Source organism: Scleropages formosus, chromosome 22 (assembly GCF_900964775.1).
Source record: "Scleropages formosus chromosome 22, fSclFor1.1, whole genome shotgun sequence".
Taxonomy (NCBI): domain Eukaryota; kingdom Metazoa; phylum Chordata; class Actinopteri; order Osteoglossiformes; family Osteoglossidae; genus Scleropages; species Scleropages formosus.
Genome location: NC_041827.1, coordinates 1 through 219815, shown reverse-complemented (window position 1 = coordinate 219815; position 219815 = coordinate 1). Strand labels below are relative to the sequence as shown.

Genomic DNA, 219815 nt, shown 5'->3' with positions numbered 1-219815 from the left:
GCGCAAGCGTTCACTGGTCTACTACTGGTCTGCTACTGATCTTCTACTGGTGTACTACTGGGGTAATTGTTCTGCTTTGTGTCTCATTCTAGGTTATCCTCAATTTTGGATGATTTCACTGGACGCTCAGTTCTTTATGTAAATTATAAACATTTTATTTTTTCCAGGTCTGTTTCTTGTATCTGTTCAACATGCAAAAAGACTCCAGTATTTTTCTTCCTCATGCTCATGGATGTGTTCCATGGTAGAGGTCCATGTTAACCCCCCCATCCCATACAGTCCACACATTTATCTACCTGTCCATGTAATAACACAGTCTGTAAATGTTTTCTGTCTGCCTCTGTCACAGTACACTTTTTATTCTGCTCTTGAAGAAACTGAAGAACGCTTTAGGATCCAGAAGGCCTTGTGCAGTGAGCAGGTTTACAATGACTCAGAAAAAGCAGGTTGCACTCTTTCACGTATAATGAAGTAAAGAAGAATAAAGGGCTTGAGTGCTCAAGTCCCCATGGTGTATGTAAGATTTACTGGAAAAAACCCTCATTTTTCAGGATGAACATGTTTTGGCAGGAAGCCTTTGCCAGCGTTAGCTGCAAAACAAATTACATATATACACTTTTGTTGGAAAATGATGCTTCCATCCCGAAAAATGACAGCTTTTCCAGTAAGATCAAGTGTGCTCCCCGATCTTTGCTCTAAATCTCACTTTTAATATGCCCTTTACACCATGACCACACATGATGGCATGGAGTCTGTTTTCATCCCTGACTTCAGACAAACTGTGGGGGGTTAAATAAAGATGAATGCAGATTATACAGTATATAATCACAAATTACACACTGATTTCTCCAGCCAAATTGTCTGTACTGAATGAGTTCATTGCACCGTTCTATACACAGATTGTAACACTGATTAAAAGTACGGGTTTCTGTAGTACTTTTGTCTAGTGTTCTTCAGATATTGTAAAATCTCTTTTCTCTAGATACCTATGAAAAACTTTTATGTATTAGGTTGCCACATATGTAAAATGTTAAGACTGCTGTGGTTAAAACAGATAATATTGCATATAGTACTGAAATAGTTACTACTTCTTACTAACTAAAGTATCTATGTGGTGTGAATACCAGCCACGTTAAATTATGAATAAAAATTATTAATTTCAGTAGATTACATCTTAAATATGAATAGTTTCTTCATTTCAGAATAGCTGATGACATTAAACCTAACCTGTAATAAAGAAGGTGGTTGTGTGTCTGAATACCTTGCTGAAATCACCAGGAAAATAGCTTGAAGAGCTTGAAAAGTAAAGCATGCATTAGATTTCAACATTTTAGATTAAGATTATTATGACAATTTGAAAACCATTCACCATGAAGATTAAATGAACAGTGTCAAAGTGATAAATGGGCAGGTCTTATTAAATCGCACAAGAGGGGTTTAGATGTTTAACTGTGGTATTTTTCAAAGGAATATATGTAAATATACAGTTTAATATACACACACACACACACACATTTTCAGAACCGCTTGTCCCTCACGGGGTCACGGGAAACCGGAGCCTACCCGGCAACACAGGGCGTAAGGCCGGAGGGGGAAGGGGACACACCCAGGACGGGACGCCAGTCCGTCGCAAGGCACCCCAAGCGGGACTCGAACCCCAGACCCACCAAAGAGCAGGACTGCAGTCCAACCCACTGCGCCACCGCATCCCCCTGTCAGTTTAATATACAAATTCTTAATTGACAATTATTAGTTCACCAGATGGAAGAACAGGGAATTCTGACCTCCTTCAAGCAAAATTGATCAACTATGTGATTATCACCTTGAAAATCTAATTTCTCCTGTGTCTTCATTAATGTGGGTTGGACCACGGTCCTGCTCTGCGGTGGGTCTGGGGTTCAAGTCCCGCTTGGGGTGCCTTGCGACAGACTGGCGTCCCGTCCTGGGTGTGTCCCCTCCCCCTCCGGCCTTACGCCCTGTGTTGCCGGGTAGGCTTCGGTTCCCCGCGACCCCGTATGGGACAAGCGGTTCTGAAAATGTGTGTGTGTGTGTCTTCATTAATCAGTTTGTCCTCTGATCTGAACTGCATTTATACTGCTATAACTGCTATACTTGCTGTATAGCAACCATGGAAAGTTTTGAAGGGTTTGGTCTTTTTAGCTTCATAGGACCTTTCAGACATTATGACCATCCATATAGTTTTAATTGTGTGTTTAGCTGATGTCAACAGCATCCAGAAATCAAATAGACCACAGAAAGGGCAGTCACTACAAGCTATGATGGTTAAGGAAATTAAAAGGATAAAACAGTTGCTGCTTCAAGTTCAAGTAGCATCCATTGGGGGTATTCTTGCGAGAAGGAACTTCACCTGCTTCAGTGATTTTACTATCTGTACAAATGGGCTAAAGATAAAAAGCATACAGTATTAAAATTGCTTAGTGTGAAAGGCATCTGCTGGCCACATGAAAAGGATGTAAACCTGGGCACATATCTGTCACATGTGTCAGGCTTTAGCCTTCCAAATGCAAAGCTCTGTAATAGTTAAACCAGGTCTTCGTCCTCAGCAGATTTGCTTTTGTGAGCTTTGAAAAACCTGACTAAGATGATTTTACTGGGTCTTGAATGAATTTTAAAACTTTCAAGCCATGTGTGTCCATGAACTTCCACAGACCGCAGGTCTGTGTGTTAAAACCCAGTAGCATTATACATACCATGTGGCTAGAAGTGAGCATCATTTTAAAGAGTAAAGCACATCTATAGCTTCAGTCAGATAGACATCCACCATGAAAACTTACAATGACAGTTGCAAAAGACACTTCTGTTGCTCAGCAGGGCCACTCAATGTCATCTTTGGCCTGAATTTGAGTCCTGATTCTATGTCAGACTAGATGACAGCAGAACAAACTAGAATGTCCTGAAAGCTGCAAGAATGAGTACAAAGATCCGTCTCTTAAAGTTATCTATTTGTATTTAAGCATGAGAGGACAAAAGTAAAGCCAAATATTGCTGTTGATAAGAGATGACATAGAGCAATATCTCAGAGATTTGTTTACAGAGAATCAGGGTAGCCCCAACCTCTGTAGACCCCATCTTATGTCTCTTTGTTGATTTCTTGAATCCCCCAAAAGAGGAGAGTTCTGGCTACCAGTGGACTCATGAGAAATGCATGGACTATATTTCTGAATACATAGTTGTGACTGTTGTGAGATTTTCCTGTTTGGTATATCACCTGGGACTCGAGTCCACTCAGACAAGAGCTCATTATCAGCTACCTTTGCTGATTTGCCACTGAGCAACCAGGTTCCTATGGAAGAAGTGGACGGTGGACCATATGGACCATATAAACTCGTAAGTACGTGGGGGAAGAGCAAAAGGCACTTTTCTCCATCTTTCAACACAAAAAAACAGAATACACCTGTAAGTCTCATGGTGCGACTTCAGAACAAAGATGAGTCTGTCCATTTTGGACAACAATTATGGAGCTGGACATATAACAGGGAGTGAATAGCACGGGTGCAAAGAGTGCCTCAGTGTCACTAAGAATTGGGTGGACTCCGGTGGACATTGAGGTTATTGGATACAGGAATGAGGCTTTGGGGGCGGAGGGGGGTCAACAAAAAGAAACCTTTCAAAGTGTATAATCTTTGTGTTCTATTTTTGGGGAAAAAAGTTGTCTAATGTGTTCGTTGCTTTACTTCGGTCTTGTTTTTTTAATTCTCTGTAACTGCTGTGTGTGTTCTGTCAGACGGTGTATATCATTTATGACTTTGTCTTGTGTCTCACCAACTGTGAAACGTCTCATAAAGATCTCTATCTGCCACAAACTCACAATTGTGGGATTTATTTTTCAAATTTATATTTCCAGAAAAATTAGTTCTGTTCATATTGCCTTTTTGTTAAATCACCTTTACAAAATACAACAAACATTTAATTAATTTAAAAAATTACAGTTATTAGATTTTTTTTTAATCTATTAAATACAATTTATTTCATAATTTAATACCATTATTATTCTTGTTGTTTGTTATTTATTTCCTGTTTCCTGGACAAGAAAAGCTCTAATAAAGGCAGATTTCCACATCACTTGAATGTTGATTCTAAACTTTTCTTCCTTTAACTTGATGAGTACATTTCACATGTAAAGTTGTGTATCACACAAAGGAATCTCCATGTCCTTGGAATCCTATGGTGCTGATCTTACACACAAGTTATAATCTATAGGTATCTGGTATACAGAAGCATGGACTGATCTAAATACATTGCACACCTTGATAGAGCAGTGTAAATTTAGCTTATTGTGGTATAAATGCTCACAACATTTGCTGGGGTGATGAGCTGATCCTAGATCACTTTAGAGCAAAAACCATTCGTTTAGTGAGACAAAGCTAGAGAAGCGGTTTATTATAGCAGACTTAGGAAACATAAACAATTCCTCTTGTACCCATGTTGTGACATTTGTTTGATGTTTAAAATTTGGTAACTGAGAGTGCATTCAAGTATTGCTGAGAAGGGACATAGAATTGTGATAAACGTGGCAATAATCTGCCCATGTTCAGTGAATATGCATATCTAGTAACAACTAAATGTCACAGATAAAGCTTTCTTATACTTATTATTTTCAAGAACATAACACTTTACACCCATGTTCATATACAGTGTGTCTCCAGTATGTCCTGTGACAGATTCCACTTCATAGCTTAGTTAAGTAACAGCTGAGATTTGCTTTATTGTATTTAATATATAGAGTGATTGCACATTTTGAGCCACACTGTTGTTCTCGGTCCAATGACATCACCTAGTAGATGCTGCCTTCCCTCCATCCTAAACACCTCTAGTCCTTTCTCACTGCTACTGTAATTGCAGAATCAGCATTCAATTCCTTTAATGTTACATTTTACCATGGTTAGGGCAATTGAAAAGGATTTACTGTTTAACCTTTGTGACATAGAGGCAAAGAATAAAACAGTAACCATTTACCTGATGCTTTTCTCCAAAGTGATTTACAGTCATAAGGTTACAATTATTTATGCAGCTGGATAATTTTAGTGGCGCAATTTGAGAGAAGTACCCTGCTGAAGGTGGGGATCAAGCCTGTGACCTTTGGATCTAAATGCAGCAGCTCTAACCACTATGTTACTGGCTGTCCCTGCCCAATCTTGCTAAACGCTAACCCTACACAACGTGTCTAAACACGTCTCATAGGTAATTATGTTAACATTTTGTCAACGACAAAGATCAGATCACATTACATTGGCACTTTGTTAAAAATCTCATATTTATGTTTATTTTTAAAAATATTCCAGCATGAGGCACACTCAAGAGCACGCACTCATAACAGATCAAAACTTTGTATAGCTGAGTGGAAATGAGGAAATATAAAAGTTCCATAAACTCTAAATCTTACAAAAAGCTCCTTGCTTCCTACCACTCTATTCTCTTTGATTCATGAAAATCAAATGTTTTTAAGAAAAACTATAATCCACATCAAATAATCCGAAAGTACTTTTTTAACCGTTCCTTCGCTCCTCTCTCTCCCCTCAACTTTGAAGATTTCAAATTATTAAGTCATATATAAGTCATTTCATTCATCTTCAATACCTCTCTCTCTTTGGGTTGCTACCCATCTGCTTTTAAAACTGCCCATGTCTCCGCACTGCTGAAGAAACTTTCACCAAATCCAAACTAAGTCCAGAATTATAGCCTGGTCTCCCTCCTTCCTTTCCTCTCCAAAACTCAAGTGGCCTTTTACAATCAATTATTGAAACTTCTTCACACTCCTTGATGGATAACAGTCTTCAGTGTCAGAAGCTCTTCAATCTGCAAGAGCTGCCTCCATCTCTTCAGTTCTAATTCTTCTCAACCACTCTATTTCATTTGATGCAGTCAATTAGCAGATGCTCTTTTCTTTGTTAGATGGCCTTGGCATGGTTCCTTCTCTTCTCCTCAACCTCCCTCAGCTGGTGTTGCACAGAACTCTGTACTTGGCCCTTTACTCTTGTGTATATACACTACTTCCCTTGGTTTGGTCATTACCTCCAGTGGTTTCTGTTATCACTGCTATGTAGATGTTACACAGCTCTTCATGTGTTTTCCCCCTCCCAGCACAGACATACCCTGCAACTTGTCTCTCTGCAATGTGTATCTCTGACAAGTTGGATGGATGGACGGATGGACAACCCTGCACCACCTCTCCAAAACTGAAATCCTTTATCTTCCAGCTGCTCCTTTCCCCTTGCCAATAACTTTCTCTCTCATTGGGCAACTCACTCATCATATCTCTTTCAACTCTTTCTTTTTCAACTCTATCAACACTCACTAATAATTAACCCTGGGAGTAGCAACTGACTCTCCTGTTTGCTCCTCCAAACAAATTGTAGCCGTAACACACTCTTGCATGTCCTCTTCAACATTAACTGAATCCATCAGTTCTGCACACCAGACACGATGCAGCTCCTGGCCCAGGACATGTTGATATTGCACCACAAATACTGCTTGACTCCCAGGACCTGTCTGATCTAGTTTGTACCACCAGGATGGTTCAGCAGTGGCAGACCCTTTACAGCATGAGTTGTGTTCAACCTTCCCACGTATCTCCTATCTTCTTCTCTTTCCTCTGGCTTCCTGTAGCTGTACATATCAAGTTCAATGCCATGGTTACAGCAGACAAGAGAGTGAAAGGTCTACTACATTGACATCTATAGAATTTGACCCATCCCTACAATCTGGCAAGAACACTGTCCCCTATCATCGACCTCTGGCTGCCTGCAGCACTGTTTTACACTACTGCATGAGTATGCACTGGATTATGAGTGCTTTACAGGTTTAGGAAAATCTACATTTACATTTATTCATTTAGCAGATACTTTTCCATGTGCATCGCTGCCTGCCTATCAGACAACTCTGCCTGAATGTCTGATTGGCACCTACAACTCAACCTCTCCAAAACAGAGATCCTTCACCTCCCAGCTGGCCTGTCTTCCTGTTCTCTATGCTCTGTCAAACTGAACAGCTTATTGATTTTGCCTACCTCCTCGACTAAAATTCTGGGAGTGATGATCGACTGAAGTCTGTCTTTCTCTCAGCACATCAAAGCCACAAGCTGGACCTGCAGATACATCCTGCACAACATCCACAGGATCTGTCCTTACTTCACAACTGACTATGTGCAACTACTTGTCCAAGCCATAGTAACATCTCACCTGGACTACTGCAACTCTCTCCTATCTGGCCTTCCTGCTACAGCCATCAAACCTCTACAGCTGATACAGAACGCTGCTGCATGAGTTGTGTTTGACTTGCCAAAGCGTTCCCATGTTGCTCCCCTCCTCGTCTCTCTGCATTGGCTTCTTATAGCTGCCCGAATCAAATTTAAGACCCTGGTTATAGCCTACAAATGCACCAATAGATCTGCTCCCAGATATCTACAAGACTTCATCTTATCCGCTACACCCCAACCAGACTGCTACGCTCTTCCACATCTGCCCACTTGGTGGTCCCATGCACGAAAGGTAAAGCACGAAGGTTCTCGGTTCTGGCTCCGTTGTGGTGGAACGACCTCCCTCTCTCATTCAGAACTACTGAATCTCTGTCCACAATTAAAAAGGTTCTTAAAACTCACCTCTTTTGGACTCACTTCACCCATGATCTCTTAAATTCATATAATGTGTAAATGTCCATGCTCTATGACTCTGAGGTGTTAAATAATGGATAAACCTTCACACAGCTACTCCTGTAATGCAACATAAATGTTTATATGTATGGAAATATATATACACACATTGGCTGAAGATTTTTTTTTATTACTAGGAAAGTGATTAGGAATTGTCGATATTAGAATGAAGTTTTATGCAGCTACTCGTGTGATGAACATTGGTTCATATTGTGGAAGGTAACTAAATGTACTTAAGAATCACTCATCAGCATCTAAGTGTTTCTTTCTACTAATGTAATGAACACATTGTATTTTCTATGAGATCTACGTGACTTTGGAAAAAAGTGTCTGCTAAATGAATAAATGTAAATGTAAATGCAAATCAGTGCATGTTAAGATTTTAGTTTTATATGGGCCAACAACAGTTTTGATGTTAATTTTTTAGGTACCTCAAAAAGACTCTGCTGCAAAGTTCAGAATGAATAAAAATATTTTCAAAAGAATTGTAATAATAACATGGGAATATTAAGAAAAAACAACCATATCTTTTGTAAATTACCTCAAAACAAAGTTTCAAGAAGTGGTCTTTTAATGCTTTTGGTGCCATCTACAGGCACCATTGCACTGGTTCTGCACTTTGGATTTTTCAAAGCCTCTCTGGTCCTTTTGGTGCTCTGCCAAAACACTTAAAAACTTGAAATTATAACAACTCACAATTACACAACCACCTCACACCATAATATACCTCACAAGGCAAAGTCCGGTCATGAGTGCATCAAATAATCATTATGTATTTCTTAGGGAGAACAAATAAGCAGTTTCTAAACAAAAAGTATGCTTCCTAAAATTAAATACCAAAATAACTGGTATTTAACATCAAGATACTTTGTGATATTTGCAACAAAAACATTTTTTCTTTCCTGTCTTTTAATATATTCTTATTCAGTCATTCAACATCAAATTTTGTCCAATGCAGAGTCATGGAAGTCAGGATTTCATCTAGGAAGCATGGGCCACAGAGCAGTCTACACCCATGATGATCATTTGGCACACAAACATTGACTGAAACCGTTTGTCCCAAGCAGGGTTGCAGTGAGCCGGAGCCTAACTTGGCAACACAGGGTGCACAGCTGGAGGTGGAGCGGACACACCCGGGACGGGACGCCAGTCCGTCGCAAGGCACCCCAAGCGGAACTCGAATCCCAGACCCACCAGAGAGCATTTGATTTATATTCACTAGCTTACAATTATGAATATTTTATGCTTTTATGTCCGTTAACTTTAAGATACTATTACAATGGCATTTCACGCTAAATTGCATGACATGAGGGGACTTCTTCTTCACTTTCAGAAGATCATTTATTCATATTAAGTCAAGTTCCCTGAAGCTCTACAGAATTCTCCACCATCTGTAGGCATCTGGATGCAGTCATAACATGGCATGGAAGACTATTGAGATGATAATAGTGTTCATTTAGATGGATTTGGGTCAACAAACAGGACCAGGGGAAGTGCAGGATGTGTTTTGTCTAGTTCACCACCATCTCCCATGTTTTCCTTTTGTTCAATGAGATCTTTTAGTATTTAAGGTAGGCTATTCAGTCACCTGATAGAAGGATCAAGAGTGGGAGTTTATAATGCTTTTTACTCAGTTAATGAGCTTCTCAATGGAATAGGGATGTGCAGTTGGGGTTCAAAATCAGTTCAGAGAGCAATGCTACACTCTCACTCTCTCTCTCTCACACACACACACACACACACACACACACACACACACACACACAACCACTTGTCCCATACAGGGTCGCGGGGAACCAGAGCCTACCCAGCAACTCAGGGCACAAGGCCGGAGGGGGAGGGGACACACCCAGGACAGGACGCCAGTCCATCACAAGGCACCCCAAGCAGGACTCGAACCCCAGACCCACTGGAGAGCAGGACCCAGTCTAACCCACTGCGCCACCGCACCCCCCATGCTATATTCATTCACTTAAAATTTGATAATCACATCAATACCTGAAAGTGCTCAGCTGGAATGAATGTGTGCGCACACACCTCAACTTCAAGATCAGGACTGAACATCCTTGTGCTGGCATTTCTGGGATTTGATCTATTGATACTTAAAGTGTGTTTTCCCAGTTGTGAAAAGCATTGTCTTCCAAGGGCTGATGCCAGACACCCACATGTTTTGTGCGGAATAAAGCAACAAAAACTTCGTAAGGACTCACTTCACCCATGATCTCTTACGTTCATGTAATGTGTAAATGCTCATGCACTATAACTTTGAGATCATACCTGTTAACAGATAAATCTTCACGCATCTATATAAATGTTTATATATATAAAATATATCATATATATATATATATATATATATATACATAGAATAAAATATATCTATATATCTAAATTATAGATATACAGATATATATTTATATCTACAGTATATATCTATAACTTAGAATCATCAATTTTCAGATAGTTTTATGCAGCTACTCATGTGATGTACATTGGTTCATATAGTGGAAAGTAACAAACTAATTGTACTTAATAATCACACGTCTGCATCTCAGTTTCTTTGCTAATGTAATGTACACATTGTATTTTCTATGAGATGCACATCACTTTAGAGAAAAGCATCAGCTAAATGTACATGTAAGGATAGAGCTGCTAATTGTTATTTAAAAAAACTCAAATAACATGACATTACATGTGAACTGAAAATATAAAGAAAGAAAAATAAAATCTTTTGAAACCAGCTGCCAAAACTTATAATATCTGGAACTTGGTATTCTTTTAATAAATAGAAAAAGAAACATCACATCCATTGCCCTACAGAGATCTTTAATCCAGATGTTTCCTCACTGACTGGAGCAGTCTGGACACTGCAAATCATATCCTCAACAGCCTTGGGTCTTTTACACTAATATGTAGGCCTTCTTTTACCCATTCTAGCCCTGTACATGATCTGGGTTCACACAGCAACCTTAATGAAGCCTTGTGCCCATGTATTTGCAAGATTGGTTCTAAGGTAGTGATAACTGTTTTTCTGTAGGTTCTAGAGAAAATCAGGCTGTTGATCACAAATAGGTATAATATTGTAATGACCCGCATTACTGTTTTAGATGGGAAACCTGTTTAATGTAAATACTTGCATTGTGGGGAATAATGTTAAATGTGGGTGTGCAACCACTGGGGGCACTTAGTGAGAAAATGATGGGGTGACTGTGCCTACTAGGGTGTTGGGAGAGAGCCTAGGAGTGCTAAGCAGGCTGGGAAGGCTGGCTGCTGTTTGTGATGAATGCTGCCTCTGCATCCTTCTTTGCCCCATCCAAACCCATGGTGCTGCATGTCACAATATTAATGTGTATTACCAATTTCAAAATACATTCAAAAACAGCACTAAATTAAAGAGAAATCATTTTGAGAATCTAGCTAGAAAAATGTCAAGTATTTTCTTGTTTGTGAGTAGACCTAGTACTTTACATTAAGGAGCAGGAGTCAAACCCAAGGACAGCTGTTTACTGGGGATGTTTATTTCTTTCATGTGTCATGTTCAGGGAATCATAAGGAATTCTTATTCAGAAAGAATCCCTATAACGTACTTTGCAACAGTGGCTTTCTCAGAGCAAACTCCTTGCGCTGGTTTGTAGGACCAGAGAAGCAAAACAATTCTTTTCTACCGGCCTGCAACTACAGTTGGGACTCGCCTCTTCAGAGGAACCCGCTCATCTGTGCCATTTATTTTCTTTTTTTCTGAATCATTTTACTTTGTCTTAGTCAAACGTGCTTTAATTCAGATTCGATCTGAGCAGTTTCGTGTGTGTGTACGAGCAGAGCTCGTGTCCATGACGGTACCAGCAGGACGGGAAAAGCAGGGTTTCCGGTTAATGACGAACAAGGGGACTCGATGTGTGTTGATGTTCTACTCTCAATGTCCGACAGGAGGCACAAACACGCCGTTCGCGATATTTCCTAAAGCGTTCCGTTCAGTTCAGCCTGTTGTGAACAACAGCCGTTTAACTGAGGATCGGGACACAGAAACAGGGGCTCCGACTTTTTTTCATGTGTGAACGAGACCGGGCACACATACGAACACACATTCATACATACATACAGGGTTATACACATGTGATACACATACATACATGTGTGTAGCTTTCACCAAGACGGAAATAAAGAACACTGACTGATTATGTTCAGTTGTATACTACTGGAACCGGTGAATTTGTTCAGGAACGAGGATGTTCGGCGATGACATCCTTGAGCCTCTTTTTCATTTTTCTTGCCCCGGATAAGAGCTACTGTAAGGAACCGGACCGCGGTTCGGTGGATACGTGCTCTGCGCTGTTCGGAACTCCTGTGTGAAGCGGGTATTCGCAACATGCTTACGCCCACGTGACGGAGGCTGTGAAACTGTTATTAATTAATTAATTTATGGGAATTTACGGAGGCAGCATTTTCGAAGTCTGAGCTAAAGAACATGGATCTATGCTTGAAACGCCTGAAGCAGGAACTGGTACGTACACACACTGGGTCGAATTCATCTGAGACTTAATTCATTACCGTTCGTGGTGGCGGGGGTGGTCTCGGACTCTCCAAGTCATGCCCGTTTTTCAGTGGGAATAACGGTCCGTCCCACAGACAGAGGATTTGCCGCTTTCCTTTGGGAAAAAGCCCCAAAATGTCAACTGACAGGGTTCGGAGTGCAAACGTGCAGTAAAGAGACGGTGCGACGCGAACCGAGCAGTGTTTAAAATGGGTAAATCGGAATCCCAGCCGTGTTTTCCTCCTCCTGTGCACATGAATTGTTTACAGCACCACACGTGTCCGGGAACGGTTGTGCTCCCTCTTCTTGGTTCACGAAAGTATCAGTAAAGTCAGTGTATAAAGACGAATAAGTGAATTACTCTCGTGGTTCCATGTTTTGCACACGGTAATAATTAACGGGATCAGGAGCAACCGAGCGACAACCACGAATTCAGATATACATAGCATTTTTTTACAAAATGAATTATGGTTAAATTGAAATTCTTATTTACTACTGCCCGCGTGTCGGTGTTATCATCATTAAAGGGAAGATTGTGCCAATTATTAGAGGATACAGAGGACTTAGCGACGCGGCACAACTGTGAGTGTAACAGCTGGCATTGAAATATTTTATCATTCATTTTTTGTGTGTGTGTGTGTGTGTATGTCTGTGTGTCTGTGTGTTTGTATTTCTCTGTATTTGCTTGTGTTTCTGCAGCCCTTGCGCTATTGACTGGAACCATGTTTTTTAGAATGCATGGTCAGATTATGGTCAGTGTACAACATTGCATTTTTAGCTATCAGAGAATAATCTATTGCATTTGCGTTATTCTTTGTCCAAAGCATGAATAGAGTGTTCCTCTTTTAAGAGTCTTCCTCTTTTTTCTATTCCCTAACATTCTAAGATGACACTTCAAAAAAAGCGCCTTAACGTTCATCTTTTAAGAGCCTCTGTTACCACAACGTAGTCTTTGTTCTCTAGGTGAATGAAAGTAAAACAGAGTTCATGTTCTGCTGCTTAACACCATGTACTTTCGGTTACACTCCTCGACAGAGAGAGCAAAATGAATCCTGCGCTTTATTTGACATTTTGGGGCTTTTTGTCACCCTAAAAAGCTAATCATTTCCTTTTTTTCATATAAGATGGCTGGACATGAGAGGTTTGGCACCAAAGGCAGGATATCATTAACTTTTCTTAAATTGCAGCAGCACTTGACACTTCCAAGGGAGTCTTTGCCTTTGTCACAGCAGCCAAAAGCAGAGCACATGATGTGCAGGTACTGGTGCTAAAACAGCACGGTAGCAGCATCTTTCTTGCACAGCCTTTAGCTTGGACCTGATGGCCTCATTTATGCTATGAATTTTGTAAATGCTACAGACCCAAAAGTAGCTAGTTAAAGTACAGCAATGTTAGTGATGTCTGTCCCCTTAACCATCATTCAAAAGATCTGGGCCCTTGGAAAAATGTAAATTAAGAGCTGTAGTTTTCCGTGCTTGACTCAACAGAGATGGGAGATCATTAAAGACACAGCTATAGTAACAGCTAATGCACTGTTCCAAAAACTGTGGCTGGCTTGTGTCTTCGCCAAAACTGGTTTCAGACACTTTTGAATTCTGCATGGAAGACGATAAAATGGAGCTGTTTCCTTTGCAAGGCATCCTTGAGGGCAGCCTCACCCTTGAGTGACACCAGTTTGCCTTGATGCCTTTGAGCTAGCACACAGACTTGGGACCTAAAAACTCATAGACTGTGTTATGGGAGTCATATCATAGCTTCTTGAAAGACGAAAACAGTCAACCATCCAACTGATCAGACAGTCACACAGTGAGAAATTAATAGCATGTGCTTGTTTAAAAAAGTGCCCCTTCACACTGCCCCCCAGCAAAGCACAATCCGCCATGGTGTTTTTGTGGGTGAGGGTAGGGAGGAGAGAGTAAGCTAGAGATGCCACATGTCTGAGGCCCCTTTCAACAAGAGCCAAGTGCCAAGACAGGAGCCCTGGGGAGAAGGGAGGGTTTGTATAAATGACCAAATTAAACACTTGTCCTCATGTCATTCAGATGCATCGGAGACACACAGTTCAGTCAGGTGTGAGTCCCTCATACACAGGGCAGCTGGGTCCTCAGGTTGAGCCATGTGAGCACTTAAGCAATGGATGTTGCAGCAGTGCTTTGTAATTCTCAAGGGGACAAGAAAGTCAGCCAGCCATGTACAGAGTTGCTTTTAATATCACTGGCCCCTCACCACCCTTCACAAATGTTTGTTTCACTGCATCCAAAAAGTTAGGTTGTTTCCAGGTTCAAATCCTTCAAACATCACCCACAAAATGTGCATGTTTGCAAGGACTTCTTCAATTCAGTTACATATACCTATATTGTGTGTATAATACATCAGAGGAAGGGGTTGAATTTCAAATAGATGTGTGGGCTTTGATCTCGTAGTTAAGACTTCCCTTGGTACGACAGGGGTGGTCTCTCCACTTTTATGTGATTAACAGTGATGCCATGTGTATACCTTTATTATTTGTCCTGAAAAACTGGAAATCTTACTTATGAAGGCCAGTGTGATGGAATTAAATTTATCACACTGGGGGTCACCTCCTGTCAAGGTAGTAGAGCTCACCATAAGACCATGGTTTGGCGGTGCTCCACCTTAGAGCCTACAGTATTTGCTTTTCTTGTGGTTTCATATTTCAGGCACCCCTTCCTTCCCCTCTGCTAAAATTGGCAGGGGTCGACAGCAGTTGTTGCACTTGAGCATGCGATCATTGTTTTCAGGGCTTCTCAGATAATCTTGTGCAGGAAAGAGCAAAGCGATTCTCTGGGGTCTTGGGCCTACATAGTACTTTTTACAAGAAACTTCCTTGTGAAATATCTGCCACAACTTTGTCAAGTTTTTTGTGAAGTCTCACCTCCTAAATATACTTGGCCTGATCTTAGCTGTGTACCTCAAGGGCCAGAGGCACCTGTACAGATCTATTGGACGGGCCAATGGCTATCATCTCACAATTGTCTGTGTGTCAAGGACTGGGAGGGAACCATGTGCTCAAAATGTTCCTCCAAAGCTCTCACACAGCAGCCCGATGTCTACCCAGTGAGAGGCATCGTGGCGCCAAGGAAAGAGACGGGCATCGTTGTAGTGTTTCAGATTTGTTCTGATTGCAGTCTTCAGAGGATGTGTAACTCTCACAAAGCTTGTTGACGTTCAAGTAATAATGATGTTTGTGATAAGAACATCCAAAAAATAAACAAGACTTCCAGCTTTGAAAGCTCCCAAAAAACAGGAAGGATTAAAATTATTGCTGAAGTGCTCATGACCGAGTAGTTAGGTCCTACTACTATGAGTTGCAGTTAGTTTTATTTATTAAGCATCTTTATATTTTGTACACAAGAGAAGCTTGAAAGCTGAAATGGGCCCTTTACTGCATTATTACAGGACTTGCATGTCTGAAGTGACAAGGTTTGAGTCCTGGTTTTTATTTATAGCTTCTGCATGGAGAAAGTCATTGGTGAATGTTTTCTTATTTTGAATATCTGTGTTGTATGAAATCTCTGTGCAATGCAACTACTCTCAGTGACTTTAAAGGCTAAATATGGCTGAACATGGATCTCTGAATATGCATATTCAATATAAATATAATGAATGTGGCCTGCCTTGGGTCACCTGGACTCCTCCTGTAGAGTCCTTACTCCTGCCTGAACCCTGAGTGTCGAGCTTCATCTTGAGCAGCCCTGCTTTGGAGAGGGAGACACTCTGAGGCCTGGAAAAGAGATTTCACTGTCCTTTGTGACCTCCTCCTCCTTCCAGCATTCATATTTAATAAGATTGGCTCTAAAAAACATGCCATCTATTATTTTTACCCAGGATATCTACCTTTCACCATGGTGAAGTCTCACGCAGCTCCTCACCGAAATGCTCTCTCACAGGCATGCGCCCACACACAGAGGCACCCTTTTGTGTTTAATCATGCCTGACATTTTATGCTTCAGCTTTTATAGTCTTCTTAACTCAACAGTATTAAAGGCCTTAGGCACAAAGAGCTCATCTTAGAAGGCACCACTGTAAATACCCAAAATAACAAGTACAAGAAGCTGTTCTTAATTTTAGAAATCATGATGTGCAGTAGACACACAATTTGCAGCAGACTTGCTGAAGAAAGTCAGACTCAGAAATGGATGTATGATGCAAGCAGAAACATAGAATAGCTAAATGAATGAACAATTAACCATTTAGTCACTGTTAATCTAAGAGCTGCTAGCCATTTTCTGCTCACTTTAAACTGGGTTTACAGTTATAATGGCTGATTATCTGGTAGGAAGATACCATGTGTACTGTGTGAAAAAGGAGCACAGAGCTGCAGTAACATTCAGACACCGTCCATTTGTGCTGACTAGCAGTTCAGAGAACCTGTCTCTGTATACATTTACAGCTTCATTTATTCATGTAGCAGATTTTACCTGTTCTCCAAAGCGACATACAAGTCAGAGTAAACACAAGAGCACCCAAAGAGCATATATGCATACTTAGTCACCCCTGCCAGGCATTAAGCAGCATCCAGCCTTGCCCACTCACCAGTAAAAAATGGGAAAATTCTGTTATATTGTGGAAGAAATACCTTACATGAGGTTAAACATCAAGGATCGCTTGGGAAAAGTCCATGGAACACCCACCTACTTAAAAGACACCAGAGTCCTGGGCTTAGCGTGAAAAAGATGGCGTATGTAGGGCACAGGGCTTTGCGCTCTGCTGCCACGTAGCACGGAGAGATTGGTCGGCAGCGTTCTGCAGTGCACATCTGAATTATTAACACAGCAGGCAAATGAGGGCACAGTAAACAAGTCATTCTCAGCGATGTCTGGAGGGAACGAGCCAGAGAGAGCTCAGGACAGTGATATTTTAGTTTGTCTGTGGGCCACGGCTGTCAAATCAGAGCCAAGGGAAGGTGCTTTTTTAAATTATGAATAATTATTCAGACCCTAGGGTGTACACAGCGCCACACTGCACCAGTGTAGGTTATAAGCCCCATGGAACATGCATATGGTCACATGTAAGCAGTTATTATGTACCATTTCTGAACATGTCTAATTACTTCTAATGGTGACAGTCATGTGCACTGTGTGGAGAGCCTCAAAGGACAGGGACAACCTAACTGCAGTAATTACTCCTGACCCTGTAACTACCACATGGAGAGCTAGCCCTCTTGTTGGGAACATATGATTATATGGGGGCTGTTACTTTACTTTTAACTGGGCCATTCCCAGGGTATTCCTAAGCAACACGTGCTCTGTACCCTCAAGCCCACTTTGGTGCTCATGACTACTTGACCTAGACGTCACTGGAAAAAATTTATCTCATGTTTCGCACTTGAATGGGAGGAATTTCCAGATGTCACAATAATCATGGCAGGGATCAGGGCCTGCCCATCTTTTTAGGGTCCAAAGCAGACAAACTTCAGTTTTAGCCACTGGTAAAAGCCAAATAAACTTAGCATTATTCTACCAAAATATAGGTGCAGAGGACCATTCCTTTAAAACACACACACACACACACACACACACACATTATCTGAACCGCTTGTCCCAAAGGGGCCGCGGGGAACCGGAGCCTAACCCGGCAACACAGGGCGTAAGGCCGGAGGGGGAGGGGACACACCCAGGACAGGACGCCAGTCCGCCGCAAGGCACCCCAAGCGGGACTCAAACCCCAGACCCACCGGAAAGCAGGACTGTGGTCCAACCCACTGCGCCACCGCACCCCCTTCCTTTAAAACATTTTTGCTTTTTAAAAAGAAACTTAGTATTTTCATATTACCTTTTTTCATTTAGCAAATTATTATTCATTATTTAACACATCATTATGCATCATTCATATTTACAGTTGAGCATGCCAGATTTTGCAAATTTAAGATAGCTACCGATACAGTACATTGTCCAATTTCACTTCATGTAAATGTAATCATTTAACAGACACATTTTTCCAAAGCAACACCCATCTCAGAGAAATACAATTTGTGATTATATTACATAAGCAGTTATACTAAGTAGTGCTTCTGTTGCCTGTAATTGAATTAGCTTTGGGAACAAGTCTGCCATTTGAGCATATGGTCCCCCATAAATATTGTCCTCTGCCCCCACCCTCCTCTCTCCATGACTCCCACCATTGTCAATCAAATGTGGTGAACACGCCCCTCTGTTTGGGATTAAAGCCTAGACACAGCCAATTGGGGTCCTAGGAGTGTCTCAGTCCCCGATCAGCAGCCAGCTTCATATAAGGCCTGGAGGCAATGTGGGAGGAAGCTGAGAGGACCGAGGCAGACAGGGGCAGACAAGGGCAGACAGGAGTACACATGGAGAGAATCCCTCTGTGAAGCTTTTTTAAGGTGAGCTCATTTCCTTTGCTTATCAGTGTTTCTGCTTTGACATGTCTCTAGAAAACAAGCTGAAATATACAACTTCTGACATACAAATGTTCTCAGCAAAAATGAGGCTGGTTGTGAATCATACTCTGGGCTGACGGCACAAGATCTATTGGCTCATTGTGCATAACAGCATACAGTTTAAAGCATATAAGTATATTCACACGCGAAAGTACATCTTGTGGGAATGTACGGGTGCTTCAGCAAGTGAAGTGACAGTGTTTTTACATTATTTGTGGCAAATATGAATTGGAGAAGCACAGGGAAAGGTTGTCAGATGTGGTTACTGAACTGCAATGACTGTGTGTGAATAAAACATAAACTAGTTTTGCTTCAGTCGCTCTCTATTACTTTGATAGCTCCATAATATTTTCTACAGGACATCTGAAGATTGTACAAGCTATTTTTACCCTGTATTGAAGAAGCACTGTCTAAATCATTTTTACTTATTGCAAATGACTTATTAAAGATAGTAGTGAAAATAGCAATAAATCCAACCAGCTAGTGTAATTAGAAGAAAATAGCAATTTGGTTTGGTACTATGGAAGGGACTAGATGGACTATTCATTGACTATAAAAGACTTTGACGACTAATAAAGGTTCTCCAGGAGAAATATTGTATACGCTTTCATAGCCCTTTGGTTTTGCCATCAACCTTATATCAACCTAAATTCCATTTGCAGGGCAGTTTGGTACTTTAATGGGGTTTTTGGAGCATGTGGCGCTAACACACTACTGTCCAGACAATTGCTCTCCTCTGCAGAAGGCAGAAGCCCTGCAGTGGGCTGGCAGGAGCCCTCTTGTAGGCACTGGCCTGCTGTACTACTGACTTGCTCTCAGCGGGGAGGTGGTTGAGGCAGATAAAAGGAACTTGCGGTGCCCTTGCCTATGAAGACCCACCCTGCAGCTGCCATGCACCCTGTGAGGTGGAGACCATATGGGGGCTCTCTGTCACTTGATAGGGGGTTCAGGATTGAAACAGAGCAGCAGCCAGCCAGGACACAAGACCGGTTGTGGAGATGAGAAGATACTCCCCATGCTGCAGAGAAAATTTACTGTAGAGGAGCAGGCAGAAATATGTTTGCAGTCATTATTTTACCATTCCAGAAGTTCCTTGATATTGGAATATGGACACACTGGAGTATGACATATTAAAAGAAAACAGTATTAGGAGTTGTTTTGGTACTGTGTTGAATCAAAGAGTTGCTGCCTCTGTGTTGCTCTTAGTCTGCTGGCAGTTTTAGTCCTTGAGTGAACCTTTGGGAAAAGAACACAGGGCTAACCTTTTCTTAGTGACACTGAACTATGAACTCTGAACTCAAAAAGCTCTTGCTGTGACGTGAACCAGGAGCAAGTCATATAGCAGGATAGTCAGGAAGACAGCAAGTTATCTCATCATAAGGTTAGAGTTAAGTGCTTAAGAGAATCCAAGGTGTAATCTGTGTTTGTCACACTAACAGGCTTTCTTCCATCTCTTCTTGACCCCCTGTCTTGTGCAACACCCCACAATCCCAAATTCCCCAATTCCTGTAGCTCTCCATGAAGGAAGCAGGTGACGGACTCTATGCACAGATGAACTCTATGATGGGAGCACTGCAAGAACTTAAGCTTCTGCAGGTCCAAACTGCTTTAGGGCAGCTGGACATCTCAGGGCTGCACACTAGAGCTCCACTGTCCTCAGCACTGGCACCACAGGTTTTGAGTTCTGCATGTGAGGAGTGGAAAACTCCCTGTGACAGCAGGACACCTGTCCAAGAGGAGCAGAGGAGATTCCGCCATCGAAGCAGCCTGGACACCTCATCCTGCTCATCCGGCCTAGAGAGTGGGGCAGTTCCCCTCCCTTTGACAATTTCAGGGTACAGTGCCCCTCAGGAGGACTACTGTGGTCCCCGTGTCAGTCCCCCTCCACCAGCACCACACCACTATCCACAACCCCCAACACAGATGGCAGACCTGCCACGCATACTTCATAGTCTGTCGAGTGAAGGTCCATCCCTGGACAGTACCTATTCCCAAGAGGGTACTGACGACTCCAGCGACTGGACTTCCTCACTCATGAGCCGCTGCCGCAACCGGCAACCTCTGGTCCTGGGTGATAACGTCTTTGCTGACCTTGTGGGCAATTGGCTGGACCTACCTGAACTGGATAAGGGGCCACTTGCACCAGGGGAGGATGAACAGGAGGAGCCAGCCCATTCTCTTTCACTCAGCCGCTCCCAGGAGATCTGCAAGAGGTTCTCACTTTCTGCTAACATCTTCAAAAAATTCTTACGAAGTGTGCGACCGGACAGGGACAAGCTGCTGCAGGAGAAGCCTGGGTGGATGCCCCAGGATGGCCAAGAGGCTGAGCTCTTCAAAAGGCCCAAAAAAGCAGACAAGCCCAAGGGTCCTTTTTATCTCCCATTTGGGGCAGGTGGACCTCAAGGCAAGGGTAGGTCATGCCCCCAGCCAGCAGATAAGAAGGAGCCAATGTCAGGGATTTTCATGGACAAGAGTCAGTTGGAGATGGTGGGGAAAGTGGTGCCAGTGTTTGATTACAGCACAGCTGTCTGGGTGTAATCACTGTGCAGGGCAGACAAAAGGAAATGTCAGAGGATAATGGTTCTTCCAAATCATCGCAAGGAGATTTTTTTTTTTTCCTCCACTGTGAAGTTCCCTAGGAGGGCATGATGGCGCAGTGGGGTGGACTGCAGTCCTGGTGTGTGTGTGTGTGTGTGTGTGTGTGAGAAATTCCCAAAGCAACTTTGCAACTGACAATCTGTTAGACCTGACTCATTTTGAAAAATAAGCGGGACTGCTTTCTATCAGACAAGACCCCCAGGTCACACCACACTTGATACCTTCATTTTAAATCATCTTACTAAAAAGAATCAAAGTGATTTTCCTGAAGAGACTTGCACTCTGGTTTTCCATTCACAGATGAGGTCCAGTGTGTCTCTCAAAAGTCACACCCTTAATTGTCTTGACTCAGTAATTATTTACTTCAAATTCAAAGTCCATCACTTGCCACCTAACAGTCCCACCAAGTATCGTTCAGGCGTAGTTACACTCATTTGGTCATATGAGAGGTCACTGCAGATACAAATACAGTAGTTGCGGTTATAAGAAGCACAATTTCTACTCATAACCAGCTTTGTATCATATGCAGTTTCAGGCACAACCCAGGCAACACTGAGGGAGGCCATGCTTGCTCGGGGCCAGAACCAGTTCTTCGGTGCCATCAGCCAGATGAAGCACCACGTGGACCTGGCATGCCCAGGCTCTGGCGGCCACTCTCTTGGGCTGCATTACGCACGGCACTCTGTCGGATTGCCCAGCACCATCTGCTTGCTCTTGATTATGTAACAGCTTAGTCTGTCACACCTATACAACTGCACCAAGAAGCTGAGAAACCTAGTTTTCTATGTCAACCATAATATGCACATCACATATACGTATTATCTGTAAAGTAGGGCCTGTAGACTGAGTAAATGTGGCATAATAAAATGTCCCTGCCTGCTTACCTTTATCCTCCTTGACATGCATAATTATGGTGAAAAATTGTAACACAGCTGGAATGCAATATTCATAATGCTTTTGTAAATCTAAGGTTATTGAGAATTTCTACATATGCCATTTGAGCTGCATCTGAGCTTTGTCCCAGAATAATTCAAGAAGTCTTTTTTAAAAGTACTCATATACAATTCAAACAGCCTGAGAAGGGGTTAAATTTAGCATAAAGCTGAATTTGCAGCTGAGTAAAACTTGAGTAATACTGCATGAGTCCATCTAATGTTAGTGAATGAATTCAGGAATTTTACATCAATATTGATAATTTACATAACCAGTAAATAGGTATTATTTGAATGAATATTCAGCATACAGAGTAGCAGTACAACCACACTGGCACAGGTGTCATTTCCAAGCAAACTAGGAGCTCTACTGAGACACCTCAGGGATAATTCAGTTACTTCAATATAAAGTTTTCAGTTGCAGTTGCAGTTTTCAACTTTGCACATTGGGGGAAAGCTAATAAATTGGGCCTGAATAAATTTTGTAATAACATGCAATAGTAACGGCACATTTGCCATGGGAATCACTCGCTCCTGATCTATTCCCAACTGTGAATAAGAAGTCTCTCTTGTGTTCATAACTCCATAACCCATCAGCTGGCCATGTAACAGCATTGCTTTCTCCCTTCTTCAAACTGATTTTTTTTAACAGATTAAAAAAAATTTCAAAAATAAAACAAATAGAAAAATGTTTGTATCCATTAAAATATGGAACTCAACCATTCATAAGACAAGGAGCTAGTATAGCTCTCAAGTCTTCCTTCTACTGAATTTATCATTAAATGGTTCAGCAAGGTGAGCTACTCAAGATACAGCTAGTCACTGTCTGGCTTTTTTTGCCTACTTACTTCATGGAAGGGCAAAGTAACATGCTTTATGGATTTTAAAAATCATTTTACATTGAAAAAGAAGTTTAGTTTTTAACAGAATACTAACAGGTACTTCTTTGGGAGAAAACAAATCTGTGTTCATGGAGTCACAAAACAGTAAGGTTCTTTCTGAAATCCAGTGGACTTTCTGGAAACCGTGAACTTTTCAATTGTGACACAATGTCTTCAGTCCTTCCTCCCTGTTTTATTATAGGTAATAAGAAGTCGATCCCCATTCAGACCACTGGGGTCCGTCTTAAACAGAAGAGATAAGGGAAATATTCCACTCAACAATTTGTATGTGTATTTGATATAATCCACAGAAATCTAGTTCAAAATAAAACTGACAGAATTTTATGGAGAGTAACTTTGCCGAGCAATTGACACTATCTGTTTCAAAGTGAGTTCACAGTACGTGGGGTGAGCACTATGTAAGTCTACAAGAATTGTGCCATTCTTTTGTTAAGTCTCAACTATGATGATTTCAGTTTGTGTTGACACCAGTCCTTGTGCAGTTACCCATTCTTTGTAAATTAAATGTTTTATGTTTACTGCTTTGTCTAGCTTTTCTTGAACATATGATTCATAAAGTGAAATGATGGCACCAATACCCCCAACACATCATATTAGAGACCCCTGATGCTGCCTGACTCATTCTCTCAGGCATTCTAGAAATACGGCACAGTGTCCTTAACATGGCTTCCTTTCCACTACAATGGTTAGGAACATCAGTGTAAATGGAAACCACACACACACACACACACACACACACACACACACACACACACACACACACACACACACACACACACACACACACAATTGCTATAGGGCTGTAGGAAGTCAAATGTACCATTAAACCATAATTGTGTCAGTAAGCATATATAAGAAAATTTTATGAAAGGCAGATATTTTCCCATGAAATGTATTTTCCAGTGCAACACAATCTTATGCAAGGGATTACCCCTGCTGCCACTATGTACTTACATAGCCACCATCAGGTGCATGGTTGGATGGGAATCACAGAGGGCTTCACATGTGAACATGGATGTTCAAGGATGGGGTGGGGTCACAGAAGCCTGCAGCTGTTTTCACCTCTGTGGATCACTCCATCTGATCCCATCATTGCAAGAAGGCTGTAGATGATCATCCCTCCCAGCCTCATGTCTGCAGCTGTCACAGCCCAAATACTCACAAAGCACGACTGGATTGCTCAGCCAAGGTACAGGCAGAAGAGCTGCACCCATTCTGTCTCCTTCCCTGTCTCACGGGAAACAGCCTGACAGGAAGGATTATCCTGTAAATGAAGTATGGGGCTTGAACCTGCCAAATCACTGCTTAGATGTAGTTCCCACTGTCACAGAGTTTCCCCGGGGCAGAAGCGCCGGACCCAAGCGCAGAGCACAGGAAGAGGTTTCAAGGGGCAATCCAGAAAACATGGTCAAAAAACAGGCAAAGGGTCACCAATGTGTGAACGAAGTCCAAAGGGAGAATCCAAGAGACGTAATCCGGGGAACAGGCAGGGAGTTGTGGTAAGCCAGGAAGTTACGGAGATACAGGAGAGGATTCAGGGAAACGAGGAGGAGGACGAGGATGGGATGAGAACAAGGATGAGGACGTGGGCGAGGATGAGGAATCAGGGAAGTCAGAAAAGCAAAGACAAGGTACGCAGATAAGTAATAACGTTGAACAAGGTTCCACGTCTGTGCATGTTCTGCGCCTCCTTTTTATGTGTCCGTGTCTTCATCCGCTGCAGGTGCTCCTCGTTGCGCCAAGGGGGGCATGATAGTACCTCCTCCCACGAGCAGCTCCCGCCGCTCTGCGATGACTAGGCGGATGGCCCCGGGGTCTGGGCACGGAGTGGTCTGGATGGAACACGTTAATCAGGTCTGAGTCCAACATGTCCCGGCCGGCCACCCAGCACCGTTCCTCTGATCCATAGCCCTCCCAGTCCACCAGGTATTGGAGGAGTCCACCCCAGCGATGGGAATCCAACAGTGCTCTGACTGCACAGGCGGGCACCCCTCCATCCTGTAGGGGAAGTGGAGGTGGTGAATCCAGCTGTGGTTGGCGTAGGGACACCGCGTAGGGCTTGAGGAATGATGCGTGGAACGTCGAGTGGATTCTAAGGTGTTGGGGAAGCCGGTAGGAGACCGGTGTGATGCAGCGGATAACCTTGAAGGGACTGATGTATCGGGGGCTGAGCTTCTTAGACATGTACATCCCCTGGAGACCTCTGGTGGACAGTCAGACTCTCTAACCGGGCGAGAAGGAGAACAGACGCCTTCGGCTATCCACCTACCGTTTCATTTGGGCCTGGCTCTGAAGGAGGTGTCGTTGTACGGTCTGGCACACCTTTGCGCTGGCCCTGTACCAGTCGTCCACAGCTGGAACATCGCTGGAGCCGGGCTGCCAGGGAAACAACGGGGGTCGGTAGCACATCGTACACTGGAACAAAGAACAGCCTGTTGAAACATGCGTCAAGGAGTTATGTGCATATTCTGCCCAAGGTAAGTATCACACCCATTGTCGTGGTTGCTGGGTGCAGTAGCTATGCAGGAACCGACTTATGTCCTGCTGTAGGCGTTCCACCTCCCAGTTCGCCTGCGGATGGTACCCCGAAGTTAAACTAATGGACACTCCCAATTTTCACTGAAAGGCCTTTCACAACAGGGATGTGAACTGGGGTCCTCGGTCAGACACGATGTCTTCCGGTAGTCCAAAGAGGCAAAAGACATGCAGAAACAGGAGCGCCACTGTTTCCAGTGCTGTAGGAAGTTTAGGAAGGGGTACCAACCGGCAGAACTTGGAGAATTTGTCAACCACAGTCATGATGGTGGTCTTACCATCCGAGTTGGGCAGATCTACCAAGAAGTTCAGTGCTATGTGGGACCAGGGGCGACTGTGCACCGGTAGGGGTTCCAGGAGTCCAGTGGGTTATTGATTCGATGGCTTAACCTGGGCACAGACTTGACATGCACGAACGTAGTCCTGGGCATCTTCAGTTAGTGAGGGCCACCGGAAATGTTTCTGTAGGAGCATCTGAGTTTTGCTGAACCCGGGATGTCCGGAGGCGGGATGATCGTGAGCCCATTGCAGGATAGTGGCTCTCATCTGAGGGACACATATTGTTTTCCGGCGGGTTTACCAGGTGGTTCAGGTTCGGTGATCTGGGCTTGGGCAAGCTCTTGAGAGAAGTCCCAATGAACGGAGGCAATGAAGTAGGTCCGGGGCAAGATAAAGTTTGGGTTGCGTTCAGCAGGTTCCCGCTCGTAGTTATGGGATAGAGCATCGGCCTTGGTGTTTTTGCTGCCCGGACGGTAGGATACAGTAAAATGAAAATGCATGAAGAAGAGGGCCCACCTAGCTTGTCGGGGGTTGAGTCATCTGGCCGTCTGCAGATATTCCAGATTTTTATGATCAGTGAGGACGACAAATGGGTGTCAGGCCCCCTTGAGCCAGTGCCTCCACTCTTCCGACACCAGCTTTATAGGCAAGAGCTCCCAGTTGCCGACATTGTAGTTTCTTTCTGCCTGGGACATCTTCTTAGAAAAGAAAGCACATGGATACAGTTTAGGTGGATCACCCTGATGTTGTGAGAGTACAGCTCCTACCTGGGTCTCAGAGGCGTCCACCTCCACCACAAATGGCTTGTCTGGATCTGGTTGGCGGAGGATGGGGGCCGAAGTGATCCTATGTTTTAGGGCCTCGAAGGCCTGTTATACCTCATCGGTCCACGTGAACCGTGCTGTCTTAGTGGGGGTTAAAGCGGTCAAAGGGGCAGCAGGGTGCTGAAAGCCCTAATAAAATGCCGATAAAAATTGGGAAACCCAAGAAAGCATTGGACGGCTTTCATGGTGGTGGGTCTGGGCCACTGAAGAACTGCCCTAACTCTGTCAGGGTCCATGGCGATTCCATCCTTACTCAGCACAAACCCTAAAAACAAAATCTGTGCTTGATGAAACAGGAATTTTTCTGCCTTAACAAAGAGGTGGTGCTGCAGTAACCTGCGCAGCACCTGACAAACCAGCTCAACATGTTGTTTCCGAGATGGGAAGTAAACGAGGATGTCATCCAGGTAGACCAAAACCCCATTGTGGATGAGATCACCAAGGACGTGGTTAACATAGGCCTGAAAAACACTGGGAGCGTTACTGAGACAGAACGGCATTACTAAGTATTCATAATGACCCAGGGTGGTGCTAAAAGCAGTCTTCCATTCATCTCCTTCTCGTATGCAGATAAGGTTATAAGGCACTACGTAGATCTAGTTTTGTGAACCATTGTGCCTGATGGATCTGTTCAAGGGCAGCGGTGATCAAAGGTAAGGGGGTGAGGGTACTTTCACTGTAACACTGTTCAAGCCCCGATAGTCTATGCAGGGATGGAGGCCCCTGTCCTTCTTTGCTAGAAAAGAAAAGCCGGCCAAAGCCAGTGAGGTGGAAGGGCATATTATACCTGCTGTAAGGGCCTCCGTGATGTAGCGCTGCATGGCCTGCTGCTTGGGTATGGACAGGGGGTATACCCGGCCTCGGGGAGGTGTCGGCCCAGGGGAGGAGATCAATGGCACAATCCCAGGGTCGATGTGGTGGAAGTACTGCCGCTTACTCTGCTGTAGAATGGTCACCTTGCCTCAGGTCCAAGAGACACTCCTTAGCGCCCTGGTCAGCAGAGGTGACCCCAAACACTGCCGCGAAGCAGGCTTTGAAGTCTGTATAAGTACACTGGGAGCAGTTCTCCCAGGCAGCGGTGGCCCAACCCAACGCCCACCAGGTCAAAAGAGAAATCAGGTAAGAAATCCGGTTCTGATCAGAGCAATATACATGGGGCAAACTTGAAAAGATGATCTCACACTGCATAAAAAAACCCGCACACTTGGATGACATGCCATTGTACCTTATCAGTGTTGCCAGCCGAGGGTCGTGTTCAGGTGGTGGTAACGATGCAGCAGCTGCAGGGGTGGGCGTGTTCTGGGCCGGTTTTGCACGCGTGCACAGACCTTTCTCTTGCAACACACTTACCAGATCTTGAAACTCACCGGTCAGGTTTTTGAGTGCGTGCTCCTGCACTCCCGGCAACACCTCCTGGGCAGAGAGTACACGCTGGAAGCACGTTTGCTCCGCTGAATCCGGAGGGGAGGCGGAAACTTCTGTCACGGAGTTTCCCTGGGGCGGAAGCACCAGACCCAAGTGCGGAGCACAGGAAGAGGTTTCAAGGGACAATCCAGAAAACATGGTCAAGAAACAGGCAAAGGGTCACCGATGCGCAAACAAAGTCCAAAGGGAGAATCCGAGAGACGTAATCCGGGGAATAGCCAAGAAGTTGTGGTAAGCCAGGAAGTCGTGGAGATACAGGAGAGCATTCAGGGAAACAGTTTAAAGTTGGAGGAAGTTGGTTGGTAACTCATCACTGGCAGTCTTTTATCCTCATGTTTCGGTTAGAAGATTTTGAGCCCAGAGAGTGTCTTGATAGTGCAGCACTGTCCAAATCAACTGGAGCCAGAGTTAGGAAATGTAGAACATCTTGGCTAGGAAATCTAAAATCTTGATTGAAAGGTTTGTAGGCAAGGCACTGGGGTGGTCACAAGACTGGGAGGCATGAGCACAAATATGTGCCAGGTGTCTTTTCTTTCATTCTCTTTTCTCAATCAAAACAATTTGCTAATTTGCTGAGAGTCACCAGATAAACATACATATATAAAGTATACTGATGGTATCTGTGTCTCAGAATACTTTTTGTCCTATTCCATCCTACTTGAATTTTGGCTTTTAGCTTTACTGTCACAACCATGAGTGATCTTGAGTGGAACCACTTGGAAATCAGGTCTACTTAGTCAGCAGGACTGATGTTCTGCTACTTCACTCCAAGGCTGTAGTGTAATGGGGATATATTCACTAGAGCTGATGATGGAGGCTAGACCTTAAGCTGTACCTTTGTGTTTTCAAATGCAGTTGTTAAATCAGTATCAGGGGAAGGATCTGAATCCAAGTGTAGCAACAATACAATATTACATTTGTATAGAATGACTTACAATGTTAGGCCACCTACAATTACTGTACTTACCCATTTATACAACTGAGTAACTTTTTACTGGTGTAATTTAGAGGAAGTATGTTTCTCAATGGTACAAGAGTAGGAACAATATTCAAACCTGGGTGCTTCGAGCAGAAGGTGAAGGCTCTAATCACTATGCTGAACCCGTCCCACAGAGTTCCCTGTAGGTCACTTAATCAAAAAAAACGTTCCTTTTTTTCTTATTTTTATGCATATATCCACTCTGGAGTGGGGTAAGGTGTGTGTGTGTGTGTGTGTGTGTGTGTGTGTGTGTGTGTGTGTGTGTGTGTATATATATATATATATATATATATATGCTTGATCTGATATATTAAGGAATGAAGTCGAGAAAACAGAATGTCATTAGAAATTAAAATAGTTCACTGGTAAGGGTAATGTTTTGATATCCAGCCATATGTTCTTCATCAGGTTTCTATCCACATTAAAACACAGCCTCAGATGGTAGCTGCATCCAGAATCACCCAGTCAAAATGCAAGAGTCAGGACTCAGCTGGCATTTCCAGAGTTTGATTAGAGAGTTGTAAATTGCAGGAAAAACAGAATAAATTTGTCTTCATCCTTAAATAGCAGAATATTTATTCATGTTGACTTAACATTTGCCTGGAATGTAATCATTGCATTATTTCAGTCGATGCAAAAGGTCAGGAAACCAGTGCACATATTGCACTTACCAACCCAATTTTTGCCCATAATTAAACTCCAGCAAATGTGTTTGGAGTGATCAAATCAGTAAACAACTTTGTTATTTGTGAAAAGTGTATGCACTCAGTGTGGGCTTCATTGGATTGCGGTTACTTTGTGTAAACAGATAACAGGAAGCTTAAACGTGACCTTGGCACTTTCACACTTTTGCTTCTTAAAAACTCTTTTTCTCAACAAAGGCAGCCAGTAAACCATCTCCAAAGTACCCTTTCAAAGTCTTTAAATCCCTAAAGCTGAATAATTGAGCTTCATATTAAGCCGCTGTTATCTTTGGGGGATAATAAGTCGTCTGTGTTGCTACTGCATGTCTCCCAGCAGACATTTTCCTGTTTATCAAGTAAAAGTGGCCCGACTCATTAGTTCCCCTCCACCCCTGCACCTATCATTAACCCAGATTAGAGACAGCTCTCACAAATGATCCCCAATTCTAGGCTATTAACTGGGGGGGTGGGCCATCAGGACAACATGCAATCTCGCAGATCATCGGAGGCCTTCTGAGGGCAGCCACCATTTCATCACGTCTGCATCCATTTGATTCATCACAATATTTGCCATGGCTTTACATTTTTCATACTTTTCCAAAGTGATTTATTGAACATTTTACAAAAACATGGAGCTGAAGGCTTGTTTAACATCAGAAATCTTCATATCTGAACTCAATATCAGCATCAAAAAAATCATTACATAAATGCTAATTGTAATCCACCTGTGATTAAACAGAAGTTGTAAACATACCTGAATATGAAAGCACTCAGACATGTGCACAGTATATTCAAGTTGAAGGCATAGTGAAAGGCACTAGCTTTTGAGCCTTTGTTGGGGAGAGGGGCAGGGATTCTGAAGTCACAATTCAGAAGGTGAACAAAATGTTTGCTTCCCATTACAAATCACCTCTGCTTCGACACCACTCTTTTTACCTGTTCAGTTCAATTTGGCTGTAACACTCAATATGCTTTCAGAAGAGGCTTTTAAGAAAGGAATATGGATGGGGGAGGAAACAATTGATTTCTGTTCTTGAAGTTGTCCTTGTGACAAGTGCTAAGTATTGCTGGAGAGCATATGTTGTGTTTTGATTAAAACATGCAACAATTCAGCAACTTCTAAGTAAATTAATTCAATTCAATAGACTCATCCTTATTATTTACACTGAGCCACTGACTTCCATGGACCCTGGACGTGAGTCATTCTTGGTGGTGAGGCTTCAAACTACATTTGGTCCAACACCAGGCAGTAAGGGACCACTGCCTAGTGGCACCTAACAGCTCTCAGACCCTCTGCTGATTTCCAGGCCATTACTAGCATGGTAAAAGGTGGTGACAAAGATAGGAGCCCACATGAGGAAAGGGCCCACTCAGACATTCCAAGGCCCCCTGAAGTTTCTGGAGTCTCCGGCAAATCACCGTGTCCTGCAGTCAGTGATCCATAATCTCCCAGAAATTGTCCCCTGTGGAATTGTTCAAGCAGGTAGTTGTCATTTCTTTTAAGGTAGAACCTTTGAATGGATACCCTAACATCCCCTACCCTGACATTTTCTCAGAGTCACGCTGTCTGCAAAATTTATTTTAAATTGGGGGGGGTGAGCAATATTCTTTCACACAGCCCAGAATTCCTCACTACAGCCCTCTTTCTAGCCTTCAACTTTTCTTTTTGCTGGATGACACTCTATGTGACTGCAAAAAGCAAGGAAGATACCTGGTTGCAGCAGAGATGAAGCTCTGCCTGGTGCACAGCTTGTGGAGTGCTGGCGGAGAAGGATGCACACAGCTTGCAAGCTAGAGAGTGTGTGATCACATGTAGCAAACCTCTGTCATTTGTCACCCACTTGTTCATAATGAAGTGGCATTTGAGGTGTCAATGTCTGACACTGAGCCGCTGAAGGGTGTGACATTTAGACCCACATTCCCTGGCCTCTCAAGATTCACAATGACTGCCCCCGTGTGTCTGTGCACTCATTCATTCTGTGGGGCTTTGGAACAGAGCTCTGGGTGCTTCTGGGGAACATTTTCTATTTGAGTTTCACTTCCCTCTAGGTACAAACAGCAAAGAAAAAACTGAGCAAGACATTGTTTTCAGGGGTCTTTTTACAGGATTATGAATGAATGAAAAACTGCACAAAGTTAGAGATGCGGTTTAATAATTTTATCGTTCACTGTCTTTAAGATAAAATGACCATACCAACAACGACTATAACGTGGCAGTTGAAACAAAGCCCCTCTGACTATACTATAGCAAAGTCCAGGCTTCAGTTGGAGTGATCCATATCATTTGTACTCATCATTTTCCACAGTACAGTGTTTAAAATTTTTATTGCCATCTTTACATGTACATTACTTCGTTTACCAGACATTTTTCTTCAAAGCAATTTTCAATGAACACTATGAAGTGTTATCAAACCACACCTTATTCACCAAGGTGATTTACAATGGGTCAATCATCCATACTGGAGCAGAATTTCTGGCATCTGCTAAATTGTGCAACCAAATGGAGTAGAGGAACAAGGGAAACACTCTCTCTCTCTGTCACTCACACACATTATGGGTGACTTAGATTCATCAATGCACCTGAACAGTGTGTCTTTGGACTGTGGGAGGAAACCCACGCAGACACAGGAAGAACATGAAAACTCTACAAAGACTGAGCAGGGTTCAAACCCATGCCCTCTTACACCATCCAGGCGCTATGACACACCAGTACAAATTGCCATACCACCATGCCGCCCGTCTATATATACTGCTTAAAATTGATGTACGCTGTTTGTATGTAGGTGGCATGGTGACACAGCATGTAATACTGCTGTTTCACAGCTTCCGAGCTGTGGCTTTGTATGGCACCTTCAGTCCAGCTCTGCATGAAGTTTGCACGTCCTCTCCACAGATGAGCTCTTACTGACAACAGATGGATAGACCAATATTTACATGTTAAAAATAAAACCTGTAATGATTTATGGTGACTGGATGTGAAAATTAATATACTGTACACTGTAATATAATACAGTAAAAGTAACAAAGCTGTACAACTCACCCATTCACTGCCTTTCATTAAGAACTTGTCCCTGTTAGGGTTGCGGCAGCCCAGAGCATATCCCAGAATCACTGGACACTAGACTAAAATCAGAACACCCTGGATAGAATGCCAGTCCATCGCGGACAAAGTTGTACTTCAGTAAATACCTGTAACTTGTAAAAGAACCCTGGTAGTGTGCTTAACACTGCAATCTGTTTTTGGAGAAAGGTATCAGGTAAAGGAGATAATAACATGTAATCAGTATGAGCTGTAAGAACTGTCATGTAAATCTTCGTGTATGTCCCTGACAGCACTTGACAGGATTATACACTCACCGGCCACTTTATTAGGTACACCATGCTAGTACCGGGTTAGACCCCCTTTTGCCTTCAGAACTGCCTTAATTCTTCATGGCATAGATTCAACAAGGTGCTGGAAACATTCCTCAGAGATTTTGGTCCATATTGATATGATAGCATCACATAGTTGCTGCAGATTTGTCAGCTCCACATCCATGATATGAATCTCCCATTCCACCACATCCCAAAGGTGCTCTATTGGATTGAGATCTGGTGACTGTGGAGGCCATTTGAGTATAGTGAACTCATTGTCATGTTCAAGAAAGCAGTTTGAGATGATTTGAGCTTTGTGACATGGTGCGTTATCTTACTGGAAGTAGCCATCAGAAGATGGGTACACTGTGGTCATAAAGAGATGGACATGGTCAGCAACAATACTCAGGTAGGCTGTGGCATTTAAACAAAGCTCAATTGGTACTAAGAGGCCCAAAGTATGCCAATTAAATTTTCCCCACACCATTACACCACCACCACCAGCCTGAACCGTTGATACAAGGCAGGATGGATCCGTGCTTTCATGTTGTTTACGCCAAATTCTGACCCTACCATCTGAATGTCACAGCAGAAATTGAGACCCATCAAACCAGGCAACGTTTTTCCAATCTTCTATTGTCCAATTTTGGTGAGCCCGTGCAAATTGTAGCCTCAGTTTCCTGTTCTTAGCTGATAGGAGTGGCACCCGGTGTGTTCTTCTGCTGCTGTAGCCCCTCTGCTTTCAAGGTTTGACGTGTTGTGCATTCAGAGATGCTCTTCTGCATACCTCGGTTGTAATGAGTGGTTATTTGAGTTACTATTGCCTTTCTATCAGCTCAAACAAGTCTGGCCATTCTCCTCTGAACACTGGCATCAACAAGGCATTTTCACCCACAGAGCTGGCACTCACTGGATATTTTCTCTTTTTCTGACCATTCTCTGTAAACCCTAGAAATGGTTGTGTGTGAAAATCCCAGTAGATCACAGTTTCCGAAATACTCAGACCAGCCTACCTGGCACCCACAACCATGTCATGTTCAAAGTCACTTAAATCACATTTCTTCCCCATCTGATGCTCCTTTTGAACTTCAGCAGATTGTCTTGACCATATGTACATCCCTAAATGCACTGAGATGCTGCCATGTGATTGGCTGATTAGATATTTGCGTTAACAAGCAGTTGAACAGGTGTATTTAATAAAGTGGCCGTGAGTGTCTTTATAAACAGTGAACAGTGTGAAATGGTCCAATGTAGAGCATTGCTGACACCCTATGAGTGGTTCCAGTGGTTCTATTGGTTCCAGTGATTCCTCCATGTTTCTCATTTGTCACTCAGGATAAAATTGTTTTATGACTGCAAGTCGCCCCAGTCTGTGTTCACAAGAAAGTCGGCAAGTCTGGTAACATGTCAGTCTGAAACTAAACTGTAATGAAGCACGAATGGGGGTCCATCCAACCCAGCATCCCTTTTCCCTCAAAAAGTTTATTTCATGTGTTAAAAATGCAAATGAGACCCAAATCACAGGCCACACTCTGAAAGTACGTAAATGGCCCAGTGAAGGGCTGAAGGGCTGAACACTGCCCCATGCACCTCCTTTCCTAAGAGATGCCCTACAATGCTATTGTTTTGTCTAAAGGAATTCAACCTGGGAATTACAGCTCTTTCCCCTTGTTTATTTCCCTCTGTCTTCGGCTCACAGTGTCTCCCTCCTTGTCCGTGAGGACTGCTCCACACATGAAGCAACCATGCAGTTTTTTGTTCTGCTTACTGCGTTTTAAACATGCAGCTTCCATGTCACAAACCCATTTCCTGACCACGGAATGATCAGGTACCCCTGATGCCCCAGATAAGTGGGTGGAGATCTGCCATCTAAGCCATGGGCAGGCACTCTCTGTTGACCCTCTTGGTGAGGTCCAAGCACCCAGGGACCTTCGTAATGAATAGAAGTCACTGTTCATCAGCATGTGACAACGGTAATTAGTGCAGAGCCCCCCTTGGAAATAACCAGACACGGCACATTAACACAGCCCCAGGACCGGGTCTAAATTCAACAGCGACCACTTATTAAAGTGCCTCTGATTAGGACTGCCTTGGTAACCAGAGCTGAGGAATCATAGGGAAACTACAAGCAAGCCCAATAGATTATCTTCACAGACAATGAAAATTAAACGCTGAAAACTGAATGAAGTGTGTACAACTTGATAAACTCTTTTCTCATAATGCTAAAATATTACATCATGTTCCATCATCCCATTGGTTTCCACCTGAGGTGCATATTAGTGAATATCTTAAAAGCCAAAATCATCCCTGTATTTGCTTTTAACATGATTATGCTTTCACTCAGCAGCCCTAATGACACTCTTACTGGCTCTATTGATCTGTTCACATAGGTATTCCTTCATCTATCCTACATCAACTCTCATCTCTAAGTAATGTGATGTACCATGATGTCTCCAATCACTCAGAATACCCTGCCTTGCTAGCTACCACTGAATGGAGTCTGCATCCCATCTGTCACACTGTATATGATAAAGTGAATGACATCTCAGTACAGTGTAGTGATGCCTGTTGTCAATCGTTTTTCTAAGGCTTGCCATCTGGTGCCCCTTCCCAAGCTTCCAACTGCCATGGAGAGCGCTGAAGTTCTCTTCCTCCACGTGTTTCGTCTCTTTGGTCTGCCCGAAGACATTGTGTCCGACAGGGGTCCCCAGTTCACGTCCCGGTTGTGGAAGGCGTTCTGGAAGAAACTAGGCGTGTCCGTAAGTCTCACATCGGGTTATCATCCCCAGGCAAATGGGCAAGTGGAGAGAATCCAATAGGATATTGGTCGGTTCCTGCGCAGTTATTGCCTGGAGAAGCCGCAGCAATGGATAAGATTAGATTAATGGATTAATCTTACACCAGCCCCAGTTGTCTTCTCCTCCTCCGATTCCCCTACAGGACAGTGGTGCCCTGGCATACGCCATGCGGGCCTTGTTGGATTCCGCCGACGTCGGGGAGTCCTGCAGTACCTCATTGACTGGGAAGGCTACGGGCCGGAAGAGTGCTGTTGGGTGGCTGCTATGGACATCTTGGACCCGGACCTGATCGCAGCTTTTCACAGACACCATCCTGACCATCCAACGCCCAGGCCTAGGGGGTGTCCCCCGGCTCGCCGTTGAGCGGCAAGAGCCGCTCGTGGAGTGGGGGGGTACTGTCACGCCCACGAACTCGGGGACAAGCAACACCAGGGGCTAATCAGGCTCCGGGAGCATAAAAGGGCAGCCCGGACCTTAGGAAGCTGCGGAACCTTGCTTCAGCCTCGTGACTCACCGGCGCTCCTAGCAACTGCTCCTCGTGATTGACTCCCTGGTCTGCCTCAACTCCTTGCCTGTCTTTGAACTACGCCTCTCGGATTCTCCCTTCGGGCTATGTGCGCACATCGGTTACCCTTGCCTGCCTCCTCGACCATGTGTCTCCCGGATCGCCCCCTGAACCAGCTTACCCTGCTCCGCGCTTGGGTTCGACACACCCGCCCCGGGGGAACACCGTGACACCCGTAACCATATGATATGCTCGATCTCGTCATAACCTACGGCGTAGATGTTCATCATGTTAATATTATTCCTTCAAATGAGACTATTTCCGATCATTACTTATTAACCTTTGATCTATATCTGCTGGCGGTGCCGTCCGACCACGCCACGGTAAGACCAATCGTGCGGCATATTGATGAAAATATACTGCTGCTAAAATTGGTGATTATATTAGAAGGTCTGATTTTGGAACGAGCATAGATATGATCAATGGCTTTTGATTATAATTCAGTGGTAAAATTCGCCCTAGATTCTGTGGCTCCACCAAAACTAAACTTATTCAAACTGTAAGAAACGCGCATGGTTCAATAAATCAACTCATGCAATAAAGTTAGAATGTCGTAAATTAGAGCGTAAATGACATTCAACTAAGTAAATGTATTATACAAGCCTGGTCCGGTTGTTTAAAAAAATATAAAAAAGCACTTTCATGCCAGATACGAATACTATGCAAAGTTAATTAATGAAAATCAGAAGAACTTGGAGTTGGAAACATAAACGGTGTATTTCTGCTACCATTTCTAATGATGAATTCATGTCGTTTTTCAATAATAAATTAGAGAATATCCGCAAATCAGTGCCCGAGTAGTTCGGTTTTAGCCAGCATAAGCGCTTCTGACGATGAAAATATTAGTTGTCCGCACCATCTCAGTAGCTTCGACGTAATAACTGTAGAGGATATTTCCATGCTAATTCTCTCTATGAAAGGTACTACCTAACCTGTCCTTTAAACCCAGTCCCCACTAAATTACTGAAAGCCGCAGTTTCCGTGCTTGCAGAATTTGTTATTCCAAAGCTTTTAAAGTCGCTGCTATTAGACCCCTACTAAAGAAATTGGATCTGGATGTAATAAACCATGTAATTATAGACCCATCTCCAATCTACTGTTTTTATCCAAAATTCTAGAAAACATCGTTGCTTCCCAAATTGTAAAATATCTTAATCATCATAATATATTTGAAAAATTTCAGTCTGATTTCCGCACTGGTCACAGCACTGAAACGGCGCTCACACGTGTTGTTAATTATATTCTCATCTTCTTCTGATGCTGGTCAGATCTCTATTCTTATGTTACTGGACTTGAGTGCTGCATTCGATACAGCAGACCGTAGTATCCTACTGAGTAGACTTGAAAACCTGGTTGGACTAAGAGGTACTGTTCTGAAGTGGTTTGACTCGTAATTTAGCTAACCGTGAACAATTTGTACTGAAATCTGATGACTGCATTCCCCCCCATCTCAACCACAGTGACAGTTCAGTATGGTGTGTCACACGGCTCTGTTTTGGGGCCATTACTGTTCTCACTCTATATGTTACCATTGGGTGACATTATTTGCAAACACAATGTGAATTTCCATTCGTATGCTGGTGACACACACCTATCGTTTAAGCCTGATGATCCATCACATGTGGTGTCGTTAACTAATTGTTTTACCAGTATAAAATTTTGGATGAGTAAAATTTTTTTTTATCTCTAAATGCCAGTAAAACAGAGGTACCTGTGGTGGGTGGTGATGCCAAAACTCTCGACATAATCACGCCAATCTTTACAACAAATGGCATTACTTTCAAGTGTACGGATTGTGTCAAGGATTTGGGTATCCTGCTAGATGGAAAACTGTCATTTGTATCACATGTAAATGCTTTGACTAAGTCGTGCTTCCTTCAGTTAAGAAACATAGCTAAATTATGGCGATTCCTATGTAGACGGGATGCTGAGAAACTGGTTCATGCTTTTGTTTCAAGCAGGTTGGACTATTGTAATACTTTATTGTCAGGTTGTCCATACCAGGCTGTATCTAGGCTACAGGTGGTACAAAATGCTGCTGCAAGAATTGTCACTAGAGCTAGGAAGTACGACCATATAGCACCGGCACTTAAATCATTACATTGGCCCCCGGTCGCATTTATAGTTGATTATAAAATCCTTCTTTTGACCTATAAGGCCTGGCATTGCTCCGGCTTACCTTTGTGAGATTATTGATTCTTATATCCCTGGATGATATCTTTGTTCATTGGATATAGGTTACCTTAAAGTAACTGTGATCAATAAGACCTCAGTAGGAGGTCGTGCCTTTAGTTATAGAACACCTAAACTGTGGAATAGTCTACCAGTTACTGTCAGAAATGCCCCGTCTGTTTCTGTTTTCAAATCCAGACTAAAGACGTCCACGTTCACTCAGGCATTCCACCTCAAAATGTAATTCCACTTGCCTTGGTTGTGTTTATCACCTTTATACAAATGTCTATTAAATTGACTAAAGTTACAAGTTACTAACCCCGTTCTTTCTTCTTGTTGAGCACTACCGCGCTACATAAGACCTGAGGAGGCCAGCCAGTGGTGACAGACGAATCCCATGTTCACTGAAGATGATGACCAACTACCATGATGGAGGAGACGTTCCATGCTGAGCTGGGGATTCAAGATACCTTATAGCAACAATATCATTATTAGTTGTTAACTGGCTTAGAATTGTTACTTAATGTAGAATGCCCAGGAGTGGTGGGCAACCACTGGTCCTTGGACCCCCAGAGGTTTTTTTCTCCCTCAACTTTCAATTGGGAGTTTTTGTTCCTTTTCTCAGTGGCCAGTAGGCATACTTAGCTCTATGAAAGTACTATATTATTTTACTCATTAGTCAACTGTCTTCTTTGTTTCTTATCTGATGTATTTGTTTTTCTCACCTTATGCCTGTGTTAAAGCGCTCTGTGTCACTGCATGAGAAGAGCAGTCCTTCAGTGGTTCTGCCAGTCGACATGTTTTCTGTCTGCAGACTGAGTCTTAGATCCCTGTCAGAGACTGAATGTGGGCCAGGAAGGTCATTGACTGAGACTGACAGCTCCCTCACAGTGGCGCAAATTGCTGGTGAACCACAGAGTGGCAGGTAACCAAAGAGAGTCTCTCAGGTGTCAGCAAATCACTCATCATCAGCCACAAAGGCCGAGGTCACGTCACTCTCTCAGTTCACACTGTGCTGGTGTCGTGCATACGACTAACACAATTCAGAGGTGTGATGCTTCGTGAGAGGCTGCAAGGTGACAGCTGAGTGTCATACTATACACATGTGAACAACTCTAATAGCGCTTGTCTTTCAATTACTGCAAACCACTTTCCTTTGCCGGACTTACAGAACACTGGGAGATTTGTCTTCTTTCAAAACAGGAGCAAAAGAAGATCGTGCCACTGTGCACCAATATGAACAATAACATCATTTTTCATTTTTATTTATTATTACTATGTTTTCTTACATTTCTTGCAGGCTGTTTTCATGTAGAGGAACCAGAGGCGGTAAGGAGGATAAGGCAGCAGAAAGACCTTCAAACTAAAACGCAGCAGGAGTCAGATAGAGAGCATCATTAGTCTTCCCCACCTTACAAAGGTAATGCTTGAGGAAAGCCCCTCATAATGAGAACTTTCATAACTCAAAGACGTAACTGTTAAAACTTTGTATGCCTTCCTGAACCCCTTGAAAGTGAGAGCTTGTTATGTTGAAATATCGCCAAACCCCACTAAAATGGATAGAGTTAATGCAATAATTAACAGTACCTATCATATCATGGCAGAGTTCTTTCATTAACTGCTCTTTGTGTCTATTATACATGCCTTTTGATTCAGCACTCTGTGGAAAAAAATTGAATGGAATATGATTATAGCCAATTATAGCAGGGGGGCGTGGTGGCGCAGTGGGTTGGACCTTGTCTTGCTCTCTGGTGGGTCTGGGGTTCGAGTCCCGCTTGGGGTGCCTTGTGACGGCCTGGCATCCCATCCTGGGTGTGTCCCTTCAGCCTTGCACCATGTGTTGCCGGGTTGGGCTCTGGCTCCCTGTGACCCCGTATGGGACGAGCGGTTCAGATGGTGTGTGTGTGTGTGTGTGTGTGTGTGTGTGTGTGATGACTATAGCAGTATGATATTATTGTGATCATTAATACTCTGCATGTACTTGTTCAGCTCTGTCTGAGTTCATACATGATATTTGCTGTTTATGCCTTATTTTAACCTTTAATTCAAAAAAGAAAGCAACAGTAAAGGCAAAAATGTATGAAAACAGCACCAATGAATTCACACATCATTGCACATCAAGCTGACATGATGTTTTGCAGCATAAGGGGAATGGACACAAGTTTGATCTCCACTCAGTCTCTGGGGAGTTTGCATGTTGTCCACGGGTTTGCTGGGATTTCCTACCAAAGACATATTTCAGTTGAGCTGGTCACACTGGATTATTGTGTAATTTGGTGTTTCTTCACACTTTTTCTTACCTGGGGAAGCCACAATGAACTAAAGCAGGGGTCTTAAACTACTGGCCCACATGCAATAAAACAGCCCTCATTGTGCTGCACTGTATAAAACAGTGACAATCTACGTAGCTCCAGAGTAAACTCATTTTCTTCAAAGGACAGCTACATTGAATGAAACATTCCACTATGTTTTCATAGCCCATTATTTTTCTGCTTTTAGAACTAAGCAAGTGAAGGCATCTGAACTACACACCTTGGGCAAGTTAACAGCTTGCTGCAGTTTCCCCAGCGGGGCTCTTTTAAAACCAAAAAAAAAGGTTGATGTTGAGTGGAGAGAATTTCGAGAGAAATGGACTGTCAAACATTTTTTTAATAGAGTACAATGGAAATGTCTCTTCAAATAAAGAGCAGTTATGAAAGAAGATAATGATAGGTGGTGTTAGACAAAAAAGAATTGTTGTGAGTCGAGCAAAGAGCTTTGAGAATGGTAATTGTCTGTGATGATATGGATGTTATTCAGAATATCACAATACAATGTACACAAAAGTCACTGTGTGAAAGAGAAGAGTTAAAGATGTTCTATAGTAATAAAGTTCGTTTCTGTTATGTTACTGGTGAGTAGAAGGACTAAGTTGGTTTCTGTGCTGAGCACAACTCAACACGAGTGATGTGTGCCAGCCGTCTGAGGCTTTGAGTCAGAGAGCCTGAGCTAAGAGTTAGGAAAAGAGCAGAGAAACAGATGAGTGAACGAAGAGACAAGTGCCTGGGATGCTGAGGTGCTCCTGCCTTACCCAGAAGTATAGGGGAGCCTTTGAAGGATGAAGCAGGAAGATCTTCTACATGGACTTTCTATAGTACATGGAGACCCAGTGTTTTTCTTAATTACATTTATTCATTTTGCAGACACGTTTCTCCAAAGTGACGTACGTCTCATGGAAAATACAATGTGTGGATTACATTAGCAATCGTGACATTTTTTATGTAAATAGAAAAACAGTATTATATGACATTCTTTGTAAACGCGAACGTTATTTAATATGAATGCTCCCATCTCAGGGGGTGACAGAACTTGACTTTTAATAAAAAGGAGTCCTACCTGAGATATGCACGTTATCAGGTTTAAATTAAGGGCGGCAGGTAACACTCTTTTGTTTAGGTGCAGTAACAGTAATGACTGACATGTCAGTTGAGTGTGAAGATCTCCAACACTGATCCCTGAGGAAGACCCACGTTTTACTTTCAACTCTTCCAAGAATGAGTGGGGTGGCAAGACATGATGCCACCCACATCGAGCAGGCGAGTTATCTAGGAGAGCAATGTGCAGAAATGGAATAAATACAGCATGAGGAAGGGCGCAATCGCATAGCAGTAACCTGATCTCAGATTCACAGGTCTCGTCTAATCTAAGACTTTCCAACGTGGAATCATCTCAGCAGTTTGCCTCAGCTCTCTCTGCCAGGTCCTGCTGGGTTCCAGTTCACTTTCAGTGAGATTCTTCTTCTTGAACACCCAGGTATTACAAAGGAACACAAATACGAAAAGGTGGTTAATTTGCAAAAGAGGAACACACATACGATGTGGTTTAAACAGTTCTTGTAGCATTTCAGGAGACACAGAGTAAGTGAACACACAGATGTATAGAAAGGAGGGGGGGGCACCACCGTAGTATAGTCAAGCACAGGAACCACTGAGAGCTCCCCACAGTGCTCTGCTGAAAGCCCCACTGATTCTCCACTTCGAGCTGCCAACACCTCATTCCTGCTGGGATCAAATTCTCCCCAGCTGGAAAGTGCATCAGACACTTTAGCGTTTTTGTTTTATCGATTCTGACGGAAGAAATATTTTACCTTGCTCCAGGAAGGAGAGGGGGAACACATGGGTATCAAAACAGAGACTTGTAGGAGCAGCACCATGGTGCCCCTGCGCTCCGAGAAGAAAGTGCAGTTGCAGAGTAGTGCAGCCCTGACATCCATGTGTGACCGGTGCCCCAAATTAATGTCACAGCAGATTTTTAAAAACATTTCATAAAAATAAAGCAGGAGCATAATGGGAAAAATTACAAAATGGATTTACAAATATTTTAGAGTAAAATGATGGAAGGTAAGAACAAGAAAAATCTCTGTCAGTCAATTTAAGTCCTAAAGCAATGACCCCCTCATGTCGGTGCAATAGTGCTCACCAAATGGCTGCCGCAAGGGCATTACCATAAATGGGGGCGAAAAAATAAAATAAAATAAAATTGCCAATTAGAAATGTCACTTGTGACCCCAAAGAAGACAGGTGCATTTATTGCTCTCATTGAACAGGCTGCGACCAAAAGGCAAAAGATTGTGCATGTGAAGAATAACCCTTAGACTGGAAGAGGATGATGTCATTTGACCTCATACATAGAACACAGTACAAGTAGCGTAGAAAACAGAGCTTTTGGGGAAAATGTAGAGTTTCTATAGGACTCTATCATTTTCCAGTAGTAACAATAATAATAATAATAATAATAATATTGCTATTAGTTATTTTTATTGTAATTATCAGCAAGCAGAATTGTGACCGAGCAGCTTTACATGTTAAATGTCATCGACAAGCTGTCTGCCGTGTAAGTACATCCTGCTGGCCAAGCCATCGGACCTCACTGGGATCCCTCGCGCTCCTTTCATAACAGGCCCATGTCAGTTCCAGTCACCTAAACCTAAAGGACTTCCTAATTCAGCGTCATTTTTTCAGTGACGTTTGTTGAGCATCTGATAACAACCATGTCCTGTTCCCATTTGGGTTCTAGAGGATCGTGTTATCGATGTTCTGAGACCCTTCCGTCCTTAGCCCATTTCTTATTGATTTTGTCAATCTTTCTCTCCTTCTCAGAGGCCCACAATGCCTTGGCTCTTCATCATTGAGCTGATACACTGTCTAAGAGTCATTGCAGTTCATCCGATGCCAATATCCCATCATGGTGACTGACTGTTGAGAAGAGCCCCTCCCCCTGACCGGTGTGAAAAATATATTTCTGCCTTTAATAGCTAACAAAGCAGAAATCTAATAAAGCTGTTCATTTTCCAATGGTGCTCATTCTACAGAAGGTGAACAGTTCACTCGCTTTCATAAACCACTTGCCCTGATCAAGGAGCCTCCCTTGGTACCTCTGGGTGGGGCAGGTGTGCGGTGCACCTTGGATGGGACACTGCTCATTCACACACTTCTGGCACTTCAGAGGGTCCAATCCACCTGAACTGCATGGCTTTGGACTATGAGAGGAAACTCACAGACACGGGGAGAACAGGCACACCACACCACACAGACTGGAGTCAAACCTTTGCTACATACTGCGCCACCATGCTGCCTGAGGAACAAATGTGGTTTTGAAAATATTGATTTCCTGTGCCTGTTCTTTCACAGTACAATATTGCTCCAACCTGCTCCTTCCAGTGGACACACATTAAACACAGCATAGCAGCATGGTTTGTAGCTTAAACCTTCTCGTACCTGCAGGAGGAGCTACTTCTGCAGAATGCGGACGTGCTATGGAGAGGGGATGTTGAAAAGGTGCTTTAACAAGCCCTGAACACACACACAATGAGGTAACTATGAGCTCCTGCAATTTGCTTCCTGTCCGGGAATGAAAGGGCTCCAGTGAAGGCACAGCCTTGCCCCACTTGGCCTTTGGCACATGCTTGATGGGACCTTTTGGCTTCCAGAGAAATCTTCCACTGTCAAGCAGTCATTCCTCAATCACATGGCTACCCTCTCATAAAGAAGCAGTTAAACAGATACCCTCGCAACCAACTGGACATCAGGAAGTTCCTTTGCCCTCTTCACCATACTACAAGTGCAAACAGGACATGGTAATGTAGTGGGTAGACCTTTGGACCCAAAGCCTGGGAGTTCAAATCTCACCTCTGGTTGTATTACAATTGAGCAAGATACAGATGCAAAAATTGCTGTAGTAAAATTACCCTGCAGTATGAATGGTTAAATAGCTTAATGTAAGTCACTTTGGAGAAAAGCATCAGCTAAATCAAGTTTAGCTTCTTGTCATAGGTACAAGTATCATGGAATGCTTCTCCACAGACTATGGACAGAGACAACAGAAATACTGCAGAAACAATGACAATGACAGTGAGTAGTGCAACAGCAATAAATAATGGTAACAGTAATAACAATAATACCAGGTGACAGCCAGAGAACTCAGAACGAGAGAATGAGAATGCTTAAAGTGGCAGTGTTTACCAATGTGCTTGGGAGGAGCAGTCCAACTCTAGTTACTAAAGGTCGCACATTGGTTAGTGTTGTATACTCTTACAGCAGTGGGGTAAAAACTGTTCCTGTACCTAGCAGTGTGGGTTCAGATAGACCTGAGCCATTTTGCAGATGACAGAAAAGAGCCCGTGTGGGGTGACTATGATCTCTCATGATGCGCATTGTCTTTCTGAGACAGCGTGTAGTGTAGGTGTCTTGGACTGCTGGTAGCTGTGTGCCGATGATTTCCTGAGCCGTTTTGACCACCCTCTGTAGGGCTTTCTTGTCCTGTATGCAGCAGCTGCCACCCCAGGATGTAATACACCCTGTAAGGACGGACTCCACAGGACACCTGTAGAAAGTGGTGAGGACTGTAGTGGACATCCTGGCGTTTCTCAGACGCCTGAGGAAATGGAGACGTTGATGGGCCTTTTTGATGGTTGATGCTGTGTGCTCAGTCCATGTGAGTTTGGCAGTGAGGGTGACCCCGAGGAATTTGAAGCTGTTGACCCTCTCTAGAATGTCCCCTCGTATGTAGATGGGTGCATGAGCCGTATCCTGTTTCCTGAAGTCAGTCACCAGCTCCTTAGTTTTATTCACATTGAGAGACAGATTGTTGTCCTGGCACCACTCTCCCAGGAGCCTCACCTCCTCTCTGTAGGCTGTCTCATCGTTATTGATGATCAAACCCACAACGGTAGTATCGTCAGCAAACTTTATAATGGTGTTGGAGCTGTGCCTGGCCACACAGTCATGTGTGAACAAGGAATATAGCACCGGGCTCAGAACACTTCCCTGTGGAGTGCCAGTGTTGAGGGTCAATAGGAAGGAGGTATTACTGCCAATCCGCACACGTTGGGGTCTGTTAGTGAGGAAATCCAGGATCCAACTGCACAATGTGGCACTCAGTCCCAGCCCTAGTAGTTTGTGGATCAGCTTGGTTGGGATGACAGTGTTAAATGCTTGTCCACAAATAATAGCCTTGCATAGCAGTTTTTATTATCCAGGTGAGACAGAATGGTGTGAAGTATTCTATTGCCCCACAGGAAGAGGCTCTGCAGCTGGAAAACCAGCTGTGCAATGAAATCCCTTCATACTCAACTGGTGAGTGTATACTAAGTCCAAGGGACATGTATTGACAGGCAGAAGTGACTGGGGAATCAGACCCCAATCAGGAGCCATCTTTTGGGACAATTTCACCCTCTTCAGTGATTATCTTATAAGTAGATTATAAAGGCTGAGACAAAAAAAACTTCACACTTATAATATTGCATCTAATTCACCAGTTTTGAGATTTTCTGCTGTCTGAGACCAAGCTGGTTGATGTACCTGGAGGTGTTCACAACAGAAGCCACAATTAAATCCTAGATCATAATAGTAATTAAACTTTGTAGAGTTTCAGACAATTGGCCCCGATGCCATGTGTTCCATGGGATTCAAACTGATCCCATTACGGTTACGCATACATACACGGCTCACTGAGACGCAAGCTTTGCTTCAGCATCAGGCGACTGTAGACACAACCTTTGAGCAGCAGCAGGAGCGTCTCACACACACGGTGGAATGAGAAAGTCAGCATTTCGAATGGCCTGACAGCACCGTCTTCTGGACGAAGTGGCAAGTTCAAGCACGAATGAAGGCACCACTGGCTGTGACGTTCTCTAATAAGATGTTTTATGTTTTAATGGACATTTATGTAATTCAAAAGCCACTAAATGCACCGAGGCACTGATTAAAAAGTGTACACAACACAGATGTTCCTCTGTTTATTGCTGCATTACCATCTGTACAGGAAAACTCTTAAAATACAAATAATAAACACTTAGGATTTTTTAGGGTTTTCATTTTGATATTTTATTGACCCCAGGAAACTTTTAAAGAAAAAAAGAAAAAAAAAGAAAAAAAAAGTTTGCTCCACAAAAATGTCATCCATTTAATCTTGAAGGTCAGTACTACTCAACCACTTCATTACATAACATGCGCAACATTGTTTTTGCCACTGTCGCCTGCATGGTAACTATGTGCCTCTTGGTACTGTTAGAACCACCAGACATCAGCAGTAAACATGGAAATGAAGTGAATCAATCCAGTTCCATACTCTTCCTGCACGTAGGTGCACTTTGTCATCACCTATCGGTTGTCAAGTTGAACACTTGTTTACTTTTGCCCTACTACAGACAGGTATTTTAGGAAAAAAGGGAGCAGATATGGTGCACGTTTAGAAAATATCCGCAAAAAGTTTGTATCTTAACCTGAAGAGTCAGAGGAAAATATGCATATGAACACACTTCACCAAGGGTGTAAAAATGTGAAGTAAAGGCCTAACACAACTTTGGACCTTTGACAAATTAATGGAGCACTGGAGCAGTAGCTCAATATGGAGGAAAACTTCAGATATGACTAACGGAAACTGTGGCACACTATAGGTACTGGCACATCCTCACCGACTTATTAAAAGCAATGTTTTAATATTAAAACTTGGATTTGCACCATTGTCTTCACCTCCACAGGAAAATGTGTGGAGTGAAAATGTTTGCAATTAAACAATCCTGAAATAGAAAGCTTTCCAGCCCTAAACTGAATTATTACAGTTTCTTATGTACAGTTAAACACAGAAATGTCAGTATAGGACACAGACATTCATTTATGTGACAATTTTCTCCAAAGTAACTTACAATTATTTAACCATTTATACAGCTAGGTAATTTTACTGGAGCAGTTCCGGTTAAGTACCCTGCCCAAGGGTAATACACCTGGAGGTAGGATTTGAGTCTGTCTGTCTGTCTGTCTGTCTGTCTGTCTGTCTGACACACACACACACACACACACACACACACACACACACACACACACACACACACACACACACACACACACACACACACACACACACACACACACACACACACACCTCTGTGAGCAAGGAAACATAGGAGGTACTGTAGGTGCAAGTAGCAAAGTGACAAACCACAAAACCAAAAGGATATTCAGTTCATTCCATCCTATGAGGTACTTACGATAAAAAAATGTTTGAAGAATTCACTTACATTTGTTCAGTAGAAGCAATAAAAAAATACCATGACAAAACAATGAAAATGTACTACAAAATTTAATCAAACATAAAAACTGGAAAGTTATTTTCAATAGGAAAATGCAAGAAGCAGCAGTATTAGAGTTGGTTTAAGATATTTCAGCCTCAAAACACATTGAAATCAATCCTTTCTTTTTACTATAAAATACTTCTTTACTAAAGCAAAAAAAAATAATTCATTACAATATATTATGGGAAATATGCTAACTCCACTTCAAATATTTAAAAAAATTACGAGTAAAACAGCATTAGGTTATGATATTATCCACAGATGCAAAGAAAACATTTACGAAGTAAATTTTGTACAGTTAAACCAATCTGTCCATTCTCCTTGAAGGGTTAACTTATTACACAACTGAACTCCACTTATCCGTGGTTTTCTAATAAACTATCGCTGATAAATTTCATTTGTTCAAGCAAAACAAAATACACAAAAAGATGACACAGATTTGAAAGCCCAGAATTGAAGGTGGTTTTCAGTCAAACATATACTGTAATTAGAAACAACAACAGCAGCAGCAGTAATGCTGATAATCTCTGATATGTTCATTCCTCTCTGGTTTCCATCTTGCTGACAAACTGGTGTGGTATTTATCACTTCTTGACCATTTTTTTTCTCCAGTAGAACAGAAGAGCAATAATTCTTCATTACAGCATCCTAGAGGAAGAGAGAGGCCATAACGACAGGAATCATTGCTCCGGTCACAGAAAACACATGTACAATACATACTGTATATCTTATGGAGCAAATTTACATTTCTTCATTTAGCAGACGCTTTTGTCCAAAGCGACATACATCTCAGCAAAAGTACAATTTATGCATTACACTGAGAGGAGACATAGCTGCAGACATGAAAGTCTCAAGCAAACCTAGTTTGTTCCCTACCACTTGCTGCACTGAGGTTCATCATTCAAGTAGGTGCATAAGACACAGGATAGACAAATCCCGATACCCACACAAACTTTTTTTTTTAATGAAATATTATAAGATACACAAATGAGCAGTACAATACCAGAGTAATGGCTGAATAAAGGTTGTATCTGGGGATGCTTCTGGAGTTACGATGCGTGAACAGTTACACCATAGATGAGCTGGAGAGATCTTGGGTGAAGTAGATCTGGAAAAGGTAGGTTTTCAGACGCTTCTTGAAAACAGACAAGAGTTTCCGCAGTTCTGAGCGACAGGGGAAGGTCATTCCACCACAACAGATCCAGAACCGAGAACCTCTGAGCTTTGCCTTTCGTGCGCGGGACCACCAAGCGAGCAGAAGTAGATGAGCGAAGGGGCCTGGCTGGGGTGTACCGGTTGATCAAGTCCTGTAAATAGTCGGGAGCAGTTCTATTGATGCATTTGTACACAGTAACAAGGGTTTTGAATTTGATACGGGCAGCTATAGGAAGCCAGTGCAGAGAGATGAGTAGAGGAGATACACAGGAGTGCTTCGGCAAATCAACTCGTGCAGCAGCATTCTGTAGAAGCTGCAGAGGTTTGATGGCATTAGCAGGAAGGCCACACAGAAAAGAGTGGCAGTAGTCCAGACGGGAAATCACCATGGCCTGGACAAGTAGTTGGGCGGAGTCAGTAGTGAGGTAGGGACGGATCCTACGAATATTATGCAGGATGTATCTGCAGGACCGGGTTGTGGCTTCAATATGTTGAGAGAATGACAGACTCGCATCAATCGTTACTCCCAGACTCTTAGCAAAGGAGCTAGGCGAAATGAGTGAGTTGTCTGGTTTGATCAAGAGGTCATGACAGGAGGACAGGCCAGCTGGGAGGTAAAGAATCTCTGTTTTGGAGAGGTTGAGTTGAAGGTGGTGATCATACATCCATGAAGAGATGTCCGACAGGCAGGCAGCAATGCATGCGGAGATGTCTGACGCACCAGGTGGAAAGGAGAAGAAGAGCTGGGTATCATCAGCATAGCAGTGGTATATGAATCCATGAGAGGCTATGACCAGACTGAGGGAGGAGGTGTAGATGGAGAAAAAAAAGAGGACCCAATACCGAGCCTTGCGAAACACCGGTTGAGAGAGGCAGAGGAGAACAAGAGCTCCTCAAGACCACTTGATAGGATCTGTCAGAGAGCTAGGACTCAAACCATCTTAGTGCCGCACCTTTGATCCCAAGCTGGTTAAGAGAGGAGAGTAGAATCCGGTGATTTACAGTGTCAAATGCTGCAGACAGATCGAGGAGGATGAGGACCAAGGAGAGGGAGGCAGCTCTAGCAGCTTGGAAAGCATCAGATACCGCCAGAAGGGCGGTCTCAGTGGAGTGACCAACTTTGAAACCAGACTGATAACCATCAAGGAGATGGTTCTAGGTGAGGAAATTGGACAGTTGATCACAGGCTCCCCCACTCAAAGGGTTTTGGACAGGAAGGAGAGGAGAAAGAGACAGGTCTGTAATTTTCAACCAGATTGGGGTGCAGGGAGGATTTTTTAAACAGAGGTAAAATTAAAGCGGTTTTGAAGGCAGCTAGGAAACAGCTAGAGGAGAGTGAGGAGTTGACTGGTAAACACAAAGATAAACAATGTATTTCTGCTACCATTACTAATGATGAATTTATGTCATTTTTCAATAATAAATTAGTGAATATCCGCAAATCCATAGTGCCTTCTAGTTCGGTTTTAGCAAACATCAGTGCTTCTGACGATATTAGTTGTCCACACTCTCTCAGTAACTTCGATGTAATAACTGTAGAAGAAATTACCGTGCCAATTCGCTCTATGAAAAGTACTACCTGTCCTTTAGACCCAATCCCCACTAAATTACTGAAAGTTGCAGTTTCCGTGCTTGCAGAAACTATTGTTAATATTATTAATATGTCGTTACTAAATGGCTGTTCCAAAAGTCCTTAAAATCGCCGTTATTAGACCCCTACTAAAGAAATCGGATCTGGACTGTAATAACCCATGTAATTATAGACCCATCTCAAATTTACAGTTTTCATCCAAAATTCTAGAGAAAATCATAGTGTCCCAAATTGTAAAATATCTTATCACCATAATATATTTGAAAAATTTCTGTCTGGTTTCCGCACTGGTCACAGCACTGAAACGGCACTTACACATGTTGTTAATGATATTCTCATTTCTTCTGATGCTGGTCAGATCTCTATTCTTATGTTACTTGACTTGAGTGCTGCATTTGATACTGTTGACCATAGTATCTTACTGAGTAGACTTGGAAACCTGGTTGGACTAAGAGGTACTGTTCTGAAGTGGTTTGACTCGTAATTTAGCTAACCGTGAACAATTTGTATTGAAAGCCGACGACAGCACCCCGTCCATCTCTACTACGGTTCAGTATGGTGTGCTGCAGGGCTCCGTGTTGGGTCCATTACTTTTATCACTTTATATGTTACCACTGGGTGATATTCGCAAGCACAATATTAATTTCCATTGGTATGCTGATGACACACAGCTTTATGCATCGCTCAAGCCTGATAATCCATCACGTGGTGTCGTTAACTAATTGTTTTACCAGTATAAAATTATGGATGAATAATTTTTTTTTTTTTTTTTTTATCTCTAAATGCCAGTAAAACAGAGGTACCTGTGGTGGGTGGAGATGCTAAAACTCTCAACACAATCACGTCAATCTTTACAACAAATGGTATTACCGTCAAGTGTACCGATTGTGTCAAGGATTTGGGTGTCCTGCTGGATGGAAAGCTGTCATTTGTATCGCATGTAAATGCTTTGACTAAGTCGTGCTTCCTTCAATTAAGAAGCATAGCTAAAATGCGGCGATTCCTTTGTAGACGAGATTCTGAGAAACTGGTTCATGCTTTTGTTTCCTGCAGACTGGATTACTGTAATGCTTTATTGTCGGGTTGTCCATACCAGACTGTATCCAGGCTACAGTTGGTACAAAATGCTGCTGCGAGAATTGTTACTAGAACTAGGAAGTACAACCATATAACACCGGTACTTAAATCCTTGCATTGGCTTCCGGTCTCTTATAGAGTTGATTATAAAATCCTGCTTTTGACCTATAAGGCAATACATGGCATTGCTCCGACTTACCTTTGTGAGATCATTATTCTTTATATCCCAAGACGATATCTCCGTTCATTAGATGCAGGTTACCTTAAAGTACCTGTGATCAATAAGACCTCAGTAGGAGGCTGCACCTTTAGTTATAGAGCACCTAAACTGTGGAACAGTCTACCAGTTACTGTCAGAAATGCCCCGTCTATTTCTGTTTTCAAATCCCGACTTAAGACATATGTTCACTCGGGCATTCCACCTCGTAATGTAATTCAACCTGCCTTGGTTATTTATTTTATCACCTTTACAAAAATGCATTTTAAATTTAAGTAAATTACTAACTCTGTCCTATCTTCTCGTTGAGCACTACCTCGCTACGTAAGACCTGAGGAGGCTGACCAGTGGTGACAGACGAATCCCATGCTGACAGAGGATGATGTCCATCTGCCGTGACGATCGAAACGTTTCATGCCGAGTCAGGGATCCAAGATGCCATTCACCAACATTATAATTACTTGTTAAACACTAGCTTACAAATTATTTTTTAGAATGCCCAGGAGGTGTGGGCTACCACTGGCCCGTGGACCCCCAGAGGTTTTTTCTCCCTCAACTTACAGTTGGGAGTTTTTGTTCCTTTCCCCGGTGGCCAGTAGATATACTTATAGCTCTATAATAAGTTCTTCATTATGGTAGCCATTATTTGACTCTTCTTTGTATCTGTTTTTCTTGCTTTATGCCTGTGTTAAAGCACTCTGTGTCATTGCATGAGAAGGGCGCTCTATAAAAAATAATAATAATAATTTTTTATTGACAGAAGAGATGAAGGAGGAGAGTTGCGGGGAAATGTTCTGAAGGAGTGAATTTAGACATTGTTTGCATAGGAAGGAAAAGCTGCATATTTGTCTCAGTGTCTTGTCCCCCAAACAAGTTCCTGGCTTTCAAACCTGAGCAGTGCTGGGCAGTAATAAATTGAATTGAATAATATTTTGTGTGAATTTCCACAAGCCTTTGTTCTTCATGACATGATACTAAGGTACAGTGACTGACAATGCAAAATCAGCACACAGGTACCCAGATGGACTTAACACAGAGAGAGGGGCACTATTTCACTTTCATTATGTGTACTGGGTGTTTGTGTGTGGCATAAATCCAGCATCTGTCAAACATTTTAAACAAGGTGGTAAAAGATGTTGAAAAGGCAGTTCCAGGGGTTTATAGCCTCTGACTTACATTTACATTCATTCATTTAGCAACTTACAATGTTAATCTAACTACAAGGACTTACACATTTGAACAGCTAGGTTATTTTTACTGGAGCAATTTAGGGAAACTACCTTGCTCCAGGGTACTACAGCTGGTGAGATTCAAACCTGCAACCTTTGGGTCTAAAGGAAGTAGCTCTAACCACTACACTAGCAGCTGACTCATTACAGGAATTATTACATTATTAATTGCGTCATTAGGTAGCATTCCTCTGTTCTAGACATGGCTTCGAATTAAATTTTCACATTGTTTAAAATATGTGACAGGTTATTTGGTATTTTTTGGGGGGTTAAGCTTTTGCAGCTCAGAAACAAATTTTGCCCCGTTTGAATGAATGATTTCAGAAGAATTCATGCCAACAGCGCATAGCTCATACAATGTACACTTCCTACAGTGCTGACATCTCATCGGGTCATACTGAAAAAACAAACATAACCACTATTCTATAGCTGGGAACAAAGTCAGTGAGATGAGTGATCTATTTGTAGACTAACAGCAATTCTGTCTCCTGTTCGGACCATCTGAAGAGCCTTATCAGAGCAGGGATTGTAGTCACACAGGTACACTGCAGCCATTTTACAGCCACTCTGGCAATTTGCATGCACATTGCAACCCCCTGTGAGCCCTTTTTCCTAACATAGGCTGTGCTGGTACTGAGACGACCAAAGTCCAACTTCTGTTCAACATACCCCACCCCCACCAATACTGCCCTTGGCAGTACTCCTTTCACTAGGCTGTAAAGGCAGATGCTGGAAGCTGAGAGCCTTAATCTGATTACCAACAGCCTAGTGCCCTATACCGGCTGGAGGTAGAATGAGAACAGAAAGCTGTAGACTAACTTGTCCTGTGTCTGGGCAACACAGAAACTGTCTGCATCCTAAGATCACAGGCGAAGGCAGGTTATGCACAGGTGTGTCTCAAAAACCTACATGAGTTAAGACTTTTCCTACTGGAGCATCAGGCAGCATAGTGGCAAAAAACAAAGATCCTTAACTTGAAGGCTACATGTTCAGCCCCACACACCATTATTGCATTTACCTTGAATTGCCATAGTGAAAATACCCATCAAATTAATGGGGCAAATACATATCACTTTTGTTTCAAAAAAGGGGCAGCTGAGCAACAAACAGAGCAATTCCCCCAAGGACATGCCTCACAGATGAAAGCTTTTTGTAGGATTTAACAAGCAACATTACAACAAAAGAAGAAACACCACTAAACAATGGAGGGAACAGAAGGCATCAGGCAGCGCAGCTAGCAGAGGGCACAGTTTCTCCACTTCCTGTTCAAAGATGGACAGCCTATAGAATCAACTCCACATTGTATTGCTCCAAACCATAAAGTAAAAACTGCAAAAAATGAGACTGGACCATAAGCATATAAAATATTTTGCATTTAAAGAAAAAGTAATTTCATATTACCAAATAAAATTAATAAAAATAAACTTCAGGCAGCTATTTTAATTTTCATTCTGTAAGAAGCATGTTTCATTTCATCTTTGCTCACATACCTGGAAAATTAGAGCAGTATACAGTTAGATTTCTTTTTTGCCTTCTTCTTTTCCACTGGTGTTTTCCTGTTTATCTGTCTAACCAGGTCATAGAAGATCTGTGACAAAACAGTACCTGCAGTGAGTTGTTTCACTACAAAACCAAGGCTGTTTGCAGAATTACATTTTGTGTGGGTGAAATTCCTACTCTCCAGCTGAGCAACCTCCTGAACTCAGACATTCCCTAAAACAGGGTTTCTACGCTACAATTTCAGATCTGTCTTTCAAACAGCTGTTGGACAATATGACATCCTGAGATCTCATGGATCTTATAGGGTATGATGTAGAAATCATGGTAAAGAAATTGTGCATTCAGTACATCTCAAGAGCTTGATTCAGACAATATACATCACACTGCTGAACTGCATATGTTGTAGGGAATCAGCCTTAAAACACTCGGGAGAACTTACCTCAAGAACGTTGATCTTTGATTTTGCCGAGGACTCTAGAAAGGCACAGTGGTTCCACTGTCGGGCCAGATTCTGGCCCTGTTCCTTGCCCACAACTCGTTCCTCTTCCAGGTCACACTTGTTGCCCACCAGTATCATGGGTACCTTCAATGGCCCCCCATGACAATAGACAGAGACAAAAAATGTGGCATTGACATTAATGACGGACTTGGTTAGAGATTAAACCAAGCTGGTTAGAGCTCAACTCTGGTAAAGGCACTGTCAGTTATCCTAACACGAGAGTGCAGGACAGAGTCCTTAACCAGTCCGAGATGGATCAAAGCGGGCAACAACAAACTGGACAGGAAGTTACAAAGCCCACATCACTGCTGACAATAAGAGAACGTTTGAACTGCACAAACTACTGACAGCAGATCACAAAGCCTAAAGCCATCCCTCAGTTCCCAGCCAAGATTCACCCAACTGATCTTGAGTGTTTCTGCACGCTAGTGACACATCAGTCCCAGGTGCTGGCAAGGGCAGGACTGAGGCTCTGTCACCATTCTGAAGACAAGTAAAAAGCCAAGAGATGAATGCACTGAGTGTGAGGAATCACCCTACTTTTACCCCTTTGCAAGGAAGGTACTGTGTTAACAGACCTGGCATTACCAATAATCAAATTGAGAATGGTTCTGTTAGATTGTTTTCTGTAATCCTCAACCCCCCATTCCATTTTCTCAAAGCAAGCGCCAAGAAATAGTTTAACGGGACTAGAGAGGAGGAACCAAATAAGTGCAGTAAAAGTGCATGGGAAAGCAGGCAGTATACATGAAAAGCAAGACCTGAGTAAGAAAGCACAAAGCAGGGTGGGCATGAGATAAGAGGCTGGAGAGTCTGGCAGCCACAGTCAGACAGGGGAGTGCCAAAGAAGGGGTTAGACGGAAGGAGAACGAGGGACATATGAGAAGGAACAAAAGTGGCAAAGAATGCATGTGGGGTGATGGAAGCAAACACATGTAAAGGAGCTATACAGTGTGAGGCCATGCAGAGCATAAGAGGTTTAAAACATAACTTGGAAACATCCTCCAGGACACACAACAGAGGATCAGGAGGAGACATCTCTAACTCTTGGTGCCCGGGACAGGTTTTGGGGCTATGGGCCCTATGAGAACACCAATTTCTACCAACTAACACAACTATCCAAACTGCATTAGAATCAGGCTCAACCTGCTGAAACAGCCTCTGGACCTAGTAACGAAGTAACACTGCAGTACGTTCATACAAACACAAGGAGGAACATTTAGCAGGGGACCTCTTGAGATGACCGTGACCGAGGAGGCGACACACACTCAGCAGGCCGGGCACAGCTATAAACCCCTTCCTGTCTATTTACCCAGGGTTCCATCCAAGTCCTTTACTCGCACTGAGTGCAGCTGCTATGCTAAGGTGTTACTGAGCAGATTTGGGGTACGTACCTCACTGGGATGATTCCCATACTGTGGGAGAGTAAAGACCCCTGTCAGAGTCTGACTGTCCCACACCAGGCACCCCCACTACCCACAGAACATTTTTTTGTGCCACAGTTAATGGAGTGTGATGTTGTCCTTCACAGGGTTCCTTTACCATGGACACTTCATGCTCTTCTGAGCCAGCAGGCCTTCCAGATCACCAAGGCCTGTCGACCCAAAGTGCCCAAAGTTTCAGAGAGGAGGACAGTGATAGTGACAATCGGGGTGCCAGCAAAACCACCTTGTGTGGGCCCAGGGGTGGGGGCATAAAATGTAATTTTCTTAAAGTTTTTATTCTCAAACAAGTCAATTACCATACAGTAAGTGGAGACAAGAGGAAAAGAACGACCATCAGCAGAAAGGGTAAATCTCTCATATTCCTGGTGCAACCTTTAACATGTAGCCCACCCTGTGGTGCCCCCACGTTCGTCGTTCGTACACTGTGTGGGGCAGAAGAGATGTTCTTTCAAGGGGTCCAAAAACATCCTCCCAAAAAAAAGGCACCACCCTTACAAAGGGCAAGCGAGAGTGGAAACCCCTTTTGGTCACCAGCAAACTGTTCGTCCCCCTCCATTTCCCATCCATCACGACCCACACGATTTCTCTCAGATTAAGTACTCAAAGGCACACAGATAAAGTTGGGTTTTTTTTTTTTTTTTTTTTTGTGTTTGTTTTTCTTTAAACTGAACTTTCAGCACGACTGGCTCGTCTCACTTCAGCAATGCCATGAAATGCATCTGAAAACTGGTTTTGATTTTTTGACATAGAACCAACTTCCAACATAAACCAAACACACCCGTCATTTTGATCAGCTGTTTAACTGTAAGTCACTGACTTCTGTCGGTCCAACGAACACATAGACAACATGCACTAAACGCAGGGATCTTAAATAGCCATCTTTTCTGATGTATAGTATTACTCTTCCTGGCATATCAAGGTGTATCTACACTGATATGAGTGACACTGAATGAAGTGTAGCTCAGTGTTTAAGCCCACACTGAGCACCAGTTTGGACTCCCATGTGGTGGAATGAGCTCCCTCTCTCACTCAAAACCGCTGAAGCCCAGTCAACACCCTGCCCTATGAAGGCTGTTTGTCTGACCTGCTGCTTTTATTAGTTTTATTCGTTCAGGGTGTGATGGAAGGAGAGGAGTCAATGTGAACCATCTTGAGGGCTCATGTGACAAATTATTTACCCCCAAAGACATACTGACAGAGGAAAAAGGCAAGAAGACCCACGTCATGTGCTGGTGTGAATTTACACATCCTACTCATGTCTTGGAGCAGAGGTGGGAAGTTACACACTGACACACAAGGACTCACTGGCTCCTGTGGAGCAGGTCATGCTACCGGCATCCTGGGCACATTTTCTTGTGTGGAATAGGGACGCAAGTGTTTCGGAAAAGCAGGTTACACAGTCAGATTTGAGTGGCGCAGACATCAGCTAGACACACAAGGGACAAAGTCCACAAGCAGCAGGCAGTGCTCTTCAAAAACTGCCCCATGAGTCATACAGCCAGATACCTGCAGAGACTACATTTATATTTTAAAAAATACATCAGAAAAATTTATTTTGTTGGTGAGAATAAGTCAGAGGCTTGTGTTTGGTTTAAAGGCCACCACACTTAACCATTAACATCGTGGTAGAGGAACTGCAGCAGGGACACAAATCTTCAAGAAGCAAGTCTTCTCCAACATGGCACACAAATGTAGCATTGAATGAAACAATTTCACACTTCCTGCTGATAAACTTCCAAAACGGAGGGGAGCAGAGGCACAAACCAAATGGAAGTCAGACTGTTAAAGAGGAGGGGTGAGGCTGCACAAGAGATGTGAACACTTCAAAAGTACTCACATCTTCTGTGTCCTTCACTCGCAGAATCTGTTCCCTCAAGTCCTGCAGGTCATTGAATGTGGACTGAGCTGTGATGGAGTAGACCAGAGCGAAGCCTTGGCCATTCTTCATGTACAGGTCCCTCATTGCCGTGAACTGCTCCTATGGGATGGGGAGAAAGACCGTGAGAGAGTACGGCTGCTGCTTCTGTCTCCTTGTGACTTGAATATGACTAGATGGTGTGCCCCAGCACAGCACTCGTTTCGTTTCCCCATGCTGTTCTCGCACCGTCTTCTTACTGTGATCGCTCCGCCTACTTACTGTGCCCGCTGTGTCCAGGATTTCAAGCATGCATTGCTGTCCGTCCACCTCCACTTGCTGTGGTAAGCAGAGGGCAAGAGATGGGCAAAGAGTTAGAAGAAAGGAAAAACAGAAACTGTGCCTTCGCCTGCCTTTGATTTCTCAGACAGACGTACCTTTCTGTAGGAGTCTTCTATCGTGGGGTCATATTTTTCTACAAAAATGCCCTGAACAAACTGCACTGTCTGTAAAAAGAGAGGGAAAAAATTAAGAGTAGCACCAAACTGACTTGAGGCCTGCTGCTCTGCCACTTTTGCTCCACGAAACCACACCGCACGACCACAAGCCAATCTACACAGTGCGGCTGTGAGAATTAAAAGGCTTCCTTGGCTGACCTGTTACACAAGACTTGAAATGAAGCCCTGACCCGCTGGGTCGCAAGACATGCGCTGCACCGCCATGCATGGCACCACAGCTGAAATGAAAGCTATTGAGCAGGAAACGTACACCGAGGCACGATACCGCAACGTTGCTGAGAGATCAAACTCAGAACAAATTAAGAGTCAGCTGCAGAAAGGAGAGACTCGTCACAGAGTAGAGAGTCAGTGAGAGAAAATACCCAGGCACAATGGTAGGAGAACAGGGAAATCAGGCAAACTCCACAGACCATCTGCTGTTGGCTCAAAATAACACTCCATGTGCCCCCGGCCTGCGCCGTTGTTTAGGCACGTTACTCTATCATGCTGCCCACATCAGGGTGAAGAGGAGCACAGCTACAGTGAGGACACAAGGTATTTTGGACATGGACAGGTGGGACTTTGGGGGAATGGGGTTACAGATAGATGTGGGCCTTGGAAACTAGGTGGGAAATTAACTGTTTGAAATAATAAATCAACAGTTTTTAAAATAAAAAGAGGATGCAGCTTCACCCATTAGCTCTAAATTCACCAGCTTTTGCTGCTGACAGTGTTAATTCTCCACCCTCCACGGGACACGCAGCGCACAACCTGTCCACTACACATCACCTGCAGAAAACACTCACCAGAGCCGACTTGCCCACCCCTCCTGAGCCGAGCACCACTAGCTTGTATTCACGCATGGCAGTGTCACGTCACCAAACCGTGCAGCAACCTGTATATTTAAAAAAAAAAAAAAAAAAAAAAAAAAAAAAAAAAAAAAAAAAAAAAAGGAGGGTGGAGAAAGGGGTCATCATTACTTGAACCTGCTGTTCTGCAAATTAAACTGCAGGGTTCTCCTCCAGACTCAGACCCCAAGGTAGGAACCCAGGGGTGAAGATGCCCAGAAAATAGGCCCAAAAACAAAAGCCACATGCAGATTTACACCTATTAAGCACAGCTGGGCTAGAAGCGGTCACTGCGTGGGTCGCCTACTGCAATGACGCAGCCATATCTCAGCGTCACCGCAGTGCAGTGCGTTGCCCTTCGCCCCCTGCTGCCATCTTCCAAATACAATCTTAAGGCTGTTACCTTATGGCCACAGGAGGGGACTAAAGTACTTTACAGAAGTTGTACCTTAGTTTCACATGTCATCTCAAGTTCATCTTCAGAAACAAGCTCAAGACCCAGACAAAGACAAGTTTTCAGCTTTAAGACCTTGAGTATTGTGCTACCTGCCACTTTCCATGACCTGCGCAGTCCATCCTGCAACATGTACCTGCAAACGACAAGTATGCTAAACACAGATGTGCAAATGACAACAGCAATTGCATGACACACACAATGATCAACACTGCTTCAGATGGCCAGTGGGCTCCACTCAAAATCCTTTTCCTTTAATTGCTTGTCATCTAATCATCTTTTCCAGGTTCATGTCCCTTCAAGTACATGGTATATGAGAGGAACAGACTGCCACAGAAAGATGACCAGATACAGAGGACTTTATTCTTTTAATTTCTTTAATCTGAACGATGAATTGAATCATCAAAAACAAAAAATGTGAATATATTTAAAAAACTAAGCAATTGTAAACTAATGTAATCATCAGCAGATGAAAACAAAAGTACAAATGTGCTGTACTAACCTTACAAACACAAATTTATTTAAAGAACATAAATACAGCAAACAAGCTATCAACCAAACATGAGAGCTTCACTGCTTTTCTGAATTAATAACAGTGGATGATTTTAGTGCCAGAGGTTTTGAGTCAAGAACACAAACATATCACATGTACATGTTGTACAAAGCATGACAGACAGCTTGCGGCATGCAGAGGCTGGGAAAGAGAGGGATGGCGAGTTGTGATTTTACTCCACCTGTGGGTAAAAATCAGCCCCATTTTACCCCATCTTCCCAAACAGCGACAGACCACTTCGGGAGTTCCAAACAGACAGACCCAAGAGACTGAGGAAACGCAAACCTCAGACCCTGAGTTCGACGCCCCGCACCAAGCGCACAACACGGCACAAACAACAGGAGAGCACTCCTACCTTGTTCTCAGCTCCCCTTCACAAATGGTCCACACGTGTAAATAAAGAAAAATTCTTCACATACCAAACGTGTCCTTCGTGTTTGTGCCACACAGCTACACTACTTCATACCCAGAGTGTACTTATAACTTATTTCAACTGTCAACTCATTTCCATCATGTCTCAGAAGATCTTTAATAGAATGCAATCAGACAGCTACAACTGATGCTGCTAAATTATGTTTTAAGGTGGCATAAAAGCAACATTACTAAAATCAATTTCCTGTACTGATATTCAAGTTTTAAAAAGCCTGTGTCTCACTGAATGACACAGGATTCAAGTGGAGCCCCAAATTTAAAATAGTTGGACTGCAGAATTTCCTCATACAGTAAAACATATACAAAAAACTTTAACCTTTAGAACAATATTTAAAAATCAGAGAAATATTTCAAATTAGAGACAATCTGATAATATGCAAACTGGACATGTCTTAATTATGAAGCACTTAGTCACCATATGGGCGTGCAGTCGGGTATACTGGATACCAGGACAGGTGACTGGGACTTGGAGCTATGAATAATACAAGGATTATAATCCCTCCATGTAAGATGCCTCTTCTAAACTGAATGTAAGAAAGCAATACACAGAAACAATGTCTGCCTGTCAAGCCTATGTGATGACAGAGAGATGGATTATCTTGTCAGTTGTAGCCATAAGAGCCTTACAGATGGGAGCCCTCTTTACATTTCCGAGCTGTGAAGGGGGGCAGCCTCTCTAAAAGGGAACACAGTCCATGGTCTGCACAGTTTGTTACTGCGTTGGATATTATAGTGTCAGCACATTTCCTGGCTGCCTCAAAAACACAGTTTTTCTTCAGGACCACAGAGCACATCAAGAGCCAATATGACTTTGACACTTCTTTAAAGAGCAGCAGACAACTATCCGTCATATGTTGGCACAACGGGGGGGCTGGTGGTGTGTATTGAATATTGTGAAAACTCAGGGATAAGTGTTAATAGGCCACTCTTAATACTACCATGGGTTAGAGTTTGGTTGGCCAGGCAATATGTGCAGAAAGTGTAGAAGAGTTGTTGCTGCATGTGGTTCAGTAAAGAAAGAGAAAACATTATCCATCGTGTCTTATCTTTATTCGTGTTCGAGTGTAGTTTATATACCCGTAAACACAACAGTTGGGAGGGGCACTGCACTGCTGTCCATGACAGTGGCAGGAGGCTGCCTGTATATACATAGTGATATTTGCTTTATTTTTGAGGACAGCTTGCCTTTTTTTAAGAAGGGAAAAGACATTGAAAAAAGAAAAAAAAAAAAAAAAAAAAAAGTGGAGAATCTCTCCGGCCATCTCCATTCAGTCGTAATAACCTTCCATGAGCAAAGCACATCTTTTTTCAATCACCAACAGCAGCCTGATGTTATTACTGACCCATCCCAATGCACAGCCCCTGCCAAACCACTTTCCAAGTACTCCGTTCCGAGGAAATGTGATGGACGAGTGGAAAAAACTCCACGCTCATCGCTCCTCTCATGCTCACGCATGCACTCGGCCATATATGGCCATCTCCTCACCACCTGCCTTTAGCATTAGACCATAACTCTGGTCCTGAACACTTTCTCTCCATCAGGGTCCCCAGGCTAATAAGGAGAGGGGTAAGACCGCACAGTGTTCTCATAAACACGGATTGCTGGAACCCATACAGTCTTGTGGCTGATTAGTCTCTCGTACGGTACTCGTACAGCAAGGCAGCTCTGAAACCATGACATCACCAGCAAATTAGACTTTTTTGGAAAGAGGCCTCTGTCTCCATGTAAGGACACAAAAAACTGGGATTGAAACTGAGGGGACAGCTAAAAGGATGGTTTAGCACCATGAATCTGGACATGACTGTTATGGGCTTTGTGTACACAGCACAGACCGCAAAAAGGTTCAAAATGAGAAGCATTTCCAAATACAAAAAAAGAGGAACTTTTCTCCCCACTTTGGTATAGTAGGAGTCAAACTTCATGGTCAGCAAGAAACAACGGCTCACAGCAACATTTTTTTATTTTTGTTTATTCATGTCCACAAATCTGGACCTCTGGGAGTCTTCACCAAAAATGACACGTGAAAGTCTCTTTCCTGCGACTTCATATTTTCATCTCCACCCGCTACCTTGGTAGCTGAACTAGAGCTGCTCTGCTCCTCCCTCCAAGAAAACACAGAAATGGCAATCAAAGGGTTGCACTCCAAGCACAGGGAGCACAAGAGACAGAAAGGGTGAGGAAATTAAAGACTCTGATGTCTTCAAATGTTGTGTGAGATTTTTTTGCAATACTGATGCCAGCAAAAGATTACTCATATTATTACTTTATGTTTTATGAATTGCATTGGGCCACAGCAGCAGAGAGAGAAACTGTACGCTGAAAAATTCCACATCCAAAGAACAACAGGTTGCAATATTTCAGAGGTGTGATCATGTAGCACTAATACGTCCCACAAGAACCTGTCCAAACATTTCACGATTCCTCAAACTGTCATGCTGATCAAACGTTAATATTTCAAGTAGAGAAAAAAAAAACTAAAACGTCAGTCTTCCACACATTTACAGAGGGAACTGAGTATAGACCTTAGCATTAAAATGCATTTCTTTACCCAATAAGTGACATATTTATATTAACAGTTATACAGTAATTAAATACTGGATTCCCTAAAGGTAGCAGCTTAACTCAAGTTTAAAACAGCACACCAATGAGCAGTGCAAATTTTACCAATGTAAAATGGCAGCCACTATGCAGTGGTAGTACTTTTCTTTAAAACTTATATGAGGAAGAGATACAGGAAAAAGTACAGATCCTTGCCTCGTAGGTACTGATTCTACAAGGACACAAGTATTCTGCAGTACATACCTAGCGTCTGTCAGTGCTGCCATCGCATCATCAATAATGTTCCAGAACAAAAGCCCTAATTAAGGACATTGATGGAGACAGACTATGTCTGTCGCCATGATTCATCTAACTTGCTGCTTTGATGAGCAGAAACCTGGGAAAACGAACCGTTTCCAGCTACATAAACAAGCTTGTAGAGATGAACACCCAATGGACATAGCGCGAGATTTGAGCTACAGAACAATGCTCCTCTCAAGGCGTCACAACAGGCCGTTCTTGGTATGTATGGAGATCCCTTAAAATGAGGGTTGGGAAAAAATTGCAAATATATATAATAATGCATAGTTTAAATTAGTTTCAAAAATAGACAGTGTAATGTAAATAGTGCACATTTTGACTGCAGAAAGCAGTAACAACAGTTTATGCTTCCCCACTAGTGCATAAAGTGTGTTACAGCTGACCAAAGACATAAAGCAGCCAATCGGCATAAAATTTGTGGTTTTTGGTTGCATGCAGTTTGTATCATTTTAGTCTGTTGTGCCCTTATATTCCAATACTGCATAGTTTGAACATGGCCAGTGTGCTCCCAAAACAACCATTCATCGTTTGGTACAATACATGTGGACAGAAGAAGGTAACAGCATGAGACGCCCTCCTGCCCCCAAAGTTCTAACCCATTGTTGACCCCATACCAAAACCGCTGGTTCCCATTTGCGCTAAGTCAAATAAAACTCCCAGAATTATAAAACACCTAGATTCAAAAGAACTAACAGGAAGAATGTGACCACTTTTACACTAACAGCATCTAAACTTGGTTTTCAAGGAAAGGAAAAGCAGAGCACAATCTGACACTTCCAGAACCGCAACCGTTCAGTCACCCATGGTTAAGCCTGTGAACCTTGATAAAACTGTTAAGATAAAGAAACCTCAGATAAATCTTAATGTCTCCAAATGAATACTGGGAAACTGACCCACCAAATAAATGTTAAAGTTAGGCTAAGATTAATGGTGGACAGAACTAAATGTAACAAAGTCTACTTCATCAGTAGGCTTTTTAAACCCAAAGGAATCAGCCCCAAATCTTAACTATTTGGTAGTTCATATAACCATGCTATTAAACAAATGTTATGTGCTTTTAATAAAAAAAAAAAAAAAAAGAGAGGAAAAAAAAAGTCTTTGAGAAAGTGTAGAGTTCAAAGTGCTTTTCTTAGATGAACAGAAGAAAGTTGCACACATGGGTGTCAGGAGAAAGACTAATGTCAAAGATGTGACAGGTCACAGGAAAGACTAACACGTCTAACCAGTAGCTAACAGCAACCAAAGAAAACTGAAAGAAAAAAAAATACACGAACAGCACCACAGATATTATTCGGCACTGTATTTGTTTTTCCATGAATTACCATACATTCATACATAAGGATTTCACATTTTAAACCAAAAACCCCACCCTACAAAGAAACAAATTTCTAATACAGACCTCAGAATGATCCATCAATTGGTTTATTTAATCTTTTCCTGCCCCAGAAGAACACAGATGTATTTCTGAGACAGCTGTGCTAGAATAAAAATATGCTAACTCCAACCCACCAATCCTCCATTCAGCAAAAAGCCTTCTCTAAGTGTAACTTTCCATAATAAGGTGAGTCACACCATTTCTTTGTGGCCGGTCTCAGATCGCTTCCTTTAAGAGTTTCAGAAAAACCTACAAAACCATGGTCATTCTATGATCATTATCCTCAATACACTAGGCTTTTCAGCAATTAGAGCCACAGAGAATGAAGCAGAAACCATAGTATCAGAAGACAACAAACATAGAAAGAACGTGCAAAGGCAGCAAACAAACCTGAATCCCAATTTGAACTAAGAATAATAACCAGTTACCCACTGAGTCGCCATGTAGTCCTGGAGTACATAACCCGCCATAAATAGGTACAGTTTCAAGGTTCATTCAGACAAAGGTGGCAAGCAAATAAAGTGGGGCATGAAACAGTTGCTCTCCACATTCAGGAAGATCTTCCCATGTGACACAAACAAGAATTACAAACCTCCTGAAAACTCCAGAGTAAAGATTTCAAAGATCATAAGCTTGCCTTATGTATGTGCAGTCAATTGCACTCGCACATTCGGTGCTCTGCAGACATCATCCACAGCTGCTTCTGGAAAGCTACACAGCACAGACAAGCTGGCATTTGGCTTCCAGTGCAACCCTGTCTGCGAAGCACACACACCTTTCCCAGGTTAAATGAGAGCAGAACACGTTCGAACATTCGCAAGCGGAATGTTTAATAATGCACTCAAGATAGATGTACAGTGCTTTTAGAATTACAGCTCAGTACACTTATCCACTGAAGATGAAAGTTCACTGACTTTACAGGGAGGCTTATGACAAGAGACAGCCAGGGGAAGACTGGGGCACACTCAGGTTGCTCCTGGACCAGGGCTCAGACATTGTTCTAGCAAGATAATCATGCCTCCCCAGCAAGGGGGGGGGGACTTTCCAAAAAAATACTGCATGGCACAGGCACGGTGGGGGGGGTGGGGGCTTTAAGGCTATGCTACCTACCAACAGCCACAATTTTCTTGCCAAAAAACAGCTTTCCTTACAATCGCTGTGCCATCAACTGTATATCAAGGTATAAACACTGCTGGACAAGATGAAAATGCAATTGCCAACCAAATTACTACTTCAGTAAAAGACATAGTCCAAAGCTGGGTGAGAATTAGCCAAAAAAAAAAAAAAAAAAAAAAATCCACCAATACTGACAAAGACACACAGTGTATTCAAGAATTAAAGAAGTGCACTGCAGTAATTGTGATTCTCAGTACAGAGAGTGGTCAAAGAGAATAGAAAACCTACTATGGAGATGATACGGTCTCCCGTCCACTAGTAGTATGGACAGTTCCACAGATTTTGTGACTCCACTGAATGATGTTTCTATATGGGGCCCCACACACCCTGGAAGCTGAAACCTGACATCCCAGCCAAGAACACACACACACACACACACACACACACACACACACACACACACACACACACACACACACACACACAATGTGTCCAGTACACAGTTGACACCAGTCTACCCTTAGCTCCAGAAACAAACCCAGAACTCATGCAGGTGTGGAATATAGAGAATGTGTCACTCTAGGGGCTGGATATATATAAAAGAAACATCTTCCATTTTTTTCTCCATTGTACAGCCAGAGAAAAATGCAAGTGGGGGGGGGACCTAAATCAGATTCACAGGTCCAAAGTGGCAAAAGATGCATCCTTCAAAAGCGCTGCAGTTCCATCAGCTCCCATGTATGCCCAACAGTAACAATGCCCTCAGACAATCCTTTTTTCAAGTTACACATGCATAATGACCTACAGTCTTCTGCTGCTTTGCCAAACATGTATTTGGAGGCACCAAGAATGAATTGTCCAAGCCCTGAATATGTTTGTTGATCAGGAAAGTGTTAGAAAGGCCAGAAGGACTGAAACAGTATAACAGTGTAAACTTTTGTTTTTGTCCTCTGTTTCATTTCACAAGATCATGTCCTTTCAAATCATCCCCTTTGAATTCCAAGGGGGGGGGGGGGGGGGGGGGGGGGGGTAGATGTCAGTTCCAGTCAGTAAAAAAATAAAAGAGGGCAGCTGGTAGCATTGCAGTTAGAGGTGCTGCCTCTGGACCAAAAGGTTGCAGGTTCAAGTCCCACATCCAGCTGCAGGACCCTTGAGGTACTTATCCTAAACCGCTCCACTTTATTAAAAAAAGGTACCCAGCTACATAAATGTAAATAACTAAGTAGTGAAGGTGGTGCAGTGGGTTTGACCAGGGTCTGGGGTTCGAGTCTCACTTGGGGTGCCTTGCAATGGACTAGTGTCCTGTCCTGGGTGTGTCCCCTCCCCCTCCAGCCTTACGCCTTGGGTTGCCAGGTTAGGCTCCAGGCTCCCCACGACCCTGTATGGAACAAGCAGTTTCAGATAATGTGTATGAACTGTAAGTAGCTTAACACTGTCAGTCTCTTTGAAGGAAAGCATCAGGTAAATGACGAAATGTTCAATGCATTTAATACAGTATTTATAAAGTATGAGCTGCTTTTACATCTATTCATTTAGCTGACACTTTTCTCGAAAGCGACTTGCCGTGTTAAGGTTACAATTATTTACCGATTTACACAGCTCGGTCATTTTTTTTTTTTTTTTTAAAAAAGCTCAATTTGCTTTATTCACTACAATACTTTTTCAATACTATTAAATTTAACCACATGTATATACAGTATTACTGCACTACTCTATGATGCAGCTTCAGATCACAAAGTATCTATATCTCAAGATTACCTTGATAACAGGTTTGTCAAACTGAACACAGCTCAAACATGTTCTTAACTACAACATGGCATTGAATGATGGATGACAATTAGAGTCCCTTTAGGGATGAGTGCTCATGAGGCTCGTGGAAAGGCAGCATCATAATGAGACTATGACCATCCTCTTCAATCCACTATGCTTTATTCTACTCTTCACCACACACTCGGCAAATTGGAGTTCATTTAGTCTTTAGCAGAGCTGAGCGCATAAGAATTTTACTTACTTTATAACAGAATAATTAAAACTACATTTTTAGTATTTGTAAACCTGGACTCTGCTTTTAGCCTAAGGAGGTGCTACTCCTAAATACTCTTATTGTGACTATAGAAAGAGTAGGTAGTTGTATTGAGCAATTTTTCACATTAATTATTTCTCTGTCTTTAACTTTACTATCAAAAGCATAGTAAAGTTTTTACCTGATGCAAGTTCCTGTTCTACTACAGCTAGCAGAAGAGACGTATCGTGTCATCTACTGCATTACACAAATTACATCACCAAGTTCTTTTTTTGATCTTTAAACATTTCTCTGAGTCAGTCATGAACAGGAAACTGCAGTAGAAAAATTTTATTTTGACAAGCTGACTACAGAAAACTTGTTCTAATCTCTTCAATTAATACCTTAAAATTAGCATCAGTTTAATTTCAAAAGTTAAGAAAAATCATTTGATCAAGGAAAATCTGCCATCTTAACGCTGACAGAGATATTGGAAATACCAGAATAAAGCCTCGTTTCCCTACAAAGGTCATGTCAATAGTAGTAGACAAAGATGTAAATGATCTAAAAATAATTACTTCAATAATGAGCTCAGCAAAAAAAAAAAAAAAAAATTGCTGGACTGAATAAATCTCTTCAGCCTAGCAGAAGTTATAGGTCCTTCTACAAAAAGGAAAAGAATGAGATGGAGAAAATGGTAACTGATCCTCACCTCAGTATCATTAAATGAAGAAACAACATTATCAGCACAAAACTGTTCCACACACCTCACTTCAAGCTCAGCACCCACACTGAATACCGAGAGGCTGAATCTAAAAAGCACAAACTAAAAAACAGTTACAATGTCAAGAAAAAAAGGGCATTTTTTTAGTCATTATACTTCCACATCAGTTTTTCTGTTTATGAAAGACAAACCTAAATTGAAAAACATAAAAATGTTAGAAATGGTTTTAATCCCGGACCCCCCTTCATGGAATAAATTAACCACATAGTGTCATAGCTTGTGACACAGGCATTTAGAGGGAACGGTCAGCACAATGGAACAAGAGCCATTTCTGAAGAATACGAGTGCTCCGTCTGGACCACATCCTGGAGCCTGGTTCTGCAATTCCCTCACAGACACAGCCTGGCAGCAATCCATGTGGGTAATAGCAGCAGTGTACTGTCACTGACTACCCACTGGAAAACTGATACCGAGAGCTCCATGTAAGTGGGCAAAGAGATGTATTCCTTTGAACCAGGGCATCTGTGAAACTTTCCTGTTGGATCATGCACTTCACAGCTATGTAAATGGGACACAAAGGGACCATGGTAAAGGTGCCAAAAAAGACATTACAATTTATATTTAGCCCTGCATTTTAGATGACAAGGTCCTCCCATGATTCCAACATTGTCCTCTTCTTCAAGGGCAATTAACATCCTAATACAAACTGCTAAATGGATAAATCCAAACACCTTCCGTGGTTCCAGTGCAAAGAATGTAGAGTTATTTTGACTTGCTTCAATACTTAAAGGCCTGAAACACTTCCATCTTAAAGAATGGATTCACAGCCTACTGCACAAAATACCAGACTGCCTTCGAAGCAGGACAGCAGCTGTTCTGAAAGAAAAGGAAAATCCTACTCCATTCCATTAGTGATTTCATTTATTCATATAGTACTTGAAATTTTATTTCACTATATATCCAAAACTTACATAAAACAGATTGAATAAACCTATGTATACACAATACAAAAGTTAATTTTAGTCCACAAACAATTAACCTTTGCAAACACTACAGGGTATAAAAGTTGTTGAGGCCTTGACTATTGTTGCTGCTGGGCTCCCGTCAGGTCCCATTAACTGCATGACTGGCCATATTATTAATATTCCCAACACCTCTATTTCACTAGGCTGCTGTAGTTTTGTGAGCAAAAGGAAAGTTGTGTTACAAATGCAGCACAGTTCCAATCAGCTGATTTTTGAAATGCCTTTGTTTCATCTCCAGTCAGTCTGAATAGGAAATCACACCAGTATTTAGAAGGTCAAAAAAGCCTAGGGAGAAAAACTTCAGAATTTAAATTCAGCTAACCAAAGATAGGTCAAACACAGGTCAAAAAGCATGCTTAGCACAAGATACATATGGGGGGAAAACAAAACTGATCAATCATTATTACCAACTCCTGCACTGTGCTAAATGACCTTAGAAACACATCCAGTTCAGCTCCTCTCCAAACACTCTCTACGCTATGGTCTGGAGCTTTTGACAGCAACAGTAGCATTAAATTATTTACAATTACCTGAGGTGAGGTGAAACATGTCATGACCTCTAGAACCTTCACTGAGGACCAACAAAGTAGGTGTGGTGGTCACACATCTGTCTTGGAAGACCAAAAATCTAGAGCCCATTAGACTATGAAGGGGGAGGATCTCATCCCAAAAAGGAAGACCAAGCTCCACCCACTCATCCAGGAAAATACATCACTATCTCCCAGTTCAGATGGATTAAACAATGTCCAAGCTCCCTTAAAATAACCACACATGCAATTAAAAAGGCATAAGTGCAAACTGTCAACGCATTCACTTGCTCAACAAGGCTAAAGATGTCTTACCTAATGTGCAAATTAAGCAATCAATCCATGTTGAAGGTCCCCGGCAATAATTCAAAGAATGGAAATGCACACGGTACACACAAAGAAAATGAAACTGAATGACAAAGAAACGCTGAGCTGAACTGAAAGTTTGGGGGATTTCCAACACATGGGACTAGGACCTGAATGCAAACTCAACGGACAGCCTCACTCCCTCCTGGGCCTGAAATAAGACCTCGTGTTCAAGTCCTCCCTAGCCAGTTTTGTCAGGAAGAATTTCATTTTTGAATTGAAAACTCAATAGCATTCTAGCTGGAATACCCCATGTGGTTCTCACCATAATCACTTTGCACAATATTGATCACACAGATGTGGTGGTCAGATGGGTAAATGGAGAGCAAAAATGTTCCTGTATAGGATCTGGCAACATCAAGCAAGACACAGAAAAAGCAAATGCTCACTAACTGTCAATGATTCACTTTACATATTTTTGATGGCAGTTATGTCACAGTTTGACTGATTTACACACACACACAAGTAAGACCAAGGACAATTTTTTTTAAGCCTGTACAGCCATATCAACATACAGTTCACATTGTATTAAAATGTCACAACCTTATGGTGAAATTTTTACCCATTTTCTCCTTACTAAAGGTAAGTAAAGAAATCTCAGTGATGTTGCAGTGAGACATGCTAATCTTCAAAAGGGCCAGAAAATCTTATCACCACTAACAAGAAAGGAATAGGCATTTCAGAAGTGGTTGGAAAATGTTGACTGAGACTGTCTAAAGACAAAAATAAAAAGCACTGCAAATTCACAGAAGCTTATACATCAACACTGTCCACTAGTCATTTCTCTTTTTTCCCCTTCCCCTTCCTTAAGCATTTCTCAGATCTGTGATTCCACCCTGGCAAGGCAAATTACCAGAAACAGGATACAAGTCACTGTAAATGTGTTTTTCAGTTCTGACGTTAACACTTTTGCAGGGAAAACAAAAAGGAGGGGGGGGGGGGATCAGATGTTCAACCATGTGAAACTCAAAATCCCTCAAATGTATATTCTAATTATTTCCTTCCAATTACAGCTCCTTCAAACTGAAGGAATGAATGCAAAAACAAGAACAGCTTTCCTAGAACCTTCACTGCCAAACCTGTTATGAAGAAGACTAGCTGTGCACTTGACTGCTTTCTATAACACATAAGGTATGACATTAAACCATGATGCCTTGGAAGCAGCATGATAAGACAGCAGCTCCTCATAAATCAATTGCAATGACCTTATTCAGAAAACATCCAAATACAGTGAAAGTATTAAAGGTGCCAGGAAGCAGTTTTAGTAGCAGACCATTATACCCTACCATTGGGAAATACAATGTATGTGCTGTCAGCCCCTTTTCTGGGCTGCATGGCATGCCAGCCTTCCAAAAAAGGGCAGCACAGGGAGTAGTGTTGCTGTCTCACAGTGCCTGGATGGTGCGAGAGGACGCAAGTTTGATCCCTGCTCAGTGTGTGAAGTTTGCATGTTCTCCCTGTGTCTGCGTGGGTTTCCTCTGGGTGCTCTGGTTTCCTTCCACAGTCGAAAGACATGCTGTTCAGGTTCACCCATAGTGTGTGACTGACAGAGAATGAATGTGTTGGATGAGTGACCCATTGTAAGTAGTGTATCTAGCAGTGTAAGTCACCTTGGTGAATAAGGTGTGTGGGCTGATAACACTACATAGACTTCACTGGAAGTTGCTTTGGAGAGAAGCATCTCCTAAATAAATAGATGTAAATGTAAAATGTATTTACAGCAGTTATTCTGGGACCTCAGAGTCTCAAATGGCTGTACAGAATGCCTGCCATCCCAAGCTCTCAGTACTTAAGAGCTTGACCATTCACTTAGTTGGCTGCTGACCAAGAGAAGAAGGAATTCACTCTAGAATGATCTGTTCTCTTCATTTCATACAAGTGGACACAGACCCCCCCAAGTGTGAATTCAAGCACATAAGGAAGGAAAGATCAACTTACATTTATACATTTAGTTTCACAGGCTGGACGAATAAAGCCTAAGATGCTTGGCTGAAGGTGTGCCCCAAGCTCAGGAGCTATCTTGCAAAAAGTGTATGGTACAACCACAGCTGTTCAGAACTTGTTGCAGACATTCGAGGGATATTCAAAGTCTAGAACTTTTAGTAGGTTTTAGCTTCTGTGAAGGCAAGATAAACACAAAAAGCTCTCACATGATTCAAGTGCAATAATCCATGTTGTCTCTCTGATTAATGCTGATATACCCATACTCAGCCAAGCAGACAAAGCACAGACTGTCAGATCTAGTAAAGCATGGGTATATGATAGCAGTCCCTACTTCACTACTAGAAATGTCCTAAATCCATGACTATGCACACTAAAGCCAACAAACTCTGAAGACAATGTTGTACCTGACTGTAACATAGTCATATTTCATGGTCAGTTAAATTAGATCAGATTTCAACAATAACTTGCCCCATTTTAAACTCTTTTTTTATCCTATCAAGTCTAAAACTTTGAGAAGGATTTCAGAAGAAAAAATGCCAAGTGATGGATTTTAGCATACCAAAACAGGGAAAAAAAACCAGACGCACAAGGTGCTAGACACTCAGTCTCAGAGAGCACACACACAGTTTGACCATTCTTTCCATCACCCAAAGAGCATTGTATCTATTTGAACATGATGTTGCCAAGAGACATTAGAGCATTACAATGTAACCTAGGAACACACATATGTATATAAAAGAGTTTTGCAGACCAAAAAGGCCTGAAAGCAAATGCAGAACTGTAAACATAAGAAGCCTCTAGACTTTGGTACCTGTAACAACCTTGGTGGAGTAAACATACTCATCAAAGTTTCAGCCAACCAGACCTTAAATGTCACCATCAGTCCAAATGTTTCAGAACGGCAGTAAAATAGTAGATCACAGATTTGGTGGGGACATGAGATGCACTGATAATCTATAGAAAATTAAACAAATATCAAATTATAACCATCATTATGGTGCAGTAACACCAGACTGTAAATTAACCATAGAAGCAAGTCACCCGTTTCAATTATGTACAATATATTGACATTAAGAATAAATTCCACTATTGCCTTGGCAACTCTATTCCCTGGTGTCAAAGGAAATCAACCATCAGTCTCTAAAGATAGTTAATAATACATAATATATGCTTAATCTATGAAAAGAGATGTTTATTACATTATCCATCATTACAAAGGTTATACACACAAGTTAACAATACAGAATGAAACGCTCCACCTACAGAAGCCTGAAAACTTCCTGGGTTGTTTTAAGAGTGGGATTTACAGTGATTGACATGACCACCCAGGGAATGTGAACTTTCATACATAGCCTTACTCGATTAGCAGCTGTGCAAGGATATGTAGCCAATGAGTTCTAAGAAGAACATAAGTACCCAGAACCAATTTGGAACATACCAAGAGGAATCTACCACCTACAGGAACCTGGTGCAGCAGGTAAGGTATCAGTTAGAGCCAAATTGCTGAGCGATTGGACATTGCTTTGGAAGAGACAGAAAGAAGTAGAAGAATGGATTAAGAAGAATCCCATCAGATATATCCCATTTACCCATGTCTGCTTCATAACCATCAGGCACAAAAGAATCCTCTAACTCTATAATATCTTACAGTACCCCACAAAATCATTAACAACTCCTATATCAAAAGAACCCCCACTGAATTTGGATAAATATGGGGTGAAAAGCTGTTGGGAATCTCCAATTGGCTGTAGTTACAATTACATTAGTCATGTGAAATTTCCTTCGGAATTAAGCTCTTCTCCATACTGCAAAAAGGTGGCAGACCGCATACTAGAAACTGGGCTCTTTCAAAAAGACAATGTGGCATCAATTCCAAGCTTATTTTGGGAGCACCAAAGCCAACAAGAATGTTGCTACTTTCCAGCATTTACATTTTCTTCAAACTATGTTAGAAGGGACAGATTTACATGTTTTGAAAATGTTGACTGCAATCTGTATTAACTTGTTAAATTAAATGATAGGGACAACATTTACACAACAGGATCCTGAGAAGGAGCACAGTTGAGTGCTTCTGTCCATTTGGGAGTAGAATGCATTCTGCAGCTCTGCAGAGAGAAGAATGTTCAGTTATTCTTTGGCCGAAGCAGATATGGCAGCCCAGATCTTTAATAACCAACCCTGATACATTTCCTCTACTGAAGTCAGAGGTGACAAACTTTATTACCTTCATGAAAGAGATAACAGCACCTGGTGTTAGCAGCCACTTATCTGCATCCAGGAGGAGGAGGCTGTCACAATTCCAGCTCCTGAACCTGTTCACCCTTCAGGTCTCCCTTCAAGTTCTCCCTTCACCATTCAAGTTCTCAGAATCAACCTGCCCAGTTCACACTAGACCTCCCTGCGAAGCCATTATCTCCGAATTCAAGCCGCTCTCTGAATCAGAAATCTCTGACCTCAGGATACTGTGCAGAGCCACCACCTGCTCGCTTGACCTGATCCCATCATCACTCCTACAGAACACTTCCCTGCAACTGTCCATCTTCATCTCTAAGATCATCAACTCCTCACTCTCCTCTGGCTGTTTCCCAGATGCCTTCAAAACTGCTTTAATTTCACCTGTTTAAAGAAAAAAAAAAACCCTCCCTGGATCCCAATCTGGTTGAAAATTACAGACTGGTCTCTCTCCTCTCCTTCCTGCCTGAAAACCTGGAGCGGGCAGCCTGTGATCAACTGTCTGATTCCCTCACCCGGAACTGTCTCATCGATGGTTATCAGTCTGGTTTCAAAGTTGGTCACTCCACTGAGACAGCCCATCTTGGCGGTGTCTGATGCTCGCCAAGCTGCTAGAGCCACCTCCCTCTCCTCGGTCCTCATCCTCCTCGATCTGTCTGTGGCATTCGACACAGTAAACCACTGGATTCTACCCTCCTCCTTTAACCAGCTTGGGATCAAAGGTGTGGCACTAAGATGGTTTGAGTCCTACCTATCTGACAGATCCTACCAATTGGTCTGGAGGAGCTCTCCTTCTTCTCTGCCTCTCTCAACCGGTGTCCCGCAGGGCTCGGTATTGGGTCCTCTTTTCTTCTCCATCTACACCTCCTCCCTTGGTCCAGTCATAGCCTCCCATGGATTCAAATACCACCGCTATGCTGATGATACCCAGCTCCTCCTCTCCTTTCCACCTGGTGCGTCAGACATCTCCGCACGCATTGCTGCCTGCCTGTCGGACATCTTTTCGTGGATGTCTGATCACCACCTCCAACTCAACCCCTTCAAAACAGAGATTCTTTACCTCCCAGCCGACCTGTCTTCCTGTCACGATCTCTCGATCAAACTGGACAACTCACTCATCTTGCCTACCTCCTTGGCTAAAAGTCTGGGAGTAACAACTGACACGAGTCTGTCTTTCTCTCAGCACATCGAAGCTACAATCCAGGCCTGTAGATACATCCTGCATAATATTCACAGGATCCGTCCCTACTTCACAATTGACTCTGCCCAACTACTTGTCCAGGCCATGGTGACTTCCCATCTGGACTACTGCAACTCTCTCTCTTGTGTGGGCTTCCTGCTACTGCCATCAAACCTCTGCAGCTTCTACAAAATGCTGCTGCACAAGTTGCGTTTGATTTGCCAAAGCGTTCCCACGTATCTCCTCTTCTTATTTTTGTCTGCACTGGTTTCCTCTAGCTGCCCGAATCAAATTCAAGACCCTGGTTATTGTCTACAATTGCATCAAAAGAACTGCTCCCAGCTATTTACAGGTCATTTTTATAAAGCACTCTTCTCACACAGTGTGCTTTAAATACATAAAAATCTTTCATATTAAAAGGAGTTTGATAGGGTTTTGAAAAAATCTTGAATTTTACTGTGCAATGTTCAACATATACAATATTTCCTTGTATACTGTTCAATATATACTTTTTTCCATTTCTACAAAGTTTCATCGTTCATCAATATTGCATTTAATTTCCTTAATATCACTCATACTAATTGCTCTACAATGCTAAATGAATCCAAATAAAAGCTAATCAACCATTTACATACAAGTATGTTCAGTAGTAAAGCATTGTGCGTATGTATACTATAGAATAGTTAATTCTCTGAGATGTACGTTGTTTTGGAGAAAAGCACCTACTAAATGAATAAATGTAAATGTAATAGCATTAGCACTGCTAAACATGACACACATTGTCTGAACCGCTTGTCCCATACGGGGTCACGGGGAGCTGGAGCCTAACCCGGCAACACAGGGCACAAGGCTGGAGGGAGAGGGGACACACCCAGAACAGGATGCCAGTCCGTCACAAGGCACCCAAAGCGGGACTCGAACCCCAGACCCACCGGAGAGCAGAACCTGGTCCAACCCACTGCGCCACTCATGCTAAACATGAGTTAGAGACATATGTGACACTTCACATTTGACTCAATGACTAATACTATAGCCCTACAAAATATTTTCTGCAGTGCAAGTCTCATGAGTATCAATAAAGATGTGCATACTTTTGTGTGTGTATAAATTAAATATGTACACACAAAATAACATTTGTTATTTCACACAGATACATACTGTATATATATAAATCTGTATCTTAATATATTCGTGTGTATATATATATCCCTTGACTATAAAGTTTAGGATTTTTTGGTACACTACTAGGATCTCAGGTAAACATTTATATGCTTGAAATTGAATCCATGCTATGGACCTACAGACAAGGGATTTTTTTACAATGTCAAATCCATTTAATATTACATACTGTACATTTCCAGACCAAGCTATTATGATTATGATTTCCTTTTTATATTTTTAACATAAAACAAAGATGCTGGATAGTCTGCCAGGGTACTGCATATTGCACACTTTATTAATAGTTAAGGGCATAAGCAGTGAATATCATAAATCATAAATTGTTTTTATTTACACTTTAAGAACAAATTTCCTGAAAACTGTTCCAAGTTGAGTTGTTAGAACTGTGTCTTTCATTTGGTACTACATATTAACGTGTTGTACTTTACCTTCAGCATTACTTTTTCTCTTGTTATATCAGAGACTATAGTATGTACAATCACCATCACTAGAATGTGGAGGGGAAAAAATTAAAAGGAATTCCTTCCTATCTACCATAGGTTTTTTTGACCATCTTACTGGAACCTCAACTTTTTTACATTGCATTATTTTTTCTGGCCTTACGGGGGGGGGGGGAATTCTCTGCTCGACTACAGGTAGCATCTAGTACATTTAACTGCATGTGAGCAAAAAGACAGGATAATTAGTTCTAATTTTTTTTTAAACCTGTTCTGCCCCTTCATAGATTTGTTAAAATATTACTGCACTAGGAACCACTTTAGTTACCTAGCGGACCACAGAAAATTTACATGACACTTGTTGTGAATGTACAGAACTAATGTGGAGCAAAGAATATGAACATAACAGGTACAACACACAGATGGCTCTAGGCCATTTAAAAGCATGCACGGAGAAACTGGCAAGCAGCAATATTCACTCTAGTGTGAAGATGAACACGTCAGCAGGTATCAGATATGGCGAAGCAAGCGTCAGACCAAAAGGCCTGGTGATGGTTTTAGACAACACAGCACTATCTCTATGCACAACACTCCTTTTGTTTGCTGAGGAAGCAGCCTTGGAGTGTTATTCAAACATTTATCTGAAAATGAGTCTATGAAGACAAGCATCTGTAGATGAGCAAATATGGCTGGAGAAGCTGAGAAGAGGTGGAAATAGGGACAAGAGAAATCAAGATCTCTGCAAGACACCGTGCTCGTCAACTTACGCAGCAGCATGCTACAAGGAGATCTCAGACAAACCTCCATGACCTCTTAGCAAAAGAAACAACCTACACAGCACTGCAGTAGCGCACTGGTCAACAGGCATAGCACAGATGGCCAGAATCAGCCCTCCTCAGTGGGACAACAACACACACACTAATACCACTTGAACCAGAAACAAGAAGATAAACTCAGTTTTCAGAAAAGGGAAAATAAGATGATTCAATAAACAGCCATACACGCATGAGGTAAAGATCAGAGTACCGAAGAACTCCTCATTGTTTGAAACACAAAGAAAGGAAAGGACGGGAATTCTATAGCCAATGTCAACAGCTGTACAAGCAACAGCTTATACAGCATGGTATAACACCGAATTCCCCCCCAGGGATTAATACACAGCAGCTCAACTTGATGTAGGCACTTGTGTGTCCGAGCTGTGTGCGTCCACACACCTGCCTTCACCTCCAATCTTTCACGAGGGTGACAGGACACACTTGTTTTTGTTTTACAACTGTTGCTTTACTGAAAGGATTTTTTAGCCGTTTACTTTAGCTCACCTCGTGCTTCTGTGGTAAACCAGGCACTGATTTAAAGTGATTCACAAAGCCAACTGTACCATGGTGTTCTAGAGCAGGGGTGGTCCTTTTGCTGTCTACAGGCCTGGAGCCACAGTGGTTTGAGATGAAACACCTGGAGCACAACAGAAATAAATGCCACCCCTCCACTTTTTCAGTGTTCATGCCTAAAACTCCAGTTTTGGATGTTGTCATCATAGTACAAGTGATGTCCTAGCAAAATCTGGAAGGTACAACATTATGTTCGCGTGGACCCTGCGATATCTCTGGGTCCAAAGGCAAGCACTCGAACTTGGCACTACTACTGCCAGCTGGCACGTGGCACAGACAAAACCAGATCCTGAGAAATGACAGAAGAGCAAAACGGTTGAGCTTCTCCGAACAGTAGTAGTGTGAGTGTGAGCAGTTTCACGCAAACTAAATTTTTTTTTGGTCATTTTCAAACCGGCTCCTTGGCTTGGCACAGAACAAAGGAGATTCGCTAAACTGGCCGGAGCGAAAAATGAGAAAACGCCGGTTGTGCAGCTCTTGTAACGCAGACGTCGTGTAAGACAGCTGAAACACATGTTCCGCGAAAGAGGTCCAAAGCAACGCGTCGACGGGGCGGACATCATGGCCTGGAGAGAAGGGCAGCGGAGGACGACGAGGAGGAGAGGATTATCTCAGGATGACTGAGAAGAAAACATCTCCACACACCAACTTTTCGTCAAAGTTTCCTGACTAGTATCAGTCAGGACTATCAGACAGTATGTGCTTACAACTAGTCGCTTCGGTCGGAGAAATTACTGGGTTCACACAAGCGCCTCTTCAGTTTTATTTTGCTCCCCCGGCATGGCTAAGTGAGCGGACAGCAAAGAGGGTCCTTCCCTCCATCAGCCCGGACGGGGAGGCGCCTATCCGTTACGTTCCGTTCCGATCCGATCCGATCCACGCGCGCTCTTCAGTCACGGGCCGCCGCCCCGCGCTGTCGCCGCTCACGCCGCAACACGCGAGGCGTCTCCAGCACAGCGTTCAGGGCTCTCCCGTGTGGTTGCGTGGCGCTCAGACGGAGAGTACAGCTACGAGAAGAAGCTCCACCGCTCTGTCCAGACCGAATCGGTAACAATCTCTCCGGCGTCATTTTCCACTCTGTAGGCTAGCTTGTCTGCGAGCTCCGTCCGGCCTGGAGCGCACCAACACAATCAGTGACGCCACGTACAACTACTGACAGGGTGATGTACTAGTCTGTGTGTGGCGACATGGTCAACACTCCACCTTAAAATGAAGCGCACTCACTGCGAGGGCTGCGCGTTACCCGCTCAAGCTGGTCCGCTATACTCACCGTCTTCTACTCTCTGCCACTCCACCGCTGTCTACGGGTCTCTGCGATTTCGGCGCCGCGCACGTCACGCCCCTGCCGCCGGTTTGTTGCTCTTAAAAGGGCAATGCCGTAGTGCCGTGAGGGCCCGTGCTGGCTCCGTTCAGCGCGTGGTCATTGAGGCGTTACACTATGTGACACGCTGGAGATTTGTTTTGCTGGCATGTGCATGTTTTTTTGAAACTAGGATTTGTGTATGTGTGTTGTGAGGAAATACCCCTAGGCTAGAGAAATTGTTTGCGGGTTCCAAAGTGATTGACAGTTACTGTTAAGGTTTGGCACAGTTAAATAGGTTATGTTCTGGAATTGACTTGTAATAAGAAGAAGCTTGGTGCTTTCATTCTCCAGATAAGATTCCCTAGTTCCAGAGATTGAACGAATGAACTCTTACTTTCATCCCTGCACATCAAGTAGGGGGTAATCAAACAGTGTGGAATCAAAAAGGTGGGGCTTGGGCGGCATGGTAGCACAGCGAGTAGTGCTGCTGTCTCACAGCGCCTGGGTGGTGTGAGAGGACATGGGTTTGATCCCTGCTTGGTCTGTGTGGAGTTTGTATGTTCTGCCTGTGTCTGCATGGATTTCCTCCCTCTGGGGTCTTCCTGACATCTACTGAGGACAGACAATTACCCGATCGGGGGGAGTTGGGGTGGTCTTACCTGCTGGTCTGTGTTCTGTGCTTCGAACTGTGTGTAGAAATCATTCAACACATCTGGGAGCGAGGCGCCACCATCACAGACAAGTGATGTAGCTTTGTAGTCTGTGATAGCCTGAATGCCTTGCCACATAATCTCAATATATCAAAAATATCAATTTTATCTGTTAAATTGGACAGTGTGTGGTACCAGACACTTTTCTAATCCATTCTGATCCATTTACTCCTCCAAATTGAGAGGAGCCAGTTGAGGTGGTTCGGGCATCTGATAAGGATGCCCGCTGGGCGCCTCCATTTGGAGGTATACCAGGCACGGCCAACTGGGACGAGGCCCCGAGGTCCGCCCAGGACCCACTGGAGGGATTATATCTCACAGTTGGTCTGGAAACGGCTGGGGATCCCCCAAGCTGAACTGGAGGAAGTTGCGGGGGACAGAGGTGGCTGGGCCTCTGCTCTCCCTGTTGCCACCGTGACCCTACTAGGACAAACGGGACAGAAAATGGATGTATGGATATACTTCAGTTACTAAATCCTTCCTTCCATCATCTATCCATTTTCACAGAAGGGGGCGCCAGGTCATCATAGGTACACACACACACACACACACACACACACACACACACACACACACACATACATTCAGTGAGGGAAGTATAGTGTTGCCAGTTCAATGGAACTACATGTTTTGGGGAAGAAGTCCACACAGATACAGGGAAAACATGCAAACTCCACACAGATCGAGTCAAATTCAAACCCACGCCCAAACAGCCCAGCAACTGTGAGGCAGCAGTACAGCTTTCTGTAATTTAAATGAATTTTCATTTCATTTACCCAAGGAGACATGTAGCATACCAGAGTAAAGAATGTATCGCCCCTTTAAGAGCAAGAGGAGGTTTTCTACCACAACGCTCCCTCCAGAGTCAGCACAGGGAGTCCAGTTTGTCATGGACCTCTTTCAACTGCTGCCCTTGGTCACCTGACAGCAGGCAGATCCCCCAGCTGCTTTCCAAAAGTCAGAAATAACATAGCTATGAGCTTCATGGGCAAAGTGCCATCAGTGGGGCCCAGTGGGGTCAGTGGGGGGATCAGTTCATGACTTCAGCCTAGTAACCCCTTCCAGCCAACTAGGAGCAGGGCAATTTGTCCAACAGCCCTCAGGGTGCAGCAGCTTTGAGCTGCTCAAACACAGCCTGACATGTGACAGCAGGTCACAAACATCTTTCTGTGTCACAATGGAGACTTATTGACAGCAGTCCGCTTCACTCCTTCTAATCAAAACTCATATCACAAAAAGACAGAACATGGTTTTAAAACACCACTTTACTTATAAACACACAAGAAGAGTTCTTCTTGGCTTTACCACACGAGAGAAGCGAACTGGAGATGCTATATTTAAAGAATGGGACTTGTGAGCCAAGAGGATTAGCAAGTTAAAATCCCAGAGAGGGAAGTGACTTTTGTACACTTGACATAAATACACACACACACACATTGTCTGAACTGCTTGTCCCATACAGGGTCGCGGGGAGCGGGAGCCTAACCCGGCAACGCAGGGCATAAGGCTGGAGGGGAAGGGGACACACTCAGGACGGGACACCAGTCCATCGCAAGGCACCCCAAGCGGGACTCGAACCCCAGACCCACCGGAGAACAGGACTTGGTCCCACCCACTGCGCCACTGCATCCCCCCATGACCTAAGTATATAATCCTAATTAGTGTAATTGATAATTGTGTTACAGAACTTTAGAGAATCGTTTTATTTAAGAACGGTGACATATTCAAATTCAGTAACGGTAGTTTCCAGATTTATATCCTGGAAACACCAAAGAAGCTCCTTATGTCCTCAGGCAAGTGTAAAAAATATATATGTATTTTTTTTTTCTTCAGGAAAACCGCATTATGCTGAGTTTCAGAACAAAAGCAAATAACTGAGTCATGGCTTTTCAGTGAATTTCAGAAACTGATCCCTAAATGGAGAAGCGAAGGGATTGTAACATATTGATTTTAGGTCATTAGGTTATTCTGTATAAAATTCTATAATTTCTGTTTAAAGCTCTGTAATCTAATCACGTCATCAGTTACTAACCATTTCTTTTTTATTGAGCATTGTTCCGGTATGATAAGGCCTAAGGAGGCCAACCGGCCATGATACCAGTATCCAGTGCTGTCCGAAGCTGATGACTGCCTGCCATGATGGACGAGACATGCTTGGTGACCTGGGACACCAAGTTAACACTCAGCTACAATGTTCTTTTTAGTTGTAAATTGAATTTAATTTATTTATTTTGTTTATTTAATTCATTGCCTTTTGGTTGTGAGCTTTTTTCCCTTTCCTCCATGGCCAGTAGGCTTAGTTACAGCTTTTCCTTTATGGCCAGCCTTTTACTTGTATTATGCCTCTGACCCTTTGTTCAGCGCTTTGTGTTACTGTGTGAGAAGAGCTCTCTATAAAATACAATGAATTGAACTGAATTGAATTGAATTATGAAAGTAATTGTCACTATGAACTTTTATAGTCGGGCTCTAGCCATGAAACAACCAAAACTGCATATTCAGTCTGACATTTAAAGCAGAATGTCTTAAAACAAGCATAATAATGATGTTAGCCTTTCCTTCAGCATAAAAGTTTGTAATCCTTGTAAAACACATCAGTTGTATTCCCTTTGCTGTCATTTTAATATCTGTTTCTTCCCTGACACAGCAACAGAAAAGAGTAATACGGTAAAACAGTAAAAATTTGAGGAGTCTCCTTTTTTTTTTTTAAGTCACCCCAGTGGAAAAATGTGACAATGCATAGCAGTGGTTCATTGTAGGAGGTCAAATCAAAAAGTATCCACAATAATTTGTACTCCAAATAACACTGATTGTTGCGCATGCTTCTCAACTTACCCTCATATATATGTGAAACCAGATTTCCCATGATAAGATGGCAGAAACCCGAAAAAAGAAGCAGCATCAGTGTCAATTTTCTCCTGAGGCACTGTAGGCACAATGCCTGAGGCCTAGGAAGTTTTTAGGACTCTCGAAAGATTGAATATTTTAAAATGCCTGAAAAATAAGGAAAAAAGATGGTGAGATACTTAATGCAACTAAAACTTCACAAAAAAATATATAATTCCATAATATCTAGGCATTTCCTAAGAGAGTTTAGTTCTGCTTTTCCCTCAGTTGCGGTTTAGCCTTCAAATAGTTTAAAATCGTGTCACCTTGGGTAATAAGGTGTGGCCTGATACTACATAATGTTTATTGGAAGTCGCTTTGGAGAAAAGTGTCTGAGCAGTATAGAATTAAATGTCATTTTAATTGAGACTAGACTATAAAGGTATAACGTAAGCAACTACAACTTAATTTTTACATAAAACACATCAACGGGAACAAGAGGCTTTACACAGTATTGATTTAATTATTTAATCTATTTCCCTAATATGCTTAACCACAAGTGAGGGACAGGCAGTGAACAGAAGCAGGAAACAGGGACTGTAATGCTAAGTTGGGGCCACAAGTTCTTGCAGATATTGGTTGGGCTGTTTATTTGCTTTAAGTTTATGTAAACTCTGTTTATTCAGCCGTAACTCCACGTTACTACTGTTCTCATGAAACGCGTGTGTGAGTTCGCGCTGTATGCTAAGTTAACTGCGCTATCGGTGAATGAGTTAAACTGGTATAGCGATTTGTTGTAATTAGACTCTGTTTCCTTTACTGTTTCTGTTTATTAGAGTTTCACTTGCGTTTTCACCTGTCATTTGGAGACAATAAAGGAGGAAGACGCTCATAATATCCTGGCTCATGAGAATCGAGTTTGGCTTGCTGTAAACTGCATTAACTCACTGTGCATAACACGCAGGGAGAACAGTACAGTAAATATAAGCAAATTTCAAATTTGATGCCTTCAACACACTCCAAAAAAGCTGGGACAGAGGCAAAATAAGAGTGAAAGTTTATAGAATATTCAAGTAACACCATTTTGGAAGATTGCACAATAAGCAGGTGAATTGGTAACTGGTGAGGGAATCATGATTGGGCCTAAAGGAGCATCCACCAAAGACAGTCTTTGCAGATAAGGATGTGTTGTGGCTCACCACTTTGTTCCAAACTGCGTGAGAGAATTGTCAATCAGTTCAAAAAGAACATTTCTCAATGCAGGATTGCAAAGATGGTCTTTCACCATTTACAGTACATAATATTCATGTAACCATGGAAAGATTCATGGAATCTGAAGAAATCTCAGTGGGTAAAGGGCAAGGCCGGAAAACACTAATGAATGGGCGTGACCTTTGAGCCCATAGATGGCATTACATGAGAAACCGTCATGCTACTATAATAAATATAGCCACATGGGCTCGGGAGTACTTCAGCAAATCATTGTCACTTAACACAATCCACTGCTGCATTCAGAAACGCAACCTGAATCTCTATTATGCAAGGAGGAAGGCATACATCAGTTCTATGCAGAACGTTGCCCAGATCTCTGGGCCTGAGCTCATCTCAGATGGACTGAAAGGTCATGGAAACGTGTGCTGTGGTCAGATGAGTCCACGTTTCAGTGTGTTTTCGGGAAAAATGGATGTTGAGTTCTCCATGGCAAAGATGAAAAGAACCAGCCAGACTGTTAGCAGTGAAAGGCACAAAAGCCAGCATCTGTGATGGTATGGAGGTCCATCACTGCCCACAGCATGGGTGACTTGCGTACGTGTGAAGGTACCATTTACGCGGAGGCGTATCTTGGGATTCTAGAGAGACATATGCTGCCATTAAGGCAACATCTTTTCCCAGGAAGTCAATGGTTCAGCAAGACAATGCCAGGCCTCATTCTGGATGTGCTACAACAGGGTGGCTTTGTGGACACAGAATGCATGTGCTTGACTGGCCTGCCTGCAGTCCAGATCAGTCTCCTATCGAAAATGTATGGTGCATCATGAAGAGGAGAATCAGACAATGGTGACCACGAACTGTTGAGCAGCTCAAGTCCTGCATACAGCAAAAATGAGCAAAAATTCTACTTGAAAAACTGGAACAATCGATTTGTTCAGTTCTCAAACAATTAGAAAGTGTAACTAAAAGAAAAGGTGATGCGACCCAGTGGTAAACATGCCTCTGTCCCAACTTTTTTTGAGTGTGTTGCAGGCATCAATTTCTAAATTTATTTATATTTGACCAATAGAATTAAGTTCATCAGTGAAAAGACTGAAAATCTTTTCTTTGTCCTTTTGTCTGTTAAATAAAGGTTCAAGTGAATGAATAGATTACAGTTTTTAGTTTTTGTTGCATTTTTAAAAAGTGTCCCAACTTTTCTGGAAATGGGGTTTATATATTAACCATCACTGGATTTTTTAAAAAATTAGTAATATTACATTTATTTCCTAAATTAGCAACATTACTTTCTGTATTAATCTTAGAACTCCAGTGACTTTGGTCACACTTCTGTTGTGTATTAAGCTGTAAGCAAAATACAGCAACAAGCTGGACTAAAAATTAAACTTTGTTTTCAATACCTCTACTGCAGAAATAAAACAACAAGGAAATTAATTTTCCAACAAAATGATGTTACACTCACCACTTTTGTAAAGTAACTAGAAATGCAGAGTCTTACACTTTTTAAGTAAAGCACCCAAATTGGCTGTGGCTGCACAACAAAGTCAAACCGGCTCTGAATTTCATTTGCTCCTGGTTGCCGATGCATTCAGACAATGGTGGGCAAACAAAGGACAACAGTGCAAGAGCATTTGCACACACATGGTCTCATCTTGAAGGATTAAATAAGATACCTACCCCTGTGGCATACACAGAACACACACACACATAACATTAACTCATTGCATGAAATCATCATGGTACATGAATTCCCATTCTGAAGGGATCAAAATACAAATTATTCTTCATGGAAAAAATAAAACTGATTCATGAGCAAAACGATCAGCTAAATTCCTTAAAATAAAAGGTATTTTATGCATGACAAAAATAATAGCAAAGAATAGGGCAGCTGGTAGTAGTCAGAGCTACTGCCTTTGGATTCAGAGTTTGCAGGTTTGAATCCTACCTCCAAATGTAGTACCCTTGAACAATGTACTCACCCTGAATTACTCCAGTAGAATTACCCAGCTAGTGTATATAAATGGGTAAAAAAAAAATCTGTAGATTTAACATTATAAGTCACTGTGCCTTATAATTTATTGACTGTACCAAATACTTCTGAGGCTACTGCAGAGCAAGACTGGGACATGGGACAATGGGTTTGAAGTCTTTGCCCTGAGGTCGTGCAAATGTCTTATTTCTTTGTAATGGTCTCTTTGTCAAGTTCTAAAATACAGCTGCTTCTTTTCAATTGGCCATCCTCTATGTGCTCTCTAAGCGTCGTCATTTTATCTAGAACGTATCAAGTCATCATATTTCTCCAGACACACCATCATACATCTCTCTCCACTCGTTCTTATTTCAAGACCCTGGGGTGGGCTTAGCAATGAAAAAACACAAACAGCACATTGCTTACATGATGCAAAGAGCTCTAGCCTATTTCACCCTTTTGTACTGCTGGGTGCTTTACTGGAGCAGCTGAGGGTAAGCATTTCAGGGCTACTGCAGCAGTAGCAAGGACGGGGCTTCAACCGGAAATTCAACTGTCTTTCCATCTTCTATGGAAACCTTTTTTTGTTGTTTTGCAGTTGACAAAAGTTTTTTCACAGCCACTTGAAACAAGGAAACCCTGATTATACAATCCTTAAATTTTGCTTATTTATATGCAAATCAACATACAATTTTTATCCATTTATATGCTGGGTTTTTAATAGTTTACACACTGTTACCACAGTTATTCCATGTCAGTATCTTGCTCAAAAGGTACAGAATAACTACTGGAACTTTCAGTTACGTAATTCGTAACTTAATGTATACTCAACTAAAAGAAAGAAAATACCTACTTTTGTAAAAACTGTTTTCCATCACACTGATCACAAAAATCACTCAAGATGTCAGCAAAATGGAGAAAATTACACATCTTTGTATACTTCCTGACACTGGATGGTTTTTAGTGCAGTTAAAACCACTTCAGTATATAACAGCATTAACACTAAGTTTTTTTTTTTTTTTTATTTAAACACAACTAACTAGATGACTGACTGCAGAGTTTGATTATGAGATGACATTTCCTAACAGCCACCCTGAGTGCTAGTAGCTTCATGAAATGATATCAAGAGTCCAGGATACCGGGAAAATTAAACCTCTACTGTCCACCCAGATGCTCAAACTTGACCAACACTCTGGGGTACACAAGGTGTGAATTAGAGTGCACACTAGCTTCCCTATGCCTCCTGTCAGAATTAGACACACGGTATATGTTGCCAAGGGCAAAATTAGTCACAATCTTATTTTCCCTAGATTTTCTCAATTTTTATAGTTCATCTATACCAAAGCACATCACAGCAACAAAATAATGTTCCATTTACTCATTTAAATGACACTCTTCTCCAAATCAATGAACCATGTTAAGTTAAAATAATTAACCCATTTATACCACTGGGTAACTTTTATTGGCACAATTTAGGGTAAGTGCCTTGCTCAAGGGTACTACAGCTGGGATTCAAACCTAGGTTGTTCAAGTGTAAGGTGGCAGCTCCAGCTCTCAAGTACTTGCTGGCTTTAATTGTAAATTTAAAGATCTCTCTCCATCCTGTCATACAGGTCCTTATCAGATAACCCATGAGTAAAAACATATGGCACTTATTACAGGGCAAAGCTTTACATTCTGCACCATTTATGCAGTAACAGTCAACGGCTAGTACGATCTTATTAGACCAGACGTATTCACATGAAGTACTGGATCCCTGTCTATGTCCATGTAATTTACAAAGGCCTTCTAGGCACAAATAAAAGCCATATGAAATTCAGCAGATTTTCAGACCATGGACGAAACAGTTTGCATGTCTGTCTGCAACATCAGTTAAAAAAAAAGTTACTGTTACTTTAAAGTTACACTGATCATTAAAAGAACTGAACACAGAACAACTAAAAGTCAAGAAGTTAGAAAGCAATACATAAAAAGTCACTTTGGAAAGGCCTTTATGTACACACACAGACAACATATGAGTTTGGGATTGATCCATCTTCAATAGGACAAAACGGTGTGCACAATCCCCATTGTCGACTTAAGCGCATGAGCAGGTCCCAGAAAATTCTGTAGTCTGAAATTTAACTGCAGAGAAAGTGCATTCATGTGGACCCCAGAGAGATTCGCGGCTGCATCATATGGACAAGGTGAAAGGCATTCACCCAGCCATCTCTTCGCAACTGATACTGGTTCTAAAGAAATTAGCCATGTACATGCAATAAGCATCTTAAATCGCAATCAGAATATGCTGCATACAACTGTCATGAATAAGTAAACTCGTCTCCGTGTACAGTTCACACAAATTGGTAGCATTCCAGCAATGCTTAATGTCTAAGCCCTCCCACAGTTCTTCAACAAGGGAAACAGTGAGTTCATGGGGGGAAAAAAAAAAAAAGGCCTGAAGGTCAGTTGAAGGGGAATGATCCTCTTATTGATATTGTCTGTAATCCCCAAATGAAGGGGTGGGCATGGGGGTGGGCTCCTCTGCAAACTTGGGCCCTGTTGATTTGAGACACACCAGGACAAGTGTTACCACACAGAAACTGATCACATGTTATTATACAAACCTCAGAGGTCTTTCAGCTCATCTTTGAATACTTGCCAGTTCCTATGTAAGAAAAAGACTAAACCCTGAAACATTCATAAATGATGTATGAAATTTCAAGGCCTTGTTTGCAATGAAACTCACCAGTTGGAAACTGTGATGAAGCAAATCTTGTGAGTAGGATTCCAGCACCCTCTATCAATGCTAGCAGTATGCCTCCCATTGCTGCAGAACCCATCATAGCCACAGGGCCATCTTAGAGGAGACAAGAATGATGACATTAAGGTTTCAAAGGGCTCAATGACCCAACACTGTATTACATCACTCAATTTCAATTTAATTAATTTTTAAAGAGCACTCTTCTCACACAGTGACACAACACTTTAACACAGGCATAAGGAAAGAAAAACAAATACATCAGATAAGAAACAAGACAACTGACTAATGACTACCATAATATAGTACTTTCATAGAGCTATGAGTATGCCTACTGGCCACAGAGGAAAGGAACAAATACTCCCAACTGAAAATCGAGGGAGGAAAAAAAAAAAAAAAAAAAAAAAAAAAAACCTCTGGGGGTCCAAGGGCCAGTGGTTGCCCACCCCTCCTGGGCATTCTAGATTAGTAACGATTCTAAGCCAGTTAACAAGAAATAAATGATATTGTTGCTATATGGTATCTTGAATCCCCAGCTCAGCATGGTACATCTCGTAATGATGCATTAGACTTGTGATTCAAGAGTTTGTCATGTGTACAGTAAAGTTTGTTACACCATACAACGAAATTCACAAGTTGTTAAAAGATGAGCAAGAAACTGAAAAACAATTTGTCTGAAGGCAGTAACTCAACAAATATAAGATTTAATTAGATCTCATTAATGGCCTAAGCAGGTTGTATGTGCTGACAAGGGTGAGCATCCAAGCAGGCGCTTTCATCCTTGAGTATTTTCCCCTTGCGCCAGGACGGAATCCCCGCCAGCTGCCAAGGGACCACGACTTACTTCGTGCCGCCAAGATTGCCCCTGTCATAGCCCCGCTGGTGATGGAGTTCCAGGGATCCTCTTTGCCCCGTATCTTGACCAGCCCGCAATCAATTGTGGAGAAGAGACCACCCCAAACTGCAAAACTCCCTGTGGGTTGCAAACATATGAAAACAAGTAATTTTCTAAATCTCTTCGTGTCAACACCATTGACAGCTGTACTACAGTATAATCTGTTACTGGTACTAAAAACAAGTGTTCAAAATTCTGTACGAAACCAGTGGTTAGTAAACAACTACCAAATGAGCACTACTCACTGAGGAATGTGATTAATTAAAACAACTATGCAGAAACAAATAACCGTGACAAATGTCATCTTATTCCCCTTTCCTCATGACATGCAAACTCACCTCCCAGCTGTGGTGCTCTGGTCCTTACTGCTGTGAGGCTCCCTCGCAGCCTGTGGTTTAAACCCTGGTGAAAGGCACAGAGCAGCTGCTGTGAGAGAGGCGCCTCCACTGACAGCTATGGCAATAGGCAATATGCTGCTATGGGATTGATTATTCATGCCTGAACAATGTGCAGGGTACGATTACTAATGCCTTGAGCTGAGTGATGCCTGCACACACGCGGGAGACATTTGCTAACTGTTGCATTATTAACAAATGAATATCTTAATTTAAGGTCTTCAAGTTCAGTTTATTCAAATTATAAACCTCTACAACGCAACGAGCGGAGATCAATGACCCGCAAACTAAATAATAAACATGACCGTGGGTTTGAAATTTAAAATCATAATGAACCGAGCATCGTCAACTTTTAAGGGCGCAAAGAAGGAAAAAAAGCAGGGCAACACTCACAGCCGGTGAATTTCGAAAGCCTTTCACAGCCTGGAAGATCCCTCCGCCGATGGCGCCCATCGTGAACGCTCCCCCGCAGTCGTCCACGATCCGCCAGGGGCTTCGATCGGATATACACACAGCATGTGTGTCAGCTTAGGAAAAAAAGACCCTGGGTCCGCTGTCAGACTCGGGCTTCGTACCCGCTAGACCCAATCCCAATGTGCCGTGTTTCGTGGACATCATCATCATCATCATGTCATGATGATCATCAGCCACCGAGGACACGGAGAAACAGTCGGACGCCACGGCACGTTACATGATTCTCGCCAAACGCGGCACATCCATCCATCCAGCTAGCAAATCAGGTGTGCTGGCTTGCTATTTTCACAGAAGAACTACTACTTTTTTTTTCTACGAACAAATTCACCGGCGTCGTCGGAACACACCACCAGCCCAAGAGACCGCTATCTTTGCGCCTGCTCGTCATTCAACTAGCAAGCGAGAGTTGTTTGGTAAGTGTGAACACAATACACGGAACAAAAAACCCAACATAACCATTTGAAACACGAAACGTGTAGTAATGCATGAGCCGGCGGTTGCCGTGGTTACAAGGTCACCCGGCCGGCATAGCCTACCCGACAGGTAGCACACCGATACGTCGCTCGTCAGACTACTTCAATTTAGTTTTCTTACTTTACTTATTTCTTTCTTCAAATAAGTTCCCATGTGTGCCAAATCTACCTTATTTTCACAACAACGGAACGGTTAAAATAAGGTTACCATGGCTCACGTGCATACTCCTCCATTTTCTTCACTGAGTGTCCCTGCGGCCTTGTGGAAAGCCAAGCGTGACGTCAGTGGGAACTGACGCCACTGTCAACGTCACAGCAAAGATCTCTTCAGCCCCAAGAAGACAAGACCTTCGACTTGAATGCTTAAATAAGCCACTCTCTAAGTTTAAGTTTAAGTTTCAAGCTTATTGTCATAGATAGAAGTACCATGTACATGTATCATGAAAATCTTCCTGAATGCTTCTCCACAGACTATGGACAAGGACAATAGGAATACTGCTGCACAAACAAAACAGTGTCAATGACAGTAAATAACAATAGCAGCAGTGACAGCAACAACAGTAACAACTGTAAGTCACTAAAAACAGCTTTAAAAATATACTTAATCATGGCTATCGCTGATTGCTCAACATTAAACTTGTATGATCTTGCACAAACACACACACACTTCAAATGTCTTTTGAATCTGACAACATACTCCTGACTGACATTACATTACTGGTTCAGATTAACTTTTTGACTGGTAGTTGTACTATTATCTAGTACAATTGTCAAACAATGTCTTCTGAGTTACCCTGCAATGGACTGGCATCCCATCCAGGGTACCCCCATCAGCCTTTAACCCAGTATTTTAGGGATTGGCTCTAAGCCACCACGATTGTGATCAGGACAATCAGTTATTGAAAATGGCTGGATTATTATTATCTCACACACACACACACACACACACACACAATCTGAAGCCGCTCGTCCCCAGCGGGGAGCCGGAGCCTAGCCCAGCAGGGTGTGGGGCTGGAGGGGGGCACACCCAGGGTGAGACACTAGTCTGTTGCAAGGTACCCCAAGTGGGACTTGAACCCCAGACCCACCAGAGAGTGGGACCCAGCCAAGCCCAGTGTGCCATCGCATCCCCCTATTATTATTATCCATCCATCCGTCGTCAACAACCGCTTGTCTCAAGCAGGGTCGCGGCGAACTGGAGCCTAACCCGACAACACACGGCACAAGGCTGGCAGGGGAGGGATTATTTCCCTGTGTGCCAGTGTTCTAATAAAACATTCGAGATGAACCCTGCCTCTGCTCCTTCTTCGCCCCATCCAAACCCACGGCACTGTGCCTCATTATTATTATTATTATTATTATTATTATTATTATTATCAATAATAATAGTAAGACATGTGTATTTCATAATATTTGATCATCAAATGTGTATTTGCTCATTAAAAGCATAATCCAGAAATACCATGTACCTATGTAACCTACAATGTACAATATGTTTCGTTGTATTAGGTTCATCTAGATCATGGGTTTTCTGCTGAAATTGTGATTATCATAATGCTGCTATACTTCTGGAAAAGAACATGCTGTTTTGTTGGTTGTATCATTTGGTCAAACCTCTCAGATATATTTTGCTTGGAGAGGACGTTACAAAGTCACGAGTACTTTCTCTTCGTTCCCAGCAGAGGGCTCACAAAATAATAAAACATTAATGCTCTTGAGGGGGCGCGGTGGCACAGGAAGTCTGGCACTGTTTGGGTGTAGGTTCGCATCTAGCTTAGTGTGGAGTTTGCATGTTCTCCATATGTCTGCGTGGATTTCTGCTGGCCACTACAGTTCTGTCCCACAGCCCAAGGGTTTTCAGTTTTCATAAGCAATTCATAACCACCACTTAACATGTTTCAGGTTAAGTGGTGGCTATGAATTGCTTGTAGTGAGTGAGTATGAGTCTGCTTAGTCATGTGTGGGGCTACCCTACGATGGACTGGTGTCCTGCCCAGGGGTTAGCCCTCCTAGCTTACTGTCAAGTGATTTAATACAGTATCTGCCCTGCTGCAACCCTGACAAGCACAAGTAGTTAACGAAAGAGTGATTTGTGTTTCTCCTAAGGCAGGATGACCATGGTCCACAACCCAACCTGAAAGCATAGGGATATAGACTAAACAAGATAGACTCTGGACAGAACACCAATCCATCACATGGTAGCCACACATTATGGGCAATTTAGAATCAGAGGTCCTGTTGAAGTGCATTTGGACTGTGGGAGAAAACACATATGAACACACAGAGAACTAGAGAACTCCATTATAACAACACTGCATCTAAAAATCCTAATTTCAGTAACACACAAGCCAAAGTAATAAGAGCATTGTACTGCATAAGGACTTTTATACATTTATCTTTTTGCAAAATTTTGAAAATGCGAACTGGGTGTAACCAGTTGTGAAACTGAAAAAACACAACATTTTTTTTCTTGACCATAATAATTCCCTCCTCTACCATAGCATTTTTCTGCCACATGATTTAATGGTACAGTTAACCTGTCCCCTCAGTTCTGCAAAATTTTCTGGCTCTTGGAGGTTCAGGTAAACATAACCCTAACAAATGTGATTGTAGGGGGCAAAATATATGTGGTGAAGAACAAGCTATAACAGTATGGCAAACGCATGACAGAATCCAGTGGAATGGTAAATAAATATTTATACTCTCCTCTGATGGAGGGAAATATTTACACGATCTCTCTCCCCAACATCTCGTTCCCTCAGCTCTCTCTATCCAAGCACAGAGCCCTGCCAGCAAGCCAGACAAGCTGCTGGCTGCAGTCCCACTATTGGAAACAGCAAAGGAATGAGCTGTGGACTGTGTCTTCATTGAGAAATTACCAAATATAGGCATTTCATGGGTTTGGAGGGCCAGACCGGGCGACTGGAACATAAATTGCGCCTGCCGACTCTTGGCCAACTAGGGAACACTTTGTTGCAAGACAACAGCCATGAACATGGTGCACCCGCACTGCCTGAGAAACTCAGCAGGCAGCTTGTCCCTTTGGTCTGGTGGTTACGACTCCAACCTGCCTATGCCCATTGTTGGTGTAGGTGACATTCAAGTGTAGGGGTCATTTCATGCTTTTTTGGCACAACTTAGAATTCAAAGACACCACATGCAAAAGTACCTTTGGGGTTAAGTTCTCTTTGAATATCACAGTACTTTCATGCATCAGAAACCTGTGGAGTCTGTTTAGCCAACGTCTTTACAATTCTTCAGATTTCTAAATGACTCAGGAACAGGAGAAAAACTGCAAGAATTGTTATACAGGAAGAAGTACACAGTGTCATTTTGCCCTCTGTTGTTGCTAAGACGGCTAACCATTTTCAAAATGTTTATGTCTGGTGCTGTGGCGCAGTGGGTTGGACCACAGTCCTGCTCTCCGGTAGGTCTGGGGTTCGAGTCCCGCTTGGGGTGCCTTGCGATAGACTGGCGTCCTGTCCTGGGTGTGTCCCCTCCCCTCTGGCCTTATGCCCTGTGTTACCGGGTTGGCTCCGGTTCCCTGTGGGATAAGTGGTTCTGAAAAATGTGTATGTCATATACTAAGTCAAAGGGCTTGGACTAATAACATTGGAAGTTTTGCTGATCTTCCAGAGTAGGGTCAGCAGCAGAGATGTGTTGGAAGATGAAGGTCATTAACCCCCAATAGGCATCTAGTCTGGAGAAAATATCCACGGTGTTACTTGTGAGAGCCCTTCAGGGCTTTAAACAGGAAGCTTTCCTGTAATCTGTTAAAATACACGTGATTTAAAATGGAGAACATTCCATATGGCTGGTACAAAATTATACCAATGATGATTTAACAAAATTATGTGAATGCATACTATATTAACTTCTATTTAGTTGATGTTTTTTGCCAATACAACTGACAGTGTTAGTTACTTGAAATTATTTACCCATTTCATGCAGCAGAATACTGTTACTGAAGCAGTTCAGGAGTACTGCATCGCAAGTGGGATTCCAGCCCAGGATCTTCAAATTGCAAGGCCGCAGTACTAATAACACACTACACAATTCACTTCAACTCATATGTTTAAGTTACAAGTCACTTGAACATCCTCCAAATCCAGGTCACTGTGAAAGTGTATTCTAAGTCTGGAATAAAAAACAAACCAAACTATAATCTCCCATTGAAAAAATAAAAATATGATTTTTAAAAAAGGGGAGCTGAGACATCCATATCTTTTTCATTTAGAACATTTTAGACAGAATTAAAATCAAAAAACCAAACATTACAACAACGCTATGTGTGCTCACGATGTAGTGAAGTAGTTCAGTAAAGTTAGTAAAACAAGAGTAAAAAAATAAAAATTACATTTTTCTTTTTCTTGAAAGTACTTGGATATATCATTGACACAAAACTGCATAAAACATTGAGTAAACTGAAAAGATATTCTAGAAAAACTGTGCCTTGCTATAATTCCCTAAAATGAAGGTAATACATGAAACAATTTTTTAAAGTTTCTAAAATGATGAAAAATGTAAAGCTGCTATTCACAAAACTTGAACTGAGGAAAAAAATGTACTTAAGAAAAAAATTACTATTTAGTATGCAAAATAAGTTGAAGCCCAGACCGTAGAGGTTCCACAATATTAGTTTACAGTTCTCAGACTGGGACAAAGTCTGTAGAATCAATTTTCAGATCATACGGCTTCCATTGCCAGCCAGCACTTGCCTGTTACCTATCTGTATTCTAACGTGGTTTTAAAAACATACATTTCTTAAGTTGGACATGGTAAAAAAAATATTTAAAAAAATACCTCTGAGCATTTAAATTCCCAATAAAAACTGCAGTTAGCAATAACCGTGGATATACTGTCGATTAAAAAAAAAAAAAGAAAAACATAACTTTGTTGTTTTCGATTGGACCGTCCCATTACAATTCCATTCATTATCTGAAAAAAAGTGTTTATAATATCAGCTTCTATTGTTTTTTTCAGTCTAGGAAAGGAGGAGAGTCTTCTTGGTACAACAGAGGAGGCAACATTCTAATCCAAAGTGTCAATTATTCAAAGAAAGATAACTTAAAAATGGCACCCTAGAACTATTGTTCTTTGTTACCTATTATCACATGACAAGATCTACAGTGCCATGAAAAAGTATTTGCCCCCCCCACCCTTGTTAAATTATGAATGAACTGTGATTAACCACATTTTTTGGAAAGCTGAGTTAAATTTCACTTGCCACACCCAGGCCTGATTACTGCTAGACCTGTTGAATCAAGAAATCACTTAAACAGAACCTGTCTGACAAAGTGAAGCACATCTCAAAAAACAACACATCATGCTGCCATCTAAAGAAATTCAAGAACAGATGAGAAACAAAGTAATTGACATGTATCAGTCTGGAAAGGGTTACAAAGCCATTTCTAAGGCTTTGGGACTCCAGCGAACCGGAGTGAGAGCCATTATCCACAAATGGAGAAAACTTGGAACAGTGGTGAACCTTCCCAGGAGTGGTCGGCCTACCAAAATTACTCCAAGAGCGCAACGATGACCCATCCAGGAGCTCATAAAAGAACCCAGAACAACATCTAAAGAACTGCAGGCCTCAGTTAAGGTTAGTGTTCATGATTCAACAATAAGAAAGAGACTGGGCAAAAATGGCATCCATGGGAGAGTTCCAAGGCGAAAGCCACTGCTGACCAAAAAGAGCACAAAGGCTCGTCTCACATTTGCCAAAAAACATCTTGATTATCCCCAAGATTTTTGGGCAACTATTCTGTGGACTGATGAGACAAACGTTGAACTTTTTGGAAGGTGTGCGTCCTGTTACATCTGGCGTAAAACTAACACAGCATTTCATAAAAAGAACATTATACCAACAGTCAAACATGGTGGTGGTAGTGTGATGGTCTGGGGCTGCTTTGCAGCTTCAGGACCTGGACGACTTGCCATAATTGATGGAACCATGAATTCTACGCTCTGCCAGAAAATCCTGAAGGAGAATGTCCGGCCATCAGTTCGTGACCTCAAGCTCAAGCGCACTTGGGTTATGCAGCAGGACAATGATCCGAAACACACTAGCAATTCCACCTCTGAATGGCTCAAAAAACACAAAATTAAGGTTTTGGAGTGGCCTAGTCAAAGTCTGGACTTAAATCCGATTGAAATGCTGTGGCATGACCTTAAACAGGCCGTTCATGCTCGAAAACCCTCCAATGTGGCTGAATTAAAACAATTCTGCAAAGAAGAGTGGGCCAAAATTCCCCCACAGCGATGTGAAAGACTCATTGCCAGTTATCGTAAATGCTTGATTGCAGTTGTCGCCGCCAAGGATGGCACAACCAGTTATTAGGTTTAGGGGGCAATTACTTTTTCACATGGGGCCAGGTAGGTTTGGACAGCTTTTTTCCCTTAATAAATGAAATCATCATTTAAAAACTGCATTTTGTATTTACTCGGGTTATCCTTTGTGTAATAATTAAAATTTGTTTGATGATCTCAATCATTTAACTGTGACAAATATGCAAAAAAATTTAAAATCAGGAAGGGGACAAATACTTTTTCACGGCACTGTACAGTATACCAACTAGCAGTTATTATGACTTCAATGGTCTCAGAGGGCTGACTGATAAATGTGAAAGTTTGGATAGTAAACCATGAAAATGACCTTTGTACGGAAGAGGAATTAAGCATTAACCATAAATAAATATGTGGTGTGTCAAAAAAAGGCAAAAGTACAGTACATGAAATACAGTTTCATGGAGTTTGGAGTTTAATAGCTTGTTTACAACCATTCATACGTTACTGCAAAATACAAATTTAGTGTACATTTAATGGATGACTAAGATACTTAGCAAAGAACAAATTGTATTGTCTTAAGAAATGTAATAACTACAAAATCTAGTTTAACTGTTGGAAAACTTAGCAATCATATCTAACACTATGCTGAGAATAAAAACAAGTGCTACAGAAAGTTACAAAAGAAGGTAGTCATCCCTTTATACTTTGAATTCCATTAGAGTTTACGTTAGCTAAATAATGAGCAACTCTCATTTCTTGAAGAAATTTAAACATTCACATTAAAATGAGCAAGTGTTGGTGTTCAGTTGTACTTTTCAAGCATCAGAACCACACTTGAATTCATAGAGAGAAAGGTAAGACATATATTTTGTAGTAATTAGCGCTTGCATAATAGCATTCATCTTGCAGGGATTTACAAATTCAGAACTGAAACAAATTAAAGCACTCACATCTCCACATACCTTATGGTAAAACTGAAGCTCCATCTTCAGACATTTCTAAAGACTTTGAATTCTAGGTTGGGACTGATGATGCCTGAGATATCACTATATAATACAAATGGCATTAGCTCCTTTAATATCAGGTTCTGCCAGTCTTGCTGGTGCTGTCTTTACCAGATCTATGTGAAAATGTCAATCCCTACATTAGTTTCTATTGCAGTCCTGTATGGAATTCCCATTAGGTTTCCACTGATAGAGTACATGGCATTTTTGTCTCATCTGCTTCATCTAGAGTTCTGACAAAGTCCAACACCAATGAACTCACGAATTCCATCATCATGAGTCTGTCATCGTTCTGAATGTAGCCCCAAACAGAAAGGATTGCACACCTTCAACTACATACCAGTGACCTGCTTTGAAAGTGCAGCTGTCAGTCAAGACACCAATGCTGATACTGCCATAGAAAGAGCAGCTCTTGATGTCCTGCCTCTGAGCAACTCTATGGACCTGTTCATCACGGCTCCCCACCCCCTACCCATTACTCCACAAGCATTCTTTCGGACACAGGAAAGGGACTATACACCCAGGAACTGCTCCATCCCACACTAGCCACCCTGCTTCCCGCAGCAAAGTGGTAAGACTATCTGTCAATTCAGTAAGACTTGAGAGGTTCAACCTCTTTAGGGTCTGTGAGATGTCTGTCTCCCTCTCCCCCTGTACTCCTCCCCTCCTTCTCCCGTTCTTTCCTTATTCCCTGCAATCATTGCAGCAGCTTCGGCAACTCAACCTGCAAAAGGATAGAAATGACATAGTGGACTTCTCAATAGTGAATGTTTCTCTGAGAGGAATACAGTTTCATTCAATCAATCAATCAACGAGACGCACAGAGCAAAAGTGATCATCTCTCATCTGTTACCTTTTTTAGAACAAATACGTAAAACATTCTTTTTCTAGAACCAGTTGTTAAATTTCTTTTCCCGCTGTATATAATTCCTATTAGTAAGGCCCTGATGTCTGCTCAGAAGTTCAATGGTCAGGTATAGGTCACTTGTGAATCCATTCCTTTCGTCCAAACCCATCCCAAATGACTCACCTTTTTGAGCTGTTTAATGTTGCTGTTTCGGATGGAGGCCAACAGCTGATCCCTTGAGTTCTTGTTCCCAGAAAACCCTGAACCCTTGTTCCCTAGTTTTCTTTGCGACACAGGGGTCAGTGTGCTACGTAGGCAATTTATGTCCAGGGCAGGTGCAGGGGGTGGTGGAGGGGGTGGTGGTGGGGGTCCTGTTTCTCCACCTCCTTTTTTGGGTGTCACTTTGGGGGAGGGTTGGGGTGAGGGCAGAGGGGAAACCTTGGGAGAAGGCTTTGGGGAGGTTTTAAGGAAGCCTCCTGAGGTCTTGGGGATCTCTAGTGTCTCCTTCTTCTCCCCATCGGCCTGGGCCTGCTTCTGCTCTTGAAGCCTCCGCTGCCGCTGTCGGTCCATGTTACGGCTCAGGATGTTGGTCATGGTCATACGTGGACCAGCCAGCTCAAAGTGATAACCTAGTTTGAGCAGTGTAGTGTTCTCCTTCAACACTTTAGCCATCTCCATCTCGGTTTTGCCACCACAGATGTGCCGCTGATTGTGGAAGCGCAATTCAGTGAGGGTTGCGTTGTGCTGCAGGGCCTGTATCAGGGCAATGATGCCTTTGCTGGTGAGATGGTTGGAGTCCAGGTTGATGCTGGTGATGGTCTTGTTGACCCGCAGAGTGCCTGCAATAGCGTAAGCCACATGGTCATCAGCCCTGGTGTTGGCTAGTGCAAACGTCTTAACATGCATGTTATCCCGCAGAGCCTCAGCAAACTGTATGAGGGTTTTATTCTTGATCACCTCTGAGTTATTCACATTGAGCTCCGTGAGTTGAGGGTCATTGTTGCTGACCTTCTCAAGCAATTCATCGAACATACTGGCATCGTCATCCTCATCTTCAGCCTTTTCTTTGGCCTTACTCTCCGGGCCTTTCTCCCCTACAGGTTCCTCTCCCATGCTGTGCTTCAGGCCCTCACTGATGGCCTTCCCTTTCTCTGTCTCTTTCCTTTTCACATTATCCTTCTCCTTTTCCTTTGCTCTTGCTTTAATGCTTCTCTGCTCCTTTTCCTTTTCTCCCTGTATGCCTCTATCATTCTCCTTTTCTTTTTGCTTCTCCATCTTCTTATCATCCTTCTCCTCCTGTTGGGATCCTGTTTGGGCAAGTCGCGCATCCTCCTTGCTTTTCTCCTCCCCTCTATTCTTCCTGTCATCTGTTTTGTTCTCTTTTGCCTGACTTTGCTTTTCCTCCAGTCTGGATATCAGTCCCCTTGTTTTATAATCCTCCTTCTTCCTGATTTCTTCTTTCTTCTCCCTTTCTTTTATTTCTTCCTTTTCACTTTTCTCCCAAAGCTTTGAGATCAGTTCCTTCGTCTTGCTGTCCTCCCTTTTCCGGTTCTCATCCTTACGCTCCTTGTCTCTGGCTTCCTCCTTCTTCTCCTGCAGTTTAGAGATCAACTCTTTTGTTTTACTGCTGCCCTCTTCCTTCTTTCCACCATCATCCTTTCTTTCTCTTGGCTTGCTCTCTTCATTCATCTCTTTCTCCTTGCTCCCTCCTTTTCTCTCTGTCTCCTGACTATCATCTCTCAAAAACTGGTTTGAGGGCCCAGGCTTCTCCTCCATGTTAGATTTGCCTTTCCTGACATAGTCTCGCTCACCAGACATGCTGTTTTGCCTCTGGATTTCCCTTTCCTGACTCTCTGACCTAGACAGGCTTTTCTCTTGGCTCAGGCCCATCTTCTTTAGGTACTGCTGCTTCAGACTCTCCTTCTTGGGCTCTGCCTGTGGAGCAAAGACAGATAAAAAGTCTTCTGTGAATTTTTTAAGATGCATTTTGTGCTGCAGAGTTAAATGTATAATTTACAGTTATAAAAAGTTAATTAATGTCAAACGCATTTTGTATCTTACATTCCTTAAAGCAGTATCTTGGATCTACTGCATTTCTTGCATACTGTATCTACACTGATACTACTTTCTCAGTGTGAAGACATCTGCAGTCTCATTTTATGATGATGCAATTTCTTTTTCACATGTATAGTAACCACCTATCAGCAGAAGAAAGTGAAAAATTCTGTTGTTTGTTATTAAATACTGGTTTGTCATAGCACCAAGGTATGAATGAAGGTTAACATGAACAAGAAGTTTTCCTGAATAGGAATGTCCCGACCTTATGCAGAGATAAGACAATACACAAAATAATGAAGAACCTTTAATTTAGATCCACTGTTAATGTTCTAGGGGGGCGCGGTGGCGCAGTGGGTTGGACCGGGTCCTGCTCTCCAGTGGGTCTGGGGTTTGAGTCCTTCTTGGGGTGCCTTGCGGCGGACTGGCGTCCCGTCCTGGGTGTGTCCCCTCCCCCTCTGGCCTTACGCCCTGTGTTGCCGGGTAGGCTCCGGTTCCCCATGACCCCGTATGGGACAAGCGGTTCTGAAAATGTGTGTGTGTGTGTGTGTGTGTGTGTGTGTTAATGTTTTGTGCATCACATATTTGCATTGGGTAGGCAGATAGCATCAGCAAGAGAAAGCACACAGAACATTCCAGAGGAGAGGTAACAGGCATAACAGCGAACAATGAATCCAAGGCTAGACAAACAATAATTACAATAGTTTTGGTGAAGCATTCAATTGTGGCTTCAGTATACCGTGTAAATGTTGCACTTTACATTTACTGATTAAAGAAAGGTGGCATGGTGACACAATGAGTAGCACTGCTGTCTCACAGCACCTGGGTGGTGTGAGAGCCATGGATTTGATCCCCGCTTAGTCAGTGTGGAGTTTGCATGTTCTTCCCATGTCTATGGGGGTTTCCGCCAGGTGCTCTGGTTTCCTCCCACAGTCCAAAGACATGCTGTTCAGGTTCACCCCTAGTGTGTGAGTGACAGAGAGGATGTGTTCCACTGATGTATGGATGAGTGACCCTGTGTAAGTAGTGTATCTAGCAGTGTAAGTCACTTTGGTGAACCAGGTGTGGGCTGATAACACTACATAAAGTTCATTGGAAGTCACTTTGGAGAAAAGCGTCTGCTAAATAAATAAATGTAAGAACGGATCTTGTAATATGTTCTAATTATCAAGGGACAGTTTGATATTACATACACATGACTAAAATTATTCTTGGTAACTGTTTAGCTTACATATTTGTCTAAGGTGAACACAAGCGATAGTTTGGATATTGAACTGCTTGCAATTAGGACAAGAATTTCGATCAGTGCCCTTACAGCAAGACTTGAGTTGAGCCTGAGCTCTCAACTGGAACTGAACTCTGACTACACCTTAGCCAATGCCCCATGCCATGAACCTATGTTTGAACCACTGATTAGTAGTAAGTATTAATTCATACATGAATTCAATGTCAGTCAATGGTTCTGGTGTTCCAGTTTTTGTTCAAGACAAATCTATTAAAGAGGAAAACAAACCAAATTGAGCAGCATAATATGACAAACATTTTAAGATATAATATTATTAATTTACTGTGCCTCTGAAGTGAGAGCTGTGTTATTTTTTTTAAATGTTTTGAAAAAACACAGAGAGAATGTCGAATCATTTAGCCTCTTTGTGTGATAGTAGTGGAAATTAAATAGTATTTATTTGTTTTTAAAAGGATTTGTGATGTGGTTCGTTACACTGCAGCATTTTTCATGATTAAATTAGGTCAATTTGTTTACATTAAGGGCACAGGGCTGCTTTGTGTATCAGCCTGGAATTCAATCCCACAACCATCCAGCACAGAGCCCCTCCCATTCAGCACCCCACTACATTATCCCTACCAGCTATATAAGCAAACTACTCTTCTGTTATCATGTTTCCACATTCAAACCCAGACCCAGACTTTAAGGCTTCTTTCCACTACAAGATTACAATGATCACAGCAGAAAAACTAAGGCTGGTTTCAAGAAGTTGTATCTTGTTTGTGGTACCTTTGAGCAGTTGTACCTTTTACCTTAAGCCATCAGACTTTGAAAGTTTTTAAAGGCAATCTGAGAAACTACTGCATAACTAAATGTATGTCACCTGACATCAGAATCCACTGTATTTACACTGTGCACAGGGAGCCGTTTTAAGCAGCTGTTATGGGTAAATGAATCTGCCTGGGTGTCCAAGTTGCTGATTTGTGAGCCACTGTCTTAGCAGCTCTGTGCAGCTCCAGCTTTGGCAGATGTGTCCTTAAAAGGCAGTGAGCCATCAAACCGAGGAACCTTGCCAAACTGCGATTGAGAACCACCACAGAGCCAGGGGGCCTAATGTCTCCAGTGCCATCCTTGCGCACAGCTCAGTGTTACTGTTTTTTTTAATCCTCTCATGTCAAAGAAGCAGATCAAAACCACCCAGACAAAAGATGACATGCAGTAGGACTTACCCTATGATTAACATACCTTTTTTAGTATAAGAGTATGTTCCTTTATTACTCTTATGAACGTACCCTAAGTATTTATTACTCCTATTAACTCGCCCTGTGAAGAAACTAAACATAGGCAGATGGCTTCTATAGTGCATGACATTAATATAATTCAGCTGTACTTCACTTTCATCTGCCAGGTTAATTAAGATAAATGTATAACAGTGGAAAATTATTTTTCAGGACCCTTATTTCTGAGGGTGTGTGAACTGCAGATCACATTGTGGATTACACTATCCAGTTTTTGGAAAGAACTGTAAAGTTCCTATTTAAAGTAATAACAGTTTTAACCAGTTTTATATTGCCTTTGCATTCAGTATATTGCAGTTCTTATATTTTAATGCTGTACTGTTAATTTCCATAAGGACGTGCGGTGATGCAGTGGGTTTGGCCTGTGCCTGCTCTCTAGTGGGTCTGGGGTTCGAGTCCCGCTTGGGGTGCCTTGTGGCGGACTGGTGTCCTGTCTTGGGTGTGTCCCCTCCCCCTCCAGCCTTATGCCCTGTGTTGTTGGGTTAGGCTCTGGCTTGCTGCGACCCCGCTTGGGACAAGCGGTTCCTGTGTGTGTTAATTTCCATTTAGTAATATTGACTGGTGCTTAGCTGTAAAAATTTCAGTACACCTACTGGCAATGTAAATGCAATCCGACAAACAAAACATCATCTCTCTACGTCATGTGGACAACAGGCAAAATTATCAATTATCAGTCACAATAACCTTCAGCTGAAGTATTTTTAAAACACTACATGCTTTAGGACGTCAATATCTATTTATTGATTGAATCAATTTGAGGTATACTGTCAACTAAGGCGGGGGGCATGGGGGCGCAGCGGGTTTGGCCGGGTCCTGCTTTCTGGTGGGTCTGGGGTTTGAGTCCCGCTTGGGGTGCCTTGTGACGGACTGGTGTCCCATCCTGGGTGTGTCCCCTCCCCCTCCAGCCTTACACCTTATGTGTTGTCAGATTAGGGTCCAGCTCACCGCGAAACTGCTCGGGACATTGTGTATGTGTGTGTCAACCAAGGCTGCTTGTGCACAGCAGTAATTTTGTGTGATTTGTGTAAAAATGCAGTTATATGTAAACAAAACACCAAACAAAATCATATGTGCACTGAAGTGAATATTTTCATATGACTGGTCTATTTGCCTAAACTCTGTATATCAAAGAAAGAACTCACTCTTTGTGACATCACAGAGTGAAAACCCACACTTACAGCTCATTGATATTCACAAAGAAGAGTCCTTTTTCTTTTTAGTTCTCCAGCTTTGAAATGAGATTCCACCCCACATCAGATCTACTCCTTGACTCTTAACTTTGGAGAACTTTTGGAAATATTTATTTACAGGATAGCTTGGGTCACTTTTGCATTTTTCCTAACATTTTTCTTAATGTGTTCTTGGAAGTGGTTTGATTGTGATAAGTTTCATCTTGCAGTTGATTTTGTCTGATTTTCTCTAATAGGTTGATGTTGTAGTAACTCCTGCTGCCACCACTACTACTACACTGTAGTTCATCTACGATGATCACCATGTGATCAAAAAGGCACTAGTGTATTATACCATTCCTAACTTTATAGTCACCTTTTAGTCCACTAGGTAAATAATATTAAAAGTAATGGCAGAAAAACTTCTCATTGTAGCATTTACGTGCCTCCCAGGTCAAAAACTTCTTCAGAAGCCATTAAATTCATTGTTTTATTTGACAACAGACTAGTCAATAAATCCCACAGTGACAGTTAATTTGCTAATAGGACACACTGAAAAAAATTGCCTATTACTACAATCTGATCAGTGCTCACTGACACGCCTCAAAATGCATTTTATGTAGATTTAGCCCTTTTCTGTTCTCACAATCAAGAGCTATAGTACACTTTAATTTCTCCTAAATAAGGACATTAGGCATTAGCAGAGCAATCAGATAAAGGACTGGAGGAATTTGGCATCAGCAGAACCAAGTTCTATGTTTTGGCAGCAATGCATTACATGAAGCAATTCAGGCCATTGAGAGAAGGACAGTATCTAAATTAATTCTTTTCATTTCATAGTTTTCAGGTAAACATCCTTTCTATAAAAAGGTCTCTTTCAGAAAGTAATGCAGTATATTAACCAGAGGAAGAAACACACGGTACAGCAGGTAATGCTTGGACCTCACAACACCTAGGCTGTGGTTTCAGAAGTGGGTATGAATCTGTCTCTACAGCTGATGGAATTTCCAAGTTCTTGCTATGTTTGCATGAGGTTCCTACTAAAGACAGTCAAAAGACATGCATGGAAGAAGGAAGTGATAACCGACTTCAGTACTCTCCAATACCTTGAAAGCCACACAAGTGGTGTCGAAGAGTTCATTTCAGTTTGATGGCACTTGCCCTACATTATACTTTAACATAGCCTGGTTCGGAATATGAAGAAGAAACAAATACCCCATGGTGCACAGTGCTATGGTGATCATGGTGCTAGGCCTTCATCAATCTTTGAACATACAATGTTGCTTGAAAGTATGAGAGCCCCCTGTCTCTCTTAATTGTACCATGAATTGTTATTTAATGAGAAGCAGTCTTCCCCATCTCACATAATAGGTGTAATGACCAATTCCATATGTTGATTTAGAGGAAATCATATGTTGTAGAAAGGAAGTAGTGCAGGTACAAAAATAAGTGAAGCCAAAGGTGCATTTGTTAAACCAAGTAGGTAAGTAGAATCAGGGGTGTAAATCATAATTTTTTTTTTTGTTTATTTTTAACATCTTAGATGTAGATTTTATTCGTTTAATATTTTATATGAGAATAATGACCACTCCTATAGGGTTCGCACACTTTCAAGCAGCACTGTAGCTTCTATTAGCTCTATATTTGCTGCATTTATTGCCAGCGAAGAAGTAGGCAGTAGTCTGAAGTAAAGTAATTTGCAGGCATTTAACAGAATCAGTTATTATACAAATGTTTTCTGTAAAAGTTTAACCTTAAGTTTAATGCTAAAGTTAGTTTTGTAGAAAAATCAGACAGCATGTCAAACTATGAGGAATTCTGGAGGTGTTAATAAGAAGTCAGGATGTGAAATCACACTCAGTCAAACTGGCTACTCCATCTGAAACATGTGGTATACCAAGGTAAATGTCACTTTATTTTTGGAAAAAGATAAATTATTTGATATTCTTATGGGTAGTGATCTTACCAATCAATCTCATGAATCTAATTTTAATCTCATCAGAGAAAAAAATCATGACCTATTGATTTACACACATAACCTCTTTATATAAAACTGCTACCCTTAAACTGAAGCATTAGAATATTGCTTGAAACAGTGTTGTGGCTTCTCAGCATTCCAACAGTGGCATGTAGGTTGGTTGTTCCCTGAGGCCCAAGATGCTGTAGTATGACCAGAAATTTCAATCAGACTTACAGCTCTCCAGACACCTCTGACCTTGGCTAGCTTTTAGTTGCCGCTGATTTTCATGGAAATTAATCTCATGTAAGATTAGACCAACCCAGCTTGATATTTGTCCTCGTGACTCCAAAAGTGGCAGGTGAGAAGACACTTTAGAGGCTTCTTTTCCACATCCCTCTTACCCAGTGAAGAGAGCAGCAAGCAGTTTGCATGTCTGTGTTCTCCTGCACTGTAAACCACAATCTTTATAATCTGTCACAATCTATCATAATATCAAGTTACCGACAGGAAAAAACTAGCATTGTTGTAACCATCAAAGATACTTCAATAAAAGAAAAGAGTTAAACTTCTTGCTGAAGAGAAACAAGGGGCATTTCCATACAAAGTCTACATTTTCATACCTCGACTGACAGCTGTCTCTCACTGAGCTTCTTGGGTTCCACCTTGGCATCAACATTGTTGTGGATGGATGACTGTTTCTCTAGTGGGCTCCTCTTTCTGAGCAAGCTTGGCATGTTGAGATCTGGATCAGGGTCAGGTGCTGTCAGAACTTCTTTTTCCAACTCCTCCACCTCTTCGGGCGACAGGATAGACAACAGGTTGTCAATGTCTGGGTCTTCACTCACCTGACGCCCGGTCCGTGTCAGCGCTCGTACTTTCCACTTGGACATGACTACCCAGAAAACGAGCCTCAAATCCAGATGACTGAAAACAAAGAGAAGTTGGAAATATCCCTTTCAGTTTTCGCTGTTGTTTCACAGTCCTATAAACAGGAGTATTGTCCCAGTGACCAAAGACCCACTGTGAGAGACTCCTGGCGCCTGGTCTGGGAGGGGAAACCTTGAAGAGCCGAGAACATATGCATTGGTCTTTCGTCAGAGCCGCCCGAGATGCTTGCACATTCCTTGAAATCCTCCTCAAGTGCATGCCCAAATTTAGTGCAGAGCTTTTTGGCCTTTTAAAGTCAAGAGGACGGACTCAGAGACCTGCTAGAAATTTAAACGTGTAACACCAAGCAGAGGGGCAGTGGTCCACTGGTCAGAATCTTCACAGAAACATGCAAAATACATAAGAAACTGACATGGAAGAGTTCATAAATCAAAGCTATAAATGAACTGCACTGCACAAAATAATATTTAAGAAGAAACCTTGAAATGTGTTTAAGGCTGAAAAGGAATGGAGTATCAATAGTGTATAGTGACACTAACTTTGTACTGAGAAAGTACAGTGTGGGAACATAGAAGTCAAATAAATAAAAACTAGATGAGAGCATAAATAAATCTGATGCTCTCAACAGCCGTGACACAGATTTGACGCTATATTAAATATAACAGCACAAACCTCATGGCCAATGCTAGCTGCTAGACACAGATTCGCTGAAATTAGATATTCTTATGATAGTTATTATTAACCTTTATTTATCTGACACTTTTCTCCAAGCAGTTTACAGTGTTAGATAATGAATTATTTACCCATTTTAACAGCTGGGTATTCTTGCCGTATCAATTAAGGGTAAGGATTTCAGTCTAGGGTAACACAACAGCAGTGGGATTCAATATCAGGAACCTTCAGATTACAATGCAACAACCCCATTCATCACACTATTTGCTCTTTGACATATAATCCCCTAATATACCTCCCTGTCTGCATTAAGAGTAAGATTGGAATTGATTTTATCATAATGCTGCATAACTTTAAAGCAAACATTAACTAAAACATTAGTGCAGTTATCACAATGTGAATATTTATCAAATCATGCTGGAGCCCTTGAAAACACATGAATGTGTCATTTATATACTTTAAATTTTCAAAGTATGATAATTCACTGGGCACTTTAGATCATATTCTTTGCTCAATGACAACCTTTATCAGATTTAAACTTGCAAAGTTTTCTCAATTTGGGCTCCTGAGTCTTTAGACAATATTCAAGCAAGCGACAATTGGCAGGTAATGTTGGTGACATCTGATGGTCAAACTTGGAACTGATTTCATCAAACAACTTTTTTCCTGACACTTCACTTCAAAGTGACACTGCACATGCAACAATCTGGATGCTATGCACTGAAATAGCAAATGGCATTGAAGACAATGTTAATTTTAATAAACCTCAGTGTGGAACTGAAACCTCCAATCAAAAGAACATGTAGTCTTGAACAATGAACACCACAACACGTTACATTCCGAAAAGAGTTAATGATGAGGAAACACAGCAGCTATTTTCATTTTAATTCCATTCTTTCAATAGGAGAATAAAGCAGAACAAAGCAGAACATTATATTCTATTTCTATAACTTCTCAAAAGCTCTGAAATCTGTTCACATAAAACCAAAATAATGTTCAACATGAGGACATCAACTCTTTCACATGTCAACAAATATATTGAGCAGTTTGAAAAACTCCAGTCATGTTAAATTGGAAACAAACAGGAAAGAGTGCAGGAATGTTCTTTCACAAATGCAGATGAAGCACACTTTTATTTGCACCAAAGGGAACATGTTGCTAATAAGAAGTAACTCATACAAGTAAGGATTTTATATCCATTCATGCAATTTCAACTGATGCTTTTACTAAACAGGGTTGCTGTGTCCCAGAGCCTATGCCAGAAGCATGGGGCACAAGTACACCCTGGACAGGACAACAGTGCAATGAAGCTTAGTCTCTCTCTCTCACACACACAGGGCAACATAGAGTTGCCAATCCACCTGAAACGTACATTTTCCGAAACCCACAAGGACATGTGGAGAACACACAGAGCAAACTCCACATAGACTGAACGGGGACGGAACCCACGTCCTCTTGCACCACCCAAGTGATGTAAGATGACAGTGCTACTTGGGATGGTGTTTCCTCAGTGAGTGAATTCTGAGAATTGTGTGCTGCCTTCAGGCCTTTACAATTAAATGAAAAGATTGACATCACCAGTTTTAATTTAGTGGTGATTTGTGGTACTTTTAAGAATGAAACATTTAAATAAGACAAGAATCACGCAGTTTATGTTTGTTTCTGTTTGCTGTACTTTACCGGTTTAATTTAATTATTTATTTTAATCTTTTATTTTTGTGATTTTTTTTTAAAGTGATTATTTGCTGTGTTCGGCTATGCCTGGCAAATCTCAAAGCTGGTTCCATCCCTGAATACAAAGGAATTTAGGAAACAACTTTTTGCCAGCTCACAGTAGGAAGAGTTAATGCAAACCTGATACATAAAGGATTCATACTTCTGAGACTAAACTTGTGTTCGCCAGCCACTAAAGAATAAACTGTCTACAAGACAAGCAAAAAAAAAAAACCTAAAAAACTAAGCTGAAAAATTATTTCAAGAATACTGAACCTACACATGGGGGTGCGGTAGCGCAGTGGGTTGGACCGCAGTCCTGCTGTCCGGTGGGTCTGGGGTTCGAGTCCCGCTTGGGGTACCTTGCGACGGACTGGCGTCCCGTCCTGGGTGTGTCCCCTCCCTCTCCGGCCTTACGCCCTGTGTTGCCGGGTAGGCTCCGGTTCCCCGTGACCCCGTATGGGACAAGCGGTTCTGAAAATGTGTGTGTGTGTGTGTGTGAACCTACACATGCAATTAGATACAGATAAGTGGCATGAGAAATATCACTGCATGCCTACACAACTTCAGACAAGACACAGGAGACATATTGTCCTATAATGCAGAACCGCATATGCTTACTTTTCAAATCCCTTCTGGTAATTTGCCTTTAAACATGTGGTTCATCAAGCATGGACCTTTCTGTAATGCTGGGTTTCCTGAAAAAGTGAATGCTACACGTCCGAAAATAAGTAAAAACCCATTTATTTCCACCAGTCAGCCATTTATATCAGTTCTTAACTGGCATGGATAATTATACTTCTGAAAATGAATTATACTGTATTGTTGACATAATGCAGAATTCTGCAAGATCCACATGGATACAAGAGATACATACTTACAAGCACAAAGTTAAAATAACATCAGTATGTGAATATATAAATAGCTGCACTGTCACTCACAGCATGCGTTTTATCCAGTGCTTATCTTGATTTCAAATGTTAACAGCAATTATTAGCTTTTCGCATGGAAGACGAGCTGAAGTGTTCAAAGAGCAGCAACATAAATAAAGGGAAGTGTAACCCAGTACAAACCTTTATTGTTATATACACTCCACAACACCTCTGAGCTTCTTTTTCTGAATTTCAGCCAAACCGGTCCCATTCCTGGCATTCAGCATGCTGCCTTTCCAGCTGTACTCAAACGTTACTCTTGCAGCAGTACCAGGTACCCCCCTTAAGTAGAGCTCGTGTTGAAACAAACACCGTTACACATGTCATTGTATAACAGCCCTCGGTGTTTGTATAACAATGTTTAACAGAAGTACATATTAAAGAAAATACGTGAAAAACTGTGAACCTGGGAAAACCAGGCGCATTTATGACATGGGTGTCTTTCAGCAAAAGACAACCCACTAACTCCACTGTGAGTAAACAGGGTTGCGCTGCCATATGGCAGAACTGCTGACAAAAATCCAGTCCAGTACAACAGGAATTCAACCCAAGTTCCCTTCCCATGGTGAAATAAAAACGCAAAAGGGGTAAATTAGTACGTTGCTGCAGACTGGTAAGAGGAAATTAAATGGAACAATGAAGAAGAGAGGCAGTGCCCTTGAAACACAGTCTCCTCTCCTTCTCCACCCAGCAGAGCAGTTGTTGTCCAGTTAGCAGCCAGGATAGTGTGGGGGCGAGTATGGTGGAGGAGCTAAAACACAAAACACAGAAACAATTATTGTCACACAATTCTCAGAATTCACTCACTGAGAAAAACAACATTAAAAACCTCTTACACTCTTACTTGGGACCTCACCTGGCTGGCCTATTCCAAGATCTACTGGAGGATACGAAGAGCTTGGGAACTGCGGGACAATGGGATACTGTTGAGGCATACCAGGGTAATACTGTGGAACCACTGGGTAGCCTGGGTTCTGGGGGTCGGCTCCCCCCATCATTGGTTTACCATAGGTGTTGTATGTGGGGTCCACAGGATAGCTGGCCAAAGGAATCTGCTGGCCTAAAATTTAGGGACAAATAGTATATGTTCAACACGCAATAATCACAAAAAATGATTATTAATAACATACTGTCACTGCAAGTTTTTAGTTCATAGACTACTAGGGTTACATTCTAAAATCACATTAATTTGAATGACAAATTACTATCTTAAGTGTACATCCTAAACCATTATGCCACCTGCTGTAAGGATCCCCACATACAGATGAGGGAGATGAGCCATCAGGGAATGAGTGATGGAAAGGAGCTCCTCCCAGCCCTACCTTCATAGGAAGTCCTGCCATGCTGCTGTCGACGCTGGTACAGGTAACAGCAGGAGCACATGAAGCAGCACACCAGGGTGGCAATGATGGCCACAAACAGGAGGAGAGATGAGGCAATGCCTGCAATGGTAGTGGGGCTGCACAGAAATCAGAGTATTTCAGGAAGCGTAAATTTCTGCTCCCCACAACTTACTGTATATACAGGTAATTCGGCTAAGCAGAACAAAATCAGGAGGAGAACACAATTTATCAACTGAGGAAAACATTTTTTCTGTTCTGTTTGCACAAAACCACCATCTAAGATTGATAATAATATAACAATACAGAAATGAAAGTAAATGCCTTTGCTAGTGGCGGACCTCAAATGGAAAAGCATGCAGCGCTTCTGCTCCCTCTCTGAGATCATCTTGTACACATCTAGGCAGCAGTAGCGGTGGTGGCAGTTTCCACAGCAGAACGAGTTGAAGGGGCAGTCAAAGCCATTGCGCCAGGTGCCATTCTTGTCCACGTACCACAGGCAGTCTTCATCGGCACTCACTGAAAACAGGACCATCGAGAGTTGAGGACTAGGGTAAAAGAGCTAAATATTACCACTTTATCTCATTCCTCTTTAGAAAACACTAGTCACATAAATCTGCTGGAGTACCCCTGAGCAAGGTACTTACTCTAAACTGCACCAGTAAAAATGAACTGGCTGTATTAAGCTACTTACAATTATTTACCCACTAACACTAAGTCGCTTCCACAGTTCCACAGTTTAGGTGCTCTATAACTAAAGACGCAACCTCCTACTGAGATCTTATTGATCACAGGTACTTTAACATAACCTGCATCCAATGAATGAAGATATTGTCCTGGGATATAAGAATCAATAATCTCACAAAGAATCTGGAGCAATGCTATGTACTACCTTATAGGTCAAAAGTAAGATTTTATAATCAACTCTAAATGTGACCGGGAGTGAATACAACAATTTAAGTAATGTTGTTATATGGTCATACTTCATAGCTCTAGTGACAATTCTCACAGCAGCATTTTGTACCAACTGTAGCCTGGATACAGTCTGATATGGACAACCTGATAATAAAGCATTATAATAGTCCAGTCTGCTTCAAACAAAAGTATGAACCAATTTCTCAGCATCCTGTCTACACAGGAATTGCTGTAATTTAGCTAAGTTTCTTAACTGAAGGAAGCACAACTTACTCAAAGCATTTCTTTGAGGTGCAAATCTGACATCTGACATCTTTACATTAAAAACACTGGTAAGAGACTACATGGGGATCAAACATGTTCAGATGCTCCTTTATCAGCTCAGATAAATTTAAATAATTTAGCCCGAAATTGTAAAATATTTCTGTAATGACCATTCTTCTATTTTTATGCATAAAGTAATGTGAAAGAACACCCTTATACAATGCTATAGTTTTACATAATAGGACATGTAATGTTTCTCCAAAGCAACATACAACATATTACAGAAAAGTCCATTTCTCCAACCAACCCTAACTCTAAAACATACACATGTAATAACTGAGTTAGTCAATTCCACCATTTTTGCATGCACGTTGCATGAGAAGCTGCATACAGAATTAGAAGGTCATTATTCAAATTATAGAATTTTAGAATTGATGATGAGCTCCTGGCCTTCTCCTTGTCGCATTTCACAAAGAAACTCTGAGTAACAAAACAACTCTGTCCCAAATACATTTGTAAGAAGAGAGCCACTCTCATGATAGGTGGTATTAAAAATGACAAACTGAATAAGTGAAAAACCATTAATCAGAAGGTGGAATAATGGGGGGTGAGTGTATATGTTAAAAGTTCATGGCTTCACTATGAACTTTTGTGGAAGGGTAGCAAAGGGAAAACTACTTCTGCCCAAAAAGAACATTCCAATATAGTTTTGTAAATCTCGGAAATGAAGCTGTGAATGAAATGCAAGTCTTCTGTAACGCCATTTGCAAGACAGATGATGCCAAAGCTCTTTTGTTGTGATGTACAATGCCTTGTTTGGTGAAAACCAAATGGCCAATGAGACCATAAGAAGCTCCGTAATTGTAACAACTATGTTGGGTAGAGGGTTGATGATCTGGGACTGTTTTGTAGGCACAGGAACTGGGCACCTCACAATTACTGAGTCCAGCATGAATTCCTCTCTATTTCAATGCATTCAACAGGAAAGGGAGAGACCACCTGTCTTCTAAAATTTAAGACTAAAATGGATCATGCAAGACGACAATGGTGTTAAACACACTAGTAAAACTATTACTGAATGGCTGAAAGAGAAAACAGTCAAGAATTCAGAATGACCAGCTCAGTTCCAGAGAGCTGTACTTAAAGAAATGCCCTTAAACATCAATGATCAATAGTAGTTTTGTTAGGAGCACTGGGCTTTGAATATGACATAAAAGACTAATTTTTGTATGAGTTTATTACTTTGTTATTGCAGCTAAATGGGGTTCCACAAGTTTCTACATTATGAGTTGTTCTTTTTCCACATATGGCGTCTGCATATTTGACATCTCTTTAAATGAAGAAATAATGGTAAAGTTTGTTGTGCATTGTCACATGATTTTAAATTTACTCATTGTTAGGTCTTGCTGAGGGCTAATTATCCATCCATCCATCCATCTTCTGTCCCGCTTGTCCTAAAAGGGTCGCGGTGGCAGCAGGGAGAGCAGAGAGGCCCAGCCGCCACTGTCCCCCACAACTTCCTCCAGCTCAACCTGGGGGATCCCCAGCTGTTCCCAGGCCAACTGTGAGATATAATCCCTCCAGCGGGTCCTGGGCCAACCTCGGGGGGCCTCGTCCCAGTTGGCCGTGCCTGGTATACCTCCAAAGGGAGGTGCCCAGGAGGCATCCTTATCAGTTCCTCAAACCACCTCAACTGGCTCCTCTCAATGTGAAGGAGTAGCGGCTCTACTCAGAGTTCCTCCCGGATGTCCGAACTCCTCACCCCGTCATGGAGAGTGAGTCCCAGCACCCTGCAGAGAAAACTCATTTCAGCCGCTTGTATCCACGATCTTATTCTTTCGGTCACCACCTAGAGTTGATGACCATAGGTGAGGGTAGGGACGTACATCGACCGATAAATGGAGAGCTTCGCCTTATGGCTCAGCTCCCCCTTCACCACTACAGTCCGGTACAGCGACCGCATTACTGTTACCAGTCTGTGACTGATCTCACGCTCCCTTCTTCCCTCACTCGTGAACAGGACCCCAAGATACTTGAACGCCTCCACCTGTGGCAAAAACTCTCCCCTTACCATCCTTTTCCGTGAGAGAACCATGGACTCAGACTTTGAGGTGCTGATCCTCATCTCCACCGCTTCACACTCAGCTGCAAACCATTCCAGTGCGTGTTGGAGGCAGCCATGTGACGGTGCCAAAAGGACAACATCATCTGCAAAAAGCAGAGACGTCACCTTCCGACTCCCACACAGAATGCCTTCCTGACCTCAACTGCACCTTGATATCCTGTCCATGAAAACCACAAACAGGAGTGGAAACAAGGCACAACCTTGGCGGAGTCCAACACCCACACTGAACAGGCCTGACTAAATGCCGAGTATGCGGACACAGCTTTCGCTCCGTATGTACAAGGACCGTATGGCCCGCAGTAGTGGCCCCAGTACCCCATACTCCGGAAGCACCTCTCACAGAATTTCCCGGGGAACATGGTCATAGGCCTTCTCCAAGTCCACAAAACACATGTAGACTGGATTAGCAAATTCCCATGCCCCTTCAATGATCTGTGAGAGGGTAAAAAGCTGGTCCACTGTCCCACGGCCAGGGCAGAATCCGCACTGTTCCTCTTCAATCTGAGGTTCAACTATCGGCCGGAGCCTCCTCTCCAACACCCCGGCACAGACTTTCCCAGGGAGGCTGAGAAGTGTGATGCCCCGATAGTTAGCACACACTCTCCGGTCCCCTTTCTTAAAGATAGGGACCACCACCCCAGTTTGCCAATCCAAGGGCACTGTCCCCGAGGTCCATGCAACATTGCAGAGGTGTGTCAACCATGACAGCCCTACAACATCCAGGGCCTTAAGCATTTCCGGGTGGATCTCATCCACCCCCGGTGCTTTGCCACTGTGGAGCTTACCAACTACCTCAGTGACTTCCACCAGGGAAATGGACTCTGACAGCCCGAAAGCCTCTGGCCCTGACTCCTGTAAGGGAGGCATATCACTCGGGTTTAAGAGTTCTTCAGAGTGCTCCTTCTACCTTCCGACAACATCCTCATCAGAGGTCAGAGTTTCTCCACTCCTGCTAAACACAGCCTGAACAAAACTCCTCCGACCCCTTCTGAGCTGCCAGATGGTTCTCCAGAACCTCTTTGAAGCCGACCGATAGTCGTTTTCCATGGCCTCTCCAAACTCCTCCCATGCCCGGGATTTTGCTTCTGCAACCGCAGCTGCTGCTGCCTTTTTTGCCTGCCGGTACCTGTCTGCTGAGTCAGGAGTCCCCAGAGCCAACCAGGCCCTAAAGGCCTCCTCCTTCAGCTTGACGGCTTCTCTCACCACCAGTGTCCACCAGCAGGTTCTCGGGTTGCCACCCTGGCTGGCACCAACAAGCTTTTGGCCACAGCTGTGCCTGGCTGCTTCCACAATGGAGGTTTTGAACAGGGTCCATTCAGACTCCATGTCCCCTACCTCCTCCGGGACATGGGAGAAGCTCTCCCAGAGTTAAAATCATTCTGGACAAGGTCCTCTGACAGTCGTTCCCAGCACACCCTCATAAAATGTCTGGGCCTACCGAGTCTGTCCATCAGTTTTCCCTGCCATCTGATCCAACTCACCACCAGATGGTGATCACTTGACAGCTCAGCACCTCTCTTCATCCGAGTGTCCAGAACATGTGGCCTCAGGTCAGAAGAAACAACTACAAAGTCGATCATTGACCTTTGGCCCAAGGAGCTCTGGTACCAAGTACTCTTATGAGCATCCTTGTGTTCGAACATGGTGTTTGTTATGGACAAACCATGGCTAGCACAGAAGTCCAATAACATTTCACCATTCCGGTTCGGATCGGGCAGGCCGTTCTTCCCAATCACCCCCCGCCAGATTTCCCAGTCATTGCCAACGTGAGCGTTGAAGTCCCCCAGCAGGACTATGGAGTCTGTAGGTGGGGCCCTGTCCAGAACCCCTCCCACCTTCTCCAAGAAGACCGAATACTCTAAACTGCTGTTTGGTGCATAAGCACACACAACAGTCAAAGTTTTCCTCTCTGCAACCCTAAGTTGCATTGAGGCGACCCTCTCGTCCACCGGGGCAAACTCCAACTGTATGGCAGCCAGCCGGGGGCTTGTGAGTATCCCCACACCCGGCCAGCGCCTCTCACCTTGTGCAACTCCTGAGTAGGAGAGGGACCACCCCCATCGAAGAGTTTGGTTCCAGAGCCAACACTGTGAGTGGAAGTGAGCCCAACTATATCTAGTTGGTTTTTCTCAGCCTCCCGCACCAGTTCTGGCTCCTTCCCCCCAAGTGGCGTGACATTCCATGTACCAAGAGCCAGTTTTCGCTGTGAGGGGCTGCAACACCATGCACCACCGAGGGCTAATTTGTACATCCTACTATGTAACACTACATAATTGAAAGAAGGTGTTTGTTGTTCTTAATCACTGCATACCCCTTCTGAAAAACACTGAACTTGTACAAAATAGTGAACAAAGAAAACTGGCAGGATCCATACCACTTCAGGGGATTAGAGGGCTAAATATGATAAATGATGAATCTGTGGTTATTACAGCAAGGAGGAACACACACATACACAATTAGGTTTCCATTGGCCCTTCTTTTGAGAAACTGTAGCTACAATACTGTTTGTCCTTTAAAAAGACATAAACCGATATAAACATGATGGTGTGTAAAGTAAGGAAATTCATGCATTCCTGCATCTGTGTATTCGAATTACGACTGATGGTCGGTACTGTGTCCGTAGCTTGTCATTGATGACATGACAACAGTTTATCTGTTTTTCCCTGCGTTCGCCTCTTGCTTTGTCCACTACTTTGAAGCAGCTGGTAGCATAGTGGTTAGAGCTGCTGCCCACACTGGTTCAATTCCCACCAGGGGTAGGCCTTCTCCTTGAGCAAGGTACTTACCACATCTCTCCAGTAAAATTACACAGATGTATAAATGGGTAAATAACTAAGTAGCTTAACATTGTAAGCGCTTTGGAGAAAAGCATCAGCTAAATAATGTATACTTTGTGTTACCTTGTGTTAGTATGTTACTTTGTATTTTTAACAGCGTGCATAGCAACTCTTGTTGTCCTAATGCGTACACTGCTAAAACAGCCTGCAACAATAAATTGCTATGAGTTTAGCAAACATTCCACCATATATATTGTGTGAAATTGTTGAAAAAAAATCCGTGGGAATCACGACGAATGTGCGCATCGCATCCGCTCCCACGAGTCAAATTCCGGAATCCACGAGTCCGTAACAGTGACAATTTACTTACGAAAGATCTCTTGAAAAATCGCATTAACCATTACTTAACTGTTTTTTTTCTAGGTTTATTTCTTATTAATTTTGTAAACCTTTACCATTTGTGTTAATAATAATAAACATGATTATTATTATATACTGACGCACTAAGCGCAGCAGCGTTGCCTACCATGGCAGGCGGAGAGAACGGCGGCGAACACCGGCAAAGCCACTCCAGCGAGCAACATCTTGCTGCGGACTGACTCAAAAACGATGCTAGAGAAATAAGAGCAGACGTTTGTCTGTGACGTCAAAGTCCGCCGTGTGCTTGGCTTGAGGACGCCGATCCACAACCATGCTCCTGCCGTTACTACGCAGAAAGTGAACGTCGCGGCGCTTATCGCCGACTCCGCGTTCAGACCCGAGGCTAAGCAGGGGCTCCCGAGTACTTCCTCCGTGACACTTGAGGCAGAACGTAAGCGTACAGTGCCAGGGACATCATTCTCCACGCATGCGCGGTTACTCGTTCGTGGTGTCTCGAGAGCACTGACGTCAGTGTAAAACATTTGATAAGGAACATGTTAAAACGCCGTCTATTTGGAAGAACAAATCCCACAAAATTAGGAAATCTGTTCTGTCTGATAGACTTTCTGAGGGTGGACTGGAAGTTAAGGATTTTAAAGAATTGGTTAGCTCATTTAGAATTAGTTGGTTAAAAAATGTCTTTGCGGTAATGACTCCATTTTGGTACCGGCGTATTTCGTAGATTAGGGCGGTTTAGATTTTCTTTTAAAATGCAATTTAATCCCTTCTAAATTACCAAGAGCTCTCTAACTTTCACCAACAAGCTTTACTTGCTTGGAAATTGTGTTACGTGCACAATTTTTCTCCTCACAAAGAAATTCTTTGGAATAATTTGAATATTTTAATCCGAGGCAAATCTTTTCATAGACAAGTGTAGTGAAGTGGTATGATAGAGGTATTTTTTTTGTTTTGGATTTATTTAAAAATGATGGCACTATACTGGAGTATGAAGAATTTATGATTTTGTATAATCTTCCTCTTCCAGCTAGGACTTTCAATTCTGTCATCAAAGCTTTGTCTCCAAGTTATGTGCACTTATTTAAAACACACCTTTGCTTTAATGAGAGAAACGACATTTATGCCCAAACTTTTATTGGATGGTGTTTATCTTCATGATAAAAACTGTATAGACAAAGCAATTGTTACATTATTCAGCATACACATCCCCTAGATGTCATTTTTTTCAGGAACAATTTTTTTGATAGTATTTACTGGAAGAAAGCATGGTTACTCCCTGGAAAATTTTGTATACCTAATAAAATAAGAGGTACATTTTAAGATTCTTCATAATGTCTATCCAACCAGCTCCCAAATTGCTACTTTTGCTGATCTCTCAAACTTATGTGTTTTCTGCAAAGTTGAGGAAGAAACTCTGTTTCATCTATTCTACTATTGCAGTAAGGTTAAGTCTCTCTGTGAGGACTTATTCTTCCATCAGCATTACAAAGGCATAAAAAAACCTCTGCTTACTGCCACACCTTCCACAAGTGAGTGCGATCACAAATTGATTAGAAACGGGTAAGGGGTGGGACTTAAACATGTATCACGAAAGGTGTGCCGTCTGGCCAACAAACAAGGGTGAACTCATAGAGTCATATTCAAGCAACCTGCCCTGAAAGATAATGACAACACAAGCACCACTGATGTCGATTCACTGCCATATCCTGAAGAGTTTCTAGCCATTTACTCGGTGGGTCTTTGGGACCCCCTCCTGGAAGTCACGAGCTGCCTACTTTTCCAAGGTTCCTTGTGAAATTTTTCATTCCACGTAGCCCTGTTTGGGAGGACTTAAGTTATTTTTCTAATTATAGAAAATTTGATTTTAAGTTTTCATTGAAAGATGTAGTTATTTTTCTGGCAGTGATCATGCTATTGATCTTAATTTTTTCATGTTGCAGTGTAAATTTTTTATTCACAAAAACAAATTTCTGAAGACTTTGCCTAGATTCAATGTCTTTCTTGCTGAGATTTCTCTTGTTGTAAACTTTCTTAGACTTATTGATAACAGTAAGAACAACAAGTTTAAGAATTATGACCACATTTTTCATATTGTATGAGATGCTACAGTCCCCCCCCTTTCCTCTTATTGTATGTTTTTGTATTTCGATGCAGTGCTGTTCCTTTGCTGCAATAAAGAAAAAAAATTAACACGCCGTCGAGAAACTCTCTTCTTGATAAATCCACTCCTCTATCAGTTAAAAAAAAAAAAAAAAAAAAAAAAAAAAAATCACATTCCACATTCTGCTTCAGTCCTTAGAACACAGATTAGAAGACAATCGGCGTCATACTAGTGAGAACTGTAATCCAAGGTTCGAAACCTCGCAACCCCTGTGGTACCCCAAGCAAGCCTGGTACTTTTTCTGCAAGGTACTTTTCTGCCAGTTGATATCGTAAGAACTACCCTGCCCACTGTAGAAATGGCTAAATAATTTCAATTAGCTTAGTGCGCAAATCTAACATAATTCCTCGGACAGACACAATTAAAGAAACAGCCAGTTGACATTTGATCCTTTGCTTTGAGCAGTTGCACCGATCGGACAAAACAGTAAAACCCCTGACAGGTGATGTGAATAACATTATCTCATTACAATGGCACCTGTGAGGGGGAGCTATATTAGGCTGATTTGTGTATAAGACCTCTGGGTTGCAGTTCTAAATGTTTAGACCCTAATTTTAACTCATTGTAAAAGAGTAGAATAGCCATCCAATTTTACTTAGATTTCTCTGAAGACAACCTATTAGCCAACCTTGAAGGTTCAGCATGATAAAGGGACTGCCCAATATAGTTACATTTCATGTCTAAGCTTCTACACACATGGCAAAAGGGCAGCAAGACAGCAACCCTTCACTGCACATGCAGCAATTACTGCCATCTTGCTTTTTAATCAGCCAGCAATTAAGCTTTCTTTAGACCTTTATCCAAGGCAGCAGTGTTAACCAGATCTATTCACTATGATTTATCCATTTATACAGTAGAGAATTCTTAATGTATCCATTCAGGGTAAGTAACTTGATCAACGGTATTACAGGACAGGGTATTTGAACCACAACCCCTCAGTGCTCTAAAGATTGCACCAGCTCTTGGCTGCTACCGCACACGCACAGTCTGAAACTCCTTGTCCCAAGCGGGGCTAACAGTGAACTGCAGCATAACTTGACAACACAGGCCATGAGGCTGGAACGGGAAGGGACACCAGTTTGTCGAAAGGCACCTCAAGGAGGACTCGAACCCCAGAGCCACCAGAGAGTGGGCACAGGCCAAACCCGCTGTGCCACTGTGCCACCTACCCGCCCTCTGCCGGGTATTACCAGTGCAGTTGAAATATGGTCTAGTTAGTTTTTAATCACAGTATGCTTCTCTATATAACAGTAAGGATAATGTACCTTTGTGCATTTTTCTTTTGCGTTACCTGCTTTTATTCTCCCACTTTCTCGAAACTAAACAAAGCCATTTTTATTATTTAATAGCTCATAGGGTCTAGAAATTTACCACAGTGAAAAGTATCCTCTCCTTTAACATTGCCATACATAGAATATGTCTGTACAATTAAGAGGATTTTGCCATTTACATTATAATTTGTATTAGGATTTCCCTTAATGCATTTTTTGCAAAATAATTTCCAACAAATATGCCAGACATTCAGTACACACACAAAGTCTGAAGTGGCTTTCCAGAAAAAGAATCAGGTGAATAGTGAAAATCTTATATAGTTTCATAATGTACAGCAGAGACAGGGAATTACAGCCTTCAAGTTTCTTATTTTAAAATTGGTGATTCAGTTCAACTCACATGAAATCAAACAATTTAATGGTGTGGGAGAAAAGCTGTACAATGTAAAAGCTCAGTGGTCAGGCATTTTAAGCAGTCTTATCCATGTCACACTTTGACCACATCCAACCACATCCTTGAGCATTTACACTAGCCTTGACAGGCTGGCTTTCCTTCTATTTATGCACCTAACAGCTTGAGCTTAATATCCACTGCTTTAAAATGTTACACACAGATTTAAAAATCTATCCAGGGGAGCCTCTGTATGTGTAAAGACAGAATATGAATTTGAACAAATTAAGCAGGAAGCAACGTAATGGTATATTTCCAATGCATTGATAAATTAGTCCACATTAAGTGCACGCACCTACATACACATCCAACCACATGATACAGGGGGTTGGTAACATCTCTCAAAGAGGCTGATTGCATCTGTGGTTCTGAAAACACATGCATTCTTTTTTGATCATATTACACAGCAGTAAAATAATCTTTCACAAGGAAGAACATAATAGGGCAGAAGTGTGAAACTGACTTCCTAGCAGGTAGTGGTCTATGGCTTACAGTCTATTGCTCCAGCTCAAAAAAGTTCAGTATCAGCATTATTTCTGAATACATTTCCCCCAAAACTGAAGTACATATTTTCTATTGAAAACCTGCTTATGTGCTTTACTATGTTAAATGTTAAAATGCAACTAACTGAAGTACTTAAGGGGCAATTTTGATAAAAAAGCTGGATACTTCCATGCCACTAGGAATTGAATTTGATGCTCGTGATACACAGGCAGCACAATTTGTGCATTTAGACAAGCCCAAGTTTTTAAACATGGTGATTTCTGAGGTGATTAAATGATGAAAGCCCCAGACATACAATGGTGAAAGATTTGCATCAGTTCAATATGACTTCCTGCCACATTTATACTTTCCTTCCAGTACCATTATAACATCATTCGATGGAGAACCAGTCAGATCCCATCATTACACATTTCCCACTGGTGCATTTGATCTGAAACACAATCTTAAGAACGAATCTCTTCCTTAGAATCCTTGCTCCATTACTGGCAGACAGTCCTTTCAGTAATACTGTATAACAGTGATTCAGGATGCCGAAGGCTAATTGCTAATCAACTTACTTACCTACTTCAAAATGGAGGAAACAATGTTCCATCACTAAGACTGAGGTTCAAGTTACAAAATCTGTCCAAATAATTAGGTTTAAACAGTAAGAGGCTGATCCCTTGTAAAACATTTCGGCCCCATTTCCTAAAACCACAGATTGACCTGTATCACAGCAAGGAGAGCCTGACAAAACAAAAGAGAAGACTGAGGAGGAGGCCATTTTGGGGCCTTTTATTTTCAAAAGTTCTCAGACTCCAGTGCTTTTATGAATTTCTGAAGCCAATGTACTGCCATGAGAGAGGCCTTGTCCCTTCATCTGCCTGCAAACCACCAATCCCAGTCAGACAAATGAGATTATTCCCAATCACATTATCCAAAAAATAATTGTCGAGAACAAGCCAGCCACCAGTTTGTGCCTTTGCAGTGTCATGTTTAGTCTCTCATACTACAATGTCCCCAAAGAGCTCTAGAAAGCACAAAACAGGGTGCAGGAGCACACCTGGAACATGGGTGTAAGTGGAGTCTGGGGCAGGTTGAAGACGCTTGCAGTCTCTCATATCCAATATGGTGTGAAACCGCTTCCCAAGGTCATCAAAAGGCCACTTCTGCTACTTGACTTCTGGCAGGATGCCCGACTGCTACATTTCCCAGTCCTTGGTGGGACAAGCAATTCATGCAGTCGTGTGTGCTTTATATCGCCACCTTCTTCCCACCACCCAATCTTCCACCATTTGCTTCCTGTACAGTTCAGGGGTTCCAGGCCAGTCTGTGTCTGCAATAGTCTTTGCTGCCAGAGATGTGAGACGGCGAAAAGTATTTATGCAGATTAAAGCCTCTTTTGCACCCACATTCCACTGTATGGCAAAAAGGTTTGAAAAGATTCTGTAACATCAGGGAACACTGGATCTTATGCGTGATGGAGGCAGTGTAAGTATGAAAAGTGCTGCAACCAGTGGCTAGGAGTGCTATGTCTTAAATGCCAACAGACTGCAGGACTCTCCTCTCGGCTTCATTCAGATGGCTGGAGAACATGGCATAGCAGGGCTGCTGGGCAAACTGGGTCAGAAAGTCGGTCAGGTAGGCCTAGAAGGAGGCAGCATTATACATTTCATTCACCTCCAGCAATTGACAATACATACAGCATCATCACATCTGTACAGAAGAAAATGACATATGCACATAAATACTATAAACTTAGGCTCAAAGAACTAAAGAAGAAGAGATTTACCTGGAGATCAATTTGATATATTGGGTCTTTCAAAGCATCTGGGTCCTCCTCATCATCATCTTCATAGTAATCATCATCTGAAATTACCATCCACTCAATTTTTTCTTTTTTTAAAGAAAAACTAATTAGAACTAATATCCACATTCTGGAGATCAGAACTTAAACCCTTTTCATAAGTACATTTACACTTATTCATTTAGCAGATGCTTTTCTCCAAAGCAATGTACATCTCATAGAAAATACAATGTGTGGATTACATTAGCAAAAAGAGAAAAAAGTACTCTTAAAGTTCTCCTTAAGATTTTTTTTTTTGGGGGGGGTCATTTGTTATCTACATGCTTATTAAACACATTTAGAACTCCAACCTGCAACTTTTCAATCTTAAATCTAAGTGAGTGTTAATGAAACTGGACTTGATTTCTCTTGACACTTTTGTACCATAAATTTTCTAAATACAGTCATCGTCCGGTTATTGTCACACAACATGCCACTTTTGGACCATGTTCAAATCACAGTACATCTGGCATCCAACAATAAGCATAGTGAAAGACATCAGTTTTAGTGAAAACAAACTTGCACGATGTACTAAATGTATTTGCCTCTGCAGAAGCAGCACTGCCAAGTATGTGGAATGCTTATGAGCATACAATACAGACCTAAAACATACTTAGTTACATTTACATTGTAATGCAAGTGTTAGGATTTCCAGTTTTCTATCCATTTGGTGATAAGAAATTTTAAAAAATTCTGAAATTGGCAAGCCAAGAAATAAGTACACAACACTTTAGTACAATGGGCAGGCATGCCAGGTCTGGGAGTGACCAGGCCTGAGGATTTACAGGACAGACTTATGGAGCATTTCAAAACAACAACGAAAGTATTGGAACAAACGTGTATGAAAAGGCAAAACTTGAGCTTTTGGCAGCAACCACATAAAACCCAGTCCAGGCTCCAGAAAGCGATGACTTCTGTCCTTTCGAAGTCCATTAAATATGATAAATAAGAAACACAGGTCAGGTGCAGCCAATAATCCACGAGGTTCATTTCACAATCAAGTCCACACATTTAATTTGTTCAGATTTATACTAGAATAACTAAACTGCCATTTCCCAACTGTTTAACTGTGATATGGAGAGGACATTTAACCCAGTTTACATTTATTCACTTAGCAGACACTTTTTTCCAAAGTGACTTACAATGGATACTATCTAGTGTTACTAGCCCACATATCTTATTCACCAAGGTAACTTACACTGCTAGATACACTATTTACAATGGGTCACTCATCCATACATCAGTGAAACACTCTCTCTGTCACTCACACACTATGGGGAAACCTGAACAGCATGTCTTTGGACTGTGGGGAAAAAACCCAGACAGACATGGGGAAAACATGCAAACTCCACACAGACTGAGCAGGGATCAAACCCATGTTCTCTCCCACCACCCAGGCGCTGAGACACAGCAGCGCTACTCGCTGTGCCACTGTGCCACCAGTTGTGTCATTAGCAGTTTGGTTCCTAACCCTGATTTTAACAGGACAAGGACTGTACATCAGAAATATACATGTTTTAAATTCAAAAACAATACTAGAAAATAAGATGCATGTCCCTGGAGACCCAGCAAAAAGGTTTTTGGATTTATACGAGGTGTCCAAAACTTACTCGCAAATCTACTTACTATCAAACAAATCTATTTACTACCATTTAAAAGCACAGAATATCCTCCATACTGCAGGGTTATTACTCAGCATTGTAAAGTCAAACATATTTAAAAGCACTGATCTTCAAGAGTGGACAAAAATGAAAAGCTGAGACTTAAAAGGCTGTTGCTTAAAAGAAATACTTAGTGTGTATAAAATTCCAAACCAGAGATCAGAGCACAGATACAAAATATGGTACTTATGAACTGCAGCAGATTCTCACAAGTAACCAGTACCGTATTTGTTGGAGGCAATGATGTCCGACAGCAACTGGCCTGACAGTCCCTCTTCATCATCATCATCTTCATCTTCCTGCTCCTCCCACATGTCCCCTGAATCTGCAGAAAAAAGCTTGGCAATTATGCAACACAGAAACAAAGTTAAAACTCAGTTATCACTGGCAAATCTGCCATGACTGTAAAGCTTTAGGCACACACTAACAAAGTCACATAATAGATAGAGTGGCTTCATGCAGGTCTTATTCAGTTCCAATGACTCTACCTTGACTCCAGTCAGCTCCCGATGCTCTGGTGGCATTTGCTTCAACCACAGATGACAACTCGTTGACAATGAGTTTGAAGATCTTCACCACTAGAGGAATGTTTGTCCATCGCTCTGAATCTGAACAGAAGAGATCAATGGAAATGACCCCCAAAGAGACATCCCCTGTGATTCATACTGTGCAAATTCATACTTTTGGCACTTTTGGAGCGTGTTCGAATTCCCTCCTCTGGGCTAAAGATCTCTTCCCCCTTGACCACAATGTCCTGCAAGCGTTTGTCGTTGGTGTTGATGCCATGCTGGAGGAGTTTACACAGGGCCACCGTGCTGCGACAGAGAACAAAAGCGTATGAATGTGAGGACCGCACCGAGTTCGAGGGTGGATTGGGTAGTCCAGCAGTCCCACTTACCTGACTTTGCCCTCATATTGGCCATAGAAGAGGTGCTGGCGGCTCATCCATTCAGTCATGACAAACTCCAGGGCAGGCTTGCCTGTGGGGCCTGGCAGGCTGCACAGAAATTCTAGTAAGGGCTCCAGCTGGGAGTGCACCAGGTGAGCAAATACCATGATAAGGGACTGCAAAGAGAAAGGCAACACTGCATCAAGTGTATACCCACAAGAACCCCCTTGAACCTAAAGGAATCCACAGCTCCAGCTGGGAGCACATCCCAACCCTACCTGCATGACACTGAGTGTTTCAGCCTGCTGCATCTTGCTGAGAATGGCACGCAAGATCTGGTCGAGCTGGTCACCCAACTGCGTGCCAGCACGTGCAATGAGTGTAGACACCAGCCGGCCCACAAAAGCAGCCGTGAACTCGGAGGTGCGGGGGTCCAATAGTTGACTGACCACCTGCATGACGTACCACAAGCCGCTGTGGCCCTGGTCATCTTGCCACTGACCCACCTGCTCCAGTGCCACAGACACATAGGCCCGCAAGCACTCACCACCATTCTGCAACGACATTCAGACCAGCACATCAGAATGTGGGAAGAGCACAGAGAAACAGCAGAGCATTTTATCAGAAGACAAACAAAAACATGAACACAAATGTTCCACAGTGAAATCAGTTATCTACACTGTTTATTCCTTTGTACAGTTAATTGTTTTTCAAATAACATTCACCTTAAATACTACAGTGAGAGACAATGGGAAACTAGTAACTGAAGCTGCTGCCTTGTAGCTCAAGGACCCTGGTTCAAATCCCACTCCTGCTATAGTATCCTTAAGCAAGGTTCTTTCCCTTTTATTACTTCAGTAGAAATACCCAGTTGTTAAGCTGGATTATCAATTCTTCAATTATTTACCCAACACTGATTTCCTTTCTAAAAATGCATTAGCTAAATAATGACTAATAAAGTAATAAGAGTGGAATATTTTTGTTGGAGAGTGATAAAATTTCACTGGTGTAGCTGCAGTTAATTTTTTCTTTTGATACTGCTAAAGCCTAACATACATTTCTTCCATTTAGTCTGATGTGCTGTTGATGTAGTTCATGTTTTACAAGTTGCATGCAACTCTATAAAGGGAGTCCTCGAATTACAAACGAGCTGTCTCTCCTCAGTCCGCCTTTAAGTTGGATTTTAACGAAAGTCGGCACATTTAGGTATGGTGGGTATCTAATGTCAGTTTGTCAAATGTTTGACTTAACAGATCGTATACCTTTTTATATGCATTAAAAACATTAAAGAAACACTTTGGATACAGGAAAACATCTTTAATATAGCACAGTTATAATACAATAATGATGTAATGATAACGAGATCTATGTTGCTTTGGAGAACAGCATCTGCTAAATAAATGTAATAATAAATGTAACTACAGTATTTATAATAGAGAGAGACAAAGATAAATTACTACTGTGATGATGAACAGAGAACACGGAAGAGACTGCACTCAAGTGCAGGATCGTTTATTCAGATTCAAAGGAGTAGACGTGTTCTCGTGGTCGTGGACGGGCGAATGGTCAATCGACTGGCAAACCAGAGGCAAAGATCCGAAATCGGAGTCAAGAGACGAGATAAGTGGTCGTCAAAGAGACATGAAACGTTGAGAACGGGGGGTTGTGTGGAGTGAGATTCTGAAATTGGGAAGTGTCTTTTGTAGACGAGTGCTCGCTCAGAGAAAAAAAAAAAGGAAGAGGGTGAGAGCATGCAAAACATGAAAAACTGTTTGCTTTTTCCATTGTTTGTTGGCATTTCACCTTTTGCTTTATTATTTACTCTTTAGTTTCAATCATGATTGTTGCCTTTTTCTTGGATGCATCATCACTTGCATCACATTTACACTTTGGTGCCATGGTTAGAATAAAAACAAAAAAATTAAAGCCAAATACAGTAACACAAGACACTTAATGGGAAAAGGACGAAGTCTGTCCTGCCTCAGGCTCATGTGCCCTGCCAACAAGCCAAAAAACAGCTGTACGCACAATGTTTTGATGCACATCGCAAAGTATCACTCGTTTATTATTACGAACAACTGTAGATACAGTAACTTGAATTTTTTATATAATAGGCTTAATTATGAAGTTCTCTTTTGATTCTTACTTAAGAGTTACATAAAAAAATAATAAACTTCCGCTCAGTAAGGGGGTGGTTCTTAAGTACGAGTTGTACGCAAGTCGGACGTTCGTAACTCGGAGACTGCCTGTATAGTTAGAAATTTCATTTAGACTTTACCAGTCTACTTCATAATGCAAAAGCAGGGTGTGCTGAAGACTACATATGACTGTGGGGTTTAAAATAATTGTTAATCAACGCTTTGTTCAGTTGCTAATCATGTAATGGTTTAGGCTCTCTTCAGACACAAACTTGTTAGCTTTATACTGCAGCAACTGACACATGGCAGAAGCCCTGCAATCTGAAGAAAGAGCCCATCTGTGGGAAACCACTGCTACTACATGAGCTCTGCTGTCCATACTAGGGCCTATGACATATCATGCTCTCAAAATGTCTAACACCGAAAGACTCTATGGTACTCAGACTAAGCATTATCACCATAACAACAAATCCTGATATTTCTGTTGCAACAGTAACCTGGTGTATCCTCCCCTCTAAATGTCTCCATCGGCCTCTGGAACTGCCAGTCTACTGTGAAGGCTGAGTTTAACCCAACCTATGCTTCACGCTTCTTGCTCAACCTCCTGGCCCTGAGTGAAATGTGAATCACCCCAGAAGATACAGCCAAACCTGCAGCCATCTCCACCAACTGCTACTACTCCTCTTACACCTCTCATTACTCTAGTGGAGGCAGAAGCCTGCTCATCTCTGTCCAGTGGGAATGTTTAGGACTCTCTACACTCTCCCCCCTTCCTGGAAAGGGGCCTTGGTATAGTGTTATCAGCCCACACAACTTATTCACCGAGGTGACTTAAAATGTACTGTACACTACTGACAATGGATCACTCATCCATCCATCAGTGGAACACACTCTGTCACTCATACTATGGGTGAACCTGAACAGCATGTCTTTGGACTGTGGGAGAAAACCAGAGCACCTGGAGGAAACCCACGCAGACACGAGGCAAACATTCAAATTCCCCATGGACTGAGCAGGGATCGAACTCATGTCTTCTCACACCACTCAGGTACTGCGAGCCAGCAGCAATACTCGCTGCGTCACCATGCCTCCCATTATCATATTGACATCATGCCCCACAACAGTTCTCTTGAGCCCATACCTTCACCTCTCCTACTGCCCATTTCTCTGCAATTTATTTAATCTCCTGTATCATATTGTATTGAGTATTGGTGTAGCTGGTAGCATAATGGTTAGAGTCATTGCCATTGGATCCAAAGGTTGCAGGTTAGAATCCCACCCCAAGTGTAGTACACTTGAGCAAGGTACTTACCCTAAATTGCTCCAGTAAAATTACCCAGCTGTATAAATGGGGTAAATAATTGTACATAGCTTAACATTGTAAATCACTTTGGAGAAATGCATCAGCTAAATGAATAAATGTAATCTATCACTAACTCTTCACGCTCTGCTGGTTGCTTCCCATTGCCTTCAAACCAGCCCTGGTGTCAACACTGAGAAAGAAACCACCTCTGGACCCAAATTCAGTTCAGAATTATAGGCCAGTCTCTATCCTGCTTTTTCTTTCAAAGATATTAGAACATGCAACCCATAACCAGTTATCTGCTTTCTGGTTTAAAAAAAAAAAAAAAAAAATGCACAAACAGCCCAGGATGAGCTTACCTGCATTGTGGTGTTGTCATCTGTGTGTAACGTGCACTGTGCTACCACAGGGAAAGCTTGGCACATGAGCATTTCCGAAAGAGGGGGCTTTGTATTGCGTACCACCGTGGTCAGGATGTCTATGGCCGTCTGAAAGAAATATGGCATAGGAACCACAATATGACATGACAATCTGGGAAGAGCTCATTTTCATCCTTATTTGCAGTCTCTTAACCAGACTGTGGGACATTTGGAATTCCCAGAAGATGAATCATAATCTTCTGCAAGCAAGGAAGGAAAATCTAAAATCCTTTTTAAATCTGAACAGTACCTATAGAGAAATTCTGCCCACAAAACGAAACAGAATGTTAATAATGTTTTTGCACTGAGCATCACTTACCGCACACAGGCCGGAAGGGATCTTGTCAGGGGGTGCCTGCATGATGCTGACTAACGTGGGGATGAGCCGCATCTGCATTGGACCCTGACAGGCCTCAATCTGAGCCAATTCCTTAAAAATGTCCTGAGCCAGAGAAGCCACGACTGGGTCTGGAACATGGTATGGGGAAAAAGAAAAAGGGAGGGGAAAAAAAAAAAAAAAAATGAACAAACCCTGGTAAGAAAAAAAATGGGGAAAGTTGGGGGCAGGTGGACAGGATGGGTATGAATTGACCAGACAAACATTATGGGAATTATTCTGCTCTTGTTCAGATTTAATTTCTGAGATTTAAATGGATACTGTCAAATGCAAACATACATATATATATATATATATATATATACACATATACATACACACACACACACACACACACACACACACACACACACACACATATATATATAATATATATATATGGTAATGTAGTGGCTAGAGATGTTACCTTTAGGCCCAAAGGTTGCAGGTTTGAATCTCACTTCTGGCTATAGTACCCTTGAGCAAGGTATTTACCCTAAAATTGCTCTAGTAAAATTACCCAGTTGTACAAATGGGTAAATAATTGTACATAGATCAACACTGTAAGTCACTTTTGAGAAAAGTGTCAACTAAATGACTAAATGTAAATTAATAAAACTTGCTGAATCAGAAGCAGAGTGTGCAAGTGAAGAGGTGCAGTAATGACAGGGGACACACATTTGTGGAAGGTATTACCATTGCTGTATTTCAGAAAGATGGCAATGGTGAGTGGGCAGATCTTGTTCTCCGCACTGGTGGTGAAAGCTGGATCAACAGTGCACACAATGCACAATGTCTCCATCACCAAGGTAAGCACCTCTGAGCTGAATTGGGCTGCAAGCTGCACCAGTCCTTCCAGAATGCTGGGCAAGAAGGGCTGCAAGATGTGTGTGCTCTCTGACAGCTTCAGCTGGTCACAGTACCTACACCATTACAAGTAGACAGTCAGGGATGTTTTAAATGCATTAATATGCAAATGTTACATTCCTTTAGAAGTTTCTCATCTATAGTTCCAAAAGCATATGGTGTCTGTGCTGTTAAAGTGGATACACCACTTATTTAAAAAAACTGGACTCCATTGACCAAAGGCTCCATGCTTGCCTTTAGTCAATGTTCTAATTAACCACAACTTCTGAAATGTGGCATTAACTGTAGCCCAGCAGGTACACAACACTGCATGGCATCCTGTTTTTTAACCACCAATGATGACGACAACAAAAAAATTCAAGTTAAATATTACAAAGCCAGACTAAACCATAACCATCAAGTACTCGCTAAATGAAGAGAGGAGAAGACTACAATTAAATTAACCAGAAAGATCAATGACTTGGAATGGTTGAGAAACATCTGCTTCTGGCAATGACTCCTTTACCCCCAGATAGCACGGACAGCTGAGATGCGCACGGAGGGTGGCTGGCTATCGTGCAAGCCACTGACAGTGGCCTGGAGAAATTGCTGGATGAGCTCTGGCGACATGGCTGTGGTGAAGCGGCTGGCAGCCCAGAGGGCCCGGCCCAGGAGGAATGGGGAAGCAGCTGGTGGAAAGAGTTTCAAAAGGAATACTTTGTGTCAGTGGTTTGACACAAAGGCACATTAATTATTGAGGGCATGGCATACTCCTTTATCCAGTACGGTAATTAGTGTTCCTTTCTGTGATTTGTCCAGCTGTTCAAAATGCCTCAAACAGTAAACCTAAGGAAATGAAGTGCTACACTTGATAAATGAGTATGACAACTTGAGTATTGGGTGACAAATCCTTATTTTGTAGCCTAAAAAAATAATAGTTTTAACAACCTGTAGCCCACAGCCATGAGTTGGATTTACCTGCCAGGTTGAGATCAGCTAGAATGACATTGGCAAGGAAGCCATGCATGTCAAACTGCACACGGCCAGTCTTCACATTCTCTGTGATTATGGTCTTGACAGAGCCCAGTGCCAGCATGCACGCCTCATGGATCTTCCACCTGCAGCAGCCACATAGTGATTACATTGCTGACTATACCTAAAGGACTGAAGACTTTGACGCTTTAAAGGCATTTTTAAATTGAGATTCTATGTAAACAAAGACGATGAAAAGATTAAATAGTGATAAACAAGGAAGAGTTTGGCTCTTTAATTTTGATTAAATAAAGGAATTAATTAGTTTATTTGTTCCTTTCTACCCCCATACATCAACAAGAATTTCTACCCATTCCAAATTGAAACATCTGACTTTTTACACTGCATTAATTTAGTAAAGGCTTTTCTCCAAAGTGGCATACAAGTCCGGGTAGACAGACATGCATTTCACAAAGCATGAAGAGGTTTAGCTGGACACAACCATCAAAGAGCAGTTTGTCCAATACCACAGTTTTTGCCCACATACAAGTAGCTGCCTAAAAGTCTGAAACAAAATACCTACAAGACTGACAGGGAAAAACCCAACTGTAACAGATGACATAATGCAAATTTATGAAACTGTTAGATCAAGGGAGAAGCAGGTCTGAGACATCCATTTTGAGACCCCTCTTGAATGCTGAAATAAACTCATCAGCTCTGGAGGCAAGAGGGAGCTCATTGCACAACAAAAATAATCATCATCAAAACCAAGAGCCTACAGACTTCGGACTTATTATGACCAGCAGCCAACCACAGCTGGACAGGATTACCACTCTTGTTGGGATAGTAGGAATGATCAGCTCTTCTAGGCAGGAGGGGGTAGATCCATTGACCATCTTCCTATGGTTTATGACTGAAATGTTTTTCCTCATGCCCAGTGATAACTGCATTAATGGCACTTTATCATTAATTAGATTACCAAGAATAGTTAGTAAAACAAAACATCATTGAAATTGTACATCCTTGAAAATGCCTCTGAAGCTGTTGCCATGGAAACCAGCATTTTGGACTGTTTGTTACTTGGTGCTTATTGTTCTGTACTTCTGACAGATCACTGTTAACAAAAGATCAGTTACTCAAACAACAGGTATAAGTAAGGGACAATTACTTTGTGAGGTACTAACAACTTACACCACTCCAACTAGCTCACCAGTGCTCGGTGCCACTACTCTTGGCTTGCTCTGCCTCCTGCAGGTGCCGCGAGGCTGCTGCAGCCAGTGCTGCTGCACTCTCATTCTGGAACTCTGTAGCCACTGCCTGCAGGTGGGATTAGAGATGAGCACTGAAGCCCTACTCAGGGTTCGTACAAATTTTGAAGAGTGAAATTTAAACACTTTTCAAGCACTTTAAAGGTCCCTAAATCCATTTTTCAAGTACTGGCACTGAATTTGCTGATGCAATATTACTTAAACTGATGAAAGCCACCCTTGGTGAGTTTAAAGAATGCCCCTTTAACTCCAAGTATCAAGCTACAAGACTGGAATCCTCAATATAAATACAACTTACGATTATATTTAGTTCATATTTTTGCATACTTATTTAATTTTGGTTGTATTTTTGTACATTTGTTGCCAACTGTAGGTGAGGTGAGTTTTTGTGGGGGGTTGGGACAAAATGCCAACCCAATTTCCGCAGTATAATCTAAAAATATACCAATAAACAAACACAAAAACATTTTACCTGACTCTACTGATTTGCACTGAAATTAAATACATTTAGTACATTTTTCCTTATTATACTAAACAAGACAAACCACCACTTTGTAATGTTATTGTAAACATTTTTAAAACAATTAAACAGGAAGAGAGAAAAGAATGCCCATTTGACTGCTAAAACCTAAAACAGTCATGCAAGTTGGTCCAACCCTAAACTACAGTTCATGGAAGTGCTTTCAACTCCTTTAGCTTCTCATCTATTTGACACTCCACGCTTTCTAGAGCCTGCTCTTTTTCTTTAGCAGCTCTTCGAAGTCCATTCAATTTTGAAATTAAGCTGTTTTCCAAGTTTCTCTGCACTATGATCAGCAGAGGTGTAGAGAACCTGAATATCCTCAATCATCCTCTTCTTCTTTGCTTTTAGTTCTGCTATCTTCTCCATCAGTCTAAAGTAATTCATTTAGGCATATAAATATATATTTTATTACATGTACATATTAAACATTTCTTTTTTTTTTTTGCATTACATGACATGGTCCCTTGCTACTGCAACTGGACTCTACTTTGCATGTCTACTTCATCATTTAACCACCAAAGGGCAGTAAAGAAAAATCTAGAAAATCTCTAAGTAGTGAACCCAATTAACATTAATCGCATATCTTAGCTTTAAAAGCACTAACGCTCTGAATCTGAATGTTGTTACCTCTATCACACACATACTAGGGTGACGTAACTACCACAGAGCTCTACAGTATAGCAAAATTAGCAATGAGCCCAAAGCTAATTTACAACTCCACACATCTGAATTCTGTGACAAAATTTTCACTTGTAAAAGCATTCACATGATTACATATTGATTCGGTATGAAAGAATTTCATTCTTTTAAATAAAATCATTCAAAGTTTTAATGGAATATTTATCTCTGCTAATCTTTGGAATGGCTGGTGAGGGCTGATTCTCCCACAGTGCATATGAAACATCATGCCTTTCTGTCTGTTGTATTTATCATCTTCCAGCCAGTTATCGTTAAAATGAGAGCGAGACATGTTAATGGAGATGGATGTGCACCAGGTGAACAGAGGTGCCGATAAATCGAATGACACATGACAAGCGTTTTTTTCCCTGGGCACCGCAACAGAGAACGCTGCCTCAGGAAATTAAAACAAAATTAAACATAACGACTGGCTGGGGGTTTTAGTTACATTTTTAATTGCATCTGATGTTCTGTTTTTTTAAAAAAAAAAAAAAAAAAAAAAAAAAAATTTTCAAGGACAAAATTTAAGCACATTTCAAACCTTGTAACCAGCCCAATTGAAATCAAGTATTTTCCAAACTTTCAAGGTTCTGTATGAACCCTGCCAACTGCTGTGCTGCAGTTTTTCAACCATATTAATCTGGCATCCAACAGCTCTCACCAGCAAAAGGTCCTGAGCCGAAATCCGAACGGAGTAGGAGAAGGTATCATCATCCTCATCTTCAACAAACTGTTGAGGGTTGGCAGTCCACACCTTTATCTGCAGAAATCAAGTGCAGCTACTGTTACATATCAAGAACTGCAAATCAAGGCCATCTTTACATGTTTAAACACACATACACCTGCTGCCTAACTGTTCTCATGACACATCCATCATACCTGATCCTCAGTGATCTGCATGTATAAGATGATGTAGTAGATAAGCTCTGGTAAAGCCTTCTTCACTGTGCTTTTGAACTTGTTGTTCTCCAGAAGTGTGTGGACAAATTCAAATATGCTGAATACCAGGTTCTCAAACCCAAGAACCTCTCCTGCACAGGAGACAAACTCTCAGTCTTTACTGTGGGGAAAAAAAATCCTAATTCATTATAGCTGTGATACAAATTTGCACCTTTTCTTGAAAAGGCCATTTCTAAGTGTTTTTCAAACACTTGGCCAAAATAAAATTACTCATGCAAAACTAATCAGAAACTTATGGACACACCGTCAGAGTCAACAGGATCATCCACCTCCTCAGTATAGTTAACCTCTGTTCTGACATAAGTAAAACGAAAAAGAAGTTAAAGAAAATGGTCATTTTAAAAGATCTTTGATTCCAGCCACCTCATACTTAATATTTGTTAAGGCCACCACTTCAATTCATCTGTAGAAACTTTACCACAGATCCATTGTGGATTACACAGGCCAGGAGGGGAAAAAAGGGAGGGGGGGAAGGCATGAGTCAATCAGCATATTCTGAAGGATATAAGGCAGCACTTTCAGTCAGTGTGTTCCACACAATAGGCAAAATCTGCTGCATGCTGGAAACCATGGGTTTGGGGAAGTTCTTCACCAGAGCAGTCAAAGCCTAACAAATAAAAAGAAAACCAAGCCAAATGAAAACAACTGAACAAAGTATCTTACCCTTAAAGTTTCAGGATGCTAAGAGAGTGACAATACTTTCCTTTAGGACCTCCATCTTCAGGCCACTATCAGAAGATGGTCCATCAGGCATCTGAAGTGCCTGGACAAAGGCCTCAGTAAACTGTTGCACCACAGGAAAGATGAGGGCTTTGGCTGCACCCTAGGTGAAAATAACCCATGTTCATAAAGGCAACGGACACAAAAACAGGAAAACAAACCCCACAGGAACATGAAAAACCATGTGCTTTTTTAAGGGTACCATATTATCTGTAAGCCATGAGAAATCTAACAGCTTAGCCGCTCCACAGGGCACCACGGTTTATGACATGACCAATTATGTACATCGTTTCGAAGAAAAGCCTCTACTAAATTAATAAATGTAAATGTAGTTAACCCCTGCCCAAGCTGTTCTCTTCACCTTCTCCAGTTCTTCAATGGCACAAATCAGGTTGGCACAAGTGGTAAAGATTTCAACTGCCCTGGACCGAGTGCGAATGCTGTAGACCTGCAAAACCAGATGTCTTCAGCACACAGTTTTGAGAGAGGATCCACCTACAGGAGCACAGGTAGCTCAGTAAATGTGCAGATTACAGCCTTCCTAAATAATTGTTGCTCATAAACAAATAGTGCTGCAACATACCCCTAAACTCACCCAACCTGTCAAGTCACATCTGTAAATAATAAATGCTGCAACACAGTACCATACCTCCACCATAGTGAAGATCTTGTACATTTCAGGCAAAATCACAGGCGCCACTAGGGGCATCTGAGTGTCTGTTACCTCACGAGTGAACTCTGTTGAGCACACAATGGGATACATAATAAGCATACACACCAAGATGGAGAGAGACAAAAAAACCATATGAAATCTAAATTATTCCAGAAGAAATTGAGATGGAGTATCAATGGAAATGGACGAGACACTGAAAACAACAGGTCTCAGAACTAAGGGTACCTGTGAGGACTCTCATGGCACCATGCACAGCATTGATGTCTCCGCTGACCAGCATTTCCATGAGAAGGGTGAAAAGCTGCGGCCAAGCCTCAGGCCAGTCCCAGTGAGCAATGGCCGACACAGCATAAGCAACACTGGAGCGCACCTTACTGATGGACTCTCGCAAGCCCCCAGGAAGCAGCTCCCGGATTGCCGCTTTTGCCTGTGGGATAAAAGAAGAATAAAAGAACACGCTTCTGTTACACAGCCTCAATATAGGATAGACAACAGGCAACTTTAGCAAAATTGTCACATACATGCCAAGAAATAGTAATGTTCTATTGTGCAGTCCACATAAGCAGAAGAGCATGCACATACTGCACTTGTGCTAAGCATGAATATGTTTTAGATGAAAAGGTCTTTACCCGATCAGTTGTTTCAGGGGGACGGAACTTCTCTGACTGGGAACACCAGTGTGTCTCCACATACTGCTTCAGGATGACCGAGGCCAGCTGCAAACAGGGTCCGAAAGTCGTATGGCAGCACGTTCCATGAGGGAATATTCCAAATCACTGTCGACACTGAGGCTTAATCTGGAGCAATTTGCACTCACCTGCCGAATAGCAAGAGCTCCCCGAGGGTCTACTGTAAGCTCTGCCAAGTGTACCCCAAACTCTGAAACACAATGCATCAGTTGTGAGGAATGGCCAGCACTGCCACAACCAAAAAAAAAAAAAAAAATAGATGAGGACAAGATTCCATTTTCATATGAAAGATATCAGTATTTTACCACACTTGTACTTTGACATGGCACAAACAAGATAACCATTACAACTGGTTTTAAACATGGATGTTTTGAAGTATAATCCAAATCAACCCAAGACACGAACTTGTACTTTAGATAAAGATGCTCAGCAAGCAAACATAGTTTCTCTGAGAAGTTATTTCACCACAGAGCCACAAGTGTATAAGATGCCAAAAAAAACATTGAATCTATTCATGTTCATTTGCTGCTACACATTAAATGCCACCAGTCCACACCCCCCCCCCCTTCTCTGGGCAGGTTTATGTGAGAGAGGTGTCAGTGTGCAGACAATGTGACTGCTGACATGCCCATACAGAGGCTCCGATGGAAGGAGACAAAGGTCACCCTCCATCATACACCACTGTGTGTACCGGAGCCTGCAGCATCAGCTTTTCAGCCTTTGAGTGTGAATGGCCACTCGCACCATCACAACATATATAGGAAACTTCTGGAGATAGCATGGCACCTCAGAGAGACAGAATGAATGCTAAGTAAGATCCAGCCAACCAGTCTCCACCTGCATTGTGCGAATACTGCACAACTTAAAATTAATTAATAAGAATACACATACGTGAAACAGACCCAGCATCACCCTTAAAATATGGACTATCAGTCAGCCTTGTCGCAGAGCATCTAATCTTTGATCAATGACAAATGGCATGACAAAGTTAATTTAGCACATACAGTTTAGAGCTTGAGACAGCTTGTAGTACAGTGGTTAGAGCTGCTGCCGCCTTTGGACCCAAAGGTAACAGGTTTGATTCCCACCTCAGGCTGTAGTACCCTTGAGCAAGGTACTTACTCAAAACTGCTCCACTAGAATTAACCAGGTGTATAAATGTTTAACATTTATAGCCGGGTAGCTTAACATTGTAAACTGGCGAAAAGAGTCAGTTAATAAATACACATTGTCTGAAACCACTCATCCCAAGCGGGATCGCGGCAAGCTGGAGCCTTACCCGGCAACACAGGGCGCAAGGCCAGAGGGGGAGGGGGATACACCCAGAATGGGATGCCAAACTGGACTCGAACCCCAGACCCACCAGAGAGCAGGCACAGGCCAAACCTGCTGTGCCACCACGCCCCCTCACGCTAATAAGTGCATGCGCTAACAAACACTGCCTTCTTCTACAGTTACAGCACAAAGAGGGAATGGGCTCATGAACATTCAGAATGTGGAAAAAATGTAGCACCCCAACAGACGAATAGGCATAAGCATTCTGTGCGGGAGCACATTGTTACTCTACAACCCTCAGCAAAAGGAACAGAACACTGGAGGTCTTGGACAATGTTAGAAAGGGGGAGTGGCCAACTCTGATGATGCATTATCAGAGCTCCAAAAAGGCTGAGCACCTTATACTGAGAACTGTAGTATAAGAGATACTGTGCAGCAGTGAAGGCTCGTTCCAATTTAACTCCTGTAATAGCCTTATGCAAGGTACTGGACTGGCCCCTGTGTATTGACAGTGGGAAGACCTTGATGTAAAAATTGGTAAATCATTGTAAAGCAAATCAACACCAACCTCGGGCAAAGGTATCAAGATAAACCTTAACAACAACAACAAGGACAGTCTACACAGAGCTGTGTGTAACATCCAAGCCTTAGTGACCACTTAGAACCCAGCACAGCATATAGCCTATAGAATAACGACACACTCAGGTGCAGACACACACACACACACACTGGACAAATGAAATCATGGATTCAAAGCTCAGCTGAAACGGGTCTCCACGCCACGGTGTGCCCACGCGGCTCGACGGAGCTCAGTGACTCATCGCTACACAGGGCGGGAATTCCGAAGGAGTCACCACACTGACTAGGCAGCCCACGTTTCCTCGAGGAGTGGACAGACTCGCGGGAGTTTCTCCCTCAAAGAAAAACTGATAGTAAATCGCCGGAAACACACATACACAGTGTGACAGAGTGTCACCTCCAGAGCCACAAATTTTAGCTTCATGATTTGCTATGAAAAGCCACAGTACGGGATCACAACTATTTTTACAGACAGATTTCAATACAACCGTTCGCGTCACAACGACTTAATATATATATGTTGCTGGAGAATCAGAATGTTGAGCTGAAGAGTTAGTTGTTCAACAAAAGCACCGAAAAACTGTTTGCAGAGAAACTGTTAAGCTAAAGAAAACGAGGGGAAATAATTGGCATGTGTACTGTACACACAGCAAACAAGCGCCGGTTGTGAAAATTCGCGTTTTTTATCAACTTATTATAAGTCTTATAAAATTGAAAAGCCCCCTGGCCTGTGGCCTTCCGGTGAGAACAGTGACACTGCCGGTACAACAAGAGAGGAGCACCGTTTCCCTCCGGCGGATGAGTAGTAAGTGGAGCCAGCCCAGTGTAGACACTGCGCTCTGGCGAGCCGGTGCAGTTCCACCCCACGCCGTCAAAGATGGCCAGACGGGATCGCGACCACATCTACTTTACCTTCTGTCACTTCCAGCACTTTGATCTGCTCCTCCGCGGCCGCCCGCACTTCCTGCACCGGGGAAAGGATGGCCGTAAGAGTTTCTATCAAAGCTTCCTTAAGCCCCTGCTGCACCGGGCCGGCGGCCGAAACCGAGCCGGGATCGGAAGAGCTCACGCCCGCCATGTTTCAATCCGCGCCACCTGCGCCTTTTGCGGGGCCACAGGAGGGTTATGGAGAAGCAGAGCGCGCCAATGCGGACTGCCGGGGAGGGATGATCTCTCTGCAGCCAAGAGAGACGCGCCGTGACTCCGAGTACCGCTCGGCGACGCTCCGGCTCCATCTCCAGGGCGGGAGGGAGAATGACAAGAGAGAGGACAGCAGGGCAGGGCGAACGCGGGGAGGCGCTCTGAGTGCAGATTGCTACTTCCTGCCAGTTTTATTATTTTTTTTGGTTGCCATTTTCTTGAAACTGGGTGATGGCAGGCTGTGGTACCTAAGCACTAGTACTCGGAAACGTACGACTGAACGGCCTGTATTTATTATTAGCGGTTGTAAATGTTGGTTTTGTCATAGTTCATTAATTAAGCATGATATACCGACAGTGAAAACAGGCGGTGGTATCGTTTGTCCCCATGCCGGAGGTCATGAAGAACACAGTTATGTCCATTTCCATTTTCATTGTAACCCTTCATTTATGTCTCCTAGTGCACACAATCTTGAGAGGTTTGTCTTAAGAGACCTCCTTTAAAACCTGAAAGCGCATGCATGCCATGTATTGCTTAGCATCGCATTATTGCAGCCGGGTTCCACCCTGACACGTCTCTGTGTAAAAGTGGGTAAGTTTCCAAGCGACACAGAGTCGGTAACGAAACTTCAACTGGACCGGCTTGCTGGAAGACCAAGGTGTCACGCGGCCCCGACGCTTCTAATAGCCTGTTCTCGGGTAAGACGTTTTGATAACAGAAGCCAATAGGGTCATTAGACCGAGTTCTGACTGAAACAAAGCCACTGAACCTTGTACACCAAAAGCTCTAAATTTTCATTATACTCATGTCCAAAATAAAGGTGATTTATGTAAATGAGCTGAGTAATGGTCTGCTGGGCGACCTTGACGTCTGAAAGAATTAGATCTTTGTACTACTGGAAATGAAGACGTCTGATGTACTGAAGCAGCGTTGTGAGCCAGTGAGATGTAATAGGTTATGTTGAGTAGCTTCATGAAGTTTCAGAAAACAGTTTGGGGTAGGGGTGACACGTCGATTACTACACTCGTTTTTGGCTGCTATTGATAATTGTAAATACAGCTATTTACCTGTATACAGGTATATTATATTATGTATACATATGCTGAACTTTTCACATTTTACAATATGAAATCAATGAATTATTTTTCTGTTGTCAAAGGTGTACTTACGCCAAAGTGGAAAAAAAATTTCCACAAATAAATTGAGCTAATATATAAATAAAACAAGTGACAAAATGTCCACAAAGCCTAATTAAATCCATTGTGATTGTGTGGTAAAACAAAATATAGAAAAGTTCAAGGGTAAGTACTTTTCATAGGTACTAGTTTTCATAAAACATTTTGTAGACAATTTTTAGCTTCTTCAGCAACCCATACATCTGTACACTAACACTTGATGTTCAGCCACATTCACCCAATAGATCAAAATTTAAAACTGAATGAAGAATATGCTTGTTACGAATCTGAATTTTGGGTATTTTAAAAGTGTCATTCCCATATCACTCATTTAAGTTTGTGTTATGTTTATATTCAAAATGCATAATTAAGAGTTCAGGCAAGACTAAATGTATACCACTCTGACAAGGATGTTTTACTTCCTAAGGTGCAGGTGTGGCTATCATCTGATCCAGGAGATCAACACCAGAGCTTCACAGTTCTTTTTCTGTATAAATTGGTTCTAATCACACCTAAGGGACAACCAGTAGCATAGTGATTAGAGCTGCTGCCTTCAGACCTAACGGTCACAGGCTCAAGCCTCACCTCTGGCTCTAGTACCCTTGAGCAGGGTACTTACCCTAAATTGCACCACTGTAATTACCCAGCTGTATAAATAGGTAAATAATTGGAACTTTCAGTTGCTTTGGAGAAAAGTATCAAATAAATGCAAAAATACCTTTTTCTCTCATTTTCCACAATAATGCAGTCAAAAATAGAACTACCATTCAAAAATATGATCAAGCATTTTTATAAACAAAAGTAAGATGCGAACAAAGGGTTTTATTCCACAATATAAACTGCAACATTCGAAAACAAGCTCCCCCTCCAATACATCTGCCAACAACCCCCAAAATTCAAAGCTATGGAAGTTCATTTATAGTCTCCTCTGCCTGCTACATTGCTAGTTCATTGCTTTGATCCTACTGTCTAATAGTTAGCTTTCTGTACATCAAACATGGCTACTAGCACCAGCACACTCTTCAGAAGTAGATTTCAAGCCACTGAACTCAGAGCAGTTCAGTTATTGCTCAGATAAATAAATCTAACCTACAAAAAAAAGGCCTTTATATTATTCAGATGCTTGTACTAAACAGTGGGTTTCCAAAAATAGTCATCTCCCCCCCAATTTTTCTTTTTGGTGAGGGGGGGGTGGGGGGGGAAATTTCCTGCATCCAGCATCTTGAGTTTCTCATACAGGAATGTCCCAGAGGATAGTGTGGTTCTTGGGAAGGTGCTTCACTGAGCCTCTCTCACACCAACAGGATGGAAACCCCTGCAGCACATGCCACATCGTGGTACTCTTACAACTAAACAGGTCATCGGAAGAGGAATATCATACAACGGTTCTGGGAAAACAGTCCCACAAAGGAGGAAGTAGCACCATTGTTACAAGGGGGATGGGGGTGAGTGGGCAGGATGTCTAGGCAGTCAAATTAAATAACCACAGCCAAGACATTACAACAAGTTGGAAGTCTACCCCCCACCGCCCAATATTCCTTCCAGGTCTCTTTCCCTTCCGCTTCTCTCCTCATTTTCTCACGAAGCCATCTTTCATAGTACAGCTGACGCAAATGTAGTCTTCCTTCTCTGCCAGCTCAGGAGACACACCCACACACACCTGGTGGAACCATTGGTTGCAGCTGCCATCACACTGGACCCAGTCCACCTAAGAAACAGACCATACAGATCCATCACATTCTAGCAGCCACATAAGTGTCAGTACAAGTAATGCCAATACCAACTTTACATATTTTCCCCCACGTTGATGTGCATGTTAAAATATGAAACCTTTTGCACGTCTCTTTGTATATGTTTGCAGAACAGAACCTGAAGAGAGTTTGGTCCAAGGTCCAAAAAAAAAAAAAAAAAAAAAAAAAAAAAAGTTATTAGGTTCTTAGGTTATTTTGGGAAACCTTAGCATCATACAAAGCATTTTATGCAAAGCTTTTGAAACCTTTATCATACTCAGTCATGCAGCAAAGTGGAATAAGAGGTTAACCTCATCTCCTTCAGGCTGCTGGCAACACTCTGCAGGGCACAGGACCATGTCATCTTCTGAATCATCTGAGGGGGACAGGTCCGAGAGTTGGGAGGGGGAAGGGGTGGGAGCAGTCTTGCCCTCACGGCTCTTCTCCTTGCTCAGCTTAGGTTTTTTCTTTTGAGGCTTCTTGGTTCGACACCGACCCTCCCGTTCCAGGCGCCTCTTGGCCTTCTTGTCCAGACCACATCCCACTTCCTTCTTGTGGCTTGACAGTCCACCCTAGAGGGACCATACAACATATTACTGTAATTTACCCAGGGTCTTCCCATTCCATTGCATGAAAACAATACACCATGCTGGTAGTGATGACATACCACCCTGTTCTTTACCTTTACTTAAAGCAACACACCAATTTTCATCTACATAGTGCATTAGAGCTTGTACCAGACCTTTATCTGTTGGGGACAGTAGTGGTGGTTTTGAATCCCAGCTCCAGCTGTAGTACCCTTGAGCCAGGTACTTACCCTGAATTACTCCAGTAAAATTACCCAGCTGTATAAATGGGTAACTGTAGGTGGCCTAACAATGACACTTTTCTCTAAAAGAACTTAAATTAATAGATGTAACAATTATTGTAAGACTAAGCTGAAAAATCACATATTTGGAGCCAGCTGGTATTTGTATTGACATCAAAATCAAACAGGCTCATTTAAAGGTCATCACAGTAGTAAAGATCTTCCTATATACTCTAGAACTTGGAGATCATAACTTAAATTTTCACTCGTGTAATGTAAATGTTTAAGAAGGAATAATTAGGAATTTATTGATTTGGATAAAACTATGCAGTTACTCATGCGATATACATTGGTTGATATGATGTAAGTAAATTAACTTTTAAAATCACGTCTCCATCCAAGTGTCTTTTTGCTGATGTAATGCACACATTGTATTTTCTGTAAAATGCACATCACTTTGGAGAAAAGTATATACTAAATGAATAAATGTAGATCTGAATTATTTGTAATGGTGTGTGTATTGGTTTATTTGTACAGTTGTGGGTTAGAGTGAATGGCTGTCTAGAAATTCTTGTTATGCTACTGGTTTTTACATCCCAAGAGTTATCATGGATAATGGTGTCTGTAGTATTAAAACAGGAAGTGCAACAAGCTTGAGCAGACAGAACTGTAAGCCCCAACCCTTGCCTCTTCATGTCCCTCTCCTCGTCCGGGACTATGGAACCAGTGTGTGGTGCTGTCAGACCCCTGCGGTGAGGCCAACCGGTTCAGCAAGATGTAGTATAGCTGCTGGGTCTCTGGGAGTGTCACCTGCAGCAGCAGTCCCTCCACCATTAGTTCCTCTAGTTCACGGCTCAGACCTACAGAGAACAACTCCGATTATGGGATTGCAGAAATTAACAAGAGAGCTACCTATTTACATTTTCTCTCACCAGCCACTTTATTAGGTATACCCAGCCAGTTCTGGCTTGGACCTTGTTTTACCTCCACAATATCATTAATTCACTATGCAGGACTCTTGCTCCATGCTGGCTTGAAATCTTCACACTGCAACTTTTTTAGAAGGACAACCTTTCTGCTAACTTGGGTTCCACCTCATTGTGAAGATGTTCTTTTGACTTTAGCAGTGGGGACTATTCAGACCACTGGATTAAAGGCACTATCATGTTTGTGGAGCATTTGAGGTGATATGCATTTTGCAACATATTATCCTGTGGGAAGTATAAATCTGAGAAAGGCTAGACTGGTCATGAAGGGATGCACCTGATCAGCAACAATACTACCACCAGTCTGTAGCAATGACACCAGAATCTAATCCTACCTTTAGCATTTTACAAGACTCAAGATTAGTTAAACCAACTAATGTTTTTCCTTGTTTCATTTGTCCAGGCTTGGGGGTAAGATTGCTACCGTAGCCTCATTTTGTTCTTAGTAGACAGAAGTCTTCTGCTGCTGTGGCCCATCTGCTTCAAGGTTTTATAAATTGTGCATTCAGAGATTCCTTTCTGTACACCACTATTGTACTGAGCTGTTATTTTTCATCTTGTAGCCAGCCAAATCTGTTAATTTAGTTATCAAGTCTGGCCAGTCCCTTCTAATGTCTCCTTAAAGGGGTCTTTTCACCAACAGAAGTGCCACCGAGTGGATGTTGTTTGTCACCATTCTCTAGACACCATTAACTAAAAAGAGGGCTGCTGTTTGAGATCCTAGAACCACCACCTCTGATAATCACACAACATTCAATATCACACGTATTGCTTTTGTTATGCTTAGTCCAACAATAACTGAACCTTTCCATCCTGTATATATACTGAGCTCCTGTCACATGATTCACTGTTTGGTATGTCACACATACATTTGTAACATTTCCTTGACATTTCATACTACTTATATAGGTCAAAGAATACACACACACACCGCCCCCACCCCCCCCCCCCAAATAAAAATCCCACTTTGACAATTAACTGTACTAAAAATGAGGCACATATCACTTTAAATTTCACAAATTTAAAGAAAAACCTACAATATTTACATAGCTAATCATTTGCTTTACCAAGCACCTTAACTATGGTGTCTGGTTGCTTAAATCTGGTGGCAGGGAGGGGGGGGGGGGGGGAGACTGCTGGCTCATGTTGATAGAGATATTCTGTGCTATACAAGACTTGCTGGTCTTATCACTCACCCTGAAGAGGAATGCACTGCTGCTCTGCGTGAAAAGCCATCTGAGACTGGCCTGAATTGCTCCATTCCTGGGTTGGACTGCCTTTGAGACAATGTGTTGACTGCAGAGATGAATATAACCACATCAACCAAAAAAACTGAATGGCAGGAAGTACAAAAACAGCTAAATCATTATGGCCAGTAAGTAAAGATTGCAAAAAACTAGCATATAGCCTTTGCTCTGTCAACATCAGCACACTTACATTTATTCATGTCGCTGACACTTTTCTCCAAAGTGACTTACATGAAGCTCCTTACAACTATTTACCTGTTTATACATTTTACACATATTCATTTACCTGACTTTTCTGCAAAGCAACATACAATGTTACGGTTACAATTATTGATACGGCGGAGTCATTTTACTGGAGCAACTAAGTAAAGTAAGTATCTTGCTCAAGAGTAAAATAGCCAGGGGTGGGATTTGAAACTGCCTTGGGCTCCAAAGGCAGCAGCTCTAAGCACTATACCATCTGTCCCCATGAACGTGCAAATTTCAAACCATGTTCTCTAATGCTCAGTTTAGAAGCGATGGTCATAAGCATATATTTGTCAATGCTCATATGTACGACCAAACCTGCATGACCTGCCAATAAATTTAGCCCATGCACGGGAGCTTCCACATGTCCATTGGTTATAGGTGTACAAGAAATATTGATATTCATTATTTGGAAATGAAGACCCAAAACATGTTATAATGTATACCAAATAAATAAATAAATAAATAAAATAAAAGTAAGGTTGTACACACACACACACACACACACACACACACACTTTCAGAACCGCTTGTCCCATATGGGGTCGCGGAGAACCGGAGCCTACCCAGCAACACAGGCCGTAAGGGGAGGGGACACACCCCGGACGGGACGCCAGTCCGTCGTAAGGCACCCCAAGCGGGACTCGAACCCCAGACCCACCGGAGAGCAGGACCCAGTCCAACCCACTGCACCACCGCACCACCACACCCCCCCCGTACAGAAACAATGCAGGTGAAATTAAAACAGCACTTTTGTTCTATCATATTTTATGTTAAAGTATATTGAGATGTATACAGTATAAAGCAGATTGTTTGATTTACAGTTTAAAAACAATCTCAATGCAACAAAAACATTATGAAAAAACAAAAACAGTAGCTTCCACCAGCAACCCCCACCACGATCAGTCCTGGCTACATGGTGTGCCCACTCCTGTCCTTCAGTCCATTATAAAGAAATGTCACATGCAGTCAATAATTCAGGAGGTGGGAATGGCCATGCTCCTCTGTGTCAGATATTTTTAGTTTTAATTAAAAATTAGCACCATAGTTGCAAAATTAACATGCAATATTATAATAAATTTATTATAACTACAGATTGCCATTTAACCATTTACCTTAAACAGCACCAGTCACAGGACCTCACAGGACATGGCACATCCAATAACCACATGGCTTACCAGCAGCTTTCTGGTCTCTAACTCAGACGTTATCCAGGCAATGACTTCTGTACTTCTGGACTACATGTATCTCAATATGCTACCGACAGCCAACAAAGAAACCAATAGGTTTAAGATGCGGTAGTACAATTTGTGACCAGCTGACACTGAACTCTCAGTAGATCACTGGGATGCCCACCTTGGCAAAGGGAGTGGAGCCTAGACGATCTCGCAGCGCTGGCAGTTTCCAGGAGGCAGATACCTGTTGCATCCGATGTTGCCAGCTCACCGTACGCTCAATCAAATAGCGGAGCGCGTCGCCCTCAGGAAGCCGCACACGTAGCCGCTGCAGCGATGCCAGCAGAGGCAGCACACGGTCCAAGGGCGGCCGTTCTGATCGTCGGCAATGTGGGCACAACCAGGGCTGGATACTTCGTGGATCAGAGGGGCTGGGCACACAGTTGCTGTGGAAGGCATCCCGGCACAGCTCACAAATCAGCATGGAGCCTTTTGGTGCCTCTTGACACACGCACACATGCAAGCTCGAGCAGTTCACTGCAGGCAGCAATTTGGACTCATTGGCCATTCGTATGGAGAAAAGCACTTCCATCTCCTTTAGCCGCACCTCACCCAGCGTGGCCATCTGCAAAGGGAGTGTCAGGTACACACACTTCAATGTTTTACCAATACCAAAAAACTGTTCCAAATTTGTCACAAACAGTTCATGTTTATTATTCATAAGACATTCTACAGTTGAGTCTTTTGGTTTACTGGACTTGTGCCAAAGAACAGCATTTCACTTACATTTCTTCCCATTTACATAATATTTCAAAATCTGAACAGATTTGGTGTTGCCATTGCAAAGTGAGATGAATAACCCAAACAACTGAATCCTGTTTCCTTTGCAATTCCAACTTAGTTACATACAAATCCCATTTCACTACTAATCTATCTAGTCTTCACATACAAGACATTTATTCGAAGGTTTCACCAAAGCAGGCACACACAGCATAGAGTGTAGAAATGCTGATGAACAGATGAGGGCATCTCCAAATGAGAACATATAGCCATCACTACAGATGCACACAATCATACTGCCACCGGTTTCACAGCTGAGGTTACTTACAGCTGAGGCAGAGTCCTTGCTCTCAGAAAGGGCTCTCTCCACATCACTCAGGCTCTCTAGCTTTGCTGCTTTTTTCTTGCCACAATGGAAATCTTTTATCCTCTTGCCCTTTGACTTCTGCGCCCCTGTGCTTACTTCACACCTTGGGCACAGCACCTGAGCAGACAGACAGGTTTGAACCAAGTACACCCTACTGCAGACACATTGCAAAACTAAATGCGGGAAGAAACTCTGGCAGAAATATGAAATATGGTGTTAGGTCTGTACCTCTAGCAGTGTAAATGGAGAATTCTTAGTCAGGAAGGTTTTGGCTGCACACTCCTTCCAGGCCTGCACCTCTGATACTAGAGACTCCAGGCGGGGTAGAGGATCCAGCTGGACCGGAATGGAGCGCCCCTGTGACACCAAGTCCAACAAGGCATCCAGCACGGGAATTCGCCCACCAAGCTGAAAGACATTGTCATTTCTGTCAGCTGCTAATCAGAACTTTTCTAGTCATGTGTCAATAATTGCTGTTAATAAACTGAATAAAGCAATAGACATAATTCCAGGAAATGGAGGGTATAGTTTAAGCACCCGAGAAGTGTGGAAATGGCACATGCACACGCGCGTACGCACACACGACAACCTGTAGATTCTCTGCATCCTGGAGCCACTCCTTGGCCCTGCTGACAGCATCCTTCAGCTGCAGACAGTTAGGCAAGTAGGCAGGTATGTTCTCCACCTCCTGCACTGCAGCCTCCAGCATCTCCAAGCAGTGGTGAGGCCTAAGGGGGTATCAGCTTGCTGTGAGAATGCTACAGCACCAACAGTGGAGCAGTAGCATTCATTAGATGGGGCACTGTCACAGAACTGAATGTATTGAGGGGAAACACTTTCATACAGCATGGTTTTTTTTTTAAGTAGGCCAGTTACTAAAGATACTAATTTAAGGTCCACATTTTCCAGATCTAGAAGCCAGGTACTGAAAAGCATGTTCGGACAACATTCCCCCCATAGTTACTACACCATGATAGAAAATTGTAACTGACAACAAAAGTCATTTTGCACCTCGTTTTTCGGGACAGGGTGCATAAATAGGTTGACTGCCAGAAGCAGAAGCGTGTCTAGGACAGACCTGCTTTATTTAAAACTATGATCAGCTTGTCTGCCCAAGGCCAACCCCACATTGTTTGATCTGGTTAATCTCCCAGGAAGTGCCCTGAATGCAAACTTTGCACATTTTTCTCTGCACATCAATACCGGATTAACTTTTTAAGCAGCTTTTCAGAAGATATGCAGAAACCGTATGTCCTAACAACTATACATCACAGCACTTTGCTTTGTCATCTCGACTGGGATAACAGAATAGCACCATCACAGGCTCCACTAGACCAACAATGGGAGGCTGGAGGCAGGTAATATCATAGGACAGTTCTCAACAGTACCGAAATAAGGAGTTCCTCACAAATTCAGCAAGTTCTGTTCACAGTCACTTAAACACATTTAAAAGGCTTTTTCAAATGAATGTTGGAATTGGTTTTTGCTCTACCTAATTATAAGAAAGCTACTGTATAGGCAGAAACTAAAACTCAAAAACAAAATGTGGAGCTAAGCGATGAGAACTGATGCTAGAAATCATCTTTATATGGCCTTTTTAAAGCCAAGCTGTATCCAGTAAGACAGAGGATCCCCAAGCACCACATTTAGCATATTTCCATCGGGTTTCAGTTCATTTTAGGATGTAAAAACTTCTGAGAACAGAATAATTATTTACGTACTCATTCTACATACAGTCTAATGCCATGGTGCACTGGTAACATGACCTCTAGATTTACAGAAGTAGATATTCATCTTTCACTCCACAGATGGAAGTGTTAGTGAATGGGGATCTACCCCTAATTTCCAAGCCAGATAACTTATTTGCATTTAGCTATTTTATGCAGATGTTCGTGTTAGCTGAAGTAACTTTTATAAGAGTAATTTCTTGATGTACGTGTGAATGGGTTGTGAGCAGCTTCCCACCCTCACCTCGCCCTAATAAGATTGTGGACTTGGTCCTCCCAGTGTTCAGACACAGTGAGCAGCTCCTGCAAGCGTGCCATTGCCCTCTCCACAGAGGAGAGAGGGGCAAGACCCACACCCTGGTCAATGAGTCGCCGCATTGTGTCCAGGGAGAGACTGGCAGGCCAGGAGCTGGCTGCTTGCACCGCCTCCAGCCAACGGGCCTGCTCCAGTCGTTCTCGCAGAACTGGTAGCTCTGGCAGTGCCACATCGAAATCACTACTGACATCCAGCAGGCACTGGATCTCTACTGCACTGGGTGTCTCCTCTGCCAGGACCTTCTCACTCTCTTGCTGGAAGTCCTCCACATGATTAAGGAGCTCCTGCCACAGAAGTGTTTTTTTTTTTTTTTTTTTTTTTTTTGGAACATCAGCTCTGAACGACTATACAAGCAATAAGATAGGACTTCAGATACAGGTGAGAGCAAATGCAAGATGGCGAAAACATTTCATACATTTACCAGGCAGCCTCACAGTCACATCTTTCAATTACTGAAACCATAGCAAGACATCACATTCCTCATAATTTGAATGTTCTGTCATATCAAGTAAAGTATTTTTGTACAATACTGCAGTCTCATTTGTGGGGTTAACCTGTGCAGGTACACAGTTACCCACAAGAGGGACATCACTCAATGTCACAGGAAGATGCACTCAAGGGTGCTCATTAACAAGAATACTACATGCATCAGAGTACACCACAATATACCTCTACTGGAATAGATGAGGAGGGTTGAAAAGTAGTCCTGTCACAAGTTTACAACAGTCTGAAATAAGCTGAAGTATTTGCATAAGAACATATGTTCATGAATGGTTTAAAACACTGTATGACTGCTAGCCATAACTTCCTGGTATATGATATGCAAGAATAATGTTCACTGTGTTGTAGAACTTAATCTTAAGCTTGTTCATATACCTTTAGCAACGGTGCTTGGTGGATGCTGCAGGGTAGGTTGTACAGCTGCCTGACAAATGACTTTAGCTCTTCCACTGTCAACTGGTTCTGAGACTTCCCTCCTCCCAAGCGAGACCTGACAAACATAATTTTGCATTAACTTATTTAGCAGATGCTTTTCTCCAAAGCGACGCACATCTCATAGAAACTTTATTATGAAAATTCACCCTCATTTCTCCAGCGACCACCAATTTTAACTTTTCATTTTTTGCCTTTTTTTGGCACCACCGTATGGAGCAACTCCCTAGGATGACATCGAGTTCATTATACAAGACGACATTTAAATACTGAACTGCTTTATAATTATATCAGCATGTTACCTGGTCTGTCTCTTGCCATTGAGCAGCTGCTGAGCTACACAGGAGCACTTCTCTGCATCTTGGGTCACCATGCGCAAGTGCCGCAGAAGGTCATTTTCTGGGAATGCCCTTGTCTCAGACTCCTCAATCAGGGCATGGAATTCCACAAGACCTGTGTGTCAGAAGAGAGCATTACATCAAACAGGAGCAGCATGGCTATGGGTTTGAGCTCCACAGCACTAGCTCAGAATTCAAAAAATGTAAATATACAGTTCTAATGTACATGTCTGCTGTGCCCTATAGGCCCAGGTAGCAAAGGAGTAGTGTGGAGCTTGACTCAAGTGAAGACAACTGATTCCACTTAAGTTTCCACAAAGCTGTTACTCCCTACAAGTTCAAAAAGATGGCAAAATTCACTAGAGAGCTCCAAAAAACCAGGAATCCTTTTACTAAAAAAATAAAACAGGGCAACAATAAATGATCCTGACTTCAAAGAATCAGATGAAGTGAAGCCACATCAAATTATTAATAGTAAATACAAGACGACAAAAATATATAGATAAATGACATACAGCATCTTGAGTAACAAGACATTAAAATATTACTTGGAAATATTCTTGCAGAATTCTGTTGTGGTGGAAAATGATCGGACTACATAACTACTAAATCTTAGTATTGTCCGATAGGAAATAAAAATAACCATAGTTTATTTTCCCAATTTACACAAAATCCAAAGTAGTAAAATCTGTTGTGTATTCCAAAAAAAAAAAAAAAAAAAAAAAAAAATTTTTTGTTTCTGTACACTTGTGCTTGACTTTGCTTAAAATCTAAAGAGAAATTCAATCTTGTCATCTATTCATTACATTTTTCTGCATCTCATATTTTCCCTGTTACTAAGTCCTTACCGTGTTAAACCACTGCACTTTGGAATGCAATCTGATTATATGACAAATGACAGGTTATTATTCAATTATCTGCAACTATTAAACCTCAATTCCGGTGGCTCATATCACAGACCGACAGGTTTAAAAATTTCCCATGCATGCTGTTGTAGGAGGAAGTTTCAGAGAAAGCCTCAGCTTTTTCACCCTACACATAACTAAGCAGTGTGTGATATACAGACATACATTTTTTTTTGTAAAGCACTACATCAACCTGATAAACACTAGCACAAAGCATTTCTTTACAGAATCTGAATGTCAAACATTGATATTAGATCTCAGGTTGAGGGCTAATGTATCTAACTTTTAATATGCGAAATATAAGCTAAAAGTATCACTGAAAAGAAATTACCATGTAATCATCAGTTACAATTAAAAATTAAGGATGAAATTTATGAAAAACCTCACAAAATCAACAGGTACCACTGTATCATATTAGTCCATTTTCTAATGCTTGTCAATTTGAGAACAGGATGAAATGAGAAACTGAGTTAACACACACAACCATGGAAGGTGAGGGCAAGCTGTGCTGAACATAAGATTACTCACTTTTCTTTTTGTCCAGTTTGGCCTCCAGTATGTCAGTGACATGGGAAGCCCAGAAATTGTAGGACTCTGCACGCAGAGCTATGGCCTTCATCATTGGGTACAACTCATCCAATGTGAATCTATAGCTGTTGACAATGAGATGAATGAAAAACAGTCATTAACATGTCACCAGTCCCAAAGAATGTCATGTCACCTCTTAAGTGAAGGTTGTATTTTTTTGAAAGGAATACAAAGCAACCAATGTGCAAAAGGCACCAGTGAAAATGATGCCATGTGTTTCTACAGTATTTCCATGTTTGATGACTCGTCATAAAATTAATGTGCTATCTAAACTAGCATCTGCAACATGTTCCATTAGTACAAAGACAAAGGGCTCATTTGAAGGCTGGCTGGGGAGCGTAAGGAAGCCCAAACACAAGCGTGCAACAGGAATCACTTAAGACACACCAGTTTTCAACAAGACAATTCCCTCTCGGACAACACGTTCCATTTTTAAAAACTACAACAGTTACTGGTTATTTTTTGTATTAGCAGGACAGGACTTACTGCAGGGTGTAGCCTTCAACAGGGCAAGAGCAGAGGTCTTGGGCATGGTGTAGACACACAAGGACCTCTGGGTTGCAAGGACAGGTAAGAGCAGACAGGTAGCAGGTGGTCCGGCACCTGGCACACTGGCATTCATCATCTGGGAGGAGATCATATTCTGTCTGCTGGCAATGAACCACCCCCTGGGGAACAGAGCACAGACAAGATTCATAAAGTGGGATGGTAAAGAGTGGAGGGGGAGCTATCCACATGTCCTACCCAAAACTGCCAGAGGAACTACTTGCAGACAACCCAATAGCCCATGTGTTGTCTGTCTAGTTAATTTTCCCTGTAATTCTACTTGACATATTCTAAATCACACACCTAATGAACCAGCTAAAATTTTGTAATTAGCTGTGCTTTCCCCTTGCCTCTCCTAATCAAAATAAACTGATTTAAAAGGAGCCTTGGATGAAACACTGATGAGTAAAGGCTGAGTAAGATTTACCTTAAATTAGTAAATCTTTTACATTCCTGACAGAAAAAAAAAAATTGAATAAGAAGCCTCCTACTATAACTAAGCACAGGTATGACCAACTACAAACCTAAACCCTAATTCTTAATTTAGAGTTATGGACATAATATAGGGCAGGTCTTATTCCAGAAGGTTTTTAAAAATAAGAGCATAGTGAGCAATACCATTTTTTGGACTCTCTCGCGCAGTTCCCTCTCTTCTCGTATCATGACGGCCATATCTTTTTGCACTGCAGATGCCAGTACTACATCCAGAGTTTCAGCCTTGGAGGCCATCTTGCAGATCAGCTCATCGTGGGAAAAGACACAGTATCGGTGGAGCATCCTGTAGTGGTCGACACACTGACGACCAAGAGGCATCTGTTTAAAGAGGGACATTGTAGGTGAACTCCACCCATGGCATTCCAGAGAGTGAATGGTTTGGCCACGCATTCCACATTACAAACAAACTCCAAAGTGCCACACAGCTCACCCAGTCCACAGTGCAGAAGTTGACAGCCTCTGCAAAGTTGAAGCCCTGGTTGAAGCCACTGTGATAGGCTCTTGGGAAGGTGATGACAAACTCCCCTGCACACTGGTTGGTGCGATAGATCTAGTGGATGGGCAGCAGTTGCATTAACTGAACTAACTGAATACTAGGGTACTTTGTCAAAGACATTTACTTTAAAATGCCATGTTTTATAGCACTGTTGATACAAGACAACCACCGACTTCAAGCCTCATTTTGGGGGAATTCATTTAAAAACATCTGAACCTTTCTGAAATGTTGAATTCTACAGTTACTAATCTCCAAAGTCTTAAATTCAAATTCTTGCAGCCCCAGAACATGGAAATCTTAGATTGGGTCCTGATTCCACTCTAACCAAAAGATAATAAAAACACTTAGTACATTAGAATGCTGACATTTTTTTCCCCTTAAAGAAAACAAATCTTAAACACTTCACACTTACTGGCACTCCATGTGCCATCAGGATGTTGGGGTTCATGATGGTGACCAGTTGGTGTAGCAGGTCAGGCTGGGCCTCAAAGAGTTCAGGGGCCAGCTTCTTCATCACCTCTTCCAGCTGTTCAGCTGCATAGCCTGGGGCACCATACCATGTCTTTGGTTCTCCCCTTTATGTAAAAAAAAAAAAAATAAATAAATAAATAAAATAAATAAATAAATAAAGTTTAATGAATAAATTAAGAGACCCACACAACTGAGGGTGATACAGAAAAGCAACATAAGGAAAATAAGGAAGGATTATGAGCAAAATCATACTGCCTGACCAATCTACTCTGTCAGGACACAGTATCTATAGTCTGCTGTCCTGTCAAACACAACGGTTGCCTGCTCTGAGATACAATGTCCACCTAATCCATCCACGAGACTCATAGTTATTAAAAACGACTGTAGAGTCAGAATATACTCTCACAGTCTTCAAAGCTTACTAGTACGTACTTTTTGTACACTAACAGAAATTTGTTTGAGACAAAGGGGTGTTAAAACACACTTTCCCATTATGTTAAAATTATGAGCAGGGGGTATGACATACTATCACTCACACACACTATGGGTGAACCTGAACAGCATGTCTTTGCACTGCGGGAGGAAACCGGAACACCCAAAGGAAACTCACACATACAAAGGGAGAACATGCAAATGCCACAAAGACTGAGTGGGGATAGAACCCATGTCCTCTCGTACTGACCAGGCGCTGTGAGACAGCAGTGCTACTCATTGTGCCACTCATTATAGCCAGTTTACAAAAGGCCGTACTATCTCGCTGCTAAATTTCTTCCACCCAAGTCTAGAGCAAGTAGCTTGTATACCAGTGCAGGTAATTTATGGAATAGCTCCAATGATCTTCAATGTGCCAGCAGAAGGAGGAGAAGCACATGCCCACATAGAGCCAGGGCAGCTTCATCCCACAGATATCAGCTGTCACATGGGTTAGCACTGATGGGTCCATCACTGGCATGTTGTTCAGGTTCCAGCCACTGTCCAGGTAAACCTATAAGAGAATACCATGAAGTCTAATGCTAGTGAGCATATATGGTACAAGTGTGGCCTTTACAGATATTTAATTAGTCAGTAATTTTTCTATTTCCCCAAAGTATTATTTAGTAACTGAATAATTTAGTAATTTAGTATTTGCCTGAGACTTTCATGTCTGCAGCCATGTCTCCTTCTCTTAATGTAATGCATAAATTGTACTTTTGCTGAGATAGACGTTGCTTTGGACAAAAGCATCTGCTAAATGAATAAATGTAGATGTAGTAACTGAAGTCCAGTAATGGGGTTTCAGGATTAGTCCTCTGATTCCAAAACCTTCCAAAATCATTTTTCAAATGACCTTCCACTGCTTAGGAAAAACCTGGATTTAACTGTAACCTCCAAGGTAATTAAACTAAATTAAAGAGGACCAACCTCATCTTCCGGAGCAACTTTAAATTTCCCATTTCTGACTGGGAATCCACTGCCAAACTCCTTTGAGGCAATATCAGCACCATACTCCACTGTGACATCCTCTTCAATGGTACTAACCAGTCGCCAGAATTCCTTCTCCACCAGCTCAGTGGGAACCATCTTATGAGACACAAGACAGCAAACAAAGTTAGAAGAAGTTGAATTTGACCACACCAGGTGTTCAGTTTATCTGTACGTAACTTACGTGAACGGGGAGGTTGAAGTAATCGGACTTGAAGGAGTCAGCCATATCACCAAAGGCACGGAGGTTATAGTCCCTGCAGGCCTGCTCAAAACCAAATGCTTCCTGGGGCTTGTTGCACTCCTGTAACACAGGGAAGGAAGGCTTCAGGGGAGCAACCAGACCATGCACCATCACAAAAGTAGCAGTTTTGACAGGTGTACAATGAATCCTCGTGTAATTAAAAGGTCAGGAGAGACTGGTGAACGTGTTAATATTCGTAAGCAATTGATGAACAAAATGACATTCATGACAAGTGTATTTTTTTTTTTTTAACCTCTACAAAAAAAGAAAGAGTCACCCACAGGGCATGCAGAATTTTTAAAAATTCAACACTGCTGTGACCAAAAAACAGTGGAGAGAGAAATTCTAACGGGGGGGGGGGGGGGAGAAAAAGCATACATTTGTGCACCAAAACTAGAAAGACTCCATATCTCATCTCAGGCTGAGAAGACAGACTTCTCTCTTTCATGAACTTGTGAAACCTGTGGGGCTTCTTTTCAGTGGGGGTGGGTACAAAAAGAAAAAAAAAAAAAAAAAAAAAAAAAAAAAAGAGTGATAACTGGTGTGATGCCAGTGTTTTACTGCAGTTTCTTCCAATTTTGAGTTACCAGAGCCAGGCACTTGGGGCACCGCCAGTCCCCTTTGGGAACATCATGGAGAGGTGGGATCAGGCAAAAGGTGTGGTAGCTGTCGTCACAGCCATCACACAGCAGCAGGCGGTCTTCGTCAGTGCCACTGCCGCACACCAGGCATACATACTGATCCACCTGGTGATGGGGGGCCTTCAGTGAGACATGAGCAGCCACCTCCTTGACTCACAAACATACATGCACACAAACCACCACCAACCCCCCCCAGACATGCTGACAAAGCAGGTTAATCAACACCAGACACATACAGCAGTTACCCACATAAGATTGTTTCAAGAGACAGGATATCTCATGGACGGCAGTCTTTGTTGGTTCTTTGTGTTTTTAATAGTGTGAACTGAAACCACAAGTGCCTGTCACCCTTGAGGCTGAAATCCAGGATAAACACACCCAAGAGCAGCACACTGTGCTAAGGGGGTCATTAAATATACCCCAAGTTTGTCACCTGAGGGACTAACTAGGCTTAACCACAGCTGTACAAAACTAAACTGACACAACTTAACAGTGGTTAAGTAACTCATGAATTTAACTCCCCCCCCCCATGCAAAATTTATTCATAACTCTGTGGGATAAGGTGCATATCAAAAGAAACACATAATATTGTGTTACACTGTAAGAGGATATGGTTACTACAGAGGCAGCAGTCATTCCCAGATCAAAAGGTGCCTCCAGAATTGCCCACTTATAATACTCACTGCAGGGGAATTCTTCTTGTTCTGGGCCTTGGCTTTGTCCACTTCATTTGTCAACAGATTGGGCTCATGTTCCTGCTTCACCTGGACAGGAAGCCCTTTCTCTGAGGGAGCAAGAGCTCGTTTCACCACCCGAGCTGGCCCAACCTGTCTCTCTCATGTCAGTCACTGAATACTAACTTCCTGCTGTGCTCTCACAGGCTAACAGACAGGCAGTTATGATAAACTGGTACTCTGAGTCCAAGCAAGACTAACAAGCACATGTTCTGCTTCAGTAATTCATGACAGTCAAAGCATGGAGTCCATCTCCTCTTCACTGCATATAAATAATGTAGTGTTTTAGAGGATCTGTCACAGGAATTCAAGGTAAACATTCACTGAAACGATAAATACAACACTGGAGGCTCTACACACATTTTATGTTTCCACATCCACAATACAAGCTCACTGCCATTATGGCTACCTAGTGGCCAATTGCTCACCTGACTCTGGCTTGACCACAAAGGAACCCATTCTTCTTCTCAGATTGGGGCGGTTCTCTGAGGCCCCTCCTGCCTCTGTCTTAATGCAGCCCCCCTGGAGAAGAGGTCTGGTCAGTTTCTCTTCATAGCAGGAGTTACAATGTCTACACTCACAACCGCAATGATTTCTGGAATGGACTCATGTCCACTGGATACAATACATTTATTCATTTAACTGACACTTTTCTCCAAAGCAACTTACAGCATTAAGATACTTACAATTATTTATCCATTTATACAGGTGTAATTATTCTTTTTTTTTTTTTTACTGGAGCAGTTTTAGGGTAAATACCTTGCTCAGTGGTATTACAGCTAGAGGTGAGACTCAAACCTGCACCCTGTGGATCCAAAGGCAGCAACGCTAACCATTACGCTACCAGCTGCCCTTTAAAGTACACATATTCAACTGCATAGGCATTCATGATTTTCCAGAGCCACTCAAGGTATGAAAGACAAATAGATAAATGCTTCATTGATCCTGGTGATAATTCATATTTACCATACTGAATTTATTTTTAAGTTTGCTTATAAAAAGAGCAAAGCTATATTTGAAATAACATGTTAACCATATGCCAAGATAACGCACATTAAAAAATGTTTAGGTTGGGGGGACTCCCGAGTTTGAAGGCACATCGACTATTACCCTTCCTGGTGAAGGGTATACACTCAGTCATCATATAACCAGGTCCCATACAACAAGAAACTGGCAATGACCATAAATACACTCTTTCATACAAAGAGTTATTATTCAATATAGCTGCACCCATTACAATGTCATTAAAATGCCCTTTATGGAAGGATATTCTCTACAATATCTTGCTCACATTTTGCCGATACACACACTTAATGCCACATCCAAATAGGGTTTGAAAGGTGATGGCTGGACTTCTGCCTTTTACCACATACACTGGATGGAGACATATTCCTTCAGTTTACTAACAAATTCACACTTAATTTTAAGCCACAACTGAAACAGACTCAGTACTATTACCAATTAATTTGATTTTTTCATATGAAAAAGACAGCCCACCACTGAGGGGCACTCACCTCTGCCCCCATTCGTTTGGCCCTTCGTGCAGGGGTGGACACCTCAGCTAGCTGGACTGACTGTCGCTGAGCCAGGTCATGGGGCTTGTACTCCCTGTCCTTCACATCATTGGTCAGCATGTGCTTCTGGACACACTGTAAAGGAAAGGAAGATTCCTCTTGTGATATTATTTTGAATTGCAGCTAACTTACTAAAATGTATTTTACTCTTAAGGCATCTCTTTCAAAGGAATTGGCTTCAGTTGCCAGAACATTAAAATAAGCTCCTGTGTATTAGCACTGACTTTGACAAGACACAAAAGAACACCCCAGAGTTTAAAGAGAAAAATGTTAAAGGGGTGTGAAAGCCATTTCAAATGTGGGAAGCACATGACTATAATGGAATCATCTACCATCAAATTTAAGTCTTCGTTTGTAACAAGCCCCTGCCAGCTAATTTTGTGCACATTGCAGTAAAAGTAACTATGCGTGGCATTCATTAAACTTTCAAATTTATATAAAAAAAATTCTGCATCCATACTTGTAAAATATAAAAGTGTTATATCAAATTAGACAAACTCCAAAAGGGAAGAAGTTCAACAAATTCTACTACAGAAACAGCCAAGTTGCTTACAAACAAGAACTAGGGACCAAAAAATTTCTGGGATTTTTTTTTATTAAATGACTGCCACATGAATGGGTAACAAGCTTGATTTTTTTTCTTGAATTTAATTAGAGACATTAACCTTCTGAAACAGGTATGCATTATGACGTACACATCATCTCAGTTATTCTGGTGTGTCTTTGCCATCTCACTACAACAACACAGAATAAAGCCCAAAGTGATCATGCTGTGCATAGGGTCTTGAACCCTGCCTGCATATGGTCTCTCAAGATGAGAGCAGAGCTTGGGGTGAGTGGGCTAGTGTGCTGTGGCCAGGGGGTGTCAGAAACCCATGGTCTTGTTTCTGTTAAGAAAAAAATAGCACCAAAGGGTAAGGGGCACACAGCAGCAAGGGGGCCTAGAGTGCCAACTGGAAGAAACAGTTAAAGATGTAGAGGGGCCTCTAGGTAGCATACCATAAACACTTAGCACAAGTACCACCAGAGATGTCTTTTACCCCTCCACATTACATTTGGGCCTGTTAATGTTTTTATTGTCAGGTTATTGCAGTTTTAAAAGAAGCCTTGAAATTCAATCATCACTTTTTAAAAGCTAAGTAAGCATTATTATTCCGAGGTCCTCTGGCTTAGTAACTGGGAAATAAACGTACCTTTCTCAGATCTGGATCAGCCACTAAATGCATGAGTTTGGAAGTAAGTTCTGGTGCCTAATGCAAGAGAGAACTTGGAAAGTTACATAATAACCTATGGTGACCTCTGACATGGAGGTCACCAAGAACAGTCTAATCAACTGTCAGTCAGGAGGGATCTTCCCTCAGAATGATGGAATTTTACAACATTATATTTACATTAACATCTACCCATTATCATCTTCATGGATTTCAAGTGTGTTTCCCCTAGAATTAAAAACCTTGTGAAGCTGCAGTCTTAAAGTTACTAATGATCCAAATTTGACTTTTATTCACTCAGAGTTCTGAATGCCACACAAAGCAGCCATTTACAGCAAAGTTCACACATACAAAAAATGTGATCTGATAGGAAGGTAACTAGCAAAATATAGGGTGAAGAACAGAAAAATGAGAAAACCATGATCAATGATCAAGCCATTCAAATAGCCTTAAAATACTTATGATTTTTTCTTTCTAGAATGGAGTTGCAGGTTTGCTAGCAAAATCACTGACACCTTTTCAGTTATTGGAGGTAAACGAGTCATCTGTCTACATAACAGTCCAAGCCCGTAGGGCCTCGTAGTGAGAACAGGTAGTCCTACAGCAGTGCCTCACTCACCAGAAGGTTGGCTCCAGCCTGGAATAGATTGTATGGGTAGAGGATCCTCTCATAGTGTGCCCGCAAGTGTGAGCCTACTGCCCTGCCCGGGGCAAAGCCCATCTTCATTGCTATCTTGGTCCAGCGCCTCTCTCGGCAGATTGCATCAAATCCTCCCTCTTCGGCAACCAGCTGAAAACCACAAGGAAGTAGTTGGAAATCTCCATGAAACTACAGCATGTGTCCATGCCTTCTATCGCTAACTTAAATGTATGTATGTATGTATGTATGTGTGTGTGTATACACACACACACACACACACACACACACACACACACACATATATATATATATATATACACACACACACACGCTAACATTTTACACATATTTGGGGAGGGGGGGGGAATTATTCTTTTTAAATTTTCTCATTCACCCATTTTCTAATACTTGTCTGTTGTGGAAAGCAACCTGCATTGTCATAACAAAGCTGTAAAATGTACCAAAAGAGTGTGGGACCACCTTAATTTAACTCCTTTCATCTGTTTGCAGCTTGCATCTGGTGTTTGTGTCTATGATCAATTGTTACAAAGGGAGTTCTTCTCCCAGCTGTGTCTGAAAATTGAGGACCCAATGCATTTCAAGATTTCATCAGAAACCTTTCAACTTGCAAGAAATGTGCATGTAGTTTCCTACCTTGTTTAACAGGTACAGGTCCAGAATCTTGCGCTCCACATGTGGGATTTTCAGGGTACATCCCTGCAGTTCCCAGAACTTTGCAATCTGATCCAAGAAGTTGAGCTTGACTCTGGTTTGAGCCTTAATAAAAAATTTACAAGAAAGTAATGTCATGAAAGACAACTTTACATTGTTTAACAAAAGTGTTTTTTATTTTTTTGGGGGGGGATCCTACAGAAACAAATAAATCCAAAATTTTACCATTAACTTTGGTTCTCTCACCAGAAACAGAAATTCACTACACAATTTTATCAACTAAAAATTAAATTGAATCTTGCTGAATCTCAAAAGAGCCACATCTTGAGATGCCTCTTCATGTTCTAATGACCTTTGTCCTCATTTTACAAGCATAATCCTCTCACTCAAAGGCAAGCATTACAGGTAAAGACTGTTTGCTGCCTCTAGTTGATAAAATTTATCAAAATGGTGCATAGATAGGTATACTAATCCTCAGGGGACATTCAGCCATTCCACAATTGGAAGTCAGCATACCTCGAGTTCATTGAGCCTTTGGATCCGGGGGGTGAAGTGCAATCTGTCAACATCACATGCAAATGGAGGCTGCCAGTCCTGGGAGTGAGAAAAACAAGACCAGGTCAATGTGGAAAGCTAACCTGTTCCCATATCACACCTCTAGAGACCCTCAATATTTACTTTCTTACAAACTTGGTTCATGTCATAAACTTACATTTTAATGATGCTTAAAACACTTGTGTTTCATTATAATAAATAAAGACCAGGCAGTATCATCAATAGAAAGCTAGCCAAATGTTGGAGAAGCAACCATAGACACAAGCACGTAGTGAAAGTACATCAGACCTCCAAAAGCAGCAGTTACCATATTATATGTTCAGCAGAAGTGCCAGTCATTAGGCATCACTATCAAAGTCCATTGCTAATCAATAGATTATTTCCAGTACAGCAGGATTACCCTGAAGTACACAGGTATGTAAACTGATTTCATAAGACTGCCTGAGGATGGGGGGTGCAGGCTTGGCCAGGTCCTGCTCTCTGGCGGGTCCAGGATTTGAGTCCTGTTTGGGGTGTTCTGCGGCGGACTGGCATCCCATCCGGGATATGTCCCCTCCCCCTCCAGCCTTGCACCCTCTGTTGCTGGGTTAGGCTCCGGTTCGCTGTGACCCCGCTTGGGACAAGCAATTTCAGTCAGAGTGCATGTGTGCGCCTCAGAATGCCAGTCTTTCATACCATCATCACGCACACTCGCACATGCACACACACTGCTAACCACCCACAACTGCCAACCCTCTAAGGCTTTATGGAAAACAAACATTCCTTTAGAGTACATTATTTTCTTAGACTTTTGTATTTAAGATTCTGGTAGGATTAAGCACAACTATCAATGGTTGAGAAACTTAGATTTAAGACACTACACAAAGTAGTACCAGAAAAAGTTAACCAAATAAAATCATTCCCAGTTCTGATCTGGGATCAGAAGTCTGTTCCCAATTAAATTTGACCATAAATTTTAAAGCAGAATCAATAAAAGCTTAACAAGACTCCCCTTGATTATAAGGTTACGCTTATAGGGTTACATTCTCTGCAAGTTTCAGACATGGAAGAAAAATGAAAAAGTAGGTTATAAAGACACAAGAGTTAATTTGGATCAAGGTTATTACAAACAATTTTAAATGACAAAATAAAACATTGTTTCTACACATCAATGCTGATTATCCAACTCATTCAGCAAAGGCCTCCCATCTTACTGTTCATCAACACTCAGAAGCAGCAGATGCAAAACTGAAGAGTGTGGAAGTGAGCTGAATTATTCTAGTCCCACACACTGGTTCTACCAGAGTGCTCTTAAGTGCCAACTATTGTGAAAGTTATTGTGCAGTGGAGAAAACTGAATTTAGTTTCAGAAAATGTACACATTCGAAAACCTGTATGCTGACTGTTTGCAACACAAGCAACCAGTGCACAAACATGAGATTCAAGACACTACGCAGACTAAGTTCTCTATAACTTGAGTTCAGTTAGTTGTCAGATTCAGTGGCCATGCATTTCAGTAAAAAACTAGTGACAACATGTACAAGATGACATTACACTGCTCATATTTTACAAATATTAAGTGAAATAACTAACAGTTGTTCATATTGGTTGTGTTACTATTTTACATCATTGCCAATGGAAGAAAACGAGATCAAGATCACCGTCCAATAAAAAGCCAGCATTGCCCAACAATGAAACATTAACTGTAAGGGAAGAAAACCTTGCCCAACTTCAACTGCACAAATGCATCATTTAGCCACAATAAACAAAGCTCAGAAGCTTCTCCACTTATATCTGATACAATAACCTTATAAACATGCCTTGGGAGGAGGGGGGGGGGAAAAAAAAAAAAAAAAAAAAAAAAAAACCCCCCACACACACAACACAAACTTACCTTGGAGAAAGATGTCGCACTCGGCCACTGAATCTGAGAGCACCAAACTTATCACACTACCCTTCTGTGTTGCCACCTGGACACAGTTTGCAGCAGGAGCTCCGACTGAAGTTGGCAAACAGCTGGGTTATAGTACATGATGTGCTCACCACTGACAGGACAAGAACAGAATCGGAGCTGCAATGTCAGCTGTTTCCCATGATAGTGGCACACAGGCACCCTTGAAAATCGTTAACACCAACTCCCAAATTCTCACCCTGGCAGCCAGTGTGAGGTCGTTTCAACCAGTTATCCTAGCTTTATGGAGAACGGAAGGAGAAATGCTTGCATCAATTCAGCATTCTCGCTCAAATCTTTCTTGATTATAAAAGAGGTACTAAGATCTTCAGTCTGTTCCATACGCTAGGTCTCCAATCAATTTGAAGGGCTCCAACAGAAGCTGACCATGCCTCCAATTAGTGATGTTGATTTTACCAACCAAACAGTAATCAAGACTTACTTTAAAATGTTTTCTTTTAAAACCACCAAGGCAAACACACACAGTCAAATATGACAACTCTACTAGTTACTATCATTTTTCCTTCAACTTTTGTTTGACGTGGTATCCACTGACAAACTTCTCTTTTCTGTGTTTCTTCACTGTTCAGAATTGAGATGTATTGTAAATATTTGCCTATTTTGGCATCTGAATTTCTTTAATATTAATATCAACATCAACTATCCCAGAGGAGAGTAGAGCTGGCTATCAACACAAAAGACATATGGAGGCACCCATGGCAATTGCAGGCACCTGGTAGTGTATTGGTTCAAAGGTAGCAGCTGTAACCACAAGGTTGCAGGTTTGAATTTCACTTTTTGCTGTAGATCTCTTGAGCAATGTACTTAGAATAATTGCTCCAGTAAAAATGACCCAGCTGTATAAATAGGTAAATAATTTTAGGCACCTTAACATTAAGTCAGTTTGGAGAAAAGTGTCAACCAAATGAATACATGTGAATTGATTTGTAAGTCCATGGAACTGATGTTTAGCCACAAAATTAACCAAATTAATAATTTTATTCTAAAAGGTTTTGATTAAAGTGTTTCCAAGACCTATGCCCTAACTGTGCATGCCAGACCAAAAAAAAAAAAAAAAAAAAAAGAATTATATACATCGGTCACCCCATCATTATAATGAGACAACCCTAAGAATTTTTCTTTAAAAGTATTGCACTGCCAATCACAAATAAGCAGGGCTTTGCAGTTTACAGCTAAGCCCATTAGCATTATTGTGACACACAAAGCCCAGTATGTGTGGGATTTGATTGGAGGGGGGAGAGTTGCAACATAGCCATCAATCTCATCCATAGATGTACCATTAGCACAAATTGTCTTTGTTGTTATAGGTTTGGATGGATAAAACAATGGTTTACAAATTAGAAATTAATCTCTGACCATTGCATAATACAATAGAATTTACAAGCGAAAACATTCATATTGTTTCAAAAAGTTTTAATACTTGTGAATTTGTACAGAAGCAGTATATTGTTAAATTATATTTTAAAAATCTAATTTATATTAATATACACACTGAATTACTGCTCACTAAGATTTTCCATTCACGAGCCCAGGGTGTCTAAGCTTAGCAATGATTACCACAGATGTACTTGAAATGAGGACAAGTTACTGTGACACCAAATGTCAGTCATGGCCAGGGCTGTGTCTGCCGCTCAGAAGACCACAGTACCCCCCCCCCCCCCCCCCCCCCCAAAAAAAAAGGGGGGGGGCTTCACTGTTACCATCAGTGAAAAGCTACAGAGCGAGAGCCAGAAACATTTCAGCAACTGAAAACAAGATGACACTAAAATAAACTGGCTTCACCAGACCTTAACATCATGTTAGTTTTAACTCCTGCATCCAACAACTTCTGATGTCTTTGTCATTACAGCAACAAAATTACACCTTAGGAAAAAAGTGTACAAATCTGCTTTCATCCATTCTAACAACTAAGCTGCTTTCAAAATTTGAAATATTTACAGTAGATGTGCAATAGATACAGAACTGGATGCATAAAATATCATAGAAAACCATCCTGTTCAGCAAATGATTTAAACACAGATTAAGGCTCCCACAAACACACATCCAAGAATAGGTGTTACCAGCTTCAGCACAAAACTCAAATTCTAAAGGTCGAATTTTTCGGAGAACTGTTTGTGCTCCATCTTGATTTTGTAATGGAATATCTCAGAACCCAAATAAAAATGAGTAAACATAAGTGCAAAGACATCTCATCTGAAAATGCAGCTCAGGAAAACACTCCTAAGTAGGATTCATAAAATGTATGGCATTAAAGAGCAAGTTCAACACACTAAGAACACATATAGTGCACTTCCTTATATAAAGAACCACAGTATTTCGGATTGAACAATGTTTTTGCTCAATTTTGTGCAAATCATCACAAAAAATAGTAACAAGAAAAATTAAAGATACTCTTTAGAAAACAAGTGCAATGCAGCACGGTGAGAAAAGTATTTCATGGCACTCCTATATTCTATTCTTTGGTTTCCAGATATAAGTAGACTACATCCCAACTAAGCAAAAGATGCCAGTTTTATACAATGGCCTTCTTCTAAAGGGGGTTTAAAGTGGGGGGGGGGGATAATACACAATTTCCACAATCTGCCTTTCAAGTTAAGAGAATTACTGTCATCATTCCATGAAGTACCTCCAAACAAAGGTTTGGACATCTGTACTGCTTTCTTCAACTGCCTTCTTTTGTTCAACTACATCAGTTTTAAAAGTTAGTGCCACACCAGGCTGCTAGTATAATGCAAGGCACAGTGACACCAAATGTGAATCTTGTGTCAAGAATGTTTGGACCGTCAGGGATTTTGCTGCCAAATAAATCTGACCTCAACACCGTACAAATATGAAGAGGTAAACTACTGCTTCCAGTGTAGCATACAAAGGGCTGGGGAAAACTGCTCTTAATTTTCCATTCTGTGAACCATTTCACACAGATGTTTTATGTACAGCCACCAGTTACTTCTACATGCTTATTTAAAAATGATGCATGATAATGTTACCCTTGTTATTCATTTAAAAGTCATCTTTAAATTTTACATGAGCAATATTCAAAGTAAACTAACAAGACTAAATACAAAAGCTGTGTAAATTTTCCACCATTCCTAGTAAGTAATTAGCCTCAATAACAGGGGTTCCAATGAGAACAATGTGATCACAAAATGTATTATTTACTTGATAAATGTTTGGCGCAGAGATGTGCAGGAAGTTTTACAGTAGCCATGTTTGCAAGCACATCAACACACTGCTTCTAAGTGTGCTCGCCGTTTTCCGGGTCCTTTTTCACAAATGTTGCTTTGACGGTGTAAGTAAATGAATACTAAAACTGTGACACACGGACGAGCCCAAAGTCAGAAGTCAGTCCTTCCGCACCGTAACGCCAATGTGGATTCCACAAAATGGCCAGATGGAGCGGTCCTCACGGCTCGTGCAAACCACAAAGCCAACATGGAGGACAACACCCAAGACCGGGGCCTGTGTGGTGGTGCCTTTCCCCTACGCCAACTTTCTTCTACACTGTCTTTTATCGCCATATGCACAACCTTTGCTGGTCTTGAAACACACAGAAAACGTCTAAAACTGGAAGCACTTAGTCAGTGTCTCACGTAAAAACAGAAAACAGCGCTGGTGGTTAAATAAGCGCCGTCTCTCGCGACATTTCCTCTTTTAAGCAAGTTTTTCACCTTAGCAGGTGAGCGATTCATTGTCTAAGGCTGCCTACATAAATGCGTTAAGCGATTTTAAGACATTCTCCTTACACACTGTTGTTGGCTCATACGTTAGAATCTTGGGTAAAAGTGTCTTAATTTGTATTTTAATTAACAGATCGTTAGCAGGATGCGTTTCGCTAGCTAGCTGAGGTAAGATTTGTGTTTCTCAACTTTGTATTCCAAGATATATAAAACAAACATGTTGACGTAATGTACATATAAAAATGTAGAACAAGTGGGCAAACCACGAGCCTATCTATCCACCAAAAAAACAGCTTGGCCATGGTGGTGCGGACTCTCCGGCACAATCAATAGAATAGACAGGATTCTCAATAGAAAAAGGCACTAGACCAGTGACACGTAAAGTGGCATCATTACAGAAGCAGATTTCAGAAATTGAACAAAAAGTTCGCACAAACATTAACTAGTAGTAATCGCCGTCCATGCACGTCCCCGGCTTACGGAGCCATGAACTGCCACCGGACCTGATATTTTAGTCGGGAGAACAAGAGCTCCATCAAAGCCCGTGTTCCTCGTTTTACTTTTATCCACACCAAGACATCCCCGACATACAGTAGAACGCCAGTGTAACTACTCAGCACCTCCTACAAGCAGGAGTAAACCTCCCCCCCTTTGCATTCAGCAACTATTGTTTCATGTGGTCCTCAATACACGTGTCTCACATCCGTTAATTAATGCCAATTAAAGTGAACGGCGAGGACATTGACGACAACTCGAATGGTGATACCAGCTATAAACAACCAAGTGAGTGCAATGAACTTCAGATAATATGAACACGCTGACAAGGACAGAGTAAGTATCAGATGGCCGCGTAGTAAGTGATTTCACCTCTGATGTCCCGCGACAGGGGTCCTGTATTTTGCACTACGCCTACGGTGGAGGTAAACCGCAGACTGGTTACACTTAATCGCCACCCGAGTTTCTACAGCGCTTTTTAGGGGTGATCTTGCTGAGGGCAGCACGAAGTTGCAGAGCCACTCGTTATACAGCTGGTTCCCATTTCAGTCCTACTCTTATTTGAAAACGAACTGCATCGAGACAACGTGTTCAGGGACCCGCGCAAGTAAAGTATTCGCGTCCGTGAAAGAAAGAGACACAACATCATTCATACTTTAATGATCTATTAAAGCTCACAGATAAGATACAGTAAGAAATATCGGAGTCCTATACTATAGTTTCTATAACCAGTGAGTGACGATTACTACTAAAAGGCATACATTATTTATGGTATTTCAAAATATTTGATGAGGAGGACCACTGAAGCCGTTTTGTAGACACGTTGACGGACACGGTAAACGGTAAGGCATCGGGCTACTCGGCACAACCAGTCTCCCCACAACTTAAGTCGCAGCCGCCATATTGAAAAGTTTTCCGTGAAAGTGCTGAATTACTTACGAAAATACAAGAAGTTCAATTCATAAGGGGGAAGTATTCTCCCTCTGAGGCTTCTCCCAGACCACCAGGGTTCCAACGAACACTCACCGGGGGCGGCCGGACCTTGCAGATGCCAGTTTTCTCCGCGATGGGCCGGATCTTGTTGATAAACGCAAAGGGGTCGGCGAATTCCTCCCAGCTGGGCTCAAACACCGGACACTCCGGGGGCGGAATGAACTCGTCGGGCCGAGGTTGGGTCATCCTGTCGGTGCGTTTCCAAAGTGAGGATGAGGACCGTCGCAACCGGCTTAAACGGTGCTGTTTCGGATCAGGGTATTCCGGATCTCCGCCGACTCCGAGAACTCAAAGCGCTTCCCTTTAACTCACAATCAGCATCAACAATCACCCTGCTGAAACTCGCACACCGTGAGAGGGGTGTGCAGCGGCAGCGACCACATCCGCCTCAAAAACTAGATACATACTTGTGTCGTTCACTATTATGGTGCCAAGCACAAATTGATTTCGGCATACTTAAGTATCCTTAACTTTTGTAATTGCATTTATATTCATTATATTTGTGTAAAAGGTTTGATGCATACAATTCCTTATTACCCATTGACTAAAAAATGTTGCGTAAGATGATGCGGGAAGTTCATTCTTTGTCTTTAAATATACATTATAAAAATATAAATTTTGTGAACCTGTATTACATCATTTGGCTTACGGTGTGCGCATTAATGCACTGCTTACAATAATAAGGTGTAAGTTGTTTAATCATTAAAACGTATTGTACAAAGCTATTCGACGTGCTTTTTTTAATTTAAATTAATAAATTTAATTTCCTAGCTTCGATTTGTGTACTGAGTATGGGACTGTTCTCAGCAAATGGAGGATATGACTCTCGTTTTTCCACTGCTGGTAGAAAACGCCGTACTGTACTCATACGGTATTGTGTTTAGAGAACAATGATCTCTGGGGGGGGATTATGAAAAAAATCCTGGCCAATTCCTATTTATATTGTACCAACGACTTTAGACATTTAGATACATAGCTAGCGACAAAAGAAATTATTCCTCGCATTTTAAATGTATCAGATTTGTGCTCAAAATGTTTGTTAAAGCGAAAACTTACTAGATCATGGCTGTCTAATTTTGTCTGTATAATAATTAGGCCTTCTCTCGGGGAGGAACAGAAATATTGTTATTGTGGAAATACTACAAAGGGAAACTTTATATTGCATCTGAAATACCTGAAATTAAATTCTAACTTGGTTTTTAGTAGAAAGTAAGAAAAATCTGCACGCTAGATCAGTAACAAGCGCTAGGACGCAACCTTCCTATTAACTACAAACCATCACTTACAGTGTACAATGAAGGTTCCTTTATGCGTTGAAACAACGTTTACTTGCGCGGCGGAATACACTTCATCTGACAGCTTCACGAGGACCGGGACTTATTTTTTAAATGGACTATGTGGAGTTGCTGATTGGGTGTCGCCCAAGGAGCTGAATAGGGGTCAGGGAAGGGAAGGGAGGGTTACAACACGCTCATATTTTACAATAACTTCAGTAACAATGTGAACACACTGGGGAAAAATGAAGTATTTAAGTGATGGTCGGGACAGAATTTTATCTAATTTACAAGGCACTGTTGGTCTAACTAGCACAACATGCGTCGACTTTTACTCCCGAGTCAGCGAGGTAATCAAATCATGATAAATGCTACGCGAATTCTTAAATATGAGCATAAAATGTAGGTAATATTTTGTAAATCAGATCGATATCACAAAATAAAACTTGCATCTAATTTCAGAACGCACGCAGCAAATTCCACTACTTTTTGAGATAAATATTAACTTATTCTAATAGTGTTGCGAATACGGCTTTGGTCAGAATTTATAAAATGCATTGATTCTGCTACGACGTGAAATCGTTAATTCGAAGCTTGCGATACTCCTAATGATTTGGTTCCTTTCCAGTTATCATCTGAGCCCAACTTTGGCGTAAAAAAATGGAATCGGGATATGAACTAGCAGTAGTGCCTTTTAAAAAAAGAAAAAAAAAAAAAAAGGCGACAAGGCGGTCGCTGAATTGACAGCACGCACGCTGATCAGCCATGTTGCGTCCGGAACAGATGACAAGTTTGCATTACACTGAGATGAAATCGCTGTCATCGAGGTTCCTCCGAATCCTAGGCGTCGTGTACCATGCGGGGCCTCCCTCAGAGCACGTAGCGCACGACTACAGTTGGATATCGCCGTCTAATCTCCATAGGTCGCGTCATTTTTGGAAGAGTTGCTCAAAACAAAAACCATCTCGACTGTTAATCTCGTATAGACAATAAAGCTCTACCTCCTAGCCCCTACACGCTATTAAAAAAAAAAAAAAGACCCATCTCCTACAACCTGTGAAGTAAGTTTGATGTCACGTAGTAGCAGCCAACGCACAGGAAATGACGCAACGCATTGTCCCAAACAGTTTTAATAAGCATCGCAAGAGTATTTGGTTCCCGCTGCCTCGGTGCTTTTCACTGCGCTCCCACCACACAATTGGCCTTTCCGCGATTCGGACACACCAGGCGTGTTTTGTTGAGTAATTTTTTTTTTTTTTTTTTTTTACCGCTTAGACTGAGACTGCCATTCATACTGTCGTTAGGAGATGGGGACGGGCTGCCTACGTGGCACGATAAGTGGCTGGTAGGTGTCTCACCCAGAGCACGCTGCCCTTGTCTTGTATTCACCTACTGGTGAAATTGTCTCATAATGTCAGATAAGTCGTTAAGTTCATATAAACAGTAAATAAATTGTTGAGCAAGTTTACCTAAGACTAAGCAATGTAACTTTGTCTTAAACAGCATACCCACTTCTTCTGTATATAATAGAAATACTATTTTGCATTTACACAAGTTAAAAGCATTTCAGTGATCTTCCGTTACAGAATAGTTTAGATTGATTCGTTATTAGAACAACATGTTACACCTCTGGAGGAAAGAAATGGGAGACAGAACACTAAATATTTGAGAAAGACAGGTATTTATGTTTACAGTATAAATGCAGTTTTGTTGGAATACAAGATGGTGGGGTGGGAATCAGGAGATATTAAACTTGAGGTACACTGCTTGTGTCTCAATTTAGAATTCCTCTCCTTCTTCCACCCCTTCCACTGAATCTGTGCCCACCTCTTCATAGTCTTTCTCAAGTGCTGCCAGGTCCTCTCTTGCCTCAGAAAACTCTCCCTCTTCCATGCCCTCCCCCACATACCAATGCACAAAAGCTTGCTTGGCATACATTAGGTCAAACTTGTGGTCCAAGTGAGCCCAGGCCTCAGCAATAGCTGTGGTGTTGCTAAGCATGCACACAACTTGCTGGACCTTAGCCAAGTCTCCACCAGGCACCATAGTTGGTGGTTGGTAGTTGATTCCCACCTAAACAAATTGAGGATGAAGAAAATATGAAATCTAGAATCCAGGTCAAAACAAACCACTTCAGCTCAACCATATAAATTCATGTAGTAACATATCAATTTTACCTTGAAGCCAGTGGGGCACCAGTCTACAAACTGGATGGACCTCTTAGTTTTGATGTTAGCAATGGCTGCATTGACATCCTTGGGAACCACATCACCACGGTACAGCATGCAGCAGGCCATGTACTTGCCATGACGGGGGTCACATTTCACCATCTGACTAGAGGGCTCAAAGCAGGCACTTGTGATTTCTGCAACAGACAACTGCTCATGGTAGGCCTTTTCAGCAGAAATGATTGGTGAATATGTGACAAGAGGAAAGTGGATGCGAGGATAGGGTACCAAGTTGGTCTGAAATTCTGTCAGGTCTACATTCAGAGCACCATCAAATCGCAGAGATGCAGTGATTGATGACACTATCTGGCCAGTGACACGATTCAGGTTGGTATAAGATGGGCGTTCAATGTCAAGGTTACAGTGACATGTCATAGATTGCCTCATTGTCTACCATGAATGCACAGTCAGAGTGCTCCAGGGTGGTGTGAGTAGTCAGGATGGAATTATAGGGCTCCACCACTGCTGTAGACACCTGGGGGGCTGGGCAGATGGCAAAATCCAGCTTAGATTTCTTTCCATAGTCAACAGACAGCCATTCCATGAGCAGGGAAGTGAACCCAGAGCCAGTACCGCCACCAAAGCTGTGGAAGATGAGGAAGCCTTGAAGCCCTGTGCACTGATCTGTCTGAAATGTCAAGAAAATGAAGTTTTATACAACAACCTGCATCTCCATAAGCCACTGAACTTTTTAAAAAAAAAAAAAAAAAAAACCGTAGAAATGTGTGAGTAAAAAGTTAATACAGCTGTAGATGGGAAGAGCCCACTGCTCACCAGTTTACGGATACGCTCCAGAACCACATCAATGAGTTCCTTGCCAACTGTGTAGTGCCCACGAGCATAGTTATTTGCTGCATCTTCCTTGCCAGAAATGAGTTGCTCAGGGTGGAAAAGCTGCTGGTAAGTGCCATTCCTGACCTCATCTTAAGTTTAAGGAAAGTACTGATGTTGATGAAAAGGCTAAGTGTGATACCTTTACCAATTATCAGTTATGTACTTCTATCCAAGTGTTTTAAGGATACTTTAAAAGACATTTGTTTTCATGTTTTTAAAATAGAGCATCAAGTTATTGTATGGCATTTCCACATTATTAAAATTTAACAATTGTGTAAATACCATACATCTTACTTCAAGTTCTTGTTACAAGCAGACAAAGTTAATATCCATGTGCCTCCATACCCATCACAGCTGACTCCAGGTCCACAAACACTGCTCTTGGTACATGCTTCCCTGAGCCTGTCTCACTAAAGAAAGTGTTGAAGGAGTCATCCCCACCACCAATTGCTTTGTCACTGGGCATGTTGCCATCAGGCTGGATGCCATGCTCCAGGAAATACAGTTCCCAGCATGCATTGCCAATCTGCACTCCTGCCTGACCCATGTGAACAGAGATGCACTCATGCTGTACAGAGAAAAATTAAATTGGTAATTTCCCAGCTGCTGGTGACTTGATCTAAATGTAATGCAACCACATCTCACCAGCACAAAGCAAGAGTTATTTACTTTTATTCATTTAGCTGATGCTTTCCTCCAAAGCAACTTACAATATTTATCTACCTACAACATTTACCCATTTATATAGCAGGGTAATTTTTCCACTAGAGCAATTTTAGGGTAAGTACCTTGCTCAGGGGTACTACAGCTGGAGATAAAACCTTTAAGGCAGCAGCTCTAACCACTACACTACTAGCTGTTCCCAATTATGGGTACACTTTGGTTCTGTAACCCATGTCTAGGTAAAAATTAGACATGTAAACATGTTAATCACTGAAAATTCATATTCCTACCTATACCCTAGCAAGGTACTCTAGTTATTTTAGTTAATTGACTAAATATCTACCATTTAAGCTCCCCCAGTATAAACGGCAAATACTCATACAACTCAGCAGACTACTCTGTTGATAAGCCCACTCTTTAGATATAAATTGTTCTTGTGTTCATTGTACTAAATTGATACATACTAGACCAAAACCAGGCTGCAGCTTCGCCTAAAAAAAACGCCAACTTGGTTGGGGGCTAATAGGCATGGTCCTCCTTCCCGGGCATTAAAATGTGCAGGTGCGCAATACCAGTTTCATGATGCTTGACCCGTCGGACTGGATTACACACGGCTATGAACCTCAACGACGGAGAAGAGGCCCATTCTGCTGCAAAGTGGAGAGTGTCGAGTACTGTACAGTCTTAGTCTAGTGTATTCTACTCCCCTAATCGCAAGAAGTCGCTTATTTATTATTATACAGCACGTGGGGGAGGACCGTGACTCTGACTGTCCTTTTTTATTTATTTATTTTTAAAAAAGGTAAAAACTGAAACGTAAACAAACTTCGGCGCCTTCTCGAATCTACGGGAAACCGGACACCTGTGTGTATGTAAGAATTTTCGTCATGAAACGAAATTGCTTACCATTGATTGTGATGACGGAGCAGTCTGCAATCCTGAATGCGACTTTAAAGTATTAAAACAAATTTTTGATAGTTGAGATGGATTGTCCTGTTTTTCAGCTCCGTTAACTTCAGACGCGTTACATATCTCCGCCAACACAGCAGTGCAGCTGTAAAGCGGGAAGTGGGGCACTTATACTGCGCTCGCGGTGCGCCTTTGGAGCGCAGGGATTGGGTAGGGTCACGACAGGACGAGCCTCGAGGACGTGCAAGTGGTGTGCAATGTGAAATCAAAAATATACGGCTGCACAGGCGAAAGGCCGTATACGTTTCAAACTACTGACGTCGACAAATTCGCCCTTTTTGGCTTGGTAAAATTTTGGATCTCACCACATATATAATGATTATCAGCTGCTACACCAAAGTGTGCAACTTAAAGTACACATGTATACCCTCTGTCGTATTCCAAGGCTATAACTTTAGTTTGATCTTGATTTTGTCCCTACGGAACATAAAATGTTTTCCATATGCTTAGCTGAGACCATCGTTCAAGGTGACTTCAAGGCTCATTGTCAAATGCACAACATACGGCGTACAGCAGTGGTTGCTGGCAATGAAATGCAACATGTGTTTTTTCACATAGGATAGGTAATTTGTGACTGTGGAAATAGTTTAATTTATTTAAAAAAAAAAAAAAAAAAAAAAAAACCCTTAACTATACCCTTGGCCTTTCTGGGAGGTGCCAGAGGACATGGGTTCAGTCCCACTCAGTCTGTGCGGAGTTTGCATCTTCTCCCTGTGTCTGTGTGGGTTTCCTCCCACACTCCAAAGACATGCTCTTCAGCTTCACCCAGTGTGAGTGACAGAGAGAGTGTGTGTGTTCCACTGATGTATGGATGAGTGACCCATTGTAACTAGTGTATCTAGCAGTGTAAGTCACTTTGCTAAATAAGGTGGGTGGGCTGGTAAGAGTTCATTGGAAGTCTCTTTGGGGAAAGTATCTGCTAAATAAATAAATGTATATATGTAGTCAGACTTAGTCCCATTTTTGGAGAAGATATTAATGTCCTTTGCCCAGATGGATTAAAGTTACCAATCTGCAGCAATAGTAAAGCATAAAATGGTACAGTACAAGGAAAAATCTGACTAATGCTAAGTTCACTGCAGAGTCCACACAGAGATGGATGTGTGTGCTTGTGACAGCCTTCCATATAAAATGGAATGTTGCATTTATTTATGCATAAAAACTATGTACTTGTGTACAGTAGTGACAAATGTTTGTTGATTGATGCCCTTGAGTAGAAAAGATCTGTGACTGCTGAGAATCATGTCATTTCAAAGCAACATGGCTTCTTGGTAAACAAAGCACTGTGCCCTGTTTCTGTGTCAGTATAAATTAAAATAACTGCGTAAGTCCTATTCACACCACACAACCTGAAACAGTCAACCTTGAAGTACATGCTGCAAAATGAAAAACTATGGTATTCACTAGTAAAAGCCATGCATTTCCAGACACAAAAGCACACAATAAAAATGCTTATATTTTAGTAAAGTTTAATGTAATATTACAATGGTGAGTGCAGACATGGGGGTGGGGGGCAAATATGTACTCAGGGGAGGGAACTGAGAAAGCGATTGTCAGGGGCCTTAACTGTTGGGATATGTTGCTGTGTCATTACAACTGGAGTTAAAGATCCAATATAAAGCCCAGCCTCTGAGTCCAAAGTAAAGCAACACCACCCCCAGGACATCAGGGCCACAGAATAACATCTTGGGGAAATGCCCCAACCTCACAAGTAAGCCAGTTTCACTTGCCCATGTACTCATGCACTTATGCAGAGCTGTACAGATTGGATGGTCCATGAGAGACCAAACTATGAAGTGTAGTTCACATTCAGGCAAACAAATGGGGCAGGTGCATTTATAAAGTCTGATGCAGAGGCAAACTGATCTTGAATGATCAGCATTAAAATGAATTACCTCATGTCTGTAAATACAGATAGCAGAAATATTTTACATATAAATTAATGAAGTTCAGAAATTAGATGCAGAGTCACCATTTTAGAAATTAAATCCCCAAAAAATGCAAAACCTTCTTTACATTTTCAGAGTGAATGAAGAGCAACACTGATGAAACACAGGCAAGGACAAATAAGCAAAGTGGAAGTCTTGTGATTACTGAGCCAGTGACAAGCCTTATGGTCAATAAACCAATGACAGAAGAACAGAGCAACAGACCACACCAAAACTGCACTTGATAGCCAGCTAAAATAAGAGTGCATATCTTTTAGGTTCCAATCCCACTCCCCCCAACACCTCTCATCCTAACTAGTGCTGCTCAGTCTTCACCAGCAGGTCAAACATGGCTAACTCTCTCCAGTGCCACATAGAAGCTTTTCTTGTCATCGAGGCAGTGCCAGCCGATGGGGCCAATCTCACAGTCTGCACATATCAGGTATTTAACCTTGCCCACGTCCTTGGTGAAGCCTACATTCTCAAAGGTGTACATGTCGTCTACCAGCCAGTGTGCAGTCAGCGTGTCACCATCCACGATGCCCTTGGCTTCAACAATGCCAGTCTTCTTCCGCATGAATGGCAAAAACAGCTGGTGAAGCATTGGGAGGAGTCAGACATAAACACATAATCAGTTCTTACCAGAAACACTCCAAATGTGAACTCTCCTAACTCCAAATATATCACCTGTAACACCTACATATAAGTACTTCAATGTAAAGTAATTACATCATTTAGCTGATGCTTTTCTCCAAAGCGACTTACAGGGTTAAGATACAATTATTTACCCATTTATACAGATGGGTAATTTTTTACTGGAGCAATTTTAGGGTAAATACCTTGATCAAAGGTATTACAACTGGAGGTGAGGCTCAAACCTGCAACCTCTGGGTGCAAAGACAGCAGCTCTAACCACTACGCCACCAGCAGGCCCTACATACATATACTGTGCAAACAGTTTATACAAAGTGGCTTCCCAAACTGCTGTTTTCTAGCTGTGGCTTTAGCAATGCACATTTATGTGAAACCCTTAAGGGACACTTGATGTGAACATGTGCACATTTTAATGACTATATATATTAAGCAAAATATGATATTAGCCATGGTGATAGGTAGACCTGTAACAGCTCATTGTCATGAGAAGCAACAGATACTATCCTGTTAGGGTTGTCCCCATACCATAGGTAGGTTCTTGGTTTGAATCCCACTCTTGCTGTGGGTCCCTTATTCAAAGTACTTTGTTGATGCTATGAATATCCTTCTGTACAAACAGCTAAATGAATAGGCTGCTTACCTGAAATTGTAATGTTGATGTAATGCACTCTTTGTATTTTTCTCTGAGATCCCTTTGGAAAAAGTGTCTGCTCAATAAATTTATATTTTATACTTTAGCCAATAAAGGCGTTAGTGAAATGACTATTAATGATAATTAAAAAAATATTTATCATGCACCAATAGTGTAGGAATGCCAGTATTACCAATTACATGTTACAAATACAAATCTTAAAAATAGAGATTTAATAAAAAAAAAAAAAAACGATTCGGGAACTCCAGGGCCAGATACTGATGCAGTGAGTTACTAACTCTAACCTGGACCAACACTAGTGACTAACCACAACCCTTAGCCCCCAACCCTAACCCCAACACCCCCGACACAGGTAAATCATTACTAAATTTAAATGTACAGGCTGCCAACGTGCCGAATGGACGGACTGTGTGTACCTCCTTCTCGGTGAACTGCGCCGAACCGGGACTCAGCACCTTAGAGCTGCATCGCTGACACACCACCGACTTGCTGTTCTTGCCGTCCTCGGAAACCAACCCCACCCGATCCTTGCAGCCCTCGGAGGGACACACCTCATGATCACTGCTCTCCATCCGCTTCAAGGATACGTGGCAAAATTTACGAAATTTAATTGTGGAAATTTTACACGATTTTCTTAAAACACCCGGCAAGTTTTCCCCGAAACTAATTTCAATCCACTTATGCACTTAGTTTAAAATGTGATCAAACGTCTGTGTGAGATACAGTGGTACGGCACTTTACATGACAGACAATTTTCATTATCTTAGAGTTTTAATCTGCCTCACGCAAACCTTAAATTGAGCTGGAACGCAAAGCGGACCTCTGGAACCGGAAGCGTGCTACATGAATAATCGTCCGTCCGGAAATAAAACCTTGACAGTCAGTCCGGTAGAATGATACTTTTTAATTCTGTACGAAGCAAAGTCATTTAGTTTCCCATATTTTCTTACCATTTGTTTATCACAGTGGATTATATGTATTTTTTACTACGATGTGCATTCCCAATAAAGCTGTAGCAATTACTGAAAACGAACTACACTTTCCCGTAAACATTTTGAAGTACCGTATGCCGTTTGTGAGTATAGGAAATATATATTAATATAGGAAGCCTACAAAAGTTAACCATTCTGATATTTTGCTTATAAAGTAAGATTATTACCATCGAGGCATCCTCTGCCAACATCATGCTGATGGAAAGGATGCAATTATGCTCCTCAGAAATTTTACTTTAATTTTATTTTTGTTGATGAATTCACCAAGCAGACTTGGCCAAAAGTCAAATTTTTAATATTTGGGTTTGGTTCTGGAAGAGTCATGACACAACTGAGTGGCTTGGGCAATTACACACTATGTATAGGAACTAAATACAAAAGCACAGTTTTGTGGGGGTAGCAAGCAATATCCAAATTAGGAAAGTATACATAGCACAGATGACACCTATCAAAGAAAACCATAATGCTACACTGATTGAGTCACTGTGGGCTTCAAGAGGGGAAGTACTACAGTGTGGGTTAAGCTATGTGATACTTCCAGCCCATGACATTTATTTTGACTAATAAAGTGAGATAAGTCTCCTGTGAATTAATTCACAAAGTTTACCCAAGTAAGTGCTTTATCTGAAGACCTAAAGAAACATTGACACCAGGTGCTCATTTTGTTAAAGTCCTTCAGAAACAGTTCTCCACCTATTTTGAAAACCTGGCGAAAACAAAAGGCCGAACAAAGACTTCTTCCTCAGGAAGCTAAAACAGGCCCAGCTCCTAGTAGAAACTGCTGCTAAATTTGTACAGGAACACCATCGAGAGCATTCTCTAACTGCGCCAACACATGTGTAGCACGCCAAGGTGGCTGGGGAAGGGGCCAGAGATGGGGGCTAAGCAGTCACAGCTAGGGCTAATTACCTTGCCTATTTCTTCCCCTGCATCCGGCAGTGAGGGAGAGAGACAGCGGAAGAGAGCCAACACAGGCAACCCAAGCGCAAGCAGACTACGCCAACAGGGCTGGCCCGAAACCCCATCCTGCCTGTTCCCGGTTCCCCCTTTCCTGTCCCCTTCCTTCTTCCCTGCAAGGGAATGAATAAATGTCAGCAGACAGTTGCAGCATGGTACACCAGCTGTACAGCCGCCAAGCAAAAGGATCTGCATGCGGTGAAGGCAGCTCAACGCATTGTTGGGATGGAGCTCCCCAACATGGACACTATTTATGCTAGTCAGCTGAGAAAGAAGAGGTATTCTTTCTGCTGCTGTTTTCTAACAGTTGCCACACAAATTTCACACACAGATACATGTATTATTTAAGGCTGATGATCCATCACATGTGGTGTCTTTAGCTAATTGTTTCACCAGCATAAAATTATTGTCACAGTCCCATTGGCCAGCCCATCAGCCACACCTGCTGCCCAATAAAGGAACAACGCATAAAAGGCAGCACTGGAGGTGCTTTTATGTGGAATCTCTGCAAAGAGCAACTGGTGGGCCTGTGTGGGGATTTCTGATGATACGTGAGTCCTGGTTTTCTGGACTTCTTATCTGTTTCTTGTTGACCTATCTTTTCTTGTCTACAATGTTTACTGATGGCCTGATTTTTGCCTTTCCTTTTGAAATATAGATATATATTTTTTCCCTCTCCTTTTGGAAATTAGACCTGATCATGAGCACTGTGCTTGAGTCACTCTTCCTTGAGTGTGGTGGTCATGATGAGTATGGCTGAATAAAAAATTTTTTTCATTTTTTTTTTTTCCCTCTAAATGCCAGTAAAACAGGTACTGGTGGTGGGTGGTGATGCCAAAACTCTTGACATAATCATGTGAATCTTTACAACAAATGGTATGGGCTTCAAGTGTATGGATTATGTCAAAGATTTTGGTGTCCCTTCCTGGATTAGGGCATTGGTGTGGCGGAAGGGCTTGCGTGATCTAGGATTGCCAGAGCTATGTTGTTGGGAGCAGTATGCTCCTGGTGGGGTCTCTCAAGGCGAACAGGCCTGGAGTGAAGATCCAGACTAACGTGATCAGAAGAACGTTTACCCTGCCCGGAATAGGGTCACTGGGACCTACCCCTGGAGCCAGGCCTGGAGGGAGTGTTCCTAGCAGAGTGCCTGGTGGCCGGGCAGCCCACATAACCCAGCTGGGCTCAGCCCGAAAAGGCGTTGTGGGGGGGCCATGTGGGCCCACCACCTGCAAGGTCCATCATGGGGGGTGGGTGCAATGTGTACCAGGGGGCGGGGTGGTGCATGGTGTCACGGCCCCTTGCGTCAGAAACTGGCTCTTGGTAGAGTGGGGGGGGGGAGGAGGAGCCGGAACTGGTGGGGGAGGTTGAGAAATATCATCTAGATATAGTTGGGCTCACCTCCACTCACAGTGTTGGCTCTGGACCTAAACTCCTTGATAGCGGGTGGTCTTTCTCCTACTCAGGAGTTGCACAAGTGAGAGGCGCGGGGTGGGTGTGGGGATACTCACAAGCCCTCAGCTGGTTGCCATACAGCTGGAGTTCGTCCTGGTGGACGAGGGGGTTGCCTCAATGCGACTTACGGTCGCAGAGAGGAAAACTTTGACTCTTGTGTGCTTATGCACCAAACAGCAGTTTAGAGTATTCAGCCTTCTTGGAGTGAGTGGGGTTCTGGACAGGGCCCCACCTACAGGCTCCCTAGTCCTGCTGGGGGACTTCAATGCTCACGTTGGCGGTGAGTGGGAAGAACGGCCTGCCTGATCTGAACCCAAATGGTGAAATGTTATTGGACTTCTGTGCTAGCCACGGTTTGTCCATAACAAACACAATGTTCGAACACAAAGATGCTCATAAGTGTACTTGGTACCAGAGCTCATCTGATAAGGATGCCCCCTGGGCGCCTCCCTTTGGAGGTATACCAGGCAAGGCCAACTGGACCGAGGCCCCGAGGTCAGCTTAGGACCTGCTGGAGAGATTATATCTCACAGTTGGCCTGGGAATGGCTGGGGATCTGCCTGGGCTGAGCTGGAGGAAGTGCTGGGGAACAAGGGTGGCTGGGCCTATCTGCTCTCCCTGTTGCCACTGCAACTCTAGTAGGACAGGTGGGAAAGAAAATGGATGTACTTTCTAAAAACCCCAAAGCTGTGAGAACTCTGCTTGCTTCTATTGATGTCTTACCTCATTTGTGATGTCGTTTTTTTTTTTTTTTTTTTTTTTTTAATACTTTTTCAGTATGTTTTTGATTAATTAAATAAAAAATCTTCCTTTGTTTATGTCCTCTGGCATTGTTGTAACATTTGGGTCTGGTTCTGTGTTGTCTTTATTATCCTGACTTTTGTAATTACTGATTTTTGTCAATAAAGTTTACGGGGGGGGGGGGAAATCTGGCACTTCTGGTCTTTTGTCCAGACCATCATTGCATTTCCTTAAGAACTGTGACTGAAGGTGTCAGAGTGTTATTTGCAGATTGTTTTACAATACATTTTTTACTGTTGGTTGCAGTTCACTTTGAATGCCTATTGTATCAATGAAGGACTCAAAAGAAGGAATCACAAGCAGCTAATTTCAGACAGTGAGAAATTTTATTGTATATAATATTTCTTTAGCATTTCTGTTGCAGGGATTCTTAATCGTTTTACTATCCAGCAATGTCCATAGTAACTCTGAAAAGCTATGTAATGTTATGAAATACAACTGTGGAACAAAGGACTGCCTTGTGCAATAAGGCAAAGCATAGTCTTTTAAAGTGTAAGTAAATATAAGTGGAGAAAAGAACTCAACCACGTTACAATTTGTAAAAACTGACACCAAAAGAACACACCCAAGCAAGGCACATTTTGTGTTTAAACTGCAGCATCTGCTCACAGATGTACTGTAACTCTGTTAGACTGGTGCAAATTCCTTTTGGCATGCCCCTCCAAAACTGGATTTGGTGAGCAAAGCAGAAGAGTTTAAGGTGTTGTAGCCCCTCTCACTTAGCCAGAGAGGCCAGCCTGAAGCCTCAACTGATATAACTCATAAAACTGCAGACAACAGCATATCTCAAAAATGTGGATGAAAAATTACTTTTTTTCTCTCCTTAATGCTCTATACTATGCATTGCATGTACAATAAGATGTGCTCTTCACAGGGGATTGGTTGGGATCAACTCATGCTTCTGGGTTCTGATCCAGAGAGACCTGGAACAGCAGAGGAGAACCATTCTGCCATCTAAAACGTGAAGCGTTGGCTCTGCCGGTAGCCCAGCTTGTCCAGGTTTGGGTTACAGGCGAACTGGATCATGGGTGGTGGGCCGCATATTAGGACCATGTTGTCATCATCGGGACCAGGTAGATGTTCGCGAATCATATCAGCGTTGATAAAGCCCTGGCTGTATTCCCAGTCTATGGGGGCATGAACACGGACATAAGGATTAAGGGACCTCTTGCGATAAGGAGCATAAAAGCATGGTCTATCATACACCTCCCCTCTTGGTACATGGCACCTACCACTGGGGGCTCTGTCCACAGTGAACCACAGCTTGAAGCAGTCAGGGTACCTCGCCTGAATCTCCTCCAATTCATCTTTCAAGAGGATATCCTTCTCTGTCTGTCAGTCACAAAGAGCACAAACACAAAAAGGTCAAGCTTTCTTGGTATATTTTTTAATACAGGACTTTACCTCAGATTTCATTAAAGTTTGACAGTTGAAATTGATTGGGAAATGATGAGGGACAGAAGCTGGAAGAGCAGAGAGGGTGGAGGTTGTCTGCAGTGAGATTCCGCAACTGGGAAGAACTGTCTTTTGTAGCCGAGTTCTCTCTCAGTGTGTGTGTGTGTGTGTGTGTGTGTGTGTGTGCAAAACATTAAAGAAACTCCATTGTACGTTGGCATTTCACCTTTTGCTTATTATTTACTCTTTAGTTTCAATCGTGATCGTTTCCTTTTTCTTGGATGCATCACATTTACACTTTGGTGCCATGGGTAGGAGGGTACAAACAAAAAAATTAAAGCTAAATACAGTAACACAAGACACTCAACAGGAAAAGTAGGAAGTCTGTCCTACCTCAGGCTCATGTGCCCTGCCCACAAGCCGACAAACTATTGAAGATGCACAATGTTTTGATGCCTTGGCAAAGTAGCACCCATTTATTATTACGAACCATTGTAAATACAGTAACTCAAATTAATATAATTTTATATTATGAAGTTTTCATTTGATTGTTACGTAAGGGTGACAAAAAAAAATCACCTTCAAGTAAGGGAGTGGTTCGTTAGTACGGATTGTACATATGTCGGACGTTCGTAACTTGGGCACTGCCTATAATGATTTATTCGGATCATAATTTTACCCAAAGCAACTAAAATTTACAAATGTGATGAATAACACTGCCTTTTTAACTTCAGCAAATCATATTGAGCACCTTGTTTAAAAGTACAAGAGAAGACATTCTCTGAAACTTAACTAACCATCCTTTGGTTGCAATTCCGAGTCATTTAGCATTTAGGAATGGGAAATAATCAAAATAACGTAAAATGAAAGCAGGCACACACCTGGTTGGCAAACAACACACTGCAGGTGGTCTTGTCATTTGGATCCTTCATTATGGCTCTCACCAGCTGAAGCATAGGAGTAATGCCTATTCAGACAGAATAAGAGATCACAGACTGTGAACCAAGGAACTTGGACTTGCCATGTTAACTTGGATGATTCTGCTCCTTTCTTGTGTACATGTGTATAAGTCACAATAACCTATTATTTACACTTTACCCATAAATGGAGCCAGCATAACAAAATTATACTTACAATATTCAATTCAATTTATTTTTATAGAGCGCTCTTCTCACACTGAGCACTTTAACACAGGCATAAGGCAAGAAAAACAAATACAACAGATAAGAAACAAAGAAGAATATCATTGAAATGCCTTCACTACCACTCAGTTAGCTCAGCACAAAAGTGTGACTGAAGAAATGAAGTCTAACAGAATGAGAGTATTTGGGGCGTGCTGCTGCATTATGGAGAGAAAAACACACCTGTCCCCCCAGCAATCAAACCCAGGGATTTGGCAGTCTTTTCTTCTGCAGGGGAATTTTTGTCAGGCTTCATTGAAAACTTCCCTGTTGGGGACATATTCAGAAGAACTTATCCAAACATAGCTACCTGTGTCCTGTACAAAAATATTGACCAAAAACATGACACAATGACAATATGATTTTGTGTGAAGTGTGGCCTTGACACATTAATAATAAACATCAGAAGCTATGGTTTGATGTCATTGACTTAGTTCTATCTTTAAATTGTGCCACATAAAGAAAAATTAGAATTTGAAAAGACTGGAACAAAAAACACACCCTCGGACAACAAAATGGATAAGAAATGAACCATGTCATCCATCCATCTTCTGCCCCGCTTATCCTAAAAGGGTCGCGGTGGCAACAAGGAGAGAAGAGAGGCCCAGCCGCCCCTGTCCCCCACAACTTCCTCCAGCTCAACCTCTGGGACCCCTAGCCGTTCCCAGGCCAACTGTGACTGTGAGATATAATCCCTCCAGCGGGTCCTGGGCCGACCTCGGGGCCTCGTCCAAGTTGGCCGTGCCTGGTATACCTCCAAAGAGAGGCGCCCAGGGGAGCATCCTTATCAGATGCCCGAACCACCTCAAATGGCTCCTCTCAATGTGAAGGAGTAGCGGCTCTACTCCGAGTTCCTCCCGGATGTCCGAGCTCCTCACCTTGTCACGGAGAGTGAGCCCCAGCACCCTGCGGCGAAAACTCATTTTGGCCGCTTGTATCCGTGATCTTATTCTTTCAGTCATCACCCAGAGTTGATGACCATAGGTGAAGGTAGGGACATAGATCGACCAGTAAATGGAGAGCTTCGCCTTATGGCTCAGCTCCCCTTTCACCACTACAGCGACCGCATTACTGCTGCCGCTGCTCCCAGTCTGTGGCCGATCTCACGCTCTCTTCTTCCCTCACTCGTGAACAAGACCCCAAGATACTTGAACTCTTCCACCTGGGGCAAAAACTCTCCCTTTACCTGGAGGGGGCATACCATCCTTTTCCGTGACAGAACCATGGACTCAGACTTTAAGGTGCTGATCCTCATCCCCATCGCTTCACACTCGGCTGTAAACCGTTCCAGTGTGTGCTGGAGGCAGCCATGTGACGGTGCCAAAAGGACAACATCATCTGCAAAAAGCAGAGACGTCACCTTCCGACTCCCACACAGAATGCCTTCCTGACCTCGACTGCGCCTTGATATCCTTGAAATCCACAAACAGGAGTGGAAACAAGGCACAACCTTGGCGGAGTCCAACACCCACACTGAACAGGCCTGACTTAATGCTGAGTATGCGGACACAGCTTTCACTCCGTATGTACAAGGACCGAATGGCCCGCAGTAGTGGCCCCAGTAACCCATACTCCCGAAGCACCTCCCACAGAATTTCCCGGGGAACACGGTCATAGGCCTTCTCCAAGTCCATGAAACACATGTAGACTGGATTAGCAAATTCCCATGCCCCTTCAATGATCTGTGAGAGGGTAAAAAGCTGGTCCACTGTTCCTCGGCCAGGGCAGAATCCGCACTGTTCCTCTTCAATCTGAGGTTCAACTATCGGCCGGAGCCTCCTCTCCAACACCCCGGCACAGACTTTCCCAGGGAGGCTGAGAAGTGTGATGCCCCGATAGTTAGCACACACTCTCCGGTCCCCTTTCTTAAAGATAGGGACCACCACCCCAGTTTGCCAATCCAAGGGCACTGTCCCCGAGGTCCATGTAACATTGCAGAGGTGTGTCAACCATGACAGCCCTACAACATCCAGGGCCTTAAGCATTTCCGGGTGGATCTCATCCACCCCCGGTGCTTTGCCACTGTGGAGCTTACCAACTACCTCAGTGACTTCCACCAGGGAAATGGACTCTGACAGCCCGAAAGCCTCTGGCCCTGACTCCTGTAAGGGAGGCATATCACTCGGGTTTAAGAGTTCTTCAGAGTGCTCCTTCTACCTTCCGACAACATCCTCATCAGAGGTCAGAGTTTCTCCACTCCTGCTAAACACAGCCTGAACAAAACTCCTCCGACCCCTTCTGAGCTGCCAGATGGTTCTCCAGAACCTCTTTGAAGCCGACCGATAGTCGTTTTCCATGGCCTCTCCAAACTCCTCCCATGCCCGGGATTTTGCTTCTGCAACCGCAGCTGCTGCTGCCTTTTTCGCCTGCCGGTACCTGTCTGCTGAGTCAGGAGTCCCCAGAGCCAACCAGGCCCTAAAGGCCTCCTCCTTCAGCTTGACGGCTTCTCTCACCACCAGTGTCCACCAGCGGGTTCTCGGGTTGCCACCCTGGCTGGCACCAACAAGCTTTTGCCCACAGCTGTGCCTGGCTGCTTCCACAATGGAGGTTTTGAACAGGGTCCATTCAGACTCCATGTCCCCTACCTCCTCCGGGACATGGGAGAAGCTCTCCCGGAGGTGTGAGTTAAAATCATTCCGGACAAGGTCCTCTGACAGTCGTTCCCAGCACACCCTCATTAAACGTCTGGGCCTACCGAGTCTGTCCATCAGTTTTCCCCGCCATCTGATCCAACTCACCACCAGATGGTGATCAGTTGACAGCTCAGCACCTCTCTTCACCCGAGTGTCCAGAACATGTGGCCTCAAGTCAGAAGAAACGACTACAAAGTCGATCATTGGCCCAAGGAGCTCTGGTACCAAGTACACTTATGAGCATCCTTGTGTTCGAACATGGTTTTTGTTATAGACAAACCATGACTAGCACAGAAATCCAATAACATTTCACCATTCGGGTTCAGATCAGGGAGGCCGTTCTTCCCAGTCACCCCCCGGCAGATTTCCCAGTCATTGCCAACCCCCTGTCCAGAACCCCTCCCACCTTCTCCAAGAAGGCCAAATACTCTGAACTGCTGTTTGGTGCATAAGCACACACAACAGTCAAAGTTTTCCTCTCTGCGACCCTAAGTCGCATTGAGGCGACCCTCTCGTCCACCGGGGCAAACTCCAATTTGGCAGCCAGCTGGGGACTTGTGAGTATCCCCACACCCGCCCGGTTCATGTCATGGCTTTAGTATATAACAAAACAATGAAAAATTGAACTGAAATTGAAAAAAGTGGATAAACGTACGCCTGGGTAGTTATTAAAATGAATAATGGTATCACTGACAAAATAAAGAGAATAAGCAGCTTGGAAGACCTTCAGCTGGATTAAGGTACAATACCAAACCAAAAACAAGACATTAAAACAAGACCTTATATGCAAAACAGTGACATCCTCCCTCCTCTAACCTGTGGCTGTGAAATATGGAATAGCACATTACCCAAAAAGTCTCATTGCTAAACAAAGAACAGGAGGAAGAAACACATGGGAGGACAAATACCAGTAATCCATAATAAGGTTTACTGTGTACTCCTTCACAGAGAAATCTTCCATTTTAGGTAGCAAAACACAGAACAGCTCCTGAGTGTGTAATTTGCATACATTCACCACCAACCAACGTCAAAAACTGCTTGTCCCAAGTACGGTCGTGGCACACCGGAGCCTATCACAGAAAGACAAGGTGCAAGGGTGAAGGGGGAGGGGAAACACCCTGGATGGGACGCCAGTCCATTACAAGGAACCCCAAGCAGGACTCAAACCCTGGACCCAGCACACAGCGGGCACTGGCCAAACCCGCTGCACCCACGCACTAACACCAACCCGATATTTATGCTGGCTCCTTTCCTCAAAAGTCTGCTTCTTGACTTGAAATTAAAATAATAATAATACATTTACCTTGGCCTTTATATTCCAGAAGTCCTCCTGGTCCTCGAAAGTCCACCACATCTCCAATCTTCAGACTTTCCAGATACTGTGACATTTTACCACCATCTGGAAACTTTGGGTTCATGTTTTTGAAGTAGATCTGCAAGGGAGCATGGTCCTGCAGTCTTAAGAGACCAATGTAATGTACACCACAACCAACGACAAACTCAAGAATAAAAAAAGTCATGTCCATGTGTACAATAACAAGGTATAAAACTAGACAGCAAGAAAACCTGACAGCAATGATATCCTGCAGGACTACCTTCACTACCAGGTCAACATATCCCTTGTCATCATCACTGGAAACTGGAGTGTATGGACGCACAACTATGTTGCCATCGATGCGGGCAGACAGGTATACATGTTTCCCTGTGGAAGAGGAGGACTTCCTTAGACACAGGTCAACAACAATTTTAGCATAAATGCAAAGCTTTATCACAGAAACAAAGACACTGGACTAAAGATCCCTGAAGTCTAATGGATCTTCATTAGGGGTGACTAACAGTGTTTCACGATACAAGAAGTAAGACATAGCAAGACATGCCATAAGTAAGAGGACATACCAACAGGAAGTCCCAGAATGTGCTCTGGGGTGGGCAATGCAAAGCGGAACTTGCGAGTATCATGACTGATCACCTGTGGGAAGAAGCCACATTTGCCTGGAGGGGGGTGTGGGTGAGGAGGTCACAGTTACACACTACTGCCCTGAAAACAGCCTCAGATAAAAACAGGAAAGATCCAGCAGCACAGGTATGTTGTTTTGAGTCTTTTATTGTATTTCACGTGTTTCTTTGTTGTCATACAGAGTACTAAACAACCAAACTTTTCTGAAGTGTGATAAACACTGAAATAAGATAACATATTCCTTTGTCAGCACACTTCCACGTAAATGTTCAAATTTCAGGCACCACCAGTCAGTACCTCCTTGTCGATGAGCCTCAACGGGTACTTAACGGTGGGATCAAGCAGGGTGACCAGTTTTGGTTTCTTCTTGGTCAGTAAATAGGCACCCAGGACAAAGCCCAAGGTGGAGACGAACACAACTCCCACAGTCACCAACACGGCTGCAGTCTAAGGGAGGGCAAGAGGATCTTAGTGTCAGCAGCACAAAAGCTAACAGGGCAATATATGGGCATGGCTGCTCGGCATCTTCACTTCCTTCCCATGTTGAACTCAATATGATTCAGCAGAGATGGAAAGATTACAGGGATCAGGGGCGTACGTGCTTTGGGATAATTCTGCTGCTTTAGCTCCAGGTATGTGTGCGTGTTTGGTTACCGCTGTTCAGAAACAACAGATGAAGGCAGACAGGGTGTGTGGTCAGGCTCTGTGCTTGAGGAATGACTCACTGCCCTGTGTGTCATTGCCTCCTCCTCCTCTCTGGCAGCAGGCCTCTTCCTGGCGTACACAAAGCCAGCGCCCAGCCCTTGGGCTCCATGCTTCCTCAGCCTTTCACACCCAGGCAATATTTTCGTATGAGACCAGAATAACTACCAGATCCTTTAGATGATCTATCAGTGAAGGGCTTTGGCCGCATAGAGACTGACAGAGGAGCGCAGTATGTCCGGCTTAGAGGGATTGAAGGCACAGAAAACAAACAGATGCAAGTGCCACTGACTGAGTCAGTGAGTGGGGTGGGTTTTTACATTGACATGTGTTCATTTACAGACGCTTTTCTCCACAGCGACGCACAGAGTGCATGACATTAACAGAAGTTAATGATTTTAGTGGCCTTTTTCTGTGTATTGTGGTCTATTTAAGCAGTAGCAGTGCTCTGCACTGCAGGTCTGAGGAGGGCCACGTCCTAGCTGACGCGCCATTCGGAGCAGAACTGAACGCTAGCTGCGGACCAACACCACCATGTGCGACGCACGAGTGACCAGTCTCTCCGCTACACATAGACGCCGTTTCAGCTCCGTTACCTCACCAATTCCACTATCTCACTAGACACCTGCTGCAATGTGGGACGGCAGCCCGATTTTTTACATTATCTAACATCATAAACAACAACGCTAATTAGTATTAGATAATCAGATGTGTCAAATGGGAGAAACGGAAAACGCAGCAATAATTAGTGTACTCACCGTGCTGTACGCCATGATGACTGGTGTCCGAATGCTGCGAGCTGAAAGCACCAAACACTGAAGCGAAGTGAGGTACAGTGAAAGTGCACTGTACAGAACGGAGCAATTCTTTCCAGGGCGGAGAGATGTGGAGACACACAGCCCTGGAATAAAGTGAGACAGGGCTCTCGCAGCACCACCTAACGGCGCGTTGGTAATGAATGCCGAGCTTAAAAATAAATGACCTTGGAATACCGACACATTAATCTACTTTTGTTATGAAAACGTCAACTAAGATATATTGTAAATATTTGAACAACCTGAGAAAACAATGTAATGAATGATTTTCTCAAGCAACAGTGTAAAGAGCACAGTACACTATTAATAGTAGAACAGTAACATTAATAACTCAAGTGTTTCAATATTTTATTAGTTTCATTTAATTACACTTTTTCACATGAACTTAAATTGAATGTTGTAATGCTTAAATCACACACAAACATTGTCGGACTGAGCAGGACTGTGGTCCAACCCACTGCACCACCACGCCCCCCTACTGCTTAAATCACATTATACATTATAATGCCCATTTCTTCTACATTCTGTATTGCTGTTTAATGTGGGTGCCAATCCTCTGTCCAATCAACGTGAACGGTGCGATGGAGAAGCACATCACGTGCTGATGCTCTGTTTGCGTGCAGATGCAAAGCTGGGTCCTCTGGTATGTAGTGGTGTCGAGTCCCAAGCACCTCCACTGCACCAGCTGATGTGGCAGCTTAGAATCCTCCAAACGAGCACATCTAATAGCGAATTAAACTGGCCACAGTCCACTGCGTGGTTATAGTGCTCCGTAGTTTAGTACAATTACTGAGCGAAGACAGCAACAAACACAGCTCACTCTCCTGTTCCAGAATCACTAAGAAATATATCCTTCAGTAACCATGGATTTATATTTCTTTGAAGTGTGTCAGTGATGGGGGGATGTTCAGTACTTCTGATCTGGAGGACATTGAGTCAGTGCAAAAAAGAAATACACTGCAGTCATCGCTGCTAAGGCACCAGCCTATACAGGTAACACATCAAATAATTCGGAAGGGTTTAAATGTAATTTCATTTAAGTGAAGTATGTTGTGCGGGGGGTGCGGTGGCGCAGTGGGTTGGGCCGCAGTCCTGCTGTCCGGTGGGTCTGGGGTTCGAGTCCCGCTTGGGGTACCTTGCGACGGACTGGCGTCCCGTCCTGGGTGTGTCCCCTCCCCCTCCGGCCATACGCCCTGTGTTGCCGGGTAGGCTCCGGTTCCCCGTGACCCCGTATGGGACAAGCGGTTCTGAAAATGTGTGTGTGTGTGTGTGTGTGTGTGTGTGTGTGTGTGTGTGTGTGTGTGTGTGTGTGTGAAGTATGTTGTCACGACCCACATGGACTATACTGCTAGTGTCCTTACCTGGCCCAGCACATCCTTTACATAGGGATAGTACAGTGCTGTACCTGAGGCAACCAATGCTTCGTCCTGATCATATGAGTGAGGCAGAGTGTCCAGAGCAAGGAGTCGAAAAGCGGTAACCGAGATGGCATCTTTCAAAAGAACGGAGTCCCTCTTTGACGTAAGTTCCATCCCGAATTTATCGTCTGATGGCACACCTGTGTTGTGTATCATGTAATATGTATTGCTTAGTTGCACCTGCTGACTTTGTTGAACATTTCATTTGCTCGAAATGCATAACAAATAATGACTTGGTGCAGAAGGTCTGCGATTTAGTAGAGTGCATTAAGAATTTGATTTCTATCTGAGAAACGGAGATTCGGTTGGACTTGGTGTATCCTGATGCCTCCGTAGTGTGGAACTTGGCATCGACACTTACAGGCCCCAGTACAGCTGATGAGAAGCCAGGTACCCTGGAGCGCTCTCACGGCGACTGGCTTACTCTTTTTAGTAAGTCAAATAAAGCGAAGCCTAAGGCATGGGTTCCTGGTTCGGCTTTTCCTGTCCAAACCCAAAATAGATATTCGGCTCTAAGCAGTTCACCTAATAATAATAATAAGAATGTGCTTATTTTGGGGGATTCGGCTATCTGAAATGTTAAAACTCGGGGGGTCTGGGATGCGAATTGTGAAGGTGAAGTGTTTCCCATGCTCATGTGAGTCCAACATGGAGGCTCGTGTCAGTTCTCTGGCTGATAATGCCGTGTCGACTATGATGGTGCGTGCTGGTGGTAATGATATTCGTTATCATCAGTCTGAGGTGTTAAAGAGCCGCTTTATTTCTTTTTGTAATAAGGCCAGAAGGAAATGTTATAATCTAATAGTGTATGGTCCTTTACCCAAACTCTTCATGGGGGACATAATGTACAGTAAACTGGTGTCCTTTAACAGGTGGTTGGAGACGTGGTGCCGCTCTAATCGTATATCATTTGTTAATAACTAGGATGATTTCTGGGAAAGGCCCAAGTTCTTCACATGTGATGGTGTACACTTCAACTGGAGGGGTTCGATTTTTCTGTCCCAGAACTTGGCCTGCAAGCTGCAGTACTGACTCAGCCATGGGTCATCTCCTTTAGCAGCTGTGTGTATTGATGAGTCTGTTACTCGTTCTGGTACCAGTGGTCGTTTCTCATGTGATGGGATTTCTTGTGCCTTGTCCAGTGTGGGACTTTAAAAAAAACATTAAGTGCTGCCAAAACATACAAACTATTATAAGGGCACTGCATTTAACTAGACTTAGTGATAGGAACGCTTGTACCGGAACCTAAAATACATTAAAACAAACATTCTCAACTTACCACCGAAGCCAAACTGTAATATTATATGCTGTCTCTTAAATATTCATTCAGTAACAAGTAAAACTGTTCTATTAAACAACTTAATACTAAATTACAAGTCCTATCTATTCTTTCTTACTGAAACCTGGCTCAGTGAGTCCGATATGATTCCGCTAATAAAAGCCCCTTCAGACGGATATGATTATTTCCATAAATTTTGTTCTGTACGTCGTTGAGATGGAGTCAGTGTTCTTTTCAATAATAGATTACAAATAATACCGAGAAATCATGATAATTTTACCTTGTTTGAGGTTATACAACTAGATTTCAAGTCAAAACCCAATATTATTATATTACTTCTCTCCTGTCCACCTGCTCCTCTTTTCTTGAGGAATTCAGTAGCTTTATAACTGATTTAGTCATTACACATGACAAAATAATGTTGATGGGTGATTTCAGTATTCATATAGACGTTGTGATATGTTGAATTAGAATATGTAAAATACGTAAGTAACGTGATTGCGTAGCAAGACGTTTTAGTGATATATTCATGTAAGATGGCGAAATAAAGAAGCCACCTTAAGTCAGCCACGTGTGTTCTGCTCATTAAAACCACAAACATTACAGACGTGTCATCCGATACTTTCGCTAATAGTTTTACGTCTCTCCTAAACTCCGTCGGTTTTGCTCAAGTTGTTAACGGTCCTACTAATTCCCCTAACCATATGCTTGATCTCATCATAACCTATGGCATAGATTATGTTAATATTATTCCTTTAAACGAGGCTATTTATGATCATCAGTTATTAACCTTTGATCTATACCTGCCGGTGTCGTCTGACAATAGTAAAACTAAAATCGTGCAGCATATTGATGAAAATACTACTGCTAAAATTGTTGATCATAGAAGCTCAGATTTTGGAACGAGTGTAGATATTGATCAAATGGCTCTAGATTATAATTTGGTGGTAAAATTTGCCCTAGACTCTGCGGCTGCACCAAAAACTAAACTTATTCGAACTGTAAGAAACTCACCCTGGTTCAACAAATCAACTCGTTCAATAAAGCTAGAATGTCATACATTAAAGCGTAAATGGCGTTCAGCTAAACTAAACGTTTATTATGTAGCCTGGCCCGATTGTCTAAAAAAATACAAAAAAGCACTTTTTCACTTGCTTAACTGGTAAACACAAAGATAAACAATGCAATTCTGCATTGCATCATACCATTACTAATGATGAATTTATGTCATTTTTCAATGATAAATTAGAGAATATCCGCAAATCCGTAGTGCCCTCTAGCTCAGTTTTAGCTGGCATAAGCGCTTCTGACGATGATAATATTAGTTGTCCACACCATCTAAGTAGCTTCGACGTAATTACTTGTTAAACACTGACTTACAAATCGTTACTTTCTAGAATGCCCAGGAGGGGTGGGCAACCACTGGCCCATGGACCCCCAGAGGTTTTTTCTCCCTCAGCCTTCAGTTGTGAGTTTTTGTTCCTTTCCCCGGTGGCCAGTAGGTATACTTATAGCTCTATAATAAGTTATTCATTATGATAGCCATTAGTTGACTATCTTCTTTGTTTGTATCAATTTTTCTTGCTGTATCCTTGTGTTAAAGCTCTCTGTGTCACTGCTTGAGGAGAGCGCTCTATAAAAAATAAAAATAATAATAATAGTAGAGGAAGTTACTGTGCTAATTCACTCTATGAAAGGTACTACCTGTCCTTTAGACCCAATCCCCACTATATTACTGAAAGCTGCAGTTTCCGTGCTTGCAGAACGTATTGTTAATACATCGTTACTAAATAGCTGTGTTCCAAGAGGTATTAAAATCGCCATTATTAGGCCCCTACTAAAGAAATCAGATCTGGATTGCAACAATAACATTTGCTAATTTGCTCCCTTTTATGGCTGATTTTAAAATTTTAACCTTAAATGTCAGAGGACTGAAGAATGTTTTGAAAAGAGCAGCAATGTTTGACAGGCTTGCATCCTCTGCCTTCCAGTTATGTTTTTTACAGGAAGTCCACCTTCGAGACCAGCGGGATGTGGTCGTTTTCTCTTCGGGTTGGAGGAAAGGTAGATCATACTGGAGTGTGGGTGGCGTCCACTCAACAGGTGTTGGCATTCTCTTTGGTGAACGAAGTTTTGAGAATGTAAGCATATTAACTGTTCTACAGGTTAGAGTATTGGGAGTGGACGCCACCTGGAGGGGACAGCGCATCCGTGCAATGTGCGTCTATGCTCCGGTAGAGGCCGCATCCCGCATATCTTTTTCTAGAAGAGTTGGCCCCCTTTTGTGTCTGTAATAGACATTTAAAAATTGGTGGGAATTTTAATATATATCTGGAGGGTAAAGAGAATGTTAGCATCAAACATTTTAAGAATTTTATACTCAGATTTGGAAAACAGGGGGCGCGGTGGTGCAGTGGGTTGGACCGCAGTCCTGCTCTCCGGTGGGTCTGGGGTTCGAGTCCCGCTTGGGGTGCCTTGCGACGGACTGGCGTCCTGTCCTGGGTGTGTCCCCTCCCTCTCTGGCCTTACGCCCTGTGTTGCCGGGTAGGCTCCGGTTCCCCCGCGACCCCGTATGGGACAAGCGGTTCTGAAAATGTGCGTGTGTATACTCAGATTTGGTTTTTCTGACGGTTTTAGAGTATGTAACCCAATCATCCGGACATTACCTGGTCTAATAGTAGAGAAGCACAAAGTAGCCTGGATTATATTTTAGCTTCTGACTATCTTTTTTCTGCCGGACGCCGTTCTTCTGTCCCGCTGGCTTTCGGTGTCACGCCGTTTCCTCTTTCTTGTTGCTCGGTGTTCAGTCGCCAGCCTTCCCAGCCTACTTAGCACCCCCAGGCTCTTTTTCCAATAGACTGGCAGACATGGTCACCCCATCATTTTTCCCAGAAGTGCCCCCAGTGGTTGCATACCCACATTTAACATTATTCCCCATAATTCAACTATTTACATTTAGGAGTTTCCCTCCTAAAACAGTAACACGGGGTCGTTACAATACAATAATTTTTTTTTTTATTTATTTTTTTTTTATTTATCCTTTAATTATTTTTCTTTTTTTTCTTTTTTTTATTTATCCTTTAATTATCCTGAGTTTATTCTTTATCCATATTTTATTACACAAATCAACTTTTTGCTCCAGGAACCAATGGGGTTCCTTACCGGGTTTATAAAGGTGCCCCAGATGTCTTAAAGTTTTTGTGGAAGCAGATGGTGGTTGTATGGAAAAAAGTATCATTCCAAAAGAATGGCGGCGAGCAGGAGGGGTATTTATACCCAAAGAGAAAGATATGGTAGAAATAGGGCAATTCAGGCCAATATGCCTTCTTAATGTTGAAGGGAAAATAGTTTTTAGTGTTGTGGCGCAGAGGTTGTCTGCATATTTGTTGGCCAACAATTTAACTGACACATTTGTGCAGAAAGCAAAAATTGCTGGTTTTTCAGGCTGTTTAGAGCATTGTAGTATGATCTGGCACCAGATAAAGGAGGCCAAGATGGAAGGTGAAGACCTAAACGTAATTTTTTTGGACTTGGCGAATGCCTTTGGTTCAGTGCTGCATGTTTTGTTGTGGAGGGCATTTGATTTTTTTAAAATCCCAGAGTGTCTTATGAGATTGGTTAAGGTCTATTTTAAAGACATCCAGTTTTATTTTTGTACCAAACAATACACCACATCTTGGCAGTGGTTGGGGATTGGCATAATGGCTGGATGCACAATCTCACCTCTGGCTTTTACCATGGCTATGGAGGTGATAATAAGGGCTTCGAGATGGGTGGTTGGGGGTATGAGGCTGAAGGACAGTTCTCGCCTTCCACCAATCAGAGCGTATATGGATGATATGACTGTGCTTATTACTACTGTCCCGTGTACTCGTTGCTTATTAACGAAGTTGAATGGAAATCTAAAGTTGGCCGGATTCAAAATTAAACCTAGCAAGTGTAGGAGCTTGTCAATAGTTAAAGGAAAGTTATCGCAGGAGAATTTCCAGATTGATGGGGAAAAGATTCCATCAGTGACTGAAACGCCAATTAAGAGCTTGGGTCAATGGTATGCAGGCAATTAATAGGATTGATAAATCTTTTTTACCAGGGAAGCTGAAGGTTTGGTGCCTGCAGTTTGGTTTATTGCCTAATATTAGATGGCCGCTAACTAACTAGGTTCCTATGTCAGGGGTTGAAAGACTGGAAAGGGTTATGAGCAAAGCTATTAGGAGATGGTTGGGAGTTCCTCATTGTTTGAGTAGTGTGGCTTTGTATGGAAAGGGGGTTTTGGAATTACCACTGACTAGTCTTGTAGAAGAATTCAAGGTTGGCTTGGAATTAACATTGTCAAGCACAAGAGACCCAATGGTGAGATCGGTTCCTGTAAGTTTAAAAAGAGGACGTAAGTGAGATCCGCGGGAAGCTGTTGCGCATGCGTAGACAGCGCTTGCGCACAGAGATGTGGTCGGTCAGGTGCAGGTAGGCAGGTAGGCAGGTAGGCAGGCAGGTAGGCAGGTAGGTAGGTAGGTAGGTAGGTAGGTAGGTAGGTAGGGCGGGGCTCGGTGCCGGTAGTCGAATAAAGTTGTGGAGTAAAGCTAAGTTGCTGGAGAGGAGAAAGATGGTTTTATCCGCGAACAGGAAGAGGAGACGAGGCGGATAACTGCAAGGGCGATGTTTGGCTTGGGAGCATGTGGAGAAACGGAAGATCAGCTGGCGTGATCTGTGGGCGATGGACGCCGGTCGTATAATTAAGTTTCTCATCGGAGCCACCTACGATGTTCTCCCTACTCCACAGAATCTTAATCGCTGGGTAGGTGCGGAGCTGACTTGCAGCTTGTGTGGTGGTATAGCCTCTTTGAGGCATATTTTGTATGCATGTAAGGTTAGTTCATCTCAGGGAAGATACACTTGGAGGCATAATGAAGTGCTAAAATCCTTGGCATACTTGTTGGAGAACAAGCGGGTTGAAGTCAATTCTCTCCCGCGTTGCGGGAGAAATAAGGTAATTTCTTTTGTGCGGGAGGGGGAGAGCATTGCATGTCACGCGCATGGACGCGGCGGTACAAGTTTTAAGTGGGGTGAAGTTCAAGACTGGAAGTTGGTAGTGTAACCGAGCGTTCTTGTCGGGTTCGCCTAGACCCTTAGGGCTCCAGAAAATAAATGCTACCCGTCCAGGTTGGTTTCCAACACCTTCAAAATCTTTATTGGATGCCACACGTGTATAACTTACAAGAAGACTTGCTGATGCACTCCAGTGTGCATGTACAGAGTCCAGCCTATAGCAAACCCCGAGGGGAGAAAAGACTCATCATACACACATATGCACCACTAGTGAACAGTCTCCTAGTGTCACCACATCCAAAATTAAATCTTTTACATATGTCCCCTCTGTCCAGAAAAAATGTCCACATTTATTCAAGAACAATAACCCCAGGAAAAAAAAAAAAAAACACAAACAACCACAAAAGCTCAAGGAAAACAGGAAGTATACAACAGAAGGCAATGAAATCACAACAGCCCTACAACAGAACACTTGCCATCACAAATTTTTTTTCTTTTCATTCTAAATTAATTAGGGGGAGGACCCAGAAACATAGTCACTAGGAATTTAGTAAGTCAAAAAGTCACTCAGATAGCCAGGCGGTTTCAAAATCCTCCCCGTCCGACTCACACGTCGGTCTAACCCAGCAGGCCTCTCAGATGAACAGTTCGTCTCAGGTGAAGTGCTCAGTTCTTCCTCAATTCAATGAAACATCAACAAAAGAAGGTGCCCACTTGACAACCCCAACGAAGTGCTCATGGTGGCTCCCGGCAAGGAGGATGGTGCTTGCCCATGATGTGGGGTGATTTTTAGTGTCCAGCCCCCCTTGATTTTGGCACGAGGGGTTGAACATCTTTCCCTGTGTATTATTGCATGTAAATCTGCTAATCATGTAATATATTTGCAGGCTTATATGAGGATGGATCCAATTGCTGAGTTTTTATTGGACAAGAGTAGAGTCAGATTGAAGTCTTGGAACAGAAATGAGGTCGATACTAGAAAGGTCATAGCAGACATGGGCAAGATCGTGGTCGGGGACATGTTGGGTCAAAACTGGGAATGAGATCTTCAGGGTCGGACAAAATTTGTGGTCATGGGACAGGCAGGGTCAAAGTCAGGACAGAAAGCACTGGGCCCGATAAAACGTGGTCATAAACTGAACTGGTTGGGATGCACTGAGACAAGGCCAAAAGACAGAATTGGGTCGATTCCTGGGTCTCAAAGGGTTTTGTTTATCAAGGAAGCATGAGATAAGGCATTTAAGTTCTGATGACATTCCACAGCTTCCCATTGTAGACCCCTCCTATTTATGCTCTGTCTAAATGTTGTTCAGGTGTGATGGTCTCACCTCTGGGAGGTGCTTGTGGTTTGTGTGACAAGAAAACTTTGAGTGAATTAAGAAACAGAGAAAGAAAGAAGAAAAGAAAGAGAGAGAGAGAGACTAGAAATCCAAAGTCTAGCAATACAGATACACAGGAAAAAAAAAAAAAAAAAAAAACTCTGCTGATCCACCTACCCTTTGTCAGAGAACCTGTCAGTTGCCTCTTTACTTATAGGTGTGTGAGTGAGAGAATTCCTAAGTAAACATCTCTTACCCTTCCCCTCAGACCCCCAAGGACAGAATGGACATTAAATTTCCATTTTTTCATTTCACAGATTCTCCAAAGCGACGTACATCTCCAAGAACAATACAGAAGTGCATTACACCAACAGAGAGATCTAGATGCAGAAACGTGACTCTTGAGTACAGTCAGTTTGTCTCTTACCACTGTATAAATCTATACAGATTATATGAGTAGCTCCATATGGAGGTTTCTTTTTTTAATATTTAAAATATCACATTGTACAGGGCAGCATGGTGGCACAGCAAATAGCACTGCTGCCTCACAGCACCTGGGTGGTGCAAGAGAATGTGGATTTGATCTCTGCTCAGTCTGTGTGGAATTTGCATCTTCTCACTGCAACTGCTTGGGTTTCCTCTGAGGGCCCTGGTTTCTTCCTACAGTTTAAAGACACACAGGTCAGGTAAACTGCTGGTGTTAAAATTGCCTGTCGAGTGTGAGGAAATGTGTGTGTGACTACTCTATGACGGACTAGTATCCTGTCCAGGGTGTACCCCACTCAGCCTTGCATCTTCTGGGATAGACTCCTGACCAGGACAAGTGCATATTGCAAATGGATGGCTGGGTAACATCGTACATATTTATCAAGCACATTGGGGAGAAGTGAGTCTGCAAGAGCGGAGTTTTGAGACTCTTCTTAAATGTAGAGAGAGATTCAGCAGTTCTGAGTAAGAGGGAGAGGTTAGTGCAGCACATTGAGACAGAAGCAAAAATCTGGTTTGCATTTGATTTTGGACTTTTGTGTGTGGGACCACCAAGTGGGCAGAGGTGGAGGAGCAGAACCATCTGGTTAGGGTTTACCAAGTGTTCAAGTCTTCTAGATATTAGGGAGCAGATCCAATATTCATTTTGTAGCCTGCAACCAGAGTCTTGAATTTTATGTGGGCAGCATCAAGAAGATACTGTAGAGAGAAAAGGAGGAGAGATACATGGAAACGCTTAGGCAGGTGAAACGTGACTTGTGCAGCAGCATTCTGTATCAGCTGGAAATATTTGATGACAGAGGTTGGAAGGCCAGACAGGACAGAGTTGCAGTCGCCGAGGCATAAAATGGCCTGGACAAGGAGTTGTGTAGTTTGTTGTGACAGAGGGGTGCATTATGGCAGCATGGTGGCACAGCAAGTAGTGCTGCTGTCTCACAGTGCGTGGGTGGTGTGAGAAAAACAGCGTTCGATCCCCGCTCAGCCTCTGTGGAGTTTGCATGTTCTCCCCGTGTCTGTGTGGGTTTCCTCCCACAGTCCAAAGACATGCTGTTCAGGTTTCCCCATAGTGTGTGAATGACACCCAGAGAGAGTGTGTTTCACTGATGTATGGATCAGTGCCCTATTGTAAGTAGTGTATCTAGCAGTGTACATCAGTGGTGAATTAGGTGTGTGGCCTAGTAACACTACACAGAGTTCATTGTAAGTTGCTTTGGAGAAAAACATCTGCTAAGTGAATAAATGTATCTGCAGGGCCAGGTAATGTCATCAATGTATTGAGAGAAGCAGGGATGTGAGTGAATTGTTACACTGAACTTCTTAGGTAATCAAGTACATGAAATGAGCAAGTTGTCCTGTTTCATAGAGAGTTCTCAATGGGAGGATGGACCGGATAAGAAGGATCTCTATTTTTGGAAAGGTTGAGTTGTAGGTGGTGATCAGACATTCACATAGATATGTCAGAGAGGCAACCAGTGATACATGACAGTTCAAAACTGTAACTTCCGTTTCATTTTTGTTCCCTTACAGAGCAATACTGGAGTGCTGCCCTACTCTATTTTTGCTCCAGTCACTGTCTTTAATAAATGATTTGCTCATGTGATGTTTTCATCTATGTAATCCTTCTCTGTGTGGCAGAGTCTTCATGTGTCTTCCCCTTTACTGCAGGGGATAAAACATATAACCACTGCACTATGGCTTACTGGTTTCCTGGAATTCCCTGGTGCTCCACTACAGCCAACTATGATCAGGACAAAACATGGGCGAACTGGTTCTCCTTAGGTACTATACTGTACTTTACTGTGTTCACCAGGAATAGTAACGAACATTTTTACACTCCAACTGAGAACTCAACATGGATCAAATTTTTAGAGGTTGTGCATTTAACTCTTAGACTACAATCTTACACTAAAAATTGCACCTATTGCTGTAATACCTGTGAGCAAGGTACTTTACTCTACTCTAAATTGCTCCAGTAAAATTACCCAGCTGTATGTGTAATGGGTACATAATTATAAGAAGTTTAACACTGGAAGTCGCTTTGGATAGAAGTGTGAAATAAATGAAAGTAGGATCACACTTTACATACATGTATATTATGTGGTAGGAAAAAGAGAGCAATGACACTGATACTTGGTCTCACGTTACAGAAGCCTTTAATGCAATATATGCACACAGGTGAACCTCCTGGGGAGAGTCACACTGAGAACAAGCAGAATACAGCTATTTATACACCGTGGGGTGGGGATAGTAAATTTCCACTAGTACAGCCGTTAGTTCAGCCTCCGTGGCTTGTTCCTCTTGTGGAGGTGTAGGTGGGTTAGTTCCTTCTATCCCACGGCAGCAGTTTCTTCATTTGGTGTTGCTATCTTATCTTTGCAGGTACAGTTGTAATGTGTCCTAGCAAATGCAGCCTTATCACTCATCGCATTACATATTTTTGCAAGCAATTATTACAATCCTTAATTCATAGTTGAAAGGCAAATAAAGGGCCTCACAAAAAGTAGAATGAACAATTGATGAAATTTTTTCTCATACTCCCCACTCTTGAGACTTTCTCAAACGTCTCACCAACACTAGCGGCCTAAAACCCCTTGGGCAATTCAATTAGGGCCTTCTCCCTGTCGCCCTCCTCTGGAATCTGTTGATAATGGGTGTACATTTTCAAGTTCAAAGGGGTGATGGAGCTCAGTAATACGTGTTTTAAGAAGGGAAAAACCACAGCATAGTAACAGAAGAAAGATAAACAAAAGTATTCCAAACATCAAGAGAGCTCGTAACCAATCCGCCCACCCGGAGAAAAAGGAGCCGAACCAGGATTTTTCAGCTCCAAAATTGTGAAACTTCTTCCTTATTTCATTGATGTGGTCAGCAAGATAATTAATATGTTCCGAGTGGTCAGGTATGTACGTGCAACATTCTTTACCTATCACTGCACATGTACCTCCTGATGCTGCTAAGAGGTAATCCAGAGCCATGCGGTTCTGGAAAGCTTCAGTGCGTAGTACAACCATTTCAGCAGAGATGTCTTTAAGAGACTTGGCTGTACTGTTAGCTATGTCTTCTAAGGCTCTAGCTAGATAAATAAGTTGTCTGGCTGCTTTCCCTATGCCATACAAGGGAAATGCAATCATCCAGAATCGTTTGTTTTCAGTGATACCAATACCAGCTATGTAACACGTGATGGTCCTTTTGACCCTCTGAGCAGAGCTATCAGGATGCCATTGTGGTTGGGACCCTTTCGTGAGTGTTATTTCATTTGGTGAAATTTCAGAGGAATGACAGTTCATCGAATTTATGACCCGAGAAGTTGTATCCTGCTGTTTCCCACGATGGCCTAGTAGAGGTTCCGGACAGAAGCTTAGTGAAGTAAGTATCCCACCACAAGAATACCTCAGGTAGGGCCCAAGGAACAGGGTTTAGTGGGAGTCCGGTTGAAACAGAGTGTGGAATGTGGGAACACACCCAACACCTAGACTCATTTACAGCTCAGTTCTAAAAATATGTTAATACCATGTAGGCCTTTCTCATGCAGATTTTCCACAGATCTCTTACGGCCTGTAACAGAGGTTTCAATTAGGTTACCTCTCTCTTTCTCAGTAGTAATACAATAAGCAACACAATCACCAATGCTAATTCAAAAAAGAAACACAAAGTTCCTCTCATTCCACACAGTCCTGCCCTTCAGAAAGGGTGCTAGGGTGTCCTTGAATCACTCATGTTGCTGTTGTGCTTCCGTGGGATCAGCTATTTTACAGCAGTAGGTGATGTGAGTCCACAAGTCAATGCCTTCTATTTTCACAGCGTGGGGTGTGGACAGAAGAACCTGATGAGGGCCTCTCCACCAGGGCTGCTTCCAGTGTTTCTTTCACAGGTCACGGATGAGAACCCAATCGCCTGGGAGCAGCTCTAGCATGTCTTCCCGGTTAAGGGTTCACTAGTTCTGTCGCACGTGCTGATGCACCTCCTTCAGTGTTCGTTGGAGACCTGAAAGATACGAGAGTAGATCATCATCCACAGTTTCCAATGAAACTCTTCCACTTGGCATGGGGGCCGGCGTTGGTCTTCCTGTCAGAACCTAAAAACAGGACAGACCCAATTGTCTGTGTGTTTTACCCCTCATAGCCGTTAGAACTATGGGTAGCACGTCCAGCCACCTGTTTCTTCGCGGACTTTTGCAAGTTTGACTTTCAGTCTGATTCGCCCTTTCAACCACACCACCACTCTGGGGGATGATATGAACAATAATACTTTAGGTGGCATCCCATTCATTCGGAGAGCTGGTGCACAACTGAGTTTACGAAATGTGCCCGGTTGTCACTTGTGAGCCAAGCTGGGACACCCCACCTAGGCAGTATTTCTTTTAGCAGGCACTTTGCTACAGTGCGTGCTGCGGCCCTCACCTTGAGAAGAGATCAACAATAACTAGGCAGTATCTGAAACTGCGCGACGGTTTGAGTTCAATAAAATCCATTTTTAGATGGTTTAAAGGACTTCCTGGGAGCGGCTTGTGTGACTGCGACACTGACACCCCTTTACCAATGTTGTACTTTGAACAAATCAGACAATTCTGACAGGAAGTCGATGCGACAGTGGAAAACCCTGGGGCCTCCCAGTACTGGGAGATGGTAGTCACCATGGTGTTGCGAGAAGCGTGATCCAGGCCGTGTGCAATCTTTGCCACTCCAGGGAACGTGCTCCTGGGGAGAAAAGGTTTACCGTTAGTAGAGACAATCACACCATCTTTTGTCTTCTGGGCCCCCACATGAAACCATCTCGCCTTTCCCCTTTCTGTGGCACCTGTTTGCAGCAAAGAAACACCTGGGTTAGGGGTAGAGACTAGAAACAATGACACCATAGGCGCCTCAGGGCTCAAGGCCACATGCTTTGCCCACCAATTTGCCTTCTCATTTCCTTTTCTCGCAGAGTCCTTTCTTTTTGTGTGTGCCTGGCACTTTACTACTGCTATCTTTGACAGCAACATCAGTGCCTCCAAAAGGCTAGACACCAGCTGATGATGTTGTATGAGCTTTTCAGTACTCCTTAGGAACACTCTCTGCTTCCATAGTGCTCCAGGATTGTGACATATCCTGCAACAGACGGAGGCGAACCCAGGGAGGTGTTTGGCTAACGCCACTCTTTATTCACAATAGCGCAGGGTATGGTGGTAAGGTAAGGGGGGGGGGGGGGGGGACGGGTAAACCGGGAACAGATGTGTCGGGACAGTGCTTCGGGGACGGCTGTGACGTCCGGGGACTCGAGACCGAGGGCAGGGTCATTACAAGTAAATAAATATTTGCTCTACAGTTTTCATTTATTTATTCTCTTTCAATCAGCAGCTCACACAGTCAGCACAGCACTGCTTGATGAGGACGAACTGGACGAACACGGACATGAAGCCGTAAGAGTGTAGTGTTACTTTAAGACAAGGGTGCATTGTGGGAATGAGTGCAGTTTCCGGTCCACTGCTGTCCACCATGTTGGGTGATAAAAGTGAGGTGTGTTCAAGTGGGAGACAATGGAGCAGTTAGCTTGAAACCTGAGTTTGTTTCGTATTAATTGTATGTGATTATGAACAACAGGTGTACAGTTCAGGCAGCATTTGACCAGCAGTAAACACATTAGTGGGTCCTGCTTCAGTTCATTATTCATTCAGCTAGCAATAAAGTTTATTACCATGAGTTAATCGCTGTTTCCAGTCAAAGTCTGAAGGAAACATTAAAATAAAACAAAATAAATACAGCCAGTCTAAGTCACACCAACAATAAACCAGTGGTAATAAACCGAAACAGACCCAGGACACTGGTATCTATTTCACTTCACGCAGGGACACTGAACCCCAGAGCCCAAATGCAGGATAAAGGGGCTCAGTGAATGTGGAAGTGAACCTGTACAGGAGGGTCAGTTCACCAAAGGAGACGCTGTAGAAGGACAGAGTGCCAGACACACAGTCCACATACACTTCTACTCTGCAGGAAGGGTGTACAGCTATGGCAGTTTGTGTGTTGTTGTGACTGACATAGTAACTCCTACCAGAGCAGCACAGAACCCAGGACTTGTCATTGAATCCGAGCTGACAGTCATCACTGTATCCTTTCCTCCTGATTCCTTTATGAGTCACTCCTATTTCAGCCGCATTTCCAGTCCACTGAACCTCCCAGTAACAGCAACCCCACATACACACACACACTTTCTGAACCGCTTGTCCCATACGGGGTCGCGGGGAACCGGAGCCTACCCGGCAACACAGGGCGTAAGGCCGGAGGGGGAGGGGACACACCCAGGACGGGACGCCAGTCCGTCGCAAGGCACCCAAGCGGGACTCGAACCCCAGACCCAATAGCAAAAAAAAAAAAATCTACCTCTGTAAATCAGTTAAACACAAAGGAAATGGCTTTTCAGATGAGGCTTATGGTTGAGGCACTCATACCACAGCACCAGGTGGTCATTTGGTCAGTTACAGTGTGGACACGTGTTTGGTCAGCATCTCTACGCTTACTGTCCTGTTTATGCTGTTATTGCTCTAACTCTTTAGTGTATCCTGGGTACAGTAAGTGTACAAATCAGAAAAAAGTGTTACGCAAAGTGCTCAGACTGAGTGGGGTTTCAACTCATGTTGAATGGTGCAGCTCGGTGCTGTGACACACCATGTCAGTTTGTCCCCTGAGTGTGAATTCATTTGTACTGTTGTCACACAGTTGTCTTTACTGTTTTTTTGTTTCAGCATTAAAGGCTGAATTAGTACATAAACACAGAGTATTGTATGTACAGTGTATTCAGAAAGTTTTCAGACCCCGGCTTCACTATTTTCACATTTTTTATTGCAGCCTTATGCTAAAATCATTTAAATTCATTTTCTCCCCTCTTCAGTCTAAACTCAGAACCTCACAATGACAATGCAAACAGTATTTTAGAAAATTCTGCATATATATTAAAAATTAAAAACTGAAATGTCACTAAGATAAGTATTCAGACCCTCTGCTATGTTACGTGAAATGGAGCTCAGGTTCATCACATTTCGACTGATCATCTTTGAGATGTTTCTACTGCAGACAAGGGGTTGGGGGTTAGGGGTGTAGCGCCACCCTCCATTTCACTAATTATGAGGGTGGTGCCCTGGGTTCTATTCCAACTAAATGTATAACCCAACTCAACTCAAATATTTCGATAACAAAACAAACAAATTTATTAAATTCTTCAAACACCACAAAACCCAAAGGAATATTCAAAATTATTATCCCATACACACAATATACTAACCCCAAAATCCCATCAGATGAAAACAAATGCAACAACCAAACATAAGAAAACACAAACTTCACACGTACACTCAATATCTTACAAACAACGAATAACCTCGGTGCTACACTTCAACACACAACAGACTTTAGAAGTTCCTTACAGAACCTTCTGTTTGCACACAATGATCATGTCTCAAATACTCCGGAGTATTTCTAGCTACGTCTGGAGCACTCTCTCGAACACCACCTTCTCTCCAGACCCTTCTAGAGAAGTCTAGAAACTTTTCCCATTCATTCCATCCCTCTCTTCTCTCATTGGTTTGGCATCAAACCGAACCCCAATCAATTCACGCAGAATTGGCATGTGTAGGTTGCACCTGTTCCAAAAAGTGTGACATGGCTTCAACCAAACTGATGAATCAAACTGATGAAGCTTTATTTAAACCTTCAAAATTGAACACAGAAAGTGCTACAGGGGTTAGGGTTAAGGGTCAGGGTTAGGATTAGGGATAGGGGGTTAGGGGATAGAGTTAGGGCTAGGGTAAGGGGTTAGAGTTAGTAGGGTTTAGGATTAGGGTTAGGAAGGAAGGAAGAATTAGGGTTAGGGGTAAGGGGTAGGGCTAGGAGTTAGGGTTTAGGGTAGAAACATGAGTGAAACGAGTGAAGAAAGGGTTAGGGTTAGGGGTTAGGGTTAGTAAACTTCCTGGACACCACAGTCCATTACAGTAAACCTCAAGGTGGCTTTAAAAACACTCGAGACCAAGGTTTACTTTAAAAGCACTGACACACACTGTCTACCGCACAAATCCAGCTTCCAGCCCAAACGCACCTTCCAAGGATTGATCAAGTCCCAACTCATCAGGTTCCACCGAATATGCTCAGAGAAAACAGAGTTCAACAACACCACCGGAACTCTGTTCCGAGCTCTTAGACCGAGGGAATAGGTTCCGGAGACATATCAAGTCACAGACAATGAACTCAATATAGGAAGGCCATGGTAGCAGGGTGACTCACACTGAAAAGGTCATCCCACTAATATAAATAATGTGTCGGCAGAATGATACTTTGGCTCCTTTTCCAAAAAGCGTTATGCTCAATTACAGTTGTATGCTCAACGCAAACCAAATGTGCATCTTACGGGTGAACACGAATTTACCTTAGATAGAAAGGCAATAATTCCAGTAAATTATTGCACCAGCAAGATGGTGTGTGTTGTGTGTGCTGTGTGCTTGAAGCAGGGGAGGAGACACAGAGCTGTTTTACCGGGGGGGGGGCTTCTTCTGGGCCGAAAGGAAGAGAGAATCCACCCAGTGTTCGATAACGAAGAGTTTTACTCGGCTGGGTGCTGCCCCAGTGCATGCAGTTCTGCACAGAGAATTTCACCAGAGAAGTTTTTTGAAGGATTTGGTCCTGCTTTACTGCTCTTTCCCCTTCTCTATCTACTGCACACTCGGACCGCCTGCTTTCAGGAAGGAGGAGATGCTGTGCGACCAATAATGAGTGGACCAGCTTTTGAAAAGCAGCTCGCCAGCATTTTGACTGACATCCCAAACTCTATGAGCTGCCACCCTGCATCCAAAGACTCTCCAACCTTGCCCGACTTCTCAGCCACAGATATGGGTTTCTACAGAGGACAGACGGGGCACAGCCAACATGAGTACTATCAGAGCCAGACCTACTCACAATCTGTGAACCCCTACTCGTACCACCAGTTTAACCCGAACGGAATGGGGGGCCCGGGGGCATAACCCACAAAGTCAGAATACACCTACAGTAACTCATACAAGCAATACGGACATTATAAACAGGGAGCTGCAGACACCACCCCAGGACACTGGTAAGTCTGAACTTTCCACAAATATAAACCCATGTAGACTATGATAATGTAATCTTTAATATGAGCTTTCAACACCAGCAAAACATATTCATTTTTCCTTAAACCAGCCCTTGGACTATCAGAGAAAGCAGCTTGCTTACTAGAGCTTATAGGTTTTCACTGTATCTTACATAGCTTTTTTAACATAACTTATATGTCCCTATATACTTTATCTGAAAACATATCATATGTCCAATGATTTAAGAATACTCACATTTATTACTTTCGTAGTTTCATTTTGAATACCCCCCCCCCCACTCCCCTTTGGTGAAACTGAAATGTTGAGTGTGTACAGTAGCTGTTGCTAATATGTGGTTCATTTTATCCATCACACTGTATCGTATGTATATGCTGCACCTGTACATTGTTTGGAAAGCAAGGAATAGAGAACTCACGTGGTCATGCACACGCTCTCGGTTCAGTCCCTGAATGATGGTGTTATCATAGTCTGTTGAAGACAATGAGGACACACTGGGAGATGTTGGGCCTCTTTTTGGTGCTCCAGATGATCCTGAAGTGCTGGGAGAATTTTGCAATGAAGAAGATGGACTCACACCCACATCACTCAGCATGTACGCTAACTTGATTGTACTTCCGTCCTCTATGTTTTGTCCGTCTGTCCGAACCACTCACCCTATGGGGAACCGGAGCCAAACCCAGCAACTCAGGGCCTAAGCCTGGAGGGGACACACCCAGGACAAGATGCCAGTCTGTCGCAAGGCACCCCAAGGGGGACTCGAACCCCAGACCCACCAGAGAGCAGGACCCGGTCCAACCCACTGCGCCACCACACCAAGAGGCAAACAAATTAACCCAGTTTATTAAACCTTCATCTCCTAACAACATCACATCACAGAAAGTGCAAAGACACGTGGAGGCCTGGATGAAAAACAACATGTATATACTCCAGGCCCATCATGAAGGCATAATACACACACACACAGAAACCCACGTCTGACTTAGCCAGTAAGGCAGAATGGGAGGTGGCGGTGAAGTGGGCAAAAAGTAGATACAGATTACACAAATTAAAAGAAGAAACATTGATCAGAACGAAACCTACGTAACCCCGAACCCTAACTCTTGCCCTAACCATCACCTTGACCCCAGCCCTCATCCTAACCCTATCCTCAGACCACACATCATACACGCTCAAAAAATTTTTTTTCCTAAAAAACATCTCCCATCCACAGCCTACCCCAATCCAAGCATACAAACCTGTCCTGGACACCTAAACCCCAGCCACATCACAAGACATTCACCACAGAAATTTCAAACCCACCTGCAATTCTACACAAAACACCCACAAGGGAGAGCCCATCACTCCACAATGGACATCTCTCTCTCTCTCACACACACACACACACACACACACACACACACACACACACACACACAGCTTCCTTGAGAGTAAAGAAGGTGGCCCACAGCTCCCTATCCCACTTTAGGTGGGACACAACCCTTTTTCACACCTCTCTGCCTCACACACACACACACACACACACACACACACACACACACCTTGGGATATAAACGACTGCACTGCCCCCCTAGCCAGCAGATTCTCCTCTGAAGGAGCACCAGCTAGGTGCGAAACGTCAGGAGTCCTGCTTAAGCTTTACGAAAGCTACACTGAACATTAATATCTGTTATCTGTTCTGAATAACAACCCAACCAAGTGCTCAGTGTAAAAACCAAGGATCCGCCATCACCAAATGGAAACAACTCGATATTGATGAAAGAACACTACATCAGCGGAGTTGTGCCTGGGACTTTGAACGGAGCACTTGCGCACAAAGCGGCACCAACAACGGACCTGGAAAACTCGGGAACGCTTTTTAAGCAAAGGTGCATGCTCCTCACCGCACGCAAGGGGGACACCGACGGGGATCGGAGACAAGCAGACGGACGACGCATCGACGAGCGACGACCTGGAGACCGACCGGCACGGGACCACGCATTGAAGGAGGCAGCGAAGGCACGCCTGGACACACGGGGATTACAATCTCTTCTGGTGGACAAACCGACACGGACCTGCCGAGGGAGAGCCCCGGGTTCTCGCGGGTTATAAAAAAACCTCCGGGAGCTGCAACAGAGACGCGGGGGGGGGGGGGGATGGGGGTAAGACTGGGGTCCTTCTGTACCTGCCTGGCGACTTTCTGTATTGTCTCTCACTGTTGATGTGATTGTGTACATTGCTGTCTGTACCACTCGGAATACTTGGGCCCAACATTGTTTTACTTACTGACTGATATTTTCTTATTTTTATTATTCAGAATCAGAATCAGAACAAGCTTTACTGCCAAGTATGTTCACACATACAAGGAATTTGTCCTGGTGACAGAAACTTCCACAGCACAGACAGAATGACAGTGACAAGACACAGATGAGAAGATAGAATATGTGAATAAAGGATTAAAAAATATAAAGTACACAATATACAAAAAATAGTCACTAGACATTATATGTATGTTCTATACAAATGCAAGGGAATGTGAGTAAGACATATGATGTGATAAATAGATATAAATATAAACAGCGTTATGTATTGCACTGGTTTACTCTCTAGGGGGGATTTAGCTGTTCATGAGGTAGATGGCCTGAGGAAAGAAACTTTTCTTGTGCCTGGCTGTCCTGGTGCTCAGTGCTCTGTAGCGCCGGCCAGATGGCAAAGGTTCGAAGAGGAAGTGGCCTGGATGCGAGGGGTCTACAATGATTTTGCTAGCCCTTTTACTGACTCTGGACGAGTACAGCTTTTGGAGAGCTGGGGGGGATGTGCCGATGATTCTTCCAGCAGTCCGAACTATCCGCTGTAACCTTCTGATGTCTGATTTCGTAGCTGAGCCGAACCAGACAGTTATAGAAGTGCAGAGGACAGACTCGATGACTGCAGAGTAGAATTGCATCAGTAGCTCCTGTGGCAGGTTGAACTTCCTCAGCTGGCGAAGGAAGTACAACCTCTGCTGGGCCTTCTTCACAATGGAGTCTATGTGGAACTCCCACTTCAGGTCCTGTGAGATGGTAGTGCCCAGGAACCTGAATGACTCCACTGTTGCCACAGTGCTGTTCATGATGGCGAGTGGGGATAATGCTGAGGTGTTTCTCTTAAAGTCTACAATCATCTCCACTGTTTTGAGCGTGTTCAGCTCCAGGTTGTGATGACTGCACCAGACAGCCAGCTCTTTAACCTCCTCTCTATTATAACGGAAATGTATAATAATGAAAAATGGTAAGTTTGCGGAATAGATTTCATGTTTGAGCGCAACATGGTGGGGGCAAGCAGTCTTAAAGATAATAATGGACAACCACTTCACCCCACACCAAACAAAACATTAACCAAAACATACTGCAAATTAATACAGTCCGTGCACCACTTAATCATAAGAGAGGGATGCCTTAAAAAAGGGAGATTTTCCAAAAGGTGTGATGAGACAGGTAAACACACACACACACACACACACACACACACACACGCTTTCTGAAGCGCTTGGCCCATACGGGGTCACAGGGAACCGGAGCCAAACCCAGCAACTCAGAGCCTAAGGCTGGAGAGGACACACCCAGGACAGGACACCAGTCTGTCGCAAGACACCCCAAGTGGGATTCAAACCCCAGACCAACCGCAGAGCAGCACCCCGTCCAACCCACTGCACCACTGCGTCCCCCTCCTACAGCGGACAGCAATGGGTTTAAAAACAAATAAAAACTTGCCCTGGCCTATGCTAACATCTACATGGCAGACTGGGAGGAAACTCTATTTATGAAATGCCCAAACAGACCACTCCAGTGCTACAGATACCTGGGTGACATTTTCAGGGTCTGGCACCATGGCCACGAGGATTTTGACACATTCACCACACTCATGAACACACACACCACTCCAAAATAACAATAAAACAACACTGAGACACACAGGAAGTAAACTTCCTGGACACCACAGTCCATTACAGTAAACCTCAAGGTGGCTTTAAAAAACACTCGAGACCAAGGTTTACTTTAAAAGCACTGACACACACTGTCTACCGCACAAATCCAGCTTCCAGCCCAAACGCACCTTCCAAGGATTGATCAAGTCCCAACTCATCAGGTTCCACCGAATATGCTCAGAGAAAACAGAGTTCAACAACACCACCGGAACTCTGTTCCGAGCTCTTAGACCGAGGGAATAGGTTCCGGAGACATATCAAGTCACAGACAATGAACTCAATATAGGAAGGCCATGGTAGCAGGGTGACTCACACTGAAAAGGTCATCCCACTATATAAATAATGTGTCGGCAGAATGATACTTTGGCTCCTTTTCCAAAAAGCGTTATGCTCAATTACAGTTGTATGCTCAACGCAAACCAAATGTGCATCTTACGGGTGAACACGAATTTACCTTAGATAGAAAGGCAATAATTCCAGTAAATTATTGCACCAGCAAGATGGTGTGTGTTGTGTGCTGCTGTGTGCTTGAAGCAGGGGAGGAGACACAGAGCTGTTTTACCGGGGGGGGGGGGGGGGGGGCTTCTTCTGGGCCGAAAGGAAGAGAGAATCCACCCAGTGTTCGATAACGAAGAGTTTTACTCGGCTGGGTGCTGCCCCAGTGCATGCAGTTCTGCACAGAGAATTTCACCAGAGAAGTTTTTTGAAGGATTTGGTCCTGCTTTACTGCTCTTTCCCCTTCTCTATCTACTGCACACATCGGACCGTCCTGCTTTCAGGAAGGAGGAGATGCTGTGCGAACCAATAATGAGTGGACCAG

General features: G+C 42.6%; 9 protein-coding genes, 4 long non-coding RNA genes and 1 pseudogene across 28 annotated transcripts; 4 read left to right on the top strand and 10 right to left on the bottom strand.

The window, feature by feature from the left end:
- Positions 1 to 11695: 11695 nt before the first annotated feature.
- On the top strand, positions 11696 to 22099 carry LOC108930469 (PAK4-inhibitor INKA2-like). Of its 3 annotated transcripts, none has more exons than XM_018745721.1 (4): positions 11696 to 12170; positions 18388 to 18561; positions 20131 to 21028; positions 21746 to 22099. In XM_018745721.1, exons 3-4 carry the CDS (start codon positions 20137 to 20139, stop codon positions 21940 to 21942), a joined length of 1089 nt encoding a protein of 362 aa, XP_018601237.1. In that variant the 5' UTR covers positions 11696 to 12170; positions 18388 to 18561; positions 20131 to 20136; the 3' UTR covers positions 21943 to 22099. The 3 variants fall into 3 exon arrangements, with proteins under 3 accessions (XP_018601237.1, XP_018601235.1, XP_018601238.1); XM_018745722.1 differs by lacking the exon at positions 11696 to 12170 and adding an exon at positions 12543 to 12782; XM_018745719.1 differs by lacking the exon at positions 18388 to 18561.
- Positions 22100 to 24900: 2801 nt separating this feature from the next.
- On the top strand, positions 24901 to 36351 carry LOC108930473 (uncharacterized). The gene is made up of 3 exons (XR_001965852.2): positions 24901 to 25527; positions 35718 to 35888; positions 36070 to 36351. It is a non-coding gene; the product is annotated as an uncharacterized LOC108930473 (long non-coding RNA).
- Positions 36352 to 39378: 3027 nt separating this feature from the next.
- Positions 39379 to 41414, top strand: LOC108930474 (uncharacterized). The gene is made up of 3 exons (XR_001965853.1): positions 39379 to 39589; positions 39965 to 40084; positions 41164 to 41414. It is a non-coding gene; the product is annotated as an uncharacterized LOC108930474 (long non-coding RNA).
- Positions 41415 to 48477: 7063 nt separating this feature from the next.
- LOC108930477 (ras-related protein Rap-1A-like) lies at positions 48478 to 81319 on the bottom strand. 8 transcript variants are annotated; one of them, XM_018745735.1, is made up of 9 exons: positions 81252 to 81279; positions 60734 to 60777; positions 60146 to 60234; positions 59280 to 59348; positions 59125 to 59181; positions 58825 to 58965; positions 55483 to 55626; positions 55034 to 55131; positions 48478 to 48922 (listed from the first exon to the last, which is right to left on the bottom strand). In XM_018745735.1, exons 3-8 carry the CDS (start codon positions 60200 to 60202, stop codon positions 55042 to 55044), a joined length of 558 nt encoding a protein of 185 aa, XP_018601251.1. In that variant the 5' UTR covers positions 60203 to 60234; positions 60734 to 60777; positions 81252 to 81279; the 3' UTR covers positions 48478 to 48922; positions 55034 to 55041. The 8 variants fall into 8 exon arrangements, with proteins under 8 accessions (XP_018601251.1, XP_018601252.1, XP_018601250.1 ...); XM_018745736.2 differs by lacking the exon at positions 81252 to 81279 and adding an exon at positions 81206 to 81243; XM_018745734.1 differs by lacking the exon at positions 60734 to 60777 and having other exon boundaries at positions 81252 to 81319.
- Positions 81320 to 89461: 8142 nt separating this feature from the next.
- Positions 89462 to 93331, bottom strand: timm17a (translocase of inner mitochondrial membrane 17 homolog A (yeast)). 2 transcript variants are annotated; one of them, XM_018745724.2, is made up of 6 exons: positions 93187 to 93331; positions 92425 to 92558; positions 91975 to 92038; positions 91586 to 91714; positions 90730 to 90840; positions 89462 to 90539 (listed from the first exon to the last, which is right to left on the bottom strand). In XM_018745724.2, the coding sequence occupies exons 1-6, from the start codon at positions 93200 to 93202 to the stop codon at positions 90469 to 90471; spliced, it is 525 nt and encodes a 174-aa protein (XP_018601240.1). In that variant the 5' UTR covers positions 93203 to 93331; the 3' UTR covers positions 89462 to 90468. The 2 variants fall into 2 exon arrangements, with proteins under 2 accessions (XP_018601240.1, XP_018601241.1); XM_018745725.2 differs by having other exon boundaries at positions 92425 to 92524; positions 93187 to 93328.
- Positions 93332 to 99918: 6587 nt separating this feature from the next.
- Positions 99919 to 110111, bottom strand: lmod1b (leiomodin 1b (smooth muscle)). 2 transcript variants are annotated; one of them, XM_018745718.2, is made up of 4 exons: positions 109670 to 110111; positions 109445 to 109566; positions 101301 to 103052; positions 99919 to 100994 (listed from the first exon to the last, which is right to left on the bottom strand). In XM_018745718.2, exons 1-4 carry the CDS (start codon positions 109968 to 109970, stop codon positions 100968 to 100970), a joined length of 2202 nt encoding a protein of 733 aa, XP_018601234.1. In that variant the 5' UTR covers positions 109971 to 110111; the 3' UTR covers positions 99919 to 100967. The 2 variants fall into 2 exon arrangements, with proteins under 2 accessions (XP_018601234.1, XP_018601233.1); XM_018745717.2 differs by having other exon boundaries at positions 109445 to 109748; positions 109846 to 110111.
- Positions 110112 to 110544: 433 nt separating this feature from the next.
- On the bottom strand, positions 110545 to 121269 carry shisa4 (shisa family member 4). Its single transcript, XM_018745716.2, has 6 exons — positions 120977 to 121269; positions 114711 to 114888; positions 114352 to 114488; positions 113886 to 114089; positions 112602 to 113780; positions 110545 to 112373 (listed from the first exon to the last, which is right to left on the bottom strand). The coding sequence occupies exons 1-5, from the start codon at positions 121032 to 121034 to the stop codon at positions 113740 to 113742; spliced, it is 618 nt and encodes a 205-aa protein (XP_018601232.1). The 5' UTR covers positions 121035 to 121269; the 3' UTR covers positions 110545 to 112373; positions 112602 to 113739.
- A 2990-nt stretch (positions 121270 to 124259) lies between these two features.
- Positions 124260 to 144151, bottom strand: ipo9 (importin 9). Its single transcript, XM_018745733.2, has 24 exons — positions 143922 to 144151; positions 141284 to 141345; positions 141096 to 141182; positions 140692 to 140893; positions 140443 to 140531; positions 140155 to 140241; positions 139777 to 139896; positions 139580 to 139680; positions 139318 to 139376; positions 138993 to 139144; positions 138775 to 138873; positions 136855 to 136961; positions 135651 to 135790; positions 135199 to 135361; positions 134523 to 134749; positions 133770 to 133918; positions 133391 to 133519; positions 129869 to 130144; positions 129600 to 129766; positions 129383 to 129516; positions 129190 to 129309; positions 128925 to 129026; positions 126987 to 127063; positions 124260 to 126841 (listed from the first exon to the last, which is right to left on the bottom strand). Exons 1-24 carry the CDS (start codon positions 144085 to 144087, stop codon positions 126731 to 126733), a joined length of 3126 nt encoding a protein of 1041 aa, XP_018601249.1. The 5' UTR covers positions 144088 to 144151; the 3' UTR covers positions 124260 to 126730.
- Positions 141281 to 176093, bottom strand: kdm5ba (lysine demethylase 5Ba). Of its 5 annotated transcripts, XM_018745730.2 has the most exons (29): positions 174360 to 176093; positions 167172 to 167249; positions 166638 to 166760; positions 165963 to 166133; positions 165326 to 165382; positions 164073 to 164207; positions 162987 to 163080; positions 162508 to 162608; positions 161771 to 161929; positions 161124 to 161243; positions 160880 to 161038; positions 160282 to 160463; positions 159420 to 159582; positions 158942 to 159061; positions 158635 to 158829; positions 157957 to 158138; positions 157411 to 157535; positions 155942 to 156092; positions 155583 to 155697; positions 154635 to 154990; positions 153253 to 153391; positions 152892 to 153071; positions 152625 to 152780; positions 151698 to 152141; positions 150045 to 150144; positions 148550 to 148722; positions 147366 to 147626; positions 146985 to 147032; positions 141281 to 141345 (listed from the first exon to the last, which is right to left on the bottom strand). In XM_018745730.2, the coding sequence occupies exons 1-29, from the start codon at positions 174510 to 174512 to the stop codon at positions 141313 to 141315; spliced, it is 4473 nt and encodes a 1490-aa protein (XP_018601246.2). In that variant the 5' UTR covers positions 174513 to 176093; the 3' UTR covers positions 141281 to 141312. The 5 variants fall into 5 exon arrangements, with proteins under 5 accessions (XP_018601246.2, XP_018601244.2, XP_018601245.2 ...); XM_018745728.2 differs by lacking the exon at positions 141281 to 141345 and having other exon boundaries at positions 146127 to 147032; XM_018745729.2 differs by lacking the exons at positions 141281 to 141345; positions 165326 to 165382 and having other exon boundaries at positions 146127 to 147032.
- Positions 176094 to 177336: 1243 nt separating this feature from the next.
- On the bottom strand, positions 177337 to 179221 carry LOC108930478 (tubulin alpha-1 chain-like; annotated as a pseudogene).
- A 2565-nt stretch (positions 179222 to 181786) lies between these two features.
- Positions 181787 to 184382, bottom strand: rabif (RAB interacting factor). Its single transcript, XM_018745726.1, has 3 exons — positions 184320 to 184382; positions 183945 to 184103; positions 181787 to 182814 (listed from the first exon to the last, which is right to left on the bottom strand). Exons 2-3 carry the CDS (start codon positions 184098 to 184100, stop codon positions 182566 to 182568), a joined length of 405 nt encoding a protein of 134 aa, XP_018601242.1. The 5' UTR covers positions 184101 to 184103; positions 184320 to 184382; the 3' UTR covers positions 181787 to 182565.
- Positions 184383 to 188047: 3665 nt separating this feature from the next.
- cyb5r1 (cytochrome b5 reductase 1) lies at positions 188048 to 196511 on the bottom strand. Its single transcript, XM_018745712.2, has 9 exons — positions 196357 to 196511; positions 195194 to 195343; positions 194836 to 194908; positions 194535 to 194641; positions 194243 to 194372; positions 190490 to 190573; positions 190007 to 190092; positions 188963 to 189062; positions 188048 to 188857 (listed from the first exon to the last, which is right to left on the bottom strand). The coding sequence occupies exons 1-9, from the start codon at positions 196369 to 196371 to the stop codon at positions 188685 to 188687; spliced, it is 918 nt and encodes a 305-aa protein (XP_018601228.1). The 5' UTR covers positions 196372 to 196511; the 3' UTR covers positions 188048 to 188684.
- An 11478-nt stretch (positions 196512 to 207989) lies between these two features.
- LOC114909349 (uncharacterized) lies at positions 207990 to 210448 on the top strand. The gene is made up of 2 exons (XR_003797248.1): positions 207990 to 209324; positions 209760 to 210448. It is a non-coding gene; the product is annotated as an uncharacterized LOC114909349 (long non-coding RNA).
- LOC114909348 (uncharacterized) lies at positions 208095 to 212115 on the bottom strand. The gene is made up of 2 exons (XR_003797247.1): positions 210592 to 212115; positions 208095 to 209942 (listed from the first exon to the last, which is right to left on the bottom strand). It is a non-coding gene; the product is annotated as an uncharacterized LOC114909348 (long non-coding RNA).
- Positions 212116 to 219815: the final 7700 nt, after the last annotated feature.

Coding starts and splice junctions, on each gene's coding strand:
- ipo9 (XM_018745733.2), bottom strand. CDS start 144,087: ATGGCGGGCGTGAGCTCTTCCGATCCCGGCTCGGTTTCGGCCGCCGGC. Junction 140,894..141,095: donor CCCCTGAAACAACTGATCGG/GTAAAGACCTTT, acceptor TTTATCCCACAG/GCAAAAGCGGCAATCCGGGA. Junction 130,145..133,390: donor ATGACAACACCACAATGCAG/GTAAGCTCATCC, acceptor ATGTCGTTGCAG/AATGGTGGTGAGTGCTTGCG.
- LOC108930469 (XM_018745719.1), top strand. CDS start 12,135: ATGGATCTATGCTTGAAACGCCTGAAGCAGGAACTG. Junction 12,171..20,130: donor AACGCCTGAAGCAGGAACTG/GTACGTACACAC, acceptor CAATTCCTGTAG/CTCTCCATGAAGGAAGCAGG. Junction 21,029..21,745: donor AGGTGGACCTCAAGGCAAGG/GTAGGTCATGCC, acceptor TATCATATGCAG/TTTCAGGCACAACCCAGGCA.
- kdm5ba (XM_018745728.2), bottom strand. CDS start 174,512: ATGACCCAACCTCGGCCCGACGAGTTCATTCCGCCCCCGGAGTGTCCG. Junction 167,250..174,359: donor GCAAGGTCCGGCCGCCCCCG/GTGAGTGTTCGT, acceptor TCTCACTCCCAG/GACTGGCAGCCTCCATTTGC. Junction 147,627..148,549: donor GAGGAGAGGGACATGAAGAG/GCAAGGGTTGGG, acceptor TGGTCCCTCTAG/GGTGGACTGTCAAGCCACAA.
- lmod1b (XM_018745717.2), bottom strand. CDS start 109,970: ATGCACTTGAGGAGGATTTCAAGGAATGTGCAAGCATCTCGGGCGGCT. Junction 103,053..109,444: donor AGAGACAGCTGTCAGTCGAG/GTATGAAAATGT, acceptor TTTGCTCCACAG/GCAGAGCCCAAGAAGGAGAG. Junction 100,995..101,300: donor ACATTAAACAGCTCAAAAAG/GTGAGTCATTTG, acceptor ATCCTTTTGCAG/GTTGAGTTGCCGAAGCTGCT.
- cyb5r1 (XM_018745712.2), bottom strand. Junction 194,373..194,534: donor ATGTTGACCTGGTAGTGAAG/GTAGTCCTGCAG, acceptor GCTCCCTTGCAG/ATCTACTTCAAAAACATGAA. Junction 188,858..188,962: donor TGTGGACAGAGCCCCCAGTG/GTAGGTGCCATG, acceptor ATGCCCCCATAG/ACTGGGAATACAGCCAGGGC.
- timm17a (XM_018745724.2), bottom strand. Junction 92,039..92,424: donor GCTTTCGAAATTCACCGGCT/GTGAGTGTTGCC, acceptor GCCTTTCACCAG/GGTTTAAACCACAGGCTGCG. Junction 90,540..90,729: donor TTCATCACAGTTTCCAACTG/GTGAGTTTCATT, acceptor TCAAATCAACAG/GGCCCAAGTTTGCAGAGGAG.
- LOC108930477 (XM_018745734.1), bottom strand. CDS start 60,202: ATGCGTGAATACAAGCTAGTGGTGCTCGGCTCAGGAGGGGTGGGCAAG. Junction 59,349..60,145: donor GGGTGGGCAAGTCGGCTCTG/GTGAGTGTTTTC, acceptor CTCTTTTTACAG/ACAGTGCAGTTTGTTCAGGG. Junction 55,627..58,824: donor GAGTGAAGGACACAGAAGAT/GTGAGTACTTTT, acceptor GGGCCATTGAAG/GTACCCATGATACTGGTGGG.
- rabif (XM_018745726.1), bottom strand. CDS start 184,100: ATGGAGAGCAGTGATCATGAGGTGTGTCCCTCCGAGGGCTGCAAGGAT. Junction 182,815..183,944: donor CGCAGTTCACCGAGAAGGAG/GTACACACAGTC, acceptor ATGCTTCACCAG/CTGTTTTTGCCATTCATGCG.
- shisa4 (XM_018745716.2), bottom strand. CDS start 121,034: ATGTTGCTCGCTGGAGTGGCTTTGCCGGTGTTCGCCGCCGTTCTCTCC. Junction 114,489..114,710: donor TGCATGCTTTTCCATTTGAG/GTCCGCCACTAG, acceptor ATTTCTGTGCAG/CCCCACTACCATTGCAGGCA. Junction 113,781..113,885: donor TCTTGGAATAGGCCAGCCAG/GTGAGGTCCCAA, acceptor TTTGTGTTTTAG/CTCCTCCACCATACTCGCCC.